Here is a 218,457-nt window from a genome sequence, read left to right as displayed (position 1 = left end):
GATTCCTTGACATGCATAACTAATTACTTTTCTTGCCTTTTAAAAGATGAGCTGGATGTGTCTGTCCTCATACTAGCAAGCTTAGTCTTCTGGTGCAAACAAGAAGAAACCAGCTTTAGCACTCTTTAGTTTAGATAGAAGTTAAACACAGAAGTTGAACTTTTTTTTTGTTTTTAAATTGGACGGATCAGATTACTGTAAATGATGCTTGAGATGCTTGGATATCAACCTTATGAGGTACGTTTAAAATAATCTTATTATGGATCACGCTAAATTCTACTAAATTTACTGTCTGAACGTCAGTTCAGTCGGGCAAACCCAGTTGGGAAAACACATTCTGTGATTTTGAAAACCACAGAATCTGTTCATCACGGCCTCAAAAAAATTCGGGCAAAACACGGGAAGGTTTAAATATATACTCTCCAAATGTGAGCTGAAACACAGCAGCTCCATTTAAAATGTGTTCCAGCCTCGACATACACTGTGTCTGAAGTTTGTTCATTTGCCTGCAGTAGCTTTTTCTTGATCATTAACGCTGTGCGGGGATTAATGATCCACAGAAATCAAATTTATCCAATACTGAGGAGTGCAGAGACGAGTGCGCATGTAATTTTTGTTACTGAAAATATGTGGACTCTGAATGTAGAAAAGCAGAAAGTAGGCGAGTCAAAGAGAAATATGTAGAAACTGTTCACTTCTGAGACTCCTTTGAGCTAATGACTCTTGACAGTGTCTCAAAAGAAAAATACATAATGCATCGTAGGGTTTGAAATCTGTCAGGTTTATTTTAATATCATAGTCAGTGCTCTGAAATACTAGGCACAGGCAAGACTCTGAGGTATATTTAGAGTTGTTTTAATCCAGTAAAAGACAACTTTGTTAAGAGCACATATCCAAAAAAGAAAAAAAAACATAAAATGTGACAAGAATGATATACTGTAGTTGCAGTTTAAAGCTATTTGAAATGAAAATTGCCCTTTTCTGTCATTTCATTTGTCAGTACAACCAAGGTGCATATTTATATGATTTATTTCTAAACAAGCAGCATTTCTGACGCGCTGCCTGTAACCATCAACGCACCCATTAGAGCTTATCCCCAGGTATCTTTCCTGCCACTAATACGCATCTTTTATTTACATTTTTTTCTATTTTCTACACATTTTCCCACACCCCTACCCTGCCCTCTTGCCATTTCCCCTCTCTCTCCTCCCATCACCAGGTCCAGACCCACCTGGAGAACCCAACCAAATACCACATCCAGCGCTCCCAGCAGCAGCAGGTGAAGCGGTACCTGGGAAAGCTTGGCTCTCAGGCGTTGAGCTTGCCCTGCCCCAACCAGTCCTCTGACCACGGGGGCATGCCGCCAGGGCCGGGCAACAGTGCCCCCAACAGCCCTATGGCCTTACTGACCCTGAACTCTAACTGCGAGAAAGAGGTGACTGGTTCAATTCAGACTTATCTCACAGTGACACAAGGAACATGCCTTTTTGTGATCTTTAACTCATTCAGTCACACTTATCTGTGTGTCCTTCGCCCTTTTATGTCTCTGTGTTTTAGATGGATGATGTCATTGATGACATTATTAGTCTGGAGTCCAGTTACAGTGACGACATCCTCGGCCTGATGGACCCAGGACTTCAGATGGCTAACACGGTATGTTTGCGCTGCAGCGTCGTGCACACCGAGCCCGCATACAGGCCACGCACTACACTCTGTTAAAGGTCACCGAATGAGGGCATTTTAATGTGGTGTGTTGTGGGGTAAAAAACGTACAAACAAGTTCCATGATACTTAAGGAAAAACAAAATCTCAACCTTGTGGTTTGTGCTTGTAAACTAAGTGGCTAAAGGTATATGAATGTTACTTTGTGCTGCCAGGAAGAGCAACGATCTCTTGCTGTTTGCCCAAATTTGAAGACGTAGTTAGACATTTTTGGGGAAATACTACCTGGGGTCCTCTTTAGCTTCTCAACAGACTTGAGGAAATAACTACAACCGGCCAAAAAAAATAGTGTAGCATATCATCCTCCTTAAAACCAAAAATTGTCATCTAAGTCTTGGCAAAAAAAAGTTCCCAAAATTGATTAGGCTATTCCTTTAACACACTTCTTTGAATAATAAAAGATCTGTAAACCTTTCTCATCATATAAAAGGCCTGCTTATGTCAGCACCCTTCCCATCATGCTCATCCTGTGATGCTGATTAGCATCTTTACGGGGGGGAATCTTTGCTTAATGTCTTTGCTGTGTCCCCTCAGATCCCTGTGCCTGCTAACCTCATAGACATGTATGGTAATCAGGGTATGTCCCAGCAAGGTTTGCCCATCAGCAACTCCTGCCCGGCCAACCTGCCTAACATCAAAAGGGAATACTCAGGTAAGCACCACAGTCTGTCATAGCAGGAGACATAAAAACACTTCAATGCCTGGCTTCTGTCCTCAAAATATATCTGCCAAATGGTTACAGATCTGCGAGCTGTGAAAATGAACCGTAACATCAGCTTCTCTGTTGCATGGAAACCGTCAAGGCTCTAACAATATGCAAAGTTCTACTCTCCAGGCCTTTGTGCAACCCATAATGTAGAATTGTACACAATTAGTCCAGTTCTTGTAATCCTTCTCTATGTGGGGATGTTGACTGTACGTGATTGACGTGTTTTTCCAGTGTTTCTGTATCTGCTCTATACATTTTGATATTGAAATTGGGATCATTTATCACATAGTTTCACAATCCCCGGCCATCATGCATATGCTGGATAAGTCTGGATCCTGTGGCAAATTTGACAACTATCAAAGGCCTGAAGGGTTCCCTGTGGGTACGTCTGGTTAATTAGCTTCAAAATGTAGAAGTTAGCTGCTGCACATTTTTTTATACTTGCTCCGTGATGTTAATTTTATTGATCAATCAAAACGTATTTTTCAGAAGCCGAAGTCAGAGCTATGGCAAAGGAAAGGCAGAAGAAGGATAACCATAATTTGAGTGAGTTTTAGTTGCACTTTAATCGCTCTTAATTATTTACTGTGCATATCCCCGGAAATGTGAATGTTTGCAAATACTTAGATGTGGTCATGGTTGCCGGGGTGTTATCGTAAAAAAAATCATCAAAACAAGTTTTCAGATGTTGTTTCATCAGCTAATCATGGATTTGTTTCTCCTCTGTTTTTGTTTCTGTAGTTGAAAGAAGGAGACGGTTTAACATCAATGATCGAATCAAGGAATTGGGAACTTTAATCCCAAAATCCAATGACCCGTAAGTTACCTATTTGAGTCACTTTCCTTATTTCTTACTCAAGACAGAATTGAAAACCATAGTTAGTAAGATTCTTTTAGGGGAAAAAAACCCATCATCTGTTACTTAAAAAGTGAAATCTTATGAGGAAAAGGCAGGAAAAAGGGAAATGCAACAAAAAAGTAATAAAAAAATTAAAAATACATGTATACAGACATGTAATTCAACCGCTAGATAACATGAACAGCCGTCAGGCTAATGTGAGATGAGGAGCCTGATTAAAAACAAAATCCAAGATCATAACGGAAAAATAGGCAGTGGTAGAATAGATTTATCCAGCAACTTCAACAAAAGCAACAATTGTGCGAATTTTTATTTTCTAGGTCAGAAACAACCAAACAGTGTTTTGCCCGATTCCCATTTTTCCCAGGTGGTCTTAAAACACTACTCACATGTCCATAAACTACTGGACATCGAAAGAGTTAGTTAGTCAAGAGATCCCTTCCTAATGCAATAAAAATGGAAGAGGGATGGGAGACAAAATCCCCAGTCCTCTGCATAGATTCTGCAGTCGAGCTGAAGCTAATGTGAGGCTTCAGGAGCCAGAGTCAGACAAATCAAGCCAGTATCTTCCAACGTTTTAGCACAAAATCCCCTCTTTGTGTTACTGTCCCTCTATCGGCAGCCAATCAAGGAAACACTGTCCCCGGAAACACACACAGAGGGAATTTTTGCACCAAAAAGACTGTAACATCTGATGTTACTCACTTGAGTTGTGTAAACACTTAACGTTATAATCAATTTCTGTGGACTTTGTCCCCCAGCTATTTAGTCACACGGATCGGTCGGTTTTAAAGAATTTAAGGAAATGTTAAATCCATCGCAAAATGGCTAAATGAATAAACTCTGACACAATGTAAATGTAGTATATAGATGTAAATTACGCTTAATAATGATCACTTAATGGTGAGATCATGAATATATTGATCATATTTACTGTATGTATTGATACTTTAAGGTGTAAAAAACACTTTGAGCTCACTCTTTTGTCTTTCTCGGCTCTGCTGTTCTGGGAAGATCCCAGCAGGGCCTTTTGTTGAGTCTACCCACCCATGGTTGTTTTGCTAAACCCCGGCTGGGTGCTCCACCCACACTCACACCTACATACAGGGCAAACCCAAGAGACAACCTTACACAAACAGCCCTGGCTTAAAAATAATTACACGTAGTGGGAAAGCGAGAATACCCGTGCTGTTTAGCATTTGGAATTTTTTAATACCAGTATTAAATCGTCACTTTAACTTCAAATTCATCAATGCAATCAGGAAAAAATAACATTTTAGAGTCGGACCACTTTAAACGTAAATTTTTATCCAGCACCGTAACAGCTCTGGGCGTAACTGTGGAGAAGTTGCATCTGTAGCAGGGATTTTTCCCATTTAGTCCAGTAAAGATCGATTAAACCCCTGCAAAAGTTTAACTGCAACCTTCAATTCTTCTGAGGGCTCAGGGTCATCCTTATAACTGCTCGTGACGTCAATGACCTCTGTATGCATACATTTCTTATGCGGCATTCAGTTGTGACTCTTTGACCTCCGGAGGAACTCTGCTCCTTGCTCCTCCTCTTTAATCTCCTCCGTCTCTTGTTTTTAACTGAAACGGCATAATGGCAGCGAGTGGTCTAATGAAAACCTATAATCCGATTTTTCTGATTGGAGATTTCCGACTGCTTAATGTCTGACTGCAAATCTGTCGGACCTAAGAGACTTTAGGATGTGAGAATAATGGCTCCTCTGTGATTTTTCAGGGACATGCGCTGGAACAAAGGTACCATCCTGAAGGCATCAGTGGACTACATCAGGAAGCTACAGCGGGAGCAGCAGAGGGCAAAGGAGCTGGAGAATCGCCAGAAGAAGCTTGAGCACGCCAACCGACATCTGATGCTGAGGATACAGGTAAAGACACTTTAATGAAGCCGAGCGATTGGTGCGCGTTGCGTGTTCGGAGGGTAAAGAGAAGGGATCGCGAGTGGAGGATATTTGAAGGGGTCCCCGTCTTTAACCGCGCCTCACCTGAAATAGAGAGTCCCTCATCTAACTCAAGAAGAAATGATTACACTTTCATGAAATATATCAGACTTCAGGGGAAAGGAGCAGAGGCACAGAGCCACAGCAGTGTGTTTAAGGAGGAAGTTGGCTTTTCAGACCATCATCTTGTAACTAATTCATCACAAGAGTCGGTGTGATTCAGCTCAGTAGACGCTGCTTGATTGGTCACATTGTGCAACTGTTTTACAGTAATTAATGAGAGCAGCATGTTGCAGTATCAGTGGAAAAAAGAAAACCTTCTGAGTTTTTACGAGTGTGAAATACGAGTGTGACAAAAGGCCCAATAAGCCACAGTCAGGTCTGGCTTTATAACAAAAAAAGTCACCAGCACTTCCCATCTCCGCTAAACCAGTTTATTGGAGAAGACCTTGGATTAGTTTGCTACAGTTTTATCAGTGGAAAGAGATTGTTGACCGGACTAACCTGCCTGTCTCTGGGGTTTGCAGGAGCTAGAGATGCAGGCCCGGGCCCACGGGCTGGCCATCGCATCCTCGGCGCTCTGCTCTGCTGAACTTGCGGCCCGGACCATCAAGCAGGAGCCCGCTCTGGAGGACTGTCACCAGGACCTGTACGCGTTCCACCCCCATCACCAACACCACCCCGCCTGCACTCCCGAGACAACCGGCGCCCTGGAGCTAAACGAAGGCCACTCTAACTTCCCCGAGGGCCACTACAGCGTTCACAGCAAGCCGAGCTCCAAACTCAACGACATCCTCATGGAAGACACCTTATCACCGGTGAGGGGGGGGGACCCTTTGCTCTCGTCCGTGTCCCCGGACACGTCAAAGGACAGCAGCCGTAAGAGCAGTGTAAGCATGGATGAGAATGAGCAGGGCTGTTAGCACCCCCTACTGGAAGACATCTCACCTGCATCTCCAACCCCTCCATCCTCCTGCACACGTTCCTGTCAGTAGCTAACTCACTCTCAGCTGCTGGACAGGCTTTCTCCTCTTTGTGCCATTCGTTCTGTTCTGTTGTTGTTTTGTTTTGTTTTTTTTCCTCCCCCACCACTTGTGTTTACATGTATTCAATCTTTTCCATTCATGTTTTTTTTTTTTTTTTTGTGTGTTAGTTTTTTGTGATATCTTTGTCTTTTCAAGCCCTCAACCTTGATTTCAAGGACTGATTTTAAAGTATGTTTGCTTTAATCAATACTTTGATGACAATGAGTTACAAAAATAGAAGTTTTTATATTTAACAAAATGTGCATTTATCTTTGGATAGAGGCTAGATTATGTTTATTTCTATTGATTCCAAAGAATCTAGGGAAGTTATAAATCATGGTCAGAAATGTAGATATTTTGTGGTGAGATGAACACTGCTTTTTAAATCACTAGCAATAATAGAAGAAACAAATCTATTTATTACTATAGTGCTTTACACTCCTTGTGTCTTAGATTGAACTTGAATGTGCCAATGCCTTATTGAGATGTGTATACATCGATGTTGTATTGCTATGCACATGTTTTGGCTGTTAGCTGAGTCTTTGTCAGTCTTCCAGTTGAAATTTCTTCCTTGACAAATATTAATCATTTGTAGATTTGATCTTATTTATGTATCTATGTAAACAGGACTTTATGTACACATTCCCCTTGAATATTAATTTATAACAAGGCTTTTAAAAGAGCCCGGGATAATAAATAAAAGCACATTTAAAACAATCTTAAGCTAAAACGTCTCCCTCTAGATAATTAAAATGAACAAAATCAGCATCAATAATTGGTAATTTTAGTTTTTTTATTCAGTGTCATAATGTCAAGATGGAGCACAGCAATCCAGTAAGGAGAGAGAGAGGTCACGTTTCACCACATGCTTCACCACGCGTCCTTTAAACCACCCAGTGCTGATTGATCCAGCAGTGTGTACCAGATACATACTGTATATTACCAATACATTCCTCACTACCAAAACCGCTGAAATACTTTACTTAAAGAATTTAAAACAAACTTCCAAGATTTTTTTTTTTTTTTTTTTTTTTATGATTCAAAGTCTCAAAACTAGTAGAATCTTAGCTCAAGTCAAAATAAGGCTATATAGTAGCCCTGACATGCGCACAAGAAGCCGAGTTCACTTGATAGATCTGAATATTGTTACGTAATTCTTTAAATATTTGATATGTGATTGATGTACGCAAAATGAATCAATTCAGTTTTTACTGTATTCTTGTCTGTAGGGATCGGACTAACAGAACTGGTAAAACTGCTACTATTCCAGCACACAGTGCTCGGTTTTTATAATTGTCCATCCATTTCCTAAATCATTTTTTCACATCACTGGGATGACATTTCACTTTCAGGATGTTTTATTTTTTTTTTCCATTATGTGAACATTTATATTGCCATGGAGTATAAGGAGACTGCTTTGGGATTTTGTATGAAATGCATGACATTGTCAAAACACTGGAATGACCTCTGTAAATTGAAACGTGGTTTGTTTTTGTGCCTTTTTTTTTTTTTTTTTTTGTATCCAAGCATAAACTAACTATTGTATATGGCTTTTCAAATGCATACAGACTATTGTATGAGATTGTAGAATCTTTATGGTGTATGGTTGTTGTATATTTCAGCAATTTGTTGTAGCACATTGCATGAGTATGCCTTTGTAAAGAACTACCTGCCATATATTTAGAGCCCTGTTACAGCACAGCCTCCATTTTGTTAAACTATGCAATGGTTGAAGTTGTGCCTGTAGAGCAGCATCATGTCTTGACAATGTGATCTCCTTATGAATTAGTCTAAAACATTATCGACATGATTATCTTTTTAATTGATTTAAGTGCCTTACAGTCATTTCTGTTACCCTGGTGATGTAAGAGGAGAGCGATGCAACATTTTGTTGATGTTTATATTGGTGTTTGGTGCCTCATGGATTAACCTGAAGAGTGTTAACTTACCTTACAGAGCAGTAGGAAGGGGCCTTTTTTCAGTACAAGATAACACTATAAGAACAAGAAGACCAAAGTGTTCAATATGAAAAAAATAGAAAAGGCATTGTGAAATAAAGTAGTAAAATATATACGTTGAGTAAAACATATAATTAAACCACTAAATTCTGAAATAATTTAATAAGTTATTAAATTCATTATTATGGAATGTTATTTTATCGTTCTTATTCTAATAGCAGCAGAGTTTTATTTATTTTGTTTTTATTTAGTAAAGAAATGTTAATTTCAAAGTGCCCCCTTTCTTTTATTTCATGTATGCCATTTTTCCCAACGACTTTGAACAAAACGAATGAATGAATTTAAAAATTCTCCCCGGCGCCTCGGCCAGTCCTCCCCACCGACAGCTCCCAAATTCAGCCAGCTAGCTCCCACCAGCAACAGCGAACTGATCCCGAACCAAACACGTCTGAGTGAAGAGCCGGTGTTAGCAGTAGCCGCTGACTCGTTAATTGAGCGCTTTCCTGGCCATGTTGTGCTTTTCTCGAGATCTTCCTCAGAGGGAGAAAAAAGCAGCAGAAATCTGGCTGTTGTGGCCACCTGGAGCTGCCTAGCTAAAGGGGCTAGCTCTCGTTGAGCCTGCTGGGAGGCTGGAGGCGCACGATGGGCTGAAGCTCCGCTGCCATGAAAAGTTTTGAAATAAAAAGTGTCATTGGGGAAAATACAATACTAATAAAATAAGAATGATGAAAAAAAACATTTCACATTAAGTAGATGAGGTTTATTGATTTTTTAGCTGTGCTAGCAGCAGCTCTATGGATGGCTTCAGTCCGGTCTGAAATATATGAGAAACTGTTGGATGGATTGCTACGAAATCCATGGTGCTCAGAGGATGAATCTCCATGTACTTGGTAATCCCCTGACTTTTCCCTTTGTGCCACCAGCAGGTTGACATTTTTTTTGCTTTTAGTGAAATATCTTGACTTGACAACTATTGGATGCATTGCCATGACATTCTGTTCAGACAGACTCATCACCCTCAGGATGAAGTGTAATAACTTTGGCAATCCCTGAACCTTTCGTGTATCACCAGGTCACAATTTCAATTTATCCAATACTTTATGATTATTTATTTCACAATATCTTCTCTATGTAGTATGGAACACTTTGGCGCTCCACATGTTTTGGCTGTGCATTTTATTTTATCTTTATAAAGGTCAAATTCTACACTGAAGAACGTTGTACTGAATGGTCCGAATCATTTCGAGACTAGTATGAATGTAGTTCACAGTGATGACTGCCAAAATGTGCTGCCAAAATCAAATATACAGCAAGTTCATATAAAGATATGAAGAGCTATAAACAGCTTGGCTGATGCACCTTTGTTAGTGGTGTTTCTTGTTCATAATTAAAAGCAATACCTACAGTATGATGGCGATCAGGGGATATATATGGTACAAACAGGTTAGGTACATTGTGAAAGTTCATTCTTGAACACAGAAGTTGGAGACCGTGCACAAAAATCTTATTTCAAGAATCCACTTAGTGGCTTTTTCCAGAGCTTTCAGCTGCATCTCGCAGTCTTCGTGAGCAGAGGGATTTTGTTTGGTGGTCTTCACATGACCTAAATGTGGAACCTCAGTCGCATGATAACAGTATATGCGGTGTCACATCCGACGAGGGGCAAACACTTTCCACTGATGAACACCGTGCCTTGAAAGCTCTGGAGAAACGTAGCAAGCAGAACTCGATTTAGGATCTTCTTGTCATAGGTGAAGTACAGCTTCAGTGGACAGCAAAATGACCGTTACGTTCAACACCAGTCCCAGGTACTGACAACACAAACAGGCCTGCAACACTGCCTTTTGACTGGACCCAGATCAGCTTTTTTCTAATGGAACAGATACATCATGTAAACCCTGAAATGTGACTGGTTAGAATGAACATCAGCATTACACGTGGTGGTGGCGGCACTTAATTAAAGCCACCGCTTTGACTTCATAATGAATTTTTCCTACTGCTAATCACTATGGCACATTATGGGTAAACCACTAATGAAGAACCATGTTAGCTCGACTTAGACCTCTATGCTCACTTTCATCCCTGTGGTTCGTACAGACAGGTTCTCTGCTGATGTTGCTACTGTTCTTACTGTTACAGTTTATACGAGATGAATGTAGCAATTATTACTGTACGCACTGGTTTCGGATTAGCGAACTCGAACTCATTGGTACTCAATGTGGAAACAATGTTGTGAGAAATATTAAAAGTTTTATTTGGATGTTGGTGGAGCTTGTGTTTTTTCTTCCACAACACGAACACTTCAAGTCCCACTATTTAGCATTTATAGCATGTATACAAACATTTAATAAAGGTTTATAACACACTATAACGTAGTTGTAAGTGGATATGACATTTTTAAGTGTTTATTAATGTACAGAATTTGTCAACAATTATAATTTCTTCTGTGACGGCATATTTTATATAATTAAAGCTGTGTTTTACTATATTGTCAAGCATTATCTGTTTATACAGCCTCCACTTGTGGGTGCCCACAGGAGTTACGTTACAGTGTGTAATGAACCATTTAGTAAACATTTATATCCCGCTTATGATTGCTGAATATGGGGGGCTTAAAGTAAAAACTTTATGTATTTCAAGTTATAGTTACACTTGTAATGGTTGAGGTTTTTATTTGTTCGCAGAAGAAGCAAGCTCATCCGTCCATTTCTGGTAAGCTTGGCAGAGGATATTATCCTCGATCATGTCGTGGAAGATTTCTGTGAAATCAGAAAAAATGTTCATCAACGTATTTGATGTCACAAACAAATTGTGTTTGACCTGTATTTACTACGACTGTTGACAGACAGGTTTTATATTCTATCAGTATACCTGCATGTCCCAGTCCTGTGGGGAGAGGCATCCTCAGAGAGCCAGCAGAGTGCTTCAGACGCTCCTTGAGGGATTTCTGCACCAGGGCCAGAGTGCAGTCCTGGTGCCACACAGGCAGCTCCAGGCCCAGCATGCACCGGATGATGCGGCCCTTCTCGTCTGCTGTCAGCAACCCCCTCTGGTGGGCCACATACACCATGAAGGCCATGTCGATGTTGACTGCCTCGCCATGAAGCAATGCTGGCAACACTCTCTGCGCAGTCAGAAAAGATGGAAATGTATATAATCATCAGTCTGGGCAAGTTCAGGGACTCTCCGTGACCTTATATCTCAAAAACAGAAACGCAATAGAAACCACTTCTTCACCATTTCTAATTCTGGACTGATGAGGTGACCAAAATCCACCAGCCTGTCCAAATCATCCTCCCACAAGTTAGGAGCCAGTTCCTCCAGCATGGTTTCTATGGCGATGCGGGTCGATGTTGTGGCGCAGTCTTCGTGTTCAGAGCTGTTGTTGCTCTCACATGACTGCAGCTTGGTGTGCAGCAGCTTCCTGCCCTCAGCCTCCAGCAGCTCAAACAGGCCACGGTGCTTCATCAGGGCCATCTGAGGTAAAATGGGACAATTACAGCAGACAGTTGGAGACAAATGGAAGAATAGAAATACAGACACACTCTATTATTAACTGCAATGTCCTAATAGTACTATTTAATCACATGTACTTGGTTGTAGTACAATGTGTGCATTGCAGAGAATTTCAAAGATTCCAGTTTAATACACATAAAAATGCTCTGCTTGGGTAATAATTTGTGTCTGAGGTTTTTCACAAAAAGTTCAATTAGCCTGATAAAAATTCTTAAAAGAAGTCATTTAAAAATACAAATAAAAACACAGACTTTATTAATATGCAAATATTGTTGATTTCCAAAGTTAGCACATTTGTGTATGTTGTATATTTCAACACAACTGGGCTTCCAAAATAGTTGTGATGTCCCAAAATCATGCTGGTACACACTGTACATGTCTTCGATTCAGATTTAAGGTGAGCAAACTGCACATATATCATTCTGAACAGTGACGCTCAAACATCCAAGTGAAGTAACAATGAGCAAAGTACATTTCTGTGTAGAGGGGGACTTTAGCCAAAAGTCAGAGGTTAGTGAAAACCAAGAGAGGTTTGGTGCTTTGGGGGGGAGTTGAGTTTCAGCTTTCAGCTTTCAGCCATGGTTTCCACCGGCAGAGAAGTCCAAAGGAGTTTCGGCTGTGGAGGACTAATGCTTCAGGCCTAAACCAGGGCTGCTGTGAGGCAGTAAACAGTTCTACCTTTACAAAGTTGTAGCTTGAGAAGAGCCAGCTCAGTTGACCTTTAGCAAACAAGTGTTTTTGCCACGACATGTAGCTACTGTTGCTCTCTTCTGCTATATACTTTACGTTTGGGATTGTGCAAATTGCTGTAGGTGTCTTAACAACAAGACAGTGGTAGTTTGCACTGTTAATGGGAAAACTTCAAAATCAATTAATATAAGTTTTTAGAAATATGCAAATGCGGTTAGCTGGATTTAGCCTTTGTTGCCAAGAATTGAGGACATTTCAGTAGTTTGAAAATCAGCTTCAAGAGATTTGAAGCTTATAAATCTTGTTAATACACTTGCAACAAGAAACTGTTTTGACTGTCTCTCTTGCTGGTGTGTTCAAGCGCTTGTGGGTAAATCCAGGAGCTCCCGAAGTCCTGAAAGATATTTTTAAACTTGTGTGAACAGGATAACACCCTTTTCACACAAATGATTAACTTGTGCACACAATACTAACTACTTAATATTCAACCAAATTCACATTAGTTCCATTTCTCAGCAACATAGCTTGTTAATGCAAGGCATTCTAGCTGTCAGGTGTCCGATTTCTGAGCCCTAATGCACAAACAAGAAAGTTGATTTCTGCTTGCAATGAAACTACCGTGCACAATAAAGCAGTTCTGTCCTCAGCATATTCATTTTCCTAACTTACCAACAATAAAAGCCACCTATGTCTGCCTAAAAATCAGGAAAATCAGCCTGAAAACAGTTGTTGTGCTTTCAAAAATGGTTGGCAGGAAGTTAAGGTGTACACACTTGGTTGTTCGTGGGCTACCACATGCAAGACCATCAGGAAAAATCACTCTCTCAAACAATGATCATGCCGTGACGAGCACCTTTAACATCTCTGCCATCCCATTGGAGATCTGACGTGGTGGAAGAGTTTGGAAGAATGAGCGATCTAAGAGCGTCGCCACTGGTGGGACATAACTTCCAAGCTTGTTTTTCCCACTGGCAAAGTTGACCCCTGTTTTTGCCCCCACACTGGCATCAACATAAGAGAGTAAAGTTGTCGGCACCCGAATGTACGGAGTTCTCCGGCGATAGAGCGATGCCGCCAAACCCACCACATCCAGACAAACCCCACCACCAATGGCTATGATTGGCTCAGAGCGCCTGTCAATGCAAAACTCATGAACCTCCTCCAGGATCTTGGTCACTAACTCCATACCCTTGTTTTCTTCGGTGGTGGGCAGAGGGAGAATCTTGTACACGACTTCTCTGGCCTCAAAGTACTGAATAACCTGAGAGCCATACAGATGATGGACAGTTTCATCAATGACAACAAAACGCCTCACAGGTTTGGAGTTACTTATGGTACCTTTAGACTCTTCTTCTCCTAAATGACCCCAGAGCAGCGCGTCATTGCTGGGATCCAATACGTTTTTGCACTGAATGACTCTGTAGGTGAATACGATGGGGCTGACCACAGTCCAGGAAACTCCGTGTTCTGACTTGTTCTCATGGCTGAAGATAATTCACAATAAAGCAACCAAAGAATAAAAATTAATGGGCTATTAGTTCCAGTTCAAAGGTCAGTGTTTTGTCGTTGAGGGACTTAAAGAAATACCTGCTAAAATGTTATCACACACTGCTTGTAACTCACAGCACATCAGTGGTGGAAAGTAACTAAGTACATTTACTCAAGTTGTGTACTTGATAAAATTTTGAGGTACTTTTACTTTACTTTTTTAACAGCTATAGTTAAGTGTTGCTTTTACATACAAAAAATATGATCAACTTAGTGCACTGCTATAGATTAAACTACCCGGCAGTATGCAGTGAAGGAGAAAACTGCAGGCTCGTAAACATGCATGTAAACAATGCGGGACTTAAAATACTTGGAATATCGGCTTTGCCGATATTTTATGGGGAAGGAAATGCATTCAATACACATTTTTCGACCTCGAGGATTCACCTAATTTGTTTTGTGAGTAATGAACTTAGTAATGTAAATAAATATACTTTCTTTAAGTATATTTTGTTGCTAATGCTTTGGTGCATTTACTGGACTAAAAGTTTCAATGCAGGAGTCTTTATTACTCAAAAACTCAGCTGGTCTGCTTGACCAGGACTGTGTGAGTGTGGTTTGTAGTCAGATTCGAGAGAGACACCAAACACCAGAGTCTAATTCAAATGTTGCTGAATCCTGATTCGTGCACATTAAGTAGTTTTTTTTTCTAAATGAGCCCTGGCAACTTCAAACCGGTGAGAAGAGCACAGAGGGAAAAAAGAAAAGAAAAGAAAAAAAAAAAGAAATCACTCATTTGAAAACACTAAAACTGAACGTTTTGTGCAGAAAATTGTGTTTTTCCATGTGGGATCCGATCATTCATACTAAGACTTGAGACTGAGAAAATATGTATATTTTCAGGGCCTTTAAGTATAGGATCTGAATCATTTCTTCCACCACTGCTGTACATGTTTCACACATGACTGACCTCAGCCTAAAATAGAAAGGTATTTCACCTCCCCCAGTCCACGGCGCATACTTATGAATATATAACCAAGGAGCATACAGTATAATGAACACACAGTGTAACCAATGAATGTGAACAAGTTATGAATGCAAACTTATTTTAAGAAAGAAAGATACTTATTATTACGGTTGCATGACATTATGTTGATGTATATGCTATTTAATTTGTGTAACAACCAGATTAAATTCATTAATTTTGCCATTGTACATATAAAACCCAGTAATATTACAAAAACAGAATCATTTGTCAAATAATCATTTAAATGTAGAATAATGAACGCCTCCACAGTCAGTACTTACATTTTAGCCTCGGATAACTTTCCTTCCGCCAGTTGACCCTTCTCGGATTGTCTGATCCATGTTCCTTTCACTTGGACCAGATTAAACTCAGTTTGCCGTGAATGGCTGGAGTTGTTATTTGAAAGATGCTCCCTGTATTTCTCGGTCTCCCACATGTCTTCAGTCTACTCTGTTATGTTTTACGGAGTGACACCGGAAACGTAAAGGATGTCAGTGAAGAGGACGTGACGATGGCTCAACATACGTAATCATGCCCACCCTGCGCTCCTGTCCTCTCTTCCACCCTGATAGCAATACATGTTGGCATCTGATTCCTGTGCTCAGGGGTGGCAAGTGTGGCTGTGAAAACAACTGGGGAGGCTATTGCTATTGCTATATAAGTTCTGAAGAAAATCGATTATACAAAGATAACTTTTTCCCAGTAATCGATGAACGTAGCAATAACGAAGGGTCAGACTTATGGCCATAAATGTAACCAGAAGGATAAATCTATTTAAAATGATACTGTTACCTAAATTTCTTTTTTTACTGTACTTGGGAATCACACACTTACAGGATATAATTATACATAATATGGCTAAATTATTTACAGAACCTCAGAATAAATTCAGCTGAAAAACTTTAGATTTAGATTATGATTTGGAACCAGGACCAGTCAAGGAGGTACTATTTAAAGAAGGGATGAAGAAACAATTAATTGGTAGAATATATAAGGTGGTGCTCAAGAAAAAAAACTCAACGATATGCATCGCATGTAATACGTGGCTTTCATGACTTTCCCTTATGTACTCCCTTTGGCTCTGTGCAGAAGTGAAAAAAAAAAAGAAGAAGAATTGATATCTATTACTGGTAAAACAAAAACTGAATTCTTAGTGCCAAAAAAAAAAAAAGACATCTGATGAGATGGCAGATTATGTTTTCCTACCTCATTTATACGAAGCTCATTTTAAAACACTGGAGAGAAAGAAAAAAACAGAAGCTCCTACTTTATAGACATGGAAAGAATTGATGAAATATTATTTGACCATAAAAAAGACAATGACAGCGTCTGAAGATAAAAATAATACAAAGCAATTCATTTTAGCATTAAGACCTATTTCAAGTTATCAGTACTTCTCTTCATTATAGAATTGACAAAATAAAAACAAAAAATGTGGAGGCTGACACACATACTCTAATGGCTTTTTAAAATATTATTATAACAACCAACTCCACGTTGTTACACAGAGTAGCAGTAGTTATCTGCTTGAATAATGTTGAGGCACACCAGCTATAGCTTATTACCATATGAGGCCACTATATTAAAAAAAAAAAAACCCTTGGTAATGCAGGCAATTTATTATATATGTGTGAATATGCAGCACAAGAAAGATGAGACAGTAATGCTGTTAGTTGAGCAGTCACGTTTTTTAAAATGTATAACGTCGGGGATTCTGTTCCATCTCGTTACATGACACGTACAGGTCAGAGGTGAAAGACAGAAAAGGGAATGTTTCAGCGATAGCACATCTCTGATATCTCCATGGCCAGCTCTAGAAGTTCCCCCGCGTCCTGACAGGAGCCACAGAAATTACAGTCCAGCTCCAGCTTGTAATTGAAGCAGTCCTTCCCCTGCTGGTCCCCCTCGCTGGTCGCCATGACGTATCTGGACGAGGGAAAACAGCGGCTCACAGCCCTCTCGCATGTATCCGGTAGCAGGACCATTAACTCGTGGAAACGGCAATGCAGACAAGCGAGCAGAAGTCCCGCACAGTCATCTGGTGGTGACGGCAGGGTGGAATAGAAGAGGAGAAGATCAGACGAGGACGTTAATTGCTTAGTATGAAATTCAACCCTCTGAAAGTGTCATCTAGTGCACCTCTAACCACAAATCAGCATCAGAATTACAGTGCTGTTATGAGCAGCGCTACCCTTTCAGGGGTTTTCTGTTTAATTGCATCAACTATTCTACCTCGGAGGAGTTCAACAGTACCTCCGGTGCCAGGCTGATATGAATCATCAGATGAGAAATGACTGCTGCTGTTCTTAAACTTGTCAGAACACACAGAGAAGACGGAACCACCCCACTCGCCGCCACCCAGGGGCTCACGGGAACCGGGACCTGTGTCCAGCTTGTCGGGCTCTTGCTCCGAGATGGTGCTCAGTCTGCGTACCCCACTGAACTTGCCCGTCATCGTGCTAGACGGACTGCCAGTCACTGGCTTGGGGGTGTTTCCTTTGGTAGGATGATGCAAGAAAAAAGGGGAAATTATTTAACTCTCAGTTAATTACTGGTGGTATAAAAATTCAGGGCTGGTTCGACACCCAGTCCAGTCTCTATTAGACAAGCTACTCACTCAAATCTTCTGTGAGGCAGTTTTAATTATTCAGAGCACCATTAACATGAAGTCTGTCAGGGAGGTGAGACATGGAGTATATAATGGAGGCTTGCTCAATAATACTTCAGCAAGGAGCGTATTGATTAGCAAGCTTCTATTTGAATCTAGTTTCCGGGGCTGAATAGGTTCTGAGGAAAATATATACCGTGTGAAATATATACCTGTATTCTCCCACTAACACTCGGCATGGGCCACATTAAGTATTCAGTCAGACATGGAGTAAACTGAACAGCCTACCATCAGAAACATGGTCCCCTAGTTTCTTAAGCCTCACACAATCCTCATCATTCACGGGAGGCTCGGAAGGAGTTGTCATCTTGTGCAGGGCAAAGTGGAGAGAATAGAAATGCAGTAGGACACGCATGCAAAGCACTGATTGGTTAGTGGCATTAGAACAGCTTAAATAGTCTCACAAGTAAAGATTAATTTATCTAAGATAATAATCCATTGCTGCAACATACTGTTTCTGAGTTAAGCATAAGAATCATGCAAGAAATGCTTCACTCAGTTGACCTGAGAGAGACAACAAAACTAACAAGATTGGGGGAAAAAAAAAAAAAGAAAAAAAAAAGAAATTCTGCACAATTATTTGCTTTAAAGATTACCTGTCTGTACTGGTTAACCATCCAACAGTGGTGTGAAAGCAGCATCTGCAACTGCACTGTAACCCCTCTGAGGCAGATCTCAAGTACATCGCATCATCATGCACACACCCACGTCGTGAGCACACTCCACATCGATCAATACTTGCCAGTCAGGAAGCACAACTACAAATCTGTGATGGCGTAACGCCCAGAAGAGCCACTCAATTATGAGGTTATAAGCGACCGAAAGCGAAGCCGAGCCACTTATCAAACACCTGGATTTTTCAAGTGATGACGGACAAGACTTACATAGAATGATCTTACCGCAATTTATTATCTTGTCTCACTCATTGCTTCTAACACAACAATGGTTTTGAAAACCACAGCTGCTGACAGTACACAAGTGGATTTATAGGATGTTAAAATGGACATACCACAATACCACAGTGGAAAGTTGGCCACCCCGGCCACTTGCTTTCTTCCATTACCTTCCATTAATAAGTCATTGCTGTTGACTGAGAGAACTGGAGCTGTTATCAGGGGGGAAAGGAAAAAAACAAAAACAAAAAAAAAACTGCACCCGGCCATAATTTCATCCTGTGACACAATGATGAATGCTTACCATCAGGCGATCATACGGGTAGATAAAAGACACAGAGTATTTACATTTATCATGAGGAATTTATTATTCATAGAGATGCATTGGTTTACAATAATGGTAAATCTATAATATCTACTCTTACAAGCTCAGTTAGAGCAAAATTCAACAATGTTCATGAAAGGGGTGAAAAAGACCAACAAGTATAAAGAAGCTACGTATTCTTTTGATCAAGTGATTATACCTTAAATACAAATATATCAGATCATGTTGGCAGTGAACATTTTCATTCTTAAAGTAACATTTTTCTTTACTTCCTCTACAATTTTTTATATATTATGACTACTAAAATAAAATCAGGTAGTGTGGCCCCAACATAGCAGAAAGTAGCTATAAAGAGGGGAGAAGTTTTTCACTGTGAAGTGCTAACTATCAATGTTCCCTTTCCCTTGGCTTCTCTGCTCATCATGGTCCTTTTGAGTACAGATATATAAAATAAGAAAAAAATCATGAACAGACAGTTTCACAAATGCGTTTTTGTGATATCACGCTATTGTACAGAAAGAATTAAGAACTAGATTAAGAACAAAAAATAAGAAAGGCAGATAAATATGAAAAAAAAAAAAAATCCCCAAGAGGAGAGTGGTTTGGTTATGTAGATGAAGCTGTTGTTTTTTTGGAATACAAAAATCACATCAGCTGTGAGTGAGGGGGCCTTGCATTGGAGAACCTGGACCTCATAGTCAGAGAGAAGGCACGCGATCGAGATGAAGGCTGTACCTCTCTGGGCTGCCGTTGTCTTCATCTTGGTTCATCTCTGGGCTGTGACCATGCTCGTCTGTGCTCTCCGGAGATTCATAGGGATAATTGTCACATATCTCCTCGTCCTCCTGCTCCTCTTTAATGCTGGTTTGATAAACGTGCAGGAAAAAAAAAAAAAATGAAGAAAACAGTGGTGAAAATTTCTGATCACATAATTACATATTAAATCACAAGTGAGTCAAATACACTATAGAGGTCAGGGAACACATCTCTGGAGGTGACGCTTACAAAGCTTGAGGAGGGGACTGTGTTGCACTGCTGTCACTTTGGTATCCAGATCCATTAGCAAGGGCTCCATTCATCTGCTCTTGGAGGACATGAGGGAGGGAGTGCAGTGGGATGCTTCCCATAGAGGCGGGGTTGTAGAGAGAGTTGTTGCCGTCTAGACCACCACTCTGAAAAAGGTAACATCCTCAGTTTTCATGTTTATAATACCGCATCAACACATATCAGATGGCACCGTAGCAGGGGCGCAGTGCCATCTGACACGTTGCTGCCACCTTTCACCTTTGTCTGCCCGCTTCAATAGCCTGACTTTATATTATATTTTATTTTAATTAAATAATTAATCAATTAATATTTATTTGTAATTCAACATATTAAAAAAATAGATGTTGTCTTACCTGAGGAGCAGACCCAGCTAAGCTCTGACGGCTCTGAGGGTTCTTCAGCAGAGATCTGTTAGTACACAAATACATTAGCAAGTTATATTTTATTACATATCAATTCCTAAAGGACCTGGGACACCACATGACATTTTTGATGTATTGCTAATAGTGGTTTGTAAAGGGGGGAGTGGTCGAAGTTCTGTGAAGTCTAAGTTTGGCTTGTAGGCTAGTGCAAACAGCAACAGTTTCTCAAATTGGATCACCTGATTTCTTCCATGATCCCGTCACTATTTATGGACCCGCAAGATCTGAGTGAAGTGTACTGTAAATCTTTACAATAAACTCAGCCTTTATCCTTGTTGCTATGTTCAAATTTTATTAAATGCTGGCTCTTCTTTATCCCCGTAATCATTTCATTAATTTTAATGTTTGTCTAATGTTTTTGCTTTTGCTTTTATTGTCCTGTGTACACTGGGGCCCGTGCAAAAGAGAGTGAAATGCAATAATTGGACCAATGTCTATAAATAAAGGCTGAATGAATGAATGAATGAATGAATGAATGAATGAATGAATGAATGAATGGACTCCCCCGTACAAACATCCCATATTTTATTATCTTCATAGCAAACTTCCAGCCTTTGAAACTCAAAGACTTGCTTACAGTAAATACTGCGTGTACTTAGGAGGTTGAGTTACAAGGTCAAATATTGTGAGGCATGTCACTTCTGGTAACATCTGAAAACACACAGGGTTCCTGTCCAAGGTACACATACCCATTACCAGCAGTCTTCTGGGGCCTTCTTCTGTGGAACTCTATCTCATCTACCGTCCACACAGCTCCCTTCACGTTCTCCAGACGTACAAAGCATTTATGGAGGCTGAGATTATGTCTGACAGCATTCTAGGAGAAGATGAAAGGAAAGAATTAAATTAGCTGTACACGCCTGAAATACTGAATTTGCATTAATCTAGTGACATTAAAACCAAATGTAAATATGACCAAGTGTTTTCTACACTTTGCCTGTTTTATATATGACTATCCAATGACAATTAATATGCGACAGAGTGAGTACCTTCCAAGTAGCTGCGTTGCGCCTGAAATATGCGAAATTTCTTGTGAACCAGTTGTAGATTTCATTTAATGTCAGCTGATTGCGGGGTGATTCAAATATTGCCTGAAAGAGATGAAGACTTTGTGAGACTTACTGGAAACAATAAAAAGACGTGGATCTGCTTCATTTCTGTTTGGAAGGCCAACATTGTCGTGCAAAAATGTGGATTCATATTTCCAGCAGTGTTTTAGTATTTTTGTGGCCGTGTACAACGAGGGAGAGAACACATTACCTGTCTTATGAGAGAGGCATATGTAAATGGGGGTCTAACTTCTGTGCTCAAGTAGAACTCCTTATTATCAATTATATCTGTAGAAAGACATTAACCAGCATTATTTATACATAAACATATATAGAATGGACTTGAAACAAAGAAGAAACATTTCAAATTATGAAAAAACTAATATACAATTTGATTTAAATAATTATCAATGAGTAAGTAAGCCCCTTCTTTGAGTATCTATGAAATTATGTTTATGCGTATCTTAGCAGAAGTATGTTTCAGCTCAAACCAGCAATACATTTACAAAAAAAAAAAAAAAATCAATTAATTAAGTTGTTCTTCATGATCTCACCGTTACCTTGGCTCACAGAGCGGCTATACCGCCTCCGTACAGGTGTTCCAGTGAACATGCTATTGGGAGTAAAGACTGAAGGGGATTCAGAGAGCGGCGTCAGGGGTGTGGATGGTGCTGTGGCACTCTGAGACAGGCTCATAGGAGGAGGGCCTTTGGGCAATGTTGCCTGGGAGAAGGATACATTAGACACAAGATTCACCTGAAAAAACAAAGTAGTTAAGTCAGGACAACGTCAGTTTAACTACACACAAAACAATATTTATTTTAATTGAAGGAAACAGGCCTGACAGGTACTTACAGGCTGTGCTGCGGTTTTCGGTTCGGAGGACTTGAGATGAGCCATCATAGCTTGCAGTCGTTCTTTGTCCTTCTTCAACTGTGTTAGACAAGAGGACCGAAATAGAAGTCGAGAGTTAGTGAATTCACGGCTTGTGTGAAATGACGAATTGACATTCAGTGTGGGAATTGCTTCTCTTCTGGAATCCTGAGAAGTGCAATTATCTGAAGACACCACCTCTGTTTCCAGGGCTGGTGTGAAAACACACCAACACTGCAAACATTTAGACATTCACTTGAGTTTTTAGAAAACTCTTCTTTTTCTTTTTCAGTTGTTTTAAGAAAAGGACTGGATACACCACTCCATCAAGCATTGGTTAAGATATATTTGTAAAAGTAAACTGCTGTTAGTATATGAAAGATTTATTTGTCCCTTTTGTGTGATTTAAAAAAAAGAAATATAAAAAGTTCAGCTAAAAGAAATAATCCAAATGCATACCTGCAGTTCCAACTGCTGAACCACTTGCATCTGCACACGACACTGTGCTGTACTCTTGTCATCCAGTGTATGTTCACTGTTCAAATGTCTGCAGATAGAAAAATCATGCCATGCTTTAGGGAAACCATTTGTTGTGGAAGCAGCAGCTGTGGTTAAGAGCGAAAAATGCTCAAATACAATCAATTACTAAAAGGCTCTCCTGCAAGTATCAAAATAAACTAAATAATTACACTTCAAGATTCATTTCATTTCAACTTGAAAAACAATTTTTAATAATATTTTAATACTTAAAAAAAACAGATCCACCCCACAAAAAATAAGACATACAATGTAGTAAGTAGGAGGAAATAACACTTCAAGCAGCCATTTTAATCATTCTGCACATCCTGATAGATGTTAACAACCATTACACCAGCTTTAGAGGTGTGCAAAGTTTCACTACTCACTTGAGAAATGCCTGAAAGTCTCCAAAGACAGTCTCACAGCCAGGCCATTTACACATGCCATTTCCATACAGAGGATGGCTATTTTGTGAGTTTTCATCCAATGACCCACTGCAACAAATACAACAGTCAAGCATTAATGATGCATCCCAGAGTCAGCACGTAGGTACTGCTCAAGCTAAACTTGGGACAGGACAGTATACTTTTTCAAATAAAATAAATAGGTAAATAAATGTTTCAATTTCCTATGAATACATTTGTAAAGCACCTTTCTTTCCTCTTCAGGAGAGTGTGATGACCATTGGTGGTAGATAGATGACTGGAAGACTCTCTGGTGTCTCCACTAGCCGAAAGGATGCTACCGTTCTCACAGCCTGAAATTGCACACACACATTTGCAGTGTTTACTTAGAAACACTGACCCAAATTGAAACAGGACACTAGTGAACACCAACCACTGTATGTGAAAGTATTTCCCCGACATATCAAAATGCCAAAGTAATGCAGTGACACCTTTAAGACAGCATACCTGGAGCCGTGTTGGGGCTGGTGGGAAGGACAGACAGCAGGCCCTGCCTCTGTAGGTTGAGGAGATGTTGCTGCTGCATCTGAAGGAGCTGCTGCTGGATGGCAATCTGCTGAGCTGTCAGCTGTGACAGAACGAATGACAGTACATCCGTCAGTACATTCCTTTCCTACTACCAATACCAATTATAGCTTGATGAGATAACCGAAAAAGTACAGGGCCAGTAGAAATCACACAAAATGTGACACACAAACAGCTTTGCCTTCATTTTAGGGGCCTTACAGGCAGAGGTACTTTCTGCTATCACTGGGCAACCACAAAGTCAAGTGATATTAATAAATGGGAGTATGAAAGTAATGAATGTGACTTTATGTTAGCCATTTAGAGAAGAAAAACAAAATCACTGATTCACTCATTTCAAACATTTTGATCAGAACCAACTTCTCCTGCATTCTGACGGTGTACAAACTGTACAAAGAAATGCCTACTTCTGTTTTCATCTGAATGGACAAAAACTACATAGAGCACATTTCACACTGTTGCCTTGTCCACAGGGCCGCAAGTGTGGATGCTGGGACAGAGCAACATGTAGGTTCTAAACATGTGATGCACCTTAAAAAGGAATAAACTCAAAGCACCCGGAGTGGAAAAGATGCACGCTATAGCCTCTAAACTAACTGGAAATCATCACAAATAGGCACCTTCCAAAACTACACTAACACTTCCTATGCAATCCAGGTATGTTACTGCTACAACTACAAGTCCCTCAAGTCTTATGTTTTTTTATTACTTAGATACTATGTAGAGCCTGGAATTTGTTACTCCTTGTCGTCAAAGAACAGACATTTTGAAAGTAATATTCCAGCATGAGTGACTGATTATAATAATTGCAGTAATTTTAGTGTGAAGTATTCCATCAATTCATCTTTAGTACTACTGAACTGCAAAAGACTTATTCCTCATTCAGGAATTGATTATCCATGTTGTATCATAAATATTACTATAATGATCAAATATTCATGAAGTGATAACAAATAATGCTATAATGAACAAACGTTACCTCTTGGCTAACAATCCCTGCATTCTTCTGTTGTAGCAACTGCATATTTAGCTGCTCTTGCTGATTCTTGAAGACCTCTTGAATTTGTTGCTGCAGAAATGTTGGTGAAATCTGAGTTTAGCGAAATAAAACCAGTGTTCAATGTGGACAAAGATAAACACATAACTTTTCTAAACATATATTACCTGGTGTAACATGAGTGCTTTCTGCTGCTGGAGCAGGGCTTGGAGCTGCTGAGGACTGAGGACCTGCTGCTGTGGTGTCTGCTGCAGCTGCTGTGGGGCCTCTGCTGGTGGGGTCATCATCGACAATGACACTGGAACCTGCATCATCCAAAAAAAACATAAAACAAAAAAAAAAACAAAACATAACAGTAAAAATCTGTACCACGAAAAAAAAGAAGGAAGCACACAAATAAAGAAAACACTGTGGATGCAACGTCTGTGACAGAACATTCCAGAGGGGAAATTTAATGGACACAAATACCAGAGTGACAAAAAAGAAAAATACAACATATGTAGGCTGTTCTGGGTGTGCGTATGTGTGTGCATGTCACGTACATCCAGTCTATTACATTCCAGTAAAAACAATCAGGGAATTTACATGTAAAACAAGAAACCATATCTCTTTGGTCATGGTAAGAGATTGTGAGACGCAGCTACATTCTGCTGTAACCTGATTCCTTGGTCATATACCTGTATATTTAACAGAGTTTCTAACAGAGTTTTTTTTTTTTTTTTTTAACATGAGCAAGACTGAGACTTCAGAACTGAAAAGTTTCACGGTGACAGCAGTGTGACAGGATAAAAAGAAGTAACATTACTTGTGGCGGTGTCTCCATGTATCCAAACGTCAGCCTAAAACCAAAACTGAAATAAACAAGTCTACGTGAATTTCCACAGATAAACAGTGGGATATATCACGCAAACACACGGGAAAAATGATGTGCTCTCTCACTACAGTGCTATCTCACTGAAATGCAACGTCAGTCCCATTGCTCTCATATAAACGAAAAAAACTCTTCAGGATGCAGCATAATAACTATTACGCACTTAATATATGTCAGCCTAGGTTAAATGATATGGTAGTAGGTAGAATAAGAAGGTAGTTTACATGGTCACAGGTGTGTCAATACACTTTACAAAACACAAAAAAGAATGAAAAAAAAACAAAAAACTAATTAAAAATATCTAAAAACACTCATCCAACAAATGCAATCTTACATTTGTTGTACAGAAAATTTGCAGTACTCGTGTTATATCAGTATAGATCAACACATTATCTGATTTTCCCTCATTTTTCCCTGTAATTTCAGTCATTTAAACATAGCGAGTGTTCTGTAGACTGCAGTACATGGTCTATGATCTGTTGTGGACAACAATACACACACGTAATGTTAATCTATCAGACATACTCCTATGTAGGGCTGCAACTGACGATTATAATCTAGGGCTGTAGTCAGTCTAAGAAAATCTTGGTCGACTGATATCGTACCTACTCTTCAACCAATCGATGGGTGGAGGGAAAAAAAACAATCTGCATGTTATCAATGATTAACTAAATCAGCCATAGTGCACTGAGTGCACTCTACCTGGTAGCCTTATTAGCCCAACTGAATTATAAATAAGTGTAAAAACCTAGTATTTTTAGCATATTAAATCATTTTTAACTTAACTGTTTCATACTGAAACTGCTATTTGCAAAGATTACACTCAAATTTTCAGTTATCCGTTTTAAGAAAATGCAGCCTCACTGACAACATCTCTGATATAGTGTCAATTAGTTTGGAACAGACTCCAAGTTGAGTAAATGTTAAATAAGTTAGACCTAGCAGTCTCCATTAGGTTGGGCAAGTTCAAAGCTGTGAAAAGGGATTAATCATTATTAATTAATCTGCTGATTATTTTCTCAATCAACAAATTACTCATTTTGTCTATGAAATGTCAGAAAATAGTGGAAAAATATTTTAAATATAATATAAAAGATGTTTTATAATTTCCCAGAGCCCAAGGGGACGTCTTCAAATGTCTGCTTTTTCTGACCAATAATCCCAAACCCTAAGATATTCAGTTTACTATCATGTATGACAAATGAAAGAAGGCCTGAAATTGTGGCTTAAAAAAAAGACTAAAATTATTTTTCCAGTAATCAAAATGGCTGCCGATTAATTTTATGTTAATCAACTAATCGATTAATCGGTGTAGCTCTACTCCTATGCCCCTTGCTCAAATTCAAAAAAATAACTGTTAGTTACTCACAGTTCTGCTTATTTATTATTTCCACTTCCCTGGTCAATCTTGCATTCTGTGCTTGGCCCTATTGCCATTTCAGCTAAAAATGAACCAAACAGAAATAACAACAACACTGGCTGGCTTAGGGGAATTAGAACTCCATCAAAACAACAACAACAACCAGTACCACAAAAACAACAACAACATCCTCTGCTAGGCATGCAGCAATTACCACACCCTCCCCCTCACTGTCAAGCCTCACAGCTCAGGGGATGTTTACAGTAAACATAAACAGAGTGATCAAAATTGCACAGAGATATAAATAATGAATAAAAAAAGCATACAGAGCCTGTTTACAAAAACAGAACTTGAGATTCGTATTTTAATTAAGGTCTGAACCACAAACAAACATTTCTCTCCAAGGCAGAGTCTGTTTTGAATCGGGTAAACAAACTGACAGTGAATTTCACACAGGCTTTGAGCTAACAATAACAGATGACTGCCTCCTAGTTTGTCCTCTCTTATGAAATTCAATGCTGCAGAGGTGGCCAGCAAAGCAATGAAAATAGGTCTATCCCACAGAAAGAGCCAGTTGGCCCCTCTATTTTTCTGTGGACACCATCAACACAACAACAGCCTTTGCATAATCCCTGTTGCCATGGTAGCCAGCAAGTCCAAACATCTTCTGTTGTTGTTATTGTTGAAAGTCATACCAGTGAGCAACTGAGTGTAAACACAGATCTGTTCCCGCAAGACTGGTCTTGTGAACTCTGAGATGACTGACAGCAAATAGAAATGCTGAAAACTTGCTGAAAAACAAACACAATATGCTTCTTCTTATGAGGTTTCATACGTACTAATATGCCCAGATGGGTGTAGCCGGAGAGAGAGTGACATTTGCAAAAACACACATACTTGTTAATAAAATCAACTGATGATTTAATTAGGTAAGAGCTAAAAATATGTAATTACACAACCATATACACATATACACATTTTACCATAGCAAAATGTTAAAGCCTGATTATGATCTATGATTCTATGATGTAGAATAGAGCCTTGCAAAACCTACATGACGTGAGCAAAAACAAAACCAACAATATGACACTGATCACTCTGCCCAGCAGGAGTTGTGCTTTACCTCCCCTTCCAAACCTCAGTACAACGTCCCCCCATACCCGTGTTCCCCTCCAGCATAAATATTAAACACTGCAGTTTTGTTGAAACTGAGACAGACAAAGTGAGTGGTTCAGGGATACCTTTACATGTAAAAAACACATAACAAAGAACCTTAAATTCTCATATACCAGTAAGCTGTGTGCCCTGCGTTCGGTATCATCAACTACATGGTATGTGTAAGAATACTGACAAGAAAATGTATGGTGTTTGGAGACCAAAACAGCTGAACATAAATTCAAATGTAGCATAACTAATTGTGATTCACACTTTAGTGACGCAAAGCAGATGCATCATTTGCAACGCATATTTGCAGTGTTGAGAACACACATTTACACATTGGGGCTGTCATCAAATATTCTAAATTCAAATATATAATTGAATTGTTAAAAAAAAAAAATTCAATTGTGAAAATTAATATTTTATTGTGTATATAAAAAACCAGCACTACCATGGCTGTCTGCTTCATGAGTTCTCGCATGGGCCTGGGTGGTTACACTGAATGCACTGCATGACCGACAGGAGTCACACGTCAATTTCGTTTGTTTGAAAATGAAATGTACGTCAAGCTGAAATGAGCAAATAATCCAACAACAACCGTGTGGTAATGATGGCAGAGAGGTCAAAACCCAACACAGCCACAGGGAGAGTGCTTTGCACTCCGAACAATTCAAAAAGCTACATTTGGAAATACTTCGGATTTTGGTCAGTAGACAGCAAAATGGAACCTTGAGATAAAGTTGTATGCTAGCTATGTAAGCTACAGTTAGCCAACCACTCCAGCAATTGCAATCTGAGTGCAAGCAAAATATGCAGCCAAGTAGTTATCTTTCTCTGCGTATTGGTTTGTGCAAAAATAGATATTCGATTGGTTCAAACCTATGTGGCCTTTTAAGAAAGGAATATCGAAAGTCATTTTTGGCCAGTTTTGACAGCACTATTACACATGCCCCCTGCAGCTGTATGCTGTTGTAATAAAGTAACTGCACTCAACAGCAAGAACGTCAAAGCTTTTCTGAACACAATCATTTGCTTCAAAGCTGCAACTAGGAATCATCTATGAATCAGCCAATCATTATTTCGATTAATCGTTAAATGGATGGACGTTTCAATAAAACGTCCATCGCGGTTTTCTGAAGCCCAGAGTGACATCGTGAAAATGCCTGTTTTGTCCAACAACAGTCGAAAACACAAAAATATTCAGTTTACCACGAAAAGCAGCAAATCCTCACAACTGAGACGCTAGAAGTCTCAAATGGCTTACTTGTGTCCCAAGTTTTAAAACCAAAGATTGTCAGGCATCAAGACTTAGCTCTCCAAGATTAAGACTATGCAAACTTCTGTGTTCCTTGTTTTCAACTTTACCACACAGTTACAAACTTGCCTGTTTTGAGCAAATTCTTCTAATGTTAATATCAGCAATATGCGTGGAGAAAAGTAGCTTCTTAAAACACATACAGTTTACAGGGCTACAACTTAAGATCCTTTTAATTCCTGATTAATCTGCTGATTATTTTTTAATGTCACAGAAAAGAAAAAGATGCCCATTACAATTTGGAACAATTAATCGAGTAATTTCCTAACTGTTCCAGCTCTACATATTATACGTTGTCATCATTATGTTTTATTTTTTTGTGGAATATGCGAAGACTCAGCACTACATGTGTTACTGCATTTGTTAATTATTCTTTTAAAAACCAAGGCTAATGTGTTGAACAGATGCAGCTAAGGAAGACTGACCCTTGGTGCCTCTGGGGGAGGAGTCTGGCTGCTGCTCAGTCGACTCTCATTCTCAGTATGACTCCCGTTCTCTGTCTGACTTGCTGGAATGGTGTGGCTTGTTGGTTCTGACCCAGATTCATGCATCTGGACTTCACTGACCTGAGAACAGAAATGAGTGTGAATGACAACAACTGGATAAAGCAAAACAATATCATGAAATACAGAGAGAAAATGAACAATAGTACGTTCTGAATACTTGTGACAAATTTGTCACTTCACAAGGTAATTAAAGGTTGATTCTCTGAGCAAAATTCAAAAGTATACAATAGTCTCTGTAATGACCTAAAAATGTAGTTATTCATCATCTGAAAGTAATAGTTCTGAGTGTAAAAAGCTACAGAACTAAAAGTTAAGAACTACACTGTTATCGCTCTACCCACCAAGACAAACATTCTCTTCTACAAGTGAGAGGGGAACATGCTACGTCTATTTGTTGAATAACCGAGTGCTGCCATGACTACTGTAAACACAGGGGCCCTGGCTCCGTGTTTATGTGCAAACATATCTTCCTTCTGGAACAATTTACCATTAACCAGGTGGTGCGATAAACGGCTGTGGCAGGTAGTACAATGCACAAGTAGGCTTTTATGTATACAGGTTGGGAGTGTGTGAGTCAAAAGCTAAGCAGCATAAACAAAAGGTAAATAAAATAGGCAAACAAATAATGTGCACAGATGGAAACCTACACACAAATCCTCAATTGAGATGGACCACGTAGCCTCAAGGGTAATATCATTATCTTCAGGGCTACCCTACTGTCAAATTCACGTGCTGAAATCAATCTGTTAATCAATCAGTCAATCAGTTGGGCACCACTGAGAGCCAACATCAACATTTTGGCGACATTTCACAAATGAGCAGACTATACTATTTACATGTACACTCTGATAAACTCATGAACAAAAATGTACCAATTGTTAGCTACAAACCAATTATAGCAGAAAAAACACAGAGTGCTTCCTGCATTTGAAAATGACTAGTAGATGACTTCTGAGTCGCCATTTATGTGTAGCTGCAGTGATGTGTCATTCATAGACATGTTGTAACTTATATGGTTAAAACTGAGGGAATTCCTGCGATCGGAAACTAAAACCTATCTAATCAAAACAGGCAGTTGTTGGTAAGATTTCCACTCTGTTTACTTTTGCTTTCAGGATGAGGATTAGCTCTCAAGACAAAGGGCAGTGTTTCCTGTAGACATTTTTGAAGACGTTGGTGGTGATTTTGGTTTTAAGAATCACGCTGAATATTGGGTTACTTCCACATCAGTTCCAGTATGTATTACACTGGAGTGAAATCAGATATTATCTAGATACTGTAAGATTATAAAAATTGAATAGTTGTGCTGCAGTGCATCTGTTTTTGGAATGGGCTGAATAATAAGCCCGTGATGAAGTTTTACTGTATTTAAAGCATTCTCACCACATGAGCAACTCTTCAGCAGTGGGGGTCACCACTTTTCAAATAAATAAAGGAAACACTGCAAACAGACCTTTCCTTAAGAAAGGGCAAACAACATCCACCTCCTCGCTAAAAAACAGACTTCAAGAATATTTCTTAACAACTGGTTTTTACAGAGGCACAATTAGTCTGTACCATCAAGATGGCTATGGTAACCCATGTCAAAGTAGATAAGGAAATACCTTTTTAGGGTATTTCCTAATACCTAATTAGGAAATACCTTTGAGAAAAGAAAAAAACATGATAAATAAAACTGTGAAATCAGTGATACTAAAATGTGAAGGGAATTATATAGATTAATCCACAAGATTCTCCACAACTGACCAGAATAAACAATTTATTTAGTTAACATTTTGTTAACATTACATTTAAATAAGTTACATACATTTGACTAACTTCAAATAAACAAAAGAATAATTGTGTCTATGATAATCAATTACATATGGGTTTTTTTTTTTGCTGCAGTGCATTACAATTTCCGCATTTTATGGAAGGTAAAGACGCATCACAACAGATGTCACCGCTGTTATCCACATTTCCCATTAGCCAACGGGTTTTAGCCTAGCATTACTTTACTCTGTAAACCTACGGCGTTCTACCTGTCTCGATCCGAACCCTCGCATACTTAGTTTGTGGTGCACTCAACCAGCTAGTCGGTCTCGGTGTCAGTCTGCCTTGCTCGACTGACCCTCGTCAGTGCGATCATTCAAACAGCAATGGGTTGGCTGGGCGGCCCGTGTAGATTTAATACTGCAGAAAGTTACAATCTTTGTTAAACTCTGTTTCAATAATATAGTCCGACACATTTAGGAAGCTGGTCTCATACTGTTCTAAGTCAACTTAGCTACACCTGCCCCCGGGAGAACTCGCATATCACCGGGCAATCAACACCTAAAACGTTATACTTTTCTGAATCGATGTTATTTGACGTGACCGTAGTTTTGTTGATTACTGCAACGCCATTTGTTAGCTTAACGCAATATGAATGGAATCAGTATCCGTTAACACCAACCATCGCAGTCTAGAGGTTTGCGTAGAGGACTTGAGCCTTAGCTAAGCATATATCCGGTGGAAAAAGGAGGGTTTCGGAGGTCAGTATGTTAACTTTACAGATTACCTAGTCTTTTTTTCTTCGCGGTCTTTACAACCTACGTTATGCTACACTGGCAAACAGTTTTCGACGAACCTTGCGGGTGGCGTTTACGTTAACAGTACAACAAAAGCTAGCAGCCCGTCCTCACGCTAGCTCCAACGTTTCCTTCCCCGCTTCGTCTTATCACCCGCCAGCGTCACTGCGAATCTCACTTTAAAAGCCAATATTCTCTCGGTGAGTACCGGCGCGCCGCTGGGCTGATGTTTACTCACCGGTTTGTGTGCGCACGGACAGTCTTTGACTCGGGGTGGTGTCTGAGGAGCGGACCTCGGAGCAGTGCCTTCCTTTGAACCGAGCTAGCCACCGATTTGCTAGCGGAGGGCGTGGCTTGGGTAAAAGTAAACAATGGTGATGTCATGTCGACACGCGGGACTGTTTCAGATCGTCTTGAATTTTGGTTCTTCGGCTTTTTTGGAAAAAAAAAAAAAAAAAAAATCGCTTGCATTATCTTACGAGCGGTGTATGAGTAGTTGGGGTTTTCCCCGTGCCATCCATTGAATTTCGCATAATTAAATGTAATCTGGTGTGTGGAGACAGGGAAGCCCCTGGATGTTACCTCCTTTGATATTGAATGGAATTGAATTCACACATGGGGACAACCAAGTTAGACCTAACGGTAGATTATTATGGATGTACACCTAGTTAAACACTGCAGTCTAATACGGAACCCCTGCAATAAATCCTCCCTCCATGTTGGTTCTAATGTTAGGTTTGTGTTGAAACTCTTTCAGAGGTGTCGATTCAGCTTTATGGTCATTTTGGAGGCTATAGTTTGTGGTGCTGCTGAATTGTACTGCGTTATGCAGACAGGTGTTGCTATTATTTTGTCCACCCCATTTATAATCAGTGAGGCTTGGCTAAATAACAGAAACACCTCTTTCTATAACGCACCACAGTTCAACAGCACCACAAACTACATCTTAATCAGCACCTCTCTGAAACAATTTCAATAAAAACTGAACATTACAACCTTCATGAAGGCTGGATTTATTACAGGACTGCTGTTTCAGACTGCATTAGCCTTAGCTAGGTGTACCTAATAAACTGCCAACGGAGTGTAATTGCTTGAAGAAGGCTTGGCTTTTACCTCACAAATACTGCATTTCCAACAAAGTGAGGAAAACCAACTTCTTCTCCAGAACCATCCCTCCTACTCACTTCTAGCTAAATTTACAGATATTGACAGCCCTTGCCCTTACTGTGGAAAATGTGAAGAAACCCCTATTCACCTGTTCTTTACCTGGGAGACGACCTTGAAATTTTGGGAGGATTTGCTTTATTTGTTTGCCAAAGTCTATTCCACATACTCCATTAGCCTCAAAAATATCTGCTGAATCAAAGACTTGAATTTGTTGTTAATTTCTTTAGTCTAAAATTCTTTCTACGCAAGCAAAGAGTACTAAACGATGTACGAAATATTTTTCATTTCTTGGCTCAAATAGATTCCTAACTCACTTCTGTTAAATTGCTTAAAAATAAGAAATCCACAATATTGCTGGATTCATATATCTTTTGTTTTTCCATGAACAACTTATTTACTATTATGCGTTATTTGAATTTTGCCTCATATGTATGTGCCTCTGTCTTTTCTCTTCTCATTTTTACTGATTTTCACTGCTTATACTGTTTCGTATTCTTATTCATTTTATTTTTTGTGACAGTCATACTTGTGTGATACCTGTGATTTTTACAATGATTTTTACATTTTACAATGCCGTGCTGAACCTCTTGTTTACCTGTATGTTTGTGCAGTTGTTCTGTTCCTATCTTGCACTAAAAAAAGAAAAATTAAAATGTATCTTGAATTTCGATGCAAATGCGAAAAAATGAGAAACGTTCCCAAAAAAAGTAACGTTATCCTTTTGATAGCAGAGGTAAAATTAAAAACTTCTATGCTGAAGGACTCTACTATGAGTTATATGCAAAATTTGAATTATTTCCATTTCAAAATAAGGAAACTGGCAATTTAAAGAAGCAAAGAAATTACAAAAATCTAACTCAGAGAGAAATTAAATGAACTATTATCTACTAGGTAAATCAACATTATCTACAATAGAGCAGATACAATTGAATTACCTCTGTATGGACTTTGCAAAGGGACCTCTATCAGACCAAAGGCAAATGGCTAAAACAGGGAGAGAAAAATATTAATTAATTCTTCTGCTCCTGAAAAAATAAAGGCTAGAAGGAAAAATATCACAGCATTCAAGATTGATAACGATATTTACAAGGTTCCATCAACAATTGTTTTTTACAAAAGTCTACATATGTCACAACTGAATGAAGTTTCAAAACAGTACATCCTGTAAAACATCTCTGATGATCTTAAAACATTAGGCAACACATTTCTGTAACTGTAAATTACTTCTGCCATTAACTCTATGAAGAAACGCAAATCCCCTGGAAACGGACACAATGGCCTCTTCAACATCTTTATGATAAATTGAAAAATGGAAATTTATTTTTATTAGCACAGTTTTTGAGGAAGAATAAGAAGTCACATTATCCTCCGTGAAGATGTGATATTATTGGTTAGATATTTGTTATTACTATGTTTTTAAATGTACATTTTCTGACATTCCCCATTAAACTAAAGCTGGCAGCACACAGCATGCAGGGGGGCTTCTCAGTCCAGTGGAGAGGCAGATGCGCAATGTCTCCCTGCATCACTGACCATACAGGCTCTCTGACATTAAAAGGCACTTCATCCAGTTTTACAATCTATCTAGAGATGGCACCTAAGCAGGTGTGGTGTATATAGGCTGATCAGATTGTACAAGTGCAGCCTGGGCACATTGGTGCTGCATAGAATGATGGTGACTATAAACGTAGTCACTGCAAAATAAAAATAGAAACTAATAATCTGTATGTATTTAAATTCATATATGCAATACAGTCCTATAACCCTATATAGTTATTGTAAAAGAAGGCTACATTCTTATTTTTTGTGTCCATGCAACCACAGGAGGGAGACAGTTTCCTTCTGGTTGTCATGAAACGTTAGCGTCCTATTACCTGACCTTTACATATTTGATTCAGTATGAAATTAAGGCTTTTCAGTAGCTCACTTAAAAATCTGTGGTCAGTGTTATCACCATAGTTATGCAAAGCCTTGCATTTATTAATAAATTACAATATTTAATATTTGATATTTGATGCACTGCAAAAAGCCACTTCAAGTCAAAATAAAATATGAATAAATCCATGCAAACTGGGACCTGACCATCATTTCTAGAGATCTTATCCAATCCAATGTTTTTTGCTTTTTTTTTTTTTTTGCAATATTGAAATCCTTAACACATATACAGTAAGTATTCAAAACAGAAAAAGGTTGAAGTTAACGTGACTTTATTTTTCAAACAACACATAAAACTAACAGAGAAACATGACAGATACAAGTCCAACATGCTGAACACGTATGACTGTAACATTCTGAGCTGCTGGTGAACACAAGGCACCATCAGAGATCAACATTTGGATACAAGGTCTGAGATCTGCAGCGAGTGGTGAACTGTGCATGTGCAGGTGGACAGTATTGTTTTTCTCTTATCCTACAGTATGTACTTTTAAAATCATTACATAAAAAAATACAAGGAAGGTAAAGCAGGCTTGGAAAAGTCAGTGGTGTGAAAACTAAATTCTGTGATTATTCTTGCGTTGTAGAGACACCAGCATTATAAATACTTAAATATTTGATTTGATTGATGAATCACAGCAGTGTTTTTTTGTGGATTTCAATGCATACTCCATATCTCTGAAAAGACTGCCTACAATGTCTTAGTATTGTAGTACCAGCATTCAAGAAAATCTGCTCTGTTCTATGCAGCCTAGATTAGACAATCTCACTCCCTCACTCATACACTGTCTCAGACCGAAACAGACGGCAAAGGTGCCTCTGGTGACATGTATAATAGTTAATCTTCCTAAATTTCAATAACATAAATACAACCTATTAGATATAAGACCACAAAAAAAAAAAAAAACCAACCTTTAAATCTATGGATTTGAGACACTGAAATTGTTTTGGTGCAGCAGTAGCAAACCATCTCTTATTAACTTATTTCAAACAGATTTGACCCTGCTGCACTGACTGCATAACTGCAGCAAACACCAGTGATTTGTACAAATTCATTAAAATAGCCCCGAAAGAGCAACATCTTTATTTTTTGTGCCCATGTGACAGGTTTCTCTCTGTCACTCGTTTATTGTTCCTGGGGACAGTTTCATTTGCTTCACAAAGGGCAGGTTTCAGAAATTTAACTCTGGTCATATGAACACGTAAAAACATAGAATTTCAACTTTGTCATCCACATTTCTCAGCTAGTATTAAAAAGCAGAAAAGAGAAACTCATAACAAATGAACAAAAAGAAAAACAGCTTCACACTTTCATCAGAAAAGGTGACACAAAGCCAAATTGTATTTGGTCTCAGTTATCACAAGTCCATATGATCCTGGAGGGACTATCTGATGTTTTACATATACAGTAAGAAAGAAAGTGCTTGATTTAGGACAACAACACCACTGCAAATTTGCCACAAATTCTACAGAATAGAAATGATTGCATATATCTCTCAGCATCTACTAATGATGTTTTGTGTACTGAGGTCATTTTATTGTAACAAGAACATATTCCTTTCATACTTCTCTCGTATACTAAAGAAGAAAATAAAAAAATAAGGTGCAATTCTCTGTTCATATATTAGCATTACAGCATACTAAATATTTATGTTTTCTTGTACAGGCAATAGTATTTTAGCTGTTACATACAAAACAGAGAAAAGAGCTGACTAGAAAAGCCTTGTAATGTATTGTTAAGAAAAGGGGTTTGCTTTGTGGAACTAGGCCTCCTCTTAGATCCAAAAAATGAGATTTAATTCCGAGACCTGGCTTTGTCTGTGCTCAGGAAACTGCACAAAATATGCTAAAATACCTCTAAAAAAAACCTGACTGTACATGATCTGCTGTTCTAGTTACGGTTTTTGCAAAACTCTGCAGTATAAAAACATACAAACACTGCCATTGATAAAATTAAACTAAAATTCCTTTTTGCATTTGGCTAAAATAAAAGTATTTTGGATATTGTTATGAATGACAGTAGTGCTCAGAAGATGGGAAATTGCATCGACTGAGTTTATTAATACGTGGGCTATACTTCGAGGTAATTAAGATGATAAGCAACTATGAACTCAATTGCTTCAAAATTTGCCCATATATTATAGTCTGAAACAAGTTCATAAGCAAAGAAAAATATCGTATATCTCCGTGTTTCTGATGTGCAAAATGTGCTAATGTCTTGATCGCCCTCCTTCAAAAGCGTGGTGCTCCTCATGTGCTGAAATATAAGCAAACAAAAACAACTACATACGTTACTTTTTATTATCGTTCTATGGTGTTATTGCCAATCCATTTTACACCGTATCATTGTTAATTTACAGAGCAAATACTCACGTTTATAAAACACTGCCTTAAAAGGTATTTGCGGAAGAAGCTCATAGATCCTTCCTAAGATGTTTGACTCGTTAGCACAAGAAGCATTTCCATTCCAGACCTGAACGACATCTTCTCTGTCTCTTACACTGACACTGACACCGACCACTTCATCGTCTGCAAGAACAGCAACAGAGGATGAGTTCAATGCATTTCACACCTACAGTATTGTGCAAATATTATACCGATGCCATTTTAATTAAAAAAAAAAAAAAAAAAAAGTGATAATTTATTTGCTAGAATTTAAGCCAAAGTATTGTCACATATATCAATCAAGAAATTTACCTGATGCACAATAATCACTGAACTGTTCTCCAATAGTAGCCAACAGCAACTCCTTCCATACAACAGACTGTAAATATGAGACAAATTTGTTAAAAAGTCATGAAAGCAGCAGATGATTAATATGTAAGTAGCACATAATAAATATTTAATTTGTGTTATATCACTTACAGTGCACTCTTTCGGTACTTTCATTTTCCAAACACCGCCTTTAGCATTGCTTTCTTCTTCCCTGTAAGCAAGCCAGTAGGCAACATTACACATTTTAAATAGCCTTAAACAATATGTGCCTGCACACTCATCTCCAAGCTAAACTCACCAGAGTGGTTTCCTTTCTCCTCTCATCAGATGATAGCTACATCTCAGTGGTAAGCTGGAGACACCGGGTATGTTGTTGTAAACTCTCCAAAAGTTCTACTCCAGTGCCCAGGTGAACAGAGGAAACAAGTTATTTCACTGAACCACTTACTGGCACAGGGGGTACGGACGGCCGGCTTTGTTAATTTTTCACATTTGTCGTGGTGCAGAAAACAACGGCCAAAGGTCTTTTCCTCATTGCTCTTAACCACACAAAAACCCCCTCATTTATGGAAATCTTACCCAACACAGTCGCGGTTAGGGATTCATAACAGGGTCCTTGAGCTCTCCGACATCCTGTCATAATTACTGTAACAGATTAAAAATAACCTTGCGTGCTAATTAGGTCATTAGTAATTAAACAGATTAACATGTTGATCAACAGCCTTGTCTTAATACATGGCCAGGAGCTCTCTAAACTCTGTCTTGGTAAGTTATATCACATGATGACATAACGTCACACATCATGTTGACAGAACATTGGGGGAAAAAAAAAAAAAACAACCCAAAAAAATAATGGTTAAACAAGCATACACTCAAAACAGCTTGAAAATGCTCAGGCTGATTGCGGTGTAAAATGTAGATGGCCTGTGTACACATCATGTAAAAGTGCTACTGGCGTTAGTGCTTCTTCTAAATCCTACACACTCTGTTAACTTTCAGGTACATAGACATCAGCGGAACACCAAGCATTCAGTGTCTCAGTGTTCAGTGTTACTCAAAGCTTCAGACACGATGTTAGTTTGTGACCTTGGTGCATTTGGGAGAAAAAAAAAAAAAAAAAAAGATACAACTCCAGCAGCTGCGTGAGGATAAACATCTTAGCACACAACCTGGATTTCAGTGGAAATAAGGCAGTCGGCCACTGAAATGTGTGATTGCTCAACTCCAACTGTAAAGCATTTTTACCTGGACAGTCTCCACAGTGTAGATTTTCTTCAAGTTTGACTCACATTCAGCAGCCGTTGTTCCTGGTAGAGATCTGGCAAAAACAACAAACAACATATGAAGGAATTTAAGGAAATTTCAATTATTTTATTTGCTTCTTTTACAAATTTCCCTCCTGTAAAGATCTCAGCTTCTCTCACTTGACATGTTCTAGATACATTTCTTTAAGCTGCTACATTACTGAGACATGTTTGAGAGAGGAGAGGATCCTCTGAGCAGACAGGTTGGAAGGTGGGGGTTGGGGGGTAGGGGGTCAGATGACAAATTAGCCAGTAAACAGTAAACAACACTGACCCCATTTGAAAACAACACCCTCTGATTTATACAAACCCTGTTCTTCTGTTCAACTCTGCTGTGATTAGTTCACAGTCATTTTTTGAAATCAGTGTTATGCAAAGGTCTGATTTTTTAAACCGGGAAGTTTGTGTGTAATGACGGAAAGTTTGAGCCGCTGTAGTTGAAATAACAGAATAAATAATGATTTTCTAAACCTCTGGCAACAGAGACATGAGCAGTGACTCGACAAGTTTTTGTTTTGTTTTGTTTGTTTGTTTGTTTGTTTTTTAACAATACCATCTGTGCTCATAAAAAGTATAAGTAAAGGCTAAGGAGGAGGCTGAAACTGAACTTATCTGAAATCAAGTCGAGTTATTATATTTAGCCAGTTAGTCATAATTAGGTACTTCTGTTTATTTTAAGACCCCACTAAGTAAAGGACTTGGGTATTTAGGTCGACGAGGAAACAAGTTGGTAGAAAAGCTCCATCAGCACCATTAACAGGCAGTTTTCGTTGTTTTCTCTGTTATTTATTATGACAGACAACTCCCGTGTCGCTGTCAAACACTATTAAACACTGTTATCTGGGTCGCGGTGTCTTACTTTAAACCCAGCCCGGCGAATTCGTCCGCTCCTGCCTTTGTTCCCACTGAAAGGTCAGCTACAAAGAGTTCACCTACTTGTCAGTGACTGAAGATTGGTGACATAAAGATGGAGGAAACGACGAACCGAGGCAACGTCTCACCTATCAAGCCAGAAGGTCCACGGAGAATGCAAAGGCAGAGTGTCGTTTTCACTGTTACTTGAAATCCTTCCCAAATCTCTGTCGCTGATGTGGACGTTGTGCTCCAGCAGAACCGGGCTGGATGATGTGCTCAGTTGCAATGCAGCTACTGGAACTGCCATTGTTAGGTTACCCCTGAAAACCGAATGACTTAGTTAAAAAACAAAAAAAAAACCAAGGCAAAAACAAAAAACAAAAAACAAAAAACAAAAAAAACGAGCAGACCTCTTTTGCAGATGTTTTCACCAGGGCTGTTATCGTTATATATATAAATATATATATGTATATATAAATATATATATATATATATCTAGGCTGGTTAGGTAAAATTAACCCCGATCAGCTGCTGACTCATTGGTCGCTTCACGGGTTTGCGCCGTCAAAACAACAGAAACGATGACGCCCGCCGACTGACTGCCTGCCTGCCTGCCTGCGGCACCTACAGAGCAACCAGAGCTCCCCAGAAGTTTCTGTCACTGAAGTCCGCGCATACGTCAACTTGAAATATCATTATTTGCGCTGTAAAAAAAAAACAAAAACAATATCTTAATGCTGGCCACTTCCCCCGTTGCTACGAGGGTATTCAAACGCTTTGTTGATCTCAGGTTGAACTGGAACGCATCTTCCGCAAATGTGAATACGTAATAGTAGACATGCGCGGTCTTCGCTGCCACTAGCTTTGTTGGGTTGCTACCTGCTAACTGCTAACTAGCAAGTATTTCCTGCCAGTGACTGGACACAGATATGGACATCGACGCGTTATTGGAAGCGTTTCAAGGCAATATTCACAGTTATCCAAATAAGTGATTCATCATTAGCTATTGAGTTTTACATTTGTTTTGATGCTCTCGGTAAAACCTGTAATGTTTGCTAACTACGTTACGTACGTTACCGCAACTTAGCCTTCCAACATCGACTAGCGCTTAGAAGAGGCACCAGGGGACACTGAACTCATTTTCTGCCTGGCCTAACGTTAGCTAGCTTAATGTTGTTCTCTGCAAGAAAGAAGTTGGTCGTAGTTTTCTCTTTTGATGAATTTATTCTCTCACTGACACAGATGCGACTAAGTAAACAGCTAGCGGGTTAACGTCACAACAACAAGCTAACTTACTAACTTTCACGATAACTTTCCATGTAGTCAACTGAAATTGGTGTTTGACAGGGTATCTGCAGCGCTTGAAAAGTCTTAAAAAGCTTTGAATTCAGTTGCCGAAAAAAGGGGACTTAGAAGGTATCAAAAAGTCTTAACCCTCATTATAAAAGTCTTTAGTGTGCTTTTTTTTCTCGCCTGCGATAGGTAGTTGTTAGTTAGTTATAAGAATTGTCTGTATCCGATTCAGGGCACCTGCAGGTCTTGAAATGTCTTAAAAGGCATTCAATTCAGTTAACTCATAAAAGCCCGTAGAAGGTATTACAGTCTTAAAATTCATTTTGGGCTTTTTATTTATTTATTTATTTTTTGGTCTTGCCGTAGAAAGTAACATTAATTAACTTTTGGCTGTAGGATGATAGTTGCAGGGAAGCTCATCGACTCATAATGGATAAGATTTGGTTGATCTTAACAAAAACATAAATTCTCAAATCAATTACTTTTTTAATTTTTTAAAAAAAAACTGGTTAATCAAGTCACCAATTTGCTGCCTCCTATCTGGGTCTAGGCATGGATAGATTATGGGACAACCGGTCCTTGGGCAGAGACAAGTAAAAGGTCCCCCTTCCCTCATAGGAACCACAGCCGCGTCAATTGTTGTCATTTTATTTTTCATTCAAGTCATTATGCAGATTTTTTGTAATCATTTTTGTGTCTCTTGGTGGTCGTTCCGTGTCTCCTTTCGGTTTTGAGCATATTTGTGGTTGTTTTACGTGTCTTTTTAGTCATTTTGTGTCTCTTTGAAGTCATTTCATGCCTCTTGGTGGTTGGTTTGCTTCCCTGTGTGGTCGTTCTGTGTCTCTTTCGGATAGTTTTGCCTGATTTAGTAGCCTTTTAATTGAGCTCTGTGCTCTTTAAAACAAGAAATATTACAAGTCACTTCATACAGAGGCTCTGACCCAAGGACCCCAGGGTCTGTGCCTGTTCAGTAATCCCTACATGGATCCATGTCACATTAACGGATTAATTATATTACTAGGAATTATTGTTATATACAGCTGGAAAATACTGACAAAAATGTTATGCAAATGTAAATAAATTAATGTACTTAATAAATAATTGTAGGCCTTATTGTCCCAAGTGGTCATTGTATGCTATGCTCTATGCTATAGAATATTCTCTCTTCAATTAAAAAGGTCTTAGAAAGTCCTAAATTTAATTTGGTGAACAAGCAGAAACTTTCCCAATTGCAGGCTGTCTCTAAACTAAAAGTGGGATTGTTTTTTTTTTCTTCAGCGAATTGTGATGCTGTTCGGTACCGTTTTTTTTTTTTTTTTTTTGGAGTTTCATTTAGCACTGTCAGACCTTTGGCAAACACTGTTACTACTTCTAGCTACAATTATTGGTTAATGCTTACATCCGTTTTTTGCGGCCGATCTGTGACACTTTACAATGATTTAATCATTGCCAATGTAGAATTAATGTGCCAGAAGTAGCCTTAAACTAAACAGGGTTTAACATTTTTCTGAGCCATTTTAAAAAACCTCCAACTTTAAGTTAATGGTTTTGCAAGTACAAACATTTGTTTGGTTAGATTCGGGTCAGATTTGTTACCAAAAAGCTAATTTTTCTTTTTTTTTTTCATCTGCGTATTTACAGATTTTGAGAAGAAAGGGAAGAAAGAGACCTGTCCCGTACTAGAGCAATTCCTGTGTCATGTTGCCAAGACAGGGCAGCCGCTGTGAGTAGCAACTAGAGGCTGTCACATAGCTTAAAACACTGAGACTCCTTCGAATTTTTCCTGCCAATGAAATCTTCTTGGTGAACATTTTGTCACTCTTATCAAGGATTTTGTTAAAACCGTGTTCCAAAACTTCTCATTCTTTCGAGTGGATGACATGCAGACTTGCATTTCCGATATCTTCTAGGATCCCGTGGTCCCAGTTCAAAACTTACTTCATGTTTAAGTTGGAAAAAGTCATGGATGATTTCCACGCTTCAACACCAGAGCAGAGAGGACCACATAATCCCAATGTAGAGTATGTTCCCTTTGAAGAGATGAAGAAGAGGATCTTAAAAATAGTTGATGGTTACAATGGGTGAGTAAAGCTGATAATAAGCCACTTTTCAAATTGCAAACAAATCCTCCCTCACAACTCCATATATGAAACTAAATAATATAGCAATTCAGTTACATGCATCCATCGATGCCTGCCCACTACATTATTAGGGTACTTCGTGCATGTTATCAACTGAATGAAAACATAGCCACAAAGAGAGATATTTAGATGTGCATTAAATGTTAAAAAAAAAAAAATTGATATAGGTATATTAGGGTATTATAGTGTATTATCAAAGTAGTCATAGATCTGTCTGGACTGGTGAGTTTGTTTTTTTTCTCATTCAGCTCCGGTGCTGCCAGCTTTGGCAAATTTTCAAAAACAGTGTTGTACCTGGCTGTGAAATGGCTATTTGAGACTAATCCTAAATATATTTCTCGATGACTTTTCTAGAATCCCATTCACCATCCAGCGTCTGTGTGAACTCCTTATGGACCCCAAGCGTAACTACACCGGGACAGACAAGTTTCTCAGGGGTTTGGAGAAGGTGAGCATTACACTAGACTACTTTGTGTTAAAGTCCACACAAATTAATACAAAGTGTTATGGCTCAAGATAAGTGATATCTATCAATGCTGATTTAATGTACTTTCCATGGCTTTAAAATGAATTCTAAAATATATATTACTGTTTATGTATTGCAGAATGTAATGGTGGTCAGCTGTGTCTATCCCACATCAGAGTAAGTATATCTTAAAAGCTGTTAAACGTATTCTCCCCTTGCTCTGGTGGCTATAATATTTCTGCTTCTCATGCACATTGACAGCTCCCTTGAACTTGCTTATGCCAGTTGTTTTTTGTGCCTTTCTACTTCTTTCAAAGGAAAAATGGGGCATCCAGTGTAAACAGAATGAATGGAGTGATGTTTCCTGGTAACTCTTCTCTATATTCAGACAGGTGGGAGCAACATACATGTGTCAGGGTCAGTCAGTGATTGACTTCACCAAATTGAAACTACCTCATACGCAGGAGTTGAAATGTTGAATTCATTTAGAGCAAAAAACCCGAAGACAACCAGTGTATAGTAAGGACAGATCTGTCTTGCCAGTCAGTTTTGGTCTTAGTAGTTCTGCTGAAAGGGTGCTTTGTGATATGACTTTCATAAGAAATGGTAATTTGCTTCTCTTGCAGTCGAAATGTAAATGGACCAAGCACACCAAAACCACTCAACAGACCAAAGCTGTCATTGTCTACTTCGCTTTCCACCAACGGGCTCCCTGACTGTCCCGTCAGCAAAGAGCCAGAGCCAATCGCCGAAGAGGTTGAGGAGCACCATATCAGGTAATAGTATATAAATGTGGCACTTTGCACATGTTCTACAATGGTGGCTTTTAGGGTGAGATACAGAAAGTTTTCTAGAGTGTGTGATGTACTGATTGAGTCTCCTCAATAGTTAAAAAAAAAAAATTGATATAGGTATATTAGGGTATTATAGTGTATTATCAAAGTAGTCAAAGATCTGTCTGGACTGGTGAGTTTGTTTTTTTTTCTCATTCAGCTCCGGTGCTGCCAGCTTTGGCAAATTTTCAAAAACAGTGTTGTACCTGGCTGTGAAATGGCTATTTGAGACTAATCCTAAATATATTTCTCGATGACTTTTCTAGAATCCCATTCACCATCCAGCGTCTGTGTGAACTCCTTATGGACCCCAAGCGTAACTACACCGGGACAGACAAGTTTCTCAGGGGTTTGGAGAAGGTGAGCATTACACTAGACTACTTTGTGTTAAAGTCCACACAAATTAATACAAAGTGTTATGGCTCAAGATAAGTGATATTTATCAATGCTGATTTAATGTACTTTCCATGGCTTTAAAATGAATTCTAAAATATATATATTACTGTTTATGTATTGCAGAATGTAATGGTGGTCAGCTGTGTCTATCCCACATCAGAGTAAGTATATCTTAAAAGCTGTTAAACGTATTCTCCCCTTGCTCTGGTGGCTATAATATTTCTGCTTCTCATGCACATTGACAGCTCCCTTGAACTTGCTTATGCCAGTTGTTTTTTGTGCCTTTCTACTTCTTTCAAAGGAAAAATGGGGCATCCAGTGTAAACAGAATGAATGGAGTGATGTTTCCTGGTAACTCTTCTCTATATTCAGACAGGTGGGAGCAACATACATGTGTCAGGGTCAGTCAGTGATTGACTTCACCAAATTGAAACTACCTCATACGCAGGAGTTGAAATGTTGAATTCATTTAGAGCAAAAAACCCGAAGACAACCAGTGTATAGTAAGGACAGATCTGTCTTGCCAGTCAGTTTTGGTCTTAGTAGTTCTGCTGAAAGGGTGCTTTGTGATATGACTTTCATAAGAAATGGTAATTTGCTTCTCTTGCAGTCGAAATGTAAATGGACCAAGCACACCAAAACCACTCAACAGACCAAAGCTGTCATTGTCTACTTCGCTTTCCACCAACGGGCTCCCTGACTGTCCCGTCAGCAAAGAGCCAGAGCCAATCGCCGAAGAGGTTGAGGAGCACCATATCAGGTAATAGTATATAAATGTGGCACTTTGCACATGTTCTACAATGGTGGCTTTTAGGGTGAGATACAGAAAGTTTTCTAGAGTGTGTGATGTACTGATTTAGTCTCCTCAATAGTTAAAAAAAAAGAACTATTTAAGTAAAAACTACTGACTAGAAATGTCATTTCCGCCATAAGCAGATCTTCTCAAGACCCCATCTTTAACAGAAAACCAATCAGCTACACTTTGGTTTAAATGTTGATGAACCATTTCCCTGTATCTCTGTCATTACTGCAGTGATTCCACGCAATCAGAAGGTGAAATAACACCAAACAGCGGTATAAAAAACAAACACCCCGAGGAGGAAGAGGAGGAGGAGGAGGATTCTGATGCCGACAAGCAAGAGGTCAAGAGGCTCAAGTTTGATGAAAAGGAAGCGGATGAAACAGAAAGTGAAGAAAAGGAGTCATCTTGTCATAAAGGGTCAGATAGCTTGTCAGAGACACCGGAGTCTTCAGAAGACTCTTGTGGTCAAGACTACAAAAGTGGAACATCTTGTGACACACCTTCTAATTCAGAAGACCATGGTAAGTGTGAACTCATGATCACTGTGGCTGATGAATGTGAATGTGTTGAATGTCAAAGTGTTGCAGTACAAACACTGTGGGTACAGTACGTGTGGTGTCGTTATGGACAGACAACTACGTTGTAGTTTAGGTGCACCCTTTCACAAATGTTATACAGAGGGAGCTGCACAGTCAACGTAGATCTTTCCGGCACATATCTTTTGGCTGGTATTGTTACTCTTCTGCATTACAAAGTGAATATGAAACAAGTAAACAACATGTGGGTATTAGAATAGATGCACAATACTCTGATTTAGTATTTCAGCAGTGCTACATTTATTGGGCATACAATGAAATATAACTCTGTAGTAAACTAGTCTGACTGAGGTTTAATGGTTTAGTATGCTTGAAACAAACTAGTGTTTATACCTATTTCGAAAAAAGCCACACCCAAATGTGGGACGAGAGATTGTCAACGAAGCCTCCTGCAGGCTGCATCCCACTGCATTTTTGATCACTCTCCAAGAATTCCTTGTCTTTGAGTGTCTTTGTTATCTCGACACGGTAAATTATACATTTGTAGATAAAGGGGCTCACTTTGAAAAGTCTCTGCTTGAGGGCATCTTTGATGTACACAGTAAAAGTGATGGAGGTCTCTAAGTTTCATTAAGGAATTATACCATACCTTAAAGCAGTTACGTGCATTGGCTCCTTGGTTATGGCATAGGCTACACTGCTGAAGTGTGCCTCCTCAAAATGTACACATCGGGGCTACAGCAGAGACGGAGATACCCCATGGGAACTGCAAGAACTGTGATTGGTCAGCATGGGCTGCTTTTCTCTACTACAAGTTTCTGATGAGTATGTGTATATCCCGGCGTCGTTCTGTATCACAAAGTAAAAGAAAGTGGCGCAGTAATTATATCAACAGGTGAAATCCAACTGTCAAGTATAAATCAAAACCTGCCAAAAATGATGGGACTCCCATTAAAACCCCTTGTGTCAATTATAAATCCAGCTTTAAACCAACTTTTACTCTGACTTTTAAATGTATCTTTAGCTCTTTAATTGCTTTAGATATCTCTCGATGTAATATTGTACTACCACAGCAAAATCGTGTATGTAGCTTTTACAGAATTATTTCCCTCGTAACAGACATGCCGGTCTCAGATGCTATCCTCTTTTTACAACAGTGATGTTTCAATTCACACATCCAGCTTCAGATACCTCCAAATAAAGATAGCCTTGAATTGATTAGTTAACAATCGCAGACTGTTTGTTACTCAGAATCTAACAGTAAGATGTTGTCCACTTTGCTTCTCAGAGCCCAGTAGCACACAGACAGAAACATCTGAAAGGGAAGGAGACTCCTCTGAGACGGGAGATGTCCACAGTCAGAAGAATGACAACGTTGTGGACCAACCTGAGCCGCCTCCTCCGTCAGAGAAGAGTACAAGCTTTGAGCAGGACAATGGGGAGAGCAGCAGCGACATCGGTGATGGAGAGGGCCTGCCTAGTGAAAAACAGGTCCCCTCCTCTTCTAGCAGTTCACCTGACTTGACAACAGAGGGCGATGCTGACAATTCAAACAGCATAGAGACTGCAATAGAACCTGGGGAACATGAATAACTTGAAGCCCAGCCTGCCAACTGACTTTTTCTTTTTTTTTTTTTTTTTTTTTTTTTTTTTACACTGTATGATACCACACCAAGGGTATATCTGTAGCACTGTGGACCTTTAGACTTTAGGACCAGGAGCGATGTGGTCCCTGAGATTCCTCACAGACGGATCTTTTTGTCCTCTTCAGTTTCAACTACTCAAGGCTACACATCACCTGGTCCTTAAACTAGAAGGAAAATTATTCAAAGAATATTATGGAGACTCAGCTTTTTTAACTGTTGACTAAAAGTTTTTCTAATCTTTTTTTCCTGATTTTTATATCTGAGCGTTTTAATTTAACCTTGATAACTGATGTATTCCATATTTTTCCATTTCATTATTCATTAATCATTTGGCATGTTATTTCAAGAACACACATTTGACAGTTTGAGTTGTGTTTTGGCCTAAGAATAGTTGTTTTGACATTCTCTCTGATGAATGTGTCTTTCTCCAGGTGAATGAGGAAATCTGCCATTAAGAATGCAAAGCAAAACTTCAGAGATGTCTGTTTGCTTTTTCGGTGAAGCACATACCATATGACATATTTCTTATTAATATTATGTTGCATTTGTTAGCATTGACCCTTTGAAGGATGTGGAAAATCACAGTTCTACTTCGTCACTGTATAAAGCTAATATTGACACAAAATATTGCCAGTAGCAACCAGATTGGTCAGACAGAATATGGGTTTGGCTTAAGGGTAGCCATTTCTGCATCGAATTCTGTCAACAGACCACAAGGTACTTTTACACTTTCTGTATGTCATACCTTGGTTGTACAGCTGTCCCTTTTGATAGCTAGGATTTTTACAGTACATATCTGTAAATCAGTTTTTGTAGACTTGTAATACATGTCCACTGCCTTCGTAAAACTGATAATCGCTGGAAACTGAATGAATGCTTGAGCTTGTATCATAGTATTCATGGAAAGCAATAAATGCTAAAACTTAAAGTTTAGTATGCTCAATTAATATAAAGGGGGGAGTTCTTTAAATCCAGTTTTGTTTCATAGCTGTAGAACAATATAGGGACAGTGAATTCTGGGAATTACTTTTTAGCCATGAGGTCGGACTCTAGGAAAAAAATTTACTTTTCAGCTCACCTTCGCTAATGGCTTAGATTTGTTTTCATGTACAGTAGCCAGCTCACATTAACAATTCAACATTAGCCATTTAGTGTCTAACGTTAGCGGGCTAACATTCACCACATTCTACGTATTAGCATGTAAGCAAGCTTGTTGGTAGTCTTGTTTTTGAAAGATTGTTTTTTATTTTTACAAAACAGTAGAATACGTAAAAGTGATACAGAGATGACACAGGAGTGAAAATCACCAGCCATGGTTACAAATATGGTGGGTTGTATGTTTTTACCTGCCCTGGGTACAGGAGAACAAACCTGTGTAACATAATTGGATATATGGGTGAGATTTAAAATGTCTCTTGTGTAAGAACAGAAGGTGTCAATCATTGTAATCGTGTGAGGATAACATCCAGTGACTGTTCAGATGGCCTTGACACTTCTAAGCCATGATTATCACTGTCCCTGCTGTCAGCAAATATCGTGGGCCAGGAATGTATTGGGCCAAGCCAAGCTTTAACCTGTAAACAATGGCTATGTTACCACTAACAATGACACTGTTATTCCAAGAAAACATGTAGTATTTTCCAAATTGCCACTGACAACTCCATTGCTGATATTTTAACATTGCCAAAGGCTTGCTAGAAAATGTTTCCTCCCATTTATCAAAAATATTTTGCCCTCTAAATGTCTAAGGTGTAATATATCAGTGAGACTGAAGCAGGCATGTAAACAGTAATCAGGTTAGATAACCTGGCACCTGAAGGTCAGACCTTTCTGTGATAACTTAACATTTGGCCTGTGTGATTCATCAGACTGGTCAGGAGCTTCCTGTACCAGAGAAGACTACTTAAAGGAGTACATCAACAAGTTACCATTCCACTTCCATACAATTTGGGAACTTGTAAGAGACAAATTTTAAAAGAATTGAAAAAAAATCTAAGCAGCAGTACCTGACGTGTCCTTAATTTTAGTACAGAGTATCGGTCAAGCTCTTAAAAACGCTGGAACCCATGCAATTACCATAATGTAGCTAATATTATGTTTTCATTAGACCCTCTCAGACTGTGAACCTCTGTGAATAGCAAACTGACATTTACTATACAAAATTGGCAGAGTTCCCTCCTCTGGAAATGTATGTGCTTGTTTAATCATACAGTATAATTACATTGTTATTAACTTCAAGTACCTCATACCATTGAGGTACTTGAAATTTATTATAAGTGAGTGTGTTTCTGAAAAGCAAACATTCAGTTCATGCACTATTCTTTGGTGAGGATAGGTAGAAGCAGGGGCACAAGGAAGTCCTTTCATGATCTATCTGCAAACTAATTGATTCTGACAAGTGTCCATATCTAATCCCTTATCATGTGATCGTTGACAATCTGTGTCTCATCTTCACTTCAGAGGGGATTCGCCGCAATAGAGAGCCTAATAACAATTCAGCTTGTTAGGACCATTTGATCATTTTGCTTTTTGCCAATTTGCACAAGTTAGTTGCAGCAACTGGCTCGTAACTGAGGACTGAGATTTATAGATTTTATAATGTAGAGGGAAGTTTAAAAAGAGTTAACCAAGTCATATGGTTTTCACGTAATGTGACAAGTAATTCCAGTCTGTAGGGTGTTGGAGGGATTACTTCCACAATGGGTCAGCGCCTAAGTGAGGAAAGTGACCCAGACAAGGAAATTGATGTGGCAGAGCTGCAGGAATGGTACAAAAAATTTGTTGTGGAATGCCCAAGTGGAACTCTCTTCATGCACGAGTTCAAGAGTTTTTTTGGCGTCACTAACAACAAGGAGGCCGCAGATTACATTGAAAACATGTTTCGAGCTTTTGACAAGAATGGCGTAAGTACAAACTTCTGTTGTGTGGAAATACAAGAGTTGTATCTAGTCATTTGTCTTATTTTAGTATTGACACTACATTTATCACAGTAACAGATTTGTCGATTGGAAGCCTTTGTGACAATTGCTGCTAATGCCCATTATTGAGTACATGTTTTTAGAGCTGAAACAATGAGTTGATTACCTGATTAGTCAGCAGACAGAAAATTAATGTGTATCAATTCTGGGAGTTGATTAATTGTGTAATTCATTCTATGATCAAGACGCCAAAAAAGAAAAAAACCCTTAAATTACAGGTTCCATCTTCTTAAATGTAAATATTTGCTGGTTTTCGTAAGTCTTCTATTAAAATAATCTGAATATGTTAACAAGCAATTTGAATACTTCAACTTGGGCCCTGGGAAATAATATAATTATAATAATTATATAAGTCATTTCTGACATGCAATAATTAATTGATTAATCAAGAGAATAGTTGGAAGATTAATCAACAATGAAAATAATTATTAGTTGCAGCCCCACATATTTTTGATTGGTGTTTCTAGTAAGAAGACTCCTTCAATTCTATCTCTTATATTACATTACAGACATTTTGCCTGTCAAAAAGTAAAGAAATATTTTTGCTCATAAATTATGTCAAAGTGTCCCTTCATAACATTTGAACTCTTTCCACCCCATGTTCACAGGACAACACCATTGATTTTCTGGAGTACGTGGCAGCTTTGAACTTAGTCCTTAGGGGTAAACTGGAACATAAGCTTAAATGGACATTCAAAATGTATGATAAGGACGGAAGCGGATGCATTGATAAAACAGAGCTTCTTGAAATTGTGGAGGTAATATTTAGTATTTTAAGCATTCAAGACATTTTAAGGAATATTTCAAGAAAAATCAGTGGGCTTTGATGAACAGCAGTCAAAGCAAGATTAATTGTAACATCCTTTTCCCCTCACTCTCAGTCTATTTATCGGCTGAAGAAAGCCTGCCACGGAGAGCTGGATGAAGAATGCAATCTGCTGACCCCAGACCAAGTGGTTGACCGGATATTTGAGCTGGTGGATGAAAATGGAGATGGTAAGTGATTGTAAGAGTTTTCTGACAGTTTAAAATGCTTCACGGATGATCTAAAGGGGCCGCTGTAATGGCCTTGTGGGGTGTTAATGTAAAAGTGCACGAGTTCATTGTGTTTTGTGTATATTGAAGGGGAAGGTGGGCATCAGCTCTACAACGGTCCTCTTCCTATCAGAATTATGAACTCAGGAATGAAGAGATGTACAGTGAAATAAGCCCAGAGAATAACTGTCCCTCGTCCCTTAGGGGAGCTCTCGCTGGACGAGTTCATCGACGGCGCGCGGAGGGACAAGTGGGTGATGAAGATGCTGCAGATGGACGTCAACCCTGGGGACTGGATCAATGAGCGAAGATGCGAAGGTGCTGACTTGTAAGGCTGTAACATGGACTGTCATTCTATCACATATGCACATCCTTCATGTGTGACCAATCATGTGGTGATTTTGTATCCACTGCAGTTTATATGTACGTAAAAGAAAACAACACCGCAGTCACCCTGGAACTGTAGGCTACGTACGCACGCGTAAGATTTAGATGTATCTAGACAACAATGCTGTATTTTGCCTGTAATGGGGTTTATTCTGTTCATTCATTTTGGTTTAGGTTTCACATTTAGTCAAGCTGTGTAGCAACTGAGCAACAGTAGCTTTGAACTTATTTATGGCTACCTGTGGTGTTGTAAGTGTTTTTGTGTCTGTGTTTTATAGATGCTGCAGTCATAAGGCACATGATTTTCTTTTTTGTTTTTGTTTTGTGTCATACAATAATCATAAAATTGATTTAATACGAATAATTAAAGCCCTTACACACTCATGGTCCACCCTACAGAAGTGTTTTTTACTTGTTTAGGATGATCAGACCTCTTCTTGGGACTTTGTGGTCATGTGCATACTGAGATTTATTTCAGCTTTGTTTCATCTATCAGGGAAAGGCCAATTTGTATTTTCATACACCGATGAGCCTTAAATTTAAAACCACTGACAGGTGAAGTGAATAACATTGATTATCTCGTTACAATAGCACCTGCCAATGGGTGGGATATATTAGGAAGCATATATTAGACAGTCAATGCTTGATGTGTTGGAAGCTGGAAAAATGGGCAGGTTTACAGAGCTAGGCGACTCTGAAAAGGGCAGAATTGTGATGGCTAGAAGACTGGGTCAGAGCATCTCCAAAAGGGTGGGTCTTATGAGGTGTTCCCAGTATGCAGTGGCCAGTACCTTCCAAAAGTGGTCCAAGGACGGACAACCAGTGAACTGGCAACAGGGTCATGGGCGCCCAACGCTCACTGATGTGCATGGGGAGCAAAGGCTGGCCCGTGTGGTCCAATCCCACAGAGGAGCGATTTAGCACAAATTTCTGAAAACCTCAAGCTATGATAGAAAGCTGTCTGAACACACTGTGCATCGCAGCTTGCTGCGTATGGGGGCTGTGTAGCCACAGACCGGTCAGAGTGGCCACGCTGACCCGTCGATCGCCGAAAGCAACCACAGTGGGCATGTGAGTGTCAGAACAGGACCATGGAGCAATGGAAGAAGGTTGCCTGGTCTGATGAATCACGTTTTCATTTACATTATGCGGACTGTTTGCATGCATGTGCGTCGTTTACCTGGGGAAGAGATGGCACCAGGATGCACTATGGGAAGAGGGCAAACTGGTGGAGGCAGCGTGATGCTCTGGGCAATGTTCTGATGGGAAACCTCGGGTCCTGGCATTCGTGTGGATGTTACTTTGCGACGTACTACCTACCTAAACATTGTTGCTGACCATGTACGCCCCCTTCCTGGCGACGGTAAGGGCAGCAGGATGAGGCGCCCTGCCAGACTGCAAAAATTGTTCAGGAATGGTTTGAGTAACATGACAAGAGCTCAAGGTGTTGACTTGGCCCCCAAATTCCCCAGATCTCTCAATCCAGTCGAGTATCTGTGGGATGTTCTGGAAAGACAAGTCTAATCCATGTAGGCCCCACCTCGCATCTAACAGGACTTAAAAGAACCTGATGCTTACGTGGTGCCTAATACCAAAGGAAACCTTCAGAGGTCTTTAAACACAAAAGACAAAATAAATACCAATTTCACATTACTTGGTTGGTTTTTTTTAGACATTACATTTGAAAACTACAACATAACAAATATCAAGATTATTAAAGATGAAACCTAGCACCAACTAAAAAATAAGCGGTGCTAGGTTTCAGTTTTAAAAAAAATATTTTTGTGCAAATGTTTTGTATTAATAGGTAGTCAAATTATGGATTTCTCTTCTAATATTCTGTATGCTGTGTGTAGCCCACAGAATATCACCCACAGACCTTTCAGCATTTTCCCTTTTTAAATTTCTATTTTATTGAACAGCAACAACAAACAAAAGGACTGAGACAGAAATGATGCATCACAGTATCATAATTGACAAGAGTGTTACAGAAAAATATGAAATAAAGTACATACATTTAGCATTTTACAAGCCTTCTTCTTTTTAGAGTACCACAACATTTGGTTGTACGTCTTGCAATCCCATTCAAATACTAGCAGAGACGGTCTCTTTTACTCCTACTCACAAACCTAAGAATAAAAAGCTATTTATCAAACTTCTTTTGACTTAAAAAGTCTTACATTTAGGAAAGCTCCAGTAGTCTCTTAAGTTGATTAAGAGTAGAACCTAGATGAACTGCAGTGCAGAAAAAAAGAGCCAAGTCACAACAATAATGATAATAATGATGATAATGATAGGAAAAAGACATTAGCAGTGACAGAATGATTAAGAATAGTGTAGTTTTTGTCTGTCATTTGCATGAGAACATTTGATAGGATGTTGCACAACTTTTTTTTTTTTTTCAGGGGTGCAAACGAACATCAACAATAAATCTGACACCGATTTTTATTTAAAATCACCGTCTAAGCATCTTCATTGTCTGAACTTGTCAGTGTGGTGCTACATTCACATTATTATACGATTTCTCTGGCTACCTTGCCTACCAACCGCAGAATGTCTCGGAGCAGAATTTTGTTTCCACTCCATACCACTGAATAAACTGAAAGTATTGGGGGGGGGGGGATGTAAAATATGGCAAATGTCATTCTATATTTACGACTGGCTATTCCTTCTCTAGACATACATGTGATCCCTTGAGAGTTGCTAATTTCACCCTCATGTAAGTAGGAGCGAGTCACTTGATAAATGTGCCTTACTGCTCACACTCAGCAAAGAACATTTTTACTCTTAAGCTGTGGCTTCAGAGCATTTTTAGGAGTAACTCTCGGGAGTTTTCCCGATTCGGGTCATTGTCGGCGGTTCGGCTGGTGCCGCTTCTCCAGTCTCGCGAGAGGACGGATAAACACCGTGGCCTCCCCGGTTCCTGCCGCTGACCAGCCTGCCGAGCGGCCGGAGGGGCGTCCCGAGAGTCCCCTTGTCTGGCTTTTTCAAAAAAACCGCCACCCGCAGTCAGCTGTCCGTAAAACACGCGGGCCACTTTACGGCGGCGCCATAAAAAGCTGGTGGACGGGTCCCCTGGCCGAAAGCCGGTAACCCCGCGCTGCGTGAATGCGCGTCGACGACCGGACACACCGAGTCACACCGCCGCACACCGCGCTCCGCCCGGCGTCGCCGTCGCCGATGTCGTCCGAACTTCAGACGCCAGTCGCCGCCGACAAAATCGAGGTAAATCCCGACACTTAGGCAGGAGGGGCGGTTCATTTCTTGCTCAGCTGTTCAGCGCTTGTCGTGGTCGTGCCTCGTCACACGGTTGTAACGCTGCCCCCTCCCGGCCAGCCCGCGGAGGACAGCTGGGGACTCAGCTATGTCAGCGGGAACCTGTTCTCCTGCCCCACGGAGGAGGCTCTGGCCCACTGCATCAGCGAGGACTGCCGCATGGGGGCAGGCATAGCGGTGACGTTCAAGCAGAGGTTCAGAGGGGTGGCGGAGTTAAAGGAACAGAGTGAGTCAGCCCTTTTTATTTTTATTTAAATTCAAAATCCATCGGGAGTAAAAACGTCTCATTTTGGAGGCATTGATTCCAACACTATGTTCAGCACTGAGAAACTGGATTGGCTTTTGTCCCAGGTCTATTAAATACCTGGCTTCGCAGTTGGTAAAAAAGTAATCTGATTCCTCACTGTCTGGCCATGTCACGTACAGTGCTGTGCAAGAGCTTTAGGCGCTTCAGATGCCTAGGTTCTCATCCATCATGCCGTGCCAGCAGGGAGGTCCCTGGTTGTTCCCAAATTCATTCTGCGGCATGACTCAACATCATCATCATCATCATTATCATCATCATCATCATCAGGTCAGTCTGGGGTCACGTGAAGAGACAGGAGGCACTGAGGCAGCCTTAATCCGCAGAAGAGCTGTGGCGGCTTCTCCAAGATGCTCGGAACAACCCACCTGCAAAGTGCATTGAAAAACCTTGGTGTGGCTTTAAAGGCAAAGGGGAGGTCACACCAAATACTGATTTGATTTAGGTTTTTTCCCGCTTACGGCACCTTTGTATGAAGTTAGTTTATAAATCCTCACTTTACTTTTAGTCCCTAAATCTTTTGCACAGTTCTGTATATATTCTGAATTGGTACAGGGGGTTGGATGCCTCTGTGGTTTCACCCTCCCATCGCCTGTGTCAGCACTATTACCAGTGTGTTGGCCACCCTGCTTCCGTCTCCTGGTATAGTCCACCCGCCCACCAGATGCCCTCAGACTTTCCCACTGTTCCCAGATCCCCCCGCTCACCCGTTTCCCCCTCCCAGTCACTAGGACTTCTCCGCCTACCCCTCCACACCTGTTCCTCATTTTCCTCATTTGCTCCCCCGTATTGTTCTTTTTTTTTTACCAGTCAGTTGCCAGATTGTTTCACATGTCTCAGTGTGTGTTTGTGTGTGTCTTCCTTTGTGTCCTTTTATTTTTTTGGCCTCTCCTTGTTACCTTGCCTGCTAGTAGTGTTTTTGCTACTTCTTGTGTGTTGCCTGCCTGTCTGCCTTCCTACCTGCAAGCCTAGTCTTCTTCTTGATGTCTTATGCTTCATTTTGTACTCATTCATGCTGACAAATAACCACTAGAATTTAAAATAGACATGGTTGAAACGTTTTTCTTTTTTTGCTGTACACTATTAGTTTGTAATGGCTTGCTCTGCAGCGGGGCAGTGAGGCCGAAGGGGTTTAAAAAAAAAAACCCATTATATTTGGGGTTGTATTGTGTCTTTTTCTGATGTGGATATTAACTTTTTTATTTATATCCGAACAGAAAAGCTGACAGGACAGTGCGCTGTACTGAAAAGAGACGGCCGTTTCATCTACTATCTGGTAAAGATGTAAAAAAAAAAAAAAAAAAATTTTGAGGATACAGATGTACACCCCTAGATAAATTAAGATAACTAATTTAAAATACATTGTATTAAATATTATTGTCGCCGTCCTGTTATGTTATTGCAGATCACAAAGAAAAAGGCCAGCCAAAAACCCACCTATGACAGCCTGAGACTGAGCCTTGAGGACATGAAGTTGCACTGTGTAAAACATGGAGTAACAAAAATATCAATGCCTCGGTTCGTATCATTTCCAGTCATTAAATCCTTTTATCAAGAGAGAAATATTCATTTGCTCTCTTCGTTTATTTGAAAAATGACTAGGTTTTGTGTTGGTTCTTTTTACTGTTACAGCTGAACAGTGTTTTTTTCTTTTTTTTTTCTTTTCCTCTCTCCCACTGACAGTATTGGCTGTGGCCTTGATCGACTGGAGTGGGCGAGAGTGTCGGAGATACTGGAACAGGTCTTCAAACGCACAAACATCTCCATCACAGTCTACAGCCTTCCAGTGAAAGCAGAGGCCGAAGTGATGAAGGAAAACATGCGCAGATGACTGACGGAAACGTTTGTTTATTGTATTATTTAGTTTATGCACTTTTCTGTATTATTCCCAAAGTATGTGCCCACGATGATGATTTTTCAGTGAGAAAATGTTATGCTACAGATTATATGGAAATAAATATTCCTTTCTTGTACATCAAAGTCATTTGAACCCTGGTGAAATTCTGCAAGCGGATGACACATAGGACGCAATTCTACTGGCAATCTATTATTTGTATCTGAAGTTAGTTAAGTTTTCTGCAATTTATTTTTATTTATTTATTAAAAACATGAGGGCTTCGTCCGAAACATGCCCATCTACATTCATCACTAAATCTAGACATTTCTTTCGATTTTTGTTCACCTGTACCTTCTGGTTTAGCATCACAAATGGTATTTTACACCAGGACACTGAGCCTAAGATATCAGGTAACTCTCTATTTGCCCGATCACCCACCAGGCAATTATGATGTTGACTGAGCCAACAGTGTATTTGCGTTTCTATCCGGTCACCGTTTAACTTCTTGAGTGCTCCCCGAAGCCTCTGCAGGTGGTTGAGGCGTTGTATGATCCGTTATTGCTCTGGCCAATTGGGTATTGTACTTTAATGCAGCCGGGAAACAATGGATGTACCAGATGTCGGTTAGACACAGAGGGGCTGGGAGTCCGACACCACAAAGTCAATCCCATACATCCCTTTTTCTCCAGGATCGGAAAGGCTTTTAACACATCATGAATCTGAAGTGGAAAGCAGAAAGCTAAGACCACACGGTCCCCATTCAAGGCGTTTTATTAGTAGGATTAAATAGTCTAACTAAAGGGTCTCCATTTAACAATCTGACAACATGTACTTCAAGTGTTAGTAATTATCATAAACCTCAGAAGCAGTGAGACTGAGTGTGTCTGAACCGGCTCAGTAGTTTGCCGCCTGTGACCCTCCCACTCTCCTTCAGGGAACTTTAAATAATTCATGAGGAAAAGGCTTTAACCACTGCGGCTGCCCCCCCCCAATCTAGTCATGCTGGCTGCAAGACCGTACTTCGGCATCGCTGCGACCAACCCCCGCTCTTCTTCTTCTTCTTCTCCTCCTCCTCCTCCTCCTCCCTTCCCATCCCCCTTCATGCCTGGCAATTAAGACTCCACACTGCAGCAGAGCCAAACTGGCTGCGCTGCAGTGAGCGCGGGCAAAGCTCCCTTCGTCCGATCCCGCGTGGTGCGGCCCGTGGACGGTGCACCCGAATCCGCCCCCCGACCCCACCTCATGGGCCCCCGTCTCTTTGTTCCGTGCAGCTTATGCTCGTCCCACTGCGGTCCGCCGATTCGCCTCCGATGCTCTTCCCCCATTCCCATTCCCACTCCTTTTCTCTGACACGGCCCCCCCACCCCCACCTCCCTCTGCCCTCCATTCCTTTTTTTTTCTCCCTTTGCTCGATGCGTATGAAATTGCAGAGCTCAGCGTTCTTCTCCACGGGTACGTAGGGAGAAAAAGGAGGGGGGGGGAAAGAGATGAGCTGGGCGGGAGGGTTTCTGGTGCACCACATAACTGGCCCCCTTCCAATTAAAGAAGAGAGCTTATGTTATTGAAGAGCAGCTCAGCCAATCAGGAGGCGGTGCAGGCAAAGACAGGAGGAAAAAAGCAGCAGAGCGAGTGGGCAAGAGGAAAGGGAAAAAAAAAAAAAAACTGCAGTGTGTGAGTGTGTGTAGTTTTTTTTTTATCCCTCCCCTGAGCAGATCTTTATCAATTTGGGCACTCCAGTGTTGAGGTGCATTTGAATGGCTGTCCGTGTGTGTATATGTGGCAGAGTTTACAGGGGGACAGAGTAAAGGTGTGTCTAGAAGGCTGTGTTAGACTCCCCCACTTATTCATTCTGAATCTGGAAATAAAAGAAAGTAAGAGGAGATTGATTATTTTTCTCTCTATCTCAAAGTGTCCTGGAGCCCGTGGAGAAGGGGAAGAGCTCGGTGTCCAGGAGAGAGCAACCTGCACTAAAGGTGAGCAGCTGTGTTCTCCAACTACCGCAGGCATGCTGGGTTTTTACACTTCTGAAGTTGTTTGGGGTTTTTTTGTTGTTGTTGTTGTTTTTGTCAGTGTATTTTTGGTCTTTTGCGTGTAATTGCATTTAAAAAAAAAAAAGGCTTTATACTTCAGTGATTTCTCACATTTTGTAAAGACTTGACAATGAAGCAGCAGGAGAGGCGAAGGAATAGAGAACAGAGGGGGAAGGTTAGTGCGGGACTCCCTGATGCTTCCAGGCAAGTTTCTGTGCACACGGTTCTCTAGTGCTGCAGTATCCCATTACATCCCTGAGTGGCTCTGCCTCAGCATCCAGCCAGTGCCAGGCGGAGCGACTCAAACCAGCTACCAGCTTTATAAAATGACTGTCACTGTTTTAACTGGTTTATTATCCCGGGTTGGGATAAGAGCAAAGTTTTGTCCTTTATATACCAGATTCAGGCCACTCTGAGGGGCTCAGAGTGGCAACGAGACCATGCATGCTCTCATTGTGTATTCTGCGCATCGGTGGGGATGCTTAGGAAACAGATGGAATTGGCTCCGATAGTGTTTGAGCCCCGTGATGAGTTTTCGTTTTGTTTATCCTGCGTTCTGGGACTTCCTTCAGTCTGACCCTGCAGCAAAAGTAGGCTCTCTGATTGGCCGAACTAGGCTTGACTGACTACACTGTGCCAAAGGAACGTAAAAAATAGTACTCTCGTGTCTGTGTACGTTTACTGGGTTATTTATACACGTTCATTATAATTCTAAAATTAGCCCAAACAACAAAGTAAAGTGAAGCTTTGTTTGTTTCCAGCAAAGGACAGGGGATTCATGCCAACGTATGTGTGTTTTTTTTTCACTGTGCATTAGTTATCTGCTTTTCTTTGTGCACAATCACAGTTCATTTATTAAACCCCCACTGTCTTTTTTTTTGAAAGTCTGACCTTCATCATTCGTAAAATGAATCACACTGTCCAGCAGTGGGCACTGTGTGTTTCTCTCTGTTGAAAATGTCTGTGACCACTGGCCTGCTGCAGAATGGGAGGAAATAACAGATCGGCTTACGGTGTTTCATGTGGGCACACTGAAAAGCGCTGCTAGACGGGATGAAGAGTACAGTATGTACTGGTGTGTGCATATCACTTGGAGGCAAGGTTAATACCTTTCATTCCTCCTATACCAGATGTAAGCACAGGGCATGCATGAACCTGGCCAGAATGGTTGAACCCAGGGACTGGTTTTGAATAATGTACCAATTATTCAAGACTCAGTTATATGCAGGGAGGCGGAGTGGGCCGGGGAGGAAATGTAACCCAGTTCAGCACCATGGACAGAGTGCAGAGCAAAGACCGTTGATAAGTGCTTCCCTCAAATAGTCGGAAGCAAATCAGTGTTAAGTAATGAGGGTTAGACGACAGTCTGAGGCAAAAGTAATTCTTCTAACTATGTCTAGTCAGCTGACCTAATAAACTGCCTGGCAATGCGCATACCCAGCTCGTTATTTGATATTGCAGTTGGCTGTGCACATCTGTTCTTTTGCTTTTTCCGTTTGAAGACATGAAGAAAACACTGTTCATTATTCATGGACCTCTCCTTTTCTAGAACACTGTCCATCTTAGAGAGAACTATGTTTTTGCAGAGAGACTGAAAACTCAGCTCCTAGCTTTTTTCATTTTGAAAAGCACTGGTCCGTCCTCGTCTACCTGGATTATGACCGTATGCCCAAAGTGGGAGCATCATCACTGTGGTTTCGTTCTACTTTCCTTTTCACTTCACAGCTCAGAATGACACATCAAACTGTGGGATGAAACTGACTGTAGCAACAAAATCATTCAGGTTTGACATTTGCTTATTACACAGAGCTATAATAATAGTATTATAAACAGCAGAAATTATACTTTTTGTGTGCTATTAGTGGCTAGTAACTACTTATGTTTCCCATAAATCAATCACAAAACAGTTGAGGAGATGCTAAAAGACAGCAGTGTTATGTTAAAATCGGTGAAAAGAACCCGTAAAATATGTAACGACTGCGGCCCATACATTTCTGACACCCGCTGTGACACAAAGCTTTGTTTCATGTCATGGTTGAGAGCGACCAGCAAAGTGTCTCCGCAGGACGCAGCCAGCACACTGAGAAACTCATTTAGATATCGATGATCAGAAACCTCAGCTCTTTAGCGGGAAACAGAAATGGGACCCCTTGCTGTTCGCACGAATTAGCCAGTATCCCACTTTAGGATGGAGACAGGGTGCAAGGGATGGAGGCGGTTTAACTACTTCTCATTGGATAGAAAGACTGGTTTAAACAGCCAGACCTGGATTCGGGGAATGCTGGGAAAGCATTGCCGGTGGGATAAGCAGGCTGCCTTTCAAGGTCTATTTTCGTGTAGTCTTTTCCGGTGTATGTCGAGGTTATACACTGTACCTCTTTCAAAGAGTCGTGGGGTTCTTTTGGAGGAAGTGAGCAGCTGTCGGGCCCGTCATTGCTCATCCTCCGTGTACAACACCCTCTGTCCCAGGCTGCGCGACACGGGCGTTTAGTGTGCCCCTGTAAACGACGGTGTTGGCAACATAGTGGAGCAGCAACGGCTGTCACTAAGATATGCTACAGTTAGCAACAATCCCAAACCTCTCCGTGTCAGGACGAGAAAAAAGTGATGTGCAAACTCACCAAACAGCCAGAAATAGTGTTTTAGGTGTAATAGTGGTCTAGGTTGTACAGATGAAAATAGGCGAGAAGACCCTCTTGGGGATACTAAAAATGACACCTTGATAAATACAGTGAAGTGTTGGAAGCATGGTGTGTGTGTGTGTGGGTGAGTGTGTGTGTGCCTTCTCCATAACCAGGGAGAAGGAGGGCACATTATCATACTCTCTAGGGAAAGGTTACAGGATCCATTTGTGTACGTATTTGTGTAAATGTGTTTCTAAGTCTACATGTGAGGGACAGAGGGAAGCGTAGTTTAAAAGGAGAATGTAAGAGACGGTGTTTGACACATGGATTACGGTCAGCTTTAAGAGTGTGGAGAAAAATTGGCAAGGAAAGGACAAAAGCAATGAGAAGAAAGTGAAGAGAGGAAGGCAGGACGAATGATACGAGCGTAGCCGATAGAGGGTGAGAGATAGAGCGAGAGATTGAGAGATTGTCACAGGCAGAGCAAGAATGGAAGAGAGTGGGTGTGCATAGCAGAGCTACGAGTACTGCAGTACATTGCAGTGCCCAGCCCCCGCTGTGTTCTCCGCTCACCATCCGGTTCCATGCACTGAAGAGACCCCTGCAGCAGCAGAGCCGCGCATCGCAGAGGGCTGCCTGCTAATGAACAGCAACCGCACAAAGAGCTTCTGACCCGCCGTTGTGCAACCCGGACGTCTGACGGTGCACAGATTTCTATAGAGCGATGGCAACGCGGTGCTCATGACAAAACAGCCGACCTGCGCCTGCCAGGGCATTGTCATGTCTTTTCACACTCCCCCTGGATTATGTAAGCGTAAAACACGTTCACTTTAGCCACTACCAGCTGAATGATCCCATTTTCCCCGGCTAGGTTTTCCTCATTAGGAACATCTGCCTCGCTGTTTGCTTTTGTTCCAGAGGTAGCATCTTTTCAAACATGGACAGACACTTTATTGAACTTACTGGATTGGCAACAGTAGGGAGGCAAACAGCATGTACTCTTAAATAGCTTGTGTTTGTGTGCCTGTGGTTTGACATTTTGTTGATGATGCCCTGTGTGGCGAATAAGAAATAATGATCCCATGAATAATTCCTCAGACCTCCATCTGATGTGGGCTCGTGTGAAAGGAAAAAACCCCACAATTTATTCAGTTTAAACTCAGGCAGGGTACAGTGTGCATGAATGACTCACACAGGGTAGCCACACACTTAAGTTGTGTTGGTTTAATTATACAGCTTTTGGCCGGACAAGCAATACACACACACACACACACACACACACATGCATGCAGATGTGACATGAATCCTAATCATGTGAAAGCTCTAGGAAACAAAAGAAAAGCTTGTTTCTGCTTCCATACACAGTTGCTGCGTTTCCATCCCACTGCCTGCCTAGGGGGGTGGACGGCTGAAGCGTGAGAGCCTCCCCCGTTGTGTGTTCTCTGGTTTCCCTCTACTGTGCTGATGTAGCTGATTCAGATTGGGTAGCGTGGACTCTCTCTGTTTCCTGTGACAAGGTCTGATTGTGTTTCTTGCCGTGTTTAGAAGGAGTCGAGTCAATTACACCGTGCCAGACAGGTGTTTGAGCTGTAAAGTGCGTTTGCTTCGGCACATCAGACTGTGTTTGCTTCTCATTTGCACTGATATCAGCACCAGGCTTTGAAAATGATAAGGGAAAAACGTGCTGAAAGTGAGTCATGCTGCAAGTAAAGACAGTAATCCAACTTATAATCACTGTCAATGTGTTCATTCACATCAAACACATCAGATGTTGCGAATTATTATTAGAACATTTCTGGGGGAAAAAAATATGTAGCATTTTTTTTCTGTAGGGCATCAGGTACATTAGACTCAAAGCAGTGATATAGATAGATAGATAGTCAATATATTTAATATTTTTATTAACCTGCAAATCATGTGTAGTAATTTTTTACCTTTGGTAAAAAAGTGTGTGAACATTTAACCACGCAAAATCTCTTAAAAAGGGAAAAAGAATGGCTACAGTCACATGTTAAGTCCTTGCAACAGCACACTATTCACAAGGTAGTTCTTGGAGGAAAATGCCGTCTTTGACTATGGATAGCTGAGAATATAGCCATCCGGGGAAAAAAGAGAGGGACACTGTGGTTTGTGTGTGTGACAGAGACAGAGAGAGTGGGAGAAATCGGCAGAGTATTGTAGTGTGGGTGAGCTGCAGCAGGGATTCGGAGTGCTGCATTGAGCTGCATAATTAATGTTAAGAGGGTGGAGCTAAAGGCGGAGATAACTTCCTGCGTGGAACGAGCCGCTGCTATACTGCTAGAAGCAGGGCTAGTTCTGTTTTTTAATGTGTAATCACAGAGCCGAGTGGAAGTAATATTTTGATGCAAAACTGAGGAGGCACACTCAGTCGTCTGGTCCAGCTCTGAGTCTCTGTCCCATCTGCTCCCCCGGCCCTCCAAGCCAATCACTCTCCACTGAGCTGCGTGCCACAGCCAAATGCCTCACTGCTGTCTCCGCAGCTCTGTTAATCATCCAATTTGTAGCAAAACACCTTTCTATATGACACATCTGCTGTAACTCTCATCTGGTCTGTCCGAAGTAGACCACGAGGATGGAGGAGGAGTGGCTTTAATCTGCGGGATGGTGTTATATTTAGTCATCTTCTTTATGGATTCTAGGTTGCTGTTGTCTACATGATGAGATTGTGTTGACTGCTTGCAGGAGGATACACAATCCTACAGGAGACCTGCTGTTTTTAGGCCCTTTGTCATCGGAGACAATCTCTATTATTCTCTCCTCGGTTTTATTTTTAAACACGGTTTCCCTTCATTAGAGACATCTGCTTATTCAGCCGTTTATGCAGCTCACACATACAAACAATCTGCCTTTACATTTAGGTGTGCACAGGCATGCACGTGTGTTGGACAAAGATGCAGTCAGGCTCTGTGCTGATCACTCTCGGATGTGAATGCATGTTTATGGAGGCATGGACCGCATACATTCCGGCTTTTGTAGGTGCTGGCCTGTTAGTCTTCTGTGCTGTCAGAGCCGAGGAACCTGTTTAGCTCCTCTGTCTCCAGGGTGATATTGCCTGGCCTGTGACCAAATCTATATCGCACTGCTCTGCTTGCACCCCTGTCAGCCAACCTCATCATCACTGTAGCTGTGCTGAATTCTTGACATCTATTCTCCTGCAACATGCTCAGCCTTCGCGTCCTCGCTGCTTTACAGTAAAGCTTTGCATGCTTGTGGAGTAAAGCCACAAAGTGTGTTTCAGTGTTCAATATTTTTTATTTACTTTTTACTTTTTACTCAAATCGGTGCCACTGATAGACGTGTCCGCAAAAAGCTGCTGTGGGGATCTGTCCTTGTCAAAAAGGCTGAAGGATTACATAGAGGCGTTTGAAATTCAATCCGAGCCTCTCTATGCACAGCGAGGAAGCTGGTAATGACGGGAGTTTCATTTCAGTCCCCCAGGAACCACAAAATGACACTTAAATTACAACACTGGCATTATCAGGTGCAAGTAAATGCGGATACAATTGAACCTTGAGGGTGGAAGCCCTGGGAGGGTTGCAAGGAGCGTCATATAGCTGTTAAATCAAAATTGTTTGGATTCAGTGATTCAATCTGTCTAAATGATGATGGTGGACTTAATAACAGCCTGCCAACAGTTGTCTTAAAAACATGCCTTCAGGGTCTCAGAGTGTTTAAAATCTAGTTCGAGGGTTTTTTATGTATTTTTCTATTTTTCTTCTTGCTAGCCTACTCTAAAAGGCATCTGGCAGCATATTCTGACGGGTTTTTTTTCTGCTTAGAGAAACAAAACAGAACCTCATTAAATATATATTTTTTTCTGTCCCCTGAAATCTCAGAAATGAAGAGACATTTTCTGTTTTTCTCTCTCTGGCTCCATTCCCATGGGGTTTTGCTGTGGGAGAGCTGAGTTGCCATTTCTTAGTGTTGCCAAGTGAGAATGTGCCCATCTGACATTCAGAACGCTTGGAGCGGTGCAAACATCAACAGAAACCTTGAAAATAATGTTTTTGGGTTTTTTTTTTTTCGCTTTAAAATAAACTCGGGCTTTGAAATTGTTCTGACTGAATGTCACACTGTGAAATGTCTTGAAATTAGTTTAAACGGCAGGCTGCAGTTGTGAAGAATTTTATAATTTTGTTGTTCCATGTAACCTGCAAGCTTCTGTGATCTATGCCTTTTTTGGTCGCGTATAAACCAGGGGTACACAAGGACTTATGTTTTTCATTAGAGGAACACTGTGCAATCTAATATCAGCCAGGGAGAGAAATAAGGAGAAAGGAGAGAGGAGAGGTAGGAGAATACTTAAGCTGTGTGAGTAGGTGCTCAGCAAGAGGGCTGCTTTTTTTTCTCTTTGAATCTTTTGAGGCCAGTGTGCGGGCGAAGGACACAGCAAACAGAATTTAAAAAAAAAAAATTCCTGTGGGTTCTAACAGTAGATAAAAAAAAAGCGAGATAACAAAGAAAAAAAAAGAATCAAAAGTGACAGCAAAAAACATGTTTTGCTCATGAAATGATGACTTATGGTGTCCTCAGGGCCATGGATACATTTAAATATGCAGTTTACATGTTGGATAGGATGCTTCTGTGCTTCTAGCCGTGACATAATTTAAGGCTTATATGTAAAACAAAGGAAATATAAATGCAGGTTTTGGATGAAGAATATTTGTGACTAAATGAAAGTAAATGAAGATAATTTAGTCCTGAACCCTGCATGGAAAAACAGTGACCCAATACCAACAAACAAAATCTGATGGAGTTAGGTTCCTCACAAAGCTTTGACTTCCAGCGTGGAAGTCAAAAACTGCAGTTTTTTCGTGACTTAAATGTGCAACTCACATTGTGTGAGTGGCAGGTCACTTACGGTGCTTTGTAAAACTGAAGGTGCTCCACTGAGTGTTGAGCCATCAGCTTCACTCGTTCTCTTCTCAGGTCATTGTGCCGCTGCCCTTCCCAGAATAAAAGAATACTGGTGTTCATTTGTATTTAGGCGTTTTGAGTCTGACTGCATTGCAAAGAGTTGTCCATAAGAAAGAGAAACAAACGTATAATACCTAAGTAATTGTGTGTTTTGGCTGTGTGTGCCAGCCAAGTTGGAGAAATCTTGCAGATTCGATCTCTCCCAAAGAGATTATTGACTTGACAGCAAATTGGTTGACATCTCCAAGAGCATGACGGAGTGTTGCAGAAATCGATTTCCTCCCATGATAAGGCTGGTAATAGTTGGGCCTTGCAAGGAGGACACGACGCTCATTGTACTATATTGATCAAAATAATTACTCTCATCCTATTGTCCAGTTCCATAAACCCTCTCACGACACTGTTATCTGGAGAGCTGTTCGTATATAATTTTTTTTTTTTGCAATCTTCATTCTTATCTCGAGAGTTTTCCTCCATCATTACTCAAAGCCTCATGATACAGAGATCCACATTGCACATTGTCTTACTAACTGTGTGTCTTTTGGTTAAACAACAATGCTTTGTGAGTTGTGGCATGGCTGTGTTAATCACCAAAAGCTTGCATGAGATGGGGTTGTATAATGTCTGACAGCTCAGGAGGAAAAATAGGTAAACAAATAGGGGGGCAACATCAAGATGCCTTTTATCCTGCTCTGTGCTGGAGGGTACTATGCGCTAATTTGAAGCATTAGTGAATCATAACTGTTGGAAAGTCTAATTATTCTCTCCATGCTTTTAGTGAGTCAACAACATTAATTCTTAGCATTTTGGTCTATGCATTACTTTGCCTACCAATACCGAATTTCCTCCTCGCTGCCTCACACAGCTGAAACTGTTTATAGACTTCCCTGACGTAAGGATTAATGAAATTCAGTCTGCAATTTGCCAAACAGGAAACATGCAAACCTTTGTGTCACTCAAATATGCTTTGCCCATCTTCATCTCTAAAAGGCCAAAGCAGTGTTCACCCTTATTCTCTGCTGTCACTGGTCCTCAAAATTTTTCTTTCCTTCACTCATTTAGACCTGACCCTCTCTCAGATTCTCCTCCAACACTGGGGACACATGCAGAACTAAACAGCTTTAGCCAACAGTCTGAACATGGCAGTGTTCATGACAAGGGAACCAGCACTTTTTTGAATAAATATGCTTATTCTAAACCTACGAACTAATCAGTCCGGATCATCTTTGACTGTTTACTCAACAAATATCAGAACAAGTCATAGAAAGTTTTTGTATCCTATTTCATGTGTATCAAATCGCTTTTTGTATTTTACTGTCTTGGAGACAGAAACTAAGGAACAGTGCATTCCAGAAACTAATTACAACATCATTGCCCTCACCAGATAATTAAAGCCCACCAAAGTAAACTACACCAATCTACAATGCCTATTCTACAAAATAACTCCTAAAGTGTTGCTGTGAGTCATCCTAACATCCATATCTTTGTAGAGAAGATCCTCTGTGGTTTTTAAAATGATGGACAGGCAGCATTTTAGCCTGTATTTTTCCTTATGGAGCTCTTGAAGTGATGTGCATCCCTGTGCATTGTCTGCTGTTATGTAAACCTGACTGATGTAGAGTCTTTAAATGCAGTGCAGGGTGCCGTTTATCTAGGACATGGCTGGTTTGTGCCCCCTCATTGAAATACGTCAAAGGGGTCGTGGCGTTTAGTGTTTTATTTTTTTTTCCTCTCATAGTCTTTCTTACGAAAATTTTCCTTGACACAGCGGACAATAATTCAGTTAAGTGTTCTGCCTTAAAAAATACGCCGGCGGTGCAGGGGCAGAACACTCACCTACTCACTACTGCAGAGACATTTGGTTATGTTGGTTGGTGGGAAGCCAGCTGGGGATCATGTCCTTGTATCTGCGCTAGCGACCTCTACTGGTTAGTTGGGGTGCATGGATGGAGGGAGGTAGGATCTGGAAGATACCATTAACTTTTACATGAGATGCACCATGTGTCATAGAGGAGGCATATTGATGTCTACACCCTCTCCAAGACAAGAGTGGAGTTAGTGTTGACAAGTACCACATTGTGTAGGGATATTTAACTGGCTATTCCAAACTATGGAGAAAAAGAGGGGGAATTAAAGAAAAGGAAATGTGTTTCTTTTTTTATTTATGACTACAAAGAGAAAGAAGTGATCATGCTATTGATAGTTGATTGATAGTTGTTATCAGAGGTAGACACAGTATTCAGATTAGAGATGTCCAGATTGGATCCTACAGATTCGTATCTGGACTGTTCCGGGCCTAATTTAATGGATTGTATCAGCAAAAACAAACCCAATCAAATGCGGATCCTTTCGTTACTGACAATGTTTTCCACCTTAGCTGGCTAATGTTGCAGCGCTGCTCTTTTTTTTATGAATGCCTACCCTCTGACTCTGACTTTTCGCTTGTAGTTCCCACAACTCTAAAAGAGTGACACGTCTTATCTGATAAAACAATCTTGCTGAACTCATGACGTCGGTTAAACTTTTATTATCATATCATATATCAGTGAGACTCTAGAGAAAAATTATCTGGGTCAGTTTTAGTAATAGTTATACGTTATATGTATATATAGGATCAGATATTAAAGGACTCAGGTTGAGATCGGGGTCAAAAAATCTTGGGATATTCATAATTCAGATCCTTTACTTGAGTAAAAGTACCAATAATACAATGTAAAAATACTAAATTTTCGAATTTCATGCAAAACCCTGCTTATGTGGATGTACAGAGGTATCATCAGCAAAATGTACTTGAAAGAAACACAGTAAAAACACTCAACTTGCAATTAAAAGCTACATGTGAATGATAAATATTAATATACTGTATTTTACATTATTATATTCCTAATACTCAATGCACGCGTAACATTTTATTGTTTTGGCTGATGGAGGTGGAGTTAATTTCAACTGCTTATTGTATCATTAGGTAGTTTAATCTGCATCAATGCATTCATATGTTTTTTACGTAAACTGTTAATTTGCAAAGTAACTAGTAACTGAATGTTAGTGCAAGTGCAACGTTTACCTCTGAAATCTAGTATAGTTGAGGTAAAAAGTAGACCTGCCTCAAAATTGTACGGACGTAGAGTACTTGAGTCAGTCAACTTAGCTACTTCCCACCACTGGTTGTTATACCATACGTTTGATTGGCATTTACACTGATAGAAATAGAGTTGATGGGACTCTTCGGAAAACACCCGAGCTATCTTCATCAGGAATTTTGATGAAGATAGCTCGGGTGTGTTGTGTGTGTTAGAGTACGAGAAGGAATTTTGAAAAGTTATGTTCAAAAACATCCCCACTCCATATTGATATCTTTCTTACACCCACCTTCATTTTCTCTGTTGATTTTTCTTCATGCTCTCTGATCCTTGTGTATGCATCAGTGTGAACCATGAATCTGCACTCTGAAAAAGTTTTTACCCTTGAGAACAGTGGGTGATGCAACTGAAACTCTTCAAACCTGTTGTAATTAAATTCTTCCCTGTTTTGCACTTTCCAGACAGAACTATTATTTATAAAACGAAACAAATAGGTTGTAAAACAAGTCCCTATGGAAATCTGATTGACTGCTGTTTGCGGAAAGGGGCCGACTTCTCAGCTGGGCTCTACAGTATCTCAGCTGGCAAGCTTTTTGTCTCCGGTGCCTGAGCTCTATGAGAAATGAATGGACTTATGGTTACTAGCTGATTGTGTTGCTCTCAGTCTAAGAGCAGAGTGAAACTGCATAGTGCCATTACACAGTAATTCACACATACATTGAAATGAACTTCTTCTCCTTATCTAGTTCCTGGCATGCGGCTTACAAGTTTAAGAATCTCTTCACAAAGGTTCTTTTCATTTTTGCAGCCTCACCATTTTTCGACTCAAAAGAAATGAATCCAAATTGGAAAGTTGCGTTTCAATAGAAGTTAAACCAACTATGCATTATGTGTCGGTGCACATTTTAAACGGCTTGTGCTGCCAGCTAAGCTGCCACTCCTTGTGGGTTTTTTTTAGGCATAATGTTGGAGCAGTTAGTAGATGCAAAACTTAGGCCCTGATTTCTGAGGCATTTGCATTGTGTAGAGTTTGCTCACCCCTGGTAGCAAAAGTCCCTCTTTCATTGCGCTTTTTAAAATGGCTGCTCTTTGTACTTTTAGACACAGGCGTTAGCACCCACAGGTCAGGCAAGCCTGAAAGACAGAATGTATACCAGCCAGAATTACTTCTCCTCCAACTCTGGGAAGCTAAAATCATTCATAGATATGTCAGTATTTATTTAATGACAATATTGGATGACATTAAACGCCACTGCGCCACTGCCAACGCCAGCAGTGCTGGTCATAATGATGCAGTGTGTTTAATTTGGTGCAGATGACAATCAATTGCTGCTGTTTGGGGGGTACAGTGTTCTTTTAAATTGCTCTTACTGAATAACACAATTCTCTCTTGGTCTGAGCAACTGAAGAATAAAGAATTATCAGTTATATTACATTTCCCTACGTTAGTAAAATAAATATGAGATATATGATGCATATTAGGGCTATTAGTTTTGCTTCAGTTAACATTTTACAGCAGGGAGACTGTAGAGAGAGTTTGGGTATAAAAGAAAAGCAGACAGAGACACTGTGAAATGTAAACAGCAAACAATTAGACTGGTCATTCTTTGACTAGGTGAATGACAAGACACAATATTGACTTTGACATACAGAGTAATGGGTAATCAACAGCATAATGAGAACTCACAGGGACTTGGTTCTATCGGCAGTTTGGGACAAAATGCAGTTTCTTGAACGCTGTTGTGACTATTGTATATTTTCTAACACAAAATAAGTGGCGGATTGCTAGCAACCCATTACTACCAAGCCATAAGCCCTTTGCAAGATACCTAATCGAAGTGAAAAATTACTAAGACTGTCAGTTAATCAAAACTGTCACCAAAAGAAATTTGAACAGTTCGGTTTGTGCTGAATTATATTCACTTCTGTTGTTATAAAATGGTTGCCAGATGTTGTAACTGAGTACTGTGGAGAATGCTGTTGTTTAGTCGGCCCAGAAATAGTCAGTGCACAGTAGGTCTGCAAACAGAATCCTTGGCTTTGTCAGCAATTAGTCAGATGTCGGACAAGCTGCCCCTCAGCCCTAAGAATGAAGGCATTGCGTTATTGAAGTCTGAATACGGGACATTTTGTCTCTGGAGGAAGTTCAGCTTTGAAACGCCAACCAGGGTGAAGGACCCAAAGATGAGGGGGAGAATCATCCTTACATCCCATCCCATGCCCAGTGTTTAATGAGGGTTTTTTGTGTATATATATATATATACTCTCTTCACAGTAACATCCTCTAGCCGAGGTGAAACACACAAGATGGATTCAGAAATATCACACACCCCACACTGTGCGCATTGTGACATTAGTCTTTCATTTATGGCTTAAAAAGTGTGAAATAGGTACATTTTGACCCACACATTATACCTGCACCTTCTAGCCTATGATTCACAGTGGAAATCAACCCAGACTTAAGGATCAATGTTGTTCTGCACTCCTGTCCACACAGCAACCGTTGGCTTTGACAAGCAGCAGATGGTGTGCTATACAGTGATTTACTGCTGCATAGCCAGGGGTGCAGTATTTTTTGCGAGCCTTTCTCCTCCTGAATAATTGATAGAATACTGTCAGACGGCTGTGTAGGATTTCACATATTGTCAATTGAGTGGAAAGATTCGACGTGTTATGTGTTTCTTCAAGGCTTTCAGGTTTTTAATTGTTAGGGCATTAACTTACATCAGTTGGGATGTAGTGAGAGATGGAGATTATATATATATATATATATATGTGTGTGTGTGTGTGTGTGTGTGTGTATGTATGTATGTATATGTATATGTATGTATATATATATATATATATATATATATATATGTATATGTATGTATATATATATATATATATATATATATGTATGTATGTATGTATGTATATATAAAATAATACAGGGTCAAACTTCAGTTTTCTTTTGTAGAAAAGGCAATAAATGTGTTGAAATCGTTGAATACTGTGGTTACGTCCCTGATTCTGTTGGAGTTATCACTAGGTGCTGCAGTTGTTGTTTGCAGTTCCAGAAGTGCCCCTTTCCAAATTGTTTTGCTGCCCTTGTTAGCAGTGCAACATCCTGCTGGGATAATTTGATGGGCTCATAAAAGAGATCCATGTTAGAGAGTGTGGCCTTTCTGGAGAATTCAATATGCATTTTGGCCAAGAAGTAGGGCAAATTGTGGTAACATTTACCAGCCAAGCCCCAAAACTCTTTGCGTTTTTTAGCCAGCTGACACTGACTGCCAGAAATGTGTGATGGCTCCACTGTAGCACAGTACTTAGGTACCTCCATTTTTGAAGCAAACTGATGTCCAGCTGTTTCAGTTAGTTTTTGCCACAGTATACAGAGGATGTTCTATGTCAACACATATTCAGATTTGAGTAGATTTTGAGCCAGACTGAAATATCTCAACAAGTACAGTGCAGACATTCATGTTCCCCAGGTGATGGAGCCTGATGACTTTGGTTATCTCCCGATTTTTCCTCTAGTTCCACCAGCAGGCTGACATTTTTGGCTTTTTTGCATAATGCATTGATACGTTTTGGAAGGATTGCCAGATATTCATGACTATTTATTTACAATAGCGTCAAAATTTCAGTTTGTCCAATATGAAGATGTTGAACATTATACTTGCTAAGCACTGGCGTTTTAGCATTGTCATTGTGAGTAAGTTAGCATGCTAACATTAACATTTAGCTCAAAGCACTGCTGTGTCTAAGTACAGCAGCAGAGAGCCACTAGCATTGCTGTAGCCTTCTCCTCTTGTTCACTGTTGCCTCAGGAACAAAATGCTCTCCTCTCAGGAGTGGCAGTTTGGGAGTTCGCATTTTCTCTGAACGTAAGTTTTAATCACTTGCAACTGGTGATACACCTGGCAGTGCTATAACTAATTTAGATTTTGACCTGTTAACAAGCTTTCCCGTGCTTCTATGAAACCTTTGCTCTGTAGGCTAACATAGAGTACGTGTGGGTATAGCATTCAGCAGGACTGGTTAAGAAGGTGAACTGTCCGTATATAGATTTGTGATGATACTGATTCAGCTGACCCTTGCAGTAGTGATCTTTTAATTGTCTTATTCTGTTAACCACACTTGTTACACTGAATGCCACACTTTGTTTTACACACTAAGGAAATGGGTATTATTTCTCCTAAGAATTTTTGGGAAACAGCTGTAGATCACAATATTTAAATCTCATTTTCAGCCCGAGAATAAATTAAATGCAGTGTCCATACCCAGTAGAGTGTAATAAAATATTGTGATTGCACAAAAATGTAATGAAATCTTTGGCTCTTTTGAAAAACTTCAATGTTATTTTAGGAATGGCCATCCAATTCAGGCTCCTCAAAGTTCTGTACTGATAAGTGCACGATTACCGTAGTGTTTCTAACAGGCTTCGATTGGTCTTGTCTTCTCTTTCCCTCCTTCCATTGATCATTGATGCCAATCTCAGATTACAAGGCAATGTGAGGGCATGTGATAATACACTACCGTCTGGCCGCAGGAGCATCCATTGTTTCTGCAGAACATGTTTTTTTTTCATAGATTTGTTCAACAATATTTTATAAATGAATGCAATTAATTCATAAGAATAAGTAGCTATTCATAAATATTAGCTGCTGTGCATTTGATCACTTAAGATGTTTTCTGAATAATTTAACTGAAGAGCATCTTTCAGCAGAAAACACTACTTTTGATTTGATTGTTAACCACAAGACATCCGTGCAGTCTCAACACCAGCATGCACATTTAAAAAGGCAAATACTGTGCAAATATTTTGCACTACACAGCTGTTGACACCTGAAAATCCTGATGCTATCAACCAGATGATGCTCCCATGATTAAGACTTGCTTTTTGTTTGGAAGGAATTTCTTAATAGAATGAGAAACTATAAGATACCTTTGAAACCTACCATTGAGAGTTCTCATTTTAATCAGAGATGGATGTGTTAAAGTACATGTCTATCTTTTTCTCCTCTTCCCTGTGCTGGTACGTTTCAAAGGTCAGTGCCTAATTTAGTTTTTAATGAGTGTTTAATTGAAAAAAACTCTCCGTCTACTTTACAGATGATCTCAGTTAAATATCGCAATGTTCTCAGGTCAAATCTTTCCATCACTTAACTGGAGACGGCGACTTTTTGAATACATGAGAGATGTGCTGAAAGGTAATGCCAAACTTAAGTAACACTACTCTTTTATACACAATTGAATAAATCGTCAGAGGAAGGCAAACAGCAGCATTTTTCTCCCACAAAGGAGCTGTAGATTGAAGGTATGTACATTGAAGAGTTTAAATGAGAGATCAGTTCCTTGCCGACTGTATGTTTCAGTCACACAGGACAAATTGTTTGTTTTTCATTTACTTTAATATTATATATTTTTATAGTTCACTAAGTTTATTGGATGGTTTAAATGTCTCTGTCTCTTTATACAATAGAAAAGATATTATTGTTACAAAACAGTCTCTGCTTTGTGCTATAGGCTACAACTGAAGAGTGATACTGATTTAAGTGCGACAACATGATTATGCAGCAACAAAAGTCGGTTTTTATGTGGTGCAAGGAAATCATCATGAGAGGTTAGCTGTCACACTCAATCTGTGTTTGACTAATGGTTCAGTGGTTTCCAAGACGTGGGCCTGCCTTGTAATGGAGTTCACTGAGAATGTGAAGGTGAATGATCCCCATGAGCAGTCACTCTGTTTGCCACTTGCGGCTTGTCTATCGTTTGTCCTACAATACCTTTGACCGCATTACAGGGAGCAAAAAAGAACATGAACCCCTCCTCTGACAAGTTTATCACCTCTGTAGTTTCATAACAAGACCGCACTCTCCATTGTCATCCATTTCAGACGTCCAAATCCAAAAATGCAGCCATAACATAACGGATGTGTAACATGGAGATGAATTGATGCGGTGGTTTTCACCAGGAATGTGGCCCTCACTATACAGTATGAGTATAGAGCGTTCCTGCAGCTATAGACAGACCTTGGTAGGTAATATGTTTTATTATGTTTAGAGGCCCTGTCCAAAAGAAATAGCTGCTCGCAAAGCACATTAGTAAAACCTATTTGACATTTATAAGAGTTTGTTGGTCCCTTGGGGAATTTGTTGTTTGTCTTGCACTGCGCTGCTCTCAGGAAGCATGCAATTCAGAGACACTGAAGTGGAGGCTTTTGAGTGTTTCTTTCCTTTTCCATTTGTCTTTGCACAGATTGTCCTCTTCCATGACGGTCAACCAATTATCTCCATCAAGACAATAAGCTCAGACAAAGCATTGCACGGTTAGATCTGACAACATATGTTTTAGATGTATGCAATGTTAATGCTCAAAAGCAGAAAGAAAATTGATACGTTTCATAATTTCCTTAGTAATATTTAATCTCTCGTTCTGTCCAGTGTGGTTTGTAGTGTTATGTTTCATTCACCAGGCAGGCATGGAAGGAAGCAATTAATCTGGAATTGTGTGCCGTTTCGTCCCCGCTGCTGACCATTTCTGGGGAAATGGATGATGAATGGTCCGATTTCTGCACATAAACACAGGTCTTGTCTCCCAGTGAAGCAGGTAGCTGGAGGAAAGCAGGCGCTCTCAACCAGGATTTATGGACAGTAGCTTTGTGAAAAATAGCACTTGTTTCAAATAAGTGAAGAAAGATCATCGTTTCCCTAAAAGCTGTGAAGACTGTAAAAAAATTACGCACAAGCTAAATCTTTCTTGTTGGTGTTTATGCTGTGTCATGTGGCTGATGGAGCAATAACTTAAAACTGCTGCCAGACAGGACATTGAAATTGATTTGATGCAGCCATTTCAAATGTAGCTGAGATGGATCTGTAGCCCAACATAGTTGTTTTTAACCTGCGATTCTAAATTGAATAAGAGCTCTGCTGGACTTAATGCAGGACAGTCCTGAATCATTAGGACTAGATCTTTGCGAAAGGGTTTTGGATCACAGTTCTTTGTCATTCCTCTGCCCTTATCATTCCTCTGCATGTAGGTGCACTGCTAAGCAGCGAGTTAAACATACTTCCCAATCAGGTTGAAGAGAGGAGTTGGCCTTTGAGGTATTTATTGAAAGCAACTGTGAAACCGTGAAGACAATATCCGAACAAATTCAGAATAAATATAGATCACAAATCAGAAAACGGTGAGATTCCATAAACAAGAGTCCAAAGGGATTGTAAAAATGAGACGGTACAGCAACAAGGAAACTGGATTTACAAAAGTATGGATTAGCTGTCTAAGTAGTTACATTATGCTGCGTGTCAGGAAGAAACAAAGTACCACCAGTGTAAGATCATCAAGTCCCCATAGGATAGTGGTAGGCAAATAGCTGCCCATGGGCCCAATCTGGCCCTCCAGGAAAAATATTTGGCACCCTGAGGAAACCAGAAGTTTTCACTTTCATACTTTCCATATAAACTTTGACATGATTTTATACTGTAGATAACAGTGTCAATACAAGACTCTGTAAATCCCAATAAATATCACCTTGTAACATCTAGCACTGCCCCAACATGAAGAAAGAGGGATGTGAACCATGGTGCCTTTTTTCTGCATTGCGCTGTTTTAAAAACACATGTAGCCGGAATTAAGTTTAATAAGCTTACCAGATGAATAAAATAGATAAATAATATCATCCACTTAATTTAAATGAAACAAAATTCAACGCCTTTTCCTTGTTATTTATTAATCAGCAAAGAACCAATTTGAAAACATTTAGGGAAATGATCCTGCAGATTGTGAGTCTCCCAGGTAAACCTTTTATACATATCAAAACAATATTTTGAGTGCATCAACCTTAATAGTGGTCGCAGCTCAGAAAACACTGGACTCGAATGCATCACTCAGAGGCACCAATTTGAAGTTAAAACAGTTCACCTTTATTAACAGGTAATATACCCAAGGCCATTTACGGGCTAGGGTGAGCAGGCAGGCAGTGGTCCGTAACAGGCAGGCAGGAACACAAGGCAACAAGGCAAAACGGAGCAGGCAAAAGGCCAAGTCTAAAAACACATAGAAGGTGGAAAAACAGGCAAGCAGGTATAAAAAAAATAAATTAAAAAAAAGGCAGGGAGGTGGGAGTGGCAGGGTCTGAAATGACAAGACAGTTGGTGAACAGAGCAAAGCAGGCAGAGAATGAACCTGAAAGAACTGTGACAGTAGTTGTGAATAAGGACCCTCCATTATTTGGATCAAGTAGTGTGAAAAGCAGTGTGAAAAATCAGGTGTAAAAGTCACTGTGTTATGTCTCTTATTTCAGTGTGTCAGAACAAACGGTATCAACATTTCATATCATCTGCTGCTCATCTCATTTTCAGGTTTCAGCTACAGGCTGTGAAAATTGATTGGGCTTCATTAATGTTCATGTCGAGGTTAAATAGCTGCCCCTTAAAACTGTAGTATTCCTGGTTTCTCGCCCAGCAACAGCTGATCTCAGGTCTGAACTGAAACTTGGAGTTGTTGTTATTTATAACTTTCGTTACTTCCAAACGATGAAAGCCGAACATAATAAGATTCGATAAGGGATTCGACAGGATTCAGTTTTGATACGTGGATTCGATACTGGATTCTGATTCGATAAAATGTTATCAAACCCCCCAACCCTAACTGTAATTAATCTGGTGATCATACAGTCCCGCAAGGGTAAAAAGTACTAAGAGTAAAATGCACAGCGGTTATCCCAACAGTAAACCAACAGTTAGCTACTTATAATTTTCTATTAGCAACAGATTAGCTGTACACAGCTAGTATTGTGGCTAGCTTGGTTAGCAGTAAAGCAACAGTCACAAAACAATCAAAGAACTACTAAAACAACCAATGAACGTACCTGCAGGACTCCAACAAGGACGTTCGGGGAGTAGAAAAAAACATGCCTGCCAATATTTGCTTGATCGCAGATCTGTCAAAATGGTGGATGCAACAATGTCAGTTAAACTGCTTTATAACTGGACCAGTAATGGTCGCTACTACCAACAGGATGCTCCACTGAAAACTGCAGCTGGGGCCATTTTCAAGCGTTAACATTTTATATTAAATAAGAATCCACAGTGTCAGCCATGACAAATCAACAAATTCTGTACATTAACAGGAATAGTAGTTTCTTACTCATTCACGGAATATTATTTAATGTAAAGTAGTCCTCAAATCACCGTACACTAGCGTTGAGTCATAGGTCGGTCCAAATTTCAAATGAAACGCCTAAAGTTAGAGACTGTTTGATGGACAGTACTGTTTCTCTCTCTTCTCTCGGCACTGGCTCTATCAGAGCGTGAAGAGGCCAAAGTGTCGTCAATTTCTTGCTCCTGCTGACTGTAAAGCGACTCCCACAGTCAGCATTCTGTCATGTAAGCAACCACCCATCACGCCCAGAGAAGCCCGCGCCGGCCTCCACCTCGATTTATATTCAGACAAATGGTGTGACCTGCTCACAGATAAAAAGCTCTGTATTTTCTCAATCAGCTTTACTTTGAGTAATGGGATCGTATGTTCACACAGTATTTTCTGCCCGAATGTATTTCATTTTTTTCCACTGTATTTTGTTGTTTTTCTTTGGTCTATGTGCATTTCTCACTGGATAGGACTGGGTAGGGTCGAAAGGTGATGTCTCCTGCCCGTGTGAACTAATCAGGATTTGGCGACATTTGAATCAAAACTTGATGACTGTTGGTGGGTTGTCATAGTCATCTCCAAGTATCATTCATCGATAACACTGTTATATCTTTTTCATTTTGGCCACATCACCCAGTTCAAGCTGTTGATACTTCTTTCAAGAGTTTTTTGAGCGATAAGCTCTCAATAAATAATAATAATAATTAACTTTAGTTGATGTTGATTGTTGCTTATTTAGACATTAATATTTATTGTTACAGAGAAACCCTTGAGATTTGAAGCCAAGTTTTCAGGGGCTTTAAATTTCCCAATTCTGTTTCCATTTATGACTTATAGGTTCTAAACTTAATATTTACCTTTTCAGTCTTCTGTCATTTGCTATATAGATTGGTGTGACAGTCCTACAAACAAACCTACCGGAGCTCTAAGACACTACACGTGTCCTAGCTTAAAGAAGAGCTGCGTTACAAATCTCTACAGTATGCGGGCTTGTTACGACCCAGCTTTGTTAGGGGAGAGGGAGGCAACATAAAACCAGGTGGGTCTGGTAAAATAAAGTTGTTTATCCGCAAGCGCTTGCGGCATTTCATGATGTTGAGGTCACCCTTTTCTGCATCTATCTCAGATCAAACAGGCTTTTGTGTATGCGCATGCGTGCATTCACCCATCTGCGTGACACTTGTGTTACTGTGAAAACGTGTGTGTTGTGTGTCATACGAAGGCCAATTCTTTAATGTGTTCGCCTGCCTTCTGGGTCCATGTTAAACCCCTGCATTGCAGCACTGCCAGTGGGATTTCGGCAGGCAGGGCCCTTTTTTTCACTAACCCTCCATACTCACAATAGAGAGATTAAATTTGGGCCAGATCCCTCCTGCGTGGAAAGCTCATCGCTCACACATGCGCATCTCCCAGCGTTCATACACTATATGCTCAAAAGAGCGCAGGGCAGCTGAGAGCCCCCCCCCTATGAGTCTCCCATAGGCTCCCTTTGCCCCACATGAATCCCCAACCCTCCCCTGTCGAAGTGGGAGCAAAAGTCATGGCGAGCCACGTGTCCTGGAGACAGACACAGACAGAGTGAGAGACTGAGAGAGGGAAAACGAAAACATGGGATCCTCTGGGGTTCAGCAATTCAAGTGCTGTCTAAGAAGCTGCACAGTAATCTTGTTAAAGAATGGCAAGGCTCTGTAGTATTGTGCTGAGTGACTTTTTCCAGTTGTTTGGACTGCATAGTCGTCTTCATCAAACAGAGATCAATTGGGGAATAAGAGCCAACATAAATCAGAGAATGTTCTTTCTTTTGGACGGCAGTGTGAATTTTATCAGCTTGCAATAATAGAAGGAAGCTTTATTTCAAGTCTCCTACCGTGGACTTTAATTAATGAGACAAGCTCACAGTCGTGGAAAGAGTCAATAAAAACAACAGCCACAACAGACAGCCAGAACAGTGCCTCAGGAATATATATATATTTTTTTTTTTCACTTAAAATGCTGGAAAACATTTCAATGGCTTGACTATTGACAAACGAAAGAGATGAGGAAATTTGTGACACTTGCGGCAGTGATTGCGGTGACCTTTCGGACATGACTACTCATGGTTTCAGAAGATATTAACAAACAAGAAAATTTTGCGCAACAGTCATCATTGTTGTGTATGTGATGGGCCATACAGGTTAGAAAATTGTGTAACTTAGCTGAAGTTAACGAAAACTTTTCAGATCTTCTCAACAATATGTATTTTTGACTAAAGAAGCAGCAGTCAATGTCAAAAAAAACACCTTCACAGTCGGGGTTATTTAGCAGAGTTTAACACTCACAAACTCTGCTAATCTTCTTGGTCAGAACTTTGTGGGTGAGGTTCGATCAGGTTTGACTGACCAAAGAACCCACCATCCATTGTGGTCAACTATTTTCAAAGGAAGGTAGCTAAAGCCTGCTTGAAGAGTCACTAGATGGCATTAGATGAGGCCACATACTAATGTGCATATTAGTGATAGTCATAACGTAACTATTGCATTTACATACAGCATATCCAGAATTTAGAAAAAAAATTTAAAAAGTTGAAGTGAAAAATGAAGTCAAAGTAGATGTAACCAATTAGCTTTATCATTAGCTATTATTATTATGCAAACTGTTATCATCATATCAATATGCATCTAAATCTACCTCTAATTTCAAAAACCTTTTATGTAGGCTGTTGTAAGACTGTGCTGATAAACTACTGAGTAATAAACTTAGGAAAAAAAATGTATTTAACTTTAATTTAACGAACAAAAACTAAAGAGAAGTAATGGGGATCAGTGGTACTTGTGATGTTGATGAATTGTTGCAATGTTTTCAGAGGCATGTTGTAGCCTAATTAAAAACAGTTGAACTTATTTAAACCTGTTAGATCTGCAGTAAATGTGAAAAACCTCCTAAAAGTCTGTGAATTCTTTCACCTCTGGCAACACCTTTCACCTGACCTTTAGTGATTTGGCTTATCAGTCTTCATTTTGATGTGAATCCATCGCCGGCGTGGTTTACTGATGCTGACCGGTAATGGAAACCAAAGGACATAGTCTTCATTAAATTGTCTTTCATTTTTCCTCTGGATAGTTTGGTCCCTTGGGGACATAAATAGCTGTGGGAAATATCCAATTATGTTCACCAAGAGGCACTGCCCTTTAACGTGATTGTATCTGAGAATCTGCACATCAGGGCCCATTGCTGCTGTCAGCTGGCCAATTTATGATCTTTCAAGATTATTTTTTCCTCCCTTTTTTTTTTTTTTTAAGGGAGAGGTGACCTTATATTTGTCCTCAAGGGGTAATATTTATTTCTGTTTTGAGATTATGTTATTATATAAGCATATAACAGATTTGATCTTTTACATTCTACAGGGTTTTTCCAGAAAAAACATTTAGGTTTGAGATACAAATCAGGTTTGATTGAGTGTTTGATTGAGTGTTTTTGTTTTCAGATTTTGAATTCGGTCCTTGTCATTTGACCTTTCTATCTGAAACAAAGAAAATGCCACATGTATTCTTGTGCTGCTATGTGAAGCAGTGTTGAAGATTTTCTCCTCCCTGTCACCTCGGCCCCTCAGTCGGCTGCGAACAACTCACTTTGACAGTTTTGCAGTGTTTATATGAGGACTGCAGGTATTTCATTGTGCAGGAACCAAAAGAGTTCCCCAGTCTATTCTCCTCAGTGTAACATGAAATTATTCTTTAATGTAGTGTTGACATTTTCGTCAGCCATCTTGTTGCCTAGAAATGCTTCGAGTGTTCAAATTAAAAGGTCGCCAGCACAAGGTATAGAAAATGATTTCTTTCAGTATTTTAACAATGTTTGTTTTCATCACAGATTTTATGATACCAGCAGGTCCAAATAACGCATTGATTTCAAGGGTGTTACTTACTCAAAAAGCTATTTCAGTGGGACAGTTAACTCCTTGAGTATGTTCTGAGAAGTAAAATCCATGTATAATACACATAATACATAAATCTGCGGAGGAAAAGCTGTTCTGGTTATGGCGGATTTAAATTGTGTGAATTTTTGTTTTCCCTCACTGATGTGCACAAATTGAAGTTGGTTATCTCTCCCTGTGGATGTCGTTCATGATGCAATTACAATAAAGCAATTAAGTCCAGTGAGTCATGAAATTGATTGTTTTTCCAAAATAGGAGAAGGAAATTGGGCCACAAATAGAATATCCTCAAAGGTCTGTAGAAGAACAAGGATAGAATTAGACTGATCATAAAAGTTCTTTAATTCTCTCATCAGCAAATTGTGATTTGCAAGCATATTGAAGGGTACAGTGAATAATCCCTGGACATGTTAGGAAAGTGACTTAGATGTGATTGTTGTACCTTAAAGGAATAGGTAGACATTTTGGGAAACACACTTATTTGCTCTCTTGCTTAGAGTTAGATGAGAGGACTCTGAAGTCTGGGTGCAGTCTGCTATTTGCCTAACGCAGCCATTTGGTGTTGTTCACTTGTCAACACCGATCAATAAAACACCTAAATATGCCACCATATTTATAAATGGCTCATGAATTCATCTTCACAACAACTGACCTCAAAGCTCTGTTGACTCAGGTTTGAACTTTATGTGGTGCTTTAGAAAGCTGTCTCAGGTATTGCATGTGGATTCACAGCTATTTTTCAAAGAAGACAGTCATTGGGGTACAGTAATCACAATTAATTAATTCAATAAGTGATGAGCTGTCGTGTGCGATGGATAGCGGCCAGTGATAATTAATTTGTCCTGCAGCTTTGTGGATCAAAACAATTGGCTTCAGGCATATATCAGCTTGTTTACGTGAGAAGGAGACAGCTATTGATATTCTTCCCCATGGATCAAAATGATTTTTGCTGTAACAAGGATATGTACTGTACACATTGAAAGTTTCATTTGTTTCTATCCTGATCACACTAGGTGCTTGCGGAGTGCGATTTAACGCCATGGATTATCTTGAAACGATAAACACACCCGAGTTTAACCACTTTCAAATCAAACACTGTAAGTTTACAAAATCGAAGAGGATTGAGCTTCAGCAAAACTTTGATATCAGCTTCAAATTCACCAAATTTCTCTCCGATGATTTCTGATGAAAATAGCTTCCCAAAACTCCAAGAAATACAATACAGAGGTTTCTTTGTCTCAAAGAGTGAACTAAGCCTCTCTGAGTTCACATTATGTCTTTCTTTTTCAGGGTATCTGACCGACAACATTCTCACTGTGATTACCTCCAGCCACATCTCAAGATTCAAGATTTTGACTGTAAGTATGTGTACCGAGGCTCCGAGCTAATACTGTGAGCTTAAAGGCTGTGAGACAGAGAGAGAGGGGGAGGAGGAGGAGATTCTTCGATTCATCAGAGCAGTCCGGCGTCATTGCTGCGACCGTCCTTTTTAAAAGGAGACAGATCACTGCACATTGTTACATGCCTCCATCCTCTGCAGCTCCCCTATCAGAAATATCATCCATTCTTCGTCATTTCAGAAATCCAGCTTGCCTCTGTGCCCTTACTGTCCACCGAAGCCATCGCCCAGATGGCAGACTGTCTATGATTGGATCTCTCGGAAACTGTCCCACGATATAGGACTCTGATGAGCTGTGGGGTAAAGCATGGATCTGAAAGGAAATGTGCTGATTATCATTAATTTTGTGGTAAAAATTAAATCTTTAGGAAGAATGGGGTTAATTAGTGTTCATACCAAATTATTTCAGAGAAATATTTTTTGGGCTACACGTGATATCACAAAAATTAACTCAGTACAGTACTACCGTATATGTAAATCAATCTGAGCCTTGCGTAATCACATGTTTTGGACTCCACTAGATGTCAGCATGAAACATTGTGTGTTGGGTTCTCCCCAGTCCCCCATCTGTTCTTAGAAAAGCTTTGCATTGGCCGGAGAGGAGGGAGCCGGCTGCAGTGTGTAGCGAGCAGGAAAGGCGTGGTGAGGATGAAGGTGCAGCCCACTGTGTGTGAGCATGATTTACTGTAGGACTGGCTCTTTGTGCACCAGTCTCCAGCATACCCTGCACACTCCAGCACTCAGCTGATTAATCAGAGTCATTTCCATGAGTGATGGAAGCTCCAGTGCCTCAGGGGCTACAGAAAGCTAATAAACCCCAGCGGACAACAGCCACGCCTGGAAGGACGGTTACTGGCTGCCGCTTTTATATCAGCTCTGTTAGTACAGCCATCTGCCATTATTCTGCCCTCACTGCCCTGTGTCTTCCTTATCGTTATTAACATTGATCAGCTCAGTATCTACTGAATGAGAATTCATAACCCAGGGACTAGTGGTGCACAATTAGTTGTCTGAATATGCAGCACTAGTACAGGTTGTAGCTTGTACTAAATGTATAGTGATGCTATATATATACATATACATGTTTGTGTGTGTGTGTGTGTGTGTGTGTGTGTGTGTGTGTGTGTGTGTGTGTGTGTGTGTGTGTGTGTGTGTGTGTGTGTGTGTGTGTGTGTGTTTAATATATAGTAGAACTAGCTATTAGACCTTTGTATTAGACCTTTTTTAACTGGCATTAACAGATTTTAAGCCACTTGGAGGACAAAGGAAACTAGCTATAAACTCACATATTGTCACAAGTTGATATGGCAAACATGTTAGCAAAGTCTTGCTTATGTACACATCTAGCAGATATGAAGCAGCATCAGCATTAATTTGGAGTCTGTGTTTCTGTCCACCTGTCAAATGTAAGCCTGTTATTCACTCTCCTTTCAGCTCTGTTTCGGTCTCTACGTGCTCCGCTCTCTATGTTCACCAGCTAGTCGCTAACTTTGTCTTTGTGCCATTTGGTGTTGACCACATAGTGTACAGTGGGTTTTTATAGCCTTTTTACCGGCAAAGCGGCTGAAAATGACGCTATAAGCGGTGACCAAAACAGTAAAGACGCGACCCCTAAAACCAAAACAATGAGCTGAAAGATGCTAAAATGCTCCATAGGGCTGAAAAAAAAGATATACCTAAAACTGCAAAATATCAGTTGCATTTTTTGTCAATGGATTCAATCTAAGTGCAAATTTGAATTTCCATTTAATAGATCATGTAAATGAGAGAAGGACTTTTAATTGATTATCTTCCCAACACTATTTTCTGTATATTTGAACATTTCAAATTCTTGGGTATTATCTAAAATATTTTGAAATAGAAATCAGAGAAATGGCTTAACACACAACTGAAGATTTTTAAAAGCTTTATTTTCATGATTGATTAATCTGTTAGTTTTTTTCTTGCTTAATCTATAATTGTTCTACAAAACATGAATGGGAAAATATTAACTGTAATTTCCTATAGCCAAAGGCGATGTCTTCCAACAGACCAACCAACCAAAGATATTCAGTTTACTATAATTTATGGAAAAGGAACAGCCGGAAATTTTAACATTTAAAAAGCAGGAACCATCAAATGTTTGATATATTTGCTTGAAAAATTAAATGATTAATTGATAATCAAATAATGATTGATTCACTAAATGTTTCGAAAAGCTTATATGTATCTAATTTTAAGATTCAAGATTCTTTCTTCTAAAAGAATCTATTTTATGCCTGCTTCTGGTGATATAATGGTATAGAATATGAATAGTTGTGTGTATTGATTTGTACAATTTTCTGAAACTACACTTTTTTATTGAAATAGATGTAGGCTCAAAATTTCCCAGTTTGTCTTAACTGGAATTTTCACTTGCAATGTCCTTTCAACCTTAAGTAGCAGCAACACAATTCGTAGCACTCTGAGCAGCCGTGTGGAGACACATGATGGAAACATGGCCCAAGCAGAGAGGTTTTCCTCTCACTCTGCCAGATCAAAAATAGGCCAACACAATGAAACACAAAGTATTGCATTGTGTAGGTCCTCACATCTGCAGCCCCACATCCCAGAACAGATACGGAGCAAGATGTAATTCATGAGTGCCAGCCATTTACCACGCATACATGGAGGCACCAGTCACTGAGGACATTTGGAGATTCGGGGAGCAGCAACAATGCTTTACTGCTTCATGTGTAGAGCCATTGCAGATATAAATCTTGAGACTTCACCTGATGCTGTCATATCTTTGCGCATGTGTGCTGCATCTTTCTTACGTAAATGTTTTGGGTTTTTTTTTTTTTTTTGGTACTTTTGCATAGAAAAGCAGCTATGCAGTCCCTTTTCTTCGTCATCCTTCCCTTCTTTTCCTGTTGAAATTCTGGTGAATATCGCTACCGTGTCAGAAACCCTACAGTCACCCCTGTTAGAGGCAGCTGTGTGACCTCAATCGTTGCACAGAAAAACACATGGCATTACGTGTGATTTTTGGTCGAAAAAGCTGGGTAGGGCAGTGCATTTTAACGACTTCCCGTAGTCATTGACTGAACAGCCTTAATACATGGCAGTAAGCTCTATGGAGTTAGACTCCACAACACGCATTTCCTTATTAAATATGTAGTCTGAGTTGCACTGAATCTCTCTGGAGACTTGGCCTGTTTAATTCAAAGCAAGGTCTGATGGAGTTTTTTTTCTTACTTCTTTCTCAATGAAAATATGCTGATGATTACTAAATTATTAGAGTGTCTGCCGTAGCAGCAATAGTCAGCAGCACAAAGCCATGATGAGAGCATTCGTACTGTGTCTCATGTCTCATGGGACAGGTGCCAGTGTTGCTCGCCATGGGTTTACCCAGCATGCTGTGAATCTTGGTTGGATCAATATCCTGTTCCCACTCAGACAGTGAATCAGTCCTGCCTGGGTTTCAGGGCACTGGGCTGTAAGATATCTCTTACAATGTGGAAAAGGGTGCACAAAGGAATACAGGCTTGACTGGCTTTCATAGATACAGTAGCAGGGCCTAAAAAGTCGTAACACGTCGATAAAGAGAGAATAGAAAAAAAATTGCGCTTTATTAAGTCCAAATTGCAGTGGAGGGCTGCCATTTTACTTTCCCTCCACACAAAGCAATATGGAGGCAGAGAACTACAGAAAGAGCTGAAGCATCCAACCCCTGGGTTTTGTTGTGCTTCTGTGATCCTAAAGTTGATGTTCTGTAAGCCTGGCTTAGCTTATTCCTCTGTGCCGTAGAGCTCCGTTTTTGTCCAAAAACTTTTAAAAACACATCAGTGAGCCACACTGTTGCACTGGGTGACATGTTCCGTCATTGTGATGGACTCGGGTACTGTCGTTTATTTTGAATCAATCCCCCGTGCGCTGTCCTGCTGCTGTAAATGGTCGGTCTGACCGAATGTGTATCCATCCACGGGTTAAAGTAGCCCCAAACAAATACACAATTTACTCCTGTCTGAATAACATTTTTTAAAACTACAATATCCAGTTTTTTAGGAAATTATTTTGCCTTTTTAAATGTGAAACTATTTGCGACTAGTTGTTGAAGATTTATGTCTTCGGTAGGGACGAACGGGCTTGGGGCTGGGACCCACAGGTATGTGGACTAACACAATATCGGTCTTTTCATGGGAATTGTTGAAAGTAGGAAAAATACAAAATAACACAGAGCCTTTTTTTGTAAGCCTGTACACTTTAGCCACCTAGCAAATGTTAGGTGAGTATAACAGGATGTATAAGACTGTGCGGGTGTCATTTTTCTTTATGTGAGTATTACTGGGACAGCTTCACCTCCGCATTAATTTTCAGATCATTTGTAATTCAAAACTAGCAACCATACATTACACCCTGGACCGGATACTGAGAGATGGTATTGCCATGGACAGGGAACAGATTACATTTCTCTCTCGCCAGTTGTATTTTTTGAAATTACAAAAAGCCATCTCTCTCTCTCTCTCTCTCTCTCTCTCTCTCTCTCTCTGTCTCCTCTCTCTCTCTCTCTCTCTCTCTCTCTCTCTCTCTGTCTCTCTCTCTCTCTCTCTCTCTCTGTCTCTGTCTCTGTCTCTCTCTCTCGCTTCCATTTTTACTGATTGAGACTTTATTGATTTCTGGTTCAAGCGCTCATTGCTGGCCAATAAGGAGGGTGATTCACTTAGAGGACGATGATAATTCTCGGTGACACACAGTAATACCCGAGGGGCTCCAAACTGTCTGGTTCAGCGTTGGTGTTAAGCGAAAGAGTGCGCAACGTCATGTCATGAAACAAGCTGATTTACACGGTAATATGCCTGCTATAAGGGGAAGAAAGCAGTGTGAGCTAAAGGGTCTGGGAGGCATTGCTGACAATTTAGCAGTTTAAGTAATTATGCAATGAATTTTTTTTTAGTTTTTAAGCTTTTTCTGTAATTAGACTCACAGGAACATATCCCAAACCCTCTTTATTAGGAAGCTTATATAAAGCAGTGTGGAAAAAGAAAAAAAAATTATATAGTGATATATACCTTGCAAATATTCGTGCCGTTTTCATAGGATTAAAATCTTTTCTTGATGACAGTGGGAATGGTGCAAATCCAAAGACATAATTCAGATAAATGGATAGAGATGGCAAGAGGGAAAGAGACTCAGCAGCAGACTACTGCTGCAGTAACCACACAGCAAATGGCATGCTTCTTCTTGTCTTCCTCCTATTATCCAGAGGATCTACATTCTCTCATGTACAGAATTTTTTTTTTTTTTTCTTTTTACTTATTTACATCCACTCTTTTTTTTTTCATGCAGTTGCAGCCTTGTAAGCTCAGAAACATATCAGAGCCCCGTGCAGTCCCCGAGCGGCAGTGCTGTTTGAACGGGGGGTGTGGGTGCCGGTTGGACAGCAGAGCATATGGATGCTTTTGGATTGCCCTCGTGCGTTGGACTGGGGCACAGACTGCTGCATACGGCACCTTGTGAGCAGCATCACAAATCAGCCGACCGAGCAGTGAGTGCCACAGTGGAGGGAGAGATGGAAGATGGAGAGAAGGCGAGGGGAAGGGAGAGGGGAAAGGAGGGGAGGGGGATCCTTTCAGTGAAAGAGACAGAAATAGTGGAGAGATAGAGAGGAGGAGGGGATTGAAAGAAGCAGAGGTGGGGGTAGTCACAGAGAGAATGAGTGAGCGTGTGTGTATGTGTGTGCGTTTGGGAGAACGAGTAGTGCTGCAGTGGAAACAGTGCGAAGAGGACTGCAGTTTCTGGTGCTGATGGGTGAGCGGTCGAGGGACGTTATTAAGGCATTGTAACATTAACCCTAAGTGCCTCTTTGGTGAATGGGTTAGCCTGTTGTGGAGAACAGGATTACGGAATTACAGTAGTGCTGGTAAGGGTGTATTTCAACTCTCTCCTCAGCATTGCTCGAACACTTCCTTTGAGGAATTTAGAATACAGTTTTAGGCATTCGAGGCTGGTGGTTGTAGTAGCAGTTAAAGATCCTTGGAGGCTTTCCTTTCTGTTGCTTTTACCATAATGTTCTGTAGGTGTTGTGTGCATGTTACTTCCCGGTGTATGTGGTTCAAACTCAACTCAAAGCTAGTTCATAAGCTCAGGAAAAGGAAATACCGAGCATCTGCTGGGTCCTGATCTGCCCTAGGATCTAGCTATGGAGATTTTCTTAATGCAGTTTGTGTGCAGTCTGTTATGATTTCACATCAGGGACTGTTGCATGAATTTTTTGAAGGGGGGGGTAGCTGCTCTGTATCTAGATTATTCTCATTGATCATGCCTCATTTAGCCTGGTGGGTGTTGTACCGCTTTCCTGGAGAGTTTCCAGGAGGCTACCCTGCTTACAGATGCTCTGCTTGCCCCTATAGCTACACCAGCATCTCTCACAACCTCCCTGAACACAGAGGAACAACCAAGTGGAGCCAAAAAACGACACACTTCCCTAAAATACCTCAGGTCCGCTGTATTATATCCATAATGTAACAAAACAGACACAAGGCACAGTGCTCGTTATCTTTTGAAACCAAGTAGTCAGACGCAAAAAGAGGCTGACAGTTGTGCTGAGGAGTATAGAGAGTAGAGGGGTGGGGATTTTATAAAGTGCTGCAGGATGCTCTTTTTTCTGCTGTCTCTCGTGGGACATATATCACAGGCAGCACTGACTTAACAGTACCAAGGACAAAACCTATCTCGGGCTGCTTGTACCCCTCAATGCCTAATGCTGACTCTGGCAGTTCTGCATCAGGGGCCGTCATTAGCACAACAGTTTTCATTAAATCGGATTAAATCTATTATAACAAAATGACTACACAGAGCTAGGGTATTTATTTTGAAGTGTTACTGAGAGGATTTTAGCTCGGTGTGAGCCTCCGCGGTTCCAAAACAGATCCACATATAACACAAAGAGAAATATTTGTTCTTCTGTCTTCACATGGCCTTGTGTCCTGAGGTCAAATCTTGAAATGTAAACCAGGTTTATTCTTTCCCCAGAGTCTCTGGTATTGTAGTTATCAGAGACCGTCAGTGGCTTGTATTTGAAGAGGTCATGTGATCACTCAGGTTTCAGAAGTATAGTAAACAAAACGCAGTGTGGAGGATGTGAGGGATCATATGATATGTATATACAGCTGGGTTTGTACTGTACCTGCTTACATGTTTATTTCTCCAATAGCCAGAGTGCAAGAGAACATTTGATACTGAGCATGCTCCGAAGGTTCTTTTTTGTCAGGCTCTAAAACATTCAGACAGGCTCATTAAGTCCGTACCTCAGGCTGTCGCTCCCAGTGGCTCTCACACTGAGAAATACTCTCCGAGTTTCTCATACATTACCAGAGAAATGAGAGGATGCTTTGAAGTTCACCAATCTCACTTCTTTTTTTCTGTTGGCTCCCTCCAAGAGGGTAGCTGGTGCCCAAATGCTGGAACTGCTCAAAGAGGGAGAAGAGAGGGAAAAGGCTTATTCTTAGTGTGGAGCCTTGTCGATTGTGGGTGCGCCCTCTCGCACCCATATCCCCCTTGTTTACCTACTTCCTGCCGCTTAATTAGGTTGAAATATTTGCTCTCAGTTTATATTTCAGAGAATTCCATAAAGCAGAAGTATGTTCAAAATGACCAGGACGCCCATACTGGACCGTGAGAATGAGAATGAGTCAGTCATTTTCACCTCTGACACATTAGCACAGCTATCACTGTGATTGCTCAGCTGCTGTCAGCTTCTCACTCCAGGTGAGAGCTCGGCCTTCCCAGTCCTGGCCCCGGCCCATGTGATGGTGTGCTGCTGGCAGACGATGGCAGAGAGCTTCAGTCTTAAACGGTCAGAAGCTGTCCCCAGTCATGGCATCCTGCTGCGCTGACGAGGCACTTTCTTCACTCTTCAATCTTCAGAGGAAGAAAAACATGTCAGTTTTTGTTGGGAGATTTCCAGCAGAATTTGTTTTGTTTTTTTATCACCTTTTAGCAGCCGTGGAGAATGAGTGAAATGATTTTCAGCCTGTTTCATCATACTGGAGATGTTTTGTGTAATGCCTACAAAGTTACAGTAAAAACCTTTGAGTTTACACTGAGATTTTTCAGTATAGAAAGTTACACATAAGTCGGTAGTTAATTTGAAGGAATAGTCTGACAGTTTGGCAAAATATTCTTCTGCCAGAGTTAGATCAGAAGATGGACACCACTCTCATGTCTGTACAGTGAATATGAAGCTACAACCAGCAACTAGTTATCTTAGCTTAGCATAAAGACTGGAAACAGAGGGAAGCAGCTAGCCCAGCTCTGTTCGGTGGAAACAAGATCTGCGTGCCAGCGCTGGTAAAGCTCACTAATTAACACATTGTAGCTTGGTTATTTCATCCATACAAAAACCAAAGTGTAAAAAACATTTCACCGTCTTCCGTGGGCATGTGTGCAGGACTATTTATGAAGTTGCCAGGTCCCTAGAAGATAAGAAAAAAGTAGTGAAAAAAAATGCCATCACAACTTCCCAGGGCCCAAAGTGCCAACCGTCCATTGCTTTTTTTGTACCACCAGCCGTCCAAAACTCAAACATATTTCATTTATTAACACACATGATGAAGAGTAAGCAAATCTTCATATATGAGCAGTTGGAACCAGCAAATTGTTGGCGTTTTGTGTCAAAATAACTGAAGCACTGAGTAATTTTCCTTGGATTGGCTAATTGATTAATTGACTAATAATTGCGGCTTTAAAGTTAAGCTAAACGGCTGGTGGTCATAGCTTAATATTAAATGGACAGACATGAGATTAGTATTGATCTTCTTATCTAACACTACGCCAGAAAGTGAAAGCATGTTTCCTGAAATGTCAAACTGTTCCTTTCCATTATCCAATCATAATGAATGGTAATGGTTGCTTTACTAACATGAAAACAAATTTCATAGTCTCACTCTCTACATATTTTTTTTTTTAAAACAATAATGTCTGTGGCCTCTCTGTAGTGCTGCAGAAGCCTTCTCCTCTTTCACTTTTTCACCACACGGTCTTATATGCAGATTGGGTCACTATCTCTGTGAGAGAATGATTAAACGACCTATCGGGGGACAGGGAAAGGGGTTGCGCTGAGGGTGAGAGGGAGGATGTATGACAACTGGCTGTAAACGATCCCTGCAGGTCCTCGCTCGGCATTTAAAACCCCAGCACCTCCCACCCCCTTTTCAAGGTTCCCTCCTGATAAAAGCTGAGTCACGTTCAGCTGCAGGTGAGAATAAGCATTATTTTATCTACACAGGCAGGTTTGTAAATGAGCCTCTCTGGACTGCCCTTTGGCTTTACATACAATGAGATATGTGAGGGAGAGGCTTTTCTCTAATTCTCTTTCTTGAGATGATGTGTAAGGCACCTTTATGACATCTTTATCTCAGTCACTGCCCTCAGATCAGCAGTGACAACGGCAGGATTTCCTGATGCAGTTGCATTTTGTGGATGTTAAGGTGTAATTGCCATGTTGAAGTCTCTGATGGATGGTCAGCGTCTCTTCTTGTTGATGCTTGTATTGTTTATGTTGGCAGTCAGGGCATTTGTGCAGCCCTGACTCTAGATGTTATCCCCACGGTGCTGACCTGGAAAAAACTACAGATTTTATCAGTTCACCTTAGGAAGAAAAAAAAAAATAGCGGTTTGTTTTTGAAAATCAGAAAGTAAAGTTTTAAAGTTGTAAGCTTTGTCCAAAGCCACAATTATCCGTACGCTCTTATGTATTAGACTATACTGTACGTCCCACATTAACCCAAACAAGGGGGCATACAAATCTTAAAAAGAGAGATGGTTGGCAGGATTTGGCCTAAATTTGAAGTCAGTGCCTTGTTAGTCGAGTTTAATGTTTCAAAAGCTGTTAAGTAAAACTGCGCCACCTGCCAGATGCTTGGCATCCTCCCAATGAAGTATTGTGAAAGGAGACTCAAGGGCTCTTGGACTTTCAGAATCTGGCTCTGGCACATGTTTTGTACCGTGTACTGTGTTTTTGGGTTTGCCAGAGCTTTTGTCTGTCTCTTGGCTCTTCACCATGAAATGACAGAAGAAGGGAGTGTCTTGCAACTACAATGCACTACCTTGCAGAAATCTTTTATCTGACTTCTGGCATCTGGCATTTCTCTGACTGTGCATGACAGCTGAAATCTCTCCAGCTGCAGGACTTGTGCACTGACTTTACGTGTGCTAGTGATGAAGGAGAGATACAGGGCTTTACGTGATATCTTGGTGCAACTCGGCTCAAAAACAGCAACGAAAGACATAAGAAAGATGCAACTTGAGGCAGCTATAAAGACTACAATGTGATTACAATGGTGCATAGTTAGTGGCACCTCTCAGCACAATATTTGGATTTACGTTCAGGTAAAGAACGCAGAGCATTTTGTAAAAGTTTTATCAGTAATGAGCTCATTTAATGAATAAAGGTGGGAATGACAATTACCGCAATTCTATCCTACCAATGAATTATTCTGCTCATACAACTGTCTACACTCTTAGGTTCGGCTCAGACCAAGTTCCACACAGTATCTCATCCTTCAGTGGTAAATAACCAGCAATGCAGCCATCTGTATCCCCCCTGTAATCCTATTAAAACTTGGCTAAAATGAGACCATTATGACTTTGGGATCCCCAAGTCCATTTCAACAGGGGTGAATTACCATAGAGTAGCAAGAGTTCAGGAACAAAGCTGCACATTATCTCTAATTGAAACAACTCCACCATCTCAGCTCAGCTTTCTGACTACAGTAATGCTCTGTCTGATGGATCTAATAAAATACTATGCCCCTTGTACTCTAAATGTTCCAGTACACATTTTCAGCTGAAATCGAGTCCAGCGAGATCAGAGGTCAGCTGTGACTCAGAGGTAGCCGAGCCAATATTCTCTTCCCGTTTCAAGTGCGTTTATCATAGTGTCATGATGTATGTGATGCCTTTGAACAATTACCCTTTATATGATATCCTCAATATCTTATCCAACTTGGCTCCATACCGAAAATAGCTCAATGGGATGCAGATGAAATGAAAGTCACTCAGCATGAAAAGTATAAATACAAAATTAGAGCGCACGCACATGCATCGTCTCAGAAAGAGATAATCGGCCCCTCTGTGAAAGAAATACCGCTTGGCATTAATGTTGCTTTTTCTCCTAAATCTGAAATTATAAGTCTCTGTAGTACTTCTTGTATATTTTTTTAAATAATCCAACCCATCGTGCTGCAGCGATGGCATTAGTGAGACTAAGAGGAAATGAAGCTGCACAGCTAGTTCAGCTGGAGGCCAAGCACTCCACCCACCCACACATAACCCATAATGTCACAGATGGTAGGGGCTTCAGCGGGGGCTGAATGATTTCACCGGGGTCATATTATTCAGATTGCTTTGTATCTTTGAGGTCCCTGGTCGTCTGGTGGCCTGTGACAACTGAGCAGCCATTGCTGTTATTTCTCTTTGAATACAACCACCTTTCACAGTGCCTAATATTCAATACTTAATTTGCCGCCCCACCGGTTCCAACTGTTGCCCCGAGCTGTGATCACATGACCCCAGTTTTCTCTCCCATTTACAGAGGCCATTTTGAGAGTGTGTGTTAAGGTTTTGAACCATCTGCTGCATTTAATTACAAGTATGGATGAAAATTCATGTTCAGATTTAAACACACATGCATGTTCATGAATCCACACACTCGCACACATATAGATCCACCACTGGCAGACAGCTATGCGAACGGGTATAGAGGCAAGTTGTCAGGGTGGGGGGAACACAAAGGACTTGGCCGTCTGGCTGTAGATTGTTAATGAATTGCTGTTCAGGGAACTTGTTGTGTAATGAAACAGCTGCATGACTTTAGCTCACTCTCCTTAGGTTGTTTTCTCTTGGATCTGACCTGGGTGCTAATAAGCCCTTAATAAATACAATCCTACAAACATGGAGATGGCTTTTCTGCAGGCTGGGATTTCCCATTACTGGGGGGGGGGTGTCACACTATGTGGTCAGTGGGTCATCACACGCATGAGGTCAGATAAGGAAGCGGCATTTCTTGGTCACGTGTTGACATGTGAGCGCAAGGAGATGTAGTTATTATCATTAGAGTTTGACAGGTGTCGGGTAATTAAGTAAGAGCGCTTAGGCTGTAGGCATATCTGAGTGTTTCTGAATGACTTATATTTTTCTCTAAATATGATGAAGACCACATATGATGTGATAATCCATTAATGTGCATGTATATATTTTTTAAATGTTCTCCTGCTATTCTTAGGTATTGATAATTAGCTTATGTATTGCCTAAAACAAGTGCAGTTCAGCCCCTTAAATGTGTACTGCAGAGGGAACCCCCACAGCTAAGAGGCTACAGAAGCGAGCATGAACCGCAGTGTCCCCAGTTTGAGCCCAACTGGGGACCTTTGTTGCATTTCTCTCCTCCTAAAGTCTCCACTGTCTATAATGAAAGCACAAAAATTACCTGAAAATACAAAAGAAATCATATCAAGGCAATGAAAATATGATATTTACAAGAACTGACGTAAAAGTCATCACCTCTAAATTCTGTTATTGATCAAATCTTTCCTAAAAATCATAATTGAGAAGATGCAGATAAGAAAGTAAGTAGCTATGTTAGGGAAGGATTTGGGCGTTATAGGAAGATGTATAATATTGTCATTTTGAACAAAGTTTTTCTGATTCTGATTTTATAAATTCAGTGTTTTTTTCCTAGGGAAGTGCAATATAAGGGATACAAAAAGTGTAATCCTCGTTTATTTCTATCACAAAAGCAAAACTACTTGTAAAATTTATTTGAACACACTGGATGTGTAAAGAAACGTGCATGCAACACAGCCTCGCCCAGCTTCAACTGATTTCTCCTCAAGGTCCAGAGTAGTGACTTTTGTCACAAAAATCGAAGCCGTCTGCCCTCACCTTCATGCGTGTCAGCTGGTAGAGTTTAACAGACATGTTTAACCTTTATGTACCACGGTTCATTTTCAGTAGAACTGCCGTGTTGCTGTGTACCTGGGGTTTTTCTACACCTATTTTGTTTGTGCAAAGATAAACGTGCTCCATCCCTATCCAACAGTGAGGGTTTAGTGATAGTGGGAGCAGTGTGTTAAGTGATAAGGGGTGGATTATGCCCATAGCTGCCCTGCTCTGGGCTGTGGAGCCAAGCCATTTTGTTTTAACAAGTTCTAATGACTTAAACACTAATAATATTAGACCCACATTGGGAGATGGAGCTCAAAACTCCCACAGATCTCAGTAATTGAGTATTATATGAAATTAATATTGGATAAGAAGTCTATTTTTAACATTAATTCATCCAAGTAAGGTTTTCCTGAGCATGAATGGTCTTGTTTCAGCACCGCCCCGCTTCACACTTACACAATCGCAAGCACTCAGACCTGAAAGGTGCTCAGTACAACCACAGTCTGATAGGTTAGCCACAGCGCAGCTCCATTGGAGAAGATGGATGAAGATGGTTAGGAGCCCTGCTCAAGGGCATCTCAGTGGTGGTAATGAGCAAAGGGCAAGCTTTATTAGTTCCTTTCCAAGATTTAATCTGTTGGTTCAGGGACTGAACTACCACCCTCCCAGAGAGAATCCCAGTTTTCTTACCTTTATGCCAAAAAGAACTTTTTACAAGCTCTGTACGTGGTAACTCTAGTGTCTGTATATTATATATATCTAGTTATTTCTGAGTATGCATAGCTTAGGTCCCTCTGATTTTTAGCCAGGCTAGCAGCATGAATCTAGGGGTGGAAATATTGGCCTGTCGGTCTGGCGGTTGGTCCACAGCTTTGGTCCACACCTTTGGTCTAGACTGAAATATCTCAACAACTGTTTGATGGATTGCCATGAAATTAAGTACAGACATTCATGGTCCTTAGAGGACGAGTGCTACTGACTTTGGTGATCTCTTGACTTTTCTTATAGCATCACCACTAGGTGAAAGTTTTCACTTACCCAGTGAAATAGCTCAACATCTACAAGCACAAGAGTTTGACCAAATATTCATGGTTCCCAAATGTCATATCGTAATTACTTTGGTGACTAGCTGACTTTTCCTCTAGCACCACCATGAGGATGACAGTTGTGATTGATGTCTCAACAACTACTGGATGGATTGCCAAATTTGGTACAGACATTCATGTGGCCCTCAGGATGAATTGTAATCATTTTGGTGTTCCCCTCACTTTTAATCTAGGACAACGATCAGGTCTGAAGTTTAATATGCAGAGTACTTGGCTTTGTGACCAAAACCTAGCACAACCTGTGACACTCCCATCAGCCTCAGTTGCACTTTGTGTTTAGTGCTCATTAGCTAAGGATAGCATGCTAATGCAGTAAACTAAGATGGTGAACATGGTAAACATTATACCTGCTAAACACCAGCATGTTAGCATTGCCTTTGTGAGCATAATAGCATGTTGATGTTAGCATTTAGCTCAGCGCAGCACTTTGCCTAAGTACAGCCTCACAGAGCTGCTAGCATGGCTCTTATAGATTTCTTGTTACAGATTTTTGCCTCTGTTTATTTCGAAATTTCAGAGCTGAGCTATTGTGACTGAATTTTTATTCAGTAGATGAAGCCTGATGTACTATAAACACTGTTTCTAGTGACAATAATTGTCAGTTAGCAGCTGATTCCTCACAAATCCTTATTTTTAAATACCTTGTTAAAAGGTATGGTCTGAAGGTGTAAGACTGCATTTTTCAAAGAAAAAGCTGTTTATATAGTTGATTTGTCTGGAGTGAGCACTAAATGCCGGCCGTGAAGCAGAACTAATGGCTGTAATAAAACAGTAGCATAAGTCTCTCCTCTCTGTCCGTCCACACTCTTGCCCTCAGAGTGGAGGAGATAAATAGCTTGAGCTAATATCCATGAATGTTAATTTAATTGTTCTGGCTTTGCCTAATGTGAGGGACAAACAGGATGAAATGCACATAAACCTCAGATATAAGTGGATGCTTTTATCATTGTCACAATATCTACAATGATGTATTGCACAGGGCGGAGACAGTGAGGCCCGTGGTTGCTGTTTCATTGAGCAACACATTCATTTTCAAGTGTGTGATGGGTGAAAATGACTCTGAGTCATTTTCTCAAAACACTGCTTTTATAGTAGTTAAGCTCTCATCTCGGCATATTATGACAAGATGTTGGTGGTTTGTAACATCAGCCTACATAACAGCAGCAAGTTATTTTAGACACATATATTTTAAGATGTATAAAGTTGTCCTGGCCCCTGAATAATAGAAGCATATCCTTCCCACTGTCAGTCTCAATTTAAATAATTAATACATGGCAATAAATAGAGGCAGAATCTCTGGCAACAAATTGGAGAATTGGCATTTGAGAAATGGGGAATTCCTCTACTTTTGCCCTTATCACCATGACTTAAATAAAATCAACAGCAGAAGTCTCCTCTTGTCACGCTTGTCATCTTTCTCTGTTTCCAGAATTGCAGTCTCACCCGATCACTCATCACTCTGTCTGCAGGCTGCTTTCAGCTGCACTTGTTGCACTGTGATTGCTGGAACCGATAGCAGCTCTGATTGAACATTTGTTTGGCCTGTGGAAACACCAACGGAGGATGGCTTGCAGTTGTTCACTTTGTTTCTTCCCAGGCTTAAACGCCTTTCCTGGACAGGTGCTGTTGGGGCCCAGCACAGAGCAACGTCCAGGCACACCAAGGTGTGATAAATATTGACGGCACCTGATCTGAAATCTGACCTCACAACCGAGTGAAATATGTTAGAAACACTGTAAAATTGCAGACTGCGGTGTAGACCGCCATAATCAATCATTTTATAAAATAAATAAATTCTTGTGCACCTGCTCAGTGGAAATGGATGGCATGTTACAAAGACAAAGGGTCCTGGTCTTGGCTGAGTCATAAGAAGAGGGCTTTATCATAAGTTTCAGAGACTTTGTCACAGTTGTTTTGCACTTTCTGTAGGGTCATGTTTAAGAGTTGCTAAGCAGGGTTAGCTCTTAAACATACTGTGGACAATTTACAATGTATGAATTTACTCTGTTTATTAAATTTACTTAGTACTATTAGTCATCTGCAGTGACCTTTCATAATAATCCTTCATATCTGAATCATCACATCCATAGAGGGCCTGCATTTAACGTTGTGTCAATAAAATGTCACGCAGTTTTTGAAAAATGCCTGTTACAATTTCCCACAGCCCAAGTTGATATATTCTGGTCGCTTGTTTCATTCGACCAACACTCCAGACTCCAAAGATATTCAGTTTGCTATCACATAACACAAGGAAAAGCACCCATTGCTCACGGTTGAGAAGCTGTAACCAGCAAATTGATGGCAAATTGATGGCAAATTGATGGCTGCAACCTTTATAAGGAAAGTAAGATGTTAGGGAACTACCTGAGCTTCATTGAGGTGCTTTGAAAATGTAATCAGGAGTTTTTCTTTATAGGTGATTGCCTTTCAGCATGTTACATCACAATCACTTCTATCCATCTTTTGCTACAGCATGTGGCCTTAGAATAACTCCTGCCCATCAGAGGTTTCAATAGATATTTTAAATTTTTTTGAAAACAAGGTGCTTCCAGCTGTCTTTGTTGTTTCTCTCTCTCTTTTTTTTTTTTTTCTTAACATGGATACATGTAAGTTGGTGGAGAAAGGAACTAATTATTTGACACTGATCATGATTTTGATGTGGGTGTATTACACATTATATTGTTTTGGTCATACAGTGACTATTCAACAAACAGAGACCAGGTGAAATATTCATGGCGTATGTTTGCACAATCAAGAAAACATTTAAAATTTAAATATACATTATCGGAATGAAAACTTTGGGTGTAACAGCAAATCTTGTGGATGGAGAAAAACCTGGTTAAACAGATCATGTCGTTTTTTTTCTCTACAGTACCTCACTACTGCATTGACCTGCAGAACAAACTGAAGCTAGAAACACTCATTCTTGTGGGGGACTTTAAAGTTCAGTAGTGATTTTGAATGTTTTAATTAGTCTCTCAAGTCTTTCTTGAGAAAAAAAATGGATCAAGATTTCTTTTAATTTTCATTTTTTTTTAATATATTGAGACTTCCTGAATAATAAAGCTTAACTGATTACTAATACCATTACAGATATAAACAAACCCCCATTACTTTCATTCACCAGCATTTGTATTAATGGGACTCGAGACACATCGGTGGCAAATCTTGAAAAACCCTTTTCAGTTTGTCTGACTGTGTTTGCTCTTGTGGCAGATGTAGAAGAAAACATTAGTGGCTCAGGCGTGGACATTTTGAAGATATACTCTCTCAACAGTGTCAGCAGATGCAGGAAATATATTTACTAATTTGTTCCCCGTCCAGTATAAACCATATGTTATGCTGGTACTCCCAAGTTAGATTACATTACATTTATTTGGAAGACACAAAAGAGTCTGCCAAATAAACTGACTTCCATTTTTTTCATCATGCGTACACACTTTTGAAAGAGCAATTTGGGGTCCGGTGTTTTGCTAAATGACATTTGGACGTGTGAATAGAAGGAGCCTGGGATCAAGCCAACATTCTTCTGACAGCTTTCCCCCTCTACCACCTGTCCCTTTTCAATATTTATAGAATTTCTTAGGTGGCTGAGAGTCGAGTGTCTCTGCTTTGCGTTTGATTCAGATGTCAGCTTTAACGCAACCCTCTCAACATGTATTGCACCTAACCATATCCATCCATTTAGGCAGTTGGGTTTAACAACCCATAAAATACACCATGAATCCTTCACTCTCTTGATTGTTTTCTGGTCACTTAATGCATAATTATAAACTTGCGTGTTACCACATTTATCCATGACGTCTTTTGGCCTGCGCCTAATTTTTCTTTTTCAGACGTCTCCGAAGACCTAACATTGGCTGAGTTTTAACCCTTTAATGAGTTACTGTCAGTATCAGCCTCTGACAGTGTGATGGCACACAAGTGGTATATAATGTGCTGGTGGAAAAGAAGTCACCGATGCCTGGATAACTGCACACTTACCAGACAGTGTTTTCATGCTGTTTTTCAGGGACTGTCCGTGCAGCCTAAATGACGAAGTTTAACTTGTTCAGGCATCAGACAACGCCCATGGTTGCTGCCAAGCCAACGGGGGCCAGTGCCTTGACTGTGACTCCAGCCCCTGTCGCATCAGTCTCTGCTGACAACTCCACCGAACCGGTCAACAAGAACGATGTCTTCAACGAGATCAGAAACAAGTTCCTGAATAACATTGAGAAGATCCCACGTGAGTGCCAGACAAAAACCCCAAACCCGCTGCGATCAACCAACTCATACTGATGTGACTCCAAACAATGATTTTGGAATTAGATTTTCTCTTTTGCTGCAGGCATCGGCAGCCTCATAATGTCTTCATTCGGTATTGATCACTGGCTGCCCTTTCTAATGGCAGAGAAATCTAATTTTAACCCAATCTAATTGCTAACCTAGCACCTCTTACTAAATATATTTGGCCCAGGACATGACATGGAGTAGGTTAAATGATTGGTTGGTCAAATGTCAAAGTATTTGCTTCTTCTCTTTTTTTGGGTGTGGATGTGCCATCTATACATTGGTCTGTATATCCTCCTCAGTGCCATCCTGGGCCATCATTGCCATTGCCGTGGTCGCTGCTTTACTCATTCTAACATGCTGCTTCTGCATCATCAAGAAATGCTGTTGCAAGAAGAAGAAGAACAAGAAGGGCAAGAAGGGGAAGGGTGACATGGGAATGAAGAACCTGAAAGGCGGAGAGGTATGTTTCACCGCAGGAGGTCGTGTCACGGCCGAGGGAATTTACACCTACACTGAACACGAAGCAAAGCAAACCGTGGCCAGCCTTAACCTGTATGTGAGCCTATTATGTAACAGCTGTCAGACTGACAGGATAGCCTTGTACCAGAATAGAAAGAAAAAAATGTATGTAGCAATAAGTTTGACTCGGTCATAACAAAAAGTAATTGGGACCAGTGGTCCTCATGTTGCACATTTCAGTCAAGTAACATAAAAAAAACTAAACTTTTTCCTGTTTGAATTGTATCAGATTACATATCACTGGCAGAGACTGTTTAATTTTTTTGATGGCTTTCTAACCCAGTTTAGTGTTTTCTCCACAGGTGTTAATTACATTCTTTACCCGCCATGATTATGTTTTATTTCTCACTTTCTTTTTTTAGTTATTTAACATATTTGTCATGAATGTTATTGTTGCTCTTTCTCTCACTTGTGCTTTGGGATTTGAGTGGAAAATGACAGGACTCTTATCTATTCAGCCCAACCATTGTTTTTTCCTTCAGTCATTAAAGAGTAATTATGGAAATTAGTATTTAGCACAATAGTGTTGTTTTGGGCCTGAAATTATTATTTTTTCACACGTATGATTGATGATTTGACAAATGACAATTAGAATACATCTCAAATTGGAGTTATTTAAAAACCCAACAGTGCTGCTGCACAAGATACGATTGTGCTAATGAGGAGGCTTCTCTGTCTGTCATTTTCCTCGCTCCCTATAGTGTAGCTGACTGCATTTGCTGTGATTACCCTTCTTTGGTGTCTGCTGTGAGTTCAATCTCTTCCTTTGTCTCTGCTCTCCTCCTTCCTGCTTTGTGTCTTATGTGTGCTCCGTGTATCTTGACTGTGGTGGACTTCTCTGCCTACGGTAGGTCTGATGGCACGCGGCACCCCACTCTGGCCGCTCTCTGTAAGCGCAGACCAGGGCAAGGGGGGGAGCGGTGGTGGGGGTGGGCTGGGCTGGGCTTGGAGGGGATTGGATTGCAGTGATGATGAAAATGAGTGCTATGGCTTCCTTAGTTTTTTGCAAGCTTAGGTGCTGCGGGTGCTTGAGGAATCTATGGGAGCGATTAAGCTGCTTCGCAAAATCCACTGAACTGATATGCCGCACCAACTGCTATGTCTTGATTATCCAGAGATTGCAATTTTGGGCAAAAACAAACAGAACAAAGACCTGTTTCAGTGTCTATGGTTTGAAATGAACATGAAACTCATCCTATGGTTGAGCCTTTGAATGACGAGTGCACTCAGCAACTCACTAGAGATCACTAACATGCATGTGCAAGGGGTAAGCTGGATATTTGTCAAATAATAGCTGAAACGTTACCTAACTGAGAGCTTTGAGCATGTTTCCACCATGGCAGGCCTCCACTCTGCGACACAACCAAAAGCTGATAACCTACAAACGATTCCTCTCCTGACACACATTGACTTGGGTCTGAAATTCACACGTTGTGCCTCAACTGTGCAAACACGCTCTGAGTTCCGCAGCAGTTAAAATTGTTTGTATCGCTTGACAAAGACCAGCATATGCCCTTGCAGTAGGTACCATTGAATGGCCACAACTTGACTTGAGAGTAACTTTCCTGGATGACCCATGCTGCTGACATACTAGGTGACAGTCATTGACGCCCCCTCTCTCCCTGAAGCACTTGGGTCTCACTGAGGAGAAATGGTGGGCCGGAATGTTTGCCCCACATTTGCAGTCAACTGCAGAGAGGCCGGATTTCAGTCGACTCAAAGTTGAAGCTTCAGTCAACTGACTGTGTTAACACATATTTCATTTACTAAAACATCAGTGCTGAACTTGTAGTTCACCCCGTGGAGTTGACCAAAGGGCATTCATTCGGACATACCATGTCTTTATCTTTGAACCCCCACTGGAAGTGTGAGAACAACTGGAAATTCTCAATGTAGCATGATCCCTCCATGGATGTGTACATTCCACTCCGAACACACGCACAGACATTTTTGGGCCTGACAAAAATTTCTCATAGAGGTTTTTAAAAAAAACATCAAAGCATAACTTTTACCTTCAGAAATTACAAGATAATTCATTTACATTTGCCATCAGAGAGAAACTCGGATCCTGCATTGTGCGGCCTTGGCATGCTTGAATGAAAAGCATTTACAACAATAAAGATAGAGAATGATATACACATATATAAGGAATATTGTGTGAGAATGTGTGTGTGTGTGAGAGAGAGAGAGAGAGAGTTTTTAAGCATGCATGAGAGCAGGGGGGGGTTGGATGTGTGTGTGTGTGTGTGTGTGTGTGTGTGTGTCTGGGGGTGTACAGTGCAGTATGGTGTGATAGTGTGATAGTGTGTGTATTATCTGTGCGTGTGCCCTGTTCCTCTTCCAGCTCATCAGTGAGTAGCTGGACCCTCCAGTCTTGTGAAGACATCAGTGTTTTTTCAAGAAGACAGCCATAGGAAAGTAGGCCATACTGAGATATTATCCAGCTTCATACAGCATCCGAAATGAAAGTTTACTTTAATATTGATATCGGAGCAAATTGCCCTCGCTTGATTAGTCATGACCGCCTCTAAAGAGATGAAAGAGTGAGGAGTCGCCGGGTGTGATGTAAAGGCAGGATGGACGATAAGAGAGGACTTAATTTATCTTCTTCATCACGCCCCCAATTATCTCAGGAGCGGTTAACTGTCAGTAAACTGCCAAATTTTGTTATAGCATATGATCAAGACTCACAATAATGCAAATTAGAGTATCAGTTGGAAAATCTGGGCTGAATAAATGGGGAAATCTTTCAGTAATTCGGTTAGTTACAATAATCAGGCCAGAGTACAATAATAGCAGCAAAATCCTATCAGTAAGACCAATGTAAACACATTAATGACTCTTTGGTATGTCAGTAGAAGATAAATGGCACACATTTATATTAACTGGCCTGAAGTAAACCTGTTTGTCAAACAGCTTACGCTGTCAGTTGGCACAGTATGCGTTATCGGAGGATATTTGCCTGCGGTTTTAGCAAGTTACAGAGCTTTGCAAGAAAAGTGTCAGGAATCACTGCATCGGTGGTTTGATCAAATCGCATCTCCTCCTCATGGCTGTGTCCTTCAGTTCCTCTCAGTAAGGACGCTCTGCTTCTTGTTGCAGCTTGTACTGGAAATACACTGTACACGGGATGGACAAACTAACAGGAACACCTGTCACTATAGTGCAATGCAATGCTGTGGCTCTGCAATAAATGCTCAATTTTTAAAACGCTCTAAGTGCTCCCCTTAGTGTCAAAGAGGTTCAGCTTTGTGGTGCTTTTGAAAACAAGGAATATCCTTCAGTCTGTTTACTTGTGGCTTCGGCTCATCTTTGCTGATGCAGTTTTCCTCTGTGTGGGACACGTCGTCACGATTTTTGAGACTTTGTGGACAACTTAATATGACTCATTCGGGATGAGTCATTCTTGGGATTTGTGTAGCTGCTTTTGTAACCTTGAATTCCCTCAAAGTTTCCCGTTTGCTGTCATGTTCCTGTTGTTTTGTCCGCATCCCGTAATGTCACAATTAATGGCAGCTACACAAGTGAGTCATATTAATTTGGAAACCAATTCTCAGCAATAAAGGCTTGAATCAGAATTTTCATGACAGAAAAAAAAGAACTTTTATTTAAAAGGAAGGCTCTTGTATTAGGTTGCATTTTAATGTAAGGTGTTCCGGTTTTTTCTGTCCATCTCCTGTATATTGACTGTTTTTTTCTGTTGTTGCTCTCTCTCTCGCTCTCTCTCTTTCTCTCTCTCTCACTCTCTCTCTCTCTCTCTCTCTCTCTCTCACTCTCTCTCTCTCTCTCTTTCTCTCTCTCTCTCTCCACTCTCTGCACAATAACACAGGCTTCTATTAAAATAGTATTTCTACATCAATATATCGTCCAGGAGAAAAAAAAAAAACTGCCTCTGATTTTAGCAGATTTTAACATATCTGTAACACTCATGGAAAAAAAAAAAAAAAAACAGCAAATGGTGTCACCCAAGAAATAGTGAAATCAAGTCAGGTTGCAACTGTGGTCATCGATGAACAGATTGCACTAGTAACACCGGGGTGAGCGCGGGTAAGTGGCAGGTAGGTGCTGTGACTAACCCGACTGCTGATACCCGAGGTTTGGTGTTCAGCACAGCCGCCACCTCAGAAGCGTCCTCTCACTCCTTCTTCTGCCACCTGCCCCCCCCCCCCCTTTCTCTCTTTGCAGAAACAACAGGATGATGACGATGAAGAAGATGACATTGAACCTGGACTGACTGGGGACGAGAAAGAGGAAGAAGTGAAGGAGAAAGAAAAGCTCGGGAAGCTGCAGTACTCCATTGACTATGACTTCCAGGAGAACAAGGCAAAAACTTTTAATAGCTTATTCTGCATTTTCGTATCAAAATGAAAGCCTTTCAGGTCCTGTTTCCTTTGTCTGACATTTCCTCTGGCCCGGCATTTCTTTGTTGATTACCCCGAAATAAAAATGGGATGAGGGACGTTGTGAAGGATTTAGTTTTGGTGTGAGAAGGGTCTACAGTATACTGACTTTTAATCACCCCCCCCCCCCCCCTCCAGCTGACTGTGGGAATCCTGCAAGCAGCTGATCTCCTCTCCATGGACAGCGGTGGCACCTCTGACCCCTACGTCAAGGTCTTCGTTCTCCCCGACAAGAAAAAGAAGTTCGACACAAAGGTTCACAAGAAAACGCTCAATCCTGTCTTCAATGAGACCTTCACCTTCAAGGCAAGCTGAAACACCTCATAGTTACCCTTAGCTTATTAGTTATTAAAACAACATGTGCCTCTGTCTGTTTGATGGGTTGTCAGGTCTTGTAAAAGGTGAGCGGCTCCCCCTCTTCACTTTCTTTGAGAGCTTAGCAGCTGCTCGGATTCCGATTTCTTTTTCGCTAACACTTCTGGCCAGCAGTGATAAAAAGCAGAAGACATATTGAAGGTGTCTGACAAGGAGAGAGCGGTAGAGAATCAAATTAAAGGAGAGGGACAACTCTGGGACACCTTGCCTGCTGACACAGCTCCATTAAAAAAACAAACAATTCAAACAGCTTTACCTTGTCAAAGTCAGGCCAGTTCTGCTGAAGCGGCGTGTTATTAAGTCAGGTGATTTTCTAGCCCCTGGCCAAAGTCACAACCCATATGGCTATATACCGTGGTTCTGATCTGGTTCTGGGTTTCTTTGCATATTTTCTTAGAAACTTTCTCGGAAATGTGTGAACTGTGCTCTATCATTTGTCAAAACGATAAAAAACTATTGAAATGGGTTTGGTTACTGTCTTACAGATTCCATTCCAAGAGATGGGAGGGAAGACTCTGGTAATGTCCGTGTATGACTTTGACCGCTTCTCTAAACATGACGTAATTGGAGAGATTAAAATACCCATGAACACCCTTGACCTGGCTAAGCCAATTGAGGAGTGGCGAGACCTGGACAGCGCAGATCAAGAAGAGGTAAGGGGCCAGTTTGTGGTCTCTCAGAACTGCTAATGAAGACGTGCTGTCCGACCAAGTCAGAATTCAGATGTGTTATACTTGTTCCAAACGGCGACACTGGAAGGCGGAGTGAAAAGCCGAGCGTGATAGAGGGAGGGGGTATGTGGTATGGTTTAAAAATATCAGCTAACAATATTGGTCGGGACAGTTCAACAGATTAAGAGATTTTAAGCATACTGAAATAATTTAATCAGTCTCTCATAAAAAAAACACTTTCCTACGTGTAAAGCAACTGAAACAGCTTACTCAGCTGATGACATGGTTCAAAAATAACCATGAGCACAGGTTTGCCAGCTTTGTCTTTTTACCAGTGAGGTTGAAGGACACGCTTTCTGTTCACTGCTTTCTCTGGAGCCACGCAGCCTGTAATTTGGCGCTTTCACCATCATGATGCACCAGGATTTGAAAAGCAGATTTTAATCAGTGCAACTGCTGCCTCCCCAGAGCCACCTTTAAAAAGAAATACTCACTTTACAGTTTATTTGGCTGGTAGTCTCAGATATTTAATTAACTTTGAAAAGACCAACTAGATGCACTTCAAAAAATAATTCCTGCTGCTATTACAAAAGTAATGGCAGCAGGGAAATATTGATTTTGGCAGTGTATATTTCAAATGTAACTCAAAAGGGACGGTTTGTGTATCTGTGTATTGTTCATCTGAGAAAAGACATAAGTTCTGCTTCAGACCCCCTTTAACCTTCTCTCTCCTTCCCTCATCCTCACAGCCGGAGAAGCTGGGTGACATTTGCATCTCCCTGCGTTACGTCCCCACCGCTGGAAAACTCACCATCTGTATTCTGGAAGCTAAGAACCTGAAGAAAATGGACGTGGGTGGACTGTCAGGTACAGTGTATACACAGAACTGAGCAGCATATACTGCATTTCATTATCACATTATCACACTAAACACTATTTCAGTGTTTAAGATCTAACAAAAATAGGCCCTCTGGTCGGCTTAATGTGAAATTTGGACGCTTGCAGTGGGATTGCAGTGTATAAAAGCACGTGTCTGTGAGCACAGCCATTAGGTCGGTCCTGCTCTGCTCACGTGCTGACGCTGCAGTACTCCCCATGCAGCAACTCTCACTCCCCCTGGCTTCAGCATTGGCCCCATCTGTTGGTTGCATTACAGCACTGCAACCCAAACATGCATGAACTATTATCAGTCGATCACGGCCATGCCTTCTTTCTGTTTTCAGATCCCTACGTGAAAATTAACCTGCTGCAGAACGGAAAGAGGCTGAAGAAGAAGAAAACAACAGTGAAGAAGAACACTTTGAATCCGTACTACAACGAGTCCTTCAGCTTTGAGATTCCTCTTGAGCAGATGCAGGTAAGGACCGCACTATCCTACAGATGTAGATGTACTGTTCTAAAGAGAGAACTAGTGTTAAAAAGTACTGTATCTGAGTACAAATACTCATTACTGTCAAAAAGGCAAATGTGTAAATAGTTCAGTATCAATGTGCCCCGTCAAGCAATCTATTATCAGGCAGACACCCATCCATCAACTTGAAAAACACACGAAAAACAAAAAAACACCAAAAACACTGCTGTTTTGTTCCCATTTTTTTCTTTTATTTTATGTGTAGATGACATACAAGGTTCGGACAACAGATGGTCTTTTTTTTGGGTAAAGGTGAGGATGTGAACTCACCTGTACACGTGGGCAATTTGTGGCAAAATGTCCCATCGTCACGTCTTAAACTGAGCACGTTCAAATGTCACATCAGCATTATCTTAAATCGAGACTTTGTTCCTTTGGAAGGAAGATATAACACAGTCGTCCTCCAACAAAGGAAAAGTTAGATTCCTAAGCAACATAATACACCCTTGCTCAGGTAAATACACTCAACAGATAGATTTTGCTGGGTAACTGACACAGTTTGAGGACTTCATGGCTACTTTCTACATGTGCTATTGCTGTACTACACTTGATGATCATAAATTTCAATCAACAACAAAAACTGAACATTATAACCTTCATTAAAGAAGAATTTATTGCAGGACTGTTGTATTAGACTGCACTAGTTTTACCTGGGTGTACCTAATAAACTGGACACTGAGTGTATATTTTAGCATTCAACATTATCCCGTAACTGTCACTTCAGTTCCTCGGCAGAGATTCCATTGGCTGTAAATGTAAATGCATAAAATATGTAGAAGCGTTATTGATTTCCTAGGCTGTTGATGTGGCAAATAAATCAGCATCAAACATGCAAAAAACATACAACAAAAGAGTGAGAAAAAATATTAAGCATGTTAGAGTGGCCTATGCAGTTTTCAAAAATCCGAGAACAATAAAATACACCAACAAATATAATCATAATGTTCACGAAAATATAAGTGTTGCTGAATGCCAAATAAATGGTCCAAAGTCCCAGACCAGACCACCCACCTGCAGAAAGACCCTGAGGATGTTGACACCAGTCACAGGACACTATGCGCTAATCACTGCAATTACTGCCTTATTAAAGGATAGGTTCGGATTTTTTGTCTCAAAAGAGTTGTCAGGTGTCCATATGAACATTGAATCTGTCAAAGTTAAAGCCTTTTTAACATAAAGTTTTCAGTTTTTGCTCCTAACACAAGGAGAAAATTTTATAGAGCCATAACTATGGAAGATATCCACTTCGTTCACAGCTGAAGCCTCATATTAGCTTTAGATTAACCTTTGAATTCATTTTTGAACAAAACAATTACTGTGAATTTTGTATCCCATCACTTACATTGAAATTGCATTAAAAAGAAATCTTTTCAAGGCCAGTATGAACATGAGGAATTATTTCAGAGAGGAAAACCTGTTTCACTGGTAGTATGGGCACCCGGCAACTGTTTGTCAGGTGCCTGTAAGGTTTTGCCCGTAGGACAGGCTTGAAAATTTGTGAACCTAACATTGAAGTCTTTAAGTAAATTTTCTCACCAAAAATCACCTGAAACCTGCAATAACTGGAGTTTTTTTATGCATATTTTTCCAGGCAGCGGAAACAAGTTGTGAACACATCATAGACATATCATAAGTTGTTATGGTGATCTTTTTAGCAAAGAGTTGCTTATATAAACATCCATCAGTTACAGAGCAACATGATCATTCATTCGGAGTCATGTTACTTGCCACATGGCTAATCTAAGTCCAATAATCAGTCACTTTTAGCTCTGTTTTGGTCTCCATCAACTCCTGAGTGAAACATCTGGCTCTGTACCTGTTCAATGCTCCACTATGTCCACCAGCTAGTCGTTAACTGTGTCTCTCTGCTGTTTGGTGTTGTGCAGATATTGTACAGTGGGTTTTTAGAGCTTTTCGCTGACAACTGCTTCCTGTTGTGGCTGGAAATGACAGTACTTAAAAATAGTGCTTAAAATGAGTCACTTTTTCCATTCTGAACCTTATTGTAATGCTCCCCCCCCCCCCCCATTCTCCCAGAAAATCCAAGCTGTGATCACAGTGCTGGATTATGACAAGATTGGCAAGAACGATGCCATTGGGAAGATCTGGGTGGGAAGCAAGTCCACCGGGGCCGGGCTGAAACACTGGTCCGACATGCTGGCCAACCCCCGTCGTCCCATCGCCCAGTGGCATCCACTGCAGCCAGAGGAGGAGGTGGATGCCTCCCTCGCAGCCCTGACTGCCAAGAAGTAAACTCCCACCAGAACACATCGTCCCCACCTGCACCTATCTACCCATGCATTTCCCATCAGGTCCCACATATCAGTGTATATTCCAGAAGAACACCCTCCACCTCCTTCCTCTCCCACTGCCACCTTTCAAAAGATCCATAAGTACCATTCGACATGATGGGAAATATAGTTTAAAGAAAGCATCATGTTATATTAAATCATGTCATTGAAAAAAGAAGACAAGTTACAGGATGACAGAGACTCCGTTGATTTCCTTTAGATCTATTTTTGTATTGGGGTTGTGGTTCCATTAATAAGAATACAGAGTAGATTATGAAGAACAGTAATAGTAGAGTGCTATATGGGAATCTTGTGATAGAGGTGATAAAACATACATTCACTCATATTGTACTTCTCACCCCTTCCCTTTAGTGACACAGTTTGCTTAGAATAGTGCTTAATAATAAAATGCTTTATACTGCCATAAGATAGAGAAATAACACAAGCAGGTCTATTCCTTTGGTGTACTGTGCACCATGTTCCACACCTGCCAGTTATCATTATAGATGATTCTGTTAGTTTGAAGTACATTCCTAGAGGGTGGGGCGAGTAGGGGTAGGCACATATCCAGTTACCCACAAACACACTGCCGTTTGATTAGTTAACCTTCCACCCTTCGTCTCAGGAAAACTGAGAGGAAACTGAAACTCCATGCCTTTTTTTCTAAACGGGTTGTTATTCAAATACTCCACTTGATGAGAAAGAAATGTTGGATTCAAAAGCGTGACCACTCGTTTTTCTTTTTTTTTTTTTTTTCTTTTTTTGGTGACGTAAGGTTCGCAACTAATGTTAGTTTATCCATAAAATGGTATGTCACAGGAGAGGGAGGCAACGATGGATTTTCAGTAAAAAAAAAAAAAATTAAAGAGGGGGGGGGGGTATTTATGTATTTTTGACTGTGCAAAAAGGCTGCGTCTGTCATCTGTACAACAAAAAGCGAGGAAAAATCAGAGCAGGTACAACAGAGACTGATTCCAACCAACAATGACATGATATTTACAAGGTGTCGATTACTGCCTGCAGTCTACCACCTCCCCTACCCACGCCTCTGATTCTGTATCACACTTGTTCAGTACTACTGCCATTAGTCACGGACTTGACACAAGGGTTTTACTTCAAAGGAATCCCTATAACCGTCTTACAGTCATAAAGGAGACAAGCCTTCCAAGTAACAAAATAAGCAATTTTCAACTACCAGGGACGCCTTCCAGTTAGCGGTGTTGTTCTCTTCATTTCTTTCTTTCTTTCTTTCTTTCTTCTCTTTTCTCAGTCTCTTTTTCCTTTTATTTTTCCAGTTGTATTTCATTTTATTTGTCTTCAAACACTTTTATTCCTGAAGCACTTTAACACCAAATGTTACGTTTAAGCACCCTGAGAAACCAGAGCTTTAATTATTTATGTTAAGAATAACTGCTGGTTTAAAAAAAAAAAAAAAAAAAAAAAAAAAAAGCAAGGGAGTGCATCGTTAGCGTTTTTTTGTTGTTCTTTTTGTGTAAGTGTTTGGATTGTTTGGTTTCTCACTTGATTTCAAGGATATGGTCTGGAAGAAGGCACTGATCCATGTGTATTTTTTACACAGCTTACCAAACTGTTGAATTTAATTGCACTACTGGGTATTATTCTGTTCTGTGACCTGTGTAAATTTTTTTTTTTTTTTTGATAAAATGTTGTGAGATTGAATTTCTCTGTGACACACCAGACAGGTCTCCTCATATAAATGGACTCCTCTGATAAGAAAAGAGACGCATTTCAGTTTAATGTCCCTCACTGGCTCCTTCACAGAAAGTAATTTCTAGAACAACATTCGGTTGATGACAAAGTTTTTGAGGATGAATCCAAAACTCATTAGCCCGTGAATAAATTGGTGAAAGCGAAATTGTTAATTAAAATCCAGATATTAGTCAGATGCTTGGACTCCAGGATACCTGGTTGCAAAACTAGTTAATTAAAATCAGTGCTATGTCTGAGCACCAACAGCGAAAACTACCTGTTGACTCTGTGCAAAAAAACCCGAAAAGTCATTGTTAATCAAACACAGTCGACATTTTGGACAGTACCACAAGCGTTTTTGGAATTGAATGAATGTTGGCTCTTGTATCTTTCTCTCTGTTGGAAATTGTAACTCTTTGTGTGTTTATAACCACCATAGACCATGTTCCCATTTCTGTTTTTCACCTCCCATAATCTTTTTTCTTCTGTTGATGAAGCAACACTAAAGAAAAGGCAACATGGAAGCAATCAAGCAACCCATCGCTGTGTAGTTTTGCCTATATACATAGTTCATACACGTTGATACTGCATGTTTATACAAAATACTGTACATAAGCGCATGTTTTAGAGACAAAGCAAAAATATCTCGTGTACGTAAGTGGGTGTCATTTGTCATTTTAATAACACAATGAAGGGAAAAAAAGATGCACTGTATATTTTCTAAATGAAACAAATGTGTATTTATTTTCCATGAGGGTCATTGGAGAGAATGTCATACAAATATTACAGTACTATTACTAATAAGAACCTTTCCACGCCTGAAATTCTTAAGCAAGTGTGTCGTCCAGTACTGTGTGTGAGTTCATGTAGGATGAAAATGTAGCCGCATGCTTGCTATGTAATTCCTTGTGATCAGACTTTTTGTTTGATATCATTTATCTGCCATACATTTTTTTTTCAGCGTTTATCCGAAGGCCAATGTTTTTGACTTATTTCGGAATTTTTATGCTATTGCTTTTTTTTTTTTCTAATATGTTTTAATTTTTAATGTTTTGAAATGGGGGGGGGGGTCGTCTCCAAGTCTATAAAATGACTATTTTCTAACAGCAGATTTGGCACGGTGTTTTTCTGGAATAACTAATTGAAAGAAGATTTAATAATTCTGCAATCTGTAGGTGGATTGTGGGAGTCATTATTTGTGCCAGTACTGAACCCAGAATGAAGTCGGTTGGATCACATCTTTATATAAAATGCATTTCCAGGGGCCAAAAGATGAATAATCCCATTCCTGTGAACACAATTGACTTGGAATCTCTTTTTCTTTCTTTCTTTACTCTGAGGTTTTTATTTTTCACTTCTGTTTAAATGACCTGAAACCCTTCACTGCTGTGTCTCTTTTACTGTGTTTATTATACAATAACGTGTATGTGTATACAAGATAAATGAATAAGATAAAACTAAAGCCATAAAACTCAAGCACTAACTCTTTAGAGCTCAGCTAAATAGCTAGAGTTTATTTATGAAGAAAAAAAAAAAAATTCTGACGTCTTAATTTTCCTTGGCCAGTGTTTCTCTTTTGCATTTCGTTCAGAGGTCTTTGTTCATCAAGAGGGCAAAATCCATTTTACTGTATATGTGAGCATTGAGAACAGTTGTGAGTTCAGTAGAGTGAGTGTGTGTTTTTCTACTTCCAGAGCTGTTGATGTCCTTGTTTCATAGAGGTAGCTGATTTTACAGTATTGTGATTAGTAATGTATATGCCTTGTTTTTTGATAGTATAAATAATAGATATAATACCACAATAGGTTCCCAATAATACTGCTAAAATTATATATATGAGAGTGTATTGTATTCTTGGGCTGAGTGCAATTTAGGAACCAAACGGGGTCAGTCTTCAAGTTTCTCCTCCTCCAGTTTAGCAGCAGAATGTACTAGTGACTACATGTACAATCAGTAACACACTGCTGGCGATGTAAGGTTCACGCTGATGGCTTTTGTTGGCTCGTTTAGCAAACTTCTCGATCGGCAAAACAACATAGTTTAGAGCTCCGACAATATCAAAGCGACAAGAGAGAAACTTAAAAGAGTGGCACCCACGTTTTAGGTCTGAATCCCTCCCATAGAACTATGCATAAAGTTATGATTTTCACAAGAACATGGCAAAAAGTACATGAAAATATAAAAATACCTATTATGTCATGCACATGATATGAAATTAAAGGAATAGTTCAAAGTTTCGAGAGATGTTCTCTCTTGCAAAGGGTTGGACGAGAAGATCGATACCACTCGCATACGCGAAACATGTAGCTGGAGCCAGGAGATGGTTAGCTTAGCTCAGCTTAGCGTAAACACCGGAAACGAGGGGAAACAGCTAGCCCACCTCAGGCCAAAGGTAACGGAGTCCGACCATCAGCATGTATAAAGCTCAAACCGCTCATCCGATGGTCGCTTTGTAACCTCACGGCGACAAAAAGACTCCAGGAAGTCACTGCTTTGGGCGCAGCTTGTCATTTTACCATTTTAGTTTGTTTTTTGATTAACCAAAGGAATTAGTGAGCTTTAGAGGTGCTGGTGGGCAGATTTTTTTTTCACTTCTTCAGAGCCGGACTAGCGGATTTCCCCCCTTTTCCCAGTCCACGCGCTAAATTAAACTATATCCCGGCCCCAGCTCCACACCTGAGAGATTGGTATCAGTCTGCTAACTCATCTAACTCTGCAAAGACAGTGAAAAAGCATATTTCCCAAATTTTCAAACTATCCCTTTAAGTTTACCTCAGTCTCTGAATTTTCTCTGAAGTAAACAGTGAACTGCCATCTGTCTATCCTGGCAACAATCTTCAATGTGTTGTGTGACGCCGCACATTATCTAATGCAATATTATATTTATTCACTGTCCCATCGATGCTACTGACTGTGACCAAATGATGCACTGAGAGCAATTCAAATACAAGATTTCAGTGCTTTTCAAAAATACTGCCAGTACCTGATCACAGTTGCCCGCATTCGTCACCACTGTTTGAGTCTCTTGGCAAACAGAACACATCAGATGATGAGGCAAATGCGATTACAGGTCAATTTATAGCACACTGAAGAGATTTTTTAATTTTTTTTTTAAATTTTCGTTCACCGCTCGGGTCACCACAGTCACATGACCACCGGACATCTAAGTTCTATGGGGGAAAAGAGACTGGGAGCTGTGTGTGTGCTTAAATCGACGAAGCGTAGACATGGTGCAAAAACACGGCACTGGAATATATAAAATACTATACAGTACAGGTCTGCATGCATCGGACACATTACTCATTCTTAAATGTACATCCTTGTGTGTATGACTGTAATACTCCAAACAGTTTTTGTCATATCTTAAATATGAGGGATGAGCTGTTCTGTTGATAGCTGTGTAGACGTTCAGTACCTTATGCACAATTGCATCTGAAACCGTGTGCTGTTTCAGCTGTGAGGAGACAGTTTTAGAGCACCGTTCACACAGCTAGTGGTGTTTTTCTTTTCCTTTTTTCTTTTTTGTAAACAAACGTTGGGATTTAAAAAGGGAAACCATCCAAAGTTCAGTAGATCATTTACCACCCTTGTTAAAATGTGTTGAGAAGCCTCTCAGCAGGTAAAGACGCCACTTTGAAACATGTTGTCTTGTCTCCTCTATTACTCGCTGTATTTCTTCTTTGTATTCTTGTGCATATGTGTAATCACTCCTTTTTTTTTTTGGGTTTCGTGATGTATTCTTCGAATATAAAATGTAGGACTGTATTTGAATCAATGCCAGAGATATGTCCCCATACCCGTTCACACTGGCTTTTTATTTGCGTCTTTGTCCTGTTTGTGTTACCAGCTATGTACCATCAGTATCGTTATGCTGACTAGGAAGCAGGCTCATTGAGTTCTCCACTGAATCTGCTTTTGCTGAGCGTAAAGAATGCCGGCCTTCATGTTTACAACATGGACATACTGTATACTGCCAAACATGCAGGACCGTACCAAACTCCCCTCTTGAGTGCTTAGTCCTCCACCTCATCCCCGATGCAACTGTATTCCTGAGACTCTTTTTATTTTTTCACCTCTTTCTCTTCTTCCTCATCTTTTAAAGCATCGGAGGACAGCCAGGTTGTGTCCTCTAGCTGTGTTTCTTCGTGTCTAGTGTCGTGGTGCGCGTGTTCATGTCAGTACTTGTGCCTACTGTGGATCGCATGCTTTAGCCCTTGACTGGACACAAACGTTGCTCACAAACTCCTCCTGACCCTTATGTGGACAAACGTTGGGGATCCTTATAAAGTTATCAAGGGAACCAAATAACTTACTACAAATTTATCATATGTGTTACCAGTTCTGTAAAAAAACCATTAGGAAATAAAGGCCTTTTAATTACCACGACTTGTCTGTGTTTAATCTGCAGTGGGTTCAGCTCAGCTGGCTCCTCATAATCTCTCTGTTTCTGATGCGTATCATCGGCGCACAGAGAAACATTTCCATCCCTTTACAGTTTATTAAGCAAAGTGAGTAAACCAACTTGTGCACATTAAGCTATCATCAACACATTTCAAACTCTTCGATACAATACTGTGCATAGTTCAATACATCTACAGCACATGTAGATAAAGCTGACACACACTGTATCTTATTTGCAATTTTGAGTAACTCAGTTTACTGGATGTGACCAATGATAATACCGGTGTTACAGCAGGCTCCCCCTGTTGCATCACATTGTTAAAGGAATACATCAAACACTGGGGAATTTGGTCAACTCACCCATTAAGTGAAGAGAAGACAGACGCCAAAATCATTCATGTCTCCTGCACACCACTTGGAATTTTAAATACGAGACTGGCAGTTTCATACATTAAATATGATATGATAAATAGATTATACACTGTTTTTAACTAGGGATGGCTTCATCTGCCTTCCCCCTAAACCCGTACAATAAAGTAGGTTTGCTCCATGAGGAACAGCTACAAAACAGTGGCCTCTTTCATGGTTTTATTTGCATTTTACATTGTAAATATGCTAATTGATGAACATTTTTCATGTTTCATATTTTTTGTAGAGCCCCAGATACTGAAAAACACTTCAATATAATGTAATTCAAATGCAGTAGCACCAGTAAATATAGCCTCCAAAATGACCAAGTTGTGATTAAAGCAGGGCTATTGTATTGGATTGCATTAGATGTAGCGAGGTGTACCTAATAAACTGGCAACTCAGTGCATTAATCAATCAGCCAATAATAAATTTAAGTCAATTTTTGGTCACGATATCACCGTTATGTTAAAATATAAGTAATCTGCACCACATAAAGGAAAAGTTAATTCCTAAAACTTTGGATTGTGCTTGATATTTAAGATTAGACAATATGATGGAAGCTAGGCAGTGATTTACAGTGATCTACCAGTGGATGATTTTGGCATTTGTGTTTTCATCGCCTAACACAAAGATGGCCAACAGGTCAACCAAAATAACTGGTGCATTCCTTTGAAAGAAAACTAAGTAAACAACGTATAAAGATTAAATCTAAGAAATGCATAAATAAATAAATATATCTCTATTTCAAAACATAATATAGTACATTGTCTTTCCCACACACTCAGGCTGTCTCTACTGTGTAGCCATTCTGCTGTTTTAAGGATCTGCTACAGGATCAAAAAAAAAAAAAAGTAATACAGTGCTGTTAGTGGTGCCCAGGTAATTAAAGATCAACACTGTCCTTTCTGTACAAAGTGCATATACCCAGTGTTGTGCCTTTCAGGGCTAATGTACAGTCCCCCTCAATCACCAAATACAGCGGGGACATTATCATGTGATAGGTAAACAAAAATGAACATATCCTAAAAAGAGGCAAAAATTGTTGTTGTTTTTTTTTTTAAATGATACAGATTTGACTGAAATGTTACAGAAATGATCTAACCAGAATAGGTTTGCAGGTTTGCTGTTCTAATGCAATATATGCGAGTGTGTCCCGGGGCCCCGATACACTGGACCATAAACTGGATTAGAAAACTGTAGAAAAACGTGGATGTTGTTTCTCGGTTGTAGAAAATAGATTTTCTAAAGGGACGTTTTGGGTTTACAGTTTATGCACCTTGGAGCTGTAAAATTGAAATTTGAGAGGCGTTGATGAGGTGAGCAAGCGCAGCTGAGTGACAAACCTGAGACAGTTGTCAACCTAAGGAAGTTCGCCCCAGAACATACAACTAAATATCTTCTCAGTGGAGGAAATGAAAAAATTTGAAATGAGGGGTTTTGAGAAAACATCTAAGTTGCCTAGAAGAATTGCATGATGCAACACTTCTCAGCTGGTTTCACTTTATGGGAGACTCATATAATTTTCTCTGGAACCGAAGCTCCTTTGTTAGTTTGTTGCTTGCAGGGCTTCATTTTACTCATTTGGTCGATGAATTCTGACTGAAATAAAGATTTTTCAAATGTACAGTATCTCTATGCCAGACTGGCCCTTGGGGCGTTTGAGGCTCCAGCCACAATTTCCCCATGTTTAACCCAGATATGGCATGATTATTTCAGTAGCAAAAAAAAAAGAAAAAAATCAATGACATGATTGGCTCCTCTCTTCTTTCATAAATAAGACAACATTAAAATACATTTCTGCGGTGCACGATGTAGCAACAAACGTGATGTCTCAATGTGAATGATGTGTGGGTATTATATTAGACGCAGTATTTTCATGCAAACCCCTGGATTTGTTTGAACTGGGTCTTGAAATGTCTTTCAAACAGTACAACTGGTCCCTATATGGTTAATGTGAAATTCGGTATATTAAAATAACAAAATAATAAAAATAACTAATCAAGTAGAAATAATTACTGTAACTCGGTCATACACAGTGTAATTTGTCTGAAACTTCTTAACGCTTCTCTTTTGATCTTCACCAGTCCCAGTGGGAATTCATCTCTGCAATGCAGCCGAAACGGCCCATCACCATTACTCAGAGAGGAGTTACAGCTTGGGATATCATGGATAATTAAACTGCCTTTTCGGGGTTGGAGTATCCGCAGACACAGAACAGGAGCTTCAGGTATCTTTTCATTTGGACAGTTTGCTGATGACTCGAATGAGCGCCCCGTTCTCATCCTTTAGCCTCTGGTTGTCTGACTTGAGCTCTGTTAAGATCTGGGACAGCAGAGGGAAAGAAATGATATTGGAAAATCAATCAATTCAAGTGGTTCGTGGATAAAAAGTTTGCAATTTAAAGCTTCAGGTACAATGACACTATTCACCAGGGCCCTTAATGATCAAATATCTTGAATCAGAACTAAAAACAAGTGGGCTAAAAGTTGTTTCTTAGTAAAGTTTGAGGCCAGGCAACGAGGACATGCTTTACAGTACTTGATCATGCAGTGATGAGTGACTTTAACAGTATGTTCTCCATGTGAGAAGTGACAGAGAATGAATTCAAAGAAAGTGAAACTGAGAGAGGGTCAGTTTCCCAAATCTAGGTCATGTCTCTCATGAGGAGCAATGGCTAAAAATAACCAGCCTCTTTGTCAAAGTATTTCCCCTCTACTTGAGACAAACAATTACCGTCCCTAGCTGTGACACATTACCAAAACTGGTGAATGAGCAAAGGCACTTGGTTGCGCTTTACGATGTAAAACATAATTATCCAAAATTCCAGTACAGAAAACATTCTAATGGTGTGCTTTAAATGCAGTTAAAGGAATGCGTTTACATTTTGGGAATTGATTTCATGCCCGAAGTTCGATAAGAAGAATAGTACCACGCTCATGCCCGTATGCTAAATATGAAGCTACAGTCAGCAGCTGATTGGCCTAGCTTAGCATAAAGACTGGACACAGCTAGCCTGGCCCTGTCCAACGTGAACAAAATCTGCCTACCAGTTCCTCTAAAGCTCACTAAATAACATGATATATTTTGCTTTGTCTGATCTGTACAAAAACTGAAATGCAAAAGTGACAAGTTGGGGTTTTATAGTGAGTTCCAGCCTAAATGCTAGAACTATTTCTTGGTCGGGTGCAGTGACTTTCCAGTGTCTCGTGGTCACTTTCGGGTTGCCACATTTAAGTTAGATTAGAGGTGTTTTTGTTTGTTTGCTTGTTTGTTTTTGTACCTATGACCAGAGCCGGGCTAGCTGTTTCCCCCTGTTTACTGGTTTTATGCTAAGCTAAGCTAACTACCTGCTGGCCGTAGCCTCGTATTTAGTTTACAGATTGGTACTGATCTTGTCATTTAACTCTTGGCAAGAAAGGGAGCACTAGTGCTTCCCCACGTGTTGAACTATCCCTTTAAAATAACATACAGTCTTTTTCTGTTCTTTCCCTGACAGGGTTCATGAACAAAAACGCAGCATCAGTCACATTTCTGTGTCTGTGTCTCACCCACTGTCACAGGACTTGTCTAAAGATCTCAAACGTTTCATTTCCTTTGGGAGATTGACTAGAGCGGCTATTTTCTTGGCAAACAACTTTGCATCGATTACGCAGCACATTACACAGGACCTGCGCATATTTCACCGTTTCAAGATCAATAACTGCTATGAAACAACTCTTAATGCAGTATTCATGTCATGTGAATGTAGCTAAAAATACACTTCAAAGGAAGCTTATGAGGGATGCTTTGGGGGGAGGGGTCAGCAGGGTTGCCCTCTTATGGCCATAGAGGAGAATAGGTTAAAACAAGAGTGCAGAGGAAGATGCATTGCAGTGTGGGGGGAGTGAGCATCGGGAGGGTGCAGGACCTGCCTGAGAGGAACACAGCAGAGGGCGAAGGGGCTGTGGAGGCACCAGAAGGAGAGAGGAGTGTAGAAGTTATGTGGCTGAGGAAGGGGAGAGCAAGGGGAAAGGAGGACAGGTGATGTCAGAGGTCCTCTGTCTCCGGCATGGAGGCCGTCTCAGAGAGGCGGGCGAGGACGCGCAGCATGGCTCTATTCTCGGCCAGGAGACTCTCGTTCACCCTCCGCAAGGCCTGGACCTGAGCCAGAGCAGGGAAAGCCTGCACAGAGGAGGAGAGAGACACGGAGAGGGGCAGACAGAGAAAGCATGCAGGGAGGCAGGCCATGTGCAAAGACAAGGACTCATACAGAAACTGTACACATATAGGCTCGTACAGGCATGCACCCACACACCCACACAGACAGGGGAAAAGAGCAATAGATCTATGTAAGGAGACTTACATAAACAAATATTTAGTCAACAGGGAGATTTGAGAAGAAATAGGAAAGGCTGCCACAAGCAAAGCAAATTATGAAGCCAGTTTTCCTTAGGTTTGAACTCATCAAAAATTGGGCTGTATGAGGAGAGTGGAGAGGTGCTGAAGTGTTATTATATGCAGAGGTTTGCAAAGGAGAGGGAATTAAAATTCATAGAAATTCACATAACCTAAAACTCTACTATTTCTGACTGTACACAAGAGCCTAGCCAGTTAGTCAAAGGAATGGAAATGATTAATCCCCCCCCCTACTCTTGGCTTGACTTTTTGAGGTAAACCTCAATGTGGTTCCATAGAAAAAAATCTGTGGTTTGACGCCATTTCTGAAGGGAAACCACAGAACACAAACAGGGCATTTGCAGAGCTTCAGGCAACTCAAACACAAGTTTGAAGACACAAATATGGCTGAGGATGACATTAAGAAAAACTTCCAGCTTCTTCTTCCGACACCAAAACACAATTATAAAAGCTAGCCTGTGTTTGAGACTGAACAGTTCATGTATATAATGTTCTCTTGATATTAGAATAAAACAGCACAGTTTCTGGAGAGGTGCCCTCGGCGAGAGGAAAGAAAAGGACAGAGTGAGTTGAGAATGTATCCTTTATTACACTCACTTAATATTGAGCTCTTTGATATTAGATCAGATCGGACGACACTCTCGAGCGCTGGCAATAATTCTACTTACAGTAGCTGCTATTCAGAAGCTGTTGGGAATAATTCAGCTTTTCTGTGAGAATTGTGATACCCTACAGAGTAATCTGACACTTTGGACACGTGGATACTAATTTAAAAGGGAAAACAAAGTGCCCGCCGTTTCAGACCCGGGAAAGGTAGCCCCCAAGCTGCACCCCCTCTGGACAAGAAAAGTAACAACAGCAAAACCGGAGATGAAGACGTGCTGACGTTCACCATCTACAGCCAAGGAGAGTAACAGCCTCTGCAATTGCAGCATGTGTCACCCGTAGGAAATGATATTTTTATTTTTTTTATAGCTACACAAGAAAAATAGCAACGAGACTTGTAACACTCACAATGGTGCAAGTGCTTAAATGACAGCAGCTGTTATGTTACTTGGTTTGGCTGTAGAAGACAGAAATGAAATCTCTATATCTGCAGATCTAAGGTGTTGCGGCAATTTTTCCTTTCCACTAGGTGGTGCAGGTTGGCACGTGTAGGACTAATCTAACAACAACTGAACAGGTTCCCCCTTGTGGAGAATCAGCACCTTGCTAAACAGGAACGGGTGACTTTGTGAGTGAGTGACAAGCCGGCTCCCCGAGGTGCTTTGCATCTAAATAAAATAAACGCATTATGTGTCTGTGCGTCTGTGGCATTCACGCTATGAAGTACTTGTATATTTGAGCTTACAATGCGACGCATATGTGTGTCCACACGTGTAAACATGCCCCAGTCTCTGACAGAACAGAATCGCGTGAGGTGACAGGCAGGTGTCAATCACTCCTCTGTGTCATAGTGACCACTCACCATCCCCCCTCCCCTGAGACAGCCTGCCCTCAGGGCTGGTACCCACAGCGGAACCGCAGTGGGGCGTCCTGCTGAGGGAACCACGACAAGATGGGGGTCAAACATCTGTTTCTGGCATACCACAGTGCTGTATGTGTACCTTTTACAATGTCCTCGTCAGTGTCTGCATGTTATATTTTCTCAGACTGGAGCCTTGATTTTATTTCTCGTGAGGAATATAACAATGTTGCCGAGATTTGCCATAACATCCAAGTTATACCTTTATTGTGTAATTTGTGACAGCTTCTACACAGAATCCAGTGTAGACCGCGTCTACTCAGGCCTGAAATCTCTCTGCTGCTATGTCCTGTTTCTTTGTGAGGCAGAATACACACAGTGCAATGCAGGAATGTCTCACAAAAGCAGGTCTTTTGCTCTTGGACAGGGTTTGGTATTCAGCTGGAACTAGGTCACAGTGTTCACCCCAACAGTGGGATAAGTGGAGCAGGGGAGCAGCGGCACAGGCTCCTCCTTAGCCTGGCAGGAAGTGGCCCAGCAGAACACTGTTTGGTAATGAGCCTAAAGCATTAACCTTCCCTCTCCTTGACTTCAAACACACTTGCCTAACCACAACTCTGGAGGGTGCTATATGTGTGTGTGTGTGTTTTGCTTTGTGAAACACTTTGGGCTTGTTCCATTTAGCATGAGTGAGAGGGGCTTGGCTGGAGGTGTGTGCACTCAATGACTGTTGGTGTTATTGTTGTCGGGCGAAAAACATCATAGAGATAAATGAAGCATAACTTATATCTGAGACAAAGTAGATGCCATGGAAACCCAGGGCGAGTATGCAGTTTAGTTTTGCATGGACTGACCTTTAACTCCTCCTCCATGTCTGACACTCTTTTCTCAAGAGCTTGTTTTTCCTGTAAAAAACGAAGAAACAACTGAAATAAATATACTCCTATGGTCCCTTGGAAACTAAAAGAGTGAAAAGGCCATGAGACTATATTTTTAAGTACAGAGAAATAAGAAGGAAAAGACCGAGAAAAGATATGGATGTTCAGCCAGCTTGATAAATGCCAAAAGGTTGGCAAGAAACGTACCCTTTTCTCCGATTCAAGTACTGTAGACCTCTCTGATATCCTGTCGTGCCTCTAGAAGTAAGAATGGTGCTGTTAATGTGAAGTATTGGGAGAAATCTTGGATGAACTGTACATATTTTTAAACATGATTTCGTTAAGTAATCAGCCATGACCTTTCTTCAGCAAACCCTCTGGAAAAGAAGGATGGTGAAGCAGTGAAAGGAGGACTGAACTGACGGTTTCTGTACCTGAGTGACTTTCTCCAGCTGGGAACGTATCTTGGCCAGTTCTTGTTTGCTGTCCTGCAACCTGGACTTGAGCCTCTCATTCTCATGCAAAGCTTCCGCATACATCTGAAAAAGAAGATAATGAAGATTTAAAAAAAAATAGCATTAATAACAAGACTACGTCAAAACCTAGTATGTGGCTGGACCGCCCTTTATCTTTTTGCTTCTCTCCTACTCTCTGTACTCAAATATACAGTAATTTTCATCAATTTTTATCTTTTTCAGAGATGAATTCCCAATAAAGCTGTTCTCATTTACATATTTTTCTGTTTCTGTCGTCAGACAACGGAACAAGTACGAAACAGTGACTGAAACACGGCACGTTAAGACCACATGTTAACTAGCAGTCACTTCCAAGCCATTTCCAAGCTCGTTCTCTGCACTGCTAATATCCTGATTTGATAACCGCGACATCATCTGACAAAATCACCATACACAAAAGTTAAAGACAACAGCTGTGCTGGGATATCGGCTGTATTTGTATTTTTGCTAGACTTGTCGCTAGGTAATTTTGTGAAAAAAAGTCGCTAAATTGATCTGAAAAGATGGTAAATGTAGCGACAAAGGTGCCAAGTTGGCAACACTGCCTGTAAACGCCCCAGAAACTGTTCATGCCAATTCATTATGAAAGAGCAACGGCTAATGGCGAAACTCCAACACTTGGCCGCCTGACCAATGGTGTAACTGCATCACTCACCAAGTCAGTCAGTCAGTCAGAGACACTCACTTTTATAGGGCCGGCCCCGCTGTTTGTAGTCCGGCCAAAAAGTTAGCAAGTAAACATTTAAAACCCCAAAGTGTTCAGTATTAAATCAACAAAAAATACATTATGAAATAAATAATCATGAATAAGTTGTAGAAAATATATAAATGAACAGATAAATTGTAAAGTAATTTAAGAAATCATTAGAATGGAAAAATTGAATCCCACCATGTATGTTTGTAATTTGATTGTTCTTGCGTTCATAATGACATTTGCACTCTAATATACAGTATAAAAATTTTAATTTCAAGATGCACTCTTTATATGCAGATGTCATGGCATTTATATGCGATGGGCATGAAAGATAATAAAATCCTCTGAAAGTGTACATCACTCTGAATCAAAAAATATGTGCACCTTGTCTTCACGTTCAGATTTGACTGAGTAATGACTCCGGGGAGAAGAATGATTTCCGGCACCAGTTGCGACAACCGGACTCTAAGGGTTTTAAAGTACACCAACTTCCTTTCACCTCAGCAGTGTCTTTGCCTCAAGTCACTCCCTCTGTGCCCTCGTGAGGAGGCTCGCCTCACACTTTGAAAACCCCTGAGCTTTAGCATAAGCCCAACTCCTCCCCTAACTCTGCGTCATCTGTAATACCGTTAGAATGCATGCCATATGGTTTTGACCTGTACACATAAAACGTTATGTACACAGCTATGGAGACATCAGGCCAAGGAGATGTGTGTATATATATATATATATATATATAAGCTAACCAATGGGTGTGCATATACATACAAATAATGAAGAAATCATTGCAATATTAAATCTTGAACATTAACAAACACCGGCAGAGAATTTCCCTTCCTACAGTTATTTTTATGACGACCCAAAATATATCAACAAGAGACCAATGTCTAAGCGTATGTACAATAACTTGATATGACTATTCAACACCATTAATATGACTTGACATATTAAAATGTACAGTCAACAAAATACCTGTGAAATGTTAAAAGACATAAATGTTACCAGCGGTGTGACATGGTGTTTATTTACTGTATATTAATTTAGTAAAAACAACTATTACTTAATGTCAGAATTTGTTGTCATACTGTAGTATTAGGAAGTCAACAATATTCTCATATATTGCCATATTGTACATTTTGTGGCCCAGCATGTTAGATACTATTTTAGCTAGGAGTACATTTTTTATGTGTGAACACTTAAGTGGATTTTCATTTACAGATTCCAAAGCTAGATTCCGATACTGTTAACTATCAAAAAGGTCAATTAAACCACCGTCTGCTCGCCCTTATCGGAGCACTATAAAAATAGACACGCCATGCATAAATCTGCGTGGTGAACTGACAGTCATATTGTATCCAAGACTGCGGCTGCGAATCCCAAAGGAATGTGCTTGTTTAAACTGAAGTAATAGTCATTACCTTCTTATAGTCTTTGGCAGTGGAGTCTTGCTCTTGCCTGTTCAGAGCGGCCAGTCTTGTCTCTCTCCGTGTATAAGAGCTGGTGCGGCCCAGTGGCTTGTCTGTTGCACTTTCTCCACTGGAGTCATATCTAGAGGCAACACATATCATACTCAGTGCACAGTGCTTCTTTATTTAGAACGTTTATTTATTGATTTCAGGAAATACAGTTCAATAATCCAGGAGAGAAAAAAAAGCAATGCCAAATCCTCACCTTGACAGTCTGTCATGCTGAAAAACAAAGAATAAGCCATGTTAGTTTGATCACGCACCATCTCAGCATGGGAACAACACTGTCTAAAAAATGTCCTGTTATGGATAGATCCATATTTATATGTTTGATAAGACCAAACAGAGGCTTGGCACTTAAATATTTTCCACTTTGAAATAACAGAGAACACAAAACAACACTCGCAAGTGAATTATCACAGCATGTTCAGAGGCCTGAAGTCCCAGAGGGAGAAAGTGCAAGCAGAAGTGAGATATAATTCACCCCATCACTGCACTGACAGGGTTCCCACAGGTCAAACCTCCCCGGTGAGCCCGGTTAATCTTTTTTCAAAGAGGCGGCTGCCACACAAATGCCTGCAGCATAAAGATGACATCATGACATCAGAAGCTAAGCATCTGTGTGACGGGTCAGCAGCTGACCTCAGACAACAAACTGATAGCAGACTGTCCTGGCAGGTCCATGCTATGACTCGTCCAGTCTACACGGCTGCCAAGTCGCCTGGTGTGATCACATGCTGAATTTGTTTCCATTTCTCCAAGAGGTTTGGATGTTGTGCCACATTCCCGGAACTTGTTGTATTTTTTTCTCCAACTGTATTTGACTCGGGTCTGTGTTTGCAGAGTTCATATTTCCTCAGAGATGGGCCTGTAGCGAATTAGCACAAAACTGGGTTGTAGGTGTAGTTTATCTTTCTACTGTCTCCCAGTGCTGGTGTACAGGTCATACGCTGTATACGCTTTCTGAGCAGTATCTCCGGTATAAAGATCTCTATCTATCCGGACCTCCAGCCAGCCCTGTTTCTGCACTGAATAAACCTGAACAAACAGATAACTCACTGCAAGCAGCTGATAAACGTGGCACACGAGAGGAGGATGATTGTAAGTGTTTACTATCTTTCAGAGACTGGAAAAGAGAGTCAGAGAGAGAGATATAGTGAGAGAGAGAGTATGTTATGATACGAGGCCAGAAAAATCCATGATCGCTTTGCAATAACTGCCGCTGTCTCGTAAACTTTACTTCTAAATTCAAAGATTTCGGAGTTGCTCTCTTGCCAGGGGAAAGAAATCTCTAAACAGCTCTGTCTAGAAACGCTTTTCAATAAACGTCTTGTGTGGTAGTCCGAGCTGTTTGAGACAAGAAGCAGATGTAGACTGTGTTAAAAGCATGTATGTTACAGGAGGACAATTTATGTCTAAAGGAGCAGTTATTCTTGCGCTCACATTTGGTGAGTTAGGGGATATTTCATGCGGCGTCAAAGCAGCTATTCCTCAGCAAGTGTTTACATAACTGAGCCAGCGCTGCCTGTCCTTATGTGGTCATGTGCTTCAGCAGAGCCATCCAGGAAAAAACAGACCTCCATGACCTCAGATGAAGAGGGGCCGAGGATGGAGCCAAGAAGAGCTCTCACTCGCTCTGGTCTCTTCGTGCAGGGCTGAGGAGATCCCTCTATCAGATTCGGTACAGTATATATTCATTAATCAGCCGGGGTGACTGGACCACTGGCTTGATAAATAAATTCAAAAAATTATCATGAAGTCCGCTTGTGGTGATATGAACTCTCTCAAGCATACTAGTTCCTGTCCAGAGACCTATTTCCCACTAAAGGATTAGGAAATTGGTGAAATGAGTTTCTTATTACCTTAATTCCAGTGGGTTGAATTAAGTGAGTACTGTGGGGTTTATAGGGCCGATTCCTAGTAAAACGGAGAATCCTGACAGAAATACATGCATGCCGTTACATGTATTTCTGCATCATGCGACTCTTTGTCCACATCGAACCAAAGCCAGAAACTAAATCATAGTTTACATTCTGCTTCTGATGGCAGCTGCGCCAATCTGATTCCCTTGTTAGGAAAAGTAGAGGGAGTCAGAAGTGGCACATGTAGCGCATGAAACTATGTGAGGCAGAGCAGATGCAGGAGGAGAGGAAAGGGAGAAAACAACAGGGTATCAGGCTGTATCAGACGGACGGATGCACGCTTGAAGCAGTGGCGCTCTGTAAACACAACTGCCTCCGGTTTTATGGTTTGCCAGGACCAACATTATACACCGTGGGGGAGGTGGAGGGTCGGAGGTATACGCACACGCAGGCCGCCTGCATGAGCTCACCGCTAAGAGGTACAAATGATATTGATGACAGCAGTTTTCAAAAAACCTAAGAAATCATCATTACATGACTCTTCACCCTTCATCTCACTTGTCTCTCTTCGTCCCGTCTTCCTGTCACAGCATCTCCACTTCAGAGCCGACTGGATGACTGCAGTAGGAAAATCTGAGCTACGCACGCCCCCCTCTCTCTCTCTCTCTCTCTCTCTCTCTCTCCACCCCCACTCCTGGAACTGACATTGCACGCACAACCATAAAAGACGTTTCTTCCACATTCACTCACCTTTCCTCACTTCGGCCGCTCCTCATTCTCCGTTAACTCTTTACAGTGCATCTGAGACCTTCCGGCCACTGAGAACATCTTCCCCTTTTTCTTTTTCTGACTCAAAATGCTTCACATCCAGTGGTGAAAGTAGCCCTCAGTACTCAATGTAAAAACACTCCATTACGAATAATCCTACATAAGTAAAAGTACATAAGTATTGTCAACAAAATGTACTTAAAATACCAAAATAAAAGTACTCATTTGGCAGAAAAACTGCCGCTGTCACTGACTTATATATGACATATATTGTTGATACTGATGCATCAGTGCGTAAACAGCATTTTATTGCTTTAGCTGGTCGAGGTGGAGCCAGTTTTAACTACTTTATACAGTTAGTTTAGTCCAGTGGTCACCAACCTAGAGGTCAGGCCCCTAAAAAGGGTCACGCGATAAATGTGGATTGGTCCTGAGATGATTAATAGGGTACAAAAGAACGAAAAACCTCAATTCTGCCGTAATAATTTGTATTCATTTTTTTGAACTATTCTCTAGTACTTGCTTTTTTAGTAAAATATTGCAGTTATTTAAATCACCATCTGAGAAGTTTAGAGGGGAAATACGTGTTTGGTGAAACTGCTAAGAACTTATAAACATCTGAACTCAATGACCGACTTATTTGTAAAATGCTGCAAGCCAAAAATGTTGGAAAAACCACTGCTTTAATCTGTAATAATTTGTTATGTTTTATAAGCTTATCGTTTTCTTTATATGTAAAATGTTAATGTGCAAAGTAGCCGTGGCTGTAAAACAGATGTAGTGGAGAAAAAACAATAATATTTCCCTCTGAAATGTAGTAGGAGTAAGAGTAGAAGTAGCAGGAAGTGGAAATACACACGTAAAGTAAGAGTACCTCAAATTTGGACTTAAGTACAATACGTGAGTAAATGTACTTGATTACTTTACCACTGCTGCTCCCATCTGCCTAATGATAGGTGTCATCCAATAATGTAAATCTGTTGATGTTTATGCCTCTCCCTGCGGCTCGCAGCTGTAACACACATTGTATTTTACTAAAGAGGACCAGGTTTTCATGAAAACATTGTGACAAGCGCTAAAAATACTGCTTCAGTCTGATTCCACCCCCTCCGCATTGCATTTTCTCTCCCATGAAAACTCTGCCAAATCAGATTGGGGCTGACATCATGGAAAAATTATTGCCTGAGTTTCACCATGGATACAGCACAAAGAGTCTGACACTTCTTGAAGAAGAATGACAGAATCCACTGGTGGCATTCACTGCTAGCCACTGCACTCCAAGGAGAGTGTCTGACATGACTCTACATATCTCTGAATAGAAGGAATCAAATTGCGTCATATTTTTACATCCGGCCGTCCCTTTAAATGTGCCTGTCGCACAGTGTCCAGCTCAGTCTGATGCACTGACATAAACACAGCAGACAAACAATGCCCATGAGTATAAGCCACTTAGAGAGAGAAAAAAACCCAAAACAAAACAGGAAATTACAGGAGGAATGTTTCGATCCAAAAGTCTTTTCCAGAAAGTGTGGTCAGACTCTCACATTTCAGAGCAAATACTCGACCCTGTTTCGCAGGTCATCAAATAATCTGAAATGATGAGTGGCTCACAAGCTATTTGTTCATTTTCAATAAACGAATTCAGCGAAATCAGGACTGGTGATTATTCATGTAAATATACATAATCATAGAAAAAGGGGAAAAATAGGAAATAACTCTGATCATGGTAATGAAATGATGAAATATTTGTTTGTTGTTTAACTGAATATATTCACAACACACACATGTGCAAACACATAAATATTTTTACTGAACTAACAAATTATTTCCATTATCAACTAATCTATCGCATATCAGGTTACTTTGTCTAAAAAATTAATAATAAAATAGTGAGATGTCTACAGTATAATTTCCAAGTTCAAGGCATTTAAATTCTTTCTTTATCCGACAAAGCATCCAAAACAAACTATCAAAAGATTTACTGCCATATATGATAGAGAAAAGTAGCCATTCCTCACATTTAAGAGGCTGAAATCATGGAAAATTCAGTATTTTTGCTTGAAATATGACTAATATGATTAATAGATTATTGAAATAGCTGCCGATTATTGTTTTGTCCATCAACTAAGCAATTAATCAACTAACTGATTCAGCTCTACTTTACACAGAGCTTGTGCTTAGACGATGCTCGGATGTGTTTAGACGTCTTAGAAGATTTAGTCCGAATTCAGAAAAAATGAATCTTGTTTATGGATCCGTCACTAACAGCTAAGGGAAATAAAATGCTTTCTACAAGTTTTTCAAGTTCGGATCAAGTTACGTGATAGTTTGGAAATAAAAAAAGAATTCTAACATCAATCATTTTAATGGCTGTGTCAAAATAAATTATACATGCAGAGATATGAAATTATTAGACACATCTATCCTGTTAAATTTGTGACATCGCAGAGTTCAAAATCAAAAAGGTGCGTTTCTTTAGAAGAAGATGGTCTTACTCTGTAGTTTTTGTCTGTAGGGGACGGAGAGGACGGTGGTGAATCTGTCAGTGACTTTCTGGTGCGAGTCAGGTCCTTGGTGCGTGGGTAGTAGGATGACATCTCCCTCCTCTACCCTGAGCAGTCGGGTCAACTTCTACTGTAACATTCACTGAGGCCACCACCAGATAACAGCTGCTCAGACGCACAGATTCCCTCAAGCAACAGTGACGCAGATGCCCATGACTGCGCTCCCGGGGAATCCTCCGCAACAACAGGTGTGTGTGTGTGTGTGTGTGTGTGTGTGTGTGTGTGTCTGTGTGCGTGCGTGCGTTCGTGTGTGTGTGTGTGTGTCTACGTGTGTGTGTGCTTTAGCCCGGCTTCACACTCCCATGAGCTGGAGAGACTTGAAGCTAAGTTTGGAGGGATTTCAGATGTGTGGTCACACCTTCTTCAAAGCTCAGACAGCGAAGCAGTAATCAGATAAAAATGCAAGGAACAACAAAACAAAATAATATCTGCTGATCACAAAAACAGAGAATTAACTCTTTAGCTAGGAAAGCAAACAAATTATCATCCCTTGTGTCCGCTGTGTCAACACTGAGGTCTTTGATGAAATGTGAAAAAGTCCAAAAGAAAGCAGCCAGAGCAAACAGAGAAAAAGTTTGTTCCCCGTGTTCCCTTTTTGTTTCCCAAAGTTATACACTCTCTCTCCATCTCCCTCCCTCCCTCTCTCGCCTTATCCTTTCACTGCTTGGTCACCCTCCCAGTCCCCCCAACCCCCTTGCTTCTCCCTGCTCTCCTCAGCTTTGGCAGCTTTCTGTGGCAGCCTGCCAGAGGCTCTGCTGTGGCCAGACTCGGCACTTGGGGCTAAAAATTGTCCACTGATGTGGACGGGAATACTGGGAGGTGGAGCACAGCTGACACTGGGCGGGAGGCGGGGCACATCCTGGATCGGTCGCCAGTCTATCTCAGGGTCTTTCCTCCTACCAAAATATGTTTAATGTATTTCACATTTTAGCCCCGCGATATTAAAAAAGGAAAAAAAACGGATTACATGTATTTAGTGGCTCCTCCTATGGCCGTATAAGGTTTCTAAAAATATTAAGCTGTTGTTCCATCTTTCTTCAAATTCATCATCATATTAAAGGAATGGTTCAAATTTTTGGGAAATATGCTTCTTCTCTTTCAATATGAAGCTACAGCCATCGGCCAGTTATCTTATCGTGGCATTGAGACTGAAAACAGGGGGGAAACAGTTAGTTCGGGCTCTGAGGCAAAGGAAATAAAATCCACCTACCAGCACCTCTAATTTTCATTTTCTGATTAAATGACACTATCAACCGGACAATGTTGTTTGTCTCTGCCTTCTAACACTGACAGAAATCACTGAATCTGTTTTATGATCTCAAAACACTGTGGTTTAGGTTCGGTTAGATTCAGGCAAAGTTGAGATTTTTTTGGTTTTAGAATGACTATTTCATTAAAGCTGGGGAACCTCAATCATCATGGTTACAATAATAACCAAGTGGTCGAGGTTAAGGAGCAACGCAGTCATGGTTTGAAGAAATCAGCGTTGGAAACAGGAAACAAGTAGCAATCTTCTGTGTTAAAGTCTGATGTTTTGTTGACCCATCCATCCACCTCATCCCTCTGCGGATGTTGTTGCTCAATAATAAGACTTGCACAGTTGCTTCCAACGAACAAGGTCGTAATTGCTACAGCTGCTAGAGGGCTTTGTAACTTGAACATAAACATTTTTGGGGATTTGCTGAAACGATTGACGCCTGAAAAAACGAGGACGGTCTCGTTTTTTCACCTTTAGCAGAGCAAGGCAAGCCCCCCCCCCATCTGTTTCCAGTCTCTATAGTAATTTAAGTTAAATGGCAGCTGGATGTAACTTCATGTTTACCACACAGAGTGTTATCAATCTTCTCATTTAACTCACCGCAAGAAAGCGAACAAACATATTTCCCAAATGTCTAACTCATCCTATCAAAGAACCCTGCACCTCCCCTAACTTTCTTCCCGTAGACTGCACCAGCCAGCTCATTGCTACCTTCCTTTTATAGTGACGTACACGGCACCTCTCTATTCCTAAACTCCCTCAGGGCAAACAGATAGAAGGCTAGATAGTACAGAGAGACACAAACAAAAACTCAGAAGGAGAAAAAAATAGAAACATGGAGAAAGGATGATAGAGAAAGGAACAGAAAGTCAACAAGCAGGACTTGATTATTTGACAAAGAGGCTGTGATAATGTAATGTAACTTTCAGTTTAGCGTACTGCTAATGAACAACCATCCACAAATAACATTCATATAGAGCTGCTACTCAAGTGCCCCTACTTGCATCTTGAGTTCTTCTCAAAAGGTTGATATGGATGGCTTTGGTTCTGGTTAGAGATATGACCCATGTAAGTTCCAAGAAGGAAACCTGGAAATAGTATTTATCTTATGCTCCATATACCATATATTTGTAATACAATTCATCTTCAGAGACCATCTGTAGAGGATATGACTTGATGGCAGTGAGCTACACTGGCGCTAGTGTTGGAGAATTTTATTATGTGTTGATCGATATTATGTGCTGGAGTTCCCCCAGTCTGATCCTCAGCCTTAGTTTAAGGATTTTCCATATGGGATTTTGTCCTCCTGCATTTTTGGAAAACAGAAAATAAGCCACAGAAGTCGATCCCAGAGAGTTGGAGTAAATGTGTAGGAGCAGGTCGCACTACCAGCAGGTAATCTAATTACCTAATCCCATCCATTATAAAGTGGTCCTTTGGTAGAAAAACTGGCTGCAAAAGTAGTCAAGTTTGCTTTATCTCTGTTTATTTCTTGTATCATGATTGTCACTAATAGGCTTAAACAAACCAGAAGCTCTTAGCTGACTTGCTCTGCACCTGTTTTTGTCTCTGTTGCTGGAAAGAAATGTGGAAAATCTGTTCAGATCATCATGGAGTCACCCAGAGGTCGGCTCTGGTGATAGGCAGCCTGTCATGCTTCTGATGAAACCTCGCTGCTTGGCATGATTATCACAGACAGATATAGTCCGCTCAGAAACGCTAAGAGACTCTCATGTTACTAACAGATCTCTGTTTCAGATTCCACCATGGGGGATGGCTGAACTGCTGACCTGGAGTCTGCCCAAACAGGGAAGCCATTCATACTGTTACTGCCCATAGGACATCCATAATGATCTATAATCTTGTAACCCCCCCCCCCAACTGATTTATCGTTTATCACCGCTCATCATCGCATATCCTCACTGAAACCTCGAGTGAATTGACAGCTTGCACACGGTAGGAGGAACTGGTGATGAGTCTCGGCGTCAGGCTTGCTCGCATGCGGCACACAGGTGGCGGGAGCACAGTATCAGTTCGGAGGGTGAACGAGAAAAGAAAGTCAATCCCTCTGAATCCAAGGCTAAGACTCCACAGAGAGCATCCCAGTTTTGCCCAATATGGTATGGAATGCCGAGACACCTCAGCCATGTGATGCGAAGCAAAGCAACTTGGAGGGAGCAGGGGGTTGCGGGGCTGTGGGGGCTGGGTCCTCTTGGACAGCCTCTCCCCGAGATAATAACCAGCACTTCTAGATAAAAGGATCCATGAACACATGCCTCACGTCTACAATTGCAGTACATCTGAAAATGTTGCATCAGAGATTAGGGCTGAGTTGCCTTTGAAGCGCACTAAGCTTTCGGCTGAGGAGGAAACAGGATGTGAAAATGACACAACGCTGCTGATGAATATTGATTCATACAGAACAACAAAATTACTGTGGCGCAACATTTATCGGTTGTGAGGTATTTAACATCTAGATGCATTTTTCATTAATAAAAAACACTTTTACTTTGTTTGTGATAACCAAGGTACGTCATGAACACGCTTAAATTTAGAAACATATTCTCAAAGGATTTTGGCTTAGTAAACAGTAGTTGTCATCAGGTGAACTGTAGAGACTCAGGTCTCCTTGGTCCACCTAAAACACAATTGGAAAAGCACTTGGCTCCATCTAGTGGTACTAATTGGTCCAAGACATCCCCCCCTGTAGCTATCAGCGATTGGCATTAAACTGAGAGCACGTTGAAATTTTCCACATACCTCTGCAGCGTCAACATCATGGAGGTGTTGTGTCCGTAGCTGCTTTGTGGCGAAGCCCGTCTGTGCTGCGTCCTCAACAGGGTTCTGATTTTCATCTCTCCACCATCTCTCACCAACTGCACACACAGTGTAAAGTAAGTATCTCTGTTGTACTTACTGAAAATGAACAATGACGCAACATTTAGTTGTTTTTTTTAATATATATATTTTTTAATATAATATACTGTACATCTCTGTCTGTGAATGATTTTTTGGCAAACACAAGGGATATATTCTGTACAAAAATAGCTCATGTAACATATAAAATCTTAAATATTTTCTTATTTGGTATAATAACAATGCTTTATGGTCATTTTTGTATTAAATGTGCAAGCCCGGTTTGTGGCACGTGGAGGGATTACCACTTCAATATCTCTCTACATATTGAGTTTTAAGAAGGTCTGAAGAAAAGAAATCAAATATCTAATGGAAGACATCTGTAAAAGGAAACACAACATTAGAAAGTAAAGCACAAGGATTAAAAAAACTCAATGCTTTTCTGACCTCTGAAGGAATTGTTGCAGTAGGGCAGGCCACAGGGTCCAGGAGACTCAGTGAGGGTTTCTAGCTTGGGTTCAATGTTCCCCTGCTGTACATGCGTAGGAGAATAAAATTAAAAAAAAACACAGATAAAAAACATTTTCCAAAGTTACCAACCAGCTACTACTGCTGCAGAAAGCCTGAATTTAAGTCTGCATAAATCTCTCTCTTGCTCACCTTGTCTAGTTTGATCCATTTCGGACCGATCTCTTTTGTTTCTGTGGACTCTGTCAGGCCGACCTCGTCTCTCCCCTCATCTGTCAGGCCTTTCCGCAGACAGGACCTCTCATTCAGAGTGCCTCTTTCCTCCCTTTGCCTGTCTTGAGGAGACTGGATGTTGGTCTTCTGAGCCTCTTTCAGGTCTGTCAGAGACACCCCCTGCAGGACATTCACTCAACTTCATATCTGTCAACTGTCACACACAATAAAATGGAACTTTAACTTCTGTAAGCCATTTGTTCTTTACCTGTGTTGACCTGCGGGTCTGTCTGGCATGACGAGACTTTGCTTTCCTCTGAGACTCTGCTTCTTCATCCCTGACCGGGGTCAGATAGAACCTTGGTCAGCACAAAAACAGTAAAATTTAGAGAAAATACATTCACTGTCACGAACAATTCAATTTATATGTACAGTCCTAAATATTTTGTGTACTGCATTATTACTGAATTGTCGAAAAAGGTGTAAAGCAGCAAAAGGTATATAGATTTGATGACTGTTAAACTGTTTGACTCGCTTTGCAACATTTTGTGTTTTTTCCTTTAGAGAAACATTAAGAACTTTACCCATCAGTCTGCAATTATTACAAAAGAATGTCTATTCATTCATTTTGACACACAACAATAACTACAATACTGCTGTGATTATATTTTTTTCATGGGAAAGTGGTATGACTTCAGGCTTTTTAAAACAGCACTAAAACCACCTAATTAGTTTGTGGTCATTTTAATTAAAAAAAAAAACTTTATTTAGGAATATGCACCATGCAAGCACATCATAAACTAAAATAATAATAACGGAGGGCTTGTCTTTATCAAAAAATGTGCTTGTGTATTCCAAAATCCCTAATAAATCTGCAATTAATCAACTCACCAAAGAACAACTTATCGTCACCTGAGGAAGATCTCGTTAGAGACGACAGGGCATTTGTCTGTCTATCCACCCATACACCCACTGAAATGTCTCTTTCTTGCAGTTGCCCACTTTGCTTAGTTCGTAATCCAGCCTTGCTGGACAAGAGAAAATTAATCAAATTAAATGAATTAATGAAAGGAAGACTTTCACTGTGTTGGCTAATTGTATACAAAAATCTCCAAAAGCCACAATTTCCCTACATCCTGCTGTGTATCTTTATTTGTGACCTCATGCTGCATCAGCAGACGTATCAGCCCACTAATTTACCCCTTTGAATAATTTCCCCCCCTGCAGCAACGGCGAGAAAGAAAGACATCAAATGAATGAAGCAAGATGCATTGAAAATGCATTTTCACTGTGACTTTAAGACGTGAGCACAATTTCCGCCAGTGGCTTCAGCAACACAAAGGGCTGAGAAAAGCACCAGAGGAGAGGCTCGTGTTTTAGCCAGAGTTGCCCGCCCCTCCTCTGCTACGCTTTTACTGGTATTGATCTCTCAGCTGTGGAGTCAACCTGAATCCTGACTGAGAGTCACTGGGCTGGTCAGCAGCACACTCCACTGTATATAACGTACAAAGCATACACTACAATATGGACTCCATGACCGTGGGCAGCTCTACGGATAGACACCAAATAAGATACAGTAAAATAATCAACCACTAAACACGTTAGACCTGCCCCAGCTGCAGATGCTTACAAACAGATTATCCACACACACTTAAATAGCAACAAAACCTACAACCCGTACACAACAAAATGCTCTTCTTAAGCCACATGATAAGAAAACGCTGATAATTAAAAAGCTAAAATAGTGGCCAAGAATAATAGCCCCTAGCCAGTAATTAGTAATGTAAATAAAGAAGCTAGCCAAGTAGATCAAAGAGAGGAACTTATCTTTAGTCCCCGAAAGTAGAAACCTTCAAACTCACTTATATCAGTTCACCTGTACTGAGCAGAGTAACTCAAAACTGAGATGACAAACAAAAGGACTTTGAGCTTTGCCAAAACAGTTTATTGTCCGACTGAAAATCTGAAAATAAAAGAGGTGAAATAAGAATCCAGGAAGGGAACAGCATGACTCAGACTCTATGAGACTTACCGGGGAGCAAATGCTTGCATGGTCCCCGTGGAAGGGCAGCGACCGAGGCAACCCAGACACTGCAGCAGTGATGAGTGGGAGAGGCTGAACAAAATGACTGTAACAGGCTGGAGTGCAGGGAGAGGGAGAGGGGGAGACTTCCTGCCTATCCTGATGATGCACACACGATCAATACAGACCTTCTGTCTACCAAGGTCTGATGCCAGCAAGTCTATACGCACCTCAGGTCAGTTGGAGCTGCAAACACATTTCTGCCAGTAGCAATCAAGTGTTCATTTTACAACATCATTTGTACGAATACACCCAACCTGAGTGTGTTGTGGTCTGCCTTTGCCATAGTGGAACATAATTCGACCAGCTGCGTCACGCAAAACTTTCAACGGTGCCATATTTTCTTTGAAACATTTGTGCTTCGAACTGAACATGGTCTATTGTTCTTATAAAACAACATGGAAGAAGTAGCTGTACTCACTATCCTGCACTCAAAGTCTTACTTGAGAAAAAGTAGCCCTAAAACCTGTCGACGTTGCTAACTGCTATTGATATTGCCAACTTTCTACTGCTACTCAGGACCAGAAGAATTGCGACTGGGATACAGTTTGTGCTGCCAACCGCTGGTTAAAGCTGCTACGGATACTGCAAACTTTAATTGCTGCTCCCAACTTTAACACCAAGTGACGTAATAGTCAAGATATGTAGTGAGTAGGTCATTTTGCATTTGAAAATAAACTTGTCAGTACTCTGTGGTGGACAAACTATGTAACGATGAAATAATCAGCAAAATAAAATTCATTTATCAAAACTAAAAGAACTTATGCAATGCAATTACAATGGCCCCTTTCAGAATTGTATTATTCTATATTAAATTATTGTATAATTATTATTATTATTGACATGTTAATGTGTATGAAGCATTCTTATATTCTAGCTGGTTGAGCTGGTGGTACTAAGTTATACTGTTGGATAATCTATAACAGGGGATCATATTTTTATCATCTAAAATGTTAATCTGCAAGGAAACTAGTTGCTATGCATCACACAATATAGTGGAGTAAAAAGTACAATGTTTCCCCTCTGAATTTCAGTGGAGCAGATAGTATCAGGTAGCATAAACTGGAAATATTTAGTAAAGTAAGAGTATCTCAAAGTTTTCCTTAAGTACATCAATTGAGGAAATGTATTTGTTACTTTCCAGCATTGGAGTGCATCACTACAACAGGGCAAATTAAACATTTCTTAACATTGTATAGGCATGACCTCTAGGATGTTCCATTTAATACGAGTTCAAATTTGTGTGAAAATGAAAATGCAAATCACAATAGTTCAAAGATTGTCTCCTTCCACGTAACAGATGCACATGTTGTAATTGTGACAATAAATATGTCAAACTGCACAGGTAACCAAACGCTTCAGCTCGATGTTCAGTATTTTTCCACCACAACTGAAAGGATAAGGCCGGCAATTTTGCGTGTGTGTGTGTGTGTGTGTGTGTGTGTGTGTGTGTATATTGTTATGGTCAACAAACAACATGAAAAAACCAGAACCCGTAAGCAGATACTTGTTAGTAGGATCAAGGATGGGTTTTGATAGTAGGAAAAAATATAGCATATCACCAGAGTTAAGTGACAGCGCGGGGTCCAGGATGCTATAAACCGGTATTTTAAATGGCAGCTGAAGGCTCACTCATACAATATGTGGACTCCAGCAGGATGTCGGGCTGCTCATGCTGATCCATCTGCATGATGACCATAATCGAAAGTGACACACCAGCACAAAATCACTTATGCAAAAGTGAAAGAACCAGGATTTATTTCAAAAACATGACAACGAGGGAAGTGTCACACTAAAAGTAACCAATGCCTTGTGCTTTCTGCAAAAGTGAATTTTTTTTAAAACAGAAAAAAAGTACAGTGGTGTCCAAAATTCTTACTGTACAACCAAGAACCCTGTTATATCCCTTATCACAAAGTTATTCCTCATTTGTGAAGCATGACTGAACAAACATTTGTCATGTGTCCAAAGAGGTAATTCGGTAATTTTATAACAACATATTTGATATTAACAATATTTGATATGTCTACTGTTTTCCCTAGTCACAGCTTGCTCTCCATCAGTGATATAGTTTTTATTTTCATTATTTGAGGATTCACATTATTGCAGTTGTCTTCCGAGCATCTCGCAGAAACAGTCTTGTGATGTGGCCGCTATGTTTTGCCTTTTTTTGTTTTCAACGTTCCCAGACACGTTCAGCGGGGTTGGGTTCAGGTGACAGTGGAAGCAAAGCCCAGCAGCTCCCCCTCTCAGGCTTCAAACAGTCCCGGTATTGCTCTGCACTTCAAGCCATGAAGCCTGACATGACTCCGCAGGGTGAAGTAGCCCTTCTCTTTGGTTGATGTGTAGCTGAGGCTGTGTCAGGTTACATCCCCGCTCGTCTCTGCTTTTATGGACTGTTACGCTAACCTCTCACGTAGCTGTCCCTCACAAAAGGTTCTCCATTTATAAATGTAAAAAGTTCAAACTTTGATTAGTCTGAAATCAAGACTTCTGGTTTTCAACAGTAAAATTTGTGGTACTGTTTGGACAAAGGACTGATTTTATCATTAAAGGGGGTCTGGCAACTGCTACTCAACTACATAAGCTGCTCTTTCTCAGTTCTCTTTTGACTGAACATGTTAGCTTGATACAGTATATTGAGCTTTAGTTGGTATGGCGTATTCAGGACTGATTGCTATTGGACTTGTTTTGAACGAAAATCTCCCTTAGTGTATATATGACTGCGGCCCTAGCAATGTGCAATTTAGATGCATTTAAACACTGTGATAGCTTTCCATCTATCTAGAGAACAATTTGTCCCTGAGGTGCTTCACTAAACTCTGATAGTTACAAACAAGTACTTTTTCCAAAGTCAATGCATAGAATATCTGCACTAAATGGTCTGAGCTAACTAAATAATGCTTTTTTTTTCTCCATAAAAAATATATTAGAGCTGTAGAATGATGTTGATGAAACCAGTTCTTGGTAGGGGGCTCAAGCTTTTTAGACCCCACTGTATCTTACAATACTACAGGTGTGTTCTGTCTGTAATCAGCTTAAAAAGTGAAAAAGAGACAATGAGTGAAACTACACCAGGAAAAGCTTCCGTTTAAGTAATGAACCAAAGATATGTAGTGTATAAAGGAAAAAAAAAAAAAAAAACATTCAGGAATTGCTGTTTATCTTATCAAAGATGCTTTTTTTTTTTGCTAGCTCTTTAGTTGGCTGTTTTGCCTGTGTAAACAACTGGGATACAATAACTTACTCTCTACATCTGTTTTATCTTATAAAATATTGCCTCACGATACATTTCAGGCAGTGACAACAAAAAAAAAAAAAAAAAAACATTTTAATGTCACCAAGACAGGCATTACTTATGGCTTCTTCAAGTGCACTGATAAACAGTTTATGCATTGGCTTCTTGTAATGTCATTGGCTTTCAGTTTTCCAGCTTAGTACAGAACCTTGACCAAATTTTTAAAAAAAAAAGGAAAAAAAAAGCAAGTTATGAAGAGTGGAAAATGCTCTGTAGACAGACGGTTGTTCTTTTATGGATTAAGGCTTCTGAGGTTGTTACTGGCAGGTAAATCCTGAATTACTCATTTTCAAACTTAACAGCCATCTCATATTTTGTGGTTTCAGCTCCAACTCCAGCATAGTGACTGAATTCTTCTGATTAGGTCTGCCTTTCAAAAGAGCAACCACACAATGAATACTGCACATAAACAATACTGATCAATAATGCCTTCTTACAGTAATTGTTGTATTGTAGACGCTGACTTTAGACTGTCCCCACTCTCCTTGGTTTGGTATGTCCGGTGCAACAACAAAAAAAAAAAAAAAAAAAAAAAAACCAAACCAAACCAAAAAAAACAAAACAAAAAAAAAAAAAACCTCTGTAAAACATAAAAGACAAAAATATTAGGAGGGATATGACAATTTTTGATTTCATTTTATCCAATGTATTGTTGTGAATAAATTTATCACTTACATTCATCCTCTGGTAAAGCATCAGTTTCTAACGGGTCCTCTCCCTCATCTGCCACACCCTGCTGTTCTTCCTCCTCTACATTAAGGTTCTCCTCCTCCTCCAGCAGTGACTCCTCCATTCCCCCCTCTCCTTCCGATGCCATCTCCCCATCTGCTTTGTGGTTTTCCTCATCTACTGCCTCCTCTTCCGCTTTGTGGCTCTTCTCCTCGACCAGTGACTCCTCCTGAACTTTCTCTCCCTCAGATTCCTCCTCTTCATCTGCTTTCTGGCTCTCCTCTTCGGGCGTCTCCTCTTCTACACTTTGTTCCTCCTCTTCTGTCTGTGTAGTCTCCACTTCCTCCTTTTCTGATAAGGTAATGGACTCATCTTGCTCTTCTGCCACAGAAACCTCCTGCTCGGGAGGCTCTTCATCTTGTGCAGCTGTTTCTCCTTGTTCATCTGCCTCTTTTTCTACATCTATAGCAAGGGCTTCTTCTCCTTCTTCTTCAGTTCCTGCAGCTGCCTCTTGAGCTGCGGGGGCCGTTTCTTCAACTGTCTGTTCTACAGGCTCAGCAGGAGGTTGCATATCACCCACCAGCTACGCCAAAGAAAGCAATAAAATACACATTACATCATAATAGACCAGAGTGTGGATGGTTTATTGGTCTGCAATCTGGCTATCCAGGTGTCTAGGTAAACGAGGTGACGGAAAAATGACACACACAACAATGATCTGTAATATATGAATGTAAGTGTTGACGTGAACCCATCGGATCCATCAGATTCCTGCCAGGCAATTAGCCCCTTCAAGCTACTGAGATGAAAATCTCATTTTGGTTCCCTATGGGCAGACAGTGAACAGAAATAGTAAAGAGACCAAGTCCATGTGTGCTGACAGTATGTGTGTTAAGGTATATGACAAGTTCAGCCATATACTACATGTATAATCTTAAAAACTTTCTATTTTGAAAACTTATCGTACATCTAAGTCTTTTATATCAGTGACATATTTACGTATTTATTGTATATGAAGAGAAATCTGATTCAATCTGGTTACAGACCTCGGGATCGCCACATGCAATTTATGATTTGTTTATTTATTCAAGTTAATTTGGTGTTGTGCCCAGTGATGGCTCATTTCCGCCAGCTGTAGAAAGAATCGAGCCAATAAATATCATTTTCCTGCATGCTCGCGAGCTACCTCTCTCCATTAATTTAAATAAATAAAGAAATAAATAAATAGTGACAGAAAAATGGTGACAAGCGTGTACGGGACTAATTATCTGATTGGCTTGTGTGTTGGTTACCCGGGTAACCTGCATCTGCATGGTCTCCAGCTGAGCCCTGAGTTCAGAGTGCAGGTCATGGGCTGCCGAGTTCTGATCCTGCAGACTCCGACGTACCCTACTGAGCTGCTCCTCCATACTGGCCTGCTGGAGCTGCAGGGACTGCTCATTCTCGAGCAGCTCCCTGAAAGACAGAAGACACTCAGAGTGAGGGTTTCTGAGTGAAAATGAACGTTCGAAGTTATTTTTTTGTGGTTTATACCTGTGTGGACAGAAACTTTGTCATATTATTATGAGAAGAAGAAGCAGAAGAAGAAGAAATTCTGTAGCCCCATTGGGAAAGGAACCAATGGCTTCATAACATCGCTATCTTTGATCCTGACATGTGCAACAATAGCCTATTAACCCAATTTCCCTGATGCTTACATAAGCTTCAAAGAGTGCAGATTTTACATACAAAGTAAATTTTACGCAAACCGTTCAACTCCAAAAGTCATCAACGCAATAGAAATGTTATCACAGATCACGGCAATCTCAGAATGTGACTATGAGGCCCACCAACACTGGCCCAGAGTAACGCAGACACACAGACAGAGGCGGCTAACGGGGATTTGACAAAGTCAACATAAAGTTACGGGTCAGAGGAAGTGAGCTATTTTCTCCACAACACCGAAATCTGCGGCTTTTTTCCACAACCTACCTGACAGTAGCCATCTCCAGTGTGCTGGCCTCCAGCTGAGCCCGATACGTGTCCAGTTGCTCCTTCAGTCTGAGCACTTCGGCAGCCTGTCCGTCCAGGGTGGTGCTCAGTGTGGCCACCTGCCCAACTTTCTCCTCCAGCTTTGATTCTGCGTCTCCAAGGCTCCCTGTTAAAACCTCCACCTTCTGAGACAGCTCAGTGCTCAGTGTGGCCAGAACCTCCACCTGAACCCTGACGCCCTCAAACTCCTCACTCTTTCCCTTCAGCATGCTCTGCAGCCGGCTCAGTTGCTCCAGAGACACCGTGGCTTGCTGCATCTCGGCCAGGCGGGCTTTCATCTCAGTGTGGAGCGACAGCACCTGAGAGGGGAGGTCAGACGCCTTGAGCTGCTCAGCTGTGGCCAAGGCCATGCCCACCTGTTTCTGGGCCAGTGCGTAAGACTCCTCCAGGGCATTCAGGCGGGTCTCCAGACTCTCTGAAATTTGCTGCTGCAACGAGACGCACAGGAGTGATGTCGAGTAAACTTGAAAGACTAATCAAAATTATGAAGATTACCGTAGAAAGTGTTATCTAAGTTCTGAGATGCCACAGATGGTTTTATGTTCAGTTTTTTTTATGAGCTTCATGGAAATTAACTCAAAAATACTACATTGCTCCCACCACATCAGAGTATATAAGTGCATGAAGTAAACAGAGTAGTGTTTAAACACCCAGGCCTATACACTACACAGCCCTAGGCCTGCTGGTGTGTCCATGGGCTGTAGCAGCATGTGTTTTTAAAAAAATAAAAATCAGTATGGTAAGGTTTGTTTAAATTCCTGTTCCAAAAAAAAAAAAAAAAAAAATGCTCGGGGGATGGAGATCTGTTCTGTCACAGACCACAGGGACATCTGAAACCTAAAAACCAATCAGGACAGGTCCTAACCTGAATGGACAGGTCAGTAAAACCTTATCTCCTGGCAAACTGGGGGGGGTTACATGAGACAAACTAACATACTGCAATGGAGTAAAGTTGCATAAGGAAGCATGTGCTTCTTCCAACTCCTGTTCGTCAGGACCTAAACCCTGAGGTGCTAAAACTTGGCGACTGCAGTGGCACATTTATGAGTCCCAAAGAAACAATTAACTACTCACACAGGAAATGCTTCCCTAACAAGACCGAGCTAGCAGAGCTGCTCTCATATGCAAAGTTTCGCCACGCAGCCCTGCCTGAACCAAAGGTGGAGTTGCGATGAGAGACGGAAGGAGTGAGTGGAGTGGGTTTGTTTTTGGTTAAGTACTACAAAAAAAAAAAAAAAAAAAAAATCTTCTCAGAGTTGCCTGCAGCAACTAATAAATAGTTAGAATACCATGAGCTTCACTACATAGCCACAGGCACCTCAGTTTGCGGTGACATAACAGGGTCAGTTCATTTTGTGCTAGAAATCAGACCATTTCTTGAAGCAATCCCGCTAATTTCATGGATTGCCTGCGCTCGTACTCAAGGCGTGTGGTTTCATGTCGGGAACACAAGCGACCCCCCCGTTTTCCTGCGGTCTCTAAGATGGCCCGCGGACCACCTCTGAACCGGTGTTCAGTATCAAAAACCACAGACTAAAATTAGCCTTGGCAGACTGCGGTCTTGTTTGTTGTTATTTCGACCGGCACCGTTCTGCACAGCCCCTGGAAGCGTGTTCTTGCCTGGCATTTCGATACACACCGGAGGAAAAAAAAGAAAAAAAAGAAAAAAAAGCTCTGACCCCCCCCTCGCAACACGCTGGATGTGTATTTGAGGCAGCGACAGAAGCCGGAGTCCCTGCGATTGTGGGTCAAGACTAATCCCCATTACGAACGTCAGCAGCTGCGTGGATGTCAGGAATAGCAGGCGTTTTGTGCGTTCACCCCGGCGAGGCTCGCTCTCTCTCTCTCTCTCTCTCTCTTGACACTCTCGAAATGTGACGAGAGGCCCGCGGCTCGTAACTTTCCTTGCTTGCGCGCACTGTTGCGGCGAAGCCGCTTCTCGTTTTCTGGGCGCGCTTGTGTCCATTTATAGGCTCGTGAATAAATAAATAAAAAAATCAATTAAAAAAAAAATCAGATTGATCTACGCATTCAGGACGGGGTCGCGGGCGAGCGGGCAGAGGCGCGTCGTGCCGCTCGTGCCTGCGAACTCAGGTGGCTTGACCGCGTCCTGCGCCACGCAGGGCTCCTCATCACCTCCGGCCCCTTACCTTACTGTGCGACTGCCTGATTTCTTCGTGGGACGACTGTAGCTTCACTATCTTCGTCTGCATGCCCGCGAGGCTGTCCGCTAAGTGGGTTAAAGTTTGGTGCTGCTGGAAGCAGAACCACGCGCCGGTGCCGCAGCCCATTACGATCAGCAGGAACAAAACCAACAGCGGAATGTAATTGTTCCCCGCAGCGCGAGCTTCCGACTCAGCAACTTCATTTTTGAAAAAGTTGTCCTCGTGCTTGTGGTTGCTTTTCCCTTTCCGATGCTTGGCAGTCATCTTCCCCTCAGAGGACACAATGTTCCAGCCAGGCAGAGAGGTGATATTCAAGGAGCCGGTGGGTCAAAAAAAAAAAAAGAAAGAGGCCTGGACCGGAGTGTAGGCGGTGATTTTAGTTCAGACGGCTCCTTTAAGCGGCGCGGTTACGAGTCGGCCTGGTTTTCAGTCGCCGCACAGCGAAGGACCGGGGAGGCTGCGGCGACTTCTCGTCGAGGAGTGCAGCTCCGAAGATGAGGAAGGCAGGCGTGCGCCGTAGGTGGCGTGTTTGTCCGTTCAGGGGGGGGGGCTCGGGAGCTGGGAGCTGGGGGTTGGGGGGTGGCACCGGGGGTGGCTGAGCTTCCGCCACCATGTGCGCTGCTGTCATCTAATGGAGACGCTACACGTCAAGTTGGGGGTGTGGGTGGTGTTTTTTTTTTTTTTTACTGCAGCTGAGGCCCTGCAGCAATTACGCGTAGGCTCCTCTAACGATGTGACATGAGGGAGCTGCAGGGAAACCCAACGGCTGTCAAAGAATGAACGAACACACTAGGTTTCTGACTCTTTAATTTTATGGTACAGCGTTGTTTCGGAATGAGGCAGATGGGACTGTGGTGGTCAGCGCCATGCACAGACTCTGAAACGGGCACACCTCTGTTACAGGTCACCTTCAGCTTCTAACATGTCAACATCCTCTCTGGTACAACCACCTTGCTCAGTGGAATCTACACTCCTGTTAAATCTCCTCTTAATCTTTATGATGTCTAATTGATTCTCTCTATCTTATACAGTTATTGTCACATGGTTCTGTATTACTTTATTTTCAGTGTCTCTTGTTTTGCTTTCTTTGGTTTGTATTTGCGTGTATTTTATTTTGCCAATAAACATCTGCTCCGTGTCTATCACCAGTTTTTTAACACTGCTTGTATAGTGCAACTAAACTAAATGCTCTGGAACTCAACTAATCTGAACCAGGCTGCCGAAAGTGATCACTTATACTGACTCACTTATAATGAGAATCACTTAATCGATAGATTGATCCCTGCATATCTAATGTTAAAGTATGTTGCCTGACCAGACCTCTCCTCAGGACTGTGTGGGCATCTCCCTCACCCTTCTTCTGGTTTTGCTGTGCTTCTAAGGGCAGGACGGCTTTTACAGTTACATCATCCCTAAGGTACAATCACGTTAGCCTTTTGTTCAATGAAATTTTCTCTGCACTTGGTCCAAAACCAGGAGGTGATGTGAGCGTTCCAATGTGGGAAATAAGTAAATATGGATCAGAGTGATCCACATGCTTCTGTAAACACTGTGAACACTGCTGCGTTGCAGCAGTTTGTAATTGGTGGTGTAATGCAAACACGGTGATAAAACTTGCTAAAATTATACGCCTCAGTGTTAAGCTGGACAAAGGTGGACACTATTGGTGCAGGATCCAACAGAAGTGCAATGTAATGTGACCATATAGCACATTCAATAGCCCTGGGGTTTTTCTGTCATGGCAAGTTAAAAAAAACATATGCAGTGACAAAAAGCGTATTTAACAACACCAGCTATTCATGACAACAGAAATTATCTTTAGGTCTTGCATTTCTTTTCCATTTTTTCTTTGTTACATTTTATTGTCAAATTATTGTAGATGTTTAAATTAGCAGGATGATGTGTTGATACAAGACCCATGAAGAGCATGAGCAAAAACAACCAGAAAACCCTTCAAGAATATGTCTTTAGCCACAGTATCAATACTGTCATGTATCTGCTGTAAAACAGATACCTTTTCACGGGCTGCTGCCTATTTCGAACCACAAACGTCATCACATTCTGCAATGATTTTCTGATTTTAATCACCGGATACAAAGTAAATAATTTTTCAAACCATGCAGGAATGCAATGTTTCATTCGTGAAATCATTTTATTTTGGTATCAGTATCAGTCTAATATCTCATTTCGATTCTTATTGCAGTTGGTGAATTACGTACATCCAAGCAGCACAACCGCTTCAATTCAAATATCCCTTATGAGAAGTCTAAACTTTAAAATGAATACTGCTCATATTGTGGCGTCCTTAGTTTCTTCACTCTGTATGGAAGAGAGAAAAACGATCTAACATCACTTGGTATGTTTATTTTCTTTCTCACCTGTCCTATAAATTAAAGTGCAGGTGTGCTTCCTTCTCACCTCTGACGCTGAGGACCGTGGAGCATTCAGCCCGTCCCAGGGCATTCTCTGCGGTGACTGTATAGTCTCCCATGTCCTTGGGGCCCACGCGGAGGATTAACATGGAGCAAACTCCGCAGGTGTTGGAGATGTGATAGTTGGCATTGGTGTTTAGACTGATGTGATTTCGATACCACGTGACGCGAGGCTTGGGATTTCCCTTCACTGCACAGCTCATATAGCATTCATAGCCTTTGGGTGCAGTGTGAAGCTTCAACGGCACAATGAAAGTCGGAGCACATCGCAAATCACAGTCCTTTCTGATTGGTGCATTTACCACAAACTTTTCTACAAGAGAGGAGATACAGTAAGATGATGTTTTTTTTTTTTTTTTTTACAAGAAGCGACTACTTGGCTTTCGAGAATGTTTGAGATGTGCAAACAAACCTTTCTTCTTCTCCATCCCCCATGTCGGTGACTCCGAGGGTGCGGATATGCCCATGTCATTTTTGGCATAGACCCGGAAATGATATTCCCTCCCCTGCATGATGTTGCAGACTGTGAACTTGTTATTGAAGAGTCTGTCAGCCACTGTGGTCCATGTGCGTTTAGTAGAGTCAAGTTTGGACACTGTGTAGTGGAGGCGGTCATCCCGTTTCTCATCAGGAGAAGGCTCCCAGATCACCGTCACTGTGCCGGGCACGTTTTCCTCCAGTTCTATCAGCCCAGGGGGCTTTGGATCATCTGTAAACACAGTCAGTTTTACTGGTTTTTCAGATCCATTCACAAATGTCTTTGAAATTTGTGTAGCTAAATAGAAAAAAAAAAAGATATATTGTGTATGTCGGCCAAGTTTTACCTGTGACCCTGATCTCTGTACTGAATGTCTCCTGTCCCGCAAGATTTTTCACCAAAATAGAGTAGATGCCGGAATCAGAGCGCTCAGAGGAGGGGATAAGCAACTGGGATGAGCCATCAGAATTACTTATTGTAGCTCGCTTTGTCACTGGCACATTGTCCTTCAGCCACATAATATGTGGCCGTGGGGAGGCCTGGTAAAAAGTACATTAGTAATATCTTAAGTATTCAGGCCTGAATATAGTATCCTTTGAGTTTCCCTTCCGTTTGGTTTCGCATAGTTCGCCTAAGAACGTACCAACAACAAAGCTAAAGCGTAAAACTCACCTCAAAGTTTACTCTGATCCTGACAGAGTTTCCCGCACACACCACCATGAAACTCTTCATCTTGTGGTTTGTGAACTTTGGCCTCACTAAAACAATGGACGGAAACAATAAAAATAAGTTTGGGAGGTTTTTAAGTGTAACAAGCTAAAACACATAGGACCGGGGAAATGATAGGAGCTATAAGGGATTGTACAAGGGAATTTTGAATAGGCAATTTTATCCCCCAAAATTATGCCGTTCTTCAAAATGTCCAGCAACCAGTAACATATTGTCTCTTAAATTTCAAAGGAGGCCTGACATACCAGGTGAGGGCATAGCAAGGACATAGTTAGCCAGCTCCTCAGGTGCACTCTCTCCTCCGTCGTTGGTCGCAATCACTCTCACCCAGTACATGTCCATGAACTTAAGGCCTTTCACGCTGAAGGAAGTCGTGATGACGGGAGCGCTGTTACAGCGGGACCATTCAATGCAATCCGCCTGCCGAATTTCAACAAAATATCCTTTTGCTTCATCCTGTATCTCCGGTTTCTCCTCAGGTTTGGTCCACGTCAGGACCAAGTGGGTGTAAGACGTTTCCGTCACCTTCAGGCCTGTAACTTTGCCAGGAGGCTCTGGGATAAACACACGGAATGCCATGAAATTACAAGTCATGTCATGCCAAATATCAAATATGTTTATTTGTTGTTGAATATAGCATGGAAAACAGCTGCAACACTTACTCTTGGGATCCCGTGCAAAAACAAACTCTGAAGGGTTGCTAAATTCACCAGCCCCGGAAAGGTTTATGGCAGTAACTCTGAATTCGTATTCCATACCTGCCACAACATCCTTCACTGCATATTTCTTCTCTGGTGGTAAATTTTAAAGAAAAAGCAGCAACGTAATGCCACTGTTACAGTCTACAACGCTGGCAGTTGGAGTTTAGGTAAAATAAAAATGCAGACCTTTTATTAGCTCATCCATGGCGTTGACAACAGTCCAGAGATTACTCCCCTTTTTGCGTCTTTCCAAAATATAGCCCAGGATGCGCGAACCTCCTGTGTTACTGGGTGAAGCCCAGGAAAGGTTAATGCAGTCGTCATAGGCACTGACCACCTGTGGGGGTGCTGGCGGGCCAGGAAAGGCTGAGGGATGCAGAAAAACAGATCATTCTCCTGGTTAAGGTTGTAGTTGGAGAGACTGAACTTTTATTGTGTACTGTAGTTTGAGAGTCTTATTGGATCAGCGCAAATGCAGCACTGTCAAATGAGAATCTACCTCTGAGATACCTCAGGTCAAGAGTTAGTTAATATATGGTCATGTTACAGATGATGCAAACACATGTTCTGCCATCAGTGATTGTGATGTGGACAGAAGCGCAACATGAGCTTGAAAGTTTTAAAACACGGAGAGCTGCGTTGATTCGCTCTCTAAAGGTTTGCTTTTAGAAAAGTGCAGTTTACGTACTACAAACTTTAATATCCCTGTTCTTAATCTTGTCACTATTGTTAATCTCATCACTCTGCTGAAATGATTATCTCAGTAACTGTTGATTAAATTTCCTGAGTCACAGAAAACTAATCAACAGCAATTCTCATAACTGATTAAGTAATTATCAAGCAAAAAATGGCCACCAAGAATTTGTAGCTTTTCTTTTAGATCCTTAGGAAATTTAATCACTTCAGGTTTGGGGCTCTTGATCAGACAAAACAAACAATTTGACTTGCAGGTTACTAATTAAATGATAGTGAAAATAACCGTTACTTAGAGCCCTAAGTGAGGGATCGAATGAATGACATGACTGGGATTTACGTGCTGTATGTCACATTCCTCATGAGGTCTGTGATGCGGGGATGCATTGGTGAGGACATAGTACAGACCAGTAACACTCAGGTACAGCTTTCGGGTGCACAGCAGGGGGCAGCAGTGACATTGAATCAAATACCTTAGGTCTTTCTCATAGAGCACATTTTGACTTGCCAAAGAAGGAAGAAGCACAAGTGTAAATAACAAAATTAATGATGGCTCAACTCCCTTTAGCCACTTTGGTCTAGGGGAAAGTTAAGGGGAACCTAAATGATAATATCATTTAATCACTTTTGTTTTTTTTGTTGAGAGAGGGTGTTAAGACATCCTACTTAAAATCTTAACACTGTCTAGAACCCACTGTAAGATTTGTGAAACTTTTATTATATTTGTGAAAGTTAAGCAAAAAAATAATAAAAAATAAAAAATGAAAATAAAAATAAAAAGTTGATTTTGCAACTTTTTCCAATCCAGATCACATCAGACCAGGTCTAGATATAAAACCACCTAGACTTGTCAAATGTGGACTAGACTTTTAAAACACAGTTTCAGATTTGTGGACACCCCCCCCTCCCTCCATTATTCTATTTGTTTTGGTACACAGAATAAAGGTTTCACAAACCTGAAACTCTCTTTTAAACAGTCTTTTGCACTGTCCCTGTTAATCTAGTCCAGATTTGACAAGTGGTTTTGGATTTAGACCTGATCTGATGTGGTCCAGATGGGACAAAAAGCAGTGAAATCGACATTTTGTGTGTGTGTGTGTGTGTGTGTGTGTGTGTGTGTGTGTGTGTGTGTGTGTTATCACAAATAGAATAAAGATTCTCTCCGAAGGTCCCGTCTGATAGTTCTGAGATTTTGTTTGCCTGCGGTCCACGCCCCAGTTGACATCAGCCACACCTGTCTTTTGTGAACCCGTACGGAACCACGTCCGTCTGATGCAAAACTGAGCCGGTTTGGGTTTTTGGAAATCCGCTTTTTACTGAGACAGCAGACGGATTATTTTCGATACATGTCAATACAAAAAAAAATAAAAAAAATAAAAAAAAACTGTCTTCCGAACAGTGGTAAGTGTTGTCAACTAGCTAACTAAGTTAATTAACTAGGTTTTCCTTTTCCTTAAAACTAATGAACGCTGGTGCCAGAGGTCCCAAAGACCGAAAACGGTTTTCACTTGACAGACACAACTGGCAAGTTCCGCCCGTGTCCCTTCCTGCGCAGGTTTATCTCCGGATTGTCAGCGGGGGCTTTATGTCAACATTGCTACAAACGTGGGCATGCTAGCTGATGTTTGCTAGCGGTGCGTGCAAACGAGGTAGAGGCACCGTCGATATTTGGCAGCATGGTCGAACATTAGTACATGTACCGCACCTCTTCGCAAGCTAAACAAAAGTAAACTGGGTTGACGGGGACAGTTTAGACAAAATGCCAATTTGGTATCGTCAGCAGCCGTGCGAGCCACGCAGTTACATTGATTACCATATAGGATAAGTCACTACAGACTCCATCAACTGGTGTGGATATTTAGTTTTGTTCATAATTAATCCCTTTGGTTCATTTATGACAAATGCTAGTCCAAACCAGTAGTTTAATGTAAAAAATAAATAAATAAATAAGAATTTAAGAAGTTTTCAGCACCGTATTTTAAAGGGAAAAAATCCATTTGAGAAGGGGAGGCCCAGACCCTCTGGTGGTAAATCTGCAGACAGTCAGGTGTTGGATTAAAGACTGGTTTTGTGGCTACTCCAGCAGCAACAGTTTTCCGCCTTCCAAACGTAATGCTTCTGTTTTACAACAGCAACAGATTGTGGAGAGAGACTGGATCGGTACCTTGGAGAGGACTTTTTCAGACTTGAAGGACGACTCTCAACTGGGGCTAACGTATCTGGTGAGACCTGGAGAGACCGAAGGCGTCTAGGGAAAACTAGTACAACACACTGACTCCAGCCAAGGAAGACTGCTGCATGGACATCTTTCTCAGGCAGACCCTCAAACAGCAAGTTCAAATCAGTTTTGTTTGCATTATACTTGTGTTGTTTTATTTGTGTTTTGGCGCCTGGTATGCCGTTCGGAACCCGTGCTTCTTATGTCCATTTGAACTTGTGACTTTACGGCTGGCTTTTAAGTCGTTGGCTGTTGTGCCATCTCAAGGCGTTTATTCGTGGGGCTTTCTCTCTGTGACAGATTCATAGATCTAAAACCCTATGAACTCAGTGGACTTTCTTAACATGTGGAACCGGGAAAATAAGACCTTTCGATCGTCACTCAGTTGGCCTGAGGTTTTGACTTGCAACGTTATCCAACCAGTACCAGGGACAGTGGCATTGGTTGCAGTCTTCACTGTGTTTTTGGAATGAGGTGTATGTAGTGTTTGCTTTTTTTTTTTTTTTTTTGCAGTGTGACTTGTCATTGGCACCTTCCGTCAGTTTGGTATTGCGGGTACATTTACTATTGGATAATATTCCAAATGGAATCTTTTACCACAATATTTTATTGTTTGAAAATCAAGCTGTGCATACAGCCAGTTCCCTTAAATTACTGCACATCACTAGTATTGATCAAACAATACAATCGACACAATAGACACAATATTGTGCCCCCATGGTGCACAATAGTGTGCACCATGGGGGCTTAGTGGTTAGCACTGCTGACTAACAGCAAGATGGTCCTGTTTATGAAACTGCCAGCTGGCCTTTATCTATGGGGTTACAAGCTCTCCCCTTGTTTGTATGGGTGCTCCGGTGGCTCACACAGTCCAAAGGCTTGCAGGTTAGATGAGTTGAAAACTTGAAATTTTTATTGCCCATAGGTATGAATGTATCTGTCTAGTATGGGTGTTGGGCCTGGGATTAACTTGGGACTTGCCTGAGTTTTGCACAGTTCCAGGCTCTTGCGACATTAAACTCAACGTATATTTAACTGACATTAAACTAAAAGTAAAAGCTAATTAGTTATAGTTTATTATCTATTAAATCTCTGTCTTTAGGGTTATGGATTAGTGGGTAAAACAAATTGATATCACAGATATATTACTAATTTGATTCACCTAGTGTACCAGCTTGCATTTCGTCAGTCTCCATCACTTCACTTGTACCCTCCGCAGTCACTGCTCGGATACGGTAACAGTATTTCCGGCCATGGTCCACGTTTGTATCACGGTAGCTGGGTATACCTGGGATTTCCCCTATTTTCTTCCAGGTGTTTCGCCCCACCTGCTGACGCTCCAATGTGTAGTTCGTCACTGGTGAGCCACCATCATCCTTTGGAGGCCTCCACCTAAATTCAATACATGTAGCTGAGCTCTCTGTTACTTCTGCAGGTCCCAGGGGGGGAGTGGGTTTGTCTGAGACATCAAAAAAAGTGTTATAAAGTATAAAAAAGCTTTATAACTTCTCAAATTTGAGAAAGCAAATACTTCATATATACCAGGGAAACAGTATTTTCATTGAGGGATAATTACAGTAAAATTTGCCATTACCGATTCTGGCAGCGATGGCAGATGTAGTTTGAACATAATTACTTTTGTCCAGTTCTGAATTGCATTTCCAAAACACATCATTACCCTGTCAAGTAATCACAGCCTGGGATTCTGCTTCAAGTAGAATATAAACCCATCTGGATTTTCCAGTAGGTAATATTGTAGTTGGAGAGCAGCGATTTGAAAATAAGTACCTGAATATGTCCAGACACAGATGGGCTCAGTGAAACGTGACACCTTTTTACCTGATAGAGAAAAGACTGGCCTGATTTGTGACATTACGTATACAAGCTAGGACGCATTGAAGCACACTGGTGTTTGCTGTTCTTGAAATCTTACAGCACCAGAGTACGTATTACTACACAGCTTACCGCACAAATCACATCCTTTGACATCTTTAAAGATAAAAATGTTCTAGAAGGAGCTGGACGCTTACTTAACGATTCCCTTTGAATTGTCTGACATTTTATTGTTGTGTTTATATGGTTATATATATTTTTTTTATAGCTGAAGAGCTCAAGAAAAACAAATTTCAGGGTGAGAAATATTTTCCTGTAATATTCTGCGTTGTCCTTCATTCACTCACCGAGCACCGTTAGCTGTGAAATCCCCTCAATGAAGCCGTGTTCGTTCTTGATCTTGATCTTGATCTCTCCGGTGTCCTTCCTCTGGCACTTGCTAAGGAGCAAGCGGCTGTGGCTTGCAGATTTCTCTATCTTTGTATTGCTGTCATCTTGGAGCTCTTCTCCCTCTCTGTACCACTGAATCTTTATGGGTTCATGGCCAACAAATTGCAGTTTGAAGATGGCATTGTGCCCCGCTTTAACTGGAACACGCTCAGTGAAAGCATTGAGGTCTTCAGGGTCAAACCTTGGGGGATCTAAAAAAAAAAAAAAAGGGGGCCATTTACGGTCATTTTAATGTTGAGATGGTATTTAGCTGTTATCTGATTACATGCTATGATTTACTGACATGTGGCTATAAGTAAGAATTTTCATTTTACAGTTATACTTATGATGACGAATTCTCAAACCTTTGACGTTGATAATCGCCTCTGTTTTACGACCATCTGCTTCAAAACGATATTTCCCAGAGATCTCTTCCGTGCACCTGATTATGACTAATTTATGGATAGCACCCTCTTTAGTGATGGTGAAATTGTCATCTGGGGATATCTGAAAGGAAGGGGGGCAGACAGATGAAAATAAATCAAGCAACAACAATTGAAAGTTAATTAGTCATTCAAATCAGAAACACCGCATGCTCCGAAGGGCTTTGTGTCCAGCTGTGTTGTGTCCCACATAGGCCCAGAGTATCTGCACATCTGTCAGATATTTGAGGTAAGTCACAAATGAGCACATACAGTATGAAGCCTGTGGTGATTTCCAGGCAGCTACATGGGCAGAAGATTCCTCCTCAAGAACATTATGACACACTTTATTTTTATTTTTTCCCTTTTTTTAAAGGTAATTTTTTTTTTTTGGGCATTTGCATTTTATTTCTGAGAGTACACAGGAGAGAGGTGGGCAAGCAATGTGAGGAGGGAGAGTGGGGATTGACATTCAACAAAGGTCCCTGGCTGGATTCAAACTGGGGATGTTGCGATTGCATGGTACGTGTCTTAGGGTGCTGTCACACCTAACCTGTTTGGTTCAGTTCAACCAAACTCTGGTGTGTTTTCCCACTTTAATTCAGTGTGTTTTGGTTGGTGTGACAGTCAGTCAAGCTTTAGTGTGGACTTAGCAACTGGATAAGTTGTTTCGTCCATAACAGTGCGGTTATTTTGACCAACTGAAGGACTGTTTGAGAGTAGATATGTGATTTTAAGATAAATTTAAAAGCTTAACTACTATTGAATCCATCTACTGATAGTAAACTGTTAGCCAGCAATCTCCCAATCTGTAATCGATGTATAGCCCCTATTATGCAAGATCATTTTGTAACCACGAGTGTGTTGAGCTTGCGGCACTTACTCCATTTATTTTAGCGGTTTCCTAGAAAGAAAGGTAGGCCTACTCTTTAAAATGATGAGTTTGACCTGTACGACTTACCTTTTTGCCGTCTCTGAACCAGGCTCCTTCACAGTCTTCACTGCTGAGCTTACATGTTAATTCAGCAGTCTCACCGATGATAGCATTGACATCAGACACTCCATAGATGAAGTGGACCCCTGGATCTAACAAACAGTGAACTGTTAGGCACTATGACTGATAAGAACAGGAAACCTGTCCACACTGATAGGAGGAATAGCCGATGTTTGAACTGATTATTTTCGTGTTGTTTACAGAATTCTTGTTTTTCTTTTTCTCTTTTTTTAAATTTTTCAGATGGTTTTCAGTCTCTGCAGGGAATTTTTTTGTTCGCTTCAGCTCTTACATGTGCTGCAATATTTTCAAAACAGTTTGTTGAAGCCTTTTCTGTATTATTAATATTTATACCTTCAAGGTTTTGTTTTTATCTTTTCTTTTTTTTTAATTCAGTGTGTATTGTTTTGTTAACAGAAAATTGACTCTCCCTCTCTGGCCAAATGGAGACCTGCCAGGAACACACTTGTCTAATAGCAAATGAAAATGCAAAAACAATTTTGCTCTTGGAGAACCTCCCCGTTGTGGTAAAATAGCATGTCAACATAGCATGCAGAGCAACTTGATAAACAACATGCAGGGATAGTTGTGAATAAATGGGTTTAACTAGTAAAAAAGTCATTAGGCATGGAATTGATTGCAGTGGAGGTGATTTCACTAAATGGAATCATAATTGCTTTGTTGTAATGCTGGATTTTTCTCCCAGATTCCTTCTCATTCATTGTGAACAGTATAGAAATTGCCAAAGTAAGTTAATGTTCAATATGCAGCACAAGACTCAGCAAATCTGTACAGCAGTACTCCCCAGCTTTCAAGTCATAGTAAGTAGGGGTGGAAATCTTTGGCATTCTCACGAATTGATTCCCATGCTTGGTGTCATGATTCGATTCAGAATTGATTCTTGATTCAAAGCAATTCTTAATTTAATAAAAAGAAACAGGGACACTTTATTGTACTCCAGTGCACTGTTTGCTAACCAAGTGACTGTCTCCAGCAGTGTGGAACAGCCTCTCTGCTGCCATATTTGTACAGGGGAAAGCCATCGTTATCCAAAACGTTAAATGGGCACAGGGCATTTGAAGTGACACAGACAATGGACCAAGTTATTTTCTTGCCCCCCGAGTTATTTAAAATTTTTGGGACAAAACGTTTTGTAAAGTGCTGTGGTGTGTGTTGGTCAGTGGGTTAGTTTGTTGAAGATGAACAAGATTACTCCAATATGTTTGCACTGTATACTGTCTGGGTTCTGCGCCGTGCCCTTGCAGTTGAATTCCACCTTTTTTCGTTTCGTCAACATAACGTTAGGTAATAATGTTATCACAAAAATCGATGTTAGGCATTTCTGAATCAATTCAGAATTGTAGAAGGTAAGAATTGTGAATATGAACTGATTTTTTTTTTTTTTTTTTTCCCCCCCACCCACCCCTGTTAATGAAATATAAAAGCATCATCAATTCGTATTTTGCATCAAAACATACTGATCCTATGACTATGGAGTTGAGATCACTATGCTAATACTAAATGTTAAAAAACCAGCAGCTTGAAATTAATATAACACTATCATCTAGCATTTATTATAGTGGCAATGACAAGATCGGTCAGTTACTACTTTGTTTGTTTACTTGAAAATTAAGTGATTACAGTTTTCATAAACGAGCCCTTTGCTGTCATTCAGTCATGACACTTTACTTACCAATCACCAAATCTTCTATCAGTGGGCCTTGCCTTTTATGCCTTGTATGTGTGGCAGAGCTAGTGGCGTCTTCAGTTTCGTCACAGTCACTTCGGCCTTTAGGCCATGTGCTTTCACCTTTTTTCAAAATCACAATATTCAACCAATAGTTTCACACACAGTTATTAAAAGTTGTTTCAAAATTATACCATTCTTAACATTCTCAGATTGACCACAAGCCATATTTATATTAAGGGTTATACAATATGTTGGGCTACTTTAAACTAAAATTAAGTCGCTTACATGCATACTTGAAGAGAACATACAAGAGTTTACAAATTTACAAATGACTACTTTGCTTACCACACATGAAAGACCAATTTATGGAACAATATGGACGGCTTCATGTAGCAAAAGATCCAAAAAAAGTTATTTTCTGGTCATTAACCAATACTATAACTCCATGCAGTAATGCACCACTTGTGGTCTCTTACCATTGACTGCCTCCTGTGGATGTTGGCTTTTCTTTGTACCACTGGGATGCTTGACCTGGCCAGTAGAGTCCTCATTTCCACTGCTGTCACTTGCTTCATTGTCACTTGGTCGTTCATTTGGATCTGTGTTAGAGCCACAGAATTCAGGTTGTACACACCTCGCATTACGCATTGGCGTTTCAATGAGTTCCATACACTATTGCATTGTGATTTTGTATATTAAATTAAATGTCTCCAAAAATTCTTTCCATCATCAAAAAAAATAAATTACTAGCACAGCGACATGGACCTGAGACATCCTGCTTAGTTCTCACCCAACCTAAGACAAGAACTTTGTCCTCATCAGAATAATGTACAGTTTTGTCAACTGTTTTTTTTTATTTTTTTTATTTTGTCGTGCTACCTCTACCTCTCATTCATTATTAAAACAAAGTAGAATTTCTTAAACCAATGGGATGAATTTTTTCCAGCATTTAACCATACATTACTCTAATGAAAGAGAAATTGGTGCCATTAGCGGTTTTCCAGATGCTCACTCAGCCTATTGCACCTTGAATGATATTGAGAACCAGGAAAATAAATTTGTTATTTATATTATTTTCTTGGTGTGAATCAGTAACATAGCTCATTTTTTTTAATGTATTTATTTTTATTTATACTGTCCATAAACAGCAGAAAACAAAGGCAACCATGTCATAATTGTAAAATGCTCAGAAATGGAAAAATCAATGCAGCAATAAAAACTGTTTCCTCTGTTTCCTCTATCAGTGCTATACAGCATATTTGATACAGGTATGACTAATGTTGAGTCATCTGTAGTACTGTAATCTCATCTATCCAGAAAATACAGTTTAATCCCTGTTGTTTCTTACCAGGTGTAGGACGTTTCCGTTGCACGTTCCTTGTTTGTCTTGAGCGCCTGACAGACCCGGTGGAGTTTTTATTTCCATCAGAATCAGTCGCTTCATTTTGACTTGTGGCAAACATTTCAATCTGGTTTAACTCTGCGTCGGTACTTTTGCCATTGGACTCTGCACAGACACAACGCACAATCAAAAGAATAAATACTCTTCAGGAAGTATGTATGGATATTAACTGAGCAAAAACACATTTCAAAGAGTGGTGTCAATCATAATAAAATGGACCATTATGACTATTAAGATTAGTACATTTTCTACATATTGTGTCTTACCAATTATTCTATCTTCTGTCTCTTCACCAAGCTCTTTGTATCTTGAATTAGTTGTGGATCCACTGAAGTCCTCATTTTCCTCAGAATGTCCTCCTTCATTTGCTTCTGTGGTATGTCAGTTATAATCAAATACTTCAGCTTCAAACTCTCAAGGATATTCAAAGCTGAAATGTAATATTCTTTGTAATAACGTATATTGTATATCCACCAATCCATCAAGCGTGACATTATATATGATCATCATTCTGTAATTTTAATGGTTATATTTAATATTAATTGTGTGGTTATATGTGTGTGGTATGTGGTTATACTTTAATGTTACAAGTTATACAATTCAGTCATTAAAGGTGCCACAACTAACAATGATAGGAACATTAAATGGATTTACACTTTTTTTTTTTTTCTTTTCAATCTTTGGCCAATCAACAAGTAATCCAAAAGAAATTTGATGTTTAATTATGTGATAAGTAGTTAATCCTAATCATTACAATCACAGAAACAGCGATTGTTCAATTCAAGCCTGATCATGGTCTCTATATTGTTTTCACTCGGTTGCATACATTTAGCAAACATAATGCAAAATCTACACAGACAAAACTAATCTTTTGATTCTTTTTATCAGTGTGCATTTTTAGCTCAACATAAACTGTAGAGTTGTTCCTGGTTACATATCCTTTGATGTTCAGGAAGCAAGTAGTGTGCATAGAAAGCTTAGTATGTGGCCCTATAAAATTTGACTGTAAGATAAAGGGTTCTTTTCAGTATGAGAGATAACCAAGGTTAAGTAGGAGCATAAACACAAATTTTAAACACTGACTACTCACTGAAGTGTTGATGGTGGAAATGCATTGTTGGGCATAGATCGACTTTACCTGTTACCTTGTCAAAATCTGCTTGACCAGATTTGGTGTGTTTCTTGTTCTTGGAGCCATCTACTACCACTTGCACATCTGTTTTTGTTACACACCCGGAAACATTTAATTTTGATACTGTGCCATCTCCTCTTGAATTTTTAATCTTTGATTTCTCTTTGCTCCCTGTTGGTTCAAACAGGGCACTGGCTTTTGCTGTGTCAGGCTTGTCCTTTACTGCTCCAGCATTTTTATCCAGTCCAGTGACTGCCTTTATTTCACAATCTCTACCACCAGTGGTTAATGTCTTTTCTCCTTTGAGTTGTCCTGCTTCGTGCTTTGATTTTTCCGCTGCTAAAATCTTCTCCATTTCCTCTTGGTTTTTTATTTGTTGCTCTTTGGCCACTTTCTCAAGGTCGGTCCATGCTCCACCAGCCAAAGTAGTTTTACGAGGTTTCTTCTTGCCAGCAGATGTGGGGTCAGCCTCAGCTTACAGGTTATGAAATACAACACGTCTCACTTTTATTTGTGAAAAACCATAATTATAGAAATCATAAGGATTACATCGACAGACATTATTCCTGCTCTGTACTTTAGAGTGTTACCTTCCACAACCAGCCAGGCACTGCAGGACGTAATGCCAGCCACAGCTGAATAGATGCCTTTGTCCAGCTGGTTGCAGTCCTTGATCACCAGCCTGTGGATATGTTTATGGTCTGACATGGTTATGCTATATTTTTCTCCATCCTCCAGAATGCTGCCCTTGCCCATCCACGTGATCCTGGGTAGTGGGTGTGTCAGGACACACTCAAAGAGGGCATCTTCTCTTTCTTCTACTTTAATCTCCTGAATTTTGATCACAAAGTCCACATTCGAAACTGCACAAAAAAGATTAAATATTAGTTGTGTGTGCATTGTTAAACCCATCTCAAAGTGTGTGTATCACCTTGGACCACATAAATCTAGATGCAGTCATTAAAAACTGATCCCAACCATGGTCACCTTTTCCATAAGTTGGGGGAATTAATTACTGCACTTGATCTTTAAAAGAAACAAATGATCTTTATTAGACTCTTTAAACGTCTTTCAAACTTGAAATTTATCTTAAAGGAACTGTCAAAATGAATATTGTCAGAAATTGGACACGCTTGATGGACAATTTAATTTTTAAAAAATTTTTTAACTTCCAATCCCGGTTTCTTTCGTCGAACCTACGTTTAAACTCTGTAGAGAGGAGGTCGACTTCTTTAGCATCCGTCCGATTCAGCTCTGTGTTGAGGAGGTTGACCTGTTCGACATCCACCTGATTCAGCCTTGTGTCCTTTTGCATCAGGCCTTTAATACTGAGATCCTTCGTCCTCCCAACACTCTTAAGACTGTGTTTCTCTGATGCGTCTTCATCATAGGGAATCACACCATCCTGCAAGGTACACAGGATGGAATTACAGACAAAATGAAACTTTCATAATCTGGAAAAACAAATTAATATATACTGTGTATTGTGCATGTTTTTTTAAACAAAAAACAAAAAAACATACAATATGTATATTTACCATTTTGTTTGTATTTTAATAATGGGAAAATGAGAAGCATTTTTCAGTAATTATTTTGAAGCCAACACTTTGAATCTGTAAGTAAATAAGTTTTAGACATACACAGTAGTGTCTGAAACCACTCCTTTGTCCGCTCACTGACTGTTCTCTATATAATGGATACTCAGTACTTTACTCTATAGGGAGCAGTAAATTAACATGTCTGACGCTTGCATCATTTTGCATCATCGTCTCCAGGTGAAGTGCTGCACATCTGTAATTTTTTCATCTTTAAAATTCTGCACATTGCATTGTGGGGTTTTTAGCAGAAAGCAATGTACTTGCCATGGATACTAGTCTTTGCCTTTCACTGTGGAACTTTTTTAGCTGAAGAGATCTTATTCTGTCTGGTTGTGCATCTTTAAGCTCAATTTGCAGCTCTAATGATTCACAGACATCTTTTGTAACATAATTATACCTGTTTTCTGAAGTTTACAAGTGACGGAAACAGCTGATTAAAGATTGGAGTCAGAGATCTGACCAGTGAGAGAGATGGAGCTAATGACATGATACGAGCAGTAAAAAGTTGATAATTGCTCGTGAGTAAATATTTCGAATGCAGTTAAGTTAATTTAAATGATAAACTTCATTTGAACTATAAAGTTATTATCACAACACACGATAATATGCTAGGCTTGGTGATTGTTCGGAATGAACATGACTTTGATCAGTGCCAGATGTCTTCGGTGAAATGACAAATCGATCATGGAATGGCTTTTTAAGAACTATATTGACGATTTGGCTGGAGATAATGTGTTTAGTGTGAGAGCAGAGAGTTTTCATACCTTACACTTATTTTGCATTCTCTCCATTTTCTTCTTTTCCAGTTTTGTGAGAATCAAATGCAAGTCTACCACACCAAACTCAGCACAGATGCGCTCATAGTCTTTCCTGTCAGCGTTCAGCATCGCATCCCAGAATATTTCATCTGTTTCCCCATCTGCTCTCTCTACTTTACTAGAGATAAGAGACAAATATTTAAAAGAAAATGACTGATGGATGATAAAATACAGACACAAAAAGAAAAGTCTGCTTGGTTATTTTGATGTCATACAATCTTGATGTCTTTTTTTTTCTTTTTTTTTTTTTTTTTACCTTTTCCTCAGCAATTTTCTGAAATCTGATGGATTCGTTGAAGCTGAAAAACAACAAATTCAGTTCAGGTTTCTGTATGTTTTACAGTTGTACCAAAGATTAGAGTATGGGGGATCTACACATTGGTAGGAGTTACTTGCGATGATAAAGTCCAGTTTGGAAATGTATTACATGAACAACTCTTACCCTCAATCACACTTAAAGTTGCCGTGCAGACAGCTTTACCATACTCGTTGACTGCATAGCATTTGTATGTATCGGCTTCAGCAGCAGAGACTTTGCGAATCTAGAAACACAAATAACAGATGCACAGATTGAATTCATACAACAAATTGAACATACGAACTAATACATTGGGATGATTTACTGTGCTGTTATAAACTAAAAGTATGAGCAGTATCTACTCACTGGATCTTTACTGCATGTGAAATCATTAAGTAGCTCACCTCTAATATGTGCTCTCCAGTTGATTCATCATATTTACTCTGAAATTTGTCCTTGTCTGAAGTAGGTCCTTTAGTTCTTCTCCATGACACCTGTGGTTTTGGATCGCCCTTCACCACAGCTTTAAAAACAGCTAATTTCCCTATTGAAAATGTGGAAATATTGAATCTGTTTTTTCACAGTTTAAAAAATTGTTACGAAAGAGTTCCATTAAATGAAAATTGAACTTTCCTTAATTCAAGTCATTTATTGTCATGCAATACTTTTAGGTGTAATTTGCATAAATACTTCACTTTTAGTGCTCTGGTATAATAAAATGAAACTCACCTTCCTGGATGGTTACTGGAACTGGTTTACACTGGAAATCTGGGGTGCTTTTTCCCTCAGGCATGTCTACCACATACTGCGTGATCATCACTCCAGGAATCTTAGATCTACCACGGATGACGGCTAAACAAAGCCAGCAAAAATAATAATAAAAAGCAACATATTAGATAATTACAAGGAAAGTACTTTACAACTCAAAACAAATCCAAACAAAACAAAAATACATTTTTGACAGGTGCAGTAGGGTTTAAAAATATTCAGAACAAGTGGGGAATGCTGCTTGTTGTAGAATTATACTGATTTTTTTTTTGATTTTTTTTGTTGCTACCATCAGATGTCAAGAATGTCAAATTTATTCCCAGTAATGCTTTGTATATGTGTTGACAGAAACATTTAACGTTTGACTGCTTCACAAATGGGAAGCGCTGCACACAAATCTCAGATACACTATAAAACGATGGAAATTAACTATATACATCCAGTATGAGCCCTGTATATATTTTCCCATTTATGCGTTAACTTAAGTAACTTCAACCAATTACAGCTGCATGTTTGCCGTTGTTGCTTGGTTTTAGTGTTAGAAATTGGTCCCAAGTTAGACCAGTTGTGCCGGGTCATTACTCATTAGCATCAATTAGGATAATCACGTTATAGACTCAGATAGTTGAGACCTGCAAGACAGAACATCAACAGTCTCCCAGTGATGATTTAACGGTAAAAACCTAAAGCTTGAAAAAAAAAAAAATGCCTCTGTCATTGTCAGGGATAATGTTACTATTGTAGAACTCAAATAACTTTTTTTCCTAACTCAAATAACATTTTTTTTTTTTTTTTCTGTTAACTGTGAAATTCATTGACCATATCAGCTAAAATGAAGTAAAAGTTATGAGGCAGAATTTGCTCTGTGCCTGTTATATAAAGTACATGCTGTACAGTAGGAGAAGAAAAATATAATTCAATGTTCCATTCCTCATCCTTTTTAAACATTTTAGGATGCTCCTTTTTAATTGTACAACCTCTTACTACATATAATCTCAGAAAGTGCTCTCGAGTTGATCATTGGGTACATTCTAATACCATACCGTAGCTCATGTATACAGTAGATGTACATATTAGGGCTGCAACTAAGGATTGTTTTACTTAAGTAATTTTTTTCTTGATTTGTCGTTTATAAAATGTCAAAAAATAGCGAAAGTGTCAGCCTCCATTTCACAGAGCCCAGGGTTTTGTCGTCAAATTGGCTGTTTTGTATGACCAAGATAGTCCGCTGACTGATATAAAACAGAGAAAAGCAGCAAGAGTTCACATTGTAGAAGCTTGAAGTATGGAATGTTTGGCAACTTTATTTTAAAAAAAAAGACTTAAAATGATAGTGATAGTTGCTGATTACTTTTATTTTTCTGTCATTTGATTAATCTACTGATCGGTTCAGCTGTAGTACACATTCAGTACCATGCAAGTCAAATGAACAGACTATACACTAATTCACTCAGCCATTTCAAACAGCGGTGCATGAAATCCACTCTGTGATCCTCTGCCTACCTGCTTTGCTGCTGAGCATATTGTTATCAGGCTTTTGACGTGCAAAGATAGAGGATCACACAGGAGTCGATGGAGAACAACATTAATCCAGGGATTAATTATTATTATTATGACAAGGACAGAAATAGGAGAACTGCCACCCTGCCAGATGTGTAACTTAGGGCCACTGACTTGACGAGTTAGTAAACAGATAATTCAGGTTATCAACCCAAAGACGGGACACAAGCAGACACAGTATTGAATAATACCTAATGTATTATTCAATAATTATGGAATTATTCATAATAATGGATTTAGCTCAGCATTGTTTTCACACAGTACAATCATGCACGGAGACCTCGAAAAAGCAAGTTTGTCTACCAGAAAATAAAACAGCTCTTTCATATCACCTGACTTGTTGCCAGACACCTCATTAAAATGTTGAATATATCGATGAACGAGGGAGAAACCTGGGTGAAAAGAAATTGCACTAGATCAGTTAGAAGTGCGAGTCAATACTGTGCTATGGCTGTAGGACATGTGGGACAAGTGGCATATATTCTGTATATAAAACACATATCCAACTGAAGCTATTCTTTATTAGTCGCCTCTTTGAAATTGCAGGTTATGTCTGGCAGGCATTTCCTTATATTTACGGAGATGGTGATGATTATCCATGCCAGGCGAAGCATTTATTCCCTTTAAAGTGTATTTCACACACAGAGAGACAGAGAGAGAGAGAGAGAGAGACAGAGGTAATTTGGTGAGATACTCAAATAAAGAGTGGGTGAAGAGGCTGGAAGTGAAGACCCATTCGGGCATAATGTGGAAAAGGAAAGCTCATAGAGGCCTGAATAAACTGAAGCAGTGAGAGGTTCACAGTAAAGGGCAGCCGGCAGGCAACCTTAATCCAGGGATGTTTTCTTCTCCTCCTCAGTTTATCACTGAAGCCTGAGAGAGTAGACCTTTAGTCAACTGACTCCTGAAGGGCCTGTCAGTTACGGAAACATGAACTTGCATAGTTTTCATGGATTTTACACATTTAAGGAGATACACTGTACTGTACATTATGTGGTTGGACTGAATGTTTTCCTGTTTCATTGCTTATACAGATGCAATGTTAACTGTTAGGATTGTTGTTATAATTGTTTCTTTAAACAAATATATGATTAGTTTTGGGATATGTTTTTAAAATATGCAGTAAAAGATGTTTTTAACTGTAAAAGAATACTTTTTATTTTTAGTCCAGACTTACTTAGACCTGCAATAACTGATTTCCTGGCCTCTTTGGGAGAGCGGAGAGAGGCTGTGAACATGACATTATAAATGTAGTTTTACTAGTTGGCAAACATTTCTTATTTACACATCCAGGAGTTACAGAGCAACATTAGCCTTCGTTTGGAGTTGGGTTTCTTGCCACATGGCAAATATAAGTCCAATATTCACTGTCTTTTAGCTCTGTTTTTTTTTGTTTGTTTTAGCCCCTGAGAAAAATATCTGGCTATTTAGCTCCACTATGTTCACCAGCTAGTTGGGTTTTAGCAGCAGGTTTTTTAGAGCTCTTTCACTGAAAACAGCTGCCTGCCAGCTGACTGTAGCCAATAACCAATGTTTTTAACAGTAAAAGAAGAAGATCTTTTAATACCTTTTCCTTTTAATTTAGTCATACTTAAATAGCAAAAATCATTAACTTGTTTTTGTGTATGACTCTGGTAGTTTCTGGGTAGGGCATTCATTATAAGATGTCATTAAGGCTTTCATTGGGTATTAACAATAAATGCCAAAAGACTAAAATTTTTAATTTTAATAAACTTAAAATTTCTCCAGTTCTCATATGAAGTAGTTTTGAAACCTGAACACTGCTCAGTTTGCTGATACAATACCACACATTTTTCAAAGTGCTTTAAAGCCACTGTCTTGATGTACTGGTCTTTCAGTGTATACAACACGGAGTGCTTTTCTACTCTCTAAATTATTTGTTGACTCCAGAAATAAGTTATGTTTTGGCTGGATTAGTGGCAGCTCATTTTCCATCACTAATGGTGATGAATTCACTTTACTGTATCACCACCATATAGTGTTATAGGACGATGTTGTCAGTGGTTTTTTTTTTTTTGTTTGTTTTAGCCCCTGAGAAAAATATCTGGCTATTTAGCTCCACTATGTTCACCAGCTAGTTGGGTTTTAGCAGCAGGTTTTTTAGAGCTCTTTCACTGAAAACAGCTGCCTGCCAGCTGACTGTAGCCAATAACCAATGTTTTTAACAGTAAAAGAAGAAGATCTTTTAATACCTTTTCCTTTTAATTTAGTCATACTTAAATAGCAAAAATCATTAACTTGTTTTTGTGTATGACTCTGGTAGTTTCTGGGTAGGGCATTCATTATAAGATGTCATTAAGGCTTTCATTGGGTATTAACAATAAATGCCAAAAGACTAAAATTTTTAATTTTAATAAACTTAAAATTTCTCCAGTTCTCATATGAAGTAGTTTTGAAACCTGAACACTGCTCAGTTTGCTGATACAATACCACACATTTTTCAAAGTGCTTTAAAGCCACTGTCTTGATGTACTGGTCTTTCAGTGTATACAACACGGAGTGCTTTTCTACTCTCTAAATTATTTGTTGACTCCAGAAATAAGTTATGTTTTGGCTGGATTAGTGGCAGCTCATTTTCCATCACTAATGGTGATGAATTCACTTTACTGTATCACCACCATATAGTGTTACAGGACGATGTTGTCAGTGGTTTTTTTTTTTTTGTTTGTTGTTTTTTTTTTTTTACAAAATATTGTTATGATTATTTTTAACATGTAATAATTTCAGTAATTGCAGGATTTTTTCTTTTACAAATATTATACAGCAAGGGGTGTAAATCATTATTAATTTGTTTTTTTGGTATTTAGAATTCAACTACTTATGACAGTTAAATCCTAAATTCAAGGCCTCCGGCCTTGCAGCAAGGCTGGAGGCAGATTGTATAATCCTTTTCCATTAAATTCATACCCCATCGAGCACAAGAACAGAAATTACACAAATTTAGAAAAGGAAAGAGAGGAAAGCTTACTTATTTAAAATTAATCAGTGTCTTAACATTCAGAAAATCTTGTCCTATGCAGAAAAGTACTGCAAAGATTTCTAATGTCTAATGTAATCTTAGACTCTGCTGTGGTACTACTTTGTTTGCACTAATAGATGGACAACAGGCCACTTTATTATTGCTTAAATCAGTAAAAATTTAAATAGGAATTAAGCACAAAGAGAAATTTGAAGAGGAAGGAAGAATTGTAGTACTGTACTTTGTCTCACAGTGGGGCCTGTGTTCTTCGCCCGTTTCCACATTTTGGCAAGAGTTAACTGTCAAAAGGGTGACCTGCAAATAGAATGTGAACATAACCATTAGTACCAATGATAAAACATGACATCAAAGTTTCTTTGAAATAAAAAGTATTATCTGTATGCATTAATGTTCTTCTTGGTTTGCAGTTGCTATTTGCAATTTTTCAGATCACAAAAAAATAGTATTACAAAACAGTATGAAGTAGTAAATTGTACAGTGTGTTGCTTTACTTCATCTAAAACTAGAAAAAACAATTAGTTTTTATATATTTCATTGTTTTTCAGCACTGCAAAGCTTAATTCAGGCAGCCAGTCGCCAAGATATCCAATATTTTTTTTCGTAAGTACCTTCAGGCTGAATCTATATACTGCATATTGGCATACTGCATCGACAATCCCTTGTTCTTTTTTTATAGGTACTACTTGCACAAGACTAGACAGAATGTTAGGTAGGTGAATGAGACAGTCATAGGCAGCACATGTTTATATCAGGCTTGATTTGTTGCCTTCAGTTTTTTTAAGTGACTATGTCAAATAACTTGTCAACCACTGTTTACGGAAGATTAAAATATTTCCGTTATACCGACAGTCCAATTAAACTCTATGTGCTTGTGTCATAGGTTGTGTCTATCCATTTCTATCTACCCATGCTCACATGTGGAGCATGGTCAAAAGGTCAACCTATTACATTTTTGTGAGTTGAGGCTTGTTACTTCCTGTGGGCATTACATGCAGTGGGGAGTACATGTGCTCTATGCGGAATACAAAGAGGTGTTGATTCAGCCAGTTTCTGCAGCTCAGAGCTTAAGTGAAAAGCTTTATTGAAATCGTTTTATACGTCCCGAAGTTAGTATCGGATGCCTTTACTTTTTGTGTTACGTAACAAGTAAAACACTGATGCTGTACAGCTCCCAAGCCATAGTTAGCTTTGATCCTGTAATATCTTATGTAGTAGTCAGATGCTCAGTATTAGATGCTGTCAACACACCAATGTATTGTATGTACAGAAATGATAGACCAAATGATAATTTGACAGTGTGGGGAATAAGATACAGTGAGAGTAATTTTATCTTGCTGCATGTTTCATTCATCTGGTCATATTCAAAGAATATATTCTGTCTTTTAGAAGACCAAAAGACAGAATCAGTCTTTCATACACCACCATGCCTACAGTACAGAACAGAGTGTGAAAATCAACTCTTGGATCTGATCTTCCTTTAAGTAGAAATCTCTGACCCCTTCTCTAGAGCGCTCTGTAAACTCCCCAGTTGTTCTTACTCTGCCATTTCATAAACTGTAATCCACCTAGATATTGTAAAGAAGTGAGGGCTGACCTGTGGTCAGGAGGTACCCTTGGTCTCACACAGACACAAACAAATACAAGAAGAATGTTTTACCTTTCTAAAGCTCTGTCCTCACTCCCAATGAGACTCTGAAACTGCTTTATAGATGTGGTATACACTTGACTGTCAAGGAGAGGCTTCTAACGTTTAGGCAGACGGATGCGGGCGGGTTATTATTAAGGGGGGTTGGGGTGGGGGGAGATGGTGGGGGACACTGCATGAGGTAAGGAGGGATGAATATAGCCAGAGGGGAGAGGGAAGGGCTACCAATGACAAGTTAGTGGTAAAGTTTATCTCTCATTGCAGTAATTACTGATGACAGCGTACTCATCTTTCCCAGAACAGTTGCTGACAAGAAAAAGATTGGTGGACTCATTTTGTTTTTGTGGTATTTGATTCGTAGATAGCACCTCAAAGATACCATACATGTATAAATCAGAGGAAAGAATAAAGGATCAATTTGTGTTGTAGTACATTTAGTTCCAGTTGTGTGTTAATTGCTGAAAACTCTGGCAAATGGCATATCATTTTAAAAGATACAAATTATAGTTTGAGCTGTCACCATAGGCTGTGATTTCAGAGATAAAGCATTAAGAGCTGCTTAAACTATGATAATTTAATGGTGACCTTGGGGTGGTGGCTGGCAGGTAAGATATTAGCATTGCTAATAATCTGGACTGTGACACTAAAAAAAGAATGTGGCTGGAAGTCATGCTGTCAATTTGACTTGAAAGTGGTATGCAGTTAAAACAAATTCACAATTTGATTCTGGATTGAACCACATCCTTGCTTGAATACTGGTGAAGATCACACGTGGTGAACAAGGTACTTACCCCTCATCTGCAGTGTACTTCTTATATTACGAAATATTACATAATCAAGGTTATGGCATTATAAGCTCTTGGTCATGGCTTTGAGGCAGTTGTGACTTTTGAGAGGCAAGATCAAATGAAGAACAAGGCATTAATGCTCTCAAGGTCAATTACCAGAATGTCCATCACATCAATCACACAACAATTCAATCTGTGTATATTATCTGCATTTAAAATTTGTAATGTGCACCACTTATGATGCATAAGAAAATATTGACAAAAAACAGGTGCCACTACAGCAGGTGATAAACATCAGTGGCTGACTTTAACACACTTTGTTTTTGCAGTTGCTGATCTAATTTCCTTATGGGAGGTAACTATATTTAATTCCTGTTTTGTTCCTCTCCATAGAAACCTGTTTGTTTTTTTGCCACATTAGCAGCATGGCTCTTGAAATGGCAATGCTGTTTGGTCTGTCAGTCTGTGGGTGCATTGGTCCAATGTCAACGGGTCTACCAGTTCGGTTTAGAGAGACTACTGAGGAACTACTGAATGGTTTGCCATTAAGCGTGATACACACATCCATGATTGACTCACTCAATATGACCATGGGGATCCTCTTATTTTTCATTTAGCGGCACCAACAGGTCAAAATTTACACATGTTCAACACTTAAGTTCAAGACAGAATACCTACGAAACTAATGATCAACCGTCTTTGGTCTTCTGATTCTGAACAAACATATTTGACATTTCCACCAAATCTGCTTCATTGAATTGGCACACCATGGAAACTGCTTGTGGGTTGAATAATAGATGGACATATAGGCTTCCAACGTGTCGGATACTGTCTCAACGGGACAGTCATAGAATCTACTTGCACAAGGTCCAAAGGGTGCCAATGTCCTGCCAGTCTTGTCCTTCCACATGCAGTACCTCTAATGCATCTGAATAAGCTCTTGGGTGGGCCTGAGCCCACATAAACCAGATGGATTAGGAATTAAACCCCTACAGCCTATCCTCCTTATACTGATGAAATGTCATGCTGCATAGCTTTCATTCAAGTCATAGGAAACCACAGAGAGCTGCCGCCGAAGTGCTAACTAGACAGCCTGGCCTGCCTCTCTGTAGTGAAGATTGCTCTTCTGAGGGAAACTTCAACAGTACATCGGCTGAGGCCTTGTCACTCACTCTTCAACAAGGAGTGTAGATATTTTTAATTGTGGTGCACTTGCAATAAATCCTGGCCTGTAAATAATCAGAAATAACTTATTGCAACAAGCTATCAGTCTTTTTGAGTACTGGTAACTCAATATGATCAGAAAAATAAAGGTAGTGGTTTACAGCAAATGTAGTAAAGTTTATCAATTTTAAAATAACTCATTACCAGATTATAATTCTGTCCATGAACTCCACTTATTTTTTACATTTTTTTTTTTTATTTTTAGCTCTTCGTTATGTAATTGTTGGCAGTGTTTTTGCTTGGTAACATTCAAATGCACATACACTAGATGCACGTTAGATAAACAAAATGATCTTCTAGACAGTGACACCTCAAAATGACCACATTAGGATAAGTCCTTAGTATACACAGCAGTATCAGTGGAGCATACAATTCCAACAAACTTCCATGTGTACAAGTCAAAATTGTGTAATGAGCCGTCAGTGAAATCTCAGGTCAAAACATAGTGAATTTCTGTAAAACGAGGCATTAATGCCTGCATACTCTGGTTGATTGTATGCCCTGAAAACATTCTAAATGTAGTAAAAACCTCTATGTGAAATATGGAGCTATGGACAAAATAAACAACAAAGGAAAAAGTAAAGAACCTTTTGTAAGTGCCTCTTTAGTTTTACAGTTTTAAACCACTGATTTTAAAAAGGACAAAAAAGAAAAAAACTTGTGTAAAACTATTAATAACACTCTAACCTTCCAAATGCCTCTCCAGCATCTGGACAAATTTTTGTCAGACGTGAAGGCACTTATTATGAAGAACATAAATAATGTGAAGTAGATATCTGGCAAATTGGTCATTATGGAAGAGGAATGATCTGAAAAGATCAAATTTGCCAGAACCTTGGCCATTAGCTTTATGCTACTATTAAATACTTTTATGCCCTTGACAGGAATATATGACAAATGATTTTTTTTTTTTTTTTTCCATTATTGAAATACTGGAATTTGGTGAAAATAAGCCTTCCTTAATAGATTATTACAGCACGTCTAGAAAGGCACCTAATTGCCGCTTGAAAGCAATGTAAACGTGATGGATTTCCACCCAGACAAGAGATGTTCCCTTTTTTTCTGTCTTCTCTTAATAGAACATTATGAAGCTCCTTAATCCTTTCCATGCCTAGTGGTCCTGGTACCAGGGCCAGCCTATATCTGTTATTGAAATGTGATCTGCAACCGCCATTTTAAAGTCACATAGTGTGGCACATTTGGCTATCCAAATCTTACCAAATGGCTAAAATGGACAGTATTGCATATTGTACTCCATTTATACTACATCAAATTTAGTAGAGTTGCAGTCCAGAGTTTTTAGAACAGGTTCAGTAGCATCTGTGTCTAGAAATTCATTGTTGTAAGTGTGTTTCTCACTCTCTAATGTAGAATTTTGATTAGGTGGGATTAGGAATTTCAATTTTTGCCGGAGTTCAATTTATTACAAAATTATTCCAAAAGAGCACAAAGTTGTTCATTTTGGCCTCACAGTTTGGGTATTTGGGTATGTTTTTTGAGGTGGAAACTCCAAAAAATTGCGAAGGGCTTAAGGGGTTATGAGTTATATCCTTCTCCAGTAGCTCTGATATTTCTAACAAGTGTTTAGCTTACTCTGCTTTAGATATAAAATCTGTCACATTTACATCAGCTTTATCCCATGAGTCAAGGTTTTTGTTATTTAAATGTCTCTAATGTCTCTGTTTTGGTCTGACCTCTACTGTCCTCATTACTGTCTGACTATCTAAGGCTCTGATTCGGGGGCTTTTAGGTTTTGATATTTTATTTATAGTTGTTTGATTTTATATTTAAGGCAAGCAGACGGCTTGGGAAGGTGCTATAATAAACCACTATCAAGTCATTCTGTGAACAGAGTGAGTTGGACCTGACATATTTTCCTCTTCTTAAGAAATTATTTTTAAGGTTTTAATTGATGGTGTAGTTGCTCCAAAATCAGACTGCCTACTGCTGTTTCGGTAATCAGATCTTATAGCTGCCTGACACTTAATCACGTTTTATACTCTATATGCTATCACCCTTTCATTGTTTTTATAGAGCATGTCTACTCAAAGAGCTATGATTGCTTTGATACATCAGGTGCCCTCACATGGACACTGTAATGCTGTTGGACTACTGATGCCTATAAATCAAAGTGAACTCATGGCAGAATGTGTTGAAGAAAGCAGTGAAAGTGCTGTGATTGTGACACTCACATTTATTGTATTGCCATCTCCCCAAGATATGAATTCTCAAATGGATGGTGCATTGCCATTTTTAGGTTTTTGCTAAGAAAGGTGGTGGGTGAAATGTGCCCCATATACACACATTTACACTAGTTCCCTCAATCCTGGGCATCAGACCAGAGCAGTCCAGGCATCTTTGCTCTGTAATGAAAAGCTATTCTTTGATGAGATTACTAACAACTAGAAGTGAACGGGTTTCCACAACAGGAAAGGCCAAACAAGTCAGCTTTGATTTTAATGTCTTGCAGCTGAATTTGGGACACTGATATAGACAATATTTTAGTGTGGCTTAGTGAAGACTTGCAAGGAATAATGCAGGAATAAAGTTATGAGACTCACAAGTTTTTATCCTAGTCTGAATTTTAATGTACATAGTGTTGCTTCAATGTGTCACTTATGATTACCTATGAATTCATGTGGCACTTAAATCAATATTTTGACCCTATGGAAAACATACCTATTCTCCCTCTTGTGAGAAGGTCAATATCACTCACTAACCAGCTGCTGTCTGTACATTAAATATGAAGCTACAGCCAGCAGCTGGTTAGCTTAGCTTATAGCAAAGACTGTAAACGGGGGGAAACAGCTAGCCTTGATCTGTCCAATCTACCAGCAGCTCTTACAGGGGTAGCTTGACAGACTATTTCTTGACCAGGAATACTGACTTCCTGGAGTCTGATTGCGTGGCAACCTCACTGTAGTAACAAGATAAGAGGTCACTGCTCATGGCTTTAGAGGTGCTGGTAGATGGATTTTGCTTCCAGTTTTTATGCTAAGCTAAGGTCAGTGGCTGCTGTCCTTATGTTCACTGGACAGATATGAAAGTGGCATATGATCTTTTTATCTAATTCTTTACCTTTTTAAAGGTTGAAAACACTTCTGTTTTCTGCTAGAATATCAATATGATAATAATCTGTTGGAACACTTAAAAAAAAGAAATATTGTAATGCAGTTATAAAGCTGTTGAAAGCTCCATTTAAGATAATCTGATGGTCTTTATCATGTTTCACACTGAGACAAAATTCTTCCTTTTGACTTTGAAGACACACGTTGTTTCAAAATGTATCACCAAATATAAAAGGGATGACTTAAGCAGTTGTGTGTTGTACTTTTATTCTGTACATGGATTTATCTTTCTCTGAGAGCACCAGTCCCAAGTTTGTGGTGCACAATGTAGTGCTGTATGATTACCACAGTCAAAACTCTGTTGTTAACCTGGAGCATCTTTCAGTATAGACAGCACTACACATGCTTTTACATAATTTTAATGAAACAAGTAACAACAGTGTAGCTTCAGTCACTCGGCCTATTTTTCTGGGTTGGTAATTGCCATCAGATCATAGGCATAGTTTCTTGCATAATGTTATGCATAACTGTAGATAAATGCGAAAGAGCCAAACATTAAACACAGAAGAAAAAAAAAAACGCAAAATAAATAACAATTGTATTGTTTATCCTGGGTTCAGGCTAGAACTAACTTAACATACAAGATCTTCTGTATGAGAATCAGACAAGAAAAGGATATGACTGAAAAGTCCACTGGCAGGAAAGAAGAAGGAAAAGAAAGGCCTCTATCTCTTTGAGATAGGGTGCTTTCCTGCTGTGAATTGCATTCTAAATCCTCATCACATCTTCCTGGTGGCCCTTCTCCATCCTCATTACTCACAGCTCCAACGGCTCCAAGCCTGATTAATTCTCCTCACTGTCAAATAATCTCTGTGCTTTCAACACTCAGACTCTGGTACTCCCTGCTCTGTTGGTACAGCTACATTTGAACCATGTACTTACGAGCTGACCAAGCACAACAAAGCAGAACATACCTTACATGCTTATACTTGGGCAGAATGCCATTCAGTGCAATTTCCCTCTGCAAAAAAATTAGGATTTTTAAAGGTCTGTCTTAAGAGATGTTCTTGTTGTTCTTCCAACTGGGATCAACAGCATGCCACAGTGATAGCAAAGAGCATGGGATTGACATAAACATGGCACAGTCTTCAACATTAGATACAATATTGAGCTTGTAGTCTTACCACACAGTTCAGTCTGCATTGTCACAATATCAATAGGCATTCATTTTTTGTATTGTCTTCAGCTGCCTCTGCATACGTTACATTCTACAAGTAGAACATGCAATAAAAATAACCTGATAAAATCTTGTACACCTAACCTCATGGACGATGTGTGTTGTGAAACCTGTAAATACGATTTAGCCGTAAAAGAATATGACTAAGGTGAATGCTTTCTGGGATAGAACAAACCCCAATTACGCATACTCTGTTGAGATCAGAAGTATTTGTTTTGACTATTTAAGTTATAAGTTTTGGTCTCATACCAAGCAAATTAAAGTGCTGGGTTGCTCTTTCCGCAACTTGAATGGCGTAATTTAAACTCGTACCAGCAGGTTATCTATAGGATAGCTAGTGCTTGTGACTCTCACTCCAGATGACTGGACTCCTTTGGCATTCGAAACCAGGTTGGTCTTCTTTCCCTTTAGATTCCACAAGATGGCAGTAGACTTCCTTCATTTGCGACCATGGTGACATTTAAACCAGTGTGTAAAGGGTTCAATATGTAAATTAACCCATTGAATTACTTTTAATAAAATGAAATTATGAAAAAACCTTCATTGTTGAACATTTCATTGTGTAGGTATTGAGCAATGTAGGTCAGTTCCATATTTTGATGCCATAAGGCTTTTTCGATCAATGTTTAAAAACTATTTTCTTTCTCAAGTGGGATCAAGGCATTTCACTTCACCAGGTGAGACTGTAGAAAAATTCAACTAGATCAGTGGAAACAAATTTGGTTGTAAAAAGGAAGAACATAAATAATTGCATTATGTTAATTCCAGATTTAATTCAGTCATTTTCTTCATTGAATTTCAGGCTGTTTTCCATCCAGTGTATGACTTTCATTTTGCTGGATATGAGAGCGGCACTATACCGTATGATGATATGACAAGGTTATCTCAGTGAGATGAATAAAAAGGCTCTTGGATGAAATGTAACACTGTCATTCTCTGACTGTGAACCAGCATCTGTACATAACTTTCGCGAAAACCTTAAAACCACATCTGACATGTATTGTTATCACATAAAATAATGTTTAAGTAATCCATATTATTTATTGCTGAATTTGATTAGCACTCACTTTTGTTACATTTCAGGTCTCCTACAATAATCAGATGGTCGATTCAGTTTGTTGTCTTCTGTCTTCCCTTTTGAATCTTCCTGAACATTTCTAAGTTTTTCCCTGACTGGTTTGGGCAGATTCTTCAACGTCTTCCTCGAGTGCAGTCAGGAAATCACACAATTATCTTGAATCCATCACTTAAGCTGATGCTGTGGGTCACTGAACCCAGCAGTTCTATCAACTATCATGTCAACAACTTAGCCAAATACTCATGAGAAAAAACAAATGTTGCACGGGGAAAACGGTATTGTACATGGTTAAACCTGCATAAAAATCTGTTTTCAAAATTTGTCTCCATGGTGGTGGTGGGGGTTTAATTTGAAAGTATGTGTCTGTGTCACATATTAAAGTGTAATGGGGCTTCAAGATAATTGGCCCTCATTGGCTCACCCAAATCTCTACTCTTTACTTACTTTGTTGGAAAAACAAAAAACAGACACATCTTTGCTCCTCATGAAAAGTCACTGTGATATTGTGAGCGTCTTTCAGGCTCAACAGGTGGCATCTAAAATCAAATTGTTATCTCCTATTCCCAGTAGTCAGCAACTGCAGCCATGGATATGTGCTTGCCCCCTGTGTTAATTTTAAGCTCCATCTGCCTTCTGTCCCTGGTGTTGTATGAGACATCTGCACTGCATTTATGACTACCAGCATTGACCCGCAGTGGTCAACATAATTAGCATAATGCAAATGTAATCTGATGTTAATTTTCTTCTCTGTGTAAACATCTTGTGTAATGGCAGATCTAACAAAGAACAAACCAAATTTTTACAACCATTTTTTTAGTATAGAGGCTGTAAAATTATAATCCAACAGACACTGGTTATTGACCGATATGACATACAGTATTTGTGGAGTAGATGACAAATAATATTTGTATGTATATGTAAATATCTGTATATGTGTATATGTATGTGTGTGTGTGTGTGTGTGTGTGTGTGTGTGTGTGTCTATATATATGTGTACACACACACACAAACTTATCAAGGTTATAGGCTGTGAACTTGAAATGATGATTAAACGCAACAGTTTAAATAGCTGATTAATTAAGAGGAAGAAATACATTTGCTAAAGAAAAGTCATTCACATTAATCTGCTGATTATATAACTGTTCCCTAAAGGCTATGTGTTTATTTAGGCCTACTAATCAACTGAAGGCACAATACAGGATTATTGTTAAATCATTCTGCAAATATCTTTCTGTTGAACTCAAAGATTGGGATGGTTTCTCCACACACACACACACACACACACACACACACACACACACACACACACACACAAAAGGCAGCAGAGTTTAATCTTTTTTTTTAATGGCTCTGAGTGAAGACTCATGGCAGTTTGAGTTTCGATCAAACTGGTGAGATTGTTGCTGGTAATGTCTGGTGTCTGTGGCTCTCTGACTCTTGGCAAATCCTGGTCCATCAACCAAAGGAACATGCTTCGACGGGACCATGATACTTAACCTTCCACTTAACAAGATGGCACAGCAGCAGTAATTTAGAAAAAAGAGATCTGAGAGTGTCTATCAGTCTTTGAACTACTGCTTAACTGCATTGCAGCAGAAGATCCACTTAATGCAGAAGATGGCAGATAAGCCATCTGAAATTCTGAGGCCATGAGTTGAACATTCATGTACTGCATTTTCACATTAGAACTGTTGAGGATTTTTGTATCTGGCCTGTCGGTATATTTTTCTGTAGATATAGAGAAATATGAGACATGCTATTAAATATAAAATCACCAATTGTGCAATTAGCTCTTTTTGATTAATTGAATTTCATGAAAAAGAAAAGGAAAGTCAATGGGGAAACTCCCCTATCGCCATCCCCTGCCAATCAAATGCTTTAGAGATCACATTTGAAATGTCCAAGTAAAGGTCATAATATAGTAATGAAGGTGATTGCAAATTGATTTTTTTCAAATCAATTTCTTCACCTATCACCCAGGAGAGCTACTGGCACTCTGCCATTATATTCTGCTATCTTCCCTTTCATCTTGCAATTTCTATTTTTTACCACCGAATCATTTAACTTGACAGTGACTTTAGAAGTATGACACCCAATTCAGTAACTCTCTTGATGTCAGTCATCACAAATGTAGGCTGGACTGAGGTAGACCTCGAGACAACCTGACATCCATAGCCTCTTCGGTCTTCTTATTCTTCCCAACATCCCAGACTGGTGAACCTGTCGAGAAAAAAACAGTTTCACTGGCACTATCACCAACTTTCCCCTGCTCATCTGTTCCTGTCATGGGTCACAAGGACTGGACCGATCTAACACTTTTCTAATCAAGCGGTCACCCTTTATCATCTCCAACTGACAGCTTTAAGTAGCCATAAATAAGCGTGGGCCGAGCTACTCATTTGTCATGTGAGGCTCCGCTTGCTGTATATCTCCCCCTTTAGAGACCATAGCTCTTCTTTACAGCTTCTGTCTTAAGTAGGCAATGCTGGGGAATGACGGCAACAAATAATCCTGCGATAATAATGGGCCTTTGCTCCTCAATGATGATGAAAGAAACCCCTCATAAAAATACCTTTTTAAGCTTTCATTTTATTAAACAACAGACCCTCCATTAGCATCACAGAATTTATACTGTGGTGGGTTGCTGTGGGAAATTTCCTGCTTGCCAGGAAAAAAGCCGCAATTACATTTAATGTGTCATCCTGTACCATGCTGGAGAAATTTCTTATGACTACAGATTTTCTTCTTGTTATTTTTCTGGCTTCAAAGTTTCATACTTGGGGAGGTCAATGCTGTATTATTATCATACCACCACCCAATTTATTTTCTCACACATAATGGATGACACAATGAACTGTACTTAATAGTCGTTGAAGGATTTTAAATTTGATCTGCGGACATATTTAGTTTAATCAGTGCTCCATAGTTTGCTCTATATGTTGCATTATTATTCGTTGTATGTGTGACATATAGTTTAGGGACCAGACCTTACACATAATCAGTGAGGTAATCTGAGATTAATGATGACTCCATAGTCATTCGTTTTGAGCAATGTGTTATACAATGCTTTGCAATTAGTTTTGTGAAACGTCGCCCATTCTTAAGTGTTTTGTTGCAAAATCACAGATGAAAATTATGACTATTGACTACTGAGCTCCATTCAGTAGTCAATAGTCATAGTTAAAGCAAGAGGTATACAAAGTAGTAAACTATGAAATTGTAAAGTCTTCAGATGATAAGATGATAAACTCTATCCAGGCATGGGTAGTTTCTTAAAAATGGCGAAATACATCATTCGTTCCCTTGCACGTGTAGTGTGTATCCAGGTGCCCCACACCACAATCCTCTACATGACTCATGTTTTCCCTAAAAACTCATGTTTCAATGTCTTTGTTCATCATCTGTAATGTGAAAACATCGGATTTCCACACAGTCAGAAAGAGTAAAAGCTGGTGTCTTTGTCATAGCTCAGTTATGAAATCCTACCACACTGAAGAGTGTCTCTCCTGCTGGGCAGCTGACAACGCTGTCAGCCGGACACTGGAGCCGATAGTATCGAAGTGGCCAACAGCAACGAGTAATGCTGCCCTGCCTTGCACTATCTGGTTTCCATCACCTGTCTCTACCTCTGCCACAGTTAGTTTTGTGGTCTGGTCAATTTAAGACAAGTCAGTTTACAGCCTGCCACACTGTTGGTCTTGCATTGACTTTTAGAGTAAAGCCCTAATGTTTATGTACTGCTGCATGGGGCAGCTGAGGCTCAGCAGGTACAGTGTGTCTACCAATCGCAGGGTTGGCGGTTAAGTGCTTCGGACAAAATCGCTATATAAATGCAGTCCATTTTCCATGATAAAATGGTTCAAATGACTAAGATACCGCAAAAGAGTTATCATGACAGTTTATATTTACCTCTGCCAAGGAGGTTATGTGACCACTCGTCTGTTGTTTGCTGGTTGGTTGTTTGTTTTTGTTTGACAGCAGGATTAGGCAAAAAGTACTGAACCGATTCGCACCGAACTTGGTGGGGGGTTGGATAGGGCATGGGCCAGGGACGAACCCATTAAATTTTGGGGCAGATCCAGATCATTTAATATGAATTTGAATTTGAAATCAGGTGGATGTACTTTGGCATTAGCCTTGGTTGAGGTCTGCAATGCATTTTCTTATTTTACATTATGAAACCATTATGAAATACCATTCCGTAATAAGCATGTATGGGCATATTTTTTTACTGCCCTATAGCAAAACATCACCACTATGTGTCTTTGGTGCTGGATCAGTGCTAATTGTTGAGACTTGGTCGAGAAAATAAAAAATAAAATAAAAAGGACATTAAAAAAACATGCAAGACCATCAATAAGAATGAAAACTAACGTGAATCAATAAGTACATTAGGATGCAGCTGACTGTTAAAGCAGTAAAGAGGATTACCAATGACATCTGTCTGGAGGATGGCTTTGCAGACTCTTGAGGTTATTGCATTGACTTCTAATCAGTACTTTTACATCAAATCAAGTAACCCTAACCCATAGCAGTGTAAGATCAGAAAACGGTTTTGTCTTAATGACATAAAATCTACGAAATCTGTGATATATGTGGTAAGAACCTTTCATGAACCTAAAATAGCTAATATAATAATCAGGGTAAGTGTATGTTACTAATACTGTAAATCAGACTAAAAGTGTTCAATTTTGGATTTAAAGAGAAATTGTAAAAATATCTAGAGGCCATAAAACACCTTCTTTGGCATGCACTGCTGATCACAGTTTAAGAAAAGTGTCCACAAGGTGTATGTTCTCTGGATGTCTCTGAACCCTCTAAGACCTTATTTGAAAAAAAGTAATTTAATCTCGTGAGTAATTAGAAATAAATGTGTTGTTGATTTTCAACATTTAAATGTGGAGATGATTAATAATTGGAGGTAATTGGTTCAAATTAACAAAGTGCAACTGACACTGCCACTCTTACTTTAAAGTCTATGTTTGTTGCGTCACAAGCTCAATTGACTGCTACTCACAGAATAAGTTCAGTGTTTTTCAACCAAGGGTATATAAAAGAGAAGGTCCTCCCAAAAGGAACGACAGCATCAGTCGTTTTAGTAATCGTATATCTTTAAGGACAAGTGACAAAGTCCTCTAGTGGCCGTACTATTTATGACGGAAGCAAAGGAACATACTACTGTTCATTTCCCGATTCCAACTGACAGTCAACAATGTTTGTTTTTGTAAGCACGACCACAATCATTGCTTAACCTTAACCACCTGGTTGTTACTGTAACCATGTACACAAAGCTCCCTATGCTTATTCAAGTACAGATTTGAACTAAAACCATGATCTTTCCTTAAAGCTAACCAAGTTGTTTTTGTTCCTAAACCTAACCAAACCCCAACTATTTATTTATTTCTCAACAGTGATTTGTTTCTGGAAGGCACAGCGGGACTTTGTTCTAGTGTTGAATCATTCTAGTGGGCAAGGACAAAGTTTGTCATTTAATCTGCTGGACATGTCATTATCAAATTGTAGTTTTTCATTATTTATGATTGTGCACTCACTGACGGTTTGGTTTTCAAGGAGCTTTCAGAAAATGGAAGCATAGTGTTACAGTGAGCATAATAAGACAAAGTCTTGCGTTTGGCACAAATGCACTGTAGATAAGAGACATAAAATCAATAAAACCTTATTCAACATTATTTTCAACATGTCAATGTAACATCCTTTCATTCAGTGATCTAAAAAATCTTAATGTTAAAATAAAAAATCCACAAAACAGAAAAACATAAATAGGACTTGTTTAATTTTTTTGCTTTTTGTTTGTTTGTTAGATTACCCAATTACCCAACTATGAAAAATCAAAAATCAAAAAAATCTAAATCATGACCAATTTTCAGTTTATTTTATTTATTTATTTATTTATTTTTTTTTACACATTTAATGAAATAATTGAATGAACAGATGATACTGACCTGTGTCTGAGTATACTGCGACCTTCCTGATTTGCTCGGCTTCAGTCCTAAATTATTAAATGTTTATGTGTGAGCCCTGTTGCAATTTTCTCCCTTCTTAGGCTAACGATGAAATGTTGCACAATCCTAAATGGTAGGAAACATTTTTAAAATTGTCTGGATTAAATAACTGAATGTCGTGCATCTCTAATGTGTAACGCCAAAGAATATGGTAGTTATCATAAGCGTAATGTCTGGCTTTAAAACACCCACACCACACCAAGCAGGAAAGATATTTGAAAATGTGGTCCACAATCTAGTGATTACCTTTGCTCAAAAACAGTGACAGTTTGACAGAACTGAATAGAATAGTGAATGCGACTCAGTGATTCATAGTAAAGTTCAAAAGTAAGTTCTCCCCACATTTAATTGATAGCACGCTGGATTTTTTTTGAGTGGAGGTTAAATGAATTCTGATTGCACTCCATCGACTGGCAGACAAATGCCCTCATCTGTGGGTCAGGTGAATACATCCTTCAGAATAAATTGACAGAAATGATATGCTGCTGCCAGTCTGTGAGAGCACTTCAGATGCACCAGGGAAATGTGTTTTGTGGCCTCCCTGTCACTTAGACTGGATGCCTCCTCCACAGTCCATTTACCTCTCATCTTGGTGTGATGGGTTCGAATGCAGACCTAGCTCCAGCAGAATCAGTTTCTTAAGTTGCGTGTGCTGGAGCTTGATGCTGACTCATATTTGTGCTGCCAGACCTAATGTTAGGTTATGTCGATATTGGTATAGGCAACAAAATCATGACAAATGAGTCCTGTTTGTTAAGGAATTACCTGAAATACTCTTTATCTGTTTTGAATTCAAAGTTGCGTGGAAAATGTCGTCAACAGCATCAGTACACCTCAACACAAAGTAATTTTCCATCTTGATACCAAAAGATGAAACTGATTTTTAATTGATGAAATAGGCATCAGTGATTATCTTCTCAGATTACTGATTAGCAATGTGAGACAATAGTGGCTTTCCACCATTTCATTTTGTTTTTGGCTTGTATTGTCCCAGGGCCTGTTTTAATTTACTTTAATCACCTAAACCTGTGGTTTTCTCAACAATCAGTGTAACCCCTTCGGCTCGATTTTCCAGTAAATCAACACTGACAGTTATTGCGTAAGAGATCAATAACCATGATAGTTTGTGATTTCCCCCCCCCCGAACCTTCTCTCCATAACATCTTCTTTTGTTTTACTCTATACATCTGTTCCACAAAGGCTTGACTAAGGGAAATTGCTTTGACACTGCAACAGTCTTATACGCTTTTGTGAAATTTTTTGTGAAACACGTGTTGTGGTTACAAATTGTGTGAACGTGACAGTCTTCCACCGATAATTGGACACTTGCGTTCAGTTTTCCCATGTGAAAAGTAAAACAGGTTTGGAAAGGTTAGGAATGAAATTAGTCTTTCGTTCATTAAATTTAATCTTTGATTAAGGGGATGCAAGTAAAACAGTGTGGTTTAAAGGATGGGGTTTATGCTACGGTTGTGGTAAATGTATTTTTTATAACTGGTTATGAAAGAGTTAATGAGTTTTGGATGGAAGCTGGGTTGATAGGAGTAATAGAAAATATGTCCGACCATTTATCACCAGATCTAGATTCACAGTCCTGCCTCAGTGGAAAATAAAGCACAGCGTGGTGTGTTTGTGTCTGATTCACCTCCAAACTGGACTTGTTGTTTCATATTTCATCCTCTCACGAGTATCTCTGGCAACAAAACCAACACAGACCCATGCAGTGTGTTGCTTGAGGGCTAGTATCCCTCTTAACATGGCTTAAAAATTCTGGTAGACTGGAGTTTGATGACTGTGAGTTGCTCAATCAGGGTCTACATTTCCATCAAATTTTTCTGCTTTGGCAAGCATTGGAATGAGGCAATTTCTTTTTCCTGGTACCTACTTTATAGCATTTGTTGAAAAAGGAAACGGAGCTAATAGTATAGGAATTCACAGGGTTGTTCAGTGTTTACATGAAGTGTTACGATATTCAAGTTTCACAGCCCAGGGAGAGAAACTGAACCTGTGAGCTGTAATAACTTTGCCATATATGTTTTTGTTTGTAATGGCTTTTTGAATATATATACAGATAAAATATAAATATAAATATATAAATAAATATATAAATATATAAATAAATATATATATATATATATATATATATAAAAAAATGAGAGAGAGAGAAATAAAGAAAGAGAAAAAGAAAAATAATTGGACTTAATGCATTAATGCACTTCATTAATTCAGCCCGAAATTGTGATCATTTTAGGAAAATTCTGTTTGACAGGGGGTAGGGTATTTTGTTGTGTTAATGAGTAGCAAATGACATATCCATCAGAAGCTAGCTGATATGTTTTCTACATAGCTTTGTAGAAAGAGGACTTCCCCATTCTTCATCCTGCCTACAAAGCTCTAATTGGGCGATTTTTTTTTTTTTTTTTTTTTTTTTTTTTTTAGACTAAGTTCTTTTGATCTCACTCAGCATGTCAGATCCTACACATAAACATCTAGTAGACTTGTTCAACTGGGGGCAGCATCCCTCCACCTAGGCAAGATGATGCACTGGGCCAAAAGGGAAACAAAGGCTGAAGTATGTCGATTCGCCAGGGTTAACTGCACCTCCTCCAATTCTCCTGGAACCACAAACAAAGCAACCAGAGGATTTGGTGTCAGTTTGACTTTTAATATCTGTCGGAGAGTATGCAAAACCTCCATCCAGTACTTGTTAAGGCTGGGCCATGACCAGTACATATGGATAAGGGAGGCTTTATCTCCTTTGCATTTGTCACAGTAGAGACTAATCTTAGGATAGATATATGAGATAGTTTGGCTTTTGAAACATGAGCCCTATGCACCACTTTAAATTGGATTAAGGAATGACGAGCACATAGAGGTCGAACTAACAAATTTAAGTATGGCGCTCCAAGTATCTACTGATAGGGACAAGCCCAAGTCCTCCTCCCAGGATACTAAAGATCTGTTTTAAGCACAGGAACATCAAGTTCATAAGGAGAAAAAATATAATCTCTTATCCTGCACTGCAAATCAACAACAAAGGACATTTTCAAACACAGCCATACAGGAGAACATCCACTGCAGAAAGGAGAGATATACCATTTTTTTCCCACCCACATTAGATTCCAGTCCACAATGAGATGCATCCAGAATACCTTTCAGAGGTATGACTCACATTTTCTGGATTCATTTTACCCAGGCCTTAATATCAAATTAATTTATCAATCCCTGAAGTCCAAAAAATCTGCACAACTGAATCTGACATAATTAAAGTCCCACTCCACTCAAATGTATTTGGCTTATTGTTTCTTCACTTAGAGGTTAGAGCTGCACTTTCCAGAATCCTGCATCTGCAGTTTGACACTTGAAGGCTGTTTTCACATTCATCTGCTGAAAGAGGAAAGTTCCTCTGTGCTCACCTGAAATCTGAGTTTAAGACGTGTTTGTACGTTGTTCTGACATTGCAACTAGTTCGGAAGCCAATCCTGGTCCAGTATGCAACTTACACAGGTGTGACTGGAAAACTTGAAACCTCCAGTGGACATAGATGGGAGAACTGACCAGGAGTGGGGGACATCTTCTGTCCAAGATTTTAACTTTTGAAATCAATTTTTTCAACGAGGAGGAAGGAGTAGATGTGCTTTTAAGAGTTTTTTTTTTTTTATTTAAAAAAGCTGAGTGAACTTTTTGTGGAAAAAAAACACATCAGACAAAATGTATTATTCGAGGCAAAGTACTTTTATATGTCTTAAAACATGTGTATGGGATCTTTTGGTAATTTTGTGTTACATGAAAATACTTTTATATAATCTGGTGACTTGAAGCTAAATTTTAAGATAGATAATAGATTTGGCTTCACGTGCAAGAATTACCTTTTTTTTTTTTTTTTTTTTTTAAGACAAAATGATTCCCTTTCAATCAGACAATATATCAATATCTATTGATTTTATGTGTTTTATTGCATTCTTTAATTCTCACTTGTTCAGTGAGTTAGGAAAGAAAATAGAAGCAGGAAAAATTGCTGAGCTTGACTGGACCTGTCAGTTAACTCCTAGACTGCAGGTATACACAGAGCACTGAGTCAGCCACAATTGAATAGCTGCCTGCTACAGGATTCTCCTTAGAAGATGTTAAACCGGTGTAGGAAATAGCTGTGTAATTCTAAGCCATCGTCTCACCACTGGAGAAAGAAACGAGTGGAAGCAATAAAAGCGTCAGAAAATGTGTTATGTGGTCTGTACTCGACTCAGTCTTCACACAACCTGGTCAAATTATTGTTTGAAAGCTCTAAGTCTCCTGATTCTATCGGTGCAAATCATTTTAGGGTCCTCATATTACTACAACAGCTGTTGACACAGAATTGATTCAGACTTGCGGCACTGACTCCAAAGTGTTTTCCACACAAATGGTACTTCTACAGGCCTTATATTGCCGATTTTTTTGGCAAAATAAAGGAATAAATAAATAACAGTAGAGTAAAAATATCTCTTATACTCATTCTGAATTTTGATCTAAAATTTGAAGAGTTACTTTTCAAAGGAGACCAGGGTTATGACTGTAAAAGGGTTGAACAACATTGACCTTTTTATTTTGGGTACATTAGTTTCAGGCTTGTGCAGAAAAAATGGGGGTATCTGGTAACAGGTTAATACATTTCTGCTGAGAATCCATAAAGCTGCTGTTAGATGGTAAGACTGAGAAGGAGTCAGCTTCTGTTTAACTGAATAAAACCAGAAAAAATAGACTATTTGGTAATCAAGTAACCCAAAGCAAAAAGGATGTTTGATCTGCTACGTACAAACAAACCAGAAAGTCACATTTTGAAGAACAGCTTCCAGGAATTATTGTTTTGAAAGAGCCTTTTGCCTAGACTTGAATTTATAAGATAATTTTGCATAAGGTGTTGGTCATTGAAGCCAGGAAAGTCTCTTTGACATTGGATTTTAACACACAAAGAAGAGAAAAATGTTCGTCTCCTGCTCTGGAGGATCTGAGTAAGTTGGCAATTTTGTGGGTTATTGCTAAATTTTTTCTGAGATCACTTAAGCCGTCAATACAGCTGCTGTATTCTCCCAAGCAAAACTTCAGCCAAAACTCTGTCTTGGGGTTGCTGATTTCCCTTGCGTCCATGGACAGGCAACTAATCAAACAAATAAGTTTGTTTAATATGATATTATTCAATATTTAATATGATATTATTTAAAAAAAATTTAATATTACCAACATAGTCACAATTCATATTCCTACTCATATTAGTTTTTCGGTCGAAGAAGAGACATTGAGGAAAACCCATTGAAACATTGCCTAATGTCCTTTAAACATCCTTGCCATCATGCTGTTAAACTTCCACTTTGACCTTCCACATGGTGAATCAGCAAAGTCCTATTATTTCTAGTTATACTAGTAGAGATTTCTTCTTCTTCTTGTGATTTAAAAATATTTGATTTTGTACTGTTGTAACACCTTATAATATTTTAGTCCTAACATAAATAGTATTTACTTGATGAATTCTCTGTACTCACTGTTAACTGCTAGGGGGAAAGGGTGTCACAGAAGAATGGAAAGGCCACGAAGTATGAAAATGTTTTTCTTCCTCATTCTTCAGTATTAAAGCAAATACCCCCCCCCCCCGGAGGTAGAAAGGACAAAGCTGCTTGTCAGAGCAAAGTAATGTAAAGGATAAATGCTGAGGAGCGCAGAGAGTTCAGTCAGTCAGTCATGCACTCTGTGATTAACTGCCGCTGGACTTTGGAACCTTATATTGGCCTTACAAAGCAAACACACCTGAGAGAAAAAGCCGCTGTCTCTCTATAACACTTTCAGACCCACAGTGCTGTGGGTGGGGTAGTCAGGCCAAACTGGAGGAGAGCCCTGTCCAAGAGCATGTCATGAGGGACCAAGAGATGCCAATGCAAGAGCCAGCACTTACTTTATTTTTCAATTCAGCTACTGCAACCTTAGAGGACCTCAGCCTGTTTTGACGCATTGGACCTAATTTCTCAATTCAATGTGTGATACTCATCTCTCATGGGCACAGAGGTTATTTTTTCTTTTTTGAGTTTTCCCTCACATGAAAACAAAATTATGCAACAATAGCATTTATATTAATGCAACATCTAGAGAGCAATGCTGATGTCGTGAAATATTGATTACAGGAGAATTTGGTGCTCAGCATTTATTTAGAGCTGTACAAAAATCAAGCAGCCACTTGGTTCAGTACTTGAATGAGATCACTGGGTGCGGATGCGAGAACCAAATAATTTATGTTCACTAACTAATCTTGTGAATGCAGGGCTTCGAATATTCAAAAAAGGCTAAATGACTCGCAGCTTGAGACAGTGTAACATTTTTCTTATGAGGCAAATAAGTATATATAGTGGGGTTTTTTTTGTTTTTTGTTTTTTTTAAAAGTTTTTAGAGTCTGTTATGTTATCATACAGCAAGTAGCGATGTCCAGGCAGGACACGGTCACTGACATCTCTGATGGAAATATATTTTTTTCTTTTCCTTACAGACAGCTTTTGTTATATAACCCACATGGCGATGAAAAAAATTCAGTTTTAAACAGAACGGAAAATACACCTACACTGTATTTATTAATCTGGTAAAACAAGATGATCTGATTATCACATAAAGTGAAGTGTACATCTAATTGCACAGGACAAAGTTTAGCTATAATGTAGTGGACTAAATCTATGATGTTGGATGTGGATAACACTGCTCAAATGGTCTTCCAGTGTAGAGTCAATGTGTAAACACGCTGTATTTTCATTGTCCCCCTTGAGATTTTTCTGTTTGGGAAAAACCTCATTTAACAGTCGAACACTGTCTCTCACGTTATTGTGTAATTTCAACATACAGTTGTTGGTGTCTGAGCAAAGTGTGCTAGGGTTTTGGTCTGTTTATCTCTCAATTATTAAATGTTGCGAAAAGACACGACATGAGCCAGTGTGGCACTGAATTTAATGAGGACAGCTTGTGCCTGTCAATCAAAAATGTTGCAACCGAAAAGAAGGTAGTGTGATGAAAAACTTATTATGAATAGTTATGAATCCTCAAACCAAAAATGTGTTTTGTGTTAGGTACTGTGCATGTGTGGCTCAGGGAATAAGGTTCAGCCTAGATATTAATGCTGCATCATGTTAGTGTGCTAGCCAGGCTGGAATGTGTTGATATTAGAAATTCGGGCTGCATTGTCATCTGCCAATCATAATGGGCTCTGTGGCACTAATGACTGTGATGTTTCTCCTGTCTTCATTACCATTTCCTCTTGCCCTCCTTACCAGAGGGTAAATAGTTGCTCATCCTAAACCAGACTCTCTGGCATATCATTGTATGTGATTGTGTTAGGACCTATTATTTGCCTCTACATTGTTTTGCAGTGTCGAGCCCAATAAATACAAGTAACATCAGCTTGAAACTGAGATGCCCTGGCCAGCTGAGGCAGATGCATCTGGGCACTTGGCTGAAAATTCTGTGTTAAGAAAACAAAATTTCCTTTATGTGAAAAGCTTCTCCAAAATTGAAGCGCAGTGACTTGAAATAAATTCACATCAATTTGCCTTAGACTAATAAGAGGATGGTGGTTTCACATCCCTATTTTTTGTATTACATAAGTTCAATTAAGTGGTTCTCTATTGCACCTTAGACTTGATTTTCCTGTACTGTACAAAGGCTGACAGAATGCGCATCAAAAACATCAAAAACATCAAAATTAAATCCAGTTAAATCCACATTTCACATATTTATTGCATGGTACATAACATGCTGTCATTGATTTTTAAAAATGACATACAGTATTTAAAGGTTTTATTTATTTGTATTTGGAAAATAAAGTACCTTCATTGAAATGTAATATTCAATATCAAATCAATTGCAGAAAGTCCTACCATATGTTTTTCAACATAGGTAAATCTACGGAGGCTTGGAGCAGATTGTTTATAGCTAAACAGAAATGTCACAGCATGAATATACACCCATTTTAATGGGGCTGCTGAAATGATATCAAGAGAGGAGAGGAAAGCTGTGTTGTTCACCCCGGCCCGGGGAATGGAAGTCCAGAGAGCCGGTTTTTCATCCTGTCTTATGGCACTGTGCACCAGCAGGTTCTTAATAGCTCTACTTAATGAGAGCTATGATATACCTCCACCACTTTATTGGCAGGACTTGGATTCTTTCCTTGTGCAGAAAACCATTATTCACTATAAAAGAAGCCCTGGCTCCAAACAAGCCTAATGCTATGATGGCAGAAGAACATGACCACATATATGTAAATAGAAACAGGAAATTAAATTTACTTTGCCCTTCTTATATACTGCATAATGAAAAAAGGAGTATGTGTGCTGGAAGATGATGGGTTAGGTCCTGAGTGGCTCGCTTGGCTCCGAATAAAGCCATATCTGTGACACCATCATGCATAAAAGGAAGATGCCAAATAATATCACGGTGGAAGCGAGGTAGCATCTAATATCTTTTTTTCTGTTTTGTTTAGTTTTCATTAGTACACACTTCACTTCCATATGAAATCCTAAAACAAATGAAAAAGTTGAAGAAGTTCATAGTTTTCAAGTCCGTCTTAAAACACCATTCTCATGGCCATATGCACATTTCAAGAGTTTTGTGTGGCTGTAATTCTTCTTCTGGTCCATACTGGCTGTGAAGAGATTGCCTCTTAAATGTAAGTGATGAAGGATGAAATCCATGGCGCTCACTCTCTGTGCAAAATGCATTTTTGAGTTCAGCTCTCTTTTTTTTTTTTTTTCTTTACTATAACTATGACTCAGAAACAACAGTAAGGAAAAAAGGGTGAATTTTTTACCAAAAAGACTCGATCTGACTTACACAAACTGCTGAATTTTAGCTTGCGTTGAACATTTGAATGCATTTTTGCACAAAAAGAGTACTGTGGATTTTGTCCCTCATCACTTAAATTGGACACACCTTAGACAGGGATCTCTTCATGGACAGTAGGGTGAGTAGGAATGATTAGAGCAATTAGTAACTCTTTTAATGTACATATGAGAATGTGAAAAATGTTTTTTGAGATGGACTTGAAAAAATGTGAACCCATCCTTTAAGAGGGTATATTTTCTACAATTCAGAGGCAAACCTTAGCTCAAAACAAACCAAGATCACATGTAATCAAGTATGCAGGAATGAATTAGGGCCACAGACAATGAGAAATTGATATTTTATCACATATTAGTGTGCAAGATTACGATCACCCAAATTAGCTATGTTTAGCAAGGTATACATCTATTTTCTGCTGATTCTACAGCTGGTTTCTTTGTTCCTATGTGCCTAGCGTTACAAGGCTTGTTTTCCTTCATTTCTTGCTGTGCTGTCTTAAGCCCCAGGTGGGAGTCTTCTTGTGTTCCAATGTGGGTTGAATTAGATTTTGCAACATGTGCTGAGACATTTCATCTTCTCATCTTTCCTGGAGTTCCGGGCCAAGACAGACTTTGCAAACACACTCTAATCCACCAGCAGCTACATAATGGAGTCCAAAGCTTCCTGATTCAGCAGATATCCTTTTGAACAACAATAAATATGAGTTTTTCTTCTGAGACCAGACAAGGCCTTCTGGAAAAGACTGAAGCTTACATTCAGTTTTTTCTTTTCCATTTTCTATATCTTTATAAGTAATTCTGTGATTATTAACATATTGTCTAACTGCAGGTAACAATGAGCAGCTGGGGACTCGTCTTACATGTATTATCACTTTTTTTCTTCTCACCAAAAGAGCATAACTTTTGTGTGATTTATTGGTTACTTCATTTGGTTTTTATCATGAACTAAAGGTTTCACACTAGCTGCTGAGTGAATATAAGGATTTAGACATTAGCTTTTATTGCAAAGAGATACATCTTATGGTAAAATAGATTTATCACAGGTCTGAAAAAAAAGGGATGAATGCCATTGGAATGAACTGCAAATATACTATATCAAGTGTACTATATCAATACTCTACTGAGTAACCTGTGGTTATTCCTGTAGTTGTGCTGTGGTTTTAGTAGGCTACTTAATCAGATAAATTATTATTCTAATAGAGATTGACTGCTGTGTTGAATTTGAATTTTCAAATGAAATGTGGCACACTACTGCATATTCAGCCGTCCGCCTGGAACAATACAGAGTTCAAACTAATCGACGCATTTACTACAGAAATAACATAACAACTTAAATTACACAGATCATTAGGTGTAATTGAGACCACACACTTGAGCCTTTTTAATATGATCAGATTTATGAGTAATAATTATGGAATTATAAGGTTAAGATTTTTTGCATTGAAATGTGATATTTCACGTGAAGCATCAACATGCAAAGGGTTTGAATGACCTTTATTGAAAAGTTCAAATTTATTTTAGCTCTTCTGTCAAGTCAGTACAAAGCTAAGAACATTTTTCTAATTGGGAGAAAAAATGTCTCGTTTCCTGTACGTGTAGAAGGTTATGTTGCCATGAGCAAAAATTTCTCCTGGTTTTAATAACTGTTTAACAGGATTAGGTTGCGGCTTATCAGCATTAAATTGAAAGATAGATTCAGATCAGTTACTCAAGGTTTTCTTTTGTCATGTTTTTTTAATTTCAACATACAAAGTTACCACACACTACTCATTGGCAGATTGTGTCATGCTGAGAAACATGAGAATATTATCACTTCCTCCTTCCCTCCTGCCGGTCAAGCCTGTGGATAAGGTTACTTTTTTCAAATGCCTGTAAGAAATGCTCTACAAATAGATGTTTCATTACATAGGTTTGTTTGTCAGTAAACAGTACCTAATTTGAAGAATACACTTGCACAGAATGACAGGAACCCAGTGATTCTCCAGTGGTGCATTGTCCCAACAACTCTGCACTGGTTCAACATCTGTCAAAACTAACCACATTTTATGTTGGTGCAGTTTCAACCCATTGTGCTTTTTAATTCTTTTTTTTTTTTATACCAAAAAGTTCTCCAAAATATGCCAAAGAAATGGTGTACTGTTTTACACCTTTTACTTCAGAGAGCAAAAGGTTTAAGCTAAGATGCTGGTGACAGAGTGAAAGAGCGAAATGTGTAATTTCTTTTTTAAGTCTTTGTAGTTTTATGATTGTGTCTGGCATTGTATTCTGGAGGACACAGGGGGTACTTGGTGTGTGGAAATTCTTGCCGTTTAGTGAAAGTGAAAATTGCATTATTACATTCTTTTCAGAGGTGTAGATTTCATGAAGCACGGGATTTGCAGGAGCAAAATCTACTGAAGAAAAAGTATTTTACCTATAGAAAACAGCTCCTTTACAAAAGACCCTATAGCTTCGAAATACAATATGTGCATACTGATGTATGCATGTTTGATTCTTTCACTTTATTTGTACAACACTTTTCTTTACTCAAATGTACCTGCCTGAAGCACAGAGTTCATGCAGGTTTTGAGCCAAATGACTTTTAAAGGAGCAAGGGCAGTAATTGTAATGCAGGGGGAATTTTCCAACTTTGCTTAAGCTGTTGCATAGACCCGGTCTACCTTTTTTTTATTATACTACGTTTAACCTTCACACTCCACAAGCTCTTTTTGGCCATAATCTACAATTAGACACACTGCTCAATGTCATCCAGACAAAATATGAGCTCAGGGAGAAGAATAACACTGCCGTCGTAGCAGAGGAGATTCTTGTCATGGTAGTTTTCGTCAGCAGAAGAAAGGCCAGTGACTGCGAACAGAATGCATTGAGGAATAATCTCCAGGGCAAGATCATAATGTTCTAATAGATACGTCAGCACGGCACAGACAGGACAGGTGGTAGATAGGACTGCAGACTGTTTCACTAGATGGGGGCCACACAAGTTACATGCAAGCAGTTGCATGCTGACAGTGAATAACTGCTACATACACAAAACCATTATTGTAGTGTGCAGCGGCACTCCAGGAGGAATTTTTGTGGCTGGCCATAATGAGTTTTTCATTTTTCTTGTGGTTCCATATTTATTTCTTGGCTTATTCATTTCCTATGCTCATTTCATTTACTCTCAAATGAAAAACCACACTTCTTCTGATGAAAGTTTGGCCCATACACCGCTCCTCTTGGTAAGTAAATTGCTAACCATAAAGACAAATGGCCAACCTTGGTGGCAGATGCTCTGCTGAGGAATGGCACGGTGTTACTGGATTTTCACTGGAACAAGAGACAGACAGAGATTGAAAGGATAGGGCAGTTATAGTAATTCAGCAAAGTACTGCTCTTGACCAACTGTGGTTATCAATAGCTGATTTCCCCCTACAGGGGCTTCATACCAAAGCATTGTTTGAGCCTGGCACATCATAAAGGCATCAATGGGGAAACTCTGTTATCCTTTAGCAGTATTTCATAGCCAATAATAAAACTGATTTAATAGGATTAAGGAGAACAACTGATAACCTCAATCCTATGACAGTTGCGCTTAGGGGAGAGGATGATGGCTAAGAACATAGATCTAAAGAAATGTGACTTTAAAGCTCACCCATATTGAGAGTGCAGGACTGTTGTTTTTGTGATATTGTTGTCTTTGTTTTTTCCGTCAAAGTGAACTGAAGTCAGGAACCAATTTTTTTTAGGCTAAATGGGGAATGTTAAGAAATAAGCACAGAGGCTTTGATCTACTAATTGTTACTGTAAAGGCAGAGATAAAGCTACATGTTTTGTTTCACCAGATCAAACGTTAGAAGCATGAAAAGTGATAAATTGAGGCAGCGAGGTTATTTCATTAGACAGATTAGAGAGGAAGTTAATTCCACACCAGTGTCTCTCTTCATGAAAAATATCATCCACTTTCCCAAAGTTATTACTTTGATGTGAATCTACTTCAACAAAACAACCTTCACATTTATAGATTTCTGTAGTTGTACTGTTCCCCTACTGTTGCAGAATCGATGGTGTTGGACATGCATATTAGTTGCAAAAATTGGAATCAAGCTCATTTCTGCTTTGTAGACAGAACAGAGAAGATACCCCGATTCTCATAAACGAAGATGAGTAAACCGATCCTTGAGAACAGATAACTTCCTGCCACTGTGCCATGACCAAATAGTCCAGCGGGCAGTGGGATAAAATTTCAGAAGAATTGGATATATATTTTGAATTCTAATCAACACTTCAGGACACTGGAGTAGATTGTGAAGGAAATATTGAGGAAGCAGTATGCTTATTCATGAACCATCAGTATTTGCATTGAAACTTCTTTTCAAAATAACTTGTATTATACATCGCAAAGGCTCATCAGTATTGGTTTCTTAATTACATAAGGAGAACATTGGTTTAAACTGAATTTTATCCAGGCTTTATGTCCTCAAGAGATTCATAAGTTAGGCTTCCCACTCTAAGAAGATGATGTTGACTGCAGTTTACAATAAATGAGGTCCTTCTGCATTTAGGGGAGCTATGAAATGCTTTCTGATATAGAAAGTAAAGACAAGCTGATGACCTAATTTCCATATCGGTGGAAATTCAAGAAGGGAATCGTACCAAACCCTTTAGATCTAAGATATAATATGGCTACCTCACTATGGCTTGGCTTGTGTAGGGGAAGATCTGTGTGTCGATGACATCAAGTGACAGTAGAAGCTTGATAATGAATGAGCGATGGTGTGATTTTAAATTTGAACACACCAGTTTTTCACACTGTATCTACCATTTGCGTACACTGCCTGACATTGTTTGGTGAAGACGGGTCCTCTACGATGTCTCAGGCATGATGGAAGGACCACAGCCTTTATGCAGTGATCCAAATGGTTGGAGGCTGCTCATTAATATAGATGGGGTTTTTATAGGAATGGCTGTTGGGCTAAATTATTCAGAGGGTTCAGGGAGACATATGGGCCGGCCTCTTCAGTAGCACAGCTTACTGAACGCGTAAATACCTACTGTGGGGCAGGTGAAGCAGAGGAATGAGCAGAGAATCTGGTGTGTATGTGAAGAGTAATGGCAGGGACTCATGACAATCCTAAATCATGAGCTGTAATAGTGTCACCAAGGTAGTAGCAACCATATACACATACACACACAACACGGTTGCCACATTTGTAATTTGAAATAGAGTTGCATGTGTGTGTGTGTGTTCGTGTGTGCGCACATGTGACGCATACAAATGTTTTTAGCGTTAAATGTACAGCATATTGCCAGGATCAACCTTAAATATCGTTTGTGTGGACGGTCCATTTGCAGACCAGGCAGTGAGGCAGGAAAGGATAAGACAGCACGAACAGCTGTGGGGGCTGGTTTAAAAATAGCAGTGAGAGTATTGCCACATTCCTGTCTCGGCATGATCATATTTGATTGACATTTCATCACAGGTGACAGACTACTGCAAACCTAAAAAAAAACAAAAAGACTCCATAGTTTGGATATAGCCTGGCTTTTCATCCACCTGGCATGAACACAAATGCACATACAGAGGCTTGCACATACACACACTCTCACACTCACATATACAGACCTGGAGATAAATGATAGCTTTCACCCTGTGATCAGGTCCATTAAGTCATCCTGTCGGTGTAGACATTCTGTCATTATTTCGTAAGGAATGATCGTTATGTGCACACGATTCTTTCCCTTCTACACTAATGTGAATAAGGATGGGATTTGATTTGTATTTTATTGAATATGATTCCCCTGATTTCCCTGAACTTAACCAAGTAGGTTAGGTTTAGGGGAAAAAAAAAACTTTGTAAATAAATACTTTGCAAAGGTTAGAGGTCCTTCGTCATTATGGTTACAATAATATACACGTAGTTCAGGTTGTGGAATAGTCTGTTGACTACTGACGGGAAATGAACAGCAGTCTCTTGTGTCAGTCCTGTGTTTTGCAGGCCCAGTTGATTCCAAATTTGTATTGAGATGGCATGAGGAAAATATCTTAGCGACTTTGAAAGAGGGTTCATTATTGGATCAGGGATGGCAGAAGCTTCAGTCACAAAGACTGTTCAGCTGGCTCGTGTTTGAATAGGAACAGGGAATAAGTGACATATGCATTTAGATCTATGGGAAGTACTTCAGTAAATAGGGTTGGAAATCGTGGTCGAAAGCGCACATTGTGATGCTTGTGCATTAGTGCGATATGTAAGGAAAAACAGAAGAGCAACTCTTCCTCAGGTGTATGAGAATGTCTATGCAGGATGTGATCAGACTGTGTCAGCAAGAACAGTCCGTCGACAATTACATAGAGAAGGCTATTATAGTAAGGCTGCAGCACATAAACCCCTAATTACAAAGATGAATGCAAAAGTTCATTGGTGCAAAAACCATGGGCACTGGTTTACAGAGATGTGGGAAAAATGATATATAGTAATTCAGCACAGTACTGCTCTTGACCAACTGTGGTTATCAACAGCTGATTTCCCCCTACAGGGGCTTTCTTACCAAGCATTGTTTGAGCCTGGCACATCATAAAGGCATCAATGGGGAAACCCTGCTATCCTTTAGCAGTATTTCATAGCCAATAATAAAACTGATTTAATAGGATTAAGGAGAACAACTGATAACCTCAATCCTATGACAGTTGCGCTTAGGGGAGAGGATGATGGCTAAGAACATAGATCTAAAGAAATGTGACTTTAAAGCTCACCCATATTGAGAGTGCAGGACTGTTGTTTTTGTGATATTGTTGTCTTTGTTTTTTCCGTCAAAGACAACAATGGTCAGATGAGTCATCCTTCACCGTACTCAAATACACAAGTGAGTGAGTCCATGTGTGGTAGGTGTGTGACAAAATATTGAAACAGGAATATACTGTATTTCTTCCTGTTGTGATACGTTATCAACACACTGGTGCCAAATATTGTTATTTTTATTAAAACATCCAGGTGCTCTAAACAGATTCCCCCACCAATTTGACATACCAGGGTCACTATTCCATGACTCCCCAAGGTGGCACTTATCAAAAGAGTGAGGGTAAATTTGGCGGTGAAGAAGAAGAAGAAACTCCCGGGGGGAAAATGGAAGACAGTGTGGACAGGGGTGGAAAGCCAATCAGAGAAGCACCGTCATCCTTCAAGTCAAAGTCTGGGCCCACCTCGGCTTTTACAACACTGATGGGACAAACAAAATCTGTAAAGACTGTGATCTGCAAGAAATGTCTCCTGAAAGTAAAGTACATGGGCAACACAACGAACATGCATAGCCACCTTGTTCGTCATCATCCTGATCTTGTCTTGAAGAAAACAGCTAATGTTACCGCAACTGGAAGTCAGCCTACAATGAATACAATGTTTGTTGTATTCACTGTTTAAAGCAAATTGAATTTTAGTAATGACTAAGTTGTGAATTAAATATAAAAATATAAATTACAACCTAGTCAGTACTAAAATTCAGCTTAACTAAGCTTTAATGCAAGAACAGAGCGGCATAGCACTTTAATTACAAATCATGAATTCAGATTTTAGGGTATATCATTCACAAAATATACATGGATGTTTTTAATGAAAGTTCCATTCTGCCCTGTTCTTTTATTTAAAGTTGAGATAGAGGTTCTCAAGCCCTCAAGCCACTGCTGGTGGCAGCAAACATCATATGCGAGAAGAGCTAAACAATTTCTTTCATTGCTCCGCTGCAGTGCACCACTTTTGAGTGACATAATCAGCACCACTGAGGATTCCCCTCTTGCCACAGAGATAAAGAAAACCATCCATCAAGACCTATCAAAGAGAGATGACTCTACCTGTACATCTCATCAGCTTAAGACCCCAGGTTTAAGCCGCTGCTCCTACTATCGCCACAAGATATGCAGGAGACGTTTGCCAAAGTGGTGTCAAAGGCTGCTTCTCTGAGGGTAATTAAACCTTGTAAACAATATTAGGTCATTTGAATTCTTATTTTGTTTTTTGTTGATGTGCCTTTAAACCATTAGACTACTGCATATTCAATCCATGCAAAAAGTAATGCGTAAAAATTTTAAATTGATAGAAATGGTTGACTTGAGGTGAACATGTTTTTTTAAATAGTAATGTAAAAGGTGTGCCACTGTTCATTTTCTTGCAGGTGGATGCAGACTTGGAAATGGAAAACAATTCTCAAGAGAGCACTAGTAATGAGGAAAAAAGCACTGAGTCGGAATGATCCTTCCACTGTAAACACACTAAAGAAGAGGGAATCTTCACTTGCTGATCTCCTCGGGCAGACGTTCAAGAGCAGCCGAGCTCCATTGGTGTCCGCTACTTCCATAGCTGAAAAGGAGATCAATACCAAGATGCTCCACCTTTACCACTGACAGATGACCCCTTGGATTGGTGGGAATATCGGGCACAAAGGTACCCACTCCTAGCCAAGTTGACACAAAGGTATCTGTTTGCCCCGGGGACTTTGTACCTCCAGAAAAAATCTTTAGGACTGGTGGTGACATAATCGCTGCTCAGAGGAGTGAGCATTCTGTTCCTGAAGAAGAACATGCATATGTGAGGATGAATTGAAATGTGTCCAGGTATACATAAATAAAGCTGGCTATGCTTGATAAGCAGAATAAGAACTCAAATGTGTCCAGGTTTACATAAAACAAGTTGATTATGCTTGTTAAGAACTGAAATGTGTATTTTTTAAATGTTTTTATTCTTTTTTGAGATAGAAATGTGTATTTCTTGCATTAATTTTTTTAATCTATTCTATTTTATTTAGTTTTATCTTAACTTAATTTACACAGATTGAAAAGATTTTAGGGAGGCATAGATGTATCCCTCCTTCAAACTAACCCCAGAACTTTTCTGCTTTCTGCCAGTGTGTGTGTGTGTGTGTGTGTGTGTGTGTGTGTGTGTGTGTGTGTGTGTGTGTGTGTGTGTGTGTGTGTGTGTGTGTGTGTGTGTGTGTGTGTGTGTGTGTGTGTGTGTGTGTGTGTGTGTGTGTGTTATAGAGGCTCTAGGCTAAGACTCTATGCACTTTGTTGTACATTGTTTCATCTCAGTTGTCATATTCTGTGAAATTGACACCACGATGCAGTGACTAAATACCCATTTCCTGCTTTTTGCCTTTGTAGGGGTATTTTTTCTTCAGTTTCTTCAGTTAAACAGATATCTTGATATATCGTAGATGATTATCTTGGAACGTATCGAGTATTGCAGAATAACTGTATCATGACACCATTGTTATCATGGGCAATGTATCATGGGCAATGTACACCGAGAGAGTGGTGCAGGCCCTGAATGCTTGACCCCTACAGTGAAGGGATCCGTTTTGGGATCTTTTATGTAGTGCATTTTGCTGGCATGGTCTGAGTCCACTTCTACTCTTAGAGGGCAGGGTCACTGAAAATCAATACAAAGTTGTTCTGAGTGATCACCTTTATCCTGTGATGAAACATTTCTATCCTGTTTGGGAGGGTGTCTTCCAGGATGACAATGCCCCTACCATAGGGCACGAGGGCTCACTGACGAGTATGACAATGATGTGAATCACATGATATTGACTTTGCAGTCACCTAATCTCAACCCAATTGAACACCTATGCGAGATGATGGACCGACATGTTAGACAGCGCTCTCTACCACCATCGTCAAAACAACAAATGAGGGAATATCTTTTGGAGGAATGGTGTTCAATCCTTCCTGTAGAGTTCTTACAAGAGACTTGTAGCATCAATGCCAAAGTAAATTGAAGCTGTTCTGGTGGCACGTGGTGGCCCACACCTTACTAAGACACTTAATGTTGGTTTTTCCTTTAATTTGTCATCCGTCTGTATATGTTACCAGTTTTTTTTTTTCCTCTCTGCAGATTCCTGTAGTGTTAGAAAGAGAGATCTAAAGACTATCTAAACCTGATGACTAGCTGAAACCTACAAAGACTGGACAAACCAAACATGAAGATTGTTTCCACCAACTTGCAAAGTTTTTTGCCTTGACAGTTAGGATAGAGCATAACAACTATAACTGAGCGACTTGTCAGTAACGACTGCAATTCTGGTTGTAGATGACCCCGCCAATCCGAATAGAATGCCAACTGCTGCATGCTGATCTACAAAACAGTGACAGTGTCAATATATAGTGAATCCTATATAAAGTACAAAATTATTAGATGAAAATATAAACTGAAGCGAACTTCAGGTTAGGTGAAGCTGTTTATTTACAACCTAAGTGACGTCATAGGTTGCCGATGTTAGTCGCAAATATCAAACATGTTTTTAAAAATCTTTATGAGAACGACTGGTAGGGACTGCACGTGAAGACTTAAGATCAGAATCTTTACATGTCGCAAACTATGATTTTATCCTCTGAGTATCAGCACCAACTCACCCAAACTGCAACAGACCTGGTCCAACAACTTCTGGTCAGCCATCACGTGGAACTTGGCTCAACAGTCGTAATGTGTGCCCCTGCCTTAAAAAAAAAATCGTGAATGAAAGACATGATAAAGGATTAGTTGTCTGTGGAATTGGATCTAAAATGGAACTCAGGATCCATTCCTAAATGTGTAGTTATACTGTGTTGGAATGCAGTTTGCATCTGTATACTAGTGTATTGAAGTCTGTTTTAAACAGTAGTCAGCTTGTATTTGGAAACTTTGGAATTTTGAGAAATTCTAGCAGCAAATCTAATTGTATTCATGTATTATTTCAAGATCACAGATTCCTTATTTATTATCACCTGCACTGTTGATCTAATTTCAACCATGAAAGGCAGGTAAGGAGCTCTTCTTTGTTGGTTGAACAAACTTGTATGCAAGTGTTTGTGTCTGCAATTTTAAAGAGGGAGCCAAGAGTGTTGCTGATAGAATATTTATCTTTCTTCAACAGGGCTCCATTATGCTGTCATGCAGTTTGTTAAGATTATTTGAGTTCCACGCAAAGTCTGCTATTATGCATAATGAGTTTCTTCCCGGGTGATTTAAATGTTTGTTGTAGCTATGTGCCCATTTGAATTTCAATTATCAGATTCTTATGTAGAGTCTTTGGCTGTCTGATTGTTTGATGGAGCATGTCCATAAACTCCTCAACTTGTAGGGAATAATCATGGTAAAGTTACTGCTCAAATATATTATATGCTAAATTACCACGTGTCATCTTAAGATACACAAGCCCTTTAAACATTTACAAAGAAGCAGGCTGATGCACTTGTTCAAACAAATTGAACAAGCACTTCTTGCTGGGGAGGAGGCATGGGACATCCATAAACTGTTAATGGCTTTCCTTCAAGAGGAACTGCTTTAGTGGCTATTCTTTAATATTTTTAGACTGTTGATGGTTTGCCCTCAACTTTTTTACATTTCTACTGCTTTAATTTAATAAAGTCAACAATATTACCATGTTATTTTCAGCACATTGTTGTTCTGGATTACTCATCTCAAGTATTATGGTCCCATTTCAGTCACTGTGGGTGTCTGTGTATCCACTTTGCTTCGTCAAACGTCTGCCTCCAAATGTTTGACAATAAAAGCCCCGTTAAGAAATGAAGGGTTTCTGTCCACTGAAACACTAGATGGCTTTTAATTTGAAATGGTTACAGGAAGTGTTGAGTTTGTGGTAACAGTGTTATGCAGTAACTTTAACCGGGCATACGTGAGCGGATCCAAACAAGGCTTCGTAGACATGTTTCATCAGCCTTTCTCGCCTGATTTTGACAAAAAGAAGAATGATGCACTCTTACACTGATCAGGTATTCTTAAAAAAAATACATACCAGTCACAGGGGTGCTTTGACAAAACATAATTTTGTTTTTAGCTCAAGTGATTTGACCACTGGTCATTTTGCAATCAAGTTTTGAGCAATTATGCACTTAAATGCTGTTCTGAATTTGAAACAAAAACAAATAAAGAAAACATTGAGTAAAATACAGGAACACTAACTGAAATGACCAGCCTTAGTGACACAACACTTGATACATACATCCACCTATCCTTACAATACTTCAGTTTTTAAAAGTCTACAGTTTATTTTGTAATACTTTTTTAACAGATTTTTTTTAATGGTATTTTGGGATGTGAAGCTATTGTTTTTACACTGAAAAATGCCTACATTATATATTATTCATATCATGACTAAATACAGCCTTATGTAGCATTGTAGTAGTTCCAACTGGCCTAGTTTCATCCCCTTTGCCATTAGAGCTTTGCCGCCTTCTAGCTCCATAACTCACAGTAAACCCCTGTCTAGTGCCAGCATTAGTTGACAGAAGCTGCATCAGTCACACAGAGTGGAATGCATGTGCATGGTGTAAAGATAAGTGGAATGTCGCAAAGAGCGGTCGGGACAACCCGAGAATATTTCAGAAAAACAGGACAACCATGGAGTGTTTGACCACAAAGGACAACCAAAGAATGTTTTTGACCCCATCCCATCCAGCACACTGTACTTTATGATGCACCAGAATCAAGCAGGGGGTAAATTCAGTCTACACTTACCACATCCTCGGCATCTGGGTATGTGTCTTCACCACACTGAGAGAAAAACAAACACCTCAGCCACACTTAATGCTTTTTCTCCTGGGGATGAAATAAAATACCCACTCACTGGCTCGAGCAGCAGAGTGGGAATGTTTAAGTTATATTTCAAATGAGGAAAACCTTTTTATTTTCAGCACATTGTTGTTCTGGATTACTCATCTCAAGTATTATGGTCCCATTTCAGTCACTGTGGGTGTCTGTGTATCCACTTTGCTTCGTCAAACGTCTGCCTCCAAATGTTTGACAATAAAAGCCCCGTTAAGAAATGAAGGGTTTCTGTCCACTGAAACACTAGACGGCTTTTAATTTGAAATGGTTACAGGAAGTGTTGAGTTTGTGGTAACAGTGTTATGCAGTAACTTTAACCGGGCATACGTGAGCGGATCCAAACAAGGCTTCGTAGACATGTTTCATCAGCCTTTCTCGCCTGATTTTGACAAAAAGAAGAATGATGCACTCTTACACTGATCAGGTATTCTTAAAAAAAATACATACTAGTCACAGGGGTGCTTTGACAAAACATAATTTTGTTTTTAGCTCAAGTGATTTGACCACTGGTCATTTTGCAATCAAGTTTTGAGCAATTATGCACTTAAATGCTGTTCTGAATTTGAAACAAAAACAAATAACATTTAGTAAAATACAGGAACACTAACTGAAATGACCAGCCTTAGTGACACAACACTTGATACATACATCCACCTATCCTTACAATACTTCAGTTTTTAAAAGTCTACAGTTTATTTTGTAATACTTTTTTAACAGATTTTTTTTTATGGTATTTTGGGATGTGAAGCTATTGTTTTTACACTGAAAAATGCCTACATTATATATTATTCATATCATGACTAAATACAGCCTTATGTAGCATTGTAGTAGTTCCAACTGGCCTAGTTTCATCCCCTTTGCCATTAGAGCTTTGCCGCCTTCTAGCTCCATAACTCACAGTAAACCCCTGTCTAGTGCCAGCATTAGTTGACAGAAGCTGCATCAGTCACACAGAGTGGAATGCATGTGCATGGTGTAAAGATAAGTGGAATGTCGCAAAGAGCTGTCGGGACAACCCGAGAATATTTCAGAAAAACGGGACAACCATGGAGTGTTTGACCACAAAGGGACAGCCAAAGAATGTTTTTGACCCCATCCCATCCAGCACACTGTACTTTATGATGCACCAGAATCAAGCAGGGGGTAAATTCAATCTACACTTACCACATCCTCGGCATCTGGGTATGTGTCTTCACCACACTGAGAGAAAAACAAACACCTCAGCCACACTTAATGCTTTTTCTCCTGGGGATGAAATAAAATACCCACTCACTGGCTCGAGCAGCAGAGTGGGAATGTTTAAGTTATATTTCAAATGAAGAAAACCTTTTTATTTTCAGCATGTATGGTTATATGAATATGCATTAGTAACTGCTATTAAACAGTGATATTACTTTGCAACACCGTTGCCCACCCTTTTCCCGAAATGATTTTACCCTCTCAGTCAAACATGAGCGCAAGATCTATCTCTGAGGAGATGTGGGTAGAAAGGCAAGGATTTAACTGAAAATGCTTTTCCTTTGCGAAGACAGGGAACCTTTCAGGCCAGAGAGAGAAATACCATATTACCAGTGAAACAACTTCTATATAAAGCTTTTAGCATTGGCAGCATGTGTGACTTCCACTCGAACCCTGTAAGAGTAGCCACTTTTTACTCTGTTTCGTGTTATAATCAGGATATCTAACCAACAGCTTTTCATATTTACACCTGACATCAGGCCTGTGTTTCTTCAGCAGCCAAGTTTCTTGTCTCTTCTCATACAAAAGAGTAAGCCAGGAGGTTCAATGAGACCATCTTTGGCAGCAGACAAATACTGGTGGTTTGCCAAATTCATCATATGCAAGGTCATTTTTTTTTGTCCATATGCCTCTTTTTAATGAATTTTTGTCTCAAAAAGTATCCTAATGAGGCGTCCTGGTGGCCAACGGGTCAACGTTTACCATTCAGTTGCAGTGTCCTGTGTTTAGATCCACTTGAGGAAACATTCAGGTCCTCATCTCTCTCTCTTTACCCCAACGTTTCTTGTCACTCTTTATCAGCTTCTATCTAATAAAGTTCCCAAACGTCCACCCAAAATACTTATATTACTGTACTAATGTTACGAGAATAAAGCATGAAAATTGAGTCATTTACTATGTTATGATAAAAAATTATACTTCTTTGTCATAATTTTACAAAAATTAACGGTAAGCATTAAGAATCAGGTGGTGGAGTTTCAACAAAGGAGTCAGTAAACAGCTCTCTCCTGCATGTCAGTTGCTAGTGAGCTTTGACCATATTCTGACGCCTGTTACTCCTGTTTTAATATTTGTCCCCACACTCTATGGCAAAGCTGTCTGGAAGAAACCAAGTCCCCCCTGTGCCCTCAAAACACATCCGATTATGTCATTAAAGCATCTGGTAACTGGCTTAATTTATTATGAATGATGACAAATGATCTCAGACCAGTGCCTGATGGATGTAGGTGTGTCTACAATGGCAAGTGGTTATCAGACAGCGAGCAGACACCATTGGGGAAGATCTAAGAGTAGTATTTTATCATGGGCTACCTTTTTTCAAAATTAGTCTTGCATCATCAGCCCTCGGGGGGCCTTCTTGCACTCAGTGTCACTGCACCCGCTTGACAAGTCAATCAGTTTCCTGTGGTGGGAGTTTTCTGCGCTAGTGCTGTTCATCCTCAGCCATGACAAAAAATGTCAATATGCAATGCCAGTGGCAGAGTATTAAGATGGCTGGATATAACGTGGCAAATTCAGCCTTGCTCACAATTTGGCACAGTGGCCAGATGTGGTACTGCAACACATTCTTCCGTAGCCTTGAAAGCATTTGCCGTGCTGCCACTATAAGACACCTCTGTAAAACTGTTGAAGGGCAACCCTGTCTCCTAGAATTTATGTTTGTATACCACCAATTTGCAACGGAAAATATGTCTTGAAGGAAATGTAGTTGCTACTGGATTATGTTTTTCTATTAACGTAGTGAGGCTATGTTTGCAATTTACGTATTTGGCAAGTCGCAAATATGTTCATACTGAGCATGTCAGTAACATGGTCACTGATAACATATTTGCTTTCTGCCAAATGGCCGATCTCGCAGTAAAATATGCATTTGGAGTTTCCACAGAATTATTATACTTCTTTTGTTAATTTTTAGGCACTCACAGCACTTGGTTAAGTTTGGGGAAAGATCATGGTCTGGTTTAATACAGAAAAAGTCAGTGTCTTCACACAACTTGTTTACTTACATTTAACCAAAACCACAATTTTCCCTAACCTTAACGAAAGTGCTCGTGTTGCCTCAACCTCACCACAGAAGGGGCTATGGATGCGAATCCCGGTCCCTGGTGTGACGATTGCGACAAAAATGTATAGAATTGTAGTATACAGCTGGAACTGAATGAAGACTTTAATGATTAATGCACGGCTATTAATAGTGAAGAAGAGTAAGTGTGTGTGTGTCTGTGTCTGTGTCTAACGTGGTGTGAATTTAGAGTGAAACCAAATGGACAGCAAATTAAAAGCCCTCTCCCACTGTCGTATTAGTTAGGACAGTATACTAACTTCCAAAGAAAATGAGTAATAAAATTAAGACTTTGCTCTCATTGAACAAAAGAGCAACAACCATTAAGTTGAGAGAATTGTTTTCTGTTGAAACCCGGAAATGCTCTGCAGTAGTCCGGAGAAGTTAGCAGCAGGGAGGAGAGACTTTATTACAACTTGAATAATCCCTCTTTGGGCTGTCTCCTATCCATCACAGAGAAGGAGAGGCAATACAATTTTGTATGTACTGCTGTTTTGCTAATTGCGGAGGGCAAGGGATTCACTTAGAAAACACAAAGATAGTGTATCAGTGATCACCCAGGTGGCAGTTTCAACTCTGCAATAAATCCACGATAAAGATAGCTTCACTAGCTCTACCTTTCATTTAGAGTGGCTCATAATTCTGTCAGCTTTTATAGACAGTATGATATTTCCTCAGTTTGTTCAAGGCTTATGCTGCAGGTGTAGCTGACCGTATTGATCCACCATTAAACCAAGGTCAAGGTCGTGGCTTCCCTGATTACTTGTGAAACTCACAATACACATGCAGGATGTCATTTTATGCTATATTTGTCTCGTGTTCATGTTTGATTACAGTTTCCGCATACTTGTCAATGTACTGATGCCGGAGCATATTGAAATATAAATCATAGCTTAACAATGGCCTTGCGATCTTCCTCATGTTACTTTCCAATTTAGTATTTTTGACTGATTGTCTTTCCAGCCCCTAGAAAGCCTCTCCTCTGGCAAATCAGATGACCTTATGATTGAGAAGTGAAAATTATGGGATTGAAAATTCTGAGTCATTTAATGGAATAAAGTACATGTCTTAGCTCTGGGCCATCCCAATGTGAGATGTCGTGTATGATCTGATTGTGGCTCTTTCCAGTCTTTGAGTTATGTTGATAAATTATCCACCAGTCTGCAAGAGCATTCACATAGTATAAACTGAATTTGTCAATCCGTAAAAGCCATCAAAGACAGAACACTGATTACTCTACATAGTACATACTGCATGAATGTGCTGTATTATACAGCTAACTGTTGCATCATTGATGGATCTGCCAGTTATTTTTACGATTAAGTGATTATTTATTTAGTCTATAAAACATCAGAAAATACTAAAAAAAATACCCTTAGAGTTTAATTGTGACATCTTCAGAACAACTAAAGATATTCAGTTTACAATTATATAAAACACGAAAAAGCAGAAAATCCTCACATTGGAGAAGCTGGAATTGGAGAGTATTTGGACTTTTTGCTTGATAAATGAAAAAAATCACTTAATATCACAGTTATTATCAAAATATTTGCTGATTATTTTTCCGTTGCTCAAACTATAGACTGTTTCAGCTGTAATTATAACGAAAATCTGAAACCTGATTTCAGATGCTGGCAGGTTAATGGCTAGTTTAAATGTCCCTCCAAGGGTAACAACATAATTTCTGTGCATTTACATTTCTGAACTACTACTATACTACTAATGAAACATGCTACCAAAGAAGAAACAGAAACACTTTATTAGCAAAACAGTCTTTTATTAGAAATATCTTGTATAAAAATGAACATGCTCTACACATTTTTTCTATAGATAATTCATAAATATCCAGGCACTGTAATTCTTTTTTATCTTTCTTTTTTAAATAATTCAGTACATAAAGCAGACATGATCAATCCATTTTAATAACGTACATTAACTTGCCATTTAATTTCAGTCAGCACTTACATATTCTATTTTGTAACACAGACAAAGTGTTTTAGAAAAATAAAAAGGGGGTTGTGGCCAAAAAAGCAGTAAATTATCATATTCACAAACACAAACAATCCCACAAACAATACTTTATCAAATGATGAGGAAACAGCAATTTGCGGCAACACCTTAGACTTTTGTTGAAGCTGAGAGAATCATCAAAATATTAGTTATTTATAATCCTTTGCAGTAGTTTTCCTTCTGGACATTACACCTTTCTTTTAAAGTGTTCACATGACTTGTTATGGATTTTGACATGCAACATACAGATTTTTGCATTGCTGAGGATAACATTTAATGAGACAAGTTCCAGACAAATACTTTAGAGACTGGAGACAGAAATGAAGGTTGCACACAGAATTGTTAATTGTACATTGAGTCCTTTCTTCCCTATATTTGAACAGAATACACTTGAGAGCTAATGGATGCAAAACAAAAAAAACGCCATGAAGGATCCATGGAAAGAATGGCAGGGGCAGTTTAACGGGTATGAGGCACAGAATGAAGGCACCGGCCCTTTTTTATCATGCAGCTATACGTCTTCCTACTTCATCTAAAAACGAAAGGTTGTCAGTATTGGATAAATGTTTTAATGTATGTTAGACAGACTGTGAAGTGATTTTCATCTCAGTAAATGTTTAAAGCTGCATTAAGTGTTTTTTTTTTTTTTTTTTACCACTTTAGGGCAGAAAGACTCCCAAAAAAAAAAAAAAAAAAAGCAGAAACACAAACCTGTGACATCACTGGATCATTAACATATTAGCAAACAACTTCCTATTTGGACATACACAGAACAACATGGGTATCCTGTTGGTGCCATCCCTCTGACCATCGGACAAATCTTAGTCTAATATTTAGTGACCTTTGAGCTCTGTTCCGTTTCCACCAACTTCTGTGAAAGAATATCTTGATCTTTAACTTGCTAGATGCTAAATCAGTCACTGGTTTACTGAATATCTTTGCTGGGAAGGTGGGGTGCCGCAGTTGTATCTGAGCGTGTTTGCTGGAAACAAGTGCCCGTACTTTTATAGCAGGACAGGGCTCTCCAAGCATTTCGCTCGCATATGTGAGCAAAAAGTAGTGTGTGAATGTGTAAAATTATTTGGGCATACCGCTCTGAGTGACTTGGAGTTCCTAGGGATGCTGGTTTCAAACTGGTTCTAAATTTGTACGGACCAGCATTTTATTGTTACTGGAAGGGACCAGTGAGAGAGATTAGCGGATTGGAAGATATGATTATGGTGTTTTTACAGCGTCTCCTCTGTCTTTCGTCTTTCGCGCACTTCCTCCACACACACAGAGCAGACAGCAGAGCAGAGAAGCCGAGGACGAGAACATGACATCGGGAAAGTTGACAGCGATGATGCTTGTTACTGTACTTGCAATTAAACCTTAGTGAGTAAAATGCCAATAAGAGTAATCCGTCAAAACACCCGTTAAATGAGCATAAACTTTCAGAAAAGAAATATTTAGCTTTACCCACAGTCTCCCATCCACCACGGGTATGTGTTAACCATAGCAAGCTTGTTAGGCTAAAAGCAAATTGCCGTTGTTCAGCCTAATTCACCACATATCCTAAAACTGAGCAAACTCTTGTAGACTTTCTGTCTGGGACAGCAGACACCTGCAAACTAGCTTCTCCTGCCTGTATCAGTGGTTCCTCCCCAGCAATGAATCCACATAGTGACTGATGTCTATGTTCTATGTTCTTAACCCAGTGTTTTAATGTCAGGAATATTATTTATTTTATTTAGATTTTACATGCGTTACTGAGGAGATACATATTAATGGGTTTAGATGGTGACTTTGTTGTTGTAGATTTTGCTGTTGCTGCCCTAGAAATAGTATTTTTTTTATATTTAAAATGTAAATTATTCTAATCCTTTACTCACACTATTCTTTTTTTAAATTTGTTAGTAATAAAAAAAAAGAACTAATAAGAGGAGGATCAATTAAGCACAGATAAAGTATCGATAAGAGTAGTAGAATTGAGGATATCTGACACTCTTATTAACAAAACTAAGTGTACACAACATTCTGGTAGTAGCTTCTCATTTTTAGCTGGTGTTGATCGTCGCTTTCACCGGTTACAATGAAAATACAGTTCATATCAGCTGTCGCTAACTAACATGAACTCCATGACTAGCTTGGTACTGGATTCAAATTGGACAAAATGCCATCGAAACACCAACCCTATTTTCAGAGTCCTAAAATTAATGAATAGACTCTATGCTGTTTGAAAAGGGATGCATTAATGAAGCACAGTGCAACCTGGTCCTCCGAAGTACATCTAATATTTTTAAAGAGATGCATTAATGCTATTTCTTTTCTTGCCCCTAAATTTTTAGCTCTGCCCCTAATTTTTTTAATTTTTGGGCGAGAGTGCCCTTAAAAATGTAAGCATAGAGCCCTGCAGGGGATTGTTGACAGCCTTAACGCTCTACCCTATAGTCTATAGACAAAGAGGCAAAATAATGAGCTGAGTGAGGCTAAAAACCGCATATAGCTGCAGACTTTACTGTTAATTCTCAGTGAGATCAGCACTATGATCGACACTGTTACTTAATGCAGGTTTACTCTAATAAAGTCTAATAAGGCTTAATGAAGTGGCTATTTCACGTATGCATATGTGAAAATCTGACAGTTACCAAAATCCTATTCCCAAGGATTGTGGAGAATATATTTAAATGTAACATAACAAAGGCTATATTGAGTCTGTTTAAAAAAAATAACACTCCTTATGAAATGCTGCGTACAATATGTCATCAACCTAAATATCTTTGAACATTCTGGCTCTTTGATGGAGCTGTGCTTGCAACTTCTCCAAATGTGTCTTCATGCTGAGCCTAATTGTGCTCCCAAAATACTTTTAAAGCCCTCATTAATCATTTCTACTACAGCCTCAAAATTCATGATGCAGAAGAGGGAAAAAAATGTATCTACTGGTGTGCTGTGTTATTTCTTCAAAAATCAAGCATTTCATCGAGAACACGCTTATTGACAGAGTATACTGTCTCAACTGAAATATTCTTGTCCCACTGCAGTAAAAAATTAAGGAGGTATTCATGGGACGGAGTTCTATATCTCTAAACATAAAAACACAAATACAGAAAACACAGGGTAATATGGAAACAAACTTAGATGACTGCATTATTGTCAAGAACTGCACCTTCGCTGTTGGATGGGATGGAAGTTAAAAGTAATTCAGCAGTTTCTTACACTCATCCAACTGCTTGACTTTGAGAAGGCTTCAACAAGTGCATGATAAATAAGGGCCAATAAATCTGGGATGTTTAAAATATGCTTTGTCAACGCTCCAAGTCCTGGCTGACATTTATGTAGTGTGGTGTAAACGATAAAGGTTTGGCTCCTTTTGCGTTCGCTATTACTCTTTATTCAGCAGAGGGTAACCCAGTAGGTAATGGTCCAAAATGACATCTCCACTGTGAATGACAACCATGACGAATGTTACATTCCATAGACGTTGACAACACAGCACAGTACACGTGATGCTCCCACAAGCATGCTCTGGGACTGTACACTAGGTTTGCCAAGATGATGGCGCTGTCGTCATTATTATGAAACATTTTATAAAAAAAACTGGGATGACCCACTGCTTTATTTTCAGGTGTTTCGGATATGGTTAGTTCATGTAGGAATACTGAAATGTACTGTAGTAAGGCATGTACAGTTTGAAGAGTACTGCAGCTTTCAACTCCAATAATACCAGTAACCAAAAATAATGAATATATTTTTATACTTTTTCATCTCGTCAACTGCATCTGACTAGTGCAAAAACAGAACACTTTTTTTTCCCTGTTTTTGTTGAAATG

General features: G+C 39.8%; 12 protein-coding genes and 2 long non-coding RNA genes across 30 annotated transcripts in view; 7 read left to right on the top strand and 7 right to left on the bottom strand.

Annotated features, from left to right (window-relative positions):
• Window positions 1-6,362, top strand: part of mitfb (melanocyte inducing transcription factor b) — a 30,068-nt gene extending 23,706 nt beyond the window's left edge. For all 4 annotated transcript variants that reach the window (XM_040152536.1, XM_040152534.1, XM_040152533.1 and 1 more), the window contains exons 3-10: window positions 1,220-1,435; window positions 1,558-1,653; window positions 2,257-2,374; window positions 2,721-2,813; window positions 2,921-2,977; window positions 3,173-3,248; window positions 5,035-5,182; window positions 5,782-6,362. In XM_040152536.1, the coding sequence (XP_040008470.1) occupies window positions 1,220-1,435; window positions 1,558-1,653; window positions 2,257-2,374; window positions 2,721-2,813; window positions 2,921-2,977; window positions 3,173-3,248; window positions 5,035-5,182; window positions 5,782-6,177 (1,200 nt within the window). In that variant the 3' untranslated portion in view covers window positions 6,178-6,362. The remainder of the gene's footprint in view (window positions 1-1,219; window positions 1,436-1,557; window positions 1,654-2,256; window positions 2,375-2,720; window positions 2,814-2,920; window positions 2,978-3,172; window positions 3,249-5,034; window positions 5,183-5,781) is intronic.
• A 4,329-nt stretch (window positions 6,363-10,691) lies between these two features.
• LOC120803725 (2-epi-5-epi-valiolone synthase-like) lies at window positions 10,692-15,408 on the bottom strand. The gene is made up of 5 exons (XM_040152537.1): window positions 15,240-15,408; window positions 13,297-13,927; window positions 11,475-11,714; window positions 11,109-11,361; window positions 10,692-10,996 (listed from the first exon to the last, which is right to left on the bottom strand). Exons 1-5 carry the CDS (start codon window positions 15,392-15,394, stop codon window positions 10,908-10,910), a joined length of 1,368 nt encoding a protein of 455 aa, XP_040008471.1. The 5' UTR covers window positions 15,395-15,408; the 3' UTR covers window positions 10,692-10,907.
• Window positions 15,409-16,733: 1,325 nt separating this feature from the next.
• On the bottom strand, window positions 16,734-17,933 carry LOC120803329 (myoD family inhibitor domain-containing protein 2-like). The gene is made up of 3 exons (XM_040151690.1): window positions 17,855-17,933; window positions 17,212-17,454; window positions 16,734-16,996 (listed from the first exon to the last, which is right to left on the bottom strand). Exons 1-3 carry the CDS (start codon window positions 17,931-17,933, stop codon window positions 16,734-16,736), a joined length of 585 nt encoding a protein of 194 aa, XP_040007624.1.
• A 929-nt stretch (window positions 17,934-18,862) lies between these two features.
• On the bottom strand, window positions 18,863-32,843 carry LOC120804360 (forkhead box protein P1-B-like). Of its 5 annotated transcripts, none has more exons than XM_040153784.1 (16): window positions 32,738-32,843; window positions 29,870-30,010; window positions 24,908-25,045; window positions 24,723-24,833; window positions 23,666-23,786; window positions 23,406-23,511; window positions 23,141-23,248; window positions 22,695-22,782; window positions 22,218-22,295; window positions 21,917-22,118; window positions 21,574-21,650; window positions 21,303-21,404; window positions 21,003-21,130; window positions 20,245-20,299; window positions 19,850-20,016; window positions 18,863-19,705 (listed from the first exon to the last, which is right to left on the bottom strand). In XM_040153784.1, the coding sequence occupies exons 2-16, from the start codon at window positions 29,993-29,995 to the stop codon at window positions 19,543-19,545; spliced, it is 1,770 nt and encodes a 589-aa protein (XP_040009718.1). In that variant the 5' UTR covers window positions 29,996-30,010; window positions 32,738-32,843; the 3' UTR covers window positions 18,863-19,542. The 5 variants fall into 5 exon arrangements, with proteins under 5 accessions (XP_040009718.1, XP_040009720.1, XP_040009721.1 ...); XM_040153786.1 differs by having other exon boundaries at window positions 21,923-22,118; XM_040153787.1 differs by having other exon boundaries at window positions 24,723-24,812.
• Window positions 32,844-35,873: 3,030 nt separating this feature from the next.
• LOC120803832 (eukaryotic translation initiation factor 4E type 3) lies at window positions 35,874-41,934 on the bottom strand. Of its 4 annotated transcripts, none has more exons than XM_040152790.1 (8): window positions 41,776-41,934; window positions 40,622-40,795; window positions 39,562-39,634; window positions 38,615-38,709; window positions 38,467-38,527; window positions 38,299-38,365; window positions 37,975-38,130; window positions 35,874-37,858 (listed from the first exon to the last, which is right to left on the bottom strand). In XM_040152790.1, exons 2-8 carry the CDS (start codon window positions 40,780-40,782, stop codon window positions 37,812-37,814), a joined length of 660 nt encoding a protein of 219 aa, XP_040008724.1. In that variant the 5' UTR covers window positions 40,783-40,795; window positions 41,776-41,934; the 3' UTR covers window positions 35,874-37,811. The 4 variants fall into 4 exon arrangements, with proteins under 4 accessions (XP_040008724.1, XP_040008723.1, XP_040008727.1 ...); XM_040152789.1 differs by lacking the exon at window positions 41,776-41,934 and adding an exon at window positions 40,886-41,261; XM_040152793.1 differs by lacking the exons at window positions 40,622-40,795; window positions 41,776-41,934 and adding an exon at window positions 40,480-40,584 and having other exon boundaries at window positions 38,615-38,712.
• LOC120803833 (serine/threonine-protein phosphatase 4 regulatory subunit 2-like) lies at window positions 41,274-48,578 on the top strand. Its single transcript, XM_040152794.1, has 9 exons — window positions 41,274-41,438; window positions 43,410-43,491; window positions 43,679-43,849; window positions 44,264-44,357; window positions 44,515-44,552; window positions 44,693-44,767; window positions 45,002-45,151; window positions 46,638-46,927; window positions 48,231-48,578. Exons 1-9 carry the CDS (start codon window positions 41,405-41,407, stop codon window positions 48,533-48,535), a joined length of 1,239 nt encoding a protein of 412 aa, XP_040008728.1. The 5' UTR covers window positions 41,274-41,404; the 3' UTR covers window positions 48,536-48,578.
• LOC120803834 lies at window positions 45,356-45,766 on the top strand. The gene is made up of 2 exons (XR_005709384.1): window positions 45,356-45,568; window positions 45,728-45,766. It is a non-coding gene; the product is annotated as an uncharacterized LOC120803834 (long non-coding RNA).
• Window positions 48,579-50,810: 2,232 nt separating the features above from the next.
• guca1b (guanylate cyclase activator 1B) lies at window positions 50,811-53,346 on the top strand. Its single transcript, XM_040153038.1, has 4 exons — window positions 50,811-51,491; window positions 52,175-52,324; window positions 52,448-52,562; window positions 52,806-53,346. Exons 1-4 carry the CDS (start codon window positions 51,288-51,290, stop codon window positions 52,931-52,933), a joined length of 597 nt encoding a protein of 198 aa, XP_040008972.1. The 5' UTR covers window positions 50,811-51,287; the 3' UTR covers window positions 52,934-53,346.
• A 2,392-nt stretch (window positions 53,347-55,738) lies between these two features.
• oard1 (O-acyl-ADP-ribose deacylase 1) lies at window positions 55,739-58,548 on the top strand. Its single transcript, XM_040153034.1, has 5 exons — window positions 55,739-56,213; window positions 56,325-56,490; window positions 57,786-57,844; window positions 57,974-58,086; window positions 58,252-58,548. Exons 1-5 carry the CDS (start codon window positions 56,097-56,099, stop codon window positions 58,397-58,399), a joined length of 603 nt encoding a protein of 200 aa, XP_040008968.1. The 5' UTR covers window positions 55,739-56,096; the 3' UTR covers window positions 58,400-58,548.
• Window positions 58,549-59,816: 1,268 nt separating this feature from the next.
• Window positions 59,817-114,209, top strand: LOC120803960 (synaptotagmin-2-like). 3 transcript variants are annotated; one of them, XM_040153033.1, is made up of 11 exons: window positions 59,817-59,857; window positions 60,315-60,378; window positions 85,422-85,489; window positions 103,555-103,770; window positions 104,117-104,277; window positions 108,531-108,659; window positions 108,875-109,042; window positions 109,597-109,764; window positions 110,532-110,649; window positions 111,006-111,139; window positions 113,231-114,209. In XM_040153033.1, exons 4-11 carry the CDS (start codon window positions 103,575-103,577, stop codon window positions 113,444-113,446), a joined length of 1,290 nt encoding a protein of 429 aa, XP_040008967.1. In that variant the 5' UTR covers window positions 59,817-59,857; window positions 60,315-60,378; window positions 85,422-85,489; window positions 103,555-103,574; the 3' UTR covers window positions 113,447-114,209. The 3 variants fall into 3 exon arrangements, with proteins under 3 accessions (XP_040008967.1, XP_040008965.1, XP_040008966.1); XM_040153031.1 differs by having other exon boundaries at window positions 108,522-108,659; XM_040153032.1 differs by lacking the exons at window positions 59,817-59,857; window positions 60,315-60,378; window positions 85,422-85,489 and adding an exon at window positions 91,392-91,411 and having other exon boundaries at window positions 108,522-108,659.
• A 6,845-nt stretch (window positions 114,210-121,054) lies between these two features.
• LOC120803962 (protein phosphatase 1 regulatory subunit 12B-like) lies at window positions 121,055-135,263 on the bottom strand. Of its 3 annotated transcripts, none has more exons than XM_040153036.1 (8): window positions 134,545-135,263; window positions 129,625-129,641; window positions 129,372-129,501; window positions 127,179-127,283; window positions 126,952-127,002; window positions 126,721-126,771; window positions 125,870-125,940; window positions 122,224-122,328 (listed from the first exon to the last, which is right to left on the bottom strand). In XM_040153036.1, exons 1-7 carry the CDS (start codon window positions 134,644-134,646, stop codon window positions 125,899-125,901), a joined length of 498 nt encoding a protein of 165 aa, XP_040008970.1. In that variant the 5' UTR covers window positions 134,647-135,263; the 3' UTR covers window positions 122,224-122,328; window positions 125,870-125,898. The 3 variants fall into 3 exon arrangements, with proteins under 3 accessions (XP_040008969.1, XP_040008970.1, XP_040008971.1); XM_040153037.1 differs by having other exon boundaries at window positions 125,870-125,937; XM_040153035.1 differs by lacking the exon at window positions 125,870-125,940 and having other exon boundaries at window positions 121,055-122,328.
• Window positions 135,264-137,840: 2,577 nt separating this feature from the next.
• On the top strand, window positions 137,841-139,625 carry LOC120804315. Of its 2 annotated transcripts, none has more exons than XR_005709432.1 (3): window positions 137,841-137,991; window positions 138,640-138,765; window positions 139,397-139,625. It is a non-coding gene; the product is annotated as an uncharacterized LOC120804315 (long non-coding RNA). The 2 variants fall into 2 exon arrangements; XR_005709431.1 differs by lacking the exon at window positions 137,841-137,991 and adding an exon at window positions 138,099-138,333.
• A 4,659-nt stretch (window positions 139,626-144,284) lies between these two features.
• Window positions 144,285-150,182, bottom strand: LOC120804322 (neurofilament medium polypeptide-like). 2 transcript variants are annotated; one of them, XM_040153711.1, is made up of 5 exons: window positions 149,640-150,182; window positions 147,430-147,914; window positions 146,751-146,913; window positions 145,465-146,041; window positions 144,285-145,273 (listed from the first exon to the last, which is right to left on the bottom strand). In XM_040153711.1, coding segments are annotated over exons 1-5 (1,506 nt in total). In that variant the 5' UTR covers window positions 149,919-150,182; the 3' UTR covers window positions 144,285-145,271. The 2 variants fall into 2 exon arrangements, with proteins under 2 accessions (XP_040009645.1, XP_040009644.1); XM_040153710.1 differs by having other exon boundaries at window positions 147,430-147,917; window positions 149,640-150,181.
• A 1,650-nt stretch (window positions 150,183-151,832) lies between these two features.
• LOC120803327 (immunoglobulin-like and fibronectin type III domain-containing protein 1) lies at window positions 151,833-169,811 on the bottom strand. Its single transcript, XM_040151688.1, is given in 22 exon segments — window positions 151,833-151,973; window positions 152,073-152,399; window positions 152,499-152,795; window positions 152,911-153,103; window positions 153,237-153,322; window positions 153,539-153,847; window positions 153,956-154,084; window positions 154,181-154,360; window positions 159,086-159,379; window positions 159,533-159,674; window positions 160,551-160,690; window positions 162,193-162,204; window positions 162,277-162,317; window positions 165,131-165,281; window positions 165,398-165,672; window positions 166,055-166,212; window positions 167,239-167,327; window positions 167,439-167,522; window positions 167,660-167,765; window positions 167,926-168,065; window positions 168,251-168,373; window positions 169,793-169,811. Coding segments are annotated over 22 exon segments (3,300 nt in total). The 3' UTR covers window positions 151,833-151,968.
• Window positions 169,812-218,457: the final 48,646 nt, after the last annotated feature.

The sequence above is a fragment of the Xiphias gladius genome, chromosome 18 (assembly GCF_016859285.1).
Source record: "Xiphias gladius isolate SHS-SW01 ecotype Sanya breed wild chromosome 18, ASM1685928v1, whole genome shotgun sequence".
NCBI classification, from domain to species: domain Eukaryota; kingdom Metazoa; phylum Chordata; class Actinopteri; order Istiophoriformes; family Xiphiidae; genus Xiphias; species Xiphias gladius.
The sequence above is the reverse complement of the archived record's forward strand: the minus strand, read 5'-3'. Positions and strand labels throughout refer to the sequence as shown.

Bases quoted from the DNA above. Each gene is read 5' to 3' on its own strand.
- LOC120803725 (XM_040152537.1), bottom strand. From the start codon at position 15,394: ATGTGGGAGACCGAGAAATACAGGGAGCATCTTTCAAATAACAACTCC. The intron at 13,928-15,239 runs GTAAGTACTGAC...AATTATCTTCAG, and splicing joins AAGTTATCCGAGGCTAAAAT to CCATGAGAACAAGTCAGAAC. The intron at 11,362-11,474 runs GTGAAGAAGTGG...CTGACTGCGCAG, and splicing joins TCAGTCCAGAATTAGAAATG to AGAGTGTTGCCAGCATTGCT.
- LOC120803329 (XM_040151690.1), bottom strand. From the start codon at position 17,933: ATGACAACTCCTTCCGAGCCTCCCGTGAATGATGAGGATTGTGTGAGG. The intron at 17,455-17,854 runs GTAGGCTGTTCA...ATCCTACCAAAG, and splicing joins AGGGGACCATGTTTCTGATG to GAAACACCCCCAAGCCAGTG. The intron at 16,997-17,211 runs GTACTGTTGAAC...CGTCACCACCAG, and splicing joins ATATCAGCCTGGCACCGGAG to ATGACTGTGCGGGACTTCTG.
- LOC120804360 (XM_040153784.1), bottom strand. From the start codon at position 29,995: ATGCATGAATCTGGGTCAGAACCAACAAGCCACACCATTCCAGCAAGT. The intron at 22,296-22,694 runs GTATGCATTTGG...TGTCTAACACAG, and splicing joins TTCAGCAGTTGGAACTGCAG to TTGAAGAAGGACAAAGAACG. The intron at 20,300-21,002 runs GTATGTGTACCT...GTGTACTAACAG, and splicing joins CAGAAGACTGCTGGTAATGG to ATCTCTGCTGAAGAACCCTC.
- LOC120803832 (XM_040152790.1), bottom strand. From the start codon at position 40,782: ATGGCAGTTCCAGTAGCTGCATTGCAACTGAGCACATCATCCAGCCCG. The intron at 39,635-40,621 runs GTGAGACGTTGC...TGTTTTTGCCAG, and splicing joins TGGACCTTCTGGCTTGATAG to ATCTCTACCAGGAACAACGG. The intron at 38,710-39,561 runs GTAAAAATGCTT...GCACTGGAGTAG, and splicing joins ACACTGTGGAGACTGTCCAG to AACTTTTGGAGAGTTTACAA.
- LOC120803833 (XM_040152794.1), top strand. From the start codon at position 41,405: ATGGACATCGACGCGTTATTGGAAGCGTTTCAAG. The intron at 44,358-44,514 runs GTGAGCATTACA...TATGTATTGCAG, and splicing joins TTCTCAGGGGTTTGGAGAAG to AATGTAATGGTGGTCAGCTG. The intron at 46,928-48,230 runs GTAAGTGTGAAC...TTTGCTTCTCAG, and splicing joins TTCTAATTCAGAAGACCATG to AGCCCAGTAGCACACAGACA.
- guca1b (XM_040153038.1), top strand. From the start codon at position 51,288: ATGGGTCAGCGCCTAAGTGAGGAAAGTGACCCAGACAAGGAAATTGAT. The intron at 51,492-52,174 runs GTAAGTACAAAC...CCATGTTCACAG, and splicing joins GAGCTTTTGACAAGAATGGC to GACAACACCATTGATTTTCT. The intron at 52,325-52,447 runs GTAATATTTAGT...CCTCACTCTCAG, and splicing joins AGCTTCTTGAAATTGTGGAG to TCTATTTATCGGCTGAAGAA.
- oard1 (XM_040153034.1), top strand. From the start codon at position 56,097: ATGCGCGTCGACGACCGGACACACCGAGTCACACCGCCGCACACCGCG. The intron at 56,214-56,324 runs GTAAATCCCGAC...CCTCCCGGCCAG, and splicing joins TCGCCGCCGACAAAATCGAG to CCCGCGGAGGACAGCTGGGG. The intron at 58,087-58,251 runs GTTCGTATCATT...TCCCACTGACAG, and splicing joins ACAAAAATATCAATGCCTCG to TATTGGCTGTGGCCTTGATC.
- LOC120803960 (XM_040153031.1), top strand. From the start codon at position 103,575: ATGACGAAGTTTAACTTGTTCAGGCATCAGACAACGCCCATGGTTGCT. The intron at 109,043-109,596 runs GCAAGCTGAAAC...ACTGTCTTACAG, and splicing joins ATGAGACCTTCACCTTCAAG to ATTCCATTCCAAGAGATGGG. The intron at 111,140-113,230 runs GTAAGGACCGCA...CCATTCTCCCAG, and splicing joins TTCCTCTTGAGCAGATGCAG to AAAATCCAAGCTGTGATCAC.
- LOC120803962 (XM_040153035.1), bottom strand. From the start codon at position 134,646: ATGTCATCCTACTACCCACGCACCAAGGACCTGACTCGCACCAGAAAG. The intron at 127,003-127,178 runs GTACAGAAACCG...TCTTACTTCTAG, and splicing joins AGCTGGAGAAAGTCACTCAG to AGGCACGACAGGATATCAGA. The intron at 126,772-126,951 runs GTACGTTTCTTG...CGTTTTTTACAG, and splicing joins TACTTGAATCGGAGAAAAGG to GAAAAACAAGCTCTTGAGAA.
- LOC120804322 (XM_040153710.1), bottom strand. From the start codon at position 149,918: ATGACTGCCAAGCATCGGAAAGGGAAAAGCAACCACAAGCACGAGGAC. The intron at 147,918-149,639 runs GTAAGGGGCCGG...GTCTCGTTGCAG, and splicing joins TCAGGCAGTCGCACAGTAAG to CAGCAAATTTCAGAGAGTCT. The intron at 146,042-146,750 runs GTAACCAACACA...TCTTTGGCGTAG, and splicing joins TGCAGATGCAGGTTACCCGG to CTGGTGGGTGATATGCAACC.